General features: G+C 35.9%; 4 protein-coding genes across 17 annotated transcripts; 1 reads left to right on the plus strand and 3 right to left on the minus strand.

Annotated features, from left to right (window-relative positions):
* Nucleotides 1–56865: 56865 nt before the first annotated feature.
* On the minus strand, nt 56866–220652 carry grin2ab (glutamate receptor, ionotropic, N-methyl D-aspartate 2A, b). Of its 5 annotated transcripts, XM_087236685.1 has the most exons (16): nt 220601–220652; nt 212770–212820; nt 209436–209575; nt 208701–208886; nt 197610–198005; nt 102366–102961; nt 74795–74909; nt 70911–71113; nt 70487–70652; nt 69545–69698; nt 69312–69437; nt 66271–66500; nt 63964–64124; nt 63676–63863; nt 61322–61560; nt 56866–60909 (listed from the first exon to the last, which is right to left on the minus strand). In XM_087236685.1, exons 5-16 carry the CDS (start codon nt 197988–197990, stop codon nt 59131–59133), a joined length of 4338 nt encoding a protein of 1445 aa, XP_087092811.1. In that variant the 5' UTR covers nt 197991–198005; nt 208701–208886; nt 209436–209575; nt 212770–212820; nt 220601–220652; the 3' UTR covers nt 56866–59130. The 5 variants fall into 5 exon arrangements, with proteins under 5 accessions (XP_087092811.1, XP_087092810.1, XP_087092809.1 ...); XM_087236684.1 differs by lacking the exon at nt 209436–209575; XM_087236683.1 differs by lacking the exons at nt 209436–209575; nt 212770–212820.
* Nucleotides 220653–243578: 22926 nt separating this feature from the next.
* Nucleotides 243579–277039, plus strand: tlr2 (toll-like receptor 2). 8 transcript variants are annotated; one of them, XM_087235366.1, is made up of 6 exons: nt 243579–243681; nt 251066–251211; nt 255792–255947; nt 269502–271012; nt 272246–272297; nt 274278–277039. In XM_087235366.1, exons 5-6 carry the CDS (start codon nt 272287–272289, stop codon nt 276643–276645), a joined length of 2379 nt encoding a protein of 792 aa, XP_087091492.1. In that variant the 5' UTR covers nt 243579–243681; nt 251066–251211; nt 255792–255947; nt 269502–271012; nt 272246–272286; the 3' UTR covers nt 276646–277039.
* socs1b (suppressor of cytokine signaling 1b) lies at nt 255504–256135 on the minus strand. The gene has a single exon (NM_001252630.1). The coding sequence runs from the start codon at nt 256119–256121 to the stop codon at nt 255540–255542; it is 582 nt and encodes a 193-aa protein (NP_001239559.1). The 5' UTR covers nt 256122–256135; the 3' UTR covers nt 255504–255539.
* Nucleotides 261506–268511, minus strand: si:ch73-191k20.4. 3 transcript variants are annotated; one of them, XR_015475448.1, is made up of 5 exons: nt 268412–268511; nt 268250–268320; nt 265953–266045; nt 262145–265812; nt 261506–261739 (listed from the first exon to the last, which is right to left on the minus strand). XR_015475448.1 is itself a non-coding variant. In NM_001446989.1 (4 exons), exons 2-4 carry the CDS (start codon nt 268316–268318, stop codon nt 265711–265713), a joined length of 264 nt encoding a protein of 87 aa, NP_001433918.1. In that variant the 5' UTR covers nt 268319–268320; nt 268412–268511; the 3' UTR covers nt 262380–265710. The 3 variants fall into 3 exon arrangements, 1 of the variants encoding a protein (NP_001433918.1); XR_015475449.1 differs by having other exon boundaries at nt 261506–261761; NM_001446989.1 differs by lacking the exon at nt 261506–261739 and having other exon boundaries at nt 262380–265812.
* Nucleotides 277040–281012: the final 3973 nt, after the last annotated feature.

A 281012-nucleotide genomic window follows, 5' to 3' on the forward strand; every position in this document is an offset into this window, starting at 1 on the left:
AAAGCAATGGATTGTGTGGAAAGGAGGAACCAAAATGTCAAAACTCCATGCTAAATTGTCTTTATTTACCGTGCGGTAAGTTTGACACCCAGTGGTTGAGCTTGGTATTGCACTCCTGGATCAAAACAAACGCAAGCGCAGGTTACCAGATTGAGGACAGGGGTTTGTTCTTCATACGTGGATTACTCAGTTAGCTGGATTTGGATATTGAAGATTCGACACGATCCAGGATTGCTTCGTTCTTCAAAGCTGATCCGAGAGTTGTTGTCATAGCAACAGTTCTGGTAGCTTAAACCTGGTTGGGAGCAGCTTAATTCATATTAACAGGATTAGATCGGGTCAGTTCAAGCAAAGATAATACTGAAAGTATGTAGCAAATGCTGATATTTTCTTACAGTAGTTTTATACACTTGGGAAAATAGTAAATATTAATATATATATATATTTCCAGCACGGAAAACACATTTTCAGCACTGTGTTTTTGAATGTACACTTGACATGTTTCTTAAATATCTGCAAACATATTATGGTATTTTTATGCTTTAGAAGAGTCAAACACTTTCATACAGCACATTTCAATAATTTTTGTCAAGCACTGTATGGTGTTTTTGAGACCTCATTGAATTTAAATAAAACAACAACACAGTCTGAATAGTTTTTTTTGTCTGGTGGCTTTACAGTTTAAGAGTCAATCACAGTTAGATAAATGTCAAGAACTGTCTTAAATTAAATCAGATTTTTAAAAAACACTTTACTCTTAAAAATAAACGTTAAAGAATCACCGAGTGATTGTGTAAAGAACATTTTGATTTTCTAAATAACCCTTTTCCACAATAAAGAACATTTAGTGGAAAAAAATATGGAATCAATCTAGAACCATCAATGGCATTAAAGAACCTTTAATTTTAAGTTCAAGATTGTGTTAAATTTGGGCGACACGGTAGCTAAGTGGTTAGAACAGTCGCCTCACAGCAAGAAGGTCCCTAATTCGAGTTTGGGTCAGTTGGCATTTCTGTGTGGAGTTTGCATATTGGTGTGGGTTTCCGCTGGGTCCAAATCCATGCGGTATAGGTGAAGTGAATTAAACAAATTGTATGTGTGTGAATGAGAGTGTATGGATGTTTCCCAGTACTGGGTTGCAGCTGTAAGGGCATCCTTGTATATGTAAAACATATGCTGAATAAGTTGGCAGTTCATTCCACTGCGGCGAACACTGATGCACTGAAAAAAATATTCAAAGATGAATCCTTGGATTTACTACATTTTTTTTTTAAGTTAAGTGGTTGTCAACAATTTATTTGGGCTGAATTTAAACAAACAAATTAAACATTACTAAATTTAATTTGTTTAAATTCAACACAAAAATCACTAATACATCTTTTTTTCATTAATAAAGGGACTAAGCTGAAGGAAAATGAATTGAAGAATGAATTGTTTTAAATTCAGCACACATTTCTTTTCTGTAATATCTGTTTAACCTTCTCACTCGCTCGCCATAGTCTATGCACGTTGAATCCCCCCTGTTCCTCACGCGAAACCTGTTGTTCCATTGACAAAATTAGCGTTCACGCTTTACGTGCGCGCGCGCTTCAGGCGTGGAACGACCATCGCTTATTTCTATGGGAACAGTCCGCCACTCAGTACAATGTCACCTGAGCCGCATTGCTTTACGCCGCTGCTGCTGCTGGTGTCCTCCGATCATCTCGGTAAAGAAGACCGTGAGTCCATCTCCATAGCAACACGTTACATATCTAGAAGTAATATTTATCCTTCCCAGCGAGGAGAAACTGATGCTGTTTTTATCTTTGGTCGCGTAATGCCGCGCAGTCACCACTAGGGGTCAGCAGCTAACAACACAAAACAGCGTGACGACAGCTAGAGAGCGTGGAAAATCAAAACCGTCATAAACAACATTGCTCTTGCAGATCGCGTCTCGTCGACAAGATGGTGTGTGAATGGGGTAAAAGCGTCTTTTGAAAGTAGTTTTGGCGGAAAAGGGTCAAAACAAGGTGGCTTTCTGTCTCTTTGATGAGAAATGAGCGAGGGAGGGGGACTTGGAGCGATAAATTTCTGTAAAGATGAGCTCAGTGGTGCTGTGCTGAATGAGAAAAACCACAAACAAAGCTTCATGAGTGGGAAGAGGGAGAAAGAGAGAGAGGAGAGAGAGAGAGAAAGTAGAAAATAAATGTGTATTGTTGAAGGCTGTCTATAATACACATCAAACACTTTAACAATGGGCACAAAAAAGGAAAATTGTGTCATCTACTCACCCTCAAGTCTGTCTAAACCTGAATGATTGCCTTCTGTTGAACACAAAAGAAAGTTGTTAGGCGGAATATAAGATCTGCTGGTTTGTGCTGGAAAGTACGGCTATTATTATTATTATTTTACAATGAACGTGAATAGGGACTGAGGCTGTCAAGTTTGGTATTTAAATGAGTTTGAATGGGTCTGCTCATCACAAAACACAGCATATCATGCGAATTAATCATACAAGCTAGATCTACATTCAATTTGGAAGCTCCAATTTTTAATGTTTTACAATAGAAAACATCAAGTGTTTCAGTTTCCCCCAATTGTTTACACATTTTCTGAAAGCATATCTCATATTGTCAGAACTCTACACACTAATCAAAACACACACACATTGGGCAAAACCCTTCAATTCTCCTGCAAAATTAAACTTTACATTCAAAACAATGTAATTACTTTTTTTAAATGGTATTTTGTTTTTAGATGACACACAAACCATCACATCAATAGACATTTATAAGACCCGGTTGATCACCTATGTGCTTAATGTAAAACGCTATGACCACTTCTCTTCATCTTACTTTAAGCCTTTTTTTGGTTCAGTGTTACACTTACTACAGACAGTGCATATGCTTACATAAGTGCATTGTAAGATATTTCAGAAAATTGTTTTTATACAAAATACACTGTGCTGAATATGTTTTACTGTATTTTTAACTACAAAAACCATGTACACAGTGTTTCTCCCAACCAACACAAAGATGCACTAACGTGGTCTACATATGCCATCAACAGAAGGATTTACAGAATACAGTTATAGTAAAAAAAAAAAAAGTGGATTTTGGTCATAAACTTTTCATCCCCAGGCAGAAAAAAATTCCCCAACTGAGAAATGCAGAATATGTAGGGAACATGGGTGGGCAGTGAACCAGTCATAGCTCTGATTTCTAAGTTGCAATTCTGTGTGACAGGTGTTTACTCATGTGATGAGTTAGTATGCAAAGTAGGGCAACTGACCTTACAATTTTGAATGACAGTGTGTTCCTTGTGAAAACGAGATTTTCGGCATGAAAAAAGTGTGTTTTAAACCTGCAATTTGAGAGTAAAGTTCTGCTTGCAGCAGAATTGGTTCAGGGGGTTGGTGCATCAGTTGTTTTAGTCATTGTGTCTGAAGTACAAGTAATTGTGTGTAAACAACTAAGAAAAACTGTAAATATCGTCTCTTAATTTGTGTGTGTGTGTGTGTGTATACAGTATATGTATATATATATTTCATTTTGAGTTGGATTTTTTATTTTGTGTGAATAGGTAGGTGACAAACAGACATTTAAAAAAAGCTTTTTTGTAAAACAACATTTTTGACGATCAGTGTTGCCAGATATATAACGCAAGTTTTCCAGCCCAAAAGCTGTCTAAAACCCACCAAAAATGCACAAAAAACACCTAAAACTAATAATAAAATAAAATAAAATTTTAATTTATTTAAATCGAAATTAAGGGGCGAGGCAGTGGCGCAGTAGGGAGTGCTGTCGCCTCACAGCAAGAAGGTCGCTGGTTCGAACCTCGGCTCAGTTGCTGTTTCTGTGGAGAGTTTGCATGCTCCGGTTTCCCCCACAGTCCAAAGAAATGTGGTACAGGTGAATTGGGTAGGCTAAATTGTCCGTAGTGTATGAGTGTGTGTGTGTGTGAATGTGTGTGTGTATGTTCTCCAGGGATGGGTTGCGACTGAAAGGGCATCCGCAGCGTAAAAACTTGCTGGATACGTTGGCGGTTCATTCCGCTGTGGCGACCCAGGATTAATAAAGGGACTAAGCCGACAAGAAAATGAATGAATGAATAAATCGAAATTAACCTAGTTATGTTAACTGTTATAATTTTAACCATACAGCAACCAAGACCAGCAGTCACAGAACCACAACATCACCGGATCACGAAACACTGCCCCCTTTTTCCCACACTAAATATTGTGTAGATTACATTACCTATTATGGCCCGTTTCCACTGAGTGGTATGGTCAGGTTTGGCTTTTATGGCTGTTTCCATTGTCAAAGGGTACCTAAAAGCGAACCGTACTGTACCACTTTTTTTTTCGAAAGGGTACCTAGCACGCGAAAAGGGTACAAAAAAAAAAAAAGCTAGACGCGTAGCTGAACGCTATTGGATTACAGAGATACGTCGCTCACAGAAGCAGGAGAATGAAAACAAGGAATCTGGCATTTTAAAAACAAAGCCAAGACATGCGCAGATCATGGGCTTCACAGGGGGCTTCAGTCACATGATCTTAAATGGGGTCCTACTGGCAAACACCCATACACACTCATTTTCACACACACACTATAACCTATTTAGTTTATCCAATTCACCTATAGTGCATGTCTTTGGACTAAGGGGAAACCCACCTGAACACAAGAGAACATGCAAACTCCACACAGAAATGCCAACTGACCCAATGCAGGGCTCGAACCAGCCACCTTGCTGTCAGGCGACAGCATTACCTACTGCACCACTGTGTCACCTATATTGTTTTTTTTTTTTTTTTTTAACTATTTACAATTTCCCAAGTGTATAACTACTATACTGTGAGAAAACATCAGCATTTGGTACATACTTTCTGTATGAGGCGACAGCACTACATACTGTGCCACCGTGTCGCCCTTTAATTAAGTTTTTCTAGGAATTTCCAATTTAAAATTAGCATAGCACCAGAGTTCCTATATTTTTAGAAATTTATGGATGAAAAAATGATTCACTAAAAAAGCCACTTTTAAAATCAGGCCTGAGGTATTTACGATATCATTAAGAGCTATGATTTATTGAACGATGCTTGATACAGTCACACCATAGGACAGTTTTAAGATTCGGCTCAAAAATGTAAAAAATTTAATAACACAGCAGTTTTTACTCCGGCTGAAAAAATGTTAAACAATTTACTGCATTTGAAATGACGGCAATACCAGTTACACTCAAAAACGACTTTTTGTGCTTGTTTAAACTACTTATAAAATTATAGAAATAAAAATATTTCTACTATATATCTACTATATAAAATGAGCTGAAAAAACACAATGCTTAAGGTTTTTTTTTTTTTTTTGGACAACTTAATTTTTTTATGTTTAATTCACTTAAGGAGTTACTCGATTTGTGTTGGGACAACATGAAGGAATTGTGTGGAACCCTGTATTTTTTACACTGTTTATTCATTTTTGTCATGTGTGATAGTAAAAATGTAATGTCACGTCAACAACCCTGATATTTCTTTAACCTAAATTCACCCCATTTGACCCCATATCTCCTCTTAAACAAGTTTCTCCCCTTTTCGCTCATCTACCCAGATATTCCTCATCTACCTTGGCTGTGTTCCCATTGCCAACACACAAACACTTCGGTCCCTCTCTCATGTATTGAATGGTCAGCCCCGGAGCGCCTACGAAATATTATTACTTCTGTCTAAGGGCAACTCTGTCTGCGGCTCTATCTCTGCCACACACACAAAGTGAGAGACCCCGAGGCTGGTTCTCTGAAATTACTTGCATCTCAGAAACACCTCAGAGTGAACAAAGGCCTATTTTTATCACCAGAATCTGTGTGCGCCGATGTCCTTATATGTATGAAGGATGCACTCTTAGACAGATTCTTGTATAAGTCTAACCCATGTTTTTAGCATTGCTGATAATGCAAATACAGAACGCATATTACTTTTGCACCTTTGAAATGATGTTGCTTTCAGGTGAGGTCATTTAGGACCCGTGGAAGGGGCTAATCATTTTAACTCATAGCATGTCATGTATTTTTAAGAAAACTTCAAAAAGAGTCTCTATTTAATTGAAAATAAATTAAAAAGTTCATATTTCTCAGACTTTTAAAATTCAATTTAACAACTGGATTATTTTCTATAAAGGACCAGCATCTTGATCCTGCTTAGGAAGCCTAATTCTAATATTGATTTTAATTTTAGAGAGGGCAATAAGTTAATTAAATCTTCATCAGCATTTTTATTAATGTTCAGAATATATTTCTGTATTCTTAAAACAGTTTCCCAACCATGTTCCTGAAAGCACACCAACAGTACACATTTTCAACCTCTTCCAATTCAAACACACCTGAATCAACTCATCAGAACATTAGAAATGACTCCACAACCTGAAAGGAATGGGGCAGATAAGGGAGACGACCAAAATATGTACTGTTGGTGTGCCTCCTGGAACAGGGTTGGGGAATTTGGGCTTAAAATATGAAACTGGAGAATAACCAATTATAATTAATAATAATAATAATAATAATAATAATAATTAATAATTATAAAAAAATGGACATTGATACATCAACTTTCTATTGATCTATGTACATTGTCAGGACTGGACAATATTTGGTCGAGATACGACTATCTTGAATTTTGAATATGAGGATTGAAAATAAAAAAATAAATGAAAAATATTAAGAAAATTACCTTTAAAACTGTCTATATAAAGCATTTAGTAATGCACGTTACTAATTTAAAAATGATTTTTAAATTTATAAATGAAAATTTTACATTTCTTCATTGAACATGAAATTTTCTTAAAATGTTAATAATTTTAGGCATAAGATAAAAATAAATTATTTTGATCAATTAAATGTATTTTAACTATTTGCCAAAAAATACAGTGGGGTAAATAAGTATTAAATATTTCACCATTTTTCTCAGAAAACAAATTTCCGAAGGTGCTGCTGACTTGAAATTTTCACTAGATGTGGACAAAAACCAAAGAAATCCATAAAAGAAAACAAAACTAATTAGTTTACAAATGAAGTTATGTGCAATAAAATAAAATGACGCAGGGAAAAAGTATCAAACACATGAAGGAAGGGAAGTGTAGAAAGACAATGAAAGTCCAGACAGCAGCTGAAATCTCTCAGCAGTTCTTCAGCAACCCTCTGCCCTTCCTCAGATTATAAATTAACATTCGCTGCTTTAGTCCAACATCTACATTAGCAAAATGATGAAGATGAAACCAGGGTGGACATTAAAGCAAGACAATGATCCAAAACACAGCCAAGGAAACTCTCAGATGCTTTCAGAGAAACAAAATCAAGCTGTAGAATGGCCCAGCCAATCGCCTGACCTGAATCCAATAGAAAAAACAAAATAAAAGATCAGATTTGATAGACGAGGCCCACAAAACGATCAAGATTTTTACGCTCTGTTGAAGTTTGTGAAAAACTCACACCTGAGCAATGCATGTGACTTCATTCTCCATATGAGAGTCGTCTTTAAGACGAGCTGAATACTTATTTCCCCCACTACCTGTGCAAACTAAGACTGATTTTGTAATCCAGATCACATATTTTATTGGGGTAAAAATGCTGAATAATAAAAAACTCATCAATTGTATGTTAAATCATGAAAATGCTTAATAAATCATTTGGATTTTGAAATTTTTTGCAAACAATTATTCAAAACAGTGGAAATGACTGTTTTAGGTTATTCTATATATCCAGATATAGATATTCAGTTTCAGTCCTAAATCTTACTTCTTTTTCTCACAGAACATCATGTTTTTGTCTAAAACACATTTACAATAATTTAGGATTTGTGATACATTGCAAATAGATTTTTCCCCACTGTCTTATCACCATATTTTATAAAAACACCATCTGTTCTGCGCTCTATATGTAGGCATATTCCAGTCTGAACACAGCTTCCTATGCTTTCCTCACATCCTTGTCAGATTTGACTACTTTTACAGTCACAAAGACGGCTTTCCACACAAGAAGATGATGAGAAACTCAGATTTGTCTGTTGTGGAGAGCAAAGACTAGCTTAGCCCTTTCATGCACAGACTTCAATTACGCCGCATCCCATAAAGTGGTTCTGATGAGCGCTCCTTTATCGATCCAAACATCTTTTTTTTATTTTTTAAACTATGAAAATGTACATCTTTTGCAAAATCTGCTCAATAATTTCAGGCCACTCAGCAATGTTCCATCAGACACCAGTTTTTCCTCTCAATCTGGGTTAGACCAGCTGGCCAAGTCAAACACACACACACACACACACACACACACACACAACAGACACGCACAATAGAACGATGAGCACTTATCAGAACGGACAGAAAATATGCTAACTTTAGTTCAAGTTTTGCATTCCCCAGACACTCTCAGTCTTTTTACTCTCTCTCTCTCTCTCTCTCTCTCGCTCTCTCTCTCTCTCTCTCTCTCTCTCTCTCTCTCTCTCTCTCTCTCTCTCTCACTATCTCCCGCAGGGTGTGCTGTCTGGGATGAGAGCTTTCACAGCAAGAACATTTTCTCTCCCTCATACACACACACACACACATGCAGTCACAGTCACAGGACTCAGCATGGACCTATGCACTATTTTGAATAATATATGGTGACCGCAGGAGCAGCTCAAGAGAATCATCCTGTCTTTACTAGGGTAGTAAATTTAGTAAGTCTGATCTCATACGCTTTCGGGGCCACTGTACGATTCAAGCTGACGCTCGGATGGTGTCACCCGTTAACTGCAACTTTGAAGCCAGATTTAAATACAGATTAATCTGGAGAGCGTTTATGGTCTTTAGAAGCCAGCTGTCTGATTCAGGAAATGCCGTAGGTGTATGTGGAGTGGAAGAAGAGAAATATATTAAGGAGAAAGTTGTTTGAGTCATAAAACTGTGCGTGTGTAAATATGGCGCAGGCTGAAGGCTAGCGCTGATTTACAAAGGGTGATCCTGAGATCCTGTGACTCAGAATGATGTGTTTTGCTTCACGGAGATATTTCGCACACAAGAATTCAAAATCTGTCATTTTATGTGCTCTCCCTCATGTTGAGATGAACACGCATGCTGTCAAACAAAAAAGGAGGTTATCATTTAATAACTGATAATAATGTATCCTCTGACTGTCAGTATAGTGTACGCTGAGTATTGGTAGACTGTTAGGGTCTAGTTAGGGTTACTTGACAGTGAGTATGTTTACATGGACACAAATACTCTGATTTAAATATGATTAAGACAATACTCTGATTAAGAGTCTACCATGTAAACCATGGGTCTCAAACTCGATTCCTGGAGAGCCGCAGCTCTGCACAGTTTTGCTCCGACTGTAATCAAACGCAGCTGATGCAACTAATCAATGTGTTCAAGACTCTTTTGAATACCTCGATTATTTGCATCAGCTGTGCTTGATTAGGGTTAGAGCAAAACTGTGCCGAGCTGCGGCCCTCCAGGAATCGACTTTGAGACCTATGGTGCAAGCAGTGATTTTTGATTCCTTTAAACCAATTAAAGTCATAAACTAAACAGAAATCAAAATAAGACGTGGAGTATTCCTATTTTAGTCGCATTATTGATGCACAGTACAGACATGTAAACACCTTTATCAGACTGTTACCATTTTGTAGTACTTTTCGCTACATATTTGTCAGGCGTTTGATGACAAATAAATGAGAATGGCACTTTTTTTTGGTGCGATTGTGGGAAACGATGTCTATGCTCTCATGCAGTACCTCACAGGGTTTATCATGAGGGGCACGATTGAAAAGTTGGTAAATGAATTGCTAGACAAGGCTGTTAAGGATTGAGGATTTGTATCTTGTAACATATAGTGTGAGAGATTAACTGCAGTTGAATTTGTAGCAAAATTAAAAATGAAATTTCCAAAATCACATATGGTGCCATCAGGGCCGGCCCGTGGCATAGGCAGTATAGGCAAATGCTAAGAGCGCTGTACATCCAGGGGGGCGCCAGAAATGAGCGCGGTCAAGTTGGTTTTGTTTTTGATATTCCTGACACATTCAGAGATAGATGGCAATAACTCAAACCTCTTACCCTAAAAAGATCTAAAGTGTGTTTCCTACAAAAAGACAAAGCTGGTTATGTTTCACAGCTGTCTGTTGCTTTTTTTCGCTCGACATTACGAGCACTGCTCCGTTTAGCCGGAGATATGCGTTTAGCCGGCAGAGCTCGCCGGAGTGGAGCTCTCAGTAAGGGACCGTCGGAAAAGTGCTTCTTTTTTTCGTTTATTAAATTTTTTTTTTTTTTTGCTCTGTCCTGCGTGTTTTATTTTAAACACAACTAATTTTCTCTTAAATGAGCACAAACAGTTACTAAAGTAGTCGAATGCTTCAGTCATTCATTCATTCATATAGATCTGTGCATTCTTACATTAACATCTCTGTTATCAAACAAAACACTGAGAGATTCGTCTGCTGCTCTTCACTAAATAACTATAGTAACTTTAAGAAATATGCAAATACAATTAAAAGTTAAATCGATTTTATAGCTTTATTTAATTTCTGTATAAGCCATACATGTTTTTAACCTTTTATTCTATTGTCAATATTTTCTATTATGGAAGGGCATAGATGTTATGGAAAATAGTAATAGTAATGTAACTACCTCCATCATTCCTTCCTCAAGCAAATGTGTAAATCTTAGATCTATTCAGTAATAACATATTTATATGATGTTTTCCCAGCTTGTAGTAGTCGATCAAAAAGCTATTTAGTCTCTTATAACTATACACTAGCAGTGGAATAAACGTGATGTGACTGGGCGCCAAATTGGTTAGGGCCGGGCATGGGTGCCATGACAAACACAAAGTTTTGTTGCGTGAAAAGCAAGCCTGATCCCACAAGGAAACGTAACCATTTTATGTTTTGTCAGTTTAGAGTTCAGTCATACGAAAATGTATGATTTTTAAAAAGGAGCCATGGCACCCAATCCCACCCTAAACCTAACCGTCATTGGGGCATAAGGAAATCCTACTTAACTGTACGAATTAAAATGTATGAATTCATAGGAATTAGCCACTAAATCAAACAGTTACGAATTGCTGTGGGATATCATTGGAAACGCTGGAGTAAACTAGCATTAAATGGTGACAAAATGATGTTAATCAAACTGTAACATGTAAAACGTGAAAGGAACATTCAAAAGCAACTCATGTAAACACCTGAATCATATTATTGTTATTCAGTTTAATGCGCATCATTTGATTACTGATGTCCATTAAAATGTAGTCAGTGTTGATAAAGTTAAAAGTTAGTAGAATGTCTTTGTTTTCGCAGATATTAACTGTAATTGTACATTAATTAAAATGTTATATATAGACGACAAAAATGTAAGTGTTAAAAAAATCATATCATAAATCTTTTTACACATTCACTGTCACATATTTATTTACTGGCATTTGTCCTGATACTTATGACATTTTTTATATACGAGACCCTGGACCACAAATGAGTTGCATAGCCACAGGTATATTTTTTGCAAATAGCCAAAATACACTGAATGGGTCAAAATGATCTTTTTTAATGATCACACCAAATATTGTCCAGACCTAAGAATGTATACATCAGTGGAAAATGTATTTATTCAACTTTCAGGTGATAAATTAATCTCAATTTATAAAATGGACACTTATAACTATCCGCACGGAATCTGCACTTGCGGATTTCTACAGATTGTTTAGCCTATTAATTTACCTATGTAAGTGTAAATTTATATTTATTCTGTTTTAAAATTAATTTCAGTAATATTATTGAATCATATACACATTTTTATGCAAAGTTTATATGATTCACTTACAATAGTTTGTAAAGTTATATTTTCTGTCTTTTACTTGATATATTATATGAGAGATTGCTTTGTTTGCCACAACAAGTGGATCTAATTGGATTTGCATTGTAAAAAGATTTTATATTTTAGGTTTTTAGTTACTATCAACATAATTCTGTATAAAACTGCAGATTATTAACAGATTTCTGCAAAAAAATATCTACAAAATTCGTCCGGCCCTGCTGGTTTTGTGGTTCAGGGTAACATTTAATATTTGGAAAAATAGAGGTCATGGAGGATTTTCTATTGACCTTTTATTATTGACCCAATATTGACCTACACCATTACTGGTGTTTGAAGTGAGGTACCATACGCTTTGAAGGGGTAATGAAAGCACTTTTTTATTTCTGTATTACGTTCGTCAAGATTACTTTATGATTGCAGCCACAAAAAGACCAATATTATGCATCCCCATTTTCAGTCTCTGCAAGAAACAGTCAATGTCAAGGGCATTACACCTCCTGCAGAAACTGAAGTAAATGCACACTGTGGTTTAATCTCACTACATCCACACCCTCCTGTGCAGCAGGTCATATGTTTCTACACTCAAGATGCCTGAAACAGCACAACCACAACGATTTTTAAGATTTCTGATTAGAGATTATAAGATTTGCCTTTATCACCAGCACTCACACCTGCATCTGAATTTGCGTACATCCATACTGTAGATTTTAGAATAAAGAGTAGGGTGTACATTAGACGGATGCTTTACTATCCCTTGAATAAATACTATTTTTGAAGCGAGAATAAATTGTAATGTTCCTACCCCTAGTGTGGAATTTAAGATGCAATTCTGGTTTGATGTTTACTACAAATATACTCTGGGATTAAAAATAAATGCATGTACCTGCATTGCCTCAGAAGACGAAATGCTTGCCACTGCCGTATATTTCAATAAAAAAAAAAAGATTTTGAAAAACCAGCAGCATGTTAAGATTACTTCACAGAAGAGTTCAGCACGAGATGTGAAGAATAAACAAAAAGTTTCTTTCAGTCACTCGGGCGCATTATTAAAAATAAACTTCAGCCATGCACTTTTAATACTCAGATCTTTAGGAAGGCTATAAAGTTTTGGAAGCTTCCTTTTTTTACATCCACGGAAAGAACAAAGTCTGAGTTTGACGGCCTTACTCGACATTTGCTACAATGGATCTCACAGATGGACTGGAACAAACGCAAATCTAAGCATCCCAGATACAAGGTACAAAAGAATTAGTTATATTTTTAAACTGCAGAGTTAATTAGGATAGCTGAATAAGTTACCTTTTACAGTTGAAGTCCTGAATTATTAACCCGCCTGTAATCACCCCCCCCCCCATTGTTGTTTAACGAAGAGATTTTTTAACACATTTCTAAACATAATAGTTTTAATAACTCATTTAAACTCACTTATTTAATCTTTGCCATGATGACAGTAAATAATATTTTGCTAGATATTTTTCAACATACTAGTATTTAGCTTAATATTGCAATTTAAAGACTGAAATTAAAATTTTTAAATGGTTTGTTCAGATCTCAAATTTCACTCACGCCATTCACTCTTGCTGTTCTTGCGTAAATCCACCAGAGGCTGCTGTCGACTGCCTGACCTCCCCTTTCCTAAACCCAATCGATAGTGTTTTCAAAAACACTAATTGACCCGCCCGCCCACTTCCCAAAACCCAACCGGTAGTGTTTTTGAAAGCACTGATTGACCCGCCCACCCATCCCAGCCATCCAGAAAAAGGTATGTTTTTAAAATGAACCTATGTTGGCTAATAATATTGACCCTAAAATGGTTTTAAAAAAATCAAAACTGCTTTTATTTTAGCCAAAATAAAACAAGACTTTCATCAGAGGAAAAAATATTATAGGAAATAATGTTGAAAATTCCTTGCTCTGTTTTATCATTTGTGACATATTTAGGGCTAATCACTTCAACTGTATATGTCTAAATATCAAGACAGTTGTTTGAGATTCTGTCTTGTTTTTCCCTCCACAGATTTGGAATGACACAAGGGTGAAGAACCAAAGCCACAATTTTAATTTTAAGGTGAAGTATCCCTTTAACCGAATAAGCTTTACTGTTTATGAGTCTAATGACTAGTAAGAGGAAGAAATGACCCATGAAATAAGATGCCGATGTTTCAGTAAACACAAACGATCAGATAATCACCATTTTAAGGGTATACTGACAGCTAAATTCATCACTGATTAGATGAAAGACAAGGGTCCCAAACCCCCCTTAAATTGAGCCTGTAATTGCCTATGTGATGCATTATCAAACAAAGGGCCTTATGCAAACTCAGGTGCCCTTATTAGAGCAGAAATTCCCAGATCAGAAGTAATCACAAAGGCGCACACATAAGGCACTGTGCCATGTTTGATCTGTTCTAATCAAACTCAAATCCAAATGGTCGGAAATTAGGAATTCTGACTCCTGAATAATTAGGGCGCACTTTGAAAGAAGAGAAAAGGCCTGTGATTGCGCAGCACCAACATTGTCTATTCTGATTCTCCTATTACGAGTGAGTTGATGGACAGAATAAAAAAAAAAAGCAGATTCGAGAAGCGGAGGGGAGACACATCAAAGCGCGAATCTTTGAAAAGTAATGATTATCTACCCAAAAGCACTGACAAAGAACGTTCCCCATTTCTAAATGTGAGGGGACGCTTATAATGACTGCCAAAGCCTGCAATCTGGAGGAAACAGGAAAAACTCTGCTGCATTCGGAAGATTTCCCACCCTTAGAAGTAGACGGGGCGCTACGTGGCTAATTTGCATATCTTTTTTGGCATTTCTGCTTCTCATTTGGTATGAATGGGAGAGATTGGGATGTTTTTGAAATGAGCTTGTGAAATTGAGCCAAACAGCTGGTCGTGGTGAGATGCTGGTGATACTCAGCGTGAAGGACTGCAGCTTCTGGAAGCATACTCTCTGCTGGAGTCGTGACGCAGCAGGTTGAGCACGTGTTTGCTAAGAGCCAGGTTTGAGTTTGCCCTGCATCGCGCGTCCTGAATGAATTCCCACCGGCGCTGCCTTCATGTTGCCGTCTGGCTCCTGCATATTAAAGGAAATAAATGGATCAATAACCTATAGGGGGTGTGAAGATGACGGTTTAATGAAAGCACACAAAACATTTGGAATTTAAAAACGCATATGCTATGGAAATGCAACCTCAAAATCATTCTGATTTCAATTTTTTGACAAATATTTCTGGAAGTTGAGCTTTTTTTGCAGCTGATAACTTAGCAAAAATGAATAAGTAAAAATGTTTGTATAAATAACACAAACTAACTTCAACATAACCAACCTCATCACAATGCTCAAACAAGTTCCAAAGAGGTAGCTAACAGATGTTACTATGAGCTATATTAGTTGTTTACAAGCCCACACATTATCTGCCATCCTTTTTGTCTGGCTGTGACTGATTAAAACAGGGACTAGATGATATAACAAGTCATGACTTATGACATTTCTGTAAATATTGCAATGCAATGAGCAAAACTAGTTTTAACGTTTCCATAACTTGACAAAGGACCTTGGAATCGCACCGTAATCCATTGATTATTGACATTTTGTTTTCACAAAAGTTACTTGAAATATCAAGAAACTTCACTTGTTTCTATTTATATAATATCACTTTTGTTAATGTCATTTAATGCGGACATCAAAATAGTACATCTCCTCTTTGACCAATAGCCTACAAATGTACAGTCCAGCCCAAAATTATTCAAAAATTATTATGACCAATTCATAAATAGAATTACTTTGATTACATTTCATTTAAATTTTTTAAGATTAAAATTAAATAAGATGATGTATGAGGCATTATTGTGGAAAATATATATATACATGTGTATGTGTGTGTGTGTGTATATATATTAAAAAAATAAATAAAAAAATAAAATAAAATATATATATATATATATATATATATATATATATATATATATATATTTTATTTTTTTTTTTTACACTAATTGTCAAGTCAGACTTTGCCTGGGATAAAAATAATTTCAGCCTTGACTTTATGCTGTATATAGTGCAGTATTATGTGCATGCATGAATATAAACAGAATAGCCTTTTTCTTCATTTTGACCAATTAAATGACTAAATAAATCGTTGGTGTAACTGTAACTAATTACACGTTCCCACTTATTTTAAATGCATTATTTCTACGTATTTTAGGCAAATGGAACTCAAGAGCAAAATTAATTACAAATCACGTTCAATTGAATTAAATTTCCCTGGACCACAGTTTAATCTTGTGGAGCCAATTAATCTTAATCACTTCATTTAGACAACCAGAATTTTTTGTTATGTATTGCAGTTCAGATTTAGGAGCTAGATTAATAATGCTTCTTGTTGACTGATATTTGTGTCAGAGCAAGCACAGTTATGGCTCTCTGAGTGAGGCAGCAAACCTTAATGTTGTTAATAAAACTGCCAACACACAAATCATGAGGGTTACTTTTTTGCAAGGTGGTAACCTCAAAACCTTACTCAACCCTTCTAAATCTTCAAACTATGTGGAGATTAAACTCTAACAAGTATTTCTCTTAACACATCTCAGATTATTTTTGTTGCCTTTGTGTTGTCCCAACTCAAAATTATGACTTTTTTAAATATTAATTTAAGCAGATTAAACATAAAACAAATAAAATGTCTTTATTTTGAGCAAGAATAGTGTGGATTCAGCTCTTTTTTAACAAGTAGTTTGAACAAAAGTGCAAAACAAATATTTTTGAGGAATCACTTAAAAAATGATTTGCTGTTTGTTCAAACTACTTATTTAAAATGAGCTGAAACAACACAATTCTTGATATTTTGGGGACAGCTTAATTGTGGTAAGTTCAATCCACTTAAATTTGTTACATTTGCCATGTGCGGATGGAAGTGATATCACTATTCTACCGCCCTAGGCAAGTATAGATGCTAAAGCTAGAGGCCATGGTCTTTAGCCTCCTTACTACAGCAACCGACTCCCATGCAAAGAATTGACGGTTCGATCTCAGCTCGGGTGGGTTTGTCGGTATAGGACCGGCGTGGTTAGATTAGTGCCGTGACCTGGATGGGATTGAGGTTTAGAGGGGTAAGTGTAGCGGAGGCCATCTAGTGAAGTGCTGTGCAGGTACACCTCACTCCTTTGGCTTCTAAAGGTGCTCTAGCTAGAGGCCATGGTCTTTAGCCTTCTTGTTAGAGCAACTGACTTCCATACAAAGAATCACCGGTTCGATCCCAGCTCAGAGCGGGTTTGGTGGTGTAGGACCAGCATGGTTACATTGATCCTGTGACCCAGATGGGAGTTAGGTTTAAAGGGATGAGTGCAGCAGAGGCCAGCTTGAGAAGTGCAGGTAAACCTAACTTGTCTGACTTCTAAAGGTGCTTTAGCTACAGACGTTATGAAGCCATGGTGTTTAGCCTCCCTGTTAGAACAACCGACTCTGATGCAAAGAATCCTCAGTTGGATCCCTGCTTGTAGCGGGTTGGGTGGTGTAGGACTAGCGGGGTCAACTTGGTGCCGTGACCGAGATAGGAGTGAGGTTTAGGGTGGTGAGGGTAGCGAAGGCCAGCTAGTAAAGTGCTGTGCAGGTAAACCTCATTCCTTTGACCTCTAAAGGTGCTCCAGTGACAGACACTAGAGGCCATGTTCTTTAGCTTAAACGAATTGCTGGTACAATTCCAGCTCGGAGCGGGTTGGGTGGTGTTGGATTGGTGGGATTACATTGGGGCCGTGACCCAGATGGGAGTGGGGTTTGGGGAAGTGAGTGTAGTAGAGGCCAGCTATCAAAGTTCTGTGCAGGTAAACCTCACTCCTCTGACCTCTAAAGGTGCTTTAAAGACAGACCCATAGATGGCCATGGTTAGAGCAACCGACTCCTTTGCAAAGAATCATGATTCAATTTCAGCTCGCATCAGGTTGAGTGGTGTTGTAACGGCGGGGTTACATAAAGCAATGATGAGCACAACAACACAGACACACAACAACAAACCCACATGGAATAAAGAAAAGCATAACCATGTGACAACAACCCAGACACACAAAAACTGACATAAAAACAAACAGAAAGTGTGCACAAACCCATAACCGTGACAGCACTGTACAACACGCAGGGTTTCACACAATTCCTTCATGTTGTCTAAACACAAATCCATTTAGTTAACTTAATTGTTTTTACAAATTTAAGTGGATTGAACATAAAATAATTAAGCTGTCCCAAAAAACCCTCAAGAATTGGGTTTCAGCTCATTTTAAATAAGAAGTTTGAACAAACAAAACAAATGTAATTTTACAGGTTAATGTAATTTGAGGTTAATGTAATTTTTTATTTGTTCTGCAAGATCAGAATCAAAAGATCAAATGTATTCGTTTTTAAAAACCTTTAAATATAAAGCAAACAACAACAAATGCGGTAAAAGTAGTACTTATTAATTAATTGTAACATGAACTAGAGTTAGTGTAGAGGCTAATGGACAGGACGAAGAAATAAATGTTCATGACGCTGCACATGCTGGAATCAGCTGATGAGATCTTATGAGTGTACCTTTCATAAATGCATTCATGAAGCCTCGGATGAAAGCATGTAGGTGTGGGAATTTGTGTGTGTGTCTTTCATAAATAAATAAATACGTGTCAGAGTGTGTATGTTCATGTATGTGCATGGGGAGTAGGGGCTTGGTCATAAATATGTGAATATACGCCTAAAATGAGTGTGTATGGCATGATGAATTATGTACTTAGTGGGTGTCCGACTGAATAAATATCATTCTGTTAACAGTTCGTGAACTCAGCGTCTGTTTGTATGAGTGTGTGTTATGTGTGTGTCTGTGTTAATGGGATGTTAGATAAGACTTCTAGAAGTCCAAAGAGAATCTCACAAGATGTTTAATTGAAATTTAAGGCAAGACGCTGCAGGTTAATATGCTTTTAAAAATAAAACAAAAATAAATACTAATAATTATAACTAGACATATATAGACAGATTTCCACCGATTTTTAGACATTGAGTCTATTTATTTACTTGTGTAAATGTGTGTATATTTATATTTACTCAGTTTTTAAATGAATGGCAGTAATATTACTGACTAATTTGAAAATGTTCATATGATTTATTTATTCTTCAGCTTGTAAAGTAATATGTTCTGTCTTTTAGTAGATGTATTATAGAAGAGACTTGCTTTGTTTACCAAATAAGTGGATCAGATTGGATTAGTGTTGCAAACATTAAATAAAAGTTAAAAATGTACTATTTTTTATATTACGTCTTTAGTTATGATACTCGCAAAATCCCCCCTCAATTTTCTTTTTTTTTTTTTCACAAAATTCTGTGCAAATGCAAAAAAATTCTGTCTGGCAATACTTCCCCAGTTAATTGATTACATTAGAAATTGCAAAAATTGTATGTACACTCTCTGAAATAAAGGTACGCGAGCTGTCACTGGGGTGCTACCTTTTCAAAAAGTACACATTTGTACTTAAAGGGTTCATATTGGTACCTCGAAAGTATAGTACCTAAAAAATTTAAGAGGAACACTTTTGTACTTTTTAAGTATTCTAATATGTACCCTTGAGGTACTAATATGGTAAATATTTGTACCTTTTAAAAAGGTACCACCCCAGTGACAGCTTGCGTACCTTTATTTCTGAAAGAAAACAAGTTTTCTAAAATGTTGTTAAAGTATGCATATGCACTTATTTGCATATATCTCTAGCACACAAATCTGAACATCAGACAAAATCAGAATCAACATTTATTTATTTATTGACATTCAATTGAAGGATTTTAGAGTGAATATTTTGGACATCTCTATTTACTATCACTCTATAATTCAGAAAATAAATTAATAAATAAATACTGAATAAATTTTTTCTTAGTACTGGGTTTCGGCTGGAAGGGCACCCACTTGCTAAAACATATGCAGGAATAGTTGGCAGTTCATTCCACTGTGGCAACCACTGATTAGTAAGGGACTACGCCAAAGGAAAATTATTAAATAAATAAAAATAAAATAAATAATGACTATTAATTTGTTTACTCAAAAATGACCTTTTCTGCTTGTTCAAACTACTTATTTAAAATGAGCTGAAATATCACAATTCCTGAGGTTTTGTTTGGGACAACTTAGTTGTTTTATGTCCAATCCACTTAAATTTGTAAAAACTAATAAGTTAATTCCTTCATGTTTTCTCAACACAAATCGATTGTGTGAAACCCAGCTTTTTTTTACCGTGTTTTTAAAATGTTGTTTATAACCAGGAAATAACACAATCTCACGGCGATTCATAGCTTTTTGATTTAGTGGCTAATTTGTAAGAATTTGCACGATCTCATTCGTACTATTTAGTATGATTTGCTGATCCCCCAATGATGTTTGGGTTTAGGGTCGGGGTTTAGTGTCGGGCCTCCTTTTTAAAATCGTATGAATTCGTACAAATTAGCCACTTAACTGACGAAACGTAAAATATATACGTTTCCTTGTGAGATCAGGCTCGAAATTACAATATAATTTTGCAAAGTCTTTTACAATGCTGATATAAATAAAACTGAAGTTTGGTGTGTATATGAGCTTCAGAAAGGGAAATTTATGAAAAACTAGAGAAAAACTGAGAAACTAATTTTGAGAAAACACTCCTAGACTCAAAGAAAATTATGTTCACTGTTTGTTCACACTACTTAATTAACATGTGCTGTAACAACAATTCTTAAGGTTTTTTTGGGACAACTTGATTGTTTTATGTTCATTTCACTTAATTCCTTCATGTTGCCACAAATCAACTGTGTGGAACTGAGCATTTTTTACAGTGCTTTAAAAAATGTCGTATATAATGAGGCAAATTACAATATTCTTTGGTAAAATCCTATATATGAATGGAACTGAAGTTTGGTGTATGTATGAGCCCCAGAAAGGCGATTTATGAAAGAAAAAAACTAATTTTTGACAAAAAGCTTAATTGGTAGCTTAATTGTTTTATGATCAATCCACTTAAAATTGTAAAAATTTGTAAATTAAGTTGTCTCAACACAAATCGATCAATTTCTTACAGTGTTTGTAAAATGCTGTATATTATCAGGAAAATTATAATATCCTTTAGTAAAGTCCTTCGGAAAGTAGATATTAATAAAACAGTTGTTTGGTGTGTATATGAGTTTCAGAAATGGAGAATGATGCAAAAACTAATCTTGAGAAAACAGCCTACACTAAAAAAAGATGTTTGCTGTTTGTTCAAATTACTTATTTAAAATGAGCTGAAACAACACATTTCTTGAGATTGTTTGTGACAACTTAACTGGGTCCCACTTTATATGAAGTGGCCATGACTAATGTACTTACATAGAAATAAATAAATCATTACAATGTTCTTATTGTGTAAATACATCTTTTTACATTGTACTTATGATTGATTTAATACCTGCATGTAATTACATCTGTAATTAATTTCTATTATTACATTTTTAATTACACAGTTGATGATCACCTTAACCCATCCTTAAACCTATCCAAACTTACCAAAACTTACCCGTATCCCACCTTAATATCACCAGAAGTGTTCTGCAATACATTATGAACACATTAAGTGCATTGTATTTCTATTTTTCTATAGTACATAGTAGTCAAGGACACTTAATATAAAGTAGCACCCTTAATTGTTTAATGTTCAATCCACTCAAATTAGTAAAAACTAACCAGTTAAGTTAATTCCTTTATGTTGACCAAACACAAATCGCTTATGTGGAGCCCAGCATTTTTACAGTGTTTGTAAAATGCTGTCTATAATCAGGCAAATTACAATATACTTCTGTAAAAACCTTCAGAATATAGATATGAGCTTCTAAAATGGAGATTAATCAAATAAAAAACCTCAAGGAACCCCAATCGGAATACAGCAATACTATGGTATTGTAACTGATCTATATCTGATGTATATTTAACTAATCTATAGCCACAAATTGATAAAGTGAAACAAAAGTAACACTTAAGAATGCATGCTGGATATTTTCTTTACATTCGACTGACAAAAAACTGATAAAAAAAAAAACATGAAAAGCTCAAAATTAGTCAATTAATAAATTCTGCAAATATCATGAGACGGAAAACTATGAGCTGGAAGTCTGAGTTAGAACTTACTCCAGAAAAAGAGTGCGAAAACACACATAAAAAATAATATTGATTAAATTAAATCTGCCATTTTCCTATTAAAGCTTGTGGCCCTGCGGGTAGAAATGCCTGGTTATTCAGGTCATGTCTTGACCTCTCCTGCAACGTACAATCAAACTTACAGCAAAGAAAATGCCTAAGAAACTTGTATTGTTGAATTGTTCTGGCTTGTGTCATAATGGCATAGCTCGGAGTCTAGTAGCTGTCAAGACTGTGGCAAATGTTCATTTTATTTCTATACTAACTAGCAGCGCAGATGCTGTTTTCTCGGAGTGCTAGAGATCCCAGCATGCACTGGGGCATGAATAAATAATACACTTGCATTGTTTGACCGTTTGCCAGTTTTATTTACCCAGTCGCTGTGTTCAGTAAGTTGTTCTTTGGAGATGTCTGGAAGAGTTTGCTCCTCTATTAAAATGATCGGTTAGCTGATTGTGTGTGTGGTTTTGCATGAGGGTTGTTTTCTTTCATGAGTGCAGATGTGACTTTGTTAATAATTTAATACAATGAGCACTTCCTTCTGCATGTGCATTCATCACGGAAAGCATTATGGTAGATTTAATGTTAAGTGAACACATGCATTTCGAATAATGAAGTAAGTTCACTTAAAAACATAATGGAGTTACGGGTTGTGTTTTAAGTATTAAAGTATATTATATTATTTAAGTATATTGTTCCAGATTTTTGAAGAGAAGTGAAAAATAAACAACGGCAATACAATAGCTACGTTTCCATCCACCTATTTTTATGTGCATTTTGGATATACAGTAAAGACCAAAAGTTTGGACACATCTTCTCATCCAAAGAGTTCTCTACTATACTACTACTACTACTTTAATGACTATTAAAATTGTAGATTCACACTGAAGGCATCAAAACTATGAATTAACACGTGGAATTATATACATGACAACAAAATGTGAAACAGCTAATAATATGTCATATTCTAGCTTCTTCAAAGTAGCCACCTTCTGCTTTGATTACTGCTTTGCACACTCTTGGCATTCTCTTGATGAGCTTCATGAGGTAGTCACCTGAAATGGTCTTCACTTCACAGGTGTGCCCCGTCAGGTTTAATGAGTGGGATTTCTTGTCTTATAAATGGGATTGTGAAAAAAGACGTGTTTGGACATTAACGTCTGAATGCATATATCCAAAAACCTGAGGAGATTTCTTTGCATGAAAGATTTACTTTTACATATTTTTTTAACATACAAAAGTACATACTTTTAGGGTGTAATATAAGTAAGTGAATTAGGACGCAGCAACCGTGCTTTGTGACTCAAGCCTTCAAAAACCACTGTGTATTCATTGCGTGTCGGCATTGTCTTCTGAGGCGCAAGTAATTTATTAAATGAGGAAAAGATTCACACAGCTTCTCCTGCGTCAGTCAATTCTGTTTTTACTGTTGATATTTGGTGCCAGTTGATCAGGAAGTGATGATTTTGTTCTCCTGGACTTGTTGGATGGAAACTCTGCTTTATCTGCTTGTCTTTAATGCGATATTGCAGTTTAGCACATACATTTAATTCGTATTTTTTGGATGGAACATAGCTAGTGTCAAAATATTATATATGGGTTAAGGGCGAAATGATTAGCCCTCCTGTGAAATATTTACTCTTTTTCAAAAATTTCTCAAGTAATATTTAACAGAGCAAGGAAATTTTTCACAGTATTTACGATAATACCTCTTCTTCTGGAGAAAGTCTTTTTTGTTTTATTTCTACAAGAATAAAATCAGTTTTAATTGTTTTTAAAATGATTTTAAGATCAATGTTATTAGAAAAAAGATGTGTATATATATATTTCCATCATTATACAAAGATTTGCCTTATTACCTTAACTTGCCTAATTAACCTAGTTAAGCCTTTAAATGTCGCTTTAAGCTGAATACTAGTATCTTCAAAAATATCTAGTCAAATATTATTGTGTCATCACGGCAAATATAAAACATATCAGGTTTTAGAAATTAGTTATTAAAACTATTATGTTTCAAAACGTGTTGAAAAGTCTTCTCTCCATTAAACAGAACTTAAATATAAAAGAAATCAAATTTAACAGGAGGGCTAATAATTCTGACTTCAACTATATATATATAATTTCAGCTTAAAGTGTTTAATACTTTCTTCACTTATTGTATGATGTATTTTTTATGCATGTTTAAAATCTGCAAAGCTATAAAGCTCATAATCTCCAATATAAGAACTCCAGGAATTACATAAAAGTCTACGTCACGTTTAAGGATGATGCTTAGGATAATTTTTAGGAAATTGCATATGCAAATTAAGAAGGGAGGCTTCAGTGTGAAGAGACTGTGGGTTTCCAGAGAATTAAAAACTTCACACTGAATTCTTCTCCTCACATAGTTGGATCTGCTTGATCATCTGCATTGTCAGAATCTGACACGGTCTAAAAGGAATATGATAAACCTGACGCCATTATTAACAGTCGGCTTATGACTGCTTTTGAAGACTTAGGAGTTGAAACTGTGACTTTTTTTTTTTAAGGGGCATTATATTTCTGACCAAAGCGTTTGGCCAATCACAGCCCACTGGGTTTATTGCCAATCAGACCACTTATCAGTAGGAGGAGCTTTCATTGCATTTAAACTAGGGGCCTCATATTGCAATGACTTGTCAATAAACATGCATATGTGTATCAACTGTGCTTAATATAGAAAAAGGGCTGAATACATTCATTCATTTATTTTCTTGTTGGCTTAGTCCCTTTATTAATCTGGGGTCGCCACAGCGGAATGAACCGCCAACTTATCCAGCATGTTTTTTTTAACGCAGCGGATGCCATTCCAGCCGCAACCCATCTCTGGGAAACATCCACACACACAGACACACAAACACACACACACACACACACACACACACTCATATGCTACGGACAATTTAGCCTACCCAATTCACCTGTACCGCATGTCTTTGGACTCTGGGGGAAACCGGAGCACCCGGAGGAAACCCACGCAAACACAAGGGAGAACATGCAAACTCTACACAGAAATGCCAACTGAGCCGAGGTTCGAACCAGCGACCTTCTTGCTGTGAGGCGACAGCACTACCTACTGCGCCACTGCTTCACCCCGCTGAATATATTTTAAATATAAAATCAGTTCACATGCGGGCATCACGGTGGCACAGTGGGTAGCATAATCGCCTCAAAAACATGTGCTATAGGTGAATTGTGTAAGCTAAAATTGTCCATAGTGTATGTGTGTGAATGAGCGTGTATGGATGTTTCCCAGTGATGTGTTGCAGGTGGAAAAACGTGCTGGTTAAGTTGGCGGTTCATTCTGCTGTGGCGATCCCAGATTATTAAAGGGACTAAGCCAAAAAGAAAATGAATGAATGAGTTCACATGCAAATGCCATTAAGTGCCACCTGAAATGTTCTTCTAGTAAAATAATTTTTCTCAGGGTCAATGCCAAGGAGGCATTGAAGATGAATCTAAAGAATCTTGATGAACTCTGGGAGTCCTGCCGGAACGCTTTCTTTTCCATTCCAGATGACTTTATTAATGTTAGAGTCATTGCAGAGATGTATGGATGCAGTCCTCCAAGCTCATGGGAGTCATACACATTATTGATTCTTTCTCCACTGCAGCATGACTTTATATATTCTATACTGTACATTATTTCTGTTTAGTGACAAAACTTTTGTCTAAGCAAAGTCAGACCTTACTGTCCTAATTCAATAACAAAAAAAATCAAGGCATGATCATATTTTATTTTGGTAAAATAAGCATAATCTAGAGGCTTTTGCCTGTCATATAAGCCACTTCTGATACCAAATAATCAACTAAAAGTTATTGTTTATTGTTCCTAAAACTTGAATAGGCAACAAAACTTTTGTCAGGTAGTGTATTAGCATCTCTCAGTCAAAACAGACCTAGTGTTAGACTTATTTTAGCCTGTTCACAAGTAAAAATGAATAATTTTAACATATTAGCTGGGAAAAAGAACACTGAACTTAAGCCAAATCTTCTAAAATGCATGATTTCTGCTAGTCATAGATCAGTTTAGCTGAAGTGGTCTTCCACAATGGTGCGTTGTTTGAGATTGGCAGTACTCATCTTTTTTTTCAGCTAGCGACAGAAGAAGCCTGCTGGTCTTTACACCCTCTTCCAACTGCCGTCAACTTGCATATTACTCCCACGCTTTCTCCAGCTCTTTGTTTTTTTTTTTCCATTTCTTTTTTTTTTTTTCATCCGAATGTCTCCAAAACCCCAAAGTAATCCCAAACCCCTTAATATATGTTTAATGAGTTAGCAAGACCGAACAACCTCTAACTATAGTACAGTAATTGCCCACTGCCAATTAAAGCAGGACAGGCTCCCCTCGGGTCTGATTCCTCACTAGGCTTCTGCTCGTTGCTCTTCTCTATGGGATTCATTCCTCCCACAGGTCGCTTAAAGGTACCCTACGGCATTCTCTAAGGGTTTCAGACCCAGCATTCTGTGAAGTTGCTCTCTGACAAGATCCATTTGAAGATGCATCGCAGTAGGAAGAAATTTAATAATGCATGCAGTTGAATTGTTGGAAACCATCAGTGTAAGCCGTTGTATAGGAGCAGACATCCGGCTGAGAAGGTGAAAGATCTATGATGGAGATGGAGAGCTGCTCATCTAGTGCTGGAGATACTGACTAAAGCCGGCGACTCCAAACAATCGGATTTATGATAACTGATGTCAGACATCTCAAATGGTTTTGCTCAAATTCTGTCGAAATAAACAAACGAGTGTTTTTTTTCTAACATTTGCAAAGCTCGCCGAAAATCTGAGCGGGGACATAAACAACAGCACAATTCATGGGGTAACTTTATATTGTGAAAGTGTGTGATTATGTGTTTGTCCCTTCAGGGCTGTTAAATGTGCGCGCAAGGCCTCAGCGGGAAGATGATTTACATTTAATAAACAGACTGTTCTGCCTCCACTTCCTTATTTTATTAGTCATTTAAATGCAGGATAAAGGCTTACCGCTGATAAGGATTCTGTGTTTTGTGATTTATGGATTTGAGTCGAATATGAGGAAATTATTTATATTGGATTTCAGCATGAGTCAGCACAGCAACAACAGCTCGACTAATGAGGAGAATTGGGGCGGAGCCAGCATCGTCACCTTAGAATTATCAGGTTCTATCTGACATTTTAGTCAAAATTGAGTTATTGACATATTCTTATTAAATGACAACTTATTTACATCATGGGGTGTTTTTTTGTATAATTTCTTTACATTTTAAGACTTTTAATTTAAAAAGAAATGTTACACACATACTTTTTGCTATATGGAATGCAAAAACTTTGATGCTCAATATCTCAAAATCATTCAGAACGCAGATAGAACCTTATAATAACTGTTAACTGACCAATAGCAGATGAGAAAAGTGTTCTGGAAAACTTTTGGAAAAAACAGTCAATATTATCGCTATTCAGCGATCATAAACTGAGCGATCACTCAGCGATCACAAACAAAGTGATCACAAATTGAGGAGCGGGAAAAGGGGGCGGGGTGGAGTGACAACGCGGGGAAGCCTTCACAAACTGAGAAGCGATCACAAACTAAGGAGTGGGAAAGGGGGGCGGGGTAGAGCGACGATGCGGGGTAGCGTTCACAAACTGAGGAGCGATCACAAACAAGTGGCAAGAGCGTCAAAGTAACCGGTAGTCATTCATTTTCAATGAGAACCGGCGACGAGGAGCATCGCAGCGCATCTTCTCCGGTGTGGGTGTCGAGGAGAGTTGAAATCAAGTCAACTTTATGGTAATAAGCTATGACGTGGTTCGGCAGCAAGCAATCAGTGTGAAGTAGTCCACCGCTTTAGAGGAGTTCAGAAAACACAGTCCTGTGAACTTTGGTTCCGACCACAGTTGTTCCCAGGGATTTTGATTATTGCCGGATTTTTAAATCGCGATGACGCGGGGCCCCCTAATCACGCGGTGCTACGCCACTGATATATATATATATATATATATATATATATATATATATATATATATATATATATATATATATATATATATATATATATATATATATATATTGTATAATGATGGTTTGTTCTGTACACTATCGAAAAAAAAATCTTTTATTCTAGCCGAAATAAATCAAATAAGACTTTCTCCAGAAGAAAAAAACATTATCAGACATACTGTGAACAATTTCCTTGCTTTGTTATCATTTGGGAAATATTAAAAAAAAGAAAAAAAAAATCAAAGGGGGGCTAATAATTATGACTTCAACTGTGTATGTTTTTTTGATGTGAACATGGACAATGTTCTCTTAAGTCACTATCTCCTTTCAATACAAGTGTCATACACATGCATATATAGACATTTTATTACACCAATAGAATGAATGTATCATATTCAGTTGACGCTTTTTCTCCCAAATTTAAAACAAAATCTGTGCTATTTAAAGAATAAAACATTCCATGCTTTTAGAAATGTTTCTAATCATTTTTAGACAACACAATACCAAAAATTTTGATTTGAAAGAGCCAAGAAATCAGTGTAACTCTTGGAATAACCATTTTCCATCACAACAGATTTAATCACAAACACGAATGGTCAATTTCTGAAAAACATGCTTGAAATGCCAATTTTTGTGCATTTTTTTACACTTTCAATTGAGCTTCTCCGAGAGCACATTAAGCATGTTCAACAATAATGAGCTTCTTAGAAGACAAACTGTTCATGAAACTACCATGGAAAGCAAATTCTCAAAATTACAGACCCAAATACACAAAACACACACACTCCCATTAGGGTCAACACCTGCCAAACTCACAAAAAACACTTTAAAACTACCGCAGGTTAGCAGCTTGATTTGCAAGTGTGTGTGTGTGTGTGTGTGTGTGTTCTCATTTTAGGTCTGTCGTCAGGTTGTCCTACTTAAGTGTGTCTATGCGTGTGTGTTTATGGGCTAATATTACAGACCAACTGGAAACTTTGGTCCATCTGTTACTAAAATGTGTTCTCTCCACAATTAGGTCTAATGGAGACTACCTGGTAGAGAAGTTTGAAGTGCCGACCTCGTCCCCAGCCTATTAAAGCCTGCTACAACACACACACACACACACACACACAGGGGTAATTAACTGTGACCAGTGCTTCACACTCTTCAAATTACTGATGGACCTTTATTTCGTCCTGAGCCCGAGGAATAGATCCACACGCAGTAGGTAAGTCTACTAAGTGAACTAAAAGTAAGAATTATTCAAGGGTTGGATTTCCACCCCCCTAGAGAGCAATTAGTGAGACTTATAGGGTATTTTAAGAGGAAATCACAGGGTGGGTATTGGAGAAGGATATAATCTGGATCAAAAGTGAATTACTTGACTGAATATGTCCAATTTACGGTGGCATTTAAGGAAGTTGGAAAGTTACTTTCTTGCTTCCCACACAGAGGACAAGCAGTGGTTCGGCACGGATGCATGTTCACTTTCCCATGAAAAACGGCCCTTATTATTTCAATTTATTCATCGAAATAAAACAACTGTTTAATACATGTGAGATCATTTCACTTTGTACAGATTTGTCGAAACAATTAGTGGTGAAACATGTGGTGTGGTGTCTTTACTCGCTTTATTCTTGTATTTAACCACTCGTATACTCGCGTACAGTAAAGTGTGTCCAGAATTATTTCATACACAGTGGTCTCTCGATAATCGAGGGAGTTACGTTCTAAAAATATACCGCAATAGGCGAAATCCCTGAAGTAGTCCGCTTTATTTTTTACAATGATTTGAGATGTTTTAAGGCTGTAAAACCCCTCACTACACACTTTACACACTGTTCTCAGACCGGCATTAACATTTTCACACTGTTCTCTCTTGTTTCAAGAGTTCACATGATGATTGATTATAAGCAAGTTTGGCATGCAGTCCCGGCAGAGAGCCCTGAGCTCAAAAGGTCCTTGAGCCCTGGGCTCCCTCCTGTTTGCAGGGTGAGAGGGGAGCCTTGAGCTCAGGTAGATCTCGACAAATCCCTCCTTGATAAGAGCTGATGACTAAAATGAATACTATGAGGAGATATGCTGAAGGATGAGGGACTGACGGTAGTGCTAAATTTAGATTGATCAATTCGCTTGTTGTGCGTGTTTTTGGAATGTGGGAGGAAACCAGAGGACCCGGGGAAAACCCACGCGAGCACGGGAAGAGCATGCAAACTACGCACAGAAACGACCACCGGCCTGTTAAAGTTTAAACTAGTTTCAAGTAAATTATGTTTCAATCAAAATCCTGTGATCCTCTCGAAATTAGTTTATGAATAAACTTCACTTAAACACTCTCTAAGTCCAGTATTATAGAATGAAACCAAAGATCAAAATCAGTTGCAGGCACAAACATTCATCTCTGTCAGCAAAAAACCAGCGCAATGTTCTTTTTCCTGCAGTCACTGATCCACAAAGCTAAAGCAGACTCCATCCTTAAAGAGGGTCACACACTGGATGTGCAGTATACACGATGGTTGAAAGTAACACACACCGGATGCACACATTCGCATGTTATTTAAAATGAAATTGTATAGATGCTGCTATGTGGCACGGCAGAAATATAAACAGTGACTATAGAATACACAAGACGTGTCACTTATATAGTTTTGCATGAGGAAAAGTGTAACTTGTGTTAATATGGTAAATGAAGCCCCACCTATTTGAACAGGAGCCAATCAGCGATCGATATAGACTAAGGATTCTTTAGGGCAGGGATTTTCAAACTGTGGGGCGCGCGATTGAGACGTGTTTTGTATGTGCTCACTAGAGTAAATCTGATTAATGTTAGCTCCACATGTAACTATCAGGCACAAATAGAGTTAATGCATTCCAGTAAAATATATACAAATAAAATGGAGCTGGTGGTTTTTAAAATGAATGACGGTGAATGATAGTCTGCATCAAATCAGCAGGATGCCCTTCTGGATCTTCCACTAACTTTAAAGACATTACTGAATATGTTAACATGGACATCTGTAATCTAGTTATTTGCATTAATAGACAATAATATAATTAAGGTGTTTACGTGAAGTGCTTTCTTGTAAGAGTTTCAAGTAATTTTGGGTGACTTTAACTGCAGTTCGCAGTTTCACATTCACTCATGAACATGTAATTTATGCCCTCGTGACAAATTGAGGTATTAGACGAAAATAAGGAGTAAGGACTGGTGAGAGTGTTATTCAATTTAATAACGAACGCCAAATAGAAAGAGGAAAAACTTCCGCATTTCGCGATGTGTGTGTGTGTGCGGCCCTTTACAGACTGTCGCGTGTGTGGACAGTGTTGCCAGATTGGGCAGTTTTAAACACGATTGTGCAGGTGTAAAATGACATAGGTCGGTACAGAAAATTTGTGCGGTTTTGCCCCCCCACACACACAATGTGTCCTCACGACTTTCACAACACCTCCCCCCTCACCTTTTATGATTACAGATGACTGGGTGGGTATTTTTGGATAGTTTTTGGGAAGGAATCAGTCAGTTACATCTGGCAACAGTGTCCAGTGTCCTTGTGAAAAAATGCATTTTGTGGGGCCGTGGGGGGTGGGTGGGATTAGGGGGGTTAGTTGAACAGGGCGCGAGTAAAATTAGATAAGTTTTGGGGGGGGGTGTATGTCCTAAAAGTTTGAAAACCCCTGCTCTAGGGGAGAGGTTTGGACCAGACCTGAGTTTCTGCAGATTTTGTGTGATTCAAACATTTAAAAATGAAACTACAGACACAGTTGTTGTTAAATCTTATGAGTGCTTCCTGATATAAAATGTAATTGTGAGCTTGCCAAGCAATTTTGGAGAATTTGATGTTTCCTCATTCAAACAGAAAGCCCGAGCACACTGCCTGAGAGGCGTTTTAATGATAGCTAATGAGTGAAATGACTTGCTTTAAAGGGACTTTGGTACCTTGATATAAACCTATGTTTACAAGCATGGTGCTGCGCATCCGGTGTGCAACCCCCTTTACAGTGGTCTGACTGCGGACAGTTACAACCCCTTTGTTGAAACTCACACTGCAAGCGACCAAAGATTTAGGGTAATTTGGCAAGCTGAACGCATTCTGTACTGTGCAGGAGATTGATTGACAATGGTCTAAAGCCAATAAGGACACAATACAATGTGCTGTAAAAAAAACCCAAAAAGCATGTCAAATTGCTCAAAAAAATCCACGAAACTGCAAAAGGTGAACTACGTTAAAGCGAAAAACCACTGCACTTTTCTTTCATTCGTTATTTCATAAATCACTTTGCAATCTCTAGAAGCACCTAAGATAATGTCTTTTTATATTTAAGATTTGACTAAAAAATACTGCAATTTGATCAAACCTGTAAAACAAGTTTTTATATTAACACAACTGAATTTATATTTTTAAAATCAGTTTTTTATAAGATAAGTCACTCAAAAATGAACATTTACTCACTATTTATTCACCCTCAAGTGGTTCTAAACTTTTATAAGGGTTTTTTTTTCTGTTGAACAGAATAAACCGCCAACTATTCCAACATCTGTTTTACGCAGCTGATGCCCTTCCAGTCGCAACTCTGTACTGGGAAACACCCATACACTCGCATTCACACACACACTCATACACTACGGCCAATTTAGTTTATTCAATTCACCTATACCACATGTCTTTGGACTATGGGGGAAATTGGAGCAATCAGAGGAAACCCACATGAACATGGAGAGAACATGCAAACTCCACACAGAAATGCCAACTGAATAAAGAAAGTGGTGAGGAAAGAGTGAATAAATGAAAACAGAGTTTTCATTTTTAGGTAAACTGTCCCTTTAATAGCTGCTTATTATACAAAGTTTGCATAATTACGATTGCTTCATATTTAATCTTAAAATCAACCTTAATCATTAATTAGTGAATGTGCAAAATTAGCAGAGTGGATAATGGATAGTTCAAGCAACGTTCACACATTATTAATGTTTCAGGACTGGCAGACATTTAAGCAAATCCTCTAAATTGTTCAGTGTTTAGCCTACAGATCATGACCATCCTGGATGGCTGGTAATTAACTGTCAGACATCTTATGTGTTTAGTATTCGCTATCTTTGACCAATTTCATATAACACCACCAGCCGTGGTTTGTGCATGTCTAGTGTTGCCAGGTCCTCTTATTATAAGCATTTACAAGCTTGTTCTTTAGGAATCACCAGTATAAAGTATAATAGTATTGTTTTCTATATAAAATATTTAGATTTTTCTTGAATTGTAATGAACTTATTTGCTGTTTTTTTTAATAAGAATGATTGAAACTTTAAGTATGAAAACGTGTTTGAAATGTTTTTAGTTGAAATATTCACAGCTTAAATAATCAGCTGTGTGAAATTTCAGGACCTAAAATTACAAACCCTGGCAATCCAAGTTATTAAAATACAAGCCGTTGTTATTTCAATGTTTTTTTTTCAGTTTGCGCTATTCGATAAGCTTTTTAATTCAATACACTTGTGTGCTGTTTTTCCATCAAGCACAAACTAGTAATGTTTCATAATTATCACAATTATTAAAGTAGTCAGTTGAAGAAAGTGGTATTTTGGTATTTTCTATACAAAGTATTTAGATTTTTCTCGATTTATAATGGACTTGTGTGCTGTTTTTCCACCAAGATCTGTCAACACGAACAAGTCACATTTTGTAATTTATTTCTTCATTTTCTTTACAGCTTAGTCCTTTTAATAATCAGGGGTTGCCACAGTGCAATGAACTGCCAACTTATCTAGCACATGTTTTACACATCGGTTGCCCTTCCAGTCACAACTAATCACTGGCAAACACCCATATACACTCATTCACACACATACACTACGGACAATTTAGCTTACCCACTTCTCCTATAGCGCATGTCTTCCACTTGTTGGAAGCACCTGGAGGAAACCCACGTGAACACGGGGAGAACATGCCAACTGACCCAGCCGCGGCTCAAACCAGCAACGTTCTTGCTGTGAGGCAACAGCGCTACCCACTGTGCCACCGTGCCGCCCCACATTTCCTAATTATGAGACTTATTAAAGTCAGTTCAAGATGTGATAAGTGATATATTGGTATTATTTTCTATATACATTTTTTTGATTTTTCTTGGTTTATAATGGACTTGTGGGCTCTTTTTCCTCCAAGTTATGGCAACACAAACTAGTCATGTTTGGGTATGGGCTATATGCACAGCTAGTGTTTTTCAGCCAACAATAAACTTCCAGTAAATGATTAATGTGACCAATTTCAATTTTAAAAGGTTCCGTTTACAGCGTTGACATTGTAATGTAATTAAAATACATTCAGTTAATCAAATTAAAGCATTCATGTAGTTGTAGAAGCGTAAAACAACATCAAATACCTTTTAATTGCTAGCGCCCCAGTAGCTGCAGGCTAGAGCAGAAACTCCATTGGAAATACTGGGGTAAAATGAATTGTCATATTTTATAGACATGGCGAGGGAAAATGGAATTTAATCTAGTGCTTCTTCTCTGGTCTGCGACTCACTTTATATTGTACATCCATCAAGCAGTGAAAATCACTGATTCTTAAAGAAGCAGATCATTAAATGTGTTGATTTTGTAATGGAAAGACAGGAAGTTCACAGGAAGCACTTGAGCTGGCTGATTGAAAATTCATCCTGTGTGCATTCTGACATTTATTAAAGTAGACAGCTGACTGTACTTTAAAACGCGTCTCTAACCACTTGTTGTTCAGCCTAGTAAAGTACAAACTTACAAAATGCCGTTTTCACTGCACCATTATTTCACAAATCCAAATTTAGGGAGGCCAAGCTTGCTGACACAGGGGCATTGGCCACCCCTAGAACCGCCCCTGGCGATATGGAGGAGTTAAGAAACTAACAGATTCAGCATTATTATAAGATTGGTCCTCATTCATTATCAAATGCAGTTTTACTGAGCTTAGCAGACCTGGTAGAATTGCTATTGGCTATTTAAAAAAACAGGGAGGAGCTGCTCAATATGCCCCGCCCTGTCTTCATGTTTCAGTGGAAATTAGTTCAACCTGCTGAATAATCTGCACATTTCAGAGGACATAATCTGCTCTAAAGTGATGCCTCAACGTCAGATTTAGTCTTCAGGTTTAGACCACAAAAGATGATTTTTTTGGCAACTTCAGCACCAACCTTACCGATTGAAACTGAACTTCAGGCACAAATGGCACCGTTTCCTCAAGAACGACCCATTTGCGGTGCCTTGACTGATAGGTACTGAGAGTGAAGTTGTCAGGACGTCATGTATTGTTAGGTATGATCGTGAACCTGGAGGGCTGGAAGCCATCAAACAAAAGTTGTAAGGCATCAAGCAGCAGCTTTTGTCCCAATGACCCAATATTTTTTTAATTGAGATGTTCTTTGTGTGTTGTTTCTGAAGTTTGCGGCATGTCAAGATGACATCATCGCTGCAGCCCACACTCCGACAAGCCAACACTCGGGAGATGCATATTAAATCTTAAGATATCGCATTAAAAAATAAATATATAACACTCATGCTGAATTAAACATGCGGGGGGCCACCTGCGTAATGTTGCAGACTTTCCACTGTCTTGTCATCCCCATCCACATTCATCTCTCTCTTTCTCTCTTTTGCACACACGCTTACAAGAGAAACTAGGTCTTTGCATCTACTGACAGCTACATGAAATGCCCAGCAAAACAGAAAATGTTGCTTATCTTTTCCCCAAAAGGCACAAGATAGAAGCAAGAACAAGCAAGAGTAATGAAGTGTAACTCCTTTCAATTTTAACGTTTTAGCTCTACAAATAAAAGTTCAGGTCTTTCTTTTTCCCCATCCAGTATAGTAGAAAACATCTGCTATGATTTACTTGCCTTTTTGTTGCTTTGGTAAAATGAAAAACCAAATCAAGATGTAAAACATCCTCAAAAAATTCTATGAACCGGTTTACAATTATATATATATATATATATATATATATATATATATATATATATATATATATATATATATATATATATATATATATATATATATATATAAATAATAAAGTCAGCTAATTGCTTTTTACAATGTACAGTATAAAAGCATGAAGCTTAAAGGGATGGTCCACTATGATATTTTAAACTTTAGTTGATGTGTAATGTAGCTGTGTGAACATAAACAACATCTCTGAATGTAATGCGCTCAAAGTTAAATGCATATGGAGACATTGGCTTTTACAGAGTGAGCTTAGTAAAGCCTACAGCGAATTAAGTTTTAGGACTGCAAAAAATACATTTGGGTTATTGAGATTATAAACCCTTTAGATTATGTGCATACACCTCATGCAGCGAAGGGGCATGGCCAGAGGTGCTGTAATGTTATAACAGAGAAAGCTAAAATGCCATCCAAACGCTGCTATTTCCACAGAGCTTCTTCTGTGTCTGATATTGGCTTCCAAATGACCAGACACAAACAGAGAAGTGCTAACAGTTTAATTTTAATTATGTTCCAGAGAATTATAAAAAATATAAAGCTAGCATTTGACAGCTTCCAGAATCTTTCTCAGTTCAGTGCTGGTTTCAGCTAAAATCTCCACAAAGAATGTCTAGCATTAGTGGTATGTTGTAGCAGGGACATAAACAAGCATGTAAACAACGGGAAATGCTGTTTGGTACCATTAATTTAGCTACAAATTCATATTTATCAGTCAAACCACTGTAAGCACACACAATCTTCATCAGCGCTGCAGTGTCTCTCTATGCAGCCACTTTCCCTGCATTCTACATCTCAAATAACAAACTCGCAAAAGATATGAGAACATTTCATATTACTTACACATGCTTATAACCAGAATATACAGTTAAAGTCAGAATTATTAGCCCCCCTGAATTATTAGCCCCGTTTATTTTTTCCCCAAATTCTGTTTAACAGAGAGCAGATTTGTTCAACACATTTCTAAACATAATAGTTTTAATAACTCCTCTCTAATAACAGATTTATTTTATCTTTGTCATGATGACAGTAAATTATATTTGACTAGATATTTTTCAAGACACTTCTATACAGCTTAAAGTTACATTTAAAGGCTTGACTAGGTTAATTAGGTTAACTAGGCAGGTTAGGGTAATTAGGCAAGTTATTGTACAAAGATACTTTGTTCTGTGGACTATCGAAAAAATATAGCTTAAAAGAGCTAATAATGTTGACCTTAAAATGTTTATTTAAAAATTGTAAACTTTTATTCTAGCCAAAATAAAACAAATAAGACTTTCTCCAAAAGAATATATATATGTATATATATATATATATATATATATATATATATATATATATATATATATATATATATATAAACAAATAATAATTCAAAGGGGGGCTAATAATTCTGACTTCAACTGTATATGAAAGACACTTGTCAGATTTTATTTTAGAGAGCAGGCATGTGTCCTCTTCAATATATTTCTAATTCCGCTTATATTGCTAACAGTCATACTGACTGACAGTATTTACACAGCAGAGGCAAATCACGTGCTAGTAGAGGCGTGATGCTACCTGGTGACGTGGAGCCAATCCGCGAATCACAGCACATAATGTTAAAAGACCAATCAGAGCATTTTGAGGGCAGGTTTTTGGAGGAACTAGGAAATATGACAGTCGTTATATCACTAGCTAAGTAGCTGGATATAATAATCAATGTAAGATATATGAACAAATAATGCCATTTTCTACGAGTAAAGGATGAGCACACATTGCTTTGCATTTTATTAACACAACCAAGGTTTAAAATTACACTCTGGACCACCCCTTTAAGCTATTGGAAAACAAAATTGCTAAAAAAAAAAAAAAGGCTGTTCATTTCACAATTGCACCCACTTAAATGTAAAACTATGAAGTACAATGTTTTTTTTATTTACAATATATATATATATATATATATATATATATATATATATATATATATATATATATATATATATATATATATATATAGTATTTAATTTTCTGCAGTGTAACTAATAATCTTAACTTCTCCATACTCAAAGATTCTTAAAGATCGTACTTTGTTAGTCAAATTCAAATTTCTTTTGATAAAACAAACATTAAGACTTCTATTCAAGACAAAAATAACTCTTTGAGCCATTCATTTATATTTAATCTTTTAAATTATATTCAGATCATTATTTTTATTGAAGGAGTTTATTTGTTTCATTGTGTTTTCTTTAGAGCGCCTGCAATTCATGGCCAAAAAATATGTGCACAGCCGAACCTTTCATCCATATGTGCCGGCTGAACATTTAACAGCTTCAACTCTTCTGGGAAAACTTTCCACAAGATGTTGGAACATGGCTGCAGGGATTTGCTCCCATTCAGACATGAGCATCAGTGAGGTCAGACACTGATGCTGGGTGACGGAGTCTGGCGCGCAGCCCAATTCATCCCAAAAGTCTTCAGTGGGATTCAGATCTGGGCTTTGTTCGACTTCTTTCACACCAGACTCCGAAAAAAAAGGCTTTGTGCATTGACAAGCTGGAACCGAGCAGACGCCATTCTGCTGGAAACAAGATTGCTTGGCTGCACGCTTCATTTTATGCACCTGTTAATAATACGTGCAACCTAAAAGCGTCCGTTCTTATTCTTTTGGCCAATCGGTGTGTGTTTATTAGACACACTTCAGGCTTACGGTTTAAACACACACCCCGTTCCACCGAGTATCAGTCTGGTATTATATTAAAATGAAACCTCATCACATTCTGCTTGACGGTACGTCTAATGGCGCTATATTTAATCCAAACATTTTGACTTCTGCCTGCAACTGGGGAACTCACCTAAAATAACACTGATTTGCATGCATTTGCATAAACAGTTCCCATTTGGTGTGTTTTTGAACGCATAATTAGAGTCATAACTTTGCTTTATTTCGCGGTCTCTCTCCCCAGTGACTTTATGAATGAACATATTCTCGTAGACCGACACTCTCATAGGAGTATTTGTGAGGCTACACACACACACACACACACACACACACACGCACACACACACAATATTGGGTCTGCATGCAATACATCTAGCTTAATATTGTTCATTTGGCTAGCTTTAAAATGTTTCCAAACTGAATGCGCTGCACATGAAATCTGTATGTATAATGCATTATGAAATCCTTAATGCAATAATTACAATCATGTTATATAAATTGCGATCATTTTTTCGAATAATTATGACCGCCGTCGTATAGATTATGATAAATCTCTACTTGGTTATGCACCGTAAAGAGATCAATGCATTAAAACACGCTCAACAGCCAATTAGTCATATATAAATCACTATTAGCTGTATTACAAAGCATTATTAATGCATCAAGAATGCCTTTATAATTAATTAAGATACTTTATAGTGTGTTACATGAAGCAAATCTTTGATCGTTATGAAAATTAATTCAAAAAGATTGTAATTAGTATGCTTTTATTAATTATGGCTGAAGGGCATTGAGCACTGATGAACACAGCAGCTAGGCGAACAGCTGTTTTGCTTTATTGATATTATGTGGATTTTATAGCACAGCAGTAGGGTTATATGGTCAAATAAGCAGTCAGGACATTTCGCTTTTTAAATTGATGACTACTGTAGTTATGTTAATATTCTAGTTCACATCAAGTATTTACAGCTTTAACTGCTAGGTAAAGTTGATATCTTGCCTAAAATTCTATAATATTTTTATTATTATTTTTTTACTGTTTACATTTGTTCTTCACGTTATACAGAGCAAACAAAAAACTTAAAATATAGACCTTTTTCAGAACTGGTTGGGAAAAAACTGGGTGGAAGGAAAAAAAATGTGTGGGAGAAAAAAACTAAGTGAAAAAATATATATTATTTTTAATATATAATATATTTTTAACGTTTTTCCATTCCTCCGCAAAGATGTTTTGTGTTCCCTCGCAAAATAGTTTTTCCACAAACACCTACTGTTCACTTCATACACGTCAACCCTCCCAGTTTTGCCAGGATTCTCCCGTATTTTCAATGCAATCTCAAGACAATTCGTAACTTTTTGATTTAGTGGCTAATTTGTATGAATTCCCACGATCTAATTCGTAAAATTTTGTATAATTTTCTCATCACCCAATGACGGTTGGGGTTTGGGGTGGGGTTGGTTGCCACGCCTAGTTTTTAAAATAGTACATTCTCGTACGACTGAACTCGTAACGTAAAATACTTCCATTTCCTCGTGAGATCAGGCTGGTATTTCCATCTCGCTATCATCCTATCATTAAGTATTTTCCTATATTTCTCAAATATTTTTTAATCTTGAATGCCTGCTGAAATTAATATAAACATGTCTGCATTCACCTTTTTTCCATTAAAGTTGTGTAGTGATCATCGCCCTTCATATGTAACCTCTAAATAAGCGAATATTATTAGATTAGTCAGTACTGAAACCAAATCTGAAGCTAATCTAACAAAATAACTTCCAATAATGGTTCAAAAGTTAGTAGCCCAAATTTATATGTTAGGGAAAAATATTAAATACAACTTTAAAAAAAAAAAAATCTAGAAAATGAAAAAAGAATTTAAATGTATTATCTTTCTATTTCTAAAGATGTTCTGTGACTAAAATATTATTTTAAATAACATATCTGTTTAATAAATTTGTATTGTTTAAAAACACCAAAATATATTACCTATATTTACTGAGAAATGGACAAAAACATAATTTTTTAAAGTGGAAAGGGATAAAGCTGAAAAGAAAATAAATTAATGAAATTAATTTTCAAAATGGGGGGTACTCGTATATACTGAGCAGTGAAGTTACAATGAGAATCACGGTAAAATTCATTCAATTTCTTTTCGGCTTAGTCCCTTTATTAATCCGGGGTGCCACAGCGGAATGAACCGCCAACTAATTCAGCATGTGCTTTACGCAATTGATGCCCTTCCAGCTGCAACCCATCACTGGGAAGCACCCATACACTCTCATTTACACACATACACTACGAACAGTTTAGCTTACCCAGTTCATCTGTACCACATGTCTGGACTTGTGGGGGAAACCGGAGTACCTGGAGGAAACCCTTGCGCGTGTTTTTGGCTGTGAGACGTAGTTTGGACGAAGTTGTCGGCGATTCTCCCTATAGTAAAGTCATGCAATGTGAATGTCCATGTCGCCGAACCATCTTGCAGTGTAAACAAAGCAGCGACAAAACGCTAGCCCAGATAGTCATGCAGTGTGAAAACATTTGTGACACAACTACTTTGAAAATCATGCAGTCTGAACTCCGCATAAGCTAAACTGTCCGTAGTGTAAATGTGTGAATGAGTGTGTATGGGTGTTTCCCAGTGATGGGTTCCGTAAAACATATGCTGGATAAGTTGGCGGTTCATTCCGCTGTGATGACCCAAGATTAATAAAGGGATTACGCCAAAAAGAAAATGAATGAATGAATGATGTATTTACAAATTGTAATAATAATAATGTACAAATTCAGCAGCGATTTTAATTCAGAATTCCAATTGGCAAAAACATCATCAACAAAAACCATTCACCCTGAAACCCATAATGGCTCAATCTCCTGTTGACTTCAAACATGCATCGGCTCCAGCATCCTATACTCCGGCTCCCCACATAATATGTGACATGTGGCATTTTGGTCACACCGCATATGGAGGCCTGGAAGAAAAGTCTCACACATCTCTCTGCGACACGCACAATCAGAAAAGGTTGCGACTCTGAGAGAGCGATTGGAAAAGAGAAGCCCTTCGCTTTGCATGGTGTGCCACGTGTGCAGCGCTCCCCTGCTCGCCCAACGTCATCCTCTCCTCTCTCTTCCTCCCTCCCTCTCTCGCCTCCAACTATCTTCCTCTGTATTTTTAGTATTGGAGAGTAGGCGTCGCGCCCTTATGAATTTTCATGGCTTCTTCTATGTGTAGGCAGAGCGCGCTCTTCTGGCAAAAGCTCAGAAATACTCACATGCACACAAACATACACTCATTCTTTCCAAACTGCAACCCAGAAGAAAACTCATCATCATCTCTGATCCTCCTGTTTGGCGCACACACACACACACACACACACACACACACACACACACACACACACACACACACACACACACACACACACACACTTATACACCCACACGAGCGAGAGATACAGTACACACCTAACACTACATGAACATTCAATGTCTCACAGTAGATTAAGCCAATGAGAAATGACTTCTGTCTAAAAATGGATAGATCTGGGTCTCTCGCTTCCTTCCTCCTCACTGAAAAATCCCCCCACTTTCTGCTAGCGCCATGCTAGTGACATGATAATACAATGTTAATCGGGTTTTACGGCAGGCGTACTTCAGAGATTTATTCGGAGTCGTTGACCTCTCGGTTTAAGCTCTTACACGTATGTGCGCACACACGCTCGCAGTCGTGCGGGCGAAACGCACACGCGTGATTAAACACAGCCCGAACTTCAACAGTACTCACTGACAGCAATCCAGCGTATGAAAGTCATGTGCGAGAGCAAATGCTAATCTGTGAGCATATTATAGACGCTCTTTTCGCTCAAGGGGACGTCGCATATGTCCACATTAGAGTCTTAATTATGCAAATTCTTCAAATCTGATTCACTTAATGGCACTCTTGTACTTTTTTGGGGGCATGCTTGTATGTGTGTGAGTAATTATCTGTGGACGCTCTCTCTCTTTCTCTCTGATAGGCATCAATGTAAACATGCGCCGGGCGAGTGCGCAGATTCACTGTGGGCTATAATGTTGTGCATATGGATCACGTCGTGATTAATTAGATTAGGATGATCTGACTGCAGATTAGCGCGCGCGTGTGTGTGTGTTTCAGGCTGTTTGTTTAAAGGGGTATAAATGATGGAAAGTTTGACAGACTCGCTTCTGGCCTTTGCACTGACTCCTCTCTCAGGCTCAGCACAATACATCTGGACCTTTTAGTGCCCAGCGATGAGTAAAAGTATAATGCTTTCACCCGTGCGCATTACTAAACACACTATGACACATGCATGCACACTGCGAGAGATGCAGACTGCAGATTTACGGAGTGGGAATGTATGGAGGCGTTCAGTCCTTGATGTGCATTAAAACATTACAGATATTATAAATATCACAGTCAGAAGCCATAGATCAATAAACAAATAAATAGAGAAAGAATGAAAATGTGAAAAAAATGTAGTATTAAAACATAAAGTAAAACAATAAGATAAAAAGGATTTAGATATTTGTAAATATTTAAAAACGAGTGAAAAGAGTTTATGAAAATAAAATAGCATGTACATGTTAAAAAAATAAAAGTTGCGACGGAAATCAAAATAAAGGGTAGAAAAGGCTAGCAAAACTGCTATATAATAGATATTGTAATGGTACATAAGTAATATTAAAAACACACTAAATTGCTAATAATAAAAAAGAAAATCAACTGTTACTAGAACATACCTTAAAAATACAATAATAATAATAAAATAGTAATAATACTGGCAAAAGCAAAACTAAAGTGAAAAAGAATAAATAAGACTAAATAAAATGGAAAAAAAAATACATATACGTTAGATTAGTCAGTACTGAAGCCAAATCTGGAGCTCATCGGACAAAATAACTTACGATAAAGGTCCAAAAACTAGTACACCAAAATGTATAGTATATGTTAGAAAATCAAAAGAAGCAAACATATTGAAAAATGTAGTTGAAGTTTTGTAGTTTGTAACTTTTTTTTGCAATATTTTGCTTGAATTTAATTGTATTATCTTTTAATTTCTAAATATGTTTGGTGTCTAAATATTATTTTAATAATTATATCTGCTAAATAAATCTGTTTCGTGTAAATGCATCATAATACACTGCCTATATTCACTGATTTATATATATATATATATATATATATATATATATATATATATATATATATATATATGTATTAGGGGTGTGATGAGATCTCGCGGAGATTAAATCGCGACAAGATTTCTGTCGAGATGTTATAATGGATCCGATTTGAACTGCAAATCAAGTGCCTTTTACACTCCTGACAACCCAGGCTGGCCTCGAGTTGCGCGTAACATGGTTGCTTGGGCTGGTGTGATGTAAGCGCACGTTTTACCGGAGTTCATTGGCTGCCGTTTCCAACAGGGGCTACAACAACACACATTATGCTTCATAACCATGCAATGCAAAAGCACTTCAGACATGCTTAAAGTCACAATCGTCATAAACATAAAAGGAATTATGGCACAGAATTGATTAAATAGAAATAAAATAGCATTCATTACATTTAAACAAACACCTAAATTCTTTTGCAGTTTGTAATTTATTTTTTAGCTGAATAGAAATGTATTTTTCCATTAATATATTTGCTAATATTTTGCCAATAATTAAAATTATATAAAGAAGATTTTTTATATTTTATTAATAGACTAAACATTTTGCAGTGTTTTCTTGCAGTGTTTTACAGTTTTGCTGCATAAAATTCAATAAAATAGAAGTAAAATTACATTCATTACAAGTTGATTTAAAAAAGCGCCTAAATAGTTTTACATTTTGTGAATTTTTAAGTTGAATAAAATTAACTATTTTCCATTCATTTAATCACTGAAGATTTCTTAAATTTTTTTGTAAATTTTAAAGTAAAGTTTTTTGTCTCATTCTCATGAACCCAATCTCGTGTCTCGAGGAGTAAGCGTCTCGTCACACCCATAATATTCATTCATTTTCCTTTGGCTGAGTCCCTTTATTCATCTGGGGTCACCACAGCGGAATGAACCACCAAATTAGCCAGCATATGTTTTACGCAGCGGATGCCCTTCCAGCTTCAACCCAGCACTGGGACACACCTATACACATTCACTATGGCCAATTGAGTTTATTCAGTTCACCTGTACCACATGTCTTTGGACACCCACCCCAATAACCACTGAGCCACCGTGTTGCTCACACACATTATATATATATATATATATATATATATATATATATATATATATATATATATATATATATATATATATATATATATATGCATGTGTGTGTGTGTTATAACATAACATAACTTAATGCTCAGGCCATAATGATGGACAGATACTTCTTGTCCATTTCATTAACACAGTAGGAATGCTTTGTATCATTAGTCAAATGGGCTGGAACCACATAATGCACTAGAATAGCCTAAAGCGTGTCAAATGACAACCCAAGTCATTATAAAATCATCTAAATTACAGACATTGAAAATCAAACAGTTCTGTAGTGCACTTACATCCTTCCATTGAGGTTCTCTCATGAAGTGTGTTCCCTGCCATTAAAGAGCTCTCAAGAAATAGTAGGTCACATCTGCTTGAAACCTGTAAAGCATGCAAAGCGGTCTTTAAGTGTTCAAGAAAAAACAGTTATAGTGAAATAAACTACATGGCACTGTACTTTATTTCATTTCAAAGGGTCTCAATGAATGCAGAAAAATATAAGCATGAACAAATTAATAGCTGATGTATAAATTATGTATGTCTAATTATATGTAGTGCCATCCAGCAAGGGTGACATTTTTTCTGAATTAATTTAACCGACTTCAGTGCATTTTAAAAACAAATTTACAGATATAGTGTTAAATTTCCGTGCCACTTTGCAGGACTTCCCACATCAGGGGTCACCAATCTCGGTCCTGGAGGGCCGGTGTCCCTGCAGGATTTAGCTCCAACTTGCCTCAACACACCTGCCTGGATGTTTCAAGTATACCTAGTAAGACCTTAATTAGCTTGTTCAGGTGTGTTTGATTAGAGTTGGAGCTAAAATCTGCAGAACACCGGCCCTCCAGGAACAAGTTTGGTGACCCCTGTCCCACATGATGATTTTTATAGTGTACAAACTGTATTTCTCAAAGGAAATTCTCAGCATTTTTACAATTTCTAAATATTTGATTCTGTGTGATTCATGATTTTTTCCTTATGGTGACCAAATTTTTTTTACTGGTATTGCTACACATATGGGGACATTTAGTTCCCACAACATGAGGAATACAAAATACTCGCATACACACAAAGTTCATCCATTTTCCTTAGTCCCTTATTAATTAGAGGCCACCACAGCAGAATGAATCGCCAACTTATCCAGTACATGTTTTATGCAGCAACCCAGTACTGGGAAATACACATAAACACACACTTACACACTACAGCCAATTAGGTTAACCCAATTAACCTATAGTGCATGTCTTTAGACTGTGGGGGAAACCAGAACACCCAGAGGAAACCGACACCAACACGGGGAAAACATGCAAGTCCACACAGAGATGCCAACTGGCCCAGACAGGACTTGAATCAGCAACCTTGCTGTGAGTGCTAACCACTGAGCCACCGTTTCACCCCCACACAAAGTTGTTTTGGGTCATTTCGGGGACATTCAACAGGTTTCCATCATTTTCATACAATACAAACTATTTAATTGTATTACATTACCTCAACCCTATCCCTATATCCGAGCAGGGCATGTATTTAACTTTACCTTTGTTGCAGTTTTAAATTTGACACAAAATCTCTCTAATTGATACGCCTTTAAAAATAAAATGGGGACATGAACAATGTCCTCACAAGTCACCTTACAAGTTTATGTTCTTATATATCACAATACCCACCCAATTACTACAATTGAGTAGATTTTATCAGGAATTGTAATTTACTTTGTAGTTTTAAAAAATGTACTTTTACTTTCCCTTGAGTACATTTTTTGTGGAGTATTGGTACTTTTACTCCACTACTTTCCTTTAATCTGCAGTCACTTGATTTTTTTCTGTCTATGGGGATTAGAAAAATCAGTCCTGTGATTCCTGTCCAATGAAAACACACATAGAAGGTAAACTGTATCATAATGAACAACTTCAAGACATGTGCGCTTTATAATTGCAGCCATTTGTTTGGAAGCATTAAAAGTGCCCAGGAAGATGTCCAAAATAACATCCAAATAACGTTGTCCTTAGATGCTGGCTAGACACTGAATTTTTTTTCAATATTAATTTGAATTTTCCAAATATTAGCGTCTTCTTACGTTGTCTTCTTTGCAACAACTAAATGCACTACAGAACATTTAGACACATCCACAAATTACATGTAAATGCATCAGCTTTTACAGCATAGTACTCAGGTTTAGTTTTTATTTATACTTTGAGTAACATTTTAAACAGATACTTTTACTCTACTTGCACTACATTTTTTAGACAAGAAAAGGTACTTTTACTTAAGTATGATTTTCAGTACTCTTTCCACCACTGCCGATAGGTTTTAAGTAATCGCCAAGGAATGCCTGAAATCACAGAAATCAGACGCCATCTGAGAGAATCGCAGATGAGTCGCCAACACCTGTGAGATAATTGGCGTGAGAAATATCTGGATCTGTCGGAGATTTAAAATCATGCCGTGCGAAATGTGTTCTGATTGAAAACAAAATTGGTCATTTCCTACAGTCAAAGAGAGAGCAGCATCCACTAGAGTGGGTATATGCAGGCCAGTAGGAGGTTGTGTGAGATGTTAATACGGCTTCCTTTTAGTCTATTTGGACCCAAGAAATGGAGTGAAATCTAGTGGAAATTTGGCAGGAGCACCCGTGTCTGTTTGATGTGTCATCTGCGCAACACCACAACTGGGTCAAAATTCTCTTTAAAGCCAGGTAAGCAAAATAAACACATTTTCTACCCCACTAAAGGCTTCTTTCTCATGATGACAAAAGATATACTGCGTGACCACTCATTGTTTCAATGTTACTTCTTACGTGTTTGGTTGTGAGATGTAGTTTGCAAACCGAGACTAGGTTGTCGGCGAATCTCCTATTGTAAAGTCATGCAGTGTAAAACCCCCTGTCGCCGATCCATTTTGCAATGTAAACATAGCACAGGCAGAATGTCAACCCAGATAGTCATGCAGTGTGAAAACATCTGTGACGTGACTACTTTGAAAATCGTGCAGTCTGAACTCGGCATGTACTGTGTGTAGAAAGGAAAACGTATAAAAGAACAAATATGACAAATGACAAACTGATGACGTTTTTATCTCAAAACTCTTGTGTAAAATAACGCAACAACAGTGTTTATAGCTTGAGTATTGAGAGCAGCAACATATTTAGCTGTGATGGATTCAAAACATTTCTTGCTGCTCTGAGCCAACTGTTGTGCCACAAAATGCCAGATTTGTCAGGGTCTTGGCAACCACAAATTATAGGAAAAAAGGAATAAAATGTAATGCAAAGTTGTTTTGAAAGATCTGCCAAAAGCCCATCGCGGAGCTGTTATCAACATCATTTTGTTTCATTTGCTGGGAATGGGCTATTTCGTATGTTCCTCAGTATCAACATGATTAGGCATACTACAGTGCTGGCAGCAGGCTATATAAACAGAGCTCATACTGGAAACAAAAATTGCTGCAGGTCAGCGGTATACTGAATATGGGTGATTCGCCTTAATGAAGTAGGAATGGGTTATATTTATCATCTTCGCTATGTTAATTGTTATATTAACAAACTATGGGCTGAGTACATCCTGTTACTCACTTTACAAAAAATAAAAAGTCTTGACAGTACAAAAACATTTAATGTGTGATGATGAAGCCTAATAATGCTCTTCAGAGCTGCACGATATATCACTCAAGCATCGATATTGCAATGTGTGCGTTCGCAATAGTCCCATAAATAGATGTGCAGCGTTGAGTTGGGATTACAGTTGACCAGAAACCACAAGACACTGCAAAATTGAATCATAATAGAGTCATTAGTTTTGTTTCCATCCAAAAATGTGAATAAACTTTATGCGCAAAACTGGATTATCGTATTAAAGATGTGCGAATAAAGCAGTGTTTCCATCCAATGAGTCAAAGCGAACAAAATCGTCACTTCCTGATTAACTGGCACCAAATATCAACGATAAAAAAATAATTTGCTGCAGTAGGAGAAGCTGTGTGAATCTGTTCTTTACCTAATAAATGACTTGTGCCTCAGAAAGCAATCCTAACACGCAGTGAATGCGCAGTGGTGTTTGAAGGTGTCAGACGCGGAGCACAGATGCTCTTGATTCTGGATGTCATTTATAATAAAATAACACTAACACTGAAACGGTAAGGCATTTTAGAATGACCAAAACAACATTTCAGATGTTTTACAGTGTGCTCAGCCTGATGGTTTGTCCATTCACACTCATTTTCATCATCACATGATCTATTTTAAGAGGATCACATGACCTTTCTTAATGTGCATGCTGGAGTTTGTGCGGTAAAACTGTTTCCATCGTAGTTTATGCACATCTTTTCTTACCGAATAAAAAGTTTATACTACTCAGTTATGCGCATAGGTTTTTTATGGGCATTTTCATACTTTTTGCGCATCATGGCGTTTCCATCAACCGATTTTTTTATGCGCATATGTAAAATGTGCACAAAAATAGGTGGATGGAAACACAGCAAATGTTTATTATGTGTTTTTAAGGCCTGTGCCTATATGTGAGCATTTTAAAAAAGCATTTTAGTTGTGCATAAAGAAGTTTAATAAACATAAATTTTATTGAATTATTTATATGATGAATGCTATGCAGTGTTACTTTATATTTGAGTATTCAGTTTCTGCACCTGAATAGTTACACTCTCAAGAAAACCATAAAGCACGGTTTGTTTCACTTTAATATTTGGTCCATTGTGTTTATGTCTGTAGTTTGTTAATTAAATGTAAACTGAAAAAATATATTAAAAAATGATTCCCATTTAATGATTTTTCTTTTAAAGTGGTTGTAAACATTTTATTTGGGCTGAATTTAAACAAACAAAATAAGTTGAACATGACTGAATTAAATTTGTTTATTTAAATTAAACACATATAAATTGTTTGCAACAATTTTGCAGACACAATTTGTTCAGTGTATATAATAAATGCCATAAATTAAATGTATTTTTCACTCATATTAAATCATCTCAATCAATCTAATGCAAATAGAGCTATTTAAGTCATCTGGAGAAAATGTTTATATCACAATATATATTGCAGTGAAAAAAATATTGCAATCTCAAATTTTTCCAATATCATGTAGCCCTGGTTAGAATGACCTTATAATTCAACTTACGCTATAAATGCAAAACTAAGTGAAGTTTCACAAACTAATTTCAAGAGGAGCATGTGATATGATTAATCGTGGCTGGTCTCCCATCTATAATCATTAGTAATCCAATCAGATTAATCCAAACTCACTATAAATAGCCTGTCTAGAATTACTCCCTTATTTTCATTTTCCGAAAAATCCCCCCATCCACCCCATCTCCTCCTTTTTCTCCTTTACGAAGGAGAGCTCTCGAAAACTACCTGATCCCGTACCCCCACACATGCTTTGAAATTATAAAGATGGGAGCCCTGGGTTCAATTATCTTCAAGCTCATGGTTTTCTCCCAGGAAAGCATCAATAAGTGTCAAGCAATATCTAAGCGTGAACTCTTGAAAAAACATTATTTATTATAGGTATTATTTATTTGAAAATAATTTCTGTTACATGAGCAATATCACAAACGCATGAGTGCTGCTTTGCCAAATATCAGCTATGAGTGTTGTTTCACCAACAAAAATAGTCCTATTAAAGGGTGCATTTGTGTGTTTCCGAGCAAGACACATCAGCAAAAGTTTTCTGAACAAATCAGCTTTTAAATGAATCTTTTGTGAAAATATATTTATAGACAGTAACTTGCTGGCATTGATGAACACAGAATTTTTAAAGTTATTTAGATGTTAGTATCAGTATTATTCGTTTTTAGGATATCTCTAAGCTAATATGCACCAAATCAGTGACCAAATTCACCTTTAGAAGATAACAACCTGATATCTACATGTAAAGCTTGTAGTTTATGGACCAAAGGCTTTCTTTACATCCCCTCCCACTACAGTTTGTTATCATATCATAACCAATCAAATTCTCTCTAGTATCTCACATGCCCCACCTCCTTCAAGATGCTCCTCATTGGCTTTTCATTTGATGCGCTTGAGCTCAACCACTTTCACTGGCAGAGCGCTGACAAAACAAAATGCTATTGGCTGTTTTTTAAAAAGTGGAGGAGCTACTCTATGCCCCACCCTCTCATCGTGGTTTTGGTTGAGATTACTTCAAACATTGAGAAAAAAAAGCATATTTCAAAGCACTTCACGGGACCGTTAAGTGGGCAGTGATCCAACTGCATGTCCAATATTGTACAATGGATGACTGCCAACTTTTTAAAGTTGAATAAAGATAAAACTGAAATTCTTATTGTGGGCAAAAAACTCAGCAAGAAAGAATTGAAGCGGAATTATGTTCTTTAGGTTTACAATCCAAAAACGAAATAAAGAACCTGGGTGTTATTTTTGACTGTGATCCTAATTTTAAATCTCATATTAATCAAGTTACAAAAACATGTTTTTATCATTTGAGAAATATTGCCAGCATTCGTTCTTTCCTATCTTTTAATGATGCTAAGAAATTAATTCATGCTTTTATTTTCTCTCTGCCTGATTATTGCAATGCTATTTATATTGGTTTACCTAAGGGTTTTATAAGGAAGTTGAAACTTATACAAAATGCACCAGCCAGTTTTAATGAAATTGAAAAAATAAGAACAAATCACACCAGCATTAATAGAATTACACTGGTTACGAGTGCACCGAAAATAGATTTTAAGATTCTTTTATTAGTTTATAAAGCACTACACCACATGACACCTTCTTACGTTTCTGACTGCTTATTGAAATATAATCCAAACCGTTTGCTACTCTCCTCTAGCGCTGGAATTTTAGATTTTCTTTCTGTAAACATGATGCGATCTAGTGGCACCTCTATTAGTCACTATGCTGCAAAAATTTGGAATTGTCTCCCAAATGAAGTGAAAGAATCCCCCAGCATTTATGTTTTTAAAATTGCGTTTAAATATGACAGTTTGTGAAGTGTATGCATTTTATGTATATTATGTAGGTGTATGTATATGTACGGTGTGTGCATGCATATGTGAAAACTATTGTGTGTGTGTTTGTGTAAATCAATGCATATATGCGTGTGCATGTATGCTTTTATCTGAGTATATATTTAATCTTTATAATGCTTTATTTGTCTGTACATTTTTTTTGTGGTTTATTTTAATGGTTGTTTGTGAACTACTTTGAGTTGCATGTATGTAGAAAAAGTGCTATACAAATAAAATGTATTAATATTATTATTATAGTTATTTTATAGAGTAAAAAGACCACCCTAGATAATTAGACATGACAATATTTGAATCGAGATACAATGATTGAAATATAAAGGTTAAAAAAATCTAAATATTGAGAAAATCGCCTTTACAGTTCTCAGCAATGTGTATTTTAAAGAAATTAAGTTTTAATAGTTACAGTAGAAAATGTACTAAATATCTTCTTGGATTATCTTTACTTAATATCTGAATGATTTTTGGCATACTGTAGGGTGGTACCATTTTGACCCATACAACGTGTTTTTTGGCTACTGCATCATAAGACAACATAAGGTTTTGTTGTCCATGGTCAAATATTACATATTGCAAAAATCAAGAGAGTTGTTTTTAGTCTATTCTGAAGCAGTGATACACAAATAAGTTTAAGTCCTAAACAGTGTCAAATCCATTAATGGGCAATATTTGCAGTAGCAGTAAGACAAAACTATTTCAACATGCAGTTCATTCTGGCATAAAACAGCATGATGCTTGGAGAAGCGCTTACACATGTCCCAGCTGTGTTAGTCTGAAACAGTTTTCATTAATGGAATGGAGAAAAAAAACATACTTTATTAACAGTATTGTGTCTAAAATAAAATATAATAAACAACTTGTTTTTTGACCTGTTAAAATATATACCACATTTGTAATCATGCTGATAAGACTATCTGAGAAAATAACAGCTGTTATGATTATGAGATATATGTGAATTTTTGCTCCTAGAAACCTGACGTACAGGTTGTTCACCACTGAAAGATTCACTCAGTTTGATGAAAATGTGCTGTATACTTAATTTCTATTGCATTGTTCATTCATTCACTCATCAGGGGTCGCCACAGCGGAATGAACCGCCAACTTATCCAGCATATGTTTTACACAGCGGATGCCATTCCAGCCACAATTCAGCGCTGGTAAACACCCACAGACTCTTGCATTCACACCCACACTTACACTACGGCCAATATAGTTCATTCAATTCACTTATCCCACATGTCTTTGGACTGTGGGGGAAACCAGAGCACCTGGAGAAAACCTACGCCAACATGAGGAGAACATGCAAAGTCCACACAGAAATGCCAAGGGACCCACCTGGGAATCAGCGACCTTCTTTCTTTGAAGCAACAGTGCTAACCACTGAGCCGCCCTATTTTAGTCAAGAATTAACCATTAAAAACATTCTAGCAACCACTTTAAACCTCACCTACAGCTCACAATACCCTAGAATTGTTTTGCATGAATAAGCACTGCAGGATTTATTTATTTTCTGTTACTTTTCCCTGACTGTTTGGTTGATGTAGAAAAAAATGGTAATATAGTAATTAGCAATTTTCCAGTGATTATAAGTTGATTAGCTTAACAAATGGCAGCAGTTTTCTGCAATCACATCAAAGAAAAACAATTCGGCACTACACAGTAGGAGCAATTTCTTGTGCAGCTTCATTTCAAGCAAATGCCACTGTTAATCCCATTTGAAAAAAAATATGTGTAAATAATCTACCTGATTAAAGCTTTACTATCAGGAGGTTTCTTGTCTGCAAACCTGTCAGATTTATTTGCATATTAAAACTTCACCTAAGAGGACGAAACAGACTGTTACTGGTCTAAACAAAACAGCTATCAAATGATAAAATAAATCATCAATATTCATAATAATTAAAGGTGAAGTCAGTTTCATCTCACCGTTTCTTAAACATTTTCTTCTGTGGCACTTAAATGACTTGCTGTCTGTTAAACAACCTGCTGGAAAACAATTAAGAAATCAAACATGACAAAACAAGACATAATGAGACGGAATAAATAAAATCTGGCATTCATTAGGCTGTTGTGTATTGTCAGTGTACATACGGATTTAACAACAACAAACCACACACACAATTGATTGTATATACAGGCCTCTAGTTTTTCGCAATCGATGAATCCAGCGCAAAATCAACAAAAAGTCTTGCAAAAGTCTTAATTTAATTTTAAAATAATCGCAAAAATGTTAAATAATCTCATAAAACATCCAATTCTAAACCATCCAATCAAAATATATTTATTTCAATTTGCAAATAATCGTTTTACGTGACTTATAGAGGTTGCATTTGCAGCGCACGTGATGTATTTTTAGTGTCTCGTGAAAAATGAAGTCTCACCTGCGCCATCTCAGTCCTAACATTACATGAGAGTGAGTGGAAGTTGTTTTGCAGCCTATGCAGTAAACTGACATGAATGAAATGTCAATTGTGAGTGATTTAAGCCTCATTCACACTACGCGTGAGGGAAAATCAACAAGCGACCATTTATTTCAATGGAGAGTGAGCGACATCCGGCGACCTCCATCTACGTAAGCAACATCGATCGTTGGCGACCAGGTGGGCGTGTCGAGTGATGCCACAAAGTTGAGAATCCTTCAACTTTATGCAAATAAAGAGCGACTTTCTTGGGACAGCCAATAGGAGCACCAGTAGAGCTCATGTAATCCTCTCTCAGCTCGCTTAGAGGTCGGTTGTATTCTCTGTGCTGTAAACCTACACAGACCTGCGTTTGCAGCGGATCGCCACCGAGAGTAACAGGCAACTACAAAGTCGCTGCTAGTGAATGAGCTCTACTGGTGCTTCTATTGGCTGTTGCTCAAGAAAGTTGCCCTTTATTTGCATAAAATTGAAAGATTCTCAACTTTATCATGTTGTTCGACACGCCCACCTGGTCGCCAACAGTTGCTGTTGCTCGCATAGACAGAGGTCGCCGGAAATCGCTCACTCTCCGTTAAAACGAACGGTCGCTTGTTGCCTTGTCACTCCGAATTGCTCGTAGAGTGAATGAGGCTTGAGGCATTACACGTGAAGTCAATACAAAAATGCAATTAGACATCCTGTGGCGCAAATCGAGTGAATGACAGCGCAAATTAAGCATTTCTTGCGTTTGACGCGCTTCAGACAGCAAAAAAAGGGAGCAAACATCTAACAAACGGAGCAATGGAACACACAGAAAAGCAAGCAGCCTACAATGACGAAGATTAGTTCAAGAATTAAAGAACATTGCTTTTGTTTTACATGTATGGCTGGTTGACCAGTTTCACAGCAATTCATGTTTTAGGTTTATAACAGTAGGGAAGCCCTACTTTGATTTGGGTGTCCAAACTCGGTTCTGGAGGGCTGGTGTCCTGCAGATTTTAGCTCCAACTTGCCTCAACACCCCAGCGAGGATGTTTCTAGAAAGCCAAGTAAGAGCGTGATTAGCTATCCCAAGTGTGTCTGATTGGGGTTGGAACTAAACTTTGCACTTTGAGTTTGGACATGCCTGGCCCGAGGGAGGTACGTGATGTCAGATGCTGCAGGGAGTAAAATCTGAGAAAGAAAAAGTAAGATCATGGGTATGAGTTATATAGCCTTCAATTGGCTTAATCCCCACATTTTAGATCTGTTTTAGATATCCTCTTGACAAGAGACCAAAAAAAAGCTTTATTTTTATGATTTATGTCGTAAAGATTGCACATGTAACATAGTAGGCTACCTAATATGGTAAATAAGATATCATACACACACACACACACACACACACACACACATATATATATGTAGTGTGTGTGTACAAATATACACACACATATATGTCTGTATATATATATATATATATATATATATATATATATATATATATATATATATATATATATATATATATATATATATATATATATATGAGCAATATCACACGAGTAGCAGTACGATATGGCTGTATATCGGCACTGGTGGAAGGCGTGCGATGGCACGAGGACGCAGGCCGAGTGCCTTATTGCCCCCGCCAGTGCCGATATACAGCCATATCGCACTGCTACGAGTGTGATATTGCATTTATACAACAGTTTGACGGCATAATTGTGTATATAAAAACAAAATCAAACATGGAGAGTTTCAAAAACCCTTTTGTATGTGGAACAACTTTCTTCCACATTGAATTCAAATCATAAGCTGACAGTTAAAACAGTTGAGCAAGCATCTTTTAAACTTTAGATCTGTAGTGTCTGCTTTTTGCTGGCTGTATGTGGGCAGAGTAATACACAAAGGGTAAAGAGGCTGTAGGAGTTCTGATATTGCAGAATATCGCACGGCTATCAGCCAATCAGATTTGAGAACCAGACAGAACGGTTGTATAAATATATATATAAACATATACATATATATAATATACATATATATATAATATACACACATATATATATATATATATATATATATATATACATATATATATACATATATATATATATATATATATATATATATATATATATATATATATATGTATGTATGTATGTATGTATGTATGTATGTATGTATATATGTATGTATGTATGTATGTATGTATGTATGTATGTATACACACACATATTTATATGTATATATATATGTATATATATATATATATATATATATATATATATATATATATATATATATATATATATATATATATATATATACATTTTTTATATTTCTATATATTTCTAATTACAAAAATTCTTGGAATTACCTCAAAATCAGTCATTTATATCATAAAAATCACAAACAAAATTGTGAAAATCTAGGGGGTCTGATTATAGGAATAAAGTGCAACATTTGAGGAATGAAAGTCAACATTAGCATAATTGAACATTATTACACTATTTTAATATCACTTCTAGGCAGCGTATCAAGCAAGTGTAAATGAGTCTAAATCTGCGTTATGAGAGTTATGCAAATGACAGATCGATGTGCAAATAGATTTATTCAGACGAAAGTCAAATCTACCTGTAAATACAAATTCATACTGCTCTACAATCTAAACACAGCCCATCTACTCTTGACACTGAAGTATCCTACGGTGTGTCTTGGATCTGGATGTTGTTGTCTACATTCAAGTGAGACGTTGATGCACACAGACATGGCCTTCTCCACCGAGGCTAATATGAAATATGAATATGCTAGTTTTCCGTAGACATTAATGAGGTTAAAAACAAACAGCTAATTTGAATATTTCTTGGGAGTGTAAACAAGAGCGCCTGTCCGCATACATCTGAAATGTGTAGAGGCAGACGTGGAGCATATGACAAGACTGACCTTATAAAAACTGCTTCTCTTTTCTAAAGCCACAATATATTCTTTATTATGTTCAAACAAACCCGATACTGTAAATAACCTGAAGTATGTTATCCTCACGTCTCATCTGACACAGCGGTGTACTGAAAACACAGCAAAGAAATGTGATCCAGTTAACATTTGGTCATACGACAGTTTTATGTTTGTATTCAAATGAGAATCAAAATCACATCTGAGATGAATCCATATTTTCACATTCACTGTAAACATATACTCTCATTCACATCAAAAATCAAAAGGAACAACTCTAAAAGTTTGACCATAGAGAAGATTAACATGCTGTTATCTTTTTTTCTTTTAAATATATACGCAATTAAATCACATTAATAAATGAATTCCACACGTATTAACGATTCCAAAAATGAAAGAAACTTATAGTAAAACATATTAAAACTAGGAAATTTCATACATAAATATAATATTGCAACCTGATATTGTGCATATCGCTGGAACGACCATTATAATTCAAAACAACCAAAAATATTCGTGAAGTATGAGCGTGTCGTTGGATTCTACAGGAAGTGATGTGTTTGTGTGTTTCGAGGCATATAGAAACATTTTATATATCTCTGCATTGACATCATTAGTTGGTGTGGGCTTTAGCACTGTCTACACCTTCTTCGAGCCCTCCCAAAAAACCCAAAACAAACCATATACCTCTTTTTTTCTGTCACTTCCTTGCATTTCTTTTCCCAGCTCTCTGAAATATTTCTAATCTATCTAATATGCTTTGCACACCCTTCCCCCCCCAAAATATTTGGCAGTGTATAAAACGGTGTAAAAATTGACTATCACTTTTTTTTTTCAATATATTCTAGACAACTATAGAAATATGCTCAAGATGATCAAATTGAGATGAACGAACATCGACACTTACTACACTGTTGTGCGGTGGGCAGAGGAGTGCCTTCCTGCATTTGCGCTCCGCATGCAGGCGGACAGATTCAAGGGCGGGGAGGGTTGAAGACTATTTCCCTCTCCGTGTCTTCTGAGACACAAACAAGTCGCAGGCCTTGTGTGCACCATGTTTTCCTGCTCTGAAATTCTCTAACCTACTTGATTTCAGCGATTTCCCCCGAGACTAATCGTTCAGGTAGTGCATTTTGTCACAGTTCAGGCTGGAATGGAAATCTAATCTTTGAACTCTGAGCAGTCTTTGTGGAACGTGCCTCAGTGCAGCTTTTACATCCAAATGCATTTGTGCACGCTTTTATAAGCCGTTCAAACAGTGTAACAGATGTTCTGCCACCATTCCAAACACCCAATCAGGCCTGAATCTGCTAAGCAATTATTTATTTCAGAGCATGTCAATGTGTGCTAGAGCACACCTGTCATTTATGCTATTACATTATCTGTGGTAACATTTTTTTTTTGTCTTTTATTATCAAGAGAGATTCTATTATTATCCCTAACGCTGTCCTTGCTATCGTTAGTGCCTCTTGCATGTGCATGTGTATTCTGTGAGTGTAAAAGTGCAGAGTGTGGATATTCACGTATGCTTTTATTTATTCAATTTTTTGGTTGCTCGTGTTGCGTGAAAAAAAAAGGAAACTCTTTGGAGCTGCCCCTGTACTTCCAAGCAGCTTTTGCTGCTCTTCCTTCGCTCGAAGGCGCGAGAGCGTCCTGCCAACCATTTGTGATGTTTTCTGGAAGACACAGAGCTGCCGCTCGACTAGAGGGGAGGACCTGATGTAAAGTTGAACTCTGACTTCAGTTCAGACAGATAAGTCCAAGAAGGGAAACAAAATATATTCCAAACTTGCTTGCCTCACAGTCATAAAGCTTTACAGAGTTCCACGGGTTAAGCCGGGTTTTATCCTGGTGGTGGTATCCATGCATGTCTTTTTTCTCTCAGACCACCTGCCGCTCTCTGTATCAGACATCAGACTCGATGCTCGGCATCCTCTTGTAGACTCGCCGGGCTCCCCCGGCGCTCAATGCCCTCGGGGCGGTATATGTGCCGATAGGAGGAGGGGCTACATAAGGCATGACATGCTCGGAGTAATAGAGGTCAGGGGTCGGCATCCCCATGCTGAGCACACTGCCATCAGCCTGGCCTAATGTGAGCGGCACCAGCTGCTTATAAATGTCTGTGGAGCTGCGGCCGTGAGCTAGACGCTGATCGTCTCGGAGCGTCTGGAGAAAGGGGTTTTCCGTCGGGCGCGCAGGATACATCGACTTGCTGCGACGGCCGATGCCGAGCCCGCTGACGCCCACTCCACTGAGTGTGTGGTTAAGGTGCACCGGCTGAGTTTTCGGGGGCTTGTCCGGCATTAGAGTCGCCGAGGGAATGTTAGCATACGGCGTGTTGTCTTGCAGGCTTACCCGCCGAGAGGAGCTCTTCTGTGGCAGGTTCTCGTACGAGTGCTGGCGGATGATTACGCCCTCATTCTGGTAGTGACTAATGAGACCGTCGCCCTCTTGGTCACTCTGGGGAAGATAGGCTGTGAAGGAAGCATCAGGCTGGGGAAGAAAAGGAGAGAAGGCCCTGTCAACACTTCCACCTCCAGTGCCCCGACCATCTGGATGGAGAAACTGATCTTCACTGATGTCATACAGGTTGCCCGAGTGCAGGCAGGCATCGCAGCGGTACTGAGGGGACCGTACAGTGTAAAGCCCAGAATAGCTGGACACTTTCGACAAGCAGCTACGGCAGTGTGTCTGTCGTGGATCCTGAGTAGAAGCAGGCCCGCCGGCAATGCTTCCCGCCCCTCCGGGCTTTCCATACGTGTTGTATTTTTTATCCTTAGCGACAGCGGTTTGCATCACGTCTGGTTCATGGGCCTGCGAGAGCAGACTGCTGCTGAGCTGCAGGATTGGCTGCTGCTCTGAGGAAGAGGGTGGACGATGCTTGTTGTCACGGTGATCACTGAAGATATCAGGATAGTGCAGTCCGTGCTCCTGGTCAATAGAGTCAATGGAGTAAATCTGACTCCCCTGGCTGCTCTGAGAGTAGATGTGAGCACTGTGATTGCTTTGCTGGCTGGGCTGGCTCCGCAAAGTCGAAAGCTCCACGTCGCTCAGGTCCCGCGGTAAGCGGTTCCGTTTTCGAATCGTTTCTTTTAACTTGTGTTGCTTCTGCAAGTCCACTCGGGCAGAGCAGTCTGAAATATCAATAGAAGGTGCCTCTTCTGGCAGGTAGCGCTGACTCTTCATGGGTAGGGTCTCAGCTGCCTGTGGGGCAGATGGTGGGGAACTATCCTCAGGTCCTTGGTTCTGCCGTAGGGTCTCCACAGACTTCTTCCACAGAGCTCGTGGCTTGGAGGCAGGAGGCCGCATGGTCTCGCCTCCACCTGTCGAGCCACCATTGCCAGCAACACCCGGCTGAGCATCCGTCAAGCTCAGGGCACGCTGGCCTGGCAGCAGTGTGTTGTTAAGAGGCTCTTTGAGGCGGTTGCTGAGCATGGTGCTGGTGTTGCTGTAGGGCGGATTTTTCGGAGCGAGGTTGTTGCCTTTTCCTCCACCCATTAATTCCAGCAACCCTGATGTAGGAGGGAGAATGCTACTCATGGGGCGTTTAGGCGAAGTAACTCCAAGGGTGGTGATCTCTTTAGCCGATTTCAGGAGGTGTAACATGTTGGCCTGAGGGCTGAAGTCCAATTCAGGAGCTTTTTTCAACTCGATATGGACACCGTGAATACAGCTCCAAATCCCCTATAGGTGGAATGGAGATGGAAAGGTTAACAGAGTGGAAGCTAACACCAAAAAGTATATATTAGCACAATTTTTCTCAATCTAGTCTTGCTGTATTGTTTCTCGGCTCTGAAACTCTGTAAACCGATGGAATAAAGTAATATATCCTGCTGTGATAAACAACCGCACCCTGTAACTTTATTCTAGAGACGGTGGCTTGCGCTATTAAATTCTGTTATATAAGTGCTTTCTTATTTCACAGCAAAAAAAATGTGTTTGTCAGCAAATAAGTAGAAATCCCTGCACTGATGATGGTAAACATGGCGGTGAACAGCCACCATGACATGTTAATATGTCAAGATTGAGCAGATAATGTTCGCCTTCAGCAATGGAATCTCTTTAGTTAATTTAGCATAGTGTTTCTGCGACATACCCTGCTGATAGTGAAGAGGATTCCTGGCCGACCAGAACAGAGACCAGTGAAACAGTAACGTAGCCTCCAGTAGAAGAGGTGCTCCCAGACAAAAGTAATTAGCGAGAGAGCCATGGCCGCCGCGAGCATGTAGAACACACCAGCCATATTATCCACATCCAGCTGACTGCTCATCACTTCATTCTTCTCATTATGACAGATACCAGTCAGCCACTGGGCCTCCAGCTCCTCCATCTCACCTAGCACACAAAACAACAACACAGTTAATGCTTATGCATAGACTAAAAACAGGCTGACATGCTGGCGCTGTGTCAAACACTAGTGAGCTGTTTACCTGGGCACAGATTTTTATGCATTTTAGGCAATGCAAGGGCTAAATTATGTTGCCTTGTGACACATCTTCTTAAATAAATTAGAGTCCTTGTAATGTGTTTTTGAAAATGAGCTTTCATGTAGTGTGTAACAGCACTAAGCGAATAAGAACATCCAGCTGAAATTTAAATCTGAAAGCGCACCGTATTTACAACTATTGATTCTTTAACGAAATAGTTGACTCAGAGTCAAATAAATTAATTGTGCTGGGTTCGGACCTTTAGCTTGACCATGTCAACGTTGATATGGTACATCACCAAATATGTGATCCCACCTTTCCCTTCAGACCCTAGTAGAGCATGTCTGCTATTAAAGGAAGGAGTAGCAGAGACTATTATGTATGGGACTTTGTCAGTAACTATTACAGTTCATATGGACCAGTTTCTTCTTCCTCCAGATCATTACATGTAAGTGTAATTAAAATTGTTGCCTCGTCTTCTGTAGTTTGCAAAATATGTGTATAGTTGTGTGTTGCAACCTGTAATCGCTCTGGCGGCTTGTAATCACCTATCTATTATAAATCAGTGCTTGTACTGTATCTTTCAGGGTAAACATTTATGGGGCTATTAACACATTGTGTTGAAAACCACATTGAAAACACGATGCGTGCTTCTTCTTTCACCAATTTAAAAGTGTTTCAAAATAGTTTAACTTTTGCTACAGTGTGGATTATTACTGAATGTGTGTCGTTGTTATTACAAGGGGTTAGCATTAAGAGTAGAGTAATATGCTGGTGTTTAACTACATTGCTTTACTGCATTCTTGCATTGGGCTCTCACATATTCTGTGTGCTACTTCATAGCCATGCTGGGTGATTCTCTCTGTATCGCGCTGAACCACTGACCAATCACAACAGACTGGGCCATCGGGCCAATCAGCGCAGATTAGCTTAGCGCTAAGGAGGGGTTTAGGAACAAATGAATCACTGAACGATTTATATGGGGGTCACTGGGATAATTAGGTAAAAATAAATGCATATTTAAGACAATGAAAGTGTTTTTTGATCTTGCACGCATAACAGCCTGTTGTTGGAGACTCCCAAAACCAAAAAAAGACCGTTTTTTATTGCATAGGGGCTCTTTATAAAAATTATAATAATATTAATAATATATATATATATATATATATATATATATATATATATATATATATACACACACATAAACACGCATTTGTGAAGCAGTTACACATGAACACTTCATAAATAGTGCACAACAACAGTCATTGATTGTAGATTGTAGAACAGTTTAATCCAAATAAATTATTTTAGCCATTATTTCTCATCTCTCTGGAATAAAACAGCAATCTATGGTCAAATTATTTTTATAATGGCTGCTAAATTGCAAATCTGACTGCCGTTCCTGGCTATCAATCTCCAACACTATAATATATTAGACTGTTAAACACTAAAAAAATGCATTGTTAATGTCCTGCAAGAAAATGACTGGTACATTTTCTACATATTCTGTATTTGTTCAAAAAATATTCCTTCTAATAAATTTGTTCTGAATTTATAAATATATACAAAATACAGAATTATTAGATTTTTCCCCTGTGCAATTCACAACATATTAATAATACAAACCAAAAATAAACACTGTTAAATAATGAAGTCCTTTTTTATATATATATAAATGTTCATTTTTAACGAATAATGTACAGTTAATTTGCTAGAGACGCTACACACACTTTTTTTTTTGTATTCAAAGCAGCACTTGACATTCAAGGTCAAATCTAATCTAATCAGGTCTTACACACTTCACGCTATTCCTGCTGCACATCTGGCTGAGTGTTAGCAAATGCGCTCGCTATGCGGTGCGATAAATCAATTACTTATGAAGATCCGTTTCATTTTTGATGCTGCTAATTAAGTAGAGATCAAGGAATCTCGTAATCTTTCGGGAATAAAGATTAAGAGAGTGTGTAATACAAAAAAAAAAATCTGTGAATAAGTCAAATAAGTGCAAGGAAAAAACTTATACCATCTCCAATGATCCCGAGGATAGCAAGATCGACCAGCCGCTTCCAGTAGGATCCCTTCTGCATGGCAATGCCGTATCCTGTTGTGGCAAATATATAACCACTGCCGATAGTTACAAGCTTACAGCCATCATCACGACCTGCCATATAGTTGAGTACAGCCGCATCGTATATGAAAGCATCCAGTTTACTGCAAAACCCAATAAATCACAATTAGTGCTTGATGCATGTAGACAACACCTCTAAAATGACCTTGCAACAAGAAAAATAACTAAATATAAAACCCATACCCCGTCTTGAGGCTGACCAGAGCATCCACCACTCCAGTTTGATGGTATTTCACCATGTACTGGTGCATGGCTGGGTAGTTTTTCCTGATGTTTCGCTCTGTGCTCCCATTAGGCACGGTCCCGAATCGGAATGGTGGTGAATAGGAATAGGGACTCTGAAACTAAATACAGGGGAAAAAAATAATAAATGACATAAATATATCAATTACAGGGAGAACTTCGAGGGCAGCTTTAAGAGACACTTTGATAGAATCAATACAAATTCAAATACAGAAATATATCCTGGGAGGAAAAGCCTAGTAACCGGTGGAGTTCAGACGCTCCATCTTGTAAATTTATAATGACATACGGATACATTCTCCAAACCTAGTGAGCTGCCAGCTACAGAGCACACTGTAAAATAGGTTTTGTCAGGTAGCCCAAAAAAATGTGCTTCATGTGGTATCGTCTAAATTCACTGGCTTTATTCAGCCAGAGCAATAATTTATTATGACTGAATCAATGTACATGAGGTTACGCCGACATCTGAAATCAAACTGAAAAAGCTTACAACCGATTGCATATTTACAGTATACTGGATACATATATGTGTATGTCATTCATGGAAAGACTTACAATGGATTTGTTTTGAACTGATGATAGCAAATATGGTAGACACGGCCAACGATAGATGCTATAAATGTATGTATTTATGTAGAAATGTATATGAAGTGACATATTTTTGTTAACAGGAAATAACTGCTGCCAGGGTTGTCTTGTATAAACATGTATTTTCTAGGCAAATAAGACAAAACTAAACAAATTATCATGAAGAAAATGTTAATTTTTGTATGCAAAATAACAAAAAAAAAGATAACTACACTCACCGGCCACTTTATTAGGTACACCTGTCCAACTGGTTGTTAATGCTAATTTCTAATCAGCCAATCAGAAACTTAATGCATTTAGGCATGTAGACGTGGTCAAGACAATCTGCTGCAGTTCAAACCGAGCATTACTTAAAGGTAATTTAAGTGATTTTGAATGTGGCATGGTTGGTTGTTGGTGCCAGACGGGCTAGTCTGAGTATTTTAGAAACTACTGATCTACTGTGATTTTTACGCACAGCCATCTCTAGGGTTTACAGAGAAAAAGAAAAAATATCCAGTGAGCGGCAGTTCCCTGTGGGCGCAAATGCCTTGTTGATGCCAGAGGTCAGAGGAGAATGGCCAGACTGGTTCCAGCAGATAGAAAGGCAACACTTACTCAAATAACCACTCGTTATTCGTAACACGTCCAACCTAGAGGCGAATGGGCCACAGCAGCAGATGACCACACCGAGTGCCACTACTGTCAGCTAAGAACAGGAAACTAAGCATACAATTCACACAGGCTCAACAAAATTGGAAAAAAAACATTGGAAAAACGTTGCCTGGTCTGATGAGTCTCGATTTCTGCTGCAACATTTAGATGGTAGGGTCAGAATTTGGCATCAACAACATGAAAGCATGAATCGATCCTGCCTTGTTTCAACGGTTCAGGCTTCTGGTGGTGGTGTAATGGTGTAGGTGATATTTTCTTGGCACACTTTGGGCCCATTAGTACCAATTGAGCATTGTGTCAACACCACAGCCTACCAGAATATTATTGCTGACCATGTCCATCCCTTTATGACCACAGCGTACCCATCTTAACGGTCCATGTCATAAAGCAAGAATCAACTCAGACTGGTTTCTTGAACATGACAATGAGTTCACTGTACTCAAATGGCCTCCACAGTCACCAGACCTCAATCCAATAGAGCACCTTTGGGATGTGGTGTAACGGGAGATTCACTTTATGGTTGTGCAGCCAACAAATTTGCACCAACGGCATGATGCTATCATGTCAATATGGAGCAAAATCTCTGAGGAATATTTCCAGTACCTTGTTGAATCTATGCCACGAAGGATTAAGGCAGTTCTGAAGACAAAACAGAGTCCAACCTGGCACTAGTAAGGTGTACCTAATAAAGTGGCCGGTGAGTGTATATATATATATATATATATATATATATATATATATATATATATATATATATATATATATTTTTTTTTTTTTTTAAAGTTAATACTTTTATTCACAGATCTAACGATAATAAAATATTATTAAGATAACCAAAATAGTTTTTGAGCATCAAATTTAGTATATTCGAATGATTTCTAAAGGACAATGTTATCAAATACAATTGACATTAAAACTTAACTCATTATAGAAAACATAAGAGTCTCTCTTAATCATCAAATGACACGTAATGGAATAAAGTCACAGATATACATTCAATATTACCTTTCGGTCACTAAGGCCTGTGACTTGGTCCACAAACTCCTCTTGGATCATAAAAGCAGCCAGATTTGCAGTGTAGCTGGCCAGGAAGATCACAGCAAAAAAGGCCCATACAGACACAATAAATTTACTGGTGGTGCCTCTGGGGTTCTGTACCGGGACGGAGTTGTTGAACACCAGACCCCACAGCAGCCAGACAGCCTTACCGATGGTGAAGGAAGGTCCGTGAGGGTCTTTAGAAATTCATAATAAGAAATAGATAAAGTTAGTGCGGAGGAGTGAGCAGGAAGTTACATAAGCTTTGTGGATCCACAGGTAGTCAAGGTGCTTGCTGTTTAAATGTTTAATGACTTTAGGATTTTTAAATTTTAACTTCTTAGGAGCCCCTTCACACAGAATACGTCTTTGTTTCTAAAAACTCAATACAAAGCGCTCAGGAATGCTTTTTTTTTAAGTGCAGTGTGGAACCATGTTGGTGTCAAATAAAACATTTGTCAAGCGAACTTGCAACTGTTAATAGAAATTTGCATTGCTTGCCCCGCCTCAGAGCTTGTCTGATTGGTCCACTGCTTTGGAACTGAAAATTAATGAGCAGAGCTGTATGTAAAACTTTTTTTGTTTTTTTTTCAGAGCATAACAGTTCCGCACTTCAGTCAAACACTTTTTTATGTTTAGATTTACATGTTTAGTAGATATTTTTTATCCAAAGAGACTAAGGATAAAAGAAGCACTTCAAATAATGCTATGACAAGTCAGAATTATGAGCCCTTCTGTATATTTTCCCCCCAGATTTTGTTTAACGGAGAGATTTCTAAACATAACTCATTTCTAATATCTGATTTCTTTTGTCTTTGCCATGATGACAGAACAATATTTGACTAGATATTTTCAACATAAGGCTTAACTAGTTTAATTAGGCAAGTTATGGTAATTAGGCAAATCATTGTATAAAGATGCTTTGTTCTGTGGAAAATCGAAATATACTGCCATTTACTGCATTAGTTTAGTTTTAAGGTAAATTGTTCTCCGATGTCTATACAGTAGGTTTATGGCTTCAGTAAGTTCAGAACATCTCCAGAAACGGTTTAATAAGCTCATTATTTACTTATTATTATTACTTATCATTATTTATTATCCATGATCTACCATATATGGTTTGTGTAGTGAATATTAATGAACATGCTGCTCTTACAGACAGACACAGCATGATTTAACAATCAGAGTAACGTTAACCTATTTTGCTCACCAGATCTGTAGTGGATAAAGGCTAGACTTTAATTAAACTTGACAAAAGAGAGAGATAGATATGTATCGCATTGTAGTGTGAAGCTATATTTTTAAACACAGCAGCCAGAAATTAATATCAACCTCTGAATTGACAGTTGAGCTGAGTAATTTGACACAATTCAGCAGTCAACAAGTTTTTGTTGAAACATACGTATCAAATCAAATAAATGAATAAATACATAAATAAATAAACACGATCAATTAACAAAAGATGGAACTAAACATACATTATGCTTCTTATGAGTGAAGATGAATTAATATATCATCTGTAAATCTTGTAGTTTGCTTCCTGAGGCAAATTTAAACATGCCTCAAGCCCAGTAACGCACAGTAAACAATTTAAGGTTGGCATTTTCAAAATAAAAGTCCCACATACATAGTAACTGAAATATATAAAATAACTAAGGGAGGAAAATTATCACTGTTGCCTCACTAGAAAACCTTTGGCTTATCAAACGCAGCTTGAGACATGCATATTACAGCTTTTCTCTGTCGCTTTGGTGCATTTCTCACTACACTATTTACATTTGCACAACAGTTCATGCATTTCTCAAAACAATAAGTAAAACTGCAAAACCTAATTGATAACCTGCAAAAGCGTGTCACTTGCTCAAAATGGATAGCTCATTCCTCAAAAGCAAGTATTCATGTCAATGTAAGTGTCAGTGTCATCAAAATGAAAACCATTGTTTATGAACAAGATAGTCAAATGGCTTTGTCATGTTTTCATTATGACAGTTTACTCTGTACATTTTTTCCAATGCAAAAAAAGTCAGATTTTGGTGACGCGTCCTGAAAATGCTCAAGACGGCACTATATACTATTTGCACAGCCATTTAAAGATTACAGTTAAGTTAGAAATCACTGCATTAAGTGAGGTATCTAAGTTCAAGACACTCAATATGCTGCACATTTTTACTGTATTTGCTCTTTGCAATTCTAATTCATTCACAGCATCGTGCAAAAGAATAAATATACCCTTATTGACAACAAGCATAACATTTCTTTGGGTAGGGCTGTGCACAACTGTAAACAATACTGCAGAACATATTGGAACTGAACCTACAACATACAGAGGTCTGTAAATCATTCATAAAATGTTTTAATTTAGAAGACATTTTCAGGAAAAAAAAAAGATTAAAAAAGTTTTATAAAATTAGCTTGACAGATCTTGACAACTACACTTGTGAATTACATAAGATTGTGGAAACAGTGGTGTGTGACGCTCACAGTATGCCCATTTCCATATACTGATCTTTTGTTATTCTAATATGCCTTGGTATACCCACATTTTCATTATAGGGCACCTTTAAGGGGCTAATAAAATTTACCTTAAAATGGTTTTTAAAAAATTTTAAAAACTGCTTTGAATTTAGCCGAAATAAAACAAATAAGACTTTCTCCAGAGGAAAAAATGTCATAGGAAATACTGTAAAAAAAAATCCTTAATCTGTTAACCATAATTTGGGAAATATTTCAAAAAGTCACAGGAAGGCTGATAATTTTGACTTGACCATGTCAGGTGAGTTGGTCAAGCCCACTCACCTGCACAGATTGCACAACATTTTTAAGTAGTTAAGGGTGCTTATAAGAAGCTTTCTGGTGCAAATGGACAGAAAAAGAGTATGTTTATGTAGAACAACAACAAAAAAGTAGCACTTTGCAGTGGAAAACCGTGTTCTGTGTGAATGGCTCTTTATTGTGCATATTTGAAAGCAGAGGATGGTTAAATATGTGGTTGAGGTTGAGCGTCATACCTTTGCCCTGTGCCAAGTTTCTATTAAAACCAAGTGGACTGATGAATTCAAAGAGGAAAACGGCGATAGCTGTGACGATGAGTAACATGACAAACATCATAACCCACACTGAAGCACTGAAAGGTTCTGAGGGAGGAGAGAGAGAGGAGAAAACACACAAGAGAAGGCTGCGATTACAAAAAAGGGCACTAATAATTCCAGAGGGATTTCAAACATATTATTTGGTGTAGTACCTAGAAACGCAGAGGGTGACACCGTTCCATTGCTTCGTGACACCATCACGCTGATGCCAGTTTCGACAAATGGAACGGAGAAGTCTATAGCCTCTGACCGCTCTTCATTTATGGTCAATGAGCCCACGGCCATTACAGCCTTTTTATAGACTACCTACAGAGCAGAGAAGAGAAACACATCAAGAAAAAAATAGATAGAGGGATGTAACGACAGACAGACACTATTTAGGTAAAACGACAGAATAACAACAAAAGAAAAATATATAATCCAAATATAAACTGACAAATAGATGGATAAAATAGAAAAAAATAGATAGATGGATAGATAGAAAAAGGATGGATGGATAAATAGATAGATGGAGATAGGTAGGTTGGAATGGTTGGATGGAGGAGAGAACGTAGATAGATAGATGGATGGATGGATGGATGGACGGACGGACGGACGGACGGACAGACAGACAGACAGATAGACAGATAGAAAAAGGATGGATGGATAAATAGATAGATGGAGATAGGTAGGTTGGAATGGTTGGATGGAGGGAAGAACATAGATAGATAGATGGATGGATGGATGGATGGATGGATGGATGGATGGATGGATGGATGGATGGATGGATGGATGGATGGATGGATGGATGGATGGATGGATGGATGGATGGATGGATAGATAGATAGATAGATAGATAGATAGATAGATAGATAGATAGATAGAGAGATAGATAGATAGATAGATAGATAGATAGATAGATAGATAGATAGATAGATAGATAGATAGATAGATAGATAGATAGATAGATAGATAGATAGATAGATAGATAGGTTTGTGGATGAATGGATAGATAAATAGATAGACAGAAAAAAGTTAATTCTCTTCAAATATTTAAGGCAGCAAGATTTTTCTGACTGATAAATTAGAGACACAGATATACGAGATGAACTAACCTCCCCCACCATGCCATTCCACACATTATTGATCTTCTTTCCATGTTTGCCATTTGTGACCAAGTACAGATCATAAGTAAACTTCACATTCCTGGCGATCTTCTTCAGGATGTCTATACAAAAGCCCTTGCAGCACTTCTTGACATAAGAGCCCTCTGTGGTATTACTGCAGCATATACAGAAAAATCAGAACGACACAGAAAAAGAGCTGAGACTGAGAAAGATAACACAATTTAAAGAGTACTATATACACCACACCACACTAAAAAGTTCATAACCATGTTAGAGACAACACGATTATTCCTGTACCCACTAGGAAAAAATATCTCTCATGCAAAAGGTTAAAATAGGATGTATAATGCCTGCAGAGCCTATTCACATTGAGTATCATCCGCTTTTTATAGTTAAATAATGCAAAACTCACTCTTTAATGTGTTTCCTGCAAGGCACAGAGTTACGCATACACGTGCCAGTCAGGATGTCCACATCATCTACAATGACGAAGGGTCTTTCCTCTAGAGTAACGATGCTCAAGTGGTTCTCATCAGCGTCCATGTCGCCGAATGAGTTATAGCGAGGCCACACTGGAAACTTCAACCTCAGAGAGTGGTTTTCCCATCGTCCCATCTGTAGACATACACAAATAAACAAGGTTTGAAGCAGTTTCTGAAGTGGCCTCCATTTTTGTGTTTCGGGATGAAAATGTGTTTTTCCGCTCTTCAAAGCAAAGCTAAAAATGCTGTTAGAGAAACATTGTGTGTTTTATCTGGCAAGCAAGTAAAGCCACATTCAAAGACTGCCACTGAAGTCGATCTTTCTTATTGTGTCAGCGCATTTTCTTATGAGTATCTGACTTAGCACCTGTCCAAGACATGTTTTTGCAGCGCAATCAAAATCAGACGCTCTTAAAAAGAAAGTATCCCTTTAAAAAATACAAAAAAAAAAATACTAACCATACAATCTCGCAAATTCAGCATAAAAATAAATTTGCTATTTAAGAAAAAACATTGACTTTGAACCAAAACAGTTTGAGATTGTTCTGTTGAACACAAAAGAAGATATTTTAAGGAATGTTGAAAACCATAGTTTTATTTTTTGGGTGAACTATCCATTTAACTATCCTGGTGTTTTTTGAAAGATAACTTGCTTGCAGATCTGTTCTTTTACTGGGAGTAGAAAAAAAGATTTATTCTAAAAGCAAATCATAAATTACTAACCACACAATCTTGCTAATTCAGAAATATATATATATATATATATATATATATATATATATATATATATATATATATATATATATATATATATATATATATATATATATATATGTGTGTGTGAAGTATATATATCCTGCCATGAAAGGTTGTCCAATCAGCTTTAAATATATTTAATTCCTGACATAAAAGGCCATCCAATCAATCTTCACAATATTTTGGTGTAAATTCTGCCCAGAGATGTCGTTTGTCAATTTTTGCAGAACTATCCATTTAACTATCCAGGGGTGCGTTTCGGAAAACCATTGTTAGCCAACTAAGGTCGTAAGTTGATTTTGACAAACATTTGATTTGATGTTTCCCAAATCTGTCGTTCCAATGAACATTTGCAAACTCAGTCGCAAACTTCTATACCTGCAACTACACCTTTGGAGCTATAGTTAGAAACATAGTTCCTGGCTGTGTTCTATTCCCACTATACCCCTATGCCCTATCCGTTTAGAATGTTCCAACATTTAAACTTGGAATGATTTTTTAAAAATAAAGCATTAAAATCATCTCTCTTAGGAGTAATTTGCTTTTGTTTACATATTATATAAAAGCGGAATTTATGTTACGTCTCCAAAGCTTGTGAAAACAAAAAAAGCATAAGTTAATGCTTTTAATTTATAGTAGGTTATTTATTAAGTATCTGTAGTGTAAATGACATGGGCCTGTTGGTTACAAGATTTCTACAGTGGTTTACATGTGTCAAATTGTAAAAGTAAAAAAATCCAATAAACAATATCCCTAATAATAATAATAATAATAATAATAATAATAATAATAATCGTCATCGTCATTACTATTATTGTTAAAGTAGGATTTTTTTATTTTCCTAATAAATAATAATTATTACTTTTCATTTTTTCATAAATAGCCTCATTATTTATTTATTTATATGATTTATATATGATATTAGGATACGTGTTTGCTTTTGTAAGAGATTTTATGCTTTAGAATAGAATATGTAATGGTCTCAGTAATATTTCTAAAGGACCTATATGAGCCGTTTACATATATTTTAATCAATATGGAAAGTGAGTGCATGTTTTTATCAAAATTAATATTGGACATTTTTAAAATGCGTGTTTGTGTAAAACAATATAATTTGCACAAAGAAATTATGGGTTTCTTCTCTAAACAAGTTGTTACTCCACCCCGTTTAGAGCATCATTATGGGCGTTTTAACGTATAACTTACATGGTTCAAACGATAAATCTGCAGCAGAGAAACTATGAGTTTTGGGAAACACTCATCACTGCATCGTTCTTTTCCCAAACGATGCATCGTACTATGATAGTTCAGCCACGAGTTATGTTGCTGCTTGGGAAACGCACCCCTGGAGTTTTCTGAAATAGAAATTTCTGTTCTGATGGGCTTTTACTGGGAGTAGGAAAATAAGATCAATTCTAAAAACAAATCATAACATACTAACCACACAATCTGGCAAAATCAGTATAAAAATAAATAAATAAATGTGCTAATCAAGAAGAAAATGCTTTAAATATAATTAGTTCCTGATGATAAAGGCCATCTAATCAAACTTCACAATACTTTGTTGTAAATTCATCTGTCCAGAGATGTCATCTTTAAATTTTTTGGGTGAACTATCCAATTAACTGGTGTTTTTTGAAATAGGAATAGTTTCCAGATTAGTTAATTGGGGTTAACTGTGATTAGGAAAAAATCATTCTAAAAGTAAATCATACTAACCAAACAATCTCACAAATTCAGGAGGAAGAGGCTTTAAATATATTTAGTTCCTGAAGTAAAGGGCCATCCAATCAAACTTAAAGGGCCATCCAATCAAACTAGGTGGTATTTCGGTGTAAATTCATCTGTCACTTTTACAATATGACTAACCGCAATATTATATCTGGCTTGGTATTTGTTCCATGTGTTAGGCTGGGAAATCACACTGCTGTTTATGCGTTCGCAAAATTCTCAGTTTTCCCAATCAGCCTATGTCATGTTAATAATTTCACACGTTGTTTGGACTGTGCATTTCAGGCGAATATTAATCAGTGTTAATGTTGGATTTTCAGTACTTCAGTTCAATTTTGGCCTCAACTTGATGCCTACGATAATACCGGCGTCCTCATTTGAAACCAGCTGGAACAATGGATTTACACGTTCCTGCAGGGTAAGAATGATTTTGGGGGCTTTTAAAGCTGCAGGCGTGCTAATTGCAATAAAAAATGCTGTTTAAAGTACTTTCAGATAGCAGACTTAAAGCAACCGCTGGTGCTACTTGTAAACTGCCCATGTACCAACGGGATGTGCAGTAGTTCTGTCTAACTGATGTGCTTGTGCTCGTCTATAAGCTCCGATAACGCGATCGGCTCACACCCTGTTCTAGCCCCGCTGCAGTGAGAAATGATTAGTGTCACACTCTTCACACAATCACTGCAGGGTTTTAATACGAGTGTGTGCGTCTTCACACACACTGCAGGGCACTGTCAAAACACACAGCATCCAACACACCTCAGAGAAATAACAACTCATTAAAAGAACGCATGAGTGAGCAAACGATTACGAAAACCAGTGTGTGAAGCACCGAGATAGAATAGCAGAACATGTAAAGCTAATTAGAGAAAGGGAGCAAAGACAGAGAATAGATTACTGTACAAAAAGCGAGCAAATTATTTATGCAAATAGGCAAAATAGAGAGCGAACTGGAAGAAAGAAGCCAGCGCAATGGAATCGGACGGAGACACATGTGCACTCTTCTCCGATTTAATACTGGGAATAATTCTGCAATAAATCAGTTATGAAGCCATTGCCTTAATATGGGCTATTTTGACTCCTTATGACTAAGTAAACAATGCGCATGAAGAAAAACCCCAGGCTGTGCAATGGGAAGTTCAAATGAAATGTTCTTTTTCCTCTAATAGCGGAGTCCAGTGCGCTTTCAGTCACAGTCACAAAAAGGCTTTGAGCTAGTAAACAGAATATTGATTGCTTATGGTTCCTGAAACCCCTTACAGGCAAGGCTAATAGAAGAAAATGAAGATTCAGGAGGGATATAAAGATTAAAGGCTCTTTATCTTACCTTCTCCCATTCCCTCTCCGTGTTCAAGACAATGACAACCAGTTTGGGATTGACTTGGTAGCCGTCATCCATGAATGAATGATCTTTACCGCCAAGATTGACTCCCATCATATATCTGCAACACACACACACACATACAAACAAAAGATATCAAAAGGGATACAAAATGCTGTAAGGTTTACCTGTCATATTGCATTCAGACCAATGTTGTTTTTCTTTACTAAATGTGCTTTCAAACTGGGGGCATTTGATGAAACGCAAGTAGAAAAGCTTGAAGGTAAACAGTATAAATAACGTCTGATTGAATGTCATTAGGTATCTTATCTTTTTTCGCAAGACAGTAAATTGCTTTTGTGATTTAAATGACTCAAACAAACCAGTCGTTCCCATTTCCATGTTTTTGAAGTCGAACCCCAAAATGCAATGAACCAGCACATACACACAAACAGTCTTAGAAATTCATTAAGACCCTCAGCTAATTCATTTTAAATGGACAGATTATGCATTGTTTTGTTCCCCTTTAGTATCTTTTAAAGCATTAAAGCTAATTTGGAAAGTTTTCTGAAAAACAAGCATTCAGTCTCCATAATTTAATACTTTATAACTGTTTAAACTTGGTATTAATAAGCTCATGAACTGAGAACTCAAAAGAGGCCACTATAAAAACATCATGTAAGCTCAAACTCAAACCTTTTTCTTTAGTTTAAAACAGCGGTCCCTGATATTTTTTTATCACCATGGACTGGACAGTGCTTGACAATTTTACCGCAATGGGTTGCAAATCCAAGGGAATAAGCCGAAAAGAAAATGAATGAATGAATAAAAGAGTTGAAGATCCATTCCTTGGCAGTTTGTGGGTCCTTCAATGTTCCTTTTCCTCTTTGCAAAAAAACTTTCCAAAGACGTCTGTTTCTTACTCATTTTGCTAGCTTGTGGGTTCAATTTTGGTACTCAAATGATTGAGATTTAACCGAAGATGTATTTTCAAAATAAAAGATTTTTCAGATTCAGATAATAAATAAATTGGAAATAATGAATGACTTCTTGTGCGTTCCAGTACCAATGTGTCCGGGGAAAACTAGTTTAAAACAAATATATTGATGCCAATCTGAAAAAATAAGCTAAGGAATGTGCCACTTGAAAGTGTGGTTAAACTCCGCCTCCACAGAGGATGATCAACAGCCACTTCTGCGTCACTGCCTGTTCAGCCCCGCCCAATAAAGACCATTCTAAAGACAAGATCCTGAAATGTAAGACAGAATTTGATCCTTCATTCACATCATTTTACCACCAATCTCTTAAAAAATTGATAGAATTCAATGCTGAATTTTTTGTAGGATACATAATTTTAAACGTTTTCTACCTAAATCTCAGAAGTGTCCATTTATAAGGAATGTAAGATGCCAAACATACATAACAGAAGGACACACTGCTACTCCTTTCTAACTTTGGAACCTAACCTTTAAAGCAAAATGTTGAAAAGTTTTAAATATGCAAGTTTCAAAACTGCTAACCATTCACAGAAGTTGGTGTTTACATCCAAGTCTACAATCACCCATGACTAATCAAATTGTGTTTTTTAATTAGGGGTAAACTCGATAGCCTACTCTCAAAAAACACCATTTTCTGTTTGTTCAAACTACTTATATAAAAAACACTGAAACCACACAATTCTTTTAGTTTTTTGGGGACAACTCAATTTTTTAAGTTCAATTCACTTAAATGTGTCCAGAAACCTAATGTAACTAAATTCCTTCATGTTGCCCAACACAAATACATTTTTTACAGGTTACTGTTAGAAAGATTATTTTACTGCTTGCTCAAACTACTTATGTAAAATGAGCTTAAACAACATAATTCTTGAGAATTTTTGGGGGGACAACTTAATTGTTTTATGTTCAATCCACTTAAACTTGTTTATCTATTTGTGTTAGGGCAACCTAAATGAATTGTGTGAAACTCTACATTTTTCACAGTGTATTATTTCTAATTTATGATTGTTAATAACAGAGAACTACTAAAACTACCCCCCAAAATAGCAAAGTCTACTAAAGGAGGTCGAGCCTTCTCATAAATGACTCCTAAACTCTGGAATCTGAATTTGATTGTAATGCAATAATGTGCACCTTTTGTAAAGCTGTTTCAAAACAATAACTATTGTGAAAAGCTCTTTACAAATAAACTTGAATTGAACTATACTGCATTGAGAACTACTTGACTGAGTATTATTACAGAGAACAGTACAAAAATCATTAAAAAAAGGCAGTTTATGACCCCTTTAAGATGCCTATTGGTCGATCTACAGTAATCCCTAAATGCATGTATGAATGAGGTCTGAAACATATTGAGCTTGACCCCTTTTGACCACCTTCGACTGGATTACTGCACTGGTTGAATGCATTCGAGCAGCCACAAATAAAAGCACCTTGCTCTCCTCAACCCACTGACCTAACACACAAACTTTATGAGACGTGCTGTGAGAAAGTGGACTAAAGCCATTTATTCACACTGCACTGCATCAAAACACTCCGATTACGAGGAAAACTGTAGTTGTCATTCACCCTTTACTTCTCACTCTTGCATTATTTGTACTTGTGCATTGTGCTGAGCTGTAAGGGATAGTTCACCCAATATACACTTACTCACCATCAGGTTAAAGATGTACAGTATGTGACTTTTTAAATTTTTTTTATGAAGATTATTAGCTAAATCTGCAGGGTTTAAAGATATGTAAATCAATGTAAGTTAATAGTTACCCATGATAAGATTAAAAATAAACATTAAAAAGCCCAAATCAATCCCCCTCCTGAAAATAGACTAAGCAGTAGGGCTGAACGATATTGGAAAAATAGGATATTGGGATTTTTTTTTCTGCGATATAAGGTATAAGGTATATGAATAGGTTCAACAGATGATTTGAATAGCTTCACTTGATGTTTTTCTGGAGAGTCTAATAGTACTCAGCTATAGAAATTGAATAATCACAATGCAAGAAAAAAAAAAAGTTTACTTAAGAGTTTTTGTCTCACTTCTAGTCCAAATATTGAAAAAAAAAATCTTAAAATCAAGTAAAAATATTTAGTTTTTTCTTTTTTTTTAAAAGCAATAAGCCAAAATTAAGTTAATTCTCCCCTAAAACAAGCCAAAATAATCTAACAAATGACCTGTGTAAAATTTTAACTGAAGTTTTCAGTTTGAAAAGTTTTTTTTTTTTTGACTAGAAACAAAACAAAAACGGAGAATAGTTTACCATTGATGAGGATTATGATGACAATAGTATTGTAAATAAAGTTAAATTTCTGGCACAGGCCAATTGTTTTGCTTCATAAAACCTAATTTTTTACTTTTGGATTTTTTTGGTCTTGTTTATATGTGTACAATTACGTACAGTTTAGGTCAAAATAATTTGCCCTCCTATGATTTTTTTTTTCTTTTTCCCAAACATTTCCCAAATGATGTTTAACAGAGCAAGTTTTTCACAATATTTCATTTAATAAGTTCTCTTCTGAAGAAAGACTTGTTTGTTTTATTTTGACAAGAGTAAAAGCATGTTTTAATAAAAAAAAATAAAAAAATTTTTTAATAAAAAAAAACAAAAACAATAAAAAACATTTTAAGGTCAATATTATTAGCCTGATTGACGATTGTCTACAGAACAAACCATCGTTATACAATGACTTGCCTAATTAACCTAGTTACGTCTTTAAATGTCACTTTAAGTTGAATACTAGTATCTTAAAAATATCTAGTAAAATACAGTATTATGTACTGTCATCATGGCAAAGATAAAATAAAGTTAGTTATTAAAACAATTATGTTTAGAAACGTGTTAAAAAAATCTTAAGAAATTGGGGGAAAACTATACAGGGGGCTAATAATTCAGGAGGCTTCTTATTCTGACCTCAACTGTCTCTTAGATGAGCTGGTGGAGGGTGATTTAACCTAAATTTTTTTGGGTTGAACTATCCCTTTAACAACAAAAACTATTTAAAGCATGGAAGAGTCTCAATAAAATTCAGAGACAAGACACTTATTACATACATTAATAGAAGCATAATTAATCTTAACTGACCACTGGTTATAAGACTATAATCAACATAAATGAATGCACTGCATTTTGAAAATTAGTATTTTTATCAATTTCTCAGTGAATATAGCTTATATAATTTGGTGCCTTTAAACAAAACATTAATTAAATGGATATATTTATTAAAATAATATATTAGTCATCAAACATCTTTAGAAATAGAAAGATAATACATTTTAATTCATGCAAAATATTGGAAAAAACTAAGAAATTTCAATAAAATTTTATAAATTTTTTGTTTCTCTTATATTTTGCTCTTTTTTGTATATTTAATATTTTTTTCCCTAACTTGCCTAATTTTTACATTTTAATGTGCTCATTTTGGACTGCTATCATATATTATTTTGTTAGATTAGCTCTAGATTTGGTTTTAGTACTGACTAGTCTAATGTATATGTACAAATATAATATTGTATAGCATCCTATAAAAAATATTCATTTAAATGAGAGATGTGTGAGGGGTGATATGTTGAGCACTGCATATGCTTTCCAGGTGGAACCAGAGCCTTGACAAGCACTTTTTAGGGTGTCTGTAAGAGATTCACACACTCTTGCAGGTGTTATTTTGCCCTTTAATTTAATATCGGCAGATTTGCTCCGGGTTGTTCAGGTTAATAGGATGACTCTTATGCTGTTTGCAAATTTAGTTTCACAGGGTGACATTGTAGGACATTCACCTTGATGTTAGCAGAATTTTTTGGCTTTGTTTTTTTTTTTTTTTTTGATCAGCAAATGATCGGGGGAAAAAGTTCTCTGTCAATTTTAAATAGCTTTGTGCTGTATAAGAACCACCAATTTACATCAAGTTGTTATTCGCTTATACATTTTCTCCTCTCTTTCATGGTGCTTCCAGACAGGAGCTTGACAGACTCAGTCCCCTTTCAAAGCCTCAATATTCTTTAAAAATTCACCTTTTGTGTTCGACTGGGAAAAGAAGGTCACACGGGTTTGGAAAAACACGAAGGTGAGTAAACAATGTGAGAAGTTTCACATTCTGGTGACTTATGGTTTTAAATAACTTCCTCATGAAAGATTCAAAAAATTACCTATTAAAAAAACACCTTATTGTAACCTACGTCTGACAAATTGGTTTGTTTTGCTCCATCATCCTCCCATATGGCGCTATGCTAATGCTTGACTGCGCATCGCATCTTTTACTTTGTTCTCGATTGCTGAACTCTGCAACTCTTTCAAAGTGATCACTGGCCTCTGCTTGTTTGTGCAGAGTTTTGAGGGATGACCTTTTCTGGATGGCGTCTGGGGGGGTTTGTGGTAGTTTCCACTTCTTCATAATTGAACCACCACCGCAACCACCACATCCAAAGATTTGGACATTGTTTCGTAACCTTTTCCGAAAGCATTTGTCTAACATTATCTCTGACATATTTAGAATTCTCTTTAGTCTTCATTTTCCACAGCTGTCCTTTAGATTAACAACCTGCATAATTATCCCATATGCATGACATTTTTGTTTATCTAAGAAAAGGTTATAATGACTCACAGGTACAATCCAGTTGTGCCTGGCTACATCCTCGACAAGGAAATATTGTTTTACCTTATTTGGGGGTGTCAACCAATAACAAATGTTCATCTAAATCAATTTAATACTCAAATATAAACACAGAAACTAACATAAATAAATATGTAGTAAAATATAGTAAATAAATATATTATACGGAATAGGAAATTAGGTCAATCACTATAAGAGAATCTAAATAACCTTAAGAATGATCATGTTTATTTCTATTTGCCTTATTACAGTATGCTATTATATAACCATTATATAATCAGTGGCATAAAATGATCTCAAAATGACAATAATATTGCTTATTGCAACAATTTCTGTGCCAATATATTTGATGCAAAAAATCTTGACAGGCCTAGTTTCAGTTACTAAGATTTCCAATTTTATTATTTCATGTTATATTTTTATTTGCTATGTTTCAGCTAAATTTATGTTTGTTTATGTGCTAACATTTGAGCTTTAAATTGATTTAGATTATACTTTTAATCGGTTGACACCCCTAAATATGGTAAACATACTCACACCCACTTTATTAGGTACACCTTACTAGTACCAGGTTGAACCCCCTTTGCCTTGAGAACTGCCTTAATCCTTGGTGGCATAGATTTAACAATGTACTGGAAATTTTCCTCAGATTTTGCTCCATATTGACATGACAGCATCATGCAGTTGCTGCAGATTTGTCGGCTAAACATCCATGATGCGTATCTCCTGTTCCTCCACATCCCAAAGGTGCTCTATTGGATTGAGATCTGGTGACTGTGGAAGCCATTTGAGTACAGTGAACTCACTGTCATGTTCAAGAAACAGTCTGAGATGATTTGCATTTTATGACATGGTGCGTTGTCCTGCTGTAAGTAGCCATTAGAAGATGGGTATACTGTGGTCATAAAGGGATGGACATGGTCTGCAACAATACAGAGGTAGGCTGTGGCATTGACTGAATGCTCATTCGGTACTAATGGGCCCAAAGTGTGCCAAGAAAACATCCCCCACACCATTACACCACAACCAGCCTGAACCGTTGATACAAGGTAGGATGGATTCATGCTTTCATGCTGTTGACGCCAAATTCTGACCCTACCATCCAAATGTTGCAGCAGAAATCGAGACTCATCAAACCAGGCAACGTTTCTCCAATCTTCTATTGTCCAATTTTGGTGAGCCTGTGTGAATTGTAGCCTTCAGTTTTCTGGAGAGCCACCCGGTGTGGTTTTCTGCTGCTGTAGCCCATCCATCTCAAGGTTGGACATGTTTTTGCATCCAGAGATGCTTTTCAGCAGACCTTGATTGTAACGAGTGCTTATTTGAGTTACTGTTGCCTTTCTATCAGCTCGAACCAGTCTGGCCATTCTCCTTTGACCTCTGGCACCAACAAGGCATTTGGGCTCACAGAACTGCCGCTCACTGGAAATTTTTTCTATGAAATATCTGTAAATGCCACTGGACCATTTTCTGTAAACCCTAGAGATGGTTGTGCTTGAAAATCCCAGTAGATTAGCAGTTTCTGAAATACTCAAACCAGCCTATATGGCACCAACAACCATGCCAAATTCAAAGTCACTCAAATCACCTTTCTTCCCCATTCTAAATGCAGTGAGTTGCTATCAGCAGTTGGACTGGTGTACCTAATTAAGTGGGCGGTGAGTGTATGTATATATGCATATATATTCTTTCAAGAACCAATTTGTATATATATATATATATATATATATATATATATATATATATTTATTTATTCATTCATTTATTTATTTGATGTTTTAATGCTTAAAGGTAAAAATGTCAGTTAACTATTCATTCATTCATTTTCCTTTTGGCTTAGTCCCTTATTAATCCGGGGTCGCCACATCAGAATGAACCACCAACTTATCCAGCATGTTTTTATGCAGCGGATGCCCTTCCAGCTATAACCCATCTCTGGGAAACATCCACACACACATTCATTCACACTCATACACTACTAACAATTTAGTCTACCAAATTCACCTGTACCGCATGTCTTTGGACTGTGGGTTAAACCGAAGCTCCCGGAGGAAACCCATGCAAACGCGGGATACAGGCAAACTCCACACAGAAACGCCAACTGACCCAGCCGAGGCTCGAACCAGCGACCTTCTTGCTGTGAGGCGACAGCACTACCTACTGCGCCACTGCGTCATCGTCAGTTAATTAATAAATTATAATAAAGCAAAGGGTTTAGTTTGTTTAAAGAATTTCCTCTCTCTCTTTTTAAAGTATTTACTCACCCTAATGCGGCTCCAAAACCCAAATAAGGTTCTTTCTTCAAAGCAAAACAAGCAAGCAAACAAACAAAAAAAAACGAAATAAAATCTTGACATCTGCCCTAAATCTCCTGGAAAAACAATCAGCATCTTTTCAATTAATTGCTGATCCGGTGCAAGCAACCAGTCTGACTCAACAGTTCACAGGAGGCCAAGATTCCCATTCCACACAAATCTATCATATGGCTTCAGAGGGTTGCATGAACCAGCACTATCATACTTATACACCGCATGTGCGTCCTTTGAAGCCTGAAAGCTTGGGCTCCCATTGACTGTAATGGAATGGAAATGAGCGACCGGTCTTGTAATCCAAAATGTGTCCATCTGTGTTGCATAGAAGACTGTCACTCAGGTTTGGCTCGACATGAGGGTGAGCAAATAAAGACTGAATTTACATTTTGGGGGGAACGAATCCTAGAAAGAGCCGAATGCTTCCGAAAGGCCCCGTTCAATCGCACACACACACACACACACACTCCAGTGAATAACAGATGCTCAATACTGTATCTCTGCCTTCATGTAAAGCACAAAGAAGATTAGCTCAGCTGTGCGCTACTCAGATGGCACAAACACACACATATAGTCTCTTCTGAATTTAATTAAGACACAGGAACAGAACTAGGAAATGGGGTTTAGCTCCAGGCAGGAATGAAAAGAACAGGGTCAGAGCTACACCTGCTACTCTAATACAGCTTCTGTTGTGCGTTTGTTTGTTTGTGTGTGTGTGTGTGTGTGTGTGTGTGTGTCTGTGTACGCGTGCATGTTTTTGTCTGTGTGTGTGTGTGTGTGTGTGTGTCTGTTTGTGTGTGCACATGAATGTTTGTGTGTGTTTGTGTGTGCATATTTCGTGTTAGTGTATGTGTGTGTGCTTATATGTAGGTGCATGTGTGTATATGTTTGTGCGTGTGTGTTTGTGTGCGCGTGTATTGTGTTATTGTATGTTTTTGTGTATGTGTGTTTTCTTGTAAATGTCTGTGTGTGAGTGCATTTATGTGTGTTTGTGTATGTATACATGTACATGTTTGTGTATGTGTGTGTTTGCGCGTGAGTATATTTTTGTGTATTTGTATGGGTATATATATGTTTGTGTTAGTGCATGCATGTTTGTGTATGTCTGTGTGTGCGTGTATGTGTTTATTTATGTGTGTGTTTTTGAATGTATACATGTAAATGTTTGTATACGTATGCATGCTTGTTTGTGTGTATTTTTGTGTGTGAGTGTATATATCTTTGTGTATTTGTATGGATATGTATATGTTTGTGTGTGTGTGTTTGTTTTGGGTTAGTGTACACATGTTTGTGTATGTGTGTGCGTTTCAGTGTGTTTTTTTGTATATTGGTGCATATATATATATATATATAAATATATATATATATATATATATATATATATATATATATATATATATATATATATATATATATATATATGTGTGTGTGTGTGTGTGTGTGTGTGTATGTCTGTGTGATTGTGTGTGCTTGTGTATGCTTGTATATTTGTATGTGTATGCATATGAATGTGTTAGTGTGTGTTTGTGTGTATATATATATATATATATATGTGTGTGTGTGTGTGTGTCTGTGCATTTGTGTCTGTGTGATTGTGTGTATGTGTACATGTGTGTATATGTTTGTGTATGTTTGTATGTGCATGTTTGCTTTTGCTTGTGTGTATATGTTTGTGTATTTGTATGCGCATGTATACATGTATGTGTTAGTATATGCGTGTTTATGTATATGTTTGTGTATTTGTACGTGTAGTGTGTGTATGTATGTGTTTTTGCCTGTGTATGTGTGTGTGTGTACAGTACATGTTCGTGTATGTGCGTATATCTGCGTTTGTCTGTCAGTATGTGTATATGTTCGTGTAAGAGTCTGTTTGTTAGTATTTTGTGTGTGTTTATATATACAGTATGTGTGTCTTTGCATTTGTGTCTGTGTGATTGTGTGCTTCTATGTGTGTATGTATGTGTACGTGTATGTTTGTGTGTGCATGTATGTGTTTTTGCTTGTGTGTATATGTTTGTCTGTTTATGTGTATGTATACATGCATGTGTGTTAGTGTATGTGTGTATGTGCTTATGTGTGTGTATATATACAATCTGTGTCTATGCTTTTTTTGTCTGTGCTTGTGTATGTGTATATGTGTGTATGTGTAGTGTGTTTGTGTGTGCATGTGTGTTTTTGCGTATTGTGTATGTGTGTGTACATTTACATGTATGTGTTTATGTCTGCGTTTGTCTGTCAGTATGTGTATATGTATGTGTAAGTGTGTGTTTGTTTGTAAGTGTATCTTATTCACATATTAGAAATTTCCACAGCTCCAGAATGAAAATTGATTTGTGTCATGGCTGTCAGCGAGTATTCCCTTAAATAAACATCATCCTTTGCATCTAATCTCAGTGATTGAGCAACAGACCAGAGAGAGTGAGTGTAATATACTAGAGACTCTACGCGGGGTGACCTTTATCTTCCATAGTCTTCTGGAAATTATTGGAAGCTTGCGACTAATTATGTCACTGAGAGTTTGCGCTTCATAAAATGTCATTTCAAATGGCTTTCTTTACAAACAGCCTCTTTAATGCATGATCTCAATTAACAGTGAAATGTTAGTAACAGATTAGACGTAGTTAAAAGCATATTAGGTGATGATGGTACCGCGCGGAGCCACAAACGCAGTTAATCTTCCTCTGGTCAGGTCTTTGTTAATGCTCTGCGAGAGCGTATGATTACAAATAAGGCTGTCATGATTGTGAAATCCTGCCTCATCGTGACAAATGATTGCAATAGACAGTCTTGTTCAGATGCTTAATGCATATCAAGTAGTTAGTATCACTCAGTCGGTATTCACATTTTAACTGGAATGTTTTTATTTTGATTAATTATAGATATCATTCAAAAGAGAGCTATAAAATATATACATTTACCAACCCAGGCTCATTCTGAAAATGTACCTCTATATACATTTACAGGTACGTTTTTTTGCATTAATTGTTTTTGCGGATTTGCCAGAGGCCGCTGTGTACGCTTTTTGAGAAATTTCTCTCGCAAGTGTCATTTGCACCTGCTCTTCTTGTGGAAATCCACCACAGACCGCTGTCGACTGACTGACTGACCGACCAATCGACTGACCCACCCTCCTCCTTCCCTAAACCCAACCAATAGTGTTTTCAAAAGCACCAACTGACCCATCCATTCACTTCCCTAAACCCAACCGACAGTGTTTTCATTAACAATCCAGAAAAAGAAAAGCCCTCGTCTGATTTTTACCACTTTTTTAGATTTGACCGCATTCTCACGCTGTTATTTACGTTTTTTTCTTTTTTTTACTTCTGTTTTTGTTCTAAAACTTGCTTTCTGGAATCACTATTCGACAGACTCAAACCTCATTGTCGTGGTCAACTCCTTTCTGCATCTCTAGACCACCGATGTACATGGCGAGCTACTGGACAAACTGGTAACAGCGGAAAAGTCGTCCATACTGAGGTAAGCAGTCAGCTAGGAGGTGCAAAACGGAACAGTGTCATACCACACTATTTCGTGGCACAGTGGCTCAGTGGTTAGCACTGTTGCCTTACAGCAACAAGGTCACTGGTTCGAGTCCCAGCTGGGTCAGTTGGCATTTTTGTGTGACGTTTGCATGTTCTCCCCTGTGCTATATTGAATTGAATAACTAAATTGGTATGTTTGGTATGAGTATGTTTGTGAATTAGTGTTTCCCAATACTGGGTTGCTGCTGGAAGGGCATCCGCTGCATAAAACATATGCTGGAATAGTTGGCGATTCACTCTACTGTGGTGACCCCTGATAATCAGGGACTAAAGGCTGATTTATACTTCTGCTTCAAGCGCTAAGTAGGGTCCGGCGCAACCTACGTGTGGTTGCATAGCCCTCGTCATGGCTGTTGCTGATGCGCACCCCTCAAAAAATATAACTACACATCGCAATGACGCGTAGCACAAGCCGTGTGATTGGTCTTAATAGCGCTGATGAGTGTGGGCGGGACCAAGAGCACCGTGAGTCCGTTAGAGTGAGTATTAACAAGTGTCGAGTCCTGTAAAGGAACTGCAGATGAAACATTTTGTTTTGTGTTTTTTCCTCATGGTTAAAGATGTTGCGCGTCCGCCAATTCCCGCCTCAAAATGAGCAAGTTTGAGCCACTTGTTAATTAAGGTAGCATTCAGAAAAAACAAAACACCAGCAAAGTAACGCGACACAGAAGAAAATAAAAACCTCACTGCCAGATAGAGTTGCTGAATTGTTGTTGCAGAGCAACACAAACAGCATGCAGAAGTATAAATGCATGACTACATGCAAGGCAAGTATAAACCAGGCTTAAGCCGAAGGAAAATAAATGAATTATAAATCAAGGCTTTGTAATTCAAAAGAGAGCAATAAAATATACACATTTTGATTAAATAAGTTCATAAATAAATAAAATACTGCAAATGTTACAGCATAAAATTCACATGTTACATATGTTATTAATATTCCATTCTCCCTGTTGTTGCTGTTTTTTTCTGAACATTAAAATATTGTTTCTCATGTAAAAGTAATACATTTCTGTCCTAATTTATTTCACATATATTAAACCCACAAGCCTTTATTTCACTTGAAAGAAGGCTTTGAATTTTTGTGTGCGTTTCGTGATGGTATTTTCACCATTTTCTCTCATTTCAGCAGGCAAGCAAGCAAGCAGAGAGCACATGGTTTATCTCTTCTATTTCATGGTATGCCACTGAATTGTCCATGCTAATGTAAAAAGGAAATACATTTGCTATTATATGCATTAAGTAACACTGGAGTACTCAGTGTTCACAATGCACCTTAAGCCTGTTGAATTTACTGCACAAACCCATTGTGGTTTTAGCAGATAATAATGATCTGGCATTTATATAATAATTGTGACAGCTTAAAAATCAGAAACCTCCATGAAAACCAACTCACTGCTAAAACACTTAAAGACATTTTTGTCAAAATATAATAATAATAATAATAATAATAATAAAGGTACAATGTAAACAATATGTGGAAATTAACAGGTTACCATATTTTGTGATTTATTTATTATTATTATTATTATTATTATTATTATTATTCATTTATGCATTGTAATTGCATTGTGGAACTATTATCTTAATTCCAACAACTTTTGACATTTGAAAAAGTGACATTTTTAATAGTTTTATGTGATGTATTTTCTGGTTTGGTGTTCTATATATTTTCTATATATTATTTATTATGCACTTCTTGACAAAAGTCTTGTGGTCAATCCCAGTTCTAAGAGCAACAAATAATAACTTGACTTCCAGTTGATCATTAGGAAAAGTGGCAAAAGGTAGATTTTTCAGATGAATCATCTGTTGAACTGCATGCAATCATCACAAATACTGCAGAAGACCTATTGGAACCTGCATGGACCCAAGATTCTCACAGAAATCAGTCAAGTTTGGTGAAGAGAAAATCATGGTTTGGGGTTACATACAGTATGGGGGCGTGCTAGAGATCTGCAGAGTGGATGGCAACATCAACAGCCTGAGGTATCAAGACATTTGTGCTGCCCATTACATTACAAACCACAGGAGAGAGCAAAATGTTCAGTTGGACAGCGCTCCTTCTCATACTTCAGCCTCCACATCAAAGTTACTTAAAGCAAAGAAGCTCAAGGTGCTCCAGGATTGGCCAGCCCGTTTACCAGACATGAACATTATTAAGCATGTCTTTGGTAAGATGAAGGAGGAGACATTGAAGATGAATCCATAGAATCTTGATGAACTCTGGGAGTCCTGCAAGAACGCTTTCTTTGCCGTTCCAGATGACTTTATTCATAAGTAATTTGAGTCATTGCAGAGATGTATGGATGCAGTCCTCCAAGCTTACGGGAGTCATACACAATATTAATTCTTTTACCACTGCAGCAGGACTTTATATTCTATACTGTACATTATTTCTGTAAGAGACAAGACTTTTGTCTAAGCAAAGTCAGACCTTACTGTCATAATTCAATACCTAATAATCAAGGCATGATCGTATTTTATTTTGGTAAAATAAGCGTAATAAATAAGCTTTTGCCTTCCATATAAGCCATATAAGCCATGTCTGATACCAAATAATCAACTAGAAGTCAAATCACTATTTGTTGTTTCTAAAACTTGGATAGGCGACAAGACTTTTGTCAGGTAGTGTACAAAATATTGTTTCAAACCACTAAAACCTCAATAAGTCACTTTGTTGACGTATGATGATGACAATTGAACTGTTTGTTATCATCAAAGCAGAGATCATCATACCATAAAACAATTTACAACCATAAATAAACTGTAAATCATGAAATATGCAGCCTGTTATAACAAATATTTATAGTGTAGTTAAACATTAGAAGAGATGAGACGAAAGATTATTTTCACAACATGAGTTATAAAATGTTCTACTAAATGACCATAAAATAAATGTAAAAAATCAAAAACAACAACAACTAAATAAAAAAACGTCAATTATTAGCTGAATAACAGAGACCTTTCAATGGCATTTGGCAGGCTCAGACTATACTGTAAGTGAACGCAGGTTTGTCAGTAATAACACCCATGCTGACATATCCAATGTAACCAATAACAAGCGGCCCAGCAGTTATTATGTTGTTGTGTGCAAGGAAAGACAACGAAGAGGAGGTCAACAATGAGGGAAAGCTACAACATAATGCTTCGAAATCGATTTTCAGAGATCTAGCATTGCCTACAAGCAAAGCAAGTAAACAAGGCCAAAATCAAAGAACAGTAAGCGTGGAGGAAAACGTCTGATGGAAAACAGATCCATGTTCCTATAATACAGATATATCTCATACCGCTGAGGTGTTTAATGTTTTAAAAGTATATCAAGCGTGGAAAAAGAGCCCCAGATGAAGCCGACTTATAATCTGTACAATGAAAAACCCAGTGTGAGACTACATCAAACTCGAGTGAAGAAAAAAAGAGAAAGAAACAAAGCAAACAGCAGCGCGCTAGACGAGCTGATGATAATCGATGCCATTAACAGTTAATGTGTCAGACTGTGAATAATTTGGAGTAAAGGAGTTGCCACAACTCTGGCAAACAAAAGGCAGACAGTTTTGCCTTAGGCTGTGAAATAAGTCAAGCGCTTAAAACACGAGACTTGTCAGCCTCATGGCAGCGTCTTCTGTGTAAAGGTGATAATGTTGCAGGAGGTGCTTATGAAAAAAGCGCTTGTGTTTGCGCTTGAGCAGATACAGCAGGTCTGGGTTCAGCTCAAAGCACACTGTGAGATAAATACAAACACTGACAGAGCTTTTCCAAACTCTCAGACTCACTAAAGTCAACTCATCCTATCTAGGAATGTATGGTATAGGGCTGCACAATATATCGTTTCAGCATCGATTTCGCATTGTGATCATTCACAATGGTCAAATGATCGCAGGATATACAATGTAGAATCTGTATCATAATTTAGCATTTGCATGTGTTTTTGAGGCCTGTCTATAATGATATTCAGGCATAAGAAACTGTACGCTTTGTAACTTTAATAACAATTTTTTTTATAGAATTATTTTTACTATTCATTACTGTACCTGGATACTGTTAGACTTGGAAAACGATAAAACACTGTTGATTTCAAACTTATGATTTTATTTATCGTGTTTATAGATCATTTACTAGATTTTATGCAGATGCACTTCTCTACAGAACCATCACAATCAATCTAAAATGATCAATTCTTTCCAAATAGAAATATTCAAGTCATCTGGTGAAATTGTATTCATATCGCAATATATATTGCAGAGTAACATAATCGTGTTAGTTTTTACCAGAATACCCATCAGATAATTTATTATAGCCTTCAGATTATGCCCATTTTTGTTTAGGCATTTAAAAGTTTTACAACGGTTACGTACCACACTACGCCAGAGTTTTCGAGTGCCAAAATCTGAGCGTTTTGGAAACGCTGGAGAGGCCGTTTTCATTCTAAAATGCTGCTGCTCCGTCTCAGTGTGGATGGGGGAAAACGGAGACATCTGAAAACGGAGGCGGGGCTGCAGACATTCGCCTCTCTGATTGGGGCTTTTCCTCAATATTAACTTGCCGATAGATTTAAAAGATCAAAGTCGGGGAATATGTCGGGGACTGTTTTCATTCTAAAACGCTGTTTTAAATCTAAAACATACTAGTGTAAACGGGGCCTTAGATGAAGCTGAAATACAGCTCGTTGGACAGATACCAAGTAAGTTTATTTTTATGTATTTGCGGTGGAGGTAATTCAAGCTTTTCTGACACGATGAGTCTCAAACAAATGCTATTTACAGTACACTCACACACACACACACACACACACACACACACACACACACACACACACACACACACACAGATGTGCATTTACTGACACCATGCGACAGTGGTGATTATAGAAGTTAAGAATTACATAGGGATTTTACTGTCTTTATTACAAACATGCTCTGTTAAAAAAAAAAAAAAAAAACAACTTTTTAAACCTATAAATCCTAAAAAAAAAAAAAAAAATCCCAAAGTTGGGACAAATATTTGATTCCCAGTTTCTTTGCAAAAAATGTTCTGTGGACGTGTGTATTCATGTAATTATAGAAAAAACATGGTGACTGTCAATCAATTCGATGGGGAAAAAAAACGTACTCCTACGTTGGGCCTCAAAATCACTGGTATTTGGGTCCTATTTTAACATCAGGAAATTTAAAAAAGAGATTTGTTGGGTTTATATCACTTCTATATGACGGTGGACACACTATACCTCCACACATTTCTGTCCAAACAGCTTACAAAAGTTGATTTTCATCATAGATACCCTTTAATATACAGTTGAGGGCATTTTTCTTAGCTCCTGTACAATTTTCCATTTTTTTAAACATTTGCCGAGCGATGTTTAACATAGATCACTTCTAATACATCTGAAACAAAATAATTTGGATAACTGTTTTCTAATAACACATGTTTTTTGTCTTTGCTATGATGACAGTAAATAATATTTTAATTTGTCTAGTTATTTCGTAAGATACCAATATTTAACTTAATGTGCAATGTAAAGGTTTAACTAGCTTAAACAGGTTAACTAGACAAGAGGGTAGTAGTTTCAAAAGAATTCAAATTTTACAGGAAGGCTAAACATTTTGTCATCTGCTGTATTTTAGATGTAAAAATAAGTAGACTTATTGCTATAAGCTTTACTGCATGACACAAACTAAACTTTATTCACCACATTCAAAAAAATGTGGACTTTCAGATGACCTAATAATAAAGAATAGAGGATAACCAAAAGCGTATTTTGCCACCAAAACAGAAAAATACTGCTGACAATAATATAAACAAAATATCCTTGCAGGCTTCATCTTTGCTCCAGTCCAGCCTTCCCTGCTGGCTCCACCAAATTTCCGGGCTCTGTCTCAGGCCTCCTGGTCTTCATCTTAGTCTGATGTTTGGATCCCTCTAGTTCCACCTAGACCAGTCGACCCACTGGCTTTCCCCATCCTTCAGCTTAAAGTCCCTTTAAGGCATATCATTTCACTCAGTGGCCATCTTTAGAAATGCCTCTCAGGCATGCAAGTGCAGCTTCTATCACTTGGAATGGGAAAACATCAAATTCTCCAAAACGGTTTTCTAAGCTTGAGATTGAATTTTATGATTACAATTTTATGATTTTTTTATTGATTTTATTTGAAATCACTAAAGACATTTGAATAATAATCGACAGATTAATTGATTATTAAAATAATCGTTAGTTGCTGCCCTAGTGATTACCGATTGGCTCCTTTAATAGAAGGCGGGGCTTCTTTCCTAGAGCGCCCACATTGACTATAGCATTTATTTCTCAGTCAAAACTAAACTATATGTGACATTTCTTGTGTATTCCCTATGGTCTTTGGCTCCACATTGGTCTATCATCCTTCAGGCTCCACTGGACTCTCTCATCTCCTCCAGCTGCATATTGGACAATCGTTGCTCTGCCAAAAACGTCCAGAAACCTCTCTCCCATAGTCCCACTTCAGGTCCATGCCTACATCTAGTTCTGTCTACCCATCGGCTCCAACTTGGCTCAGATCCACCATTGGTCTATTATCCTTCAGGCTTCGCTGGGCTCACTCGTCCCTCCGGCTGCATCTTGGTTAATCATCACTCTGCCTCAGACCTGCATTTTTTAAGTCTTCAATTTAGTTCTTCAGGCCAGTAGTGTTTCTGTGGGTCTCTGTTTCCTTCGTTTGCTTGGCTTTCCACTTTTACTAGCTCCTCCTCTGTCAGTTTTCCTTATGGTTCTTCTTAACCTCACCATTAAGTCTCCACCCTGACTCCTCCCTCCATCGGCTCCACTTGGGGTCTAAACTGCCTCCAGCCAGCCTGTGGCTTCTTCCATCGCCGGCTCCTCTGTGGACAGAAAGCCTTTACTTCCTTCCTCTATTTGTCATTATCACCCTGTCCCACTACCTAGGAGTAGTTTATGTTTACTATGCCAGGAGGTTCCTTCCGGGAAGAGGATTTACTACTACTATTATGCTCTGTTTCTACAGCTTTTAGTTTTGATCACCTGTTTTCCCCCTCTGAATGATGTTACTGTATAAGTTATAGTTTCCCTAAATTCTGATTATGTTGTGCACTTGAATATCATTGATTTCCTCACGGTTTCTGGTGTATTTAAACCCAAAGTGTGCTTCTGTTCATTGTCAAAGTTATATTTTTTGGTTTGGTTTTATTTATGGTAAATTATATGTTTATTATGTTTTCTGTGTATTTAGTGTAAGTAGATTATTTCTAATTTTTTCAAACTGTGAGTCAACCTCTAATAATGAAAACACCCAAATTAAACCCAACTCAATATTGCTGTTGATTGAGATGTTTTGCTATGTGCAATTTCCTACTATTCTTTGCCATTTAAAGAGTTCGCCCTTAGCTGATGATTGATTATAAAGCATGTTTGGCATGCTGTCCCGGAAGAGAGATACTCGAGACCAGCTGCTATCAATCATAAGCGCATGCTCCTCTCGAAATTAGTTTATAATTAAACTACACTTACAAATTTATATAAGTTAAGCTTTTAATAAAACTAAGCATTGTAGTTATTAAATATTTCCTTCCTTATCGCTAAAGTTGACTAACATCTTTCAGATCATCATAAAGATCATCATGTCACAATTAAAAGTTTCCTTAAAAGTCTCATTTAGGGTTAGGATTAATCGAAATTGTGTCGAAATCGCGATTTGGACATGCGCGATTTCTATATCGCCTTAAAGCAAGATTTTCCCGCAGTATGGTATTTGAATCGATCGTGGCTAAACAGAGTGTGAGAACAGGAGACTGCATATCCTGCGTATTCAAGGATGATTAGTTCAGCACAGGGGGAAAAAGTCAACATCTGTGGTGTGGGATTAAGTTACTTTGGATACAGGAATGCTGATGTATTGCAGAATCTGGTATTTAGTAAATCAATCATATATTGCAGATATATTGCAGAATATATGGAAAGTGTGAGCACATCGCTTCCTTTAGCATTTTACCATGCTTTGCGGTTCTTGTTACATGACTCACCATTAAATCTAAAGTTTGTCTGAAAAGAGATGTTTTCAGCTAAGTTGCACCTGGCATACGTGCGTCGCTCTCAATATGTGCACACAATCCACACGTCTCAATTGGAAGTAATGGACTTGTGCACGCAAAAGATTCGATATGTGAACGGCCTATTTCACGCTAGCGTCACAAAGACATCTATGAGCTATGCATGACAAAACTATCTGTGAACACACATGCAATTACTTCTGATATTTGGTCAAGCAGAACATCAGAGCCTTACTAGAGTTTGACGGCGTGCATGCTCACACAAACACACACACATATTTGTTTTACCATAGGTCTGTTCTAGAGACAATTTTTTACAGTTGTACTAGGTGACTTTTATTTTATGTTGGTTTTAGAAACATGTTACAGGTCTTTGATGAAGATCTATTTTTATTTTGAAATATGTTTTTTTCAGTCTGTGACAAAATCAAGATTAAAATTAAAACAAAACACAAAATGATTTTTCTCACTATAATCTTAAATTCTAGGGTTATTGTCAATCAACACACAGAAGTGGTCCTTTAATTGAACCTATTAAGTCAGTTGAGTGAATGGATTAACTTTCTATATATTTTTTCAATTGAATCTAAAAGATTCACTAAAATAATTACTTACTCATTAAAATAAACATTGCTGCATTCCTGAATGAATCAGTGTTGTTAAACAAATCACTTTAATTAATGTTTTATTGACTCACTTCGCTTTTTTAATTCCACAATGAATCAATGTTTCACTTATGTTGCTGAAAAATCCCCTCCATTATTGCACTGACAGTCTGGAACATGCATCGACAAGGCCCAGCAAACAATTTTGTGTTTAATAGACATCTAAATGTAGACAGCTTGTCTAAAACAAGGCTAAACTTGGACTGTCAGTAAAAATCTAATAGACATGTAAGAATAGCCCAAAACTAGACTAGTGGTCAAATAGACCGATTAGACAGATAGTCTAGTTTTGGGCTATCGCTTAAAGGGGTAAAAAAAAAAAAGTTTTAGTTTTTTACCCAGACATTTACAAAGAATATTTTTAGAGCAGAAATCACAATACCGTGATACCGTTAAACCGTGACATTTTTATCCAAGGTTATCACACCGTCAGAATTATATATCGGCCCATGCTTACTTCCAACTCCGAGGCCAGTCTGTCAGGTGTGTGCAAAGCACTTGATGTCCGGTTCTAATCCAATACTGCCTCCAATCTTCAGTGCTAAATTCACCCTCACACTCCATCATAACATCACAACTCAAGAGACAACTTTTCACCTCAACGAGAAATCTCATCGCAATATAGTCTCACGAGATCTCGTAGCCAGAGATCTCATCCCTAATATTTTACACAGATGCTCTCCCTTATAAAATCACCCCAATGTACAGTTGAAGTCAGAATTATTAGCCCCCTTTTGAACTTTTTTCTTTTTTAAATGATGTTCAAATGATGTTTAACAGAGCAAGGAAATTTTCACAGTATGTCTGATTATATTTTTTCTATTTTTTATTTCGGCTAGAATAAAACCAGTATTAATTTTTTTGTTTTATTTTTTTGTTTAAACTTTATTGTCTTTGACAGGAAATTTGTCATGGGCATCACCATATTGCTGCAGACATTCCATAAAAACAAACAATAAAAACAATACAAAATAAAGCAGTTACAAAATTGATAATGTTAATTAAGATAGACTTTTAGACCCACTGAAACAGGTACAAATGATTTCTTATAACGGGTTAACCTACATTTTGGGACTCTATATCTTCTACCAGAGGGAAGCAGTTTATAATGTGGAAACAAAAAATGAGTTGGATCCATTCACAATCCTTTTCAACTGATTTAGGACACAATTCTCAAATAAAACTTAAGGATTAAATTATTCATCATGCCCAACAATTTTCCATCCTGTCTTTGAGAGATGCATCAACTTAGATTTACACTGAACAGATATCAAACTACAATGTGATACCATATCTAACAATGCTTTCAAGAACTGCTTTATAAAACACCATCATGAGCTTCTTGTTAACTCCAAAAAGACGCAACCTCCGTAAAAAATACAATCTCTGATGTAAACGAGAACAAACCCACTCAATGTGTGTTTTCCATGTGAAAAAAAAAAAAAAACAGTCGATGTAAATGCCCAAGTACTTACAGGTTTCTGACTGAGTGATGGGATGGGTCGTGTACAACCACTTGATGATGGTCACCTATACACTTTGGGTCTAATACCATCTCTTCTGTTTTCTTAGTATGTATTTTTAGCTCATTTATATCACACCACTCAACGAACCGGCTAATTTTTGACTGGTGTGGATAACACTAATATCATCATTCTAATAAAGTATCTTGAAAAATATCTAGTAAAATATTATTTACTGTCATCATGGCAAAATTAAAATAAATCAGTTATTAGAAATGAGTTATTAAAACTATTATGTTTAGACGTGTTGAAAAAAATCCTTGTTGATTAAACAGAAATTGTGGGGGAAATTTTTTTAATAATAAAAAATAAAAATAAAAAAAAATATATAAATTTTTTTAAATAAAAAAAGAAATTTTTATTAAATTAATAAACACTTTTTTAAATTAATTTAATAAAATTAATTTTATTAATTTCACCTGCTAAAATTACACTTAATATCGCAATATGTATTGTAGAAAAATAAAAACATTGCAATGTCAGTTTTTTCCAATATTGTGCAGCTCTAACTACAGCAAAACCATAAAAATAACTACCATCTGCCAGTATTTAAAGCTTCTATCAGTGCATTACTAACCATATACAACAGAGTTGGAGTGCAGCTGTATGTATACAAATGTATGTGTGCGTGAAGGGAGTAACAGACTTAATTAAGACAAACACATACAGTACATTTGTCAGAAACAGGGGTTTAGCCTCTGGGTAAACAGACGGACAAGGGCCAGAACTACACCTGCTTATCAGATGCAGCATTTGAGGTTTGCGCGTGTATGATTGCCTAGAGTTACACAGCCAACTGTTATATATTCTTCAACTTTAACTGACGTCTTACCGAACATTACGACAACAGTCTGATTCTCTTTTATGATCACCCTGTGTTATATAAACTGCCTTTGCTCACAATACTGTATCTGTGCACTTTGCTATAACAAGCATCACAACACATCTATCCGTCTTTCTTGGAGGCATTTGGAAGGTTAATTCGAGATCTGCGAATGGTGGCGTCATACGAAATGCTCCCACATTGAAGAGTCTGCAGTGTCCCAGATACAGACAGCCTTAGCAACGAGGGAGAGATCAAAAGGAACACCTACTCGGAGCAGACGGATACCAACGCTGCAAACAGCTACTGATGGTAACCCATGGCAACTCCTGATAACTGTGCATTCCGGAAAAAAAAGGCAGCCACAGCAAGTGCTTTCGCAATCTAAACTAACAGTAGATTCTGTTTCTGACAATCATGTGCGATGCGGACGTCTTCCTGGCCCGATGTAGACATCACAAGGTTGCCCTCGCAGCTCAGAACGGATCTGAAAACCAATCCAATCATTGAGATATAAAAGGGATTGGGCATGAAGATTTAAATGGGATCCAAAATAGCAATCTTTGTGCGTCTTTAAATATCCAGCACCTTCTCAATTGAGGCAGGAAATGTGTTGCCTGAAACAACCTTGTTTGTCACTGCTTAGAGACCCAGAAAGGAAACGTATTTAGAGAAGGATAATAAGGAAATTCAAGCAAGTAAACAAGGGGTCTCAGTCTTTAAACATGATATATTATTATAAAAATAAATATGATTACAGTACGTTAAAATTGGGCTGCTTGATTAATCATAAAAAGATTGCGATCACAATTTAAATTTTACACAATCTTAATCCAGCATCTCTGAGATTAAGCCAATTATATTTTCAAATTCAGGAGAAGCACAAAGGCGGTCGCATAAGTCTTCACACTTTTATATACGTAGCTCTGCAACATGGACACCACTAAATGGTGTTTAATGTGTCACATACTGAATTTAAAAGGTATAATTCAACCAAAAATGGAATTTCCGTCTTAATGCAATGATGTTTTAGCGGCCGTGAAATCACACGCGAGCTGATGCACTGTTTGTTTACTACTGAAAGGATGTTTGCACCCACCAATGATGTCTACTTTAGTGCAGTGGTCCCCAACCTTTTTATCACTGTGGATCGGTCAACGCTTGACAATTTTACCCCGGACCAGGAGGGAGGCAGGATGGTTCGCAGGTTGCAAGGCAGCCATTAACCATGTTCTCAGAGAATGACAAGCTGACAAAACATTGCTGTAACTCTGATACAAGTTTTGTTTATGGAGAAAATTTACAAAGCACTGCAGTGTTTGGGTGTTCTGTGTTTTTCTGAGAAAATTGTCAAGGGATTCGCGGTGTGCTATTCAACTGAGTGTGCCTGGAAGACATGAGCGCTTCACGCCACTTGAGGGCACAAGCCACTCACCTATAACGAACTTGCATAAACATTAAAAAAGCGATATGCAAACATCCCATAAAAGGCCACCATCATTTGCAATCTCTAGTAGTTGATCTTCTCGCACAGACATGGTGGATTGACCTGATCCATTCCTTGGCAGTTCACGAGTACTTTCCCTTTAGCAAAGAAGTTTCTCACTCATTTTGCTGCTTGTGGGTTAAATTTGGGCGCTCAAATGATCGAGATGTAAGCAGGAGAATTTTTCTAAATATTTTTTTTTTAAAATAAAAGATTGTTTGGTCTCAGATAATAAATAAAACAGAAATAATTAAGGATTTCTTGTGGGGCCCGATACCAATCGATCCACAGACTGTTATAGTGAACACAGAGGGCTGTATTTAAACGATCTAGGCGTAGAGTCTAAAGAGCATGGGGCATGTCCCAACCCACTTTTGCGATTTTAAAGATAGAAAAATGCAATTTGCACCCAAGCACAAAGGTCAAACAGAGTTGTGCTTATTCTCTTAATGAGTTATGGGTGTGTTATGAGCATAACATGCATTCAACGAATAAAAGTCACATCTCCCATTCCCTTTAAGAGTCAGTTGCGTCGTGCTAAAGTGCATTTGCTATTTCCATTGCGGATTCGTGAGTGGAAAAAATGAATGCTTCACTAGTGAGAATGCAGAGCTAAACAGACCATCTGCAGCGCTAGGATAAAGAACGAACCTCCTCCAGTCGGCCTCTTTACTTTCTCTTTATTTTACTTTTACTCTTACTCCTTTACTTTTGTGGATAGGGAAACGGTGTTGTCTACACTCCCCCGAAGACATCATTTGCCTACATATCTAATTTTGTTTGTTACGCGCAAAGATTTGTTTTAAAATTCAATTCTAATTTCCAGCAAATGAATAAATGAACAATAATAACAAAGTGTGGTCAGAAAACTGAGTCATATCCAAACACACATCCTATTCTTATGCCCCATATGGTGATGCATACATCTCCAAAACATGACAAAAGGACAAATCTAAACTTGTTTTTATTAAAACAAATATAAATCTGCATAAAATAAATAATATTACATCTAATAAAAAAGTTATACAATTTGTCAAATTATACAACGCAAATTGTCATGAATGAACTGAAACAAAGCATGGAGGATGGTCTTCATGAAGAAGGCATACATGTCTTGCGTCTTATTGTGTCTGGTGTGCGATAGGCCCCAGAGTGTTGTGCATGAAAATAACTGTTTACTGGGTCAGTATAACTACTCTAGCCTACATAATGTTAAATATAATGCAAGAGGGAATTTAATAATGACAAATGTCTCATTTTACCAGTGAAAAAATTGGTCTAATAATGTTGTCAATGACAAATGACAAGCATATATCTCAAACGTAACAATTAAATTTCAGAATTCTTAATAGTTGTTTTCTGATTTAATCACTTTACTGTGCATTAACGACTAGGACAAATTGAAAGTCTATTCAAGTCCACCGTTCTAAGTCTATACAAAATTTAGCATTTTAATCAACAGTAGACCAACACATAGGTCTAATATTATTATTGTTGTTTTACCATGTTTGACAATTAACAATAATACTAGCCTACTCATATTAACCTAATCTACATAATTGTGAGAAAATCGTGATCTTGATTTAAAGCAAAAACAAATTGTGATTCTCTTTATAGGCAGAATCGTGCAGCGCTACATCCAAACAGAACAAATCTATCCAATACAATATGATAAATATTTTCTTAATTACGAACCTAATACTGCTAATCAGCAAGACATAAATTTTTAATGACTGAAGTTACAACATACAAATTACAGGTCAATCAATCTTCTGCTTATCACAGTATAAAAACCCTATGAAGAAAACATTGGTTATGATGATGTACTTTCATATAAATCGTGTCAATCGCTTGTAATAAACGAGTGCTATTCATTTACAGCAAGCTGCTCTGAAACCGTTCACTTTGAAACATGCAGCGCTCACATTCATTTAAGTCATAGCCTTTTGAAGTTTAATAATCACATTAAAATGTATCACCATTCCTGAAATTGAAGACCTCTTAAAATTATAATTGACTCTTTTGTTATAGTGCTTAAGATATTCAAGACTTAAAAAGCTGAACTTCAGACACGTTAAGAGTCCCTGTAAATATTAAGAGCAGTTTGATTCTTTAATAAAAACAGCAGGTTTTTTGGATAAGAGATTGATTATTTTAATAAATAAGTAATACTTTGGCATTTAATGCTTTCTAGCTATGGGTGACCTCAAAACCTACAACAAAACGGAGTGTACTAAACTTTATTGACCATGCCTTTTTTACTGACCTTTACATTCGGCTGGATCTTAAATCTAGCACAAGCTGTACCACAAAACTGTCATCCTTTTAAGTTTTAAGCCTCAGATTGTCATGGATGCTCAAAGCATGTGACACCCTCAGAATAGTCGCAAACTTGTTTGAAATCCAGCCGAATGGTCAGATGTGTGTATCAGTGCGACTCATGACAGCCAATGAGATTTCCTGAAAAAAAGAGCGCAAGATGAGGGCAAGGCAGTGGGAAGTGGAAGCCAAAAAAGGAAGAAAAAAAATCTAAACATAAAAAAAAACATTAAAGTGGCAGCTAGCTACTGCCCACGTCTGCTCAACCACTGTCTCATCCGTAGTGTTTGGCTCTTTATTCCCTATTCTGCGCAAAACCGCAAGCCCTTCCTCCACGTTGTTCGCTGACATGTTGTCAAGAATGGACTTACTATGGGTTACCATGTGCATGAGTTTGTGCCTTGCGAAGGGTGCTGAGTTTGTGTCTTGAACTGCATAGAGGTCTGTAATGCCTGGAGAAAGCTGTCCGTTAGCATTCATTTCAATGCCAGTTGCTCGCTCTTCTCCGAAGTATGCAATTCCAATTCTGCCATCTTTGCTCACAGCCACTCAGTTTCTGGACACAATTGTTTACAAGTCAATCAGGGGCTAACTGGACCATGCTAACCAGCCAGACCTTGACCCCTTTGAGTGTGCCTGTCCTTATTTGCCTTCCAAAACAACCAATATGATAGCTTTAGCCGTGCTTTTGCCCCTAAAAGCATTCGTATCATGGGGCACAACGAAAATATTATCTGGGGAAAAAAGTGAAAAGTTTGTCTTTGATACTCATTCGAAGTTCTTGACATGACGACTAGCATGAAAGGCTCACTTTGAGCTTTTTTTAGGCCACTCATACACTGAAAATCATTTTGACACATTTGTCAAAAGTGCTACTCGTTTCTTTAAGTACTATTCTCATTTCTAAGTGCCCCTATTGCGGAGCGGAATAATGCACTCTGGAAACCCATGTTAGCCACTTTGCTGGATTGAGTTACAAGAAGGAGTGCTGTTACCCATTGAATTTAGGCTTGTAAAAGGAACTGCTTGCCCAAAGAAGTAGGTGGCCAAGCTGTAGTACAGACCGGCGAGCCAAAAAGACAGTCCAAAGTATGTCGAGATTACAGAAAAAGATTCTGCCTTATCACGTTAGCGTTGATGTAATCTCTCGGCCTCAAAGTGCAACCACTGCACAGTATATACAAATGTATTCACTTCGGGTTGCTTCTATATTTGTGCATTTCATTATGCAAGCAAATTTCCATGCACTCAACCACAACTGATTCTCGCTTACCTGCGCAGAGCACTTGGCGGCACCTCCGGCTTCTCTGATTGGCCGTAGCAGCTGGCTGTTCCATCAGGTATCCGGCCTTCTTCTCTGAACATGGCAGCGGCTGCCGAACTGATAATTCCCACAGCATCCTGCAGGCGAGTCTCCAGGGGATAATCCCATTCATCATAGGTCACAGATATCATCCCTGCCGGAAAGGCTTCCGGGATATGTTCGAGATTCCCTGTCGTCAGGCTAGGAACAATCCACACAAAGCCAGCCCCGGTGAGCCCTAGCGAACGGGCTTCCTCCATAACCAGCGCTGCTTCATCTTTGGAACAGTAGAGGAGGATGACGGGCGACTGGATGCGTTTGAGCTGCACATGAGCTCGGTCCTCGGGTTCACCGACGCCGTCTAGAGTCACTACGCTCTGAAGGTCCCAACGAACAAAGCTGTGGTCCACAGTCACGCGCACAGTGGCTATGAACTCCTGGAAACCCGGGAACTTGGTGGTGACCACCGAGAAGACATGCCAGTCATACTCCTCCATTATAGCAAGCATCAACAGCGCCTCCTGCTGGAGGGAGGCTCCAAACTGGAAAAACGAAGAACTGGAATCCTGGAGAGAAAGACAGGGAGAGGGAGAGGCAGAGAGAACAGGTGGTGGAGGAGAAAAGGAGAAAGGGAAACATGTAGGAGGGAAAGACAGAAACAGAAAGTTAGATAGAGAAATGCAAGGAAATACAAACCATGTGTTGTCACATCCGACACTGATAGTTGGGTAATTGTACTTCCACCTTGCCAACGGAAAGTCGTCAGTTCTGATAAATCAACTGAACTATCTTAGCTGAACCTGAACCATAAAACCCTCAACATCTTTAACGGTTTCTTTAGCTTTACATGTTACCTTTCTGCAAGCATTAACCTCCACTTTAAATCTACAAGAGTATCTGGTTTTGAGTGTTACGATCCATGAGCAAAATGATGAGTTGCACACTGTTCAGGAGGCTCTCAGAGGATTTCCTGTAGCCAATTTGGTCCAAAGAGTCAATGTTTTAAAACTAATGTTACTTCTAATGTGTCACTGAAGCTGTTGCAGCCCATTATTCTCACTTTTTATTTCAAACCTATTGTGCTTTGAAGACATCCCAATGTTTCCTACTTTGCTAGGATTTATATTTCATTCAAATTCAAACGCACATCTGCAATTTATCTTGTATACATTTGGTCATTATGCATTCAAGCTCATTTGGCTGAGACTACAGAGACACATTTGTTTGATGGGGTTTTAAAACATCCACTGAAAGTATATGGAATAAACAGAGCATGAAAACAATGTACAGACTGAACAATAACACTGCACAGACTGTTTTTTTACGCATAAATGTACAATAGTTGTGGTGTATATGCCTTCTGTTTTCTAATGTTGTATAATGTGCTATATATAGTCTTGTTTATATGATAACTAAATCTATATATTTTAGACTGTTGTTTACACATATACAGCATTACAATATCAGGCTCACAGCCAGAGAGGGTTCAGGTGGTTCGGAAGACCCACCCCTTCACTGACAAAGGTCCAGAATTTGTCTTATACATGAGCTTATTTGTCTTATTTTGACTGCTATGCCATCATAAATAGTAAAAAATAACCCATCAAAAAAAGTTTTTAAGGTCAAGCCAAATCCTGGTGTGACTTTAGCTTTGGCCAAAGCAAACAATTGTTTTTCAATCGTCCAACATCCAGCTGTGCAAGAAAACATCTGACATAAGTGAGGTCATGTTTCACTACTGTACTGTTTTTAAATAGAGAAAACATTTGACTTTTATTCTAAATCTTGAACCTTATTCTTGAAAGAAAACATGACCAATAAAAAGGTGTAAAGCACCAAAAAAATTTATCTGACTGAGGAAAGTTGGATGTGCTGGCCAGTTTGTTATTTGCCCAATAAAATTACAATAAGCTATAGATTTTAACTTAAACTTTTACTCTAATAATGTATGATTATTTGTAGTTTAAAAATAAATATGTAATTTCTTTGTTCTAAATATTTTGGAAATATTTTTCGTACATCAAACATGTGATTATGATGACCATCTAACAAGCTAATTATTTCAACAAATTCATCAAAAAAAATTGTGCTTAAAATGTCACCTAAATTTACTATTTAAATCTCAAAATTAAATAGAAAAAGAGGCAGATAATTGCAAAAAGGTCCATTCACCAGGCTGGCTACAGGTCTGATTAAGTATTGCTTGAGGTGACTACAATTTATATTATTAGCATTGTTAATTGTTTATTTGTGTAGGTACACATTGAATTACTAAGATATATTTCTAAAAATTATTTTATACAAAATAAAACACAATTCTTCTTAACTTTAGAAGCATCAAATTATTCAGAGAAAAAAAATACTATTTCAAAAAAACATATCAAGCAGCTATTTTTAATATTAATAAAAATAATTTCTCTTGACATGAAATTAGCATATCAGAAAGAGATCTGTAGGACGTAACACTACTGAATGCTACTAAATTAATGGCTGCTGAAAAGTTAGCCTTGCTATCACTGATATATCAAAAATATATTAAAATAAAAAACAGTTACTAAATGCAAACTCAAGACTTTATTTAAGAAAATAGACAACATTTCTAAAATGGGCAGCATGGTTGCTCAGTGGTTAACACTGTCGCCTCACAGCAAGAAGGCCACTGGTTTGAGTCCTGGCTGGGCCAGTTGTCATTTCTGTATGGAGTTTGTATGTTCACCCCATGTTTTGTCCAAAATCCAAAGACATGCAAAATATGAGACATTCTGCCAGAAATGTACATTATCTGTCCCTGAAATAAAAACATAAATACAGTGAATAAAAAGTATTTCATGCCAAAAATTTCTAAAATGGACTGATTATTAATTTCTGTGAGTTCTGTAAAGGAGTATGTCATTCATTTGGTTCTCAGATTTTTGATCAAAAAACACTTTATTTTAAAAACACTTTACAAATGTACAAACTCTGTCATTGTCCTTGTCCTCAGCCCAAGAACCTACTGCTTTAATAGTTTTGTTATGATAAAAAAAACTTTGAAAACTTTGTTATGAAAAAAAAAACTTTAGAAATAGCAAGTTTAAGTTGTTGTCATTCACATCAACCAAATAAAAACATCAAATTATGAATAAATTCTACAAATAAATACTACAAATATAAAATACAAATAAATTTACAATTGTCCCCCCTATGTTTCTGTCCATCCTGTCACATTTGCATTAAATTGAACATAAAATACGTGCAATAAACTCTTAAGGCTATGACTCGGAAGTGACATCATTTGACGGAGAAGAAGCTGACAGTGATCAAGGATTTGTTCTGTCATTGAATTGTATGATTTTCTGCTTGTTTTTGGATGTTGTTTTGGATGTTTTTGAATGAGGTGAAAACACACACATACACACATACATACATACATACACACATACATACATACATACATACATATATATATATATATATATATATATATATATATATATATATATATATATATATATATATATATATATATATATATATATATATGGGACTAAGCTGAAGTAAAATGGCACACAAATATTAAAAAACACAGTATTCATCAATTTTGAGTGCCATTTTGGGGCCACTTTATGTTCTTTTGCCTTAAATTACAAGGTAACCTCTTTCATTCAGTCTTACAACACGCAATCATTTTGCTTTGTTTCGTCACCCCTGAAAAAATATTTAAATCCGGAGAAGAGCTCTTTCTCAGTGCCGCTGATAAAGCAGAAGTTTCTTTACCCTACTATCGAAGCCCTTCAGCTTTGCCAACACACAAGTGTAAAAAAGGTCTACAGAGAGAACAGCAACGAGCAAGAGAGAAGGGCGCAGATCAGGAGCAGACAGTGAGCCGCTGAATACAGGAGAGGGGAGAAAGACAGAAATTGCTGCACACTGTCACACTGGAGTCACTGACTGAGTTAAGAATAATGACTGCATCCTTGTGCGGTGACAGCTTGATATCTCAGAATACACAAACACATAAACGAGCGACAATGGAGCTTATGAATATCATGGTTCAAGCGCTGTGCAAACACACAGACGCTGATCTGTCCACCACGGCGCCGAGACAGATTTAAAATACTGAGCTTAAGCAAACAGCGACACTCAAATAAACAGGTAAGGAGGAGGTATCCGTTGAGGATTAGTGCAGAAGAAATAAAAAAAGAGGCCAAAGGAGAGCGCATTTACATGAGGTAAATGTACGCTCATCCAAACCGTACCTCACTGTAACTGAACCTGCTGAGAAAATTGAATTTGCAGCACGTAACTGAGTCACAAAGCGGTACATCTATCCACTGATCCAAAAGCGAGAATTCACATAAACCAGTTATGTCACCTTCTAAAAATATATCACACAAACAATTCAGGAGACATTAAAACTGTCCCAGATACACCGAGGAGTTAATAAATCAATGCAAATGTAGTGGCTGCACTCAATGTTTTGGATGGTCCCTTTCGCGCTGTGAATGCAGCACTTGAGGGTTTAAGAGGCTCGGGGATGAAACTGGATTAGAGGTATGCCAAAAATCTACCACACAAATCTCAGGTGTAAACGGATAGAAGCAATGGGGTACATCTAGGTACACGTGTGCATCTAATCAAAAAGACCTGCTTTCAGACCAGGTTTGGAAAATTAATCTTACAGACTCGCACTTTTTGGTAGTTGGGGTGCTGAGAGGTTTTCCAGTTTGGCATGAGGTTGATAAGCATGTGAAGAGGGTTCGGATTTAGCTGCCGCGCTGCAGGTTTGCAGGTAGACGCACATACAAACAAACACACACAAAAGATGTGTGCACCTGGAAATTGCTTTAATCAGAGAGGCGCTGAGGGTCAGAACTCGGAAATATCTTTCCATTAAAGCACTTCTGCAATCTTGTCACCCATTTATCCACATATCCTGACCTTGGAGTTGCCGTTTTCTTGATACGAATGCAGCTCAATCAAAACACTCTTTGATTGCCGCAATGAAGAAGACCGTGGACGGCAAAACCAGTGACACTAGCTATGTTTTCATCCAAAGATGAGGATTAAACTTATGCACAATAATTGCATAAAACATTTGCGAATAAAGCAGTTTCCATCCAATCTGTTAAACAGAGCAAAATCGTCACCTCCTAATAAACTCGTGTCAAATATCAAAAAGAAAAATGCAATTTATTCTGGCAATTGGGCCTTTTTTCTTATATAATAAATGACTAGTATCTCAGAAGATGAAGCTGAAATTCCATAAATGGATGGTGGCTTTTGGGGGCATGAGTGCAGAAGCTAAAGACAGTTCTGGGAGCTAATAATAGGGAACCACTTTATGAAGGACTTTAGCAAAGGGATTTTAGATTGACCAAAAGAGATTTCAGATGTTGTGCAATGTGGTCGGTCTGCTGGTTTGTCCATTACTTCTTCCCATCATGTCCATTTCTGTTTAAACAAAATCATGTGTGTGTGTTTTTTTTACTTGAAATGTATTTGGTAAATGTGTTACTGCTATAGTTTGTGCACATTTTTTTTTTTTATCAGATCAATCTTTCTCAATTGTGCGCATATGTTTATGTGCATTTTCCAAAAAGTATGCACAATTGGCATTTCCATTAAGCCTTTTTATGAAATATTCTAAAGTCAAAAAAGGTGGATGGAAATATGGCTAGTGTCAATTTTTTGGCAGCTCAATCACATCCCAGCAGGAACAGGACGTCAACAGGACATCAACATGAGGTCAGATAGACGTACACCATGCACGTCATGGGGGCATTGCATTTTGTTTGGAAATGAAATCAGGTTGATGTCAGAACCCAATGTCCAAGGTCAAACATTGCATTTTGGTTACTTTCCAACGCAACTTAAATACAATAAAATATCAACGTCTAATTATGTTACAGCTTGACGTTGTGTAGATGTTACCACTATGACGTCTATCAGATGTTGGATTTTGGTTGCCATACCAGACAAATAAATGTCAGTAGTGGATGTCAATATGACGTTGGTTTAAGATGTTGCTCGACGTCAGATGGATTTTGGTCACTTTCCAACACAACCTAAAATCAACAAAGTATCAATGTCATTTAACGTCGTTATTGGACGTCAAATTAACATTGTTCCTTAGACATAGGCGACCTAAATCTAACTTAATATTAACGCCTTATGACGTTGTGTGCCTGCTGGGATGACGGTTGTATGTAAAAGCTTTTTGTTAGCATTAGGCAATATTTGACATCAGAACCCAATGTCAGGCCAACGTCAATGTCCAAGGTCAAACAGACGTTGCATTTTGGTTACTTTCCAATGCAACCTAAATACAACAAATTATCAACCTCTATTAATGTTACAACTTGACATTGTGTGGACGTTACCACTTTGATGTCTATCAGATGTTGGATTTTGGTTGCCATATCTGACAAATAAATGTCAGTAGTTGATGTCAATATGACGTTGGTTTAAGATGTTGCTCGATGTTGGATGGATTTTGGTCACTTTCCAACACAACCTAAAACAAAGTATCAATGTCATTTCACATCGTTATTGGACGTCAAATTAGCATTGTTCCTTAGACACTGGTGCCTTAAATTTAAACTAATATTAATGTCTTACGACATTGTGTGTCTGCTGGCATGACTGTTGAATGAAAAAGCTTTTTGTTAGCTTCAGGCAATATTTGTCAAAAACTGGAATCTGAGGCTTCAAAAAAATCAAAATGTTAAAAAGTTGGCTTTAAAATTGAGCAGATTAGGTGCTTATCAAAGCATGTTACTAACCAGAAATTATGTTTTGAGGTATTTACTGTATGTATTTACTAAATATATTTACAAAACTTGATCTTTACTTAACATTCTAATGACTTTTGACACAAAAGAAAATCTATATTTTGATCCAAGTATTTTTTTTTTAAATATAGCCAGAACACACCCTTGCAACATAACACTGCTTCTGTGGTCGATTTTTTTTGTTTGTTTTGTTTTACTTTTTGTTTTCCAGCTTTGGAATGCTATGAAATGTAAAATTAGAAGTTATGGGAAAAAATCATATCAATAATTCAGCATCCTCATGGATCTTTTGAAGTAATCTCTAGAGTTTATCCAGATCATCCACACATATACACTGATGCTTACTGATTAGACACATACCGAACAGCCCATATTTGTATTTCCAAAATACTGTTTATCAAAGATTATTTGATTTGTTTATGATGGTTGTTAGCATTATGAGTCAGAAGACAACACTTGGGAGTTGGCTGTCCTACGGTCATTTTTTCTTAAATACTGAAGCTTAAACACATTAGAGAGTAATGAGCTATTCTGCCACTAAAGACATTTGAAATAAATCTTTTTCAATGTATGCTGCATGTCCCAAAGCAATTCCATTTTTGGTGGAAATATGCCTGCCGTTCTCACTTCATCAAAGTTGCAGAAGAAAAAGAAAGAGCTCTCCGTTCCTCTATTACTCAGCAGAGACTGGCCAGGGTTTGAACGACTGTGTGACTGACACTCAAGGGAGAGGGAAAAAAACAAGCAAAAAAAAGGACCTCAGGATAGGAAAAAAACAACAACGTCCACCCCCATTACTTCTAGCCAAGGAGACTGATGGAGGTGGTAAGCAGACTTGCAATTTCAGGGTTGACTTGCTTCACGATATTTTACAAAAAAAAAAAAAAAACGAAAAGGTGCACAATATATCAGAAACAAATCGGTAAACAGATATTATTAACGTTATCAATATTGATATTTAACGGCAAGTGTACATTTTGAAAGAGTGCATTTAGGAAGAGTGTTTGATAATGACACACTATGACAAATGCTGGGTTCCACAAAATTACTTCATGTTGTCCCAACACAAATAGATTAAGTTAAAGATGATGAAAATCAACTATTGTAAGCAGTTTGGACAGAACTGTGTGTAGGTATAGTGTGTCCACTGTTATATTGGAGTGATACAAACACAATAAATCACTTTTTAAAAATTTCCTGATGTTAAAATCCCAGTGATTTTGAGGCCCATCACAACTTGATGTAGGACTTGTATTGACAGGTGCCATGTTTCTATAATAACATTTATACAAATGTCTACAGAACATTTTTTGCCAATAAACTGGGATTAAAATATTTGTTACATCTTTCTGTGATTTTCATAAGTTTTATAAGTTTAAAACATTTTTAAACACAGCACGTTTAAGTAAAATTGCTATTTTAATACTTAACCGCAGCCAGCGCATGATGTCAGTAAACATTAATATGTGTGTGTGTACTGAAAATGGCATTTGTGTGTGACTCATCGTTTCAGAAGGGCTTGAATAAACTCCAGCACAAATACATGAACTAAACTTACTTGGTATTTTTGACTAATGAGCTGTATTTCAGCGTCATCCGAGTCTGTCTCTGTCACTGACTGTTGTTTATCTGCTTTAAAGCAGGTAAAGCAGACACGTGTGGGAACGGTGGGCGGGGAGAAGCAGCATTTGTATTTAAAACCACAGGCTACAAAACAGGCTACAACATACTCAGACACCAAAATGGGCAGATTCTGGAGGCAGTAATAAATTTTCTGAAGGGTATTTTGAGCTGAAACTTTCCACACATTCTGGAAACACCAAAGGCTTATCTTACATCTTGTAAAAGGGGTATAATAGGTGCCCTTTAATACTGAATTGTTTTTTGTACAAATTTTAGTGAACATAAAAGTTTAAACAAGTACTTAAAACAAGTAGCACAAATTGAAAGGCAAATAAAATATTTGAAAACTATACAATACTAAATTATTAAAAAATCTTGAATTCTCAAATAAAATATAATGTTTCTCTCTGTGAATTAAAATGTTGTGATAGTTTTTTTTTTTTACATTTAAAATCAATTGATTTTAGTTTTTTTTGTTTTATTTCAAATGATTCAAATAAAATGCATTGATTTTGTGGCACTTCAAAATATTTGGTCAAAAAGTGAGACTTTTTTTTCTACCAATATTAATAATTGCAAACAGTGAATATACTTCTAATTCAAGTAAACATAAATCAGAAGGTTTAGAAATAAGATTTAGTATAGACATTTAGAAAATAAAGCAAAATAATATTCCAAATAAAAGTTGTACCTTCAATCTTTCAAGAAGTCTCAGTTTTCAAAATGTTTTTTAAACATCAAAACTGTCTTCAATATTTATAATAATAATAATAATAAGGCTTTTTTATTTACAAAATATAAAATAAAATAAAAATCATACTATCCACAAATGTTTAAGTGGTAGTGTATACCACAGGTGTTGAATGTTAACAAATCCTGCACAACAATTTTAACACAATATTCTTTAAAGTTGACCTATTATGCCCAATTTTACAAGATGTAAAATAAGTCTCCGATATCCCTAGAGTGTGTGTGTGTTCAGCTTCAGCTCAAAATACACCATAAGTAATGTTTTATAACTCTTTAAAAACTGACTCTTTTAGGCTTCAACCCTAATTGTGCCATTTTGGTGACTGTCGCTTTAAATTTTCAAAAGAGGGCGGAGGTACAAATGCCTGTGAGTCAGCATAGTGGGAGATTCAAAAACAACACTAATGTCATATGCTAATGAGGGGAAGATCGTCACTAATGGGAGGAGCTTTCTTCCTCTGATAACACGCAAAAGAGAGAATGTCAATCAAAGTGTTTCTGAACACAAAACAAAAACACATGTTTACCATTAGAAGCTAGTTATAATCAAACTGTTACCACACAGCTGTGTTTAAATCACTAATAAAAGTGATTTTAGTATAACATGTCCTCTTAAAACATGCACAAAATCAGGAATGAGTTATGTCAGTCACTAAGCATAATTCACAGAGGGTAAAAGATGTGATGGTTATTCATTTAGACAGCACTCGGCTAATTATCTCTTCCAGTTTAAGTTAAGCCCAAACTACAAAACTTGTCTTTTTTTCTTTTTTTTTTTGGTAGGGCATGTTCAACCCTTTGGCATCCCCCGCTCTGATGCTCACTGAAGAGCTCAGTCATGATGGATAGGAGCGACTGGGATCGTACTTCTTTCTTGGCATGAAAGCGGCACCTCGGGCGTTCAGTGGAGACTTTTCTCTGCCATCACCACTGGCTGTTGTTCCACCATTGACCTCTCAGATCAACCGGGGACACTTAGAAGAGATCACCTCTTGTACACCCGCACCCGTGAGCCAGTTCCTGTGAAACCTATACTTTAACCTGCCTTCATAATCGCATATTAGAGCCTGGGGATCCAACAGTCAGGAAACTGACCCTAGCAAGAGTCCAGGTACACAGAGATACATGAAGTCTCTGCAAGCACACTGTCCTGAAGCTGTGATCAAATCAGAGAGAGCAAAAGAAAAGTAGACTCCCTTGAAAAGGATTTCATGTCTAAAAAACAAGCAGCAACATCTTGCTCTCCCTCGTGAAGCTAATACGGAAGTACTGAAACGGCAATTTATCGAAATTCCGCTAGTCCTGGCTCAATAATAGAGCACATTTATATTGATCCCAATGTTAAAATGGACAAATTTACATCAGCAAAAATGGTGTTTACTGCCGGGAAAAAAGAACGATTTTAGTGCATTCAGCTAATATTACCCTTCATGACACCTGTGAGTGGGTAAACTTTTCATCCGTTTCATTTACATTAAGTCGGGATAATTAAGGGCTTGGCCACTTGAGTGCTAGGCACTTATCAGTGCTAGGTCTCGCTGGTTGCAGTCATGTCTTATCAGCTGATTCCGGCTGATTAGCCGCTGAACTCGGCATATACATCATGTTTTTGTTTTGTTTTATGTGGCTTTGCACAGTCAACTGCCTTTTGGAATTATTTCCTACAATTATCAGATAATATGGCATGCTGTGTGCACTTAACTGTGCTCACAAACCATCCACCTGGCCTCCATTTCCCAGGTGAGTAAAATTCTTATATTCTTACACATCATACCTATAAATGTATTTGTTTTATTTAGGATAATAATTTCCTGAAGATGGAAAATTCTGTCATCATTTACTCAACCTTCACTTGCTCCAAATCTCTTTGACGTTCTTTCTTCTGTTGAACACAAAGGAAGATATATCGAAGAATGCAGGAAACCTTTAACCACTGACATCTATAGTGTTTGTTTTTCCTACTATGGAAATCAAAGGGTTACAGGTTTTCAGCTTTCTTCGAAATATCTTCTTTTGCGGTCAAATGAAGAAAGAAACTTGATTTAAACCCACTTGAGCATGAGTAAATAGTGAGTAGACTTTCATTTTGGATGAACTTTCCATTTTAACTCCCCACCCGTGTTACAAAGAGCTTGAAACGTACAAGTTACAAGTCAATATTATTGTGAATGTTGAATTAAAATAACTTATGACCAATATTTTAGTTAGTCTTTTCATTCATTCATTCCTTCATTCATTTTCCTTCCGCCTAGTTCCTTCATCAGGGGTCGCCACAGCGGAATGAACCACCAATTTATCCAGTTCTTATAACTGTTTATCAGCAAAGACTAAAAATGACATTAAGTCCCATACAACCCATGCAATTTGGTGATTGCAGCCTTCAAGACATCAGCAAAAACTGCAACATAATCTAATACTCAGATTACACTGCACAAAAAAAGAAACTTCAGCGTTCACTGTATCACGGCTCAACTGCAGCCATAATATTGTGTCTTGGGATGCTTTCAGATTTCTGCCTCGCTGAAGGCAGCGATGGAAAATTTCAGTATCATAAAATTACTCGTGCACCGAGAGGGTACAACAAATGATGAAATCTCATGAGCAGGGGATAATGAGCCAGTTAAGATAGCAAAGCAGAGATAAATTAGATAAAGGCAGACCTGGACAGACTGACAGAGAGGAAAAATGTGCAGCAAGAAAGAACCTGACAGTATCCAAACCACACAATTTCATTGGTGAATAATGGCCTAAGGATCAATGGTATGCGGGTACCACCGGTTCTCTCCAATTCGTCATTGCTAGCGATTAAACTGTTGGCTTTTCTCCACTCGGATGCCTTAAAAATCATTGGATGGGACTTTATTTGGCAGATTGGCTATAGTTCTGCAAAGGCACCCTATGAGGGTTCAGGGGAAAGAAAATGTTTAAAACAATCGTCTAATCTGAATCCAACTGTGTGTGTTTGATATCAGAATGACAGCAAACAAGCAGGCACTGAATGTGGCATCGGTACAGGCCTGGCAAAGCATCACAAAGGAACATGTCCAATGTCTATATACAAGTTGCTCGCTTCAGGTAATGAATACAGTAGTTGTGCTGCTTTACACAGGATTGTGCAATATTCAGGCCTGAAGAATGCCTCCCTTTCCATTTGAGAACTGGAAATGGAATTCAACAGGATAAGACAACGCAAAAATGTAAATTTAACGTGTTTTAGTGCAGTATAAAAAGAATAAACAAAATCATAAAATATTAAGAAATGTATAAGGGAAAAGATAAGAAAATTGGGGTTTAAACAAAAATAAAAGTGTTTTAGTAAACAAAGAAAGGTTTTAAAATAGCAAAAATAAGTGTTTTTAGTACACAAAAAGTTTTTTTTAAATATGCAAAACTAGCAAAATATTTTTAAAAATAAGTGTTTTAGTAAAAATTTTTAAATAGCGAAACTAGCAAAAATAAAAAATAAATATCAAAAACAGCAAAAGAAATAAAGGTTTTAGAAAAAAAGTTTTTAAAATGCCAAAAAATAGCAAGAAATTGCAAAGAAATAAGTGTTTTAGTAAACAAAGTTAAAAAACAAAAAATAGCAAAAAAAGCAAAAAAAAATAAAAGTGCTTTTAATAAAAAACTAAAAGTTAAAAAAATAGTTAAAAATACGTGTTTTTAGTACACAAAGAAAAGTTTTTAAAAAATAAATAAGCAAAACAAAAGTGATTTGGTAAACATTTTTTAAATAGCAAAAAAAAAAAAAAAGCAAAAATAGCAAAAAAAGTGTTTTAGTAAACAAAAAAGTTAAAAATAACAAAAATAGTGAAAAAAGCAAAAAATAAACAAAGTTTTACTTTTAGTAAACAAAGAAAAAAAGAGCAAAGCATAAAAGTGTTATTAGTAAACCGAGGATTTTTAAAAATAGCAATATGCGATTTTTTTGTGATATCCAGAAAACACATTCAACTGTCGGTCACTTTAATGATACACACCAGAAAAAATATGTCAGGCAAAAACTATTAATCTATTTAAGAATCACAGTACAGCTCCAAAATGCTAATTAATTGTCATTTAAAATCTTAAACTTTGCCACTACCCATCAAACTCATGTCAGTGAAATTTTTTCAATCATCACCGATTTCTTGCTTTTATACATTTAATTTAATTTTAATAGTAAATTATTTTGTACATTTTAATAAGAATCTAATTATTAGAATAAGCTTTTTTACAGTTTAACATTAATACAAAATATCTAAAATATAATGCTGAATGATGTGAAAATTATTTTACCCACATTTTGATTGTACCTTCACAAAAGTAGAAATTTTAAATAGTAGTGTGGACATTTTGCATGCTTTTTTAAATTTAATGTACATCAATTCCACCTTCTATCTACACCAGGACATCCAAATGCCATAATAACAATAAACCAGTTATCATCCCTTTAACTACAGATGTCACAAAAGCTTCCTTTATTCCTTCTTTCCTTCCATTTGCCAAAGGTTTCTCTGAAAGCAGTCTTAATAAAGAGATATACTTTCTGCCATCCCTTTGAAAAGAACTCCATGTCTTCTGTCCTTAAATCACAATTCCTTCAAACACTGTTTCATTTAGAAATCAGAATTCTGTTTCATTTCTTTTCATCCAAAACATGCCTTTATGGTGCCGATCTTGCTCTCCTTCCACCAGTCCTTCACAGCATCCTTTCATCACAACACTGTACTTGTTTATTCCAACAATCCATCATCCACCTAACCATACTCTGAGCCATCAAAACGTAACGCTTCGCACTTCACACACACCTCCACCCTGACATCTCTCCGTTCCTAAAGGCCTTTATCACAACAACCACTCATCCATCAAACACCACTATGATACACACACACACACACACACAGATATAAGCGGGGTTTATATTTTGCCACATGTGTCACTTATCACTTATGGTGTTCTCTCTTTTGGAAAAAGTAGGATATATTATATAATTTAGCATTCAGTGTGCATACACAAATGCATATGTGAGTGTGAGTGTACATTAGTATTCGGTGCTGAGTCTCTCTTTTTGAGCGGAAACACATTATTGTTTCTGCTTGCAGAACAATGCCTTTTTAATGTCTCTATTATTCTCCCCTTAGGCCATTCAAACCCCCAAATACTCAAAATCCCAGAATTCATTAGAACTTCATTACTGTGGAAAACTCAAAGTCCAATAAACTTGTAAGAGCAGAAGCAACACACCACTCAGGAAGACTTGAGTTCATATGGAGAGATGCCATTCAACCAAAGTAAGCATTTCTTCCAATCCAGTCCCTTCCCTTATTAGATCAGGAGTAATGAGAGCTCGATGAAAAAAAAAAATCATATTCAAATCTCGTATTAACCACTACCTATGACTGGGCGCGTACAGATTTTTCATGCCTCTGCACATCTTCTGCTCTGATTGGGATGGAAAATCTGCGGAAAGGATTTTGAGTCATGTAGTGGCTTTCACAGCCCATTGTTCTTCAGTAATGTGAACTTTCAAACAGGATATTATAGATTTAGCCACTTCAGAATAACAACACACCTGAAAATGAGTGGCAGCGGTGAGGAGATTGTAAATAAAAAAGGATGTCGCCAGAGGGGCTTTTTGGTTTCTTTTCTTGTGCGTCCCAGCCACTAGCTCCCAATCTGAAAGATTTTTTTTTGCATAGGGAGTAATGTAGTCATCCAACTTCACAATTTGTAATGTTGCAATATGTATGTGAATGGACTGATTTCAGGCGGCCGCCATTTTAAACAGGCTGCGATGGGTAAAAACCATAGCCTGTAAAATATATGGACGTAGTATCTGTGACGTCACCCATAGGTTTCTAAAGAGCGCAAAAGAAGCCACAAGTAGGCGCGGCCAACCGTCGCCATTTTGTTTGCACGTCATCACACCCACGGCGGGATACCAAACAAGGGCAAAGAGGCGGAGAATGAGCGGAGCTTCAGACACCTGCTGGCATTTAGCTTGGACCTGGCTCAGACACACTTTACTTTGGGAGAACGCTTAATACTTTATCACCTGTGACTCATTTGTATTCTGACCACTTGTGCTTGGTTGTACACTATATCAATAAAGTGTTTAGACTTCTAAAAACACTGCTGTAATACATTGAGCCACTAAACATTGTTCTTATGCTGTTTTTTCAACAGGAGGAAAACGCGAATTACTTCCAAACACTTCAGATATAGTCTGTGTTAGTTACTGTAAGACCATTGATGAACTCCAGCATAACACTGTATGACAACACTTCAGATGACTGTTCTAGAGGCTACAGCTAATCAATTTGACAGATTCTGAAGTGCATTACAGCTCTAAATATAAATATAAACAATAAATGATCTTAAATAAAACAAATACATGTATAGAGATGGTATATAAGTATATAACTTTACTCACATGGGAAACGGAGGCCACGTGAATGGTTTGTGAGCACAATTAAGTGCACACAGCATGCCATGCCATCTAATAATTGTAGGAAACAAGTCCAAAAGGCAGTTGACTGTGTAAAGCCACATAAAACAATGCAGAAATACCATAAATATGCCGAGATCAGTGGCTAATCTCGGCAGTGGCTAATTAAGGATTCAGCTGAGGTGACGTGACGGCGACCAACGAGACCTAGCTGTCACTCAAGTGGCCACGCCCTTAATTATGCAAACTTAATATAACTTAATATGAAGGAAACGGATGAGTTATAAAAAAATTCACCCCCCTCACAGTTGTCATGAAGGGTAATATTACCTGTATTAACCAAAATCTTTTTTTGTACCAGGCTGTAAACACCTTTTTTTCTGCTGTAAAGTTGGCCATTCTAACAGTGGGCTCAATTAAAAAATTTGCTCTGTTTTGGAGCCAGGAGCGGCCAGGACTAGCGGAATTTCGGATGAATTGCAGTTTTAGCTACTTCCCTAAAGAGGTTGCCGCTTGGTAAAAACGAGGAAGTATCGCCTGAGTCACACAGGAATGTTGTGTGACTGGCTGTATATCTTATCAGCGAAGAGAAATCTACACTAATTTATACTTTCACCGCCTTCCAAGTGACTCAAAGGTCCATTCTGAATGAATAGTGAAAATAAAAAGGGGTATTGGACCTCATTTTCAGCTAAGTTAAGGGAAATGGCACTAGTTAGCTAACGTTTTCTTTACCAAACACACAATTTTGATGCTGTTCATCAAACTCAAGTTAATGAACTGATTCTTTCACTATATTCGACTTGTCACGTTACTGAATTTCAGTACTGAAATAAAAAAATGTCCATTCCCCGTTAACATTTAAGGCACTGTTGATGGCATTCTTAAACAGCGCTGATTTGCCATTGTGTTCACGTGCTCAACAGAAATGACTGTGATTGGCCGTGAAGGTCATCAGTTCATCACACTTCACCGATGTATACAAAGCACAAACACAGACGAGCGATCAGCTGATGAATCGACTGATCTTCACGGCTTTAAGCGCTCCAATGTCCGAGTATCTGTGTTTTCATTCGTTGAAGAGCGGTGAGCTGATGACCTTCACGGCCAATCCCAGTCATTTCTGTTGAGCACTGGTGAATACTATGTCTAATCAGCGGGTTTATGAGCGCGCTCAGTGTTGCGTAAAGTTAGCGGGAATTGGAGGTTTTTAAAACTTCAGTACCAGGACAACACTGTTACAGACAACACAGGGGTGTGCTACAGAGGACTGCAGTGTTTTATCGCTCACCGGTTACATAGACTGAAGCAGATAGGCATTGTCACAGTGTTTACCTGCTGCCATGAACTAAAGCCTAGGAGGACACTTGGACGTATTACTCTAAAAGAGATTGTAATGTTGTTTGATGCTTAATATGCTTTTAATTGTTTAATTTAAACTGAACTGAATGATATTAAAGTGATGTTTACATCAAATCTGCATTTTAAAATCTCAGCAGCAGTTGGGGGTTTGTAGTACACAGCATGTTGCTGCAATGTTTACAGTGCTGGTCCTATACTTTTGGGTTTCTTCCCACCGCATCCTCGCTTTCAAGTTTTAAAATGGCGGCCGCGTGAAATAATTGTATAGTGATGGTTGGTTCCTTTACTTGAAAGCTCAGATTGGATTATCATAATTTGTTTTGTTTAGAGTTTGAGGTTTACTGTATCATTATTATTCACACCCTAAAGTTTGCTTTGATTGTTCAGTATTTACACTTTATCATTGCACACACTTTGTAACATTTTATTTTCCACGTTTTTGTCTCTTTAACACTGATGTGTTTTTTATTATAAAGAGATGAGATTTTTATTTAACTATTTTTGTTTTTGACTATTAAATCTATTAGTAATATTGGCAAATTAAAGCGGTTAAAAATCACAATATTGCTAAAAGGATTGTTAAAAAAATATTTAAAAAATTGTTGATACCAAATGATATGAAACATGATAAAATAGTGATAATTATTATTATTATTATTATTTTGAACTAAGGTGAAGCCAAGATTATTAGCCCTCCTGTGAATTTAAAAAAAAAAAATTTTTCAAATGATGTTTCACAGAGCAAAGAATTTTTCAGAATATTTCCTATAATATTTTTTTCTTCTGAAGAAAGTCTTATTTGTTATTAATTTTTTAAAAAACATTTTAATGTCTATATTATTACCCCCCTTAAGCAATGATTTTTGATTGTGTACCGAACAAATGATTGTTATACAATGACTTTCCTAATTTCACTAACTTACCTAATTAACCTAGATTAGCCATTAAATAGCTTTTTAAGCTGAATACTAGCATCTTGAAAAATATCATCTATAATAGTCATCATGGCCAAGATTAAAGAAATAAATGATTAAAACTATCTAGTTTAGAAATGTGTTGAAAAATTCAGGAGGGCTAATAATTCTGACTCTAACTGTATATTTTGTGGACATTTTAACTGTAAAAACATGATCTTAGGATGCACAGTAAGACCAGGAACCCATTTTATAGATGCAATCTGTGAATTAGTTTTCATATTGACTTGGTAGTTGCTGGGTATTGCTGATTTTAATTGTAATCTTCTAATAAGCTTGTTTGTATTGCTCATATTTGCTCCTGTTGCTTAAAATGTAGTTTCTGCTCACTTAATTGCTGCAAATCGCTGCTGATGTGGTAAGAGCTTTAATGGTACCAAATTGGCCAAAATATTTCAGGCAAGGAGTATGCATAAGCAGAGCTTCTTATGTATAAATTGGGGAAATTGTGTGGAAATCTGTCCAAGTTTCTGCCGGCTGCCAATTCCATGCAGGCCCACCTATAACCACTGCTGTTCTGCGCTTAACCCTCGTCAGCGCCAGAAACACCATTTACGGCTCACTGCACCCGTGTTGTTGCTCTTTCTTCTGTTTCTGTCAGTAGAGCATTGGCATGCCAAGCAGCCTTCCCAGCATTCCCTGGCAGGTCAGCTACATTAAATTCATGCAGCACACACAAAATATCATACAAAAGATAGCTAAAGGGCAACTCTGGATAATAAAAACCAAACCTAAGCGGAACATTACTGTTTCTGGTTAACTTAAGACATAAAACAAAAGGATGCTCAATATAACAGATGCTATATCGTTATCAGAAGTTACATGTTTATTTTTAACGTTATCATATCCAGCAAATTGTTGGGCAGATACAATTGAAGTCAAAATTATTAGCTTTCCAGTGAATTTTGTTTTTCGTTTTCAAATATTTCCCAAATTATGTTTAACAGAGCAAGATATTTTTCACAGTATTTCCTATAAGAGCATTTTAAGGTCAATATTATTAGCCCCCTTAAGCAATATTTTTTTTCAACTGTCTACAGAACAAACCATCGTTATACAATGACTTGACATTTACCCTAACTTGCCTAATTAACCTAATTAACCCAGTTAAACCTTTAAATGTCACTTTACGATGAATACTTGTATCTTGAATAATACCTGGTAAAATATAATATGCTGTCATCAGGGCAAAGGTAAAAGAAACCAGTTATTAGAAATTAGTTATTAAAACCACTATATTTAGAAATGTGTTGAACAAATCTTCTTTTGGTTAAACAGAAATTGGGGGGGATGTGTGCTGCAATGCCATTAGCATTTGATTGGTGTTTTCTGCATTTCGAGAAACAGATGAACACTATAGAAAGCTAGAGAGAAGACAAGAGGTCTTCACAGAGAAAAAATGTAAATCGTTTCATATTGATGCAAAAAGCAGGCCTGTCTGCCTCACATGTAATCTACATTGCAAGGAAGTGGTGCGGCATGATGAACTTGAATTATAATGACAACGATTTTTATACTGCTAGTGCAGTTTTGCTGATTATAATTTTTGTATTTTTTTCTTTTTTGCTTCTTGGAATGTACATAAACGCCTGATTTCTGTTTTTGTAAGTGTACTTAAAAGTAACCTTAACTTCAAAAGTTTTGCTTAATTGGAAGGTAAATAACTGTGAATGTTCAGCTGATTCTCTCAGGAATAGATGCAGAAAAATCATCATTTACTCGTATGCGATCCCCAAAAATAATGCAGTACATTAGCTGCACTGAATTTTTCTGTTTTTCTGAATTGTAAAATATGTTGCTTTAGGTTTGTTTAAATGCACATTTCTTGTTACAAATCCACTAGAGGGCACTGTTTTGTTGTATGTTTTAGATGCACGTCCTTCTTGTAAAGTTTGTCAAACAGATCACCTAGCAAACTACTGACATAAGTGACACTAAACTCAACCAATAATGTTTTCAAAAGCAAACATAAAAGTGCACTGTGACCACTCCGTTTCTACCTTGATTTTGCATTGCTTTTGATTCCAAATTATAGACACCATTAAATTTATTTCAGTATTTTTTTTGGTGTCGTGCAAAGAACTACATGAAAATAATCTCTTTTTTTCGTTGATGATATGACCCTGTTAATATCATTAATGTGAAAAGGTACAAAAACAATGGTGTCAACTGCCCTATCACATTCCTTTTGGCTACAAACTGCAGTCAAACGTATGCTTTTGCACAAATCTGTAGCCTGAAGCACATTTTTCCAACGAGCAAAGTCTTGACCAAGTCTTGTCGTCTATCTCGCCTAAGTTTTAGGAACAACAAATAATAACTTCTCTATTTGATCATTTGGTATCAAAAGTGGCTTATATGAAAGGAAAATGCCTCTAGATTACATTTATTTTCCCTAAATAAAATATGATCATGCCTTGATTTTTAAGTACTTAATTAGGACAGTAAGGTCTGACTTTGCTTAGAGAAAAGTCTTGTCTTAACAGAAATAATGTACAGTATAGAATATAAAGTCATGATGCAGTGGAAATAGAATTATTATTGTGTATGACTCCCATAAGCTTGCATTCATTCATCTCTGCAATGACTCAGATAGCTTATTCTGGAATGGCAAAGTAAGCATTCTTACAGGACTCCCAGAGTTCATCAAGATTCTTTGTATTCATCTTCAATGCCTCCTTCATCTTACCCCAGACATGCTCAATAATGTTCATTTCTGGTGGCTGGGCTTGACAATTCATGAGCACCTTAACCTTATTTGCTTTCTGGAGCTTTGATGTGGAGGCTGAAGTATGAGGAGTGCTGTCCTGCTGAAGAATTTGCCTTCTCCTGTGGTTAGTAATGTAATGAGCAGCACAAAGTTTATGTTTGATATTTTAAGTTGTGAAGGATTTGCTTTAATAAATACACCTTCCATTGTGAGCTGAAGGGCATGTACTGTATGCTCGATGTGTAGTAAAATACACACAACAAAATAAAGGCAAAATATACAATCATATCACACAATACAAGAGAAGTAATTAAGTGAGATTAATACCTAACGCTGCTACATTGGACATTAAGAACATTTACTTGGATTGGACTCATTTTTATTCATAAATCAGATGCAGGCTAAAGTCCCCAATGTCACCCAGAAAGTTGTGGGAAAAAGTCCAAATTTTTAATGAAGGTGAACGAGGCAGTTTAACAAGTTTAGTTTTTAGCTTTAGTTATGCTATATGCTTACGATAAAGGTCAAAATAAATGAGGAGAAAGCGGTTTGAGAGAAAAAAAAAATTTATACCGCAACCGTATACATTGCTATTCTGACAGGATTCGATTTCTCGGAGGACCAGAGTTTGCTGAAAAACAGTAGCTAATTTGCCAAGGTTACGTGAGGAAAAACACAAATGCTTTCCGAGGGAATTAAAAACCACATCTGTGAAAAATAGTCCTGAATAGGGCTCGAGATGCATCCATGTACAAAATAAAAGCTACAAGTGAATTATAATTCAGTCAGTTTGAAATTAGCATCACAATAAGTGTAAAGCCATAACACATTCACAGTCTAATGGAGAAAGTGTGTTAAAATCAAATCCCATTAGTTAGATCAAAGTTTTCTGTTTATTTAACCTTACTCCGAGAGTCACGCTCTGTCAACATACTGTGTACGACAACAAACTCCTCTCTGGTTCAGACAAATGCAGACACGCTAACAAGACGACTGAAGAAAAGGCTTCACTCGAATCTAATCAAAATCATTCCCTCCCCCGCGCACATCTAGTTATGAGATACTTACCAAACCCTTCATCACATCGCAATCACACACAAACCAAACTCATGACAGGCCAATTAATTAATTAGACCATCAAACGATGATTAAAACACACAGGCTATGCTAAAAGAGGTGAAAGCAACATCTTCCCAAAACAGCATCTGCCGGATTAAGTGTGTCTGCGCGTGGTAATGACATGTTACTAGCGTCTGAAAAATCTAAAACACATTCACTGAATCTTTGTAAGTGCTGCTGTTGAGACTGCTGAGGGCTAAATAGTTGCTGCCAACAGCTTGCTTCAGCAATGTAAGCGAAATGTATATTAAGCTTGATTAAAAAAGCCCATTAGGAGCCACTTCCACAAAGCATCCGAGTCCAATATCGGAGGCACTTACGAGGGAGCATTTCTTTTCAAAAGAACACTTCCTGTAATTTAGATATCTGACGCCTATGCAAATGATTATTGAACCATTGCGAGTCATTTGCATATTCTAAGGCAAAGACATCAAGCCATGAGCCAGAAGACATTAAGTTACAGTATGTTAAATAAAACTACATGGTGCATTTGCATATTTTAAGTTCATTTTTAGGGTTTCAGAATGTAACTGAGCAATTGTGAATAAAGGAATAGGATTGTTCACGTTATGGTCGATAAATATATAATTGTCAATATTAAAATTTGATTAATTAAAAAAAACATAAAAAATAAAAACAATTTAGCTTCAAAGTAGTAAATCTAATTTTAAAATCTCATTTACAATAAGATAAATCCATTTGACAGTTTAAAAACAAAATAGATTTGTTTTATATCCATAATCTAAAACGTATTCTTAATGTAGTATCTTATAAAAAAAGGGGAAATTAGTGCACTCTATTAGTTATAATAATCAACACCAATCAATAAGACTACAAAAAATATAAAATAATGAATGTAAAATTTTAGCTATATACACTTTATGTACATTTTATTAGGTAAACCTTACTAGTACCAGGTTGGACCCCCTTTTCAATTCAGAACTGCCTTAATCCTTCGTGGCATAGATTCAAAAAGTTACTGGAAATATTCCTCAGAGATTTTGGTCCATATTGACATGATAGCATCATGCCGTTGCTGCAGATTTGTCGGCTGGACATTCACAATGTGAATCTCCCGTTCCACCATATCCCAAAGGTGCTCTATTGGATTGAGAACTGGTGACAGTGGAGGTCATTTGAGTACAGTGAACTCACTGTCATTTTCAAGAAACTAGTCTGAGATGATTCACGCTTTAAGACATGGTGCGTTTTCCTGCTGGAAGAAACCATCAGAAGATGGGTACACTGTGGTCATAAAGGGATGGACATGATCAGCAACAATACTCGGGTAGGCAGTGGCATTGACAAGATGCTCAATTGGTACTAATTGTGTGCCAGGAAAACATCCATCACACCACTACACCACCACCACCAGTCGGAACCAGTACATCCAAGTACTGCTACAAGGCAGGATGGATTCATGCTTTCATGTTGCTGATGCCAAATTCTAACCCTACCATCCGAATATTTTTGGTCTTATAAATCTATTATTTGTTCTCAGGTGTATTATTCTGGCAGTGGTATTTTGTAACCTTTTATAATTGTCTTTAATTATGTTGCCGTGTTGTACGCTGTTTGTCTTTGTTTACCAAATTGCTTGACGTAATCTTTATTTCTTATCGTGTATGTCTTTATTTCTTATTGTGTATAAAATTACCATTGTAGTTTAATAAATCTGATAATCAAAGACACATGTATAATAACTCACTTTAATTCATTTATATGAATATATGTGTACATTTTCTTAAATCAAAAACGTAGATTTATAATATTAATATAATATTAATTAAATTATTTTATTCTTAATGTACAGTGAAACTGATGAATCCATGGAGAGGTAAGTGACGTTATGAAGTACACTGCTGTTCCATTTGAAGAAATACCCGACTTGTCCAAACTTTGCGTACTTGGTATTGAGAAACAGCCCATGTCTACAGTATAGCCATTCAGTTGCTGCCATGAGGCTGATTAGGAATTTGCATTAACCAGCACAGGTGTACCTAATTAAGTGAGCGGTCAGTGTATTCCCATGAAACAGATTTTAAAGGATTACATACAATTTCAGAAGAAAACAGAATCAAGTATTTCAGCTACCGACTGCATAGCATAACACAAACCTTACAGAAAACTCCAATTTAAACATCTGAGCAACAGCTTCATTAATAGTACATGACTAAATATGAATTAATGAACGTGTGTGTACAGTGTAGATGAATAGAACAGTGCTAAAAAATTAATGAATGTGAACACAGACAATAATTAGCACAGCTGGCTAAAAAGGCATTTAAATGAAAGGTACAACAATCTCTTGCTTTGATTATCAGTGATCTGAAAAACAACCTTGTTGATATTAAATAAGCAATCAAGACTTTATATTTAATGGTTTTGAAATGCTCAATCGATATCCTATATGACATGATATTGATCACCATAGAAAATTATTTTAAATGCTGTATGGCTGCATTGAAAGCGTGCAGCTGTCAATATAATCGTTTGTGCTCCACTGAAAATATACAGGTTTGGAGAGAAACTAAAAAGCCTCATTGTGCTATTTTAAAGGCTTCTAGTTCTGGAAGTCTCATACCTGTACAATGGAGTAACAAAGTTAAAACTCTCAGTTCAAAGAGAATATAATATATGTTGCTGGCTTATGTACTTTCATTAGAACCAAAGTTTCAAAGAACATTCAAATCCAGAGAAGTAAGCAATTTAACTAGTGACTGTGGACTGTGTCTTGCTAATGACGTCGAACACCATCATTTTATGTTTTGGTTTTATATAAAACAGGGAAACACCAAAGAAGCTTTAATATGTTTTGTGTTTTATTAGGCAGCACAGAGCAATATTATAACAGAATCCTAAAATGTATGATAAAACAGCACTTCATACTACCATAATAATACATTTTGAATATAATAGCTAATCCATGAACATGATTTCTGCACAAATCTGTAGAACTCCCATAATTCCACACTCAGTCACAGTGAGATCAGACTACACCTTTGTTTGTTGTTAATACTCACCCTTAGTGGTGAAAAATGACATACTGTGCCTTTAATTATAAAATAAACACAAAACCAAAATGTAGCGGGAGCCCTTCTTAGGGTGCTTTCACACCTACGCTTTTGTCTCTGAACCTGTCTCGTTTGCCCAGTCAGCACGGTTCATTTGCCATATGTGAAACCAGCAATCGTGCTAGGATCCGCGCCAAATCAATCGCTCCGAGATCGCTTGAATGCGGTGGTCTCGGCTCGATTGAAACGAACTCTGTAGCGGCTTGATTCCAGTGAGATAGCAATATGATCCGAGCGTGGTTATATCACAGTGTTTTTATGGATATGAAATAGGCATATGGCTATATGAAGAGAGAAGTTTCTGGAGTCTCCCGGATGCCCGCAAACGAGTGATAATCTTCCGGTAATCTCGCGTCTCCTTCCCGGTCCTCAAATACGTCACGCACCCTTTTTACCCCTCCCCACCGCATCTCTCCTCGCTCTTCAGACATGTCGCGCACACCTTGTCAATCACCACCAAACCACCACCTCCCCTGACAGCTGAGCGGGACTCTGCAATATAAACCCTGACACTCTGACGGATGTGAGGAGAGTTTACTCACATGTGACTAGTTTTAGCTCTTTTGGTCCAATTAGAAACTTTGCAGTGTGAAAGCGAAGAGCAAAGAGCACCAAGAGCAAAGAGCATCAATGTAACAATTTCAATCCATGTTTCAGAACAGCTGAATCGATTCACAGGTGTGAAAGCACCCTTAGACAACTGCCACCTGAAAACATACAAGACTGTAATCGCTCTTCATTTTATCCTTCTGGAACTCCTCTGTGAGACTCCAGACCGGGAAGATGCACAGGTGACGCTCGCTATAAATAGGTTTGCATAAAAAACACTTCAGTTTTCTTATGCCCAACTCAACTTGTGATGAGTTAAAACCCATACAACGACTGCCGAAACTGAGTTTTGGGATTTCTAAATTTTCAATGTTTGTGTCTATAGCTTAAGTCAAATGATGAATCACTACAAAAACCTGAACCACCATCACAATCACAACCTCTGCAGAACAACGGGGTACATGCACATAGACTTTATTTTCAGCTAGCCAGCCCCCTGGCTTCGTCAACTTTCTTTCTATTACAATCACAAGAATTTCCCCCCACCATGTCTTGAAAATATGACAATTTATTTTACCCCAGTATTTTCAATGGAGTTTCTGTGCTAGCCTGCTGCTCCTGATGGTGCCATTACACAATCTTTCATCTTGTTTTACGCTTCAACAACTAGATGAATGCTTAGGTCTATTAAACCGAATGTATTGTAATGACATTACAACATCTATGCTGTAAAAAAATCCTTGTTAAATTGAAAATAATCACATTAAGCTTTTACCGGAAGTCTATCATTGGCTGAAAAACACTTTCAGCATTATCAGTGGAACGTTTTCACTTTGTTTGCTATGTCTCTCATCTATATCAGCATTAATAAGTGCATGGTTTAGGAAAGAAATTATAAAAATGTCCCTGACATTAAGTAAAAGAAGAATAAACGCCCAGAACAATTTAATCGAAATCTACTATGACTGTCACAATTAACGTGAAACTTGAAAATAGATAAAACAAGTCAATTCACAGCATAGCTTGCATTTTAAAGGCAATGGCAAAAAATATGTTCAAGCAATTTTCCGGAATGATAAGTTGTCTGGAATTCTGCAGTGTGTGAACAGCACGTTTTTGAATGACTTGAAAATTTGTTCAGGTAATGTTTTACAGCAATTTACCAGTCTTACTGTGCGAAAGAGGAACCAACAAAGCTGTTACAATTTTGTTACAGATCTGAAATCTGAAACTAGAATTGCTTATGACTCATTAGATGAAGTTCCTGATTAAAGAGACAATAACGTAGTTGTGCATATTGATTTTTAACCTTTTACATTTACAACAAGTTGCAGTACAAACTGCAGAAAATTGAACGTTCAAAAAAGCTTAAAAGGGCCAACAACTCCTAAAAGACTTTTTTTGCTGCATATGCACTGGACTCATTTCACACAATGTACTTTTTGGGCTCAAATAAATCACTCATATTAAACGTTTCTGTCAATTATTTTAAAATTAGAATAAGTGAAAAGATTGAAATAGTTGTTAGAAACCTTCAGTACAAGTGGTCATCAGACTGCTGCTCTACAAACAAGGAGAGAGAGAGAAAATCACAAGACATTGTCTTAGAAAAATAATTCCAGAAATGATATTGATATTGCATGATATTGCCATCAAATCCAAACATATACTCAGATACTTACGAGATGTAGGGCTTTTGACTTCCAGCTTTTTTATTATAAAATAATAAAAGGTTTATAAACTGTAGATGATGTATATTAAAGCCCTAAATGTCTTCTTTCCATGTTAATGTACAGTAGACCAAATTATTCAGCAACTGTTACCGTTTTAGTTTGGGAAGGTCATTTTTAAGAAAATGCAGAAATCTCATTAAGAAATCTTATTTCGCATGCTATCTTCACCAAATTTCAAATATAAACTAACTTGGCTTTTAATGCATATTGTGACTGATGTCATGTGGTTGTGTTTGAAAAAACAAATATTGAACACTGCTCACATTTTTTCTCATTACTTCATAATGTATAACATTTTATTTGTTTTAGCATGAAACTTTCTAGTTAAAACCATAGTAAAGCTCAAATTGTCTTCTTTCCAATGAAAGCTAATTTTTGTTTTTACGGTAGCTTACTGGGGTTAAGAACTGTTACTATTAAAAGTTAGGCAAGTATAAATCCCAAGAAGTGAGTGCTGGCTAAAAGGTTTAACCTCTTTTTTCCACATGTCAATGTTTATGAATAGATTACATCAAAAAGGACAAGAGTAGTCTTGATCTATTACTTTTCTGTCTTGCTCCAGAGCAAATTTCACATATTTGTTTATGAAATAATAAAATGTTTAATGTGGTGATTTTTTTTTTTTTACGTTACTTAAGCATCTATAATTCTTTTTCATTTTGAGCATTATAAAATCTAGATGATGGATAACAAAGCCCAGAGTGTCTTCTTTCTAAAGATACATAAACTTTGAATGTAGACCAAATCATTCAGCAACTGTAAATGTTTCAACTTGGGAAGATGATTTTTGAGAAAGTGCCTCTCCTCTGACGGTGAGGGAGAGAAGGACATCGACATAGCTTCAGAAAACTCTTTACAGTAATCTCATTTTGCATGCTATCTTCATCAAATTTGAAATATAAACATATGAAATCATCGGCTTTCAAGTAATATTTTTTCTAGGACATTACATGAATGTTTTCCTGTGTTTCTATATGGACTAAAATTAAACACAATACAATTTTTTTTTCCTCATGACTTCATAATGAATAACTTTTTATATTTTTTAACATGCAACTTCTCCTTTTACCACAGCAAAGCTCAAAGTGTCTTCTTTCCAATGATACATAATTTGTGTTTGTAGCTTACTGGATTCAGGAACTGTTTAACTATTTAACTATTTGTTTCAACTATTTAAATTTAGGAAGTTATAAATCCCCAAAATTGAGTGCTGGCTAACAGGTTAATCTGTTACACTTTCAATATTATTACATTAAAGGGGGCATTTTCCCAGAGATGGGTTGCGGCTGGATGGGCGTCCACTGCGTAAAAACTTGCTGGATAAGTTAGCGGTTCATTCTGCTGTGGCGACCCCGGATTAATAAATGCACTAAGCCGACAAGAAAGTGAATGAATGAATAAAGGGGGCATGTTTCGATAATGATAGGAATCAGCATTTTGAAGAGCTTTTCTGACAAATCTGAGGGAACAGATTCAGAACAGTAGTAGATATGACTGTATAGCAATCTGTAAAGCTGTATTCCCTGAAGTTTTAAACCAAAGCCATTATCACGAGCATCGATGTTTATTTAGTTACAAAACCTGTCAGCGTCATATTGAAGGAAGTGAAAGAAATGAAGACTGACTCTGCTGTAACAAGTTAATCTTCTTGCTGGAATATTGTCATCTCTTGAGTTGAAGCCAGCAAGCATCCTCCAAGTAATATGCACTCAACAACTGCACCGGGATAATTGATGATAAAGATTATTACCAGTAATGCTTCAGACTAAGTGGGATAAAAGGGAGGCAACAAAGATTGAGCAAGGGTGTAGACGATTACGGCGATGGAGAAGCAGCTGGCTCAGTTCAAGCTCGAATAAACACATTGGAGAAGCAGGTGCATGAAATAGATCACTGTTATATTTTGGAGAACTAAAAGGAGAAAGAATGCATGGGTCAGAGAGAACGAGAAAGGTGCCTAGAATGAAAAACGCTGTCATAGTCTAGTTCCCAAGCTTGAATTGGGAATGAGAATCAGATTTTGAATGCCGCTCCATACTGAAATACACAAACACTCTACACTACCTGATTAGTCTTGTCACCTATTCAAGTTTTAGGAACAACAACTAATAACTTGACTTCTACTTGATAATTTGGTATCAGAAGTGGCTGATATGAAAGGCAAAGGCCTATAGATTATGCTTATTTTACCAAAATAAAATATGATCATGCCTTGATTTTTATTATTTAATTAGGACAGTAAGGTCTGACTTTGTTAAGACAAAAGTCTTGTCACTTAACAGAAATAATGTACAGTATAGAATATAAAGTCATGCTGCAGTGGAAAATTATTTAATATTGTGTATGATTCCCATGAGCTTGGAGGACTGCATTCATACATCTCTGCAGTGACTCAAATAACTGATTAATAAAGTCATCTGGAATGGCAAAGAAAGCGTTCTTGCAGGACTCCCAGAGTTTATCAAGATTCTTTGAATTTCATTTTTAATACCTCCTCCTTCATCTTACCCCAGACATGCTCAATAATGTTCATGTCTGGTGACTGGGCTGGCCAATCCTGGAGCACCTTGACCATCTTTGCTTTCAGACACTTTGATGTGGAGGCTTAAGAAGGAGCGCTATCCTGCTGAAGGATGTGCCCTATCCTGTTTTTTGTAATCTATTGGGCAGAACAAATGCTTTGATACCTCAGGCTGTTGATGTTGCCCTCTCTCACATCCCCATACTAATTGTAACCTCAAACCATGATTTTTCCTTCACCAAACTTGACTAATTTCTAATTTCTGTGAGAATCTTGGGTCCATGCGGTTTCCAATTGGTCTTCTGCAGTATTTGTGATGATTGGGATACAGTACAGCAGATGATTCATTGGAAAAATCGACCTTCTGCCACTTTTCCAAATGATCAACTAGAAGTCAAGTTATTATTGTTGCTCTTACAACTGAAATCAACAACCTTTTGTCAGGCAGTGTATTAAACACTATAATTCAGCAGTGCTACTAATTAAATCTGAACTGGTTCTGTTCAGTGAATCAAATACACTTATGAATAATTTAGAAACTCATCTGAACTCTACATTATGTCTGTATTTGAATCAGATGAATTCACATTAACTAAATTAATGCAATTTAAACATCTACATTTATGCAGCCTGCCCTAATAAAAACGAACTTTTCATTAAACTCAAAGAATTTATTTAATATGGCTGAATCAATCGTATTATCCTGTGAAGGTCATCAATGTCAGCTTAGGCAGAAATATATTAAAGCAACTTCACATTTCCTTTTTATTCGATTTTTTTTTACAACTCAGAATAAACCTTTAAAAAGCCTCCCTTAAAAACAGAAACTCAAAAATGTCTGTGGCCTGTCCGTGTGTCCAGGAGGTTCCAGAGCATATGGTGAGAGCTAAAAAATTCAAGATTTTGCGAGTAATCAGTGGCAGACAGGGACCCTAGTGGACACAGTTTATAAATGAACCCAACTGTTCACTCTAAAACTTACATTTATACTGTATTTAAAGTGACAGAGACCTGATGCATAAATCTGGCATTACCTACTACCTGAGATTTTTCCACAGAACAGCCCAACACAGAACAATTTCTCCCCCCAGACAATCTATCTCATGAACGCTTGATGATAGTAATCGTGAAACAAACATTGCTACTTTTTATACACCTATACACTTAATTTTTTAACAACATCCTTTACATGCCAATTTGCACATAGCAGCTGCACATATAATGTTGTATATAGGAATATACCTGTACATACACTACAGGGCTCAACAATAAGGACTGCCCGGTGGCCCAGGGCCAGCGTGAGAGACACTTGAGACAGTAGTCAGGATCATTACTGGCCCGATTAGGACAGTGCTGCCTTGTCACTAAAGTTTAATTTGCCTGCCACTTTTTGTCAATTGCGTGCATTTTAGGTTTGTGCTTTTAAGTCTTTAAATGCTATCTTCTCTGTGATGTCGTAGATACTATATTGCATTTCGGTTCGTCCGTGATGTTTTGAGCATGCTGTTTTCCCCATAACCTAAGCTGCGTCTCAAATGGCACTATTATGCACTTACTCAACAGTATAGTATATGTATGTAGTGGCGTCCCAAATGGCACACTGTTTTTTTACTAAGCGGAAATTTAAACCGTTTCCCTGATGATGTTTGATGTTTTGTTTGCATAACACTAAGAATTTTGCTCATTAACCATTTATTAACTTTTGAAATGCTAGATTTACAGACGTTATTTTTGACATTATTTAAAATATTTGGCAAAAAAAAAGTGTTACCTTCTTTTTTTTTTTTTTTTTTTTTTGGTGGGGCCAGTAAAAATTTTTGCAGGGCAAGTAAAAACCTAAACCACTGGCCCGAATGGATCAGTAGAAAAAATCCTTAGTGTTGAACCCTGCACTGGTCAATTTGTATATTTGCATTCACTATTTACTTCTATTTTTTAATTTATTTATTACTGTATCTGTTTTTTGTCCTGTTTCTGTAATTCTGTTGCACTGTAGAAGCTCTGTCACGAAAACAAATTCCTGGCATGTGTGAAAATACCCGGCAATAAAGCTCTTTCTTTCTTTTTTGTGACTTTCTTCTCTCCCAAAGGCTTAGAGTAGGTTGTCTTAAGTGAGTGGTTAAATAAATAACCAGAATAGCATCATTAAATGATCAAAATCAATTACATGCTTGATATGTTTATTTTGATGTGATAATTATTTTCTGCATGAAATCTAGCAATCGAATCACATTTAATTTTTAATATTTAGAGTTTAGTTTCCTTTGAATAATAGCAACCAAATTTAATGCTGCATTGACCATTGTGTACAGTTTAAACTGACTACCCTTTCATTATGTTTGTCTCATTGACTTCCATTATAACCATATTTCGTGATTGCAAAGCCTTGACACCAAATAATCATGCCTTCTTGATTATTGGTGGTTTTCCCTGTTGGGAAGAGGTCAAATGTGTCATTTTTACTGTTGATTAACATTCGGCACCATTAACCTAAGTTAGGCCTGTGCAGAAACATTCATGGCATCTATATGGAGTTCAAGAGTAAAACAGCAAATTATAGTGTGTGTGTGCATAAACACACTTACTATGTTTACTATGTACTGAGAGCTGAGCTGCTCATGTTGATTTTCTCAGACATAACAAGGTAAGTGTACAAAGATACACTACTCTCCATACAACTCCAAAGCAACTCCAACAAATGGTGCCATGGCTTTGCAATCAAAAAATGTCATTTTAATGGGAGTTGTACAATTCCTACATGTTGTCTCGACACAAATCAATTAAATCAACTCAACAGTTTTTAACAATTTAAGTGTATTGAACATAAAACAATTAAGTTGTCCCCTAAAAACCGTAGTTTGAACAAGCAGCAAAAGTCTTTTTTGAGTGTTGATGCGGCAAAAATAGCCATGAACATAACCCAAATGGTGAATTTGCCCAGTGTAACCACGGGGAGTAACACCAACAACTGAGGTTAGGATCCACAATGCAGGTTTATTCACAGTTAGGCAAGCAGTGGTCAACACAGGTGCAAACAGGTGTGTGAGGACAATCCAGAATCACAGTCGAATACAGGCAAGAGATCAGAAAGGCAGGCATAGACAAAGAGGCTAACAAGGCTAACGGTCGGTACACAAGATAACAAGACTGGGAAACCCGTTGTAATGCTACTGTGACAGATAACAAGACACGGCAAACTGAAGGGGTGAATGTGTGGCTTAAATAGTGCGTGTTAATCAGTCTCTGACAATCCTCAGGTGGTGTGAATGTAATCAGTCTAGATGAGGAAGCATGTGTGAGTGTGACCGGAGTGCATTTATGAATATGTAGTCCAGAAATGGCAGATTTGTAGTCCATGGTTATTGTAGGTGCAAACCAGCGATCTTATGGGAAATGATCGCTGGTAATCGTGACACCCAGAGTGTATTGATTTTTTTAATTTTTAAAGCATTTTTCCAAAATCTGTGTAAAAATAAGGTTTGTTACCAAAAATCATTCCATTTGTTAAGACACAGAGAACGTTGTGGCCAAATTAAGACTACAAATCACCTCAGAGTGAATGAAAACATCCCCAACAGCACGAAAGGGTTAAATCTATTTTTTAGGATTACAACATACTGTATATTTTTTGAAGCTATAACTACATAATACTATTTCAGTTTTTGAAAAGTTCATGCTTAATTGAGAAGTTAACGAGCAAGTGAATAATTTTTAGTGCACGTGTGGGAAAACAAAACAATGAATATTCTGCTAAATTTTATAGGGGTGTCAAAATGAATTGTTTCTTCGGTGCACCGCAATGCAGACACAGACAATTCAGTATCAGTTGAGTAATCGATCATAACCTGTTATTATGTATGGACGTCATTTATCTCATATGCGCTATGTCACGGTAGCTTACTGAGGCGAGGGAGATGAGTGCGAGTAATTAAAACACTGCAAATACTTAAAACTGCAGAAACTCTGCACAATTCACTGTGTGAGTGTTTGCTGGGCAGTCTTTCACTGACAGGAAAGTTACAGCAGCAGTCCCTATTTCTCTCTCTCACTGTTGACCTCTGACCTGCTGGCATGACTTTTACAGCGGATACAGACACAAGCTTGTCTGCAGAGAGTTTTCTCCACCATGTCTATGATGGATCAGCTGTAATCACCGCTGCCTTTATCAGCGTCACTCATCGGTGAACAGTGTCAGAGCGTTAGAGCCAATCGCTGCCCTTTCTGTTGAGCGTAAGACCAATCATAGTTCGACAGGGCTCAAGGCGGATATTTACATTTGTTTATTTGCTTTAAATGCTCGTTATTTTGTGCATGTACTTCAGTTTATAAAGGTACAGTTCTGACTGTATTAAAGGACAAAATTATATTACAAATAATCTAAAAATATAAATAAATTTCATGCATTTTTCTTGTGGTGTGTAGTAAAATATCAAATTGTGTATGGAAGGCATCATCAATGCATTGTGATGCACCAAGAATTTAAATCGATGGCATGATAATCGTAAACCAGGCTCATTCTGATTACTTACCCCTATATATTTTTGGAGAGCGGTAAATGCGTCCCAGGAGCTACATTTTTTTGCAGTTTTAGTTTTTGCGAATCCACCAGAGGCCGCTGTTGCTTTCGTGACCGTCTGACTTATCCCCTAACCCACCCAATAGGGTTTTAAAAAGCAATCCAGAAAAACAGCCCTTGCGGTAGCCTGATTTTTACGACGCTTTCAGATTTTACCACATTCTCACACTGTTATTTATTTGCTTGTTTTATTTTTTGGCTTTTGTTTTTGTCTACTTTCTGGAAACTTTCTTCGTCGGACTAGAACCCCGCCATCACGGTCAACTCGGCTCTGCATCTGAAAAAAATCCGTCCACACAGAGGTAAGTAGTCAGCTGGAAAGCGTGAAAATGAACGGCGTCATACTGCCCTGTAGCGTTCGGTTTAAAGACAAAATGCAGCCATACGTTCATCTGACTTCATAACTCCCGACTTGCAGAAACGTATATAGGGCTCCATTTTCAGAATGATCCTCTGTTGCAACATGCACCTTTTAATTCAGCAGATTATACATCTCATTCATATAAGTTTCCTGGCAAAATAAGTAAAAACCTATACAGAGCCAAAGCCAAAAAAACAGATGGTACGCAATGTCTATGTTTGCCCCAACAATATTAAAAAATGTAACACTTATTCATATTTCATAGCTCAGCTCCCTTTCACAACACTAAAAATTTGTTATATGCTGTGCTGCTACACCTTTCCTTTCTTTCATGGGGAGAAAGAAACGTTAGCAGAGATAACTATGAGAATAAGGGAGGGTGCACTAAGCCCCTTTTTTCTCTCAATCTCTTTTTCTCCCTTTTATTTGACCTCACTGGCGGCACTGTCTATCTCTCTTCCTCTGTCTCCAGTCATTACTTTGTGCCTTGCTTTCACCGAGGGGTCGTCTAGAGTCCTGCTGGCCAAAATCTATGAAAGGCGCTCAGCTTATGCAGTCTATTTCATTTCTTCTACGGGGCAAAACAGCACAATTTGTTTTTCTTCAGCTGCCCTAGCACTCTTTGTACCGTCAAAAATAAAAACGCTGCATATTTAGCATGCATTTGTATGGTGCAAAAGTGAAATGCAAGCTTTGTTATTTAGCAAAAACTACTGTGAGGCTTTAAACAAATGTGCATGATAATCAGACACAAGATGTAGTGACAGCGCAGAGACAGTTGTGACAGTTGTGTCAACTGGCCTAAACCCCTCCACACTGCCCCGGGCCAGTGGACCATTATTATAGTTGAGCTCTGCCACACAAAAACATGGTCAGAGTCACTATTCAGATGTACTGGCATTCATTCACTGAAAAGCCACTGCTATCACTAATCTACCAGTCTGTGTTTGACATTTCATTTTTATAGTCTTTTATTTTAACCTTATTTCTCCTGGTTTGTTATTTGAATATCATACATTGAGTTTTTTTAAGATATCAAGAACAAAAAGCTCTAAAGAATGACATTTTTCTTTTGTAATTAATATGTTTAGTGTTACTGCTTTTGATTGAATTGATGCATCCATGCTGAATAAACTCAAGTCAATATAACATTAGCAAATATTTGAATAGATTTCAATTCAATTCAATTTAATCCCTGTTTATTTCTATAGCCCTTTTACAATGTAGATTGAGTCAAAGCAGCTTAACATAGAAGTTCTAGTAAACTGAAACTGTGTCCGTGCAGTTTTTAGAGTTGAAGTTTAGATTAGTTTGTTTCAGTGTGGTTTAATTTTCACTGCGCTGCAATGCAAGCCAGTGGAGAGGAACAAAACTTTACCAAATGACGAAAGTGAAAGAAAAAACCTTCAGAAAAAGCAGGCACAGTTGGGCACGATCATTTCTCCTCTGGCCAAACTTCTTGTGCAGAGCTGCAGTCTAGGTGCTGGAGACTGGAGAACGCTGGACGTCCATCATGGAGATGCTACAGGTGTGAGTAGGTCATCTAAATCAGCTATTTGCAAGTTTCAAGAATTGCTACTATCTTTGTGTCAAGGTAAAAAGAAATTTCTTTATTCGGAGCAAACCTAAATTTTGTCGCATAAATATGCTATTTATACTTTGTCACTGTCCTTCAAACAGCTAGATTTCAAAGGTTGATACACACCAAGCCAACAACAAACAACTAACGGGGTGAAAACTGTGTTGTTGCCTCGTTTTGGATTGCATCTGATGCCGTGTGGACTGAAAAGCTGCACGTGTACACACCAAACAGACAGTAGCTGAATAAAAGAAGAGCTCTCATTCTGCATCTACGCCAGACGGATGCGTCTTGCAGTAGTCTGTTTTCCGAAACCCAAAATTAGGAATCCGAACTTTCAATGTGCACATGAAATGTGCAAGAATTTGCAAATGATCGGAATTGCAACTGTGATGCTTTCGGAATTATTAAATTATCAGACATAGTAATTGTCACTCATTATAGTGGGATTTGCTAATGCAACTGTGATGCTTTGTTGCATGCATTTGCAAATTCAACAAAGCATCACAGTTGCATGAGCGAATCCCACTATGATGAGTGACAATTTCTATGTCTGATAATTTAATAATTACGATCATTTGCAAATTCTTGAGAAATGAAGTGAAACTACAGTCAGCCTTTTCTTGACTTGAATTGTTTGATTGTTTGACTTGCTACATTACTACATATAAGACCGCACCGAATTGAACTTATGTCATCTGTAACTCACATAGTTGCCCACTGAAGCTAAGGAAGGATCCGCCTGGTCAATACCTGGATGTGACACCAGATGGTAAGCTGGGTTGCTGTCGGAAGTGATGTTAGTGAGACCAGCAGCAGGCTCTCAATCTGCGGCCTGTGTGGGTTCTAACACCCCAGTATATTAATGGGGACTCTATACAGCTCAGTGAGCACCATCTTCCGGATGAGATGTTAAACCAAGGTCCTGACTCTGTGGTTTTTAAAAATCCCAGGATGTCCTTAGAAAAAAAAGTAGGGGTTTACCCTAGCATCCTGGCCATTTTTGCCCACTGGCTTCTGTCCATCATGGCCTCCTGACCATCCCCATATCATAATTGGTTTCTTCACTCTGTCTCCTCTCCACCAATCAGCTGGTGTGTGGTGTGCAGTCTGGTGCAATATGGCAGCAGACGCATTATCCAGGTGGATGATGCATACAGGTGGTGGATGAGGATACCCCCCCCCCCCACCCAAAAAAAAATGTGTAAAGTGCTTTACATATCCAGAAAAGCGCTATATAAATGTAAGGAATAATTACTATTATTATTTTTTATTATTATTTTTTTTTTTTACATAATTGTGATTGTAAAAATAAACTTTGAATGAATTTATCATATTTTTGAAGTCATTACCCATATATTTTTTTTAATATAAGCTATAATTACGAGTTACTAGACTGTGGTGTGTACCTTGGTTTGTTCAACAAGAAGGAAAGTAAAGATTTTTCACAGCAGTGAAATTGAAAGATATGCCAGAAGTAAAGGTAGAAATTATGTTTGTGTAAGCAGAACATGGCTAACCAACAAAGAGACACATATTCAAAGCCATGGCCAGAAGTAGCGGACACTGAATTGCATGCGATCAATTTGACCATTATGGCTATTCAAGCCAGAAATACTCAAAACTCTTTAGTGTACTGAAATGTAATAAAACAGCAATGTTTTATTGAAATATACATACATTTAGGAAAAGTCAGGGTGCTACAGTTACATGGCATTTATTTTAACAAAGTTATTAATTACAAAATATAAAAACAGCAAAAATGCTTCTGTGATCCTACTGTTAAGCTAATAAACAGTCAATTTTGGATTCACATTGACCAAACATCCTCATACAAATGATAGCACAATCATATTCACACTTTCTACAATCTAACTTCCTTCTCCAAATATACTATACCACACTTTTACAGTGGACGAACGGCATGTATATTAATCAGTATAGTAAAACTCGGTAATGATTAATCAGGACTGTACCCTCTGTGAAAAATACATAGATACAATCTGAGGGTTTCTCCAATCTTGTGATATAGAAAAAAAATCTATGGTTTGTGCGCGTGAACATGAGAGTGTTATTCTTAGAGCATCAAGACTCCACTGATGGAGAGAAATAGCTGCTGCAGGGAACTCATGAATAAAACACCAAAGTTACTCAAGAGCATATCTATTCACACACACATGCACACATACTGAATCTAATGGGAGCTACATGGCTTGATGCTTTACACACTTTTCGCACAAATACAGGCTCCAAAACTAACATGAAATTGACAAAGAACTACTATAAGCAGAAAAGTGCTTAGTCAGTATATAAACAAGCGCTGGAGTTTTGTATGTTCAACCATGAAACTCTTCAGTGCACCCATTCATGCTGAATTCAGTCCGACTCTAGAGTAGCGCAGCATCATGATGTCTGGAAGTCGGTCTTCTCTAAGTGACCACAAACTCACTCAATAATTCAATGGGTTCTGGGATGCGCTGGAATGTTTTTTGCAACTTGACAAATGTTGGCACTGCAGCTTCAAAAGACGAGCTGACACACTTCATAACGAAGCAACTGAAACATCAGAGGCCAAGATTGGCGGTCACTCGTTTCCTTTTACCGACACAATCATGGCAAACGAGAAGCGACAGACGTGACAGGGGCAGGATCCCCAGAAACGGGTCTCTGCGCAGCAAATCATTTGGTTTATTCAGATTATCCAGAGCCCTTCAAGGTGCTCCGGAAATCCCTCCCCCTGGGTAAACTCCAAACGGATTAGACATTAAATCCATTATTTTCCTGCCATAAAATCATGCGGCATTGGAAATTTGGAAAAATCGGTGTCAAGTATAAAATTGCACTCTTTCAAATAGCGTTCGTTTAATGCGCATATGAGACAAATAAAAGGAAAAGCCGTTTTAAATGGGTCACATGTTTATTTGGTGCGCTTACCCAGTTGCTGTTATTGCATTATGAATTATGACTTCCATTTTATGCATGCTGACCCTTGTATACGCCTACACTAGGACTATACATGAGGTTCAGAAGCAGGACTGATGAATAATGAACAATACGCTTCCGACAACTTGAGTTTCCCGTCTGGACCAAATGTACCAGCAAAGGGGGATAAACTTCCCTCATTAAAGTGCAAGTTCAGTCTTCTGTGCAGTATCTCAAATCCTGAAATCAAATTTCTGCACCATGCGTACTCAAAGTTTGTAAGCTTTCACACTCAGGCCCAAATTAGATTGGAAACATCATATAGGCAATGCAAATCAGCCTCAAAAGGAATAATTACTTCTGCTGGCACTTCTTATTCACTTAATATTGTAACTCTGCGCGCTCTGGTTGGATTAATCTACGCCGTTCGTTTGTTGGCAGAATTAAGCAGATAATAGTATCTTTAAATTGCTTGCTACAAATTGGTATTCTGAAAATAAAAAGGCACAATGCTGCAGGTCTTCTGATGGCAGATTTGTAAAGGAATCTAACAGGCTCCTGCTTTTGCTTTCATCCCGTGTTACTAATGGCTCGAAAGCTTTCATCTTCCACCTTGTGACATATTGAGATTGGTGCGCAATCCACGCAAAGGTTGTGCCAAAAGACCTTAGTTCAGAGCTGACCAGCCAATAGCGGCGTAAGATGAAAGCAAAGGTAGGAACCTGACTAATTTCTACAGGAATTATGATTCTCTTTGACTTCTTTCAGATCAACTTTAAAAGCGCCCCCATTGTGTTGAGGATTTTTAGATTTATCATTATCTTTAGTTCGGGGACATTATATATTCAAAAACTTTTTTTGAGTTCATCTCTTGATGTGGGCAAGAACTTTGAGTTCATCTCTTGATGTGGGCAATTTGAATAATGATTGAGAAAAATTATTAGTGTGCTCAAGAATATAAATGGGGAATCATAATAATTAAAAAAAAAAAAACTATTTTAAGGAACAGAAAATATTTAATGGAACTCAACTTTATTGCTTGCACTTGTGGCTGCTGTATAAATGCATTCAACCTATGCAAAATAGGTCTATTTGTTGTAATGTCTTTTAATGATGTAGTGAGTTTTATGATAGATGACCTATGATAAATCAGGAAAGTAAATTAAGTGAAATAAACCCTAAAAATATATTAGCATCCAGTATATCTACAGTGCTCAACATAAATGAGTACACCTTATTTTGAAAATTAATATTTTTATTCATTTCTCAGTGAATATAAGTAATATATTTTGGTGCATTTGAACAAAAGAGACTTATTAAACAGATATATTTATTAAAATAATATTTTAGTCACCAAACATCTTTAGAAATAGAAAGATAATACATTTAAATTAATGCAAAATATTGGAAACAATAAAAAAAAATACTACTACTTTTTTCACTTGATAATTGCTACTTTTCACATATATATATATATATATATATATATATATATATATATATATATATATATATATATATATATATATACATATATATATATATATATATATATATATATATATATATATATATATATATATATATATATATAAATTGACAGTCTTTAAAATATTTTTATTTACCTAGGCGCACGTCTTTGAACTGTGGGGGGAAACTGGAACACCCACAGGAAACCCACGCCAACAAGGAGAACATGCAAACTCCACACAGACATGCTGACCCAGCCGAGGCTCGAACCAGTGACCTTCTTGCTGTGAGGTGACAACTCTACCCACAGTGCCACCATTTTATTTCTTAACAAATAATTATTTATTATTATTGAGAAAACAAACTTTTAGCATGAACAAAAAAAGGCTATTCAACCTGAATATAATTCTGATTTCTTTGAAATGCTAAGAAATCATTTTTCAATATATGCTAGCACCTTGAAGGAACCAGCATCTAGAATAAAATATAAATAAACCAAAAAAAGATCTGTTTTTTAAAATTCAGGTGCACTTTTCTACTTAAATCCAATACGAAGCACAGATGCTTGACCTTTAAAACGTCCCTTGCTTCAAAATCAAACATTTATTTTGTAATGCTTAACCTTGAAGCACTTTTCAATAGTAAAGATCTTCAATTCCAGTGAAACAATATCGGCATATTAAAATGCAGCTAGCACACAGTAATAACCACAATTATCCCTCAAATATATATGTGGAAGAGTGGGACAGAGTCAGAATGACAGGGCTGTGGGTGTGTGACCCGAGCTCGCAGGTGATCAATATTTCATTGGGTTTATGTGGTGACAGTAAGCATATCACTCAGGCACATGCTGCTGCCTTTCAATGTATTTGTACGGCATTGATAAGCACAGTATGAGACCAGCCATTAGAACAAAGCCCCGCTGCTGCTAAAACACACACTCCATTCTCTTTCTCTCAATCTGTTTCCTCTTTTCTTCTTCTTTTACTGTCTGTCATACAAACACACACGCGCACACACACAATGTCATGCCATTATTGCACTGCTGGTTGCAGTATTATGCCTAAACACACCCAGCAGTGAGCCAAAGACTTACGCAAACAGTGTTAGCATGTTACAAGAATCACTCATGTTGATTTGGTACGGTATATTTATTTTCGTGCAAGAACAAATTAGCAAATAAGCGCTTTCTCTGTGTATGAAATATGCTTTTTAAATGCATGCTACTCCGCAGGAAAAAAAAAAAAAAGAGGTCAGCTAGTGTTACCATCGACTGCTTGATGCAGAGACATCCATGCTGACTGCACAACTGACAAACGTCAATCAGAAAAGCTTTTGTTCCCCTTCGGTGATTTGGGTGGTTTGGAATCGGAATCTGAATGAGTTTCGAGCAGCCGGATGGCAAAATGGTCTACAGCAGTGATTCCCAAGCAGGGGGCACTTAAATAGGTACCAGGGGGTCCTTGGAAAGATTTCAGATGGACTTTAAGTGAATAAACCGGAAAAGATTAAAATAACTAGTCATTAATTATTCAGTTCCTTACAAAATGAAGGAAAAAATGTGTAATGAATGCAAATAGCGGAATATATTATGCGCTACTTGGTAAGTCTGTTTCCCACTAATAGTGCTATGAGGGTACAAAAGACAAAAAAAAAACGTGGATAAAATTGTTCAGATCTTTAAAAAATATACTTTTACGAGTAAATACACATTAGTTTAATGCATTAGGGTAATAATAATGGTTTTCTTATCTTTCCTGGTTTCATTTTATGTTTATTGTTTTTGTCATTTTTATTAGTTTTTAATCGCTTTAATTGAATAGTTTAAAATTTAAATATGTTAATTTACTCAGCCTAAGGCCATCCAAGATGTAGCATTTGTTATTCAGCCGGGCATAACAAAAGGTTTTAGCTGTAATAATGGACAAAATTTGTGACTTTTAATGCAAGTCATTTGTGTGTTTCACTAAAAAAAGAAAGCAAGATGAATACTTGTGGCTCTTAATGATACATTGAGGTCTTCTGAAGTGAAATGATTGGTCTGTGCAAGAAAATTAACACAATTTAGAACATTTTACTACACTGAAAAAAATTATTATTTGGATTTGCTAAATATTTTGAAGATAACTGGCTGCAAACAAACGTTTAGGAGAAAATACACATTGGTTTAATGCATTAGGTTAATATTAATGGATTTTTTTTATATATTTCCAGATTTCATTTGGTTTATTGTTTTTGTCACTTTCATTAGTTTTTATTGCTTTAATTGAATAGTTGAACCCCCAAAAATAAATATGTTATATGTCATTGTAAGTTTGTTATTCAGTAGGACATTAAAGAAGATTTTAGCTGAAAAAATTGACAAAAATTGTGATTTTTAATGCCAAAGTCATTTGCATCCTTCACTAAAAAATATTTCAGAGAATGCAAAATGAATACACCTCTGGTTCATAACAATTGAGGTCTTCTGAAGTGAACTGACGTAAGAATGTAAGAATGATGTAAAAAATATATATTTTTCAGTGTAGATTTAATGTCCGGTACCCGGATGAAATATTCTTTCAAAGCAGTTTTTTTATTGAACTCAATAAACCCGTTTGTGGGTCGAGCCAGCACAGTCTATGAGTTGCTCCATCAAAACTCACTTTCAGACATGCCTGACAGTCACTCTTACTTTAACTGAGCCAACATACCAGCATTTATTATCCAATGATGCTGGGCTGGCCAACTCATTTAGTGCTCCAGTTATTTCCACAGTTTCTGAACTGAGGAAACAGTTCTGACTCCGGCCAAAGAAATGATATGCCAATAATAAACAAACAATGTTTTTATGGCTACTTGATACTGGGAAAATTTGCAATATTATTTTTGAGTATTGCGATAACAATATTTCTTCCCATAAATAATTTCCCCTAGTAAAATGCAATTCTTATTAGCGCTTTTAAAAATCTTTTATTCATGGAATGATATTAAAATAATCATGCAAAATATTTTTTTATTTCTAGTTAATTGTAATTCAGACTAGGGCTGGACGATTATTCGAAAAAGTAATCAAAATCGACATTTAGAACCTATAATTGATAAAATGTTTTTAGGACGATTTTTTCCAAATATTTTCTCTACATGTGGAGTCATGTGACCCCACTTTGTTAGGCTGAGGCTGGTTTATACTTCTCTTTGCACTGCACTGGCGATGATTGGAAGCTGCGCCTGAAATGCCTTGCGATGGCATATATTACATTACATTAAAATTATTATTTACATTAAAACATTTGTTTACAGAAGATGCAATAAATGGACTGTTTAAAATATTATTTACAGTATGCACAATAGTTATTTTATTTTACTTTTAATATGAGAAACATTGAAAATAATTTGTTTTATTTCCAAAATTGAAAGTTATTTATTTTCACTTTTTTATAGGAAAAGTCTTTTTTTAGGCAAAGTGTGTTTAAAACTTCAGTTGTTGTTCAGCGTTGATGTTTATTAAATAATCATAGATAGTAGAAAAGGTGTGTTTCCTTCAATTGTTTAAAAAAATGCACCCTTCATTTAAAAATCTGTAATATGTGAGCATATTTACTGTACAAAACCTGTCTGTGAACTATGAGGGCAAAAAAAATAAAATCTTATAAATAAATAAGCATTCATTAATCGTAATCAAACTAAAATGTTCAACTAATCGAGATGCTGATTTTAGGCCAAATCGCCCAGCCCTAATTCAGCTTATGTCAATTACATGAACAGCATGAACAAGTACAAACCTGAGCAGACATTTTGACTCTGGTTGGCTGTTGTCATTTCGCGCCATTAGTATAATTTTCGTATTATTTTCAGCTCTAAGTTCACCTTTGGGCCGCTTTGGCCAATAGCAGATATTGGGTGGGGCTAAAGATAGAAAGGTCCCGTCTGATTAGTCAATATTAGATAAACAACCAATACATTAAAATGTTTTTATTTTTTTATTTATCAAACGTCTGCAACATGTAGCATATGCTATTATAACAATAACAATAATTTTTCAATATATTGTGCAGCCCTAATTTTATGGATTTAAATGATATGTGTAAAAATATGATATGATGAAGACCTAGTTTATTTACGTTATATAAATTATAACAATTGGGAGTTTTAATAGTATAATAGCTTATATTTGTTTATATAAATATAGAAATATAAAAACCAACTGGTGAATCAGTGCTAAACATTATGGTTGTTCAAAAGGACCAGTTCACAAACCAAACAAAAACAAATGGAGTTCTCCTTTTGCCTGAGGATGTGGATTATGTTGTAAACACTGTTTGGTTTCTTGCACGGATCATTTTTTGGGTCCTAAAACCTTGATGAATCCTCAGAAGATTTAGGTGAGTAAATACCTTCAAGTAGTTCACTTTTATTCTTTACTTTAGTTTTACTTATTTTAGTTTTTAAGTTACACTGAATGAAAATTAGACAATGAATAATTCACTTTGCTGAAATATATTAGTTTTAATGGTTTTACTTTTAAAATGTTGCATTTTATGTGATAATACAGTTCATTTTTTAAGTTAAAACTATTAAATAATGTTTAATTCCTGCTTAAAGGACCCCAGAGACACATATTATATTTGACTAAATTTATTATAAACACTTTTAGTTTTTCTTTTAATTTTTCTTAATTAGCATTGTGCATCAGGGTGTTTTGCATAAGGCGTTCTGTTATTCAGTTGTTGTTTTGCATTATTAAACACCCTGATGGTCTTTTTTGTTTTTCAGTGAGTGACCTTGTCCTTCATCTGCACAATAATAACAAAATTTACGCACAGGCCAAAGCTCGGATTATTACAGTGGTTAATACTGTGTTAATACAGTGCAAACTGTGTCAAGCTCCAAATATTTAGTCTTTAAAACACCACGAATGAGTAAAAACTTGTCAGAATATCTGCTCTGTTGGTATTTTTCCACCATTAATAATTATTTTTAGGTAAAATACTGATTTTGGAAGTTCAGGATCAACTTATTAAAGCTAGAAGTTGTAAAACATACAGAAACTAGTGTTCCATCTTTTTTATGGTGAATCTATAGGTGCCATTACAACATAAATGTAATACAGGAAAGAACAAATCATGAAACCAAATCTTTACGACGTTGCATTGATTTCAGAAAGCATTTCTGAAAAAAACTGTTCTGACAATTTGCTATAAATATTTTCCCCAATGTCAGCTCTGTACGAGCGGATTTACTTTGTTCAGGTTTCACTGTCTTTGAGAATTGTCCAAAACATCCCTCATAGACCGATTATGTAATGTAAGGCATATATGGTGCACTGCGCCGTAGCTGGATGAATGATACAGCTGAAAAAGTTCCCATGATACCATGCGGGTTTGGTTCATCCCCCATGGGGGCTTCATTAAAAGATCAAACTTTCAAAACCAACAAATTTCTCTCTTACTCAACTCTTCTTTCGATATACATCTCATGCTTCTCTTATGTGTTTAACAGCTTTGAAACAGAGAAGGTCCCAGAGGTTTGCGATCCCTTTCTGATACACAGTGCCCAGCACTAATATTGGCACCCTTGAAAAAAATGCCTTTGTTGTATAAAACTTTAATCTTTTGTTCAAAATATTAACCAAAAAAATCAGAATGATGCTTGAGTTTGCTTTTGGATAACTGTAGATGTTTCCTGAACCTATTTATGGTCCTGTAGGTGACGTCGGATTGTAGTGTTGGAGATTTCTGAGCCCAAGACCCAAGTTCAGTAATTCTCCAGCTGTGATTCTTGGAGATTTTGTCATCCTCCTAGCAGTGTGTTTGGAGAAGATCGACAGCCGTCCTCTTTCAGGCTGACTCATAACACTTTTCATTTGACTGCATTTTCTGAATTATTGCAATTTTTTACCACCTGCAACCACAAATCATATATTTATGTTTTTGATCTTGCACATTGTGATGAATGAAGAGTGAGTGTGGCTTTTGCATTTCCTTATATTTATATCCTTGTAAAACAGGAGGTTACGGTTGAGTAATTCCCTGTTTTTCATCACCCAAGTCTACTAAAATATATAACATATAAGGGGAAATATACCTAAAAAGATTGAATTTATAGGAGTGGCAATAAATGTGGCACACATACAGTTGAAGCATTACTAATGGCCCATTTTCACTGAGTGGTACAGTACGAGTCACCTTTATCAGGCCTGCGCTTCCACTGACAAAAGGGTACCAATGGTGGGTGTGGTGTACGACAGAATGTTTCAATCAATATCATTCTTGCTCAAGGAAATGTCTGCAGTAAAGCTGTACAGGTCGTTCACATGTCATACGAAAAGCACTTCTCACAAAACAGATGCTTTATACACATAAATATTTGTGTTTAAATGTTCATTACTGACCTTTCTATGTACAGGATATGATTATAACTGCAGATCAATGATGAGTGCAAGATATCTTACTGCATATATATTTCATATATAAAATAAATAAATAAATTCAACATATATAAACAAATACAGACAATCACAGTCTTTGATATGTTACCAATAACAGAAAAACTGCATAGATTTAGTCCTTATTTGGGTTCATAAACTACACGCAACATATAACCTACAGTCAGTGCAAACCTCTCATCTGTATCTTTAATCTTTACCAGCACATGTAACCTCTGTTAGAGAGTAATTCTGCCAATCCGAGTTCATAATAGTCCAAAAGGTGACGGTAATAATTAAGCATGGCAGTTTGTTCATGTTTTAGGTTGCTGAAACAATCATTTGGTCCTTAGTTTTTTTGCGCTTCACTCTTGCGTTTGTCCGTTTCTGAAAGGATCAGGTGTTAAAAGCACTTTAATAATCATGCTCATTATTATCATCAGCTCAAGACGTTTGTTATTTCAAATGTCGATGCGCGGCAAGCAGTATTTGTTTATTATATGTATGTATTATTACGGTGTAATGTCTTGGCTGTGTATTTGAAAATGGCGCTTCCTTTGTTTTTATTCTCCTGCTTGTGCATCTTGCTCCACCTTTTGGTACCCTTTCATTGTGTTAAGTACCCTTTAGAAAGGGTACCCAAAAAGCTTTTAGACAGTGGAAAGAGCCATAAAAGCGCACCGAATCGATGCATACAGAGTGGAAACTGGCAATTAGTTCTCCTATGAAACAGTAATTCTTTTAAAAAATATTTCTCTTATATATTAAAAACATAGAAGTGCTGTTTAATGGAGAGGCTTTTAAACATAACAGTTTTAAGAAATAATTTCTAATAACTAATTCCTTTGTCTTTACCATGATGTCAGTGCATAATATTCAAATAGTTTTGCAAGATACAAGTATTTAGCTTAAAGTGCAATTTAAAGGCTCAACTAGGTTAATTATTAGGCAGATCAATTGGATAACTGTGGCTTTCTCAAAAGACAATCGGGAAAAACTTCTTAAGGGGGTTTATTAATAGTACTGAGCTTAAAAATTTATTTACAACATTTTAAAAGTGCTTTTGTTCAAAATAAAAAACAAATACTTTCTCCATAATTGTTTTAAATAAGAAATACTGTGATAATTTCTTTGCTCTGTTAAAAAATCACTTTGAAAATATTTTTAAAAATATCTTTATTTCACAGCTTGTTCAAACTACCTGTTTAAAATGAGCTTAAACAACACAATTCTTGTAATTTCTTTGTCCATTTTATATGGTTTATGTTCAGTCCAATTTTTTAAACCACTAAGTTAACATAAGCGTTTTGTGTTAGGACAACATGAAGGAATTGTGTTGATCCAACTACCTGGTAATTCCTAAAGGACCTGTAATTCCCAGCATGCTTTGCGTGAGATTGAATTAAGAAAGGGAAATGTTAACACTAAAAGTAATCTTAGGTGTTTAAAGTTAATTAAAAGACTTGTTAGTTTAATCTTCACTTTAGTTTGAAAATGTAAAAGATTTTCAAGTAATGCTTTGAGTTTTGAGATTACCACCTTGCAGAAGCACCCATGCTTTGGGTGTAGCAGCTTAATTAGCAAAACTGCAGTTTGTTGCTTTGCTCAGTGAGCAATAACTGTTCTAAAATAGTTCTGAGATCAGTCTCAGTAATCTGTACATGTAGCTCGTAACCGTAACTGTATATGCTTAAAAATGTCTCTTTTAGTTAATTTAGGATAACTTAAAATAAAACTGAGACTTTGACATATTCGACATACATGATATTATGAGACCTTTGAGTTTAAATAAAGTAAATATACAAATGTTTTAAACTTATTTGATAAAATTATGTTGGACCAACTCAATTGCATTTAATTGTGTAAATAGTTTTTTTTTAGTTAGTGGAAAACTAATTTATTGGATGGAAATCCTGCCCTCAATTAAATTGAGTTATTTTTTTGAGTGAGGTTAAACAATAAAGAATTTTTACGACCTCATGTGCTCATATTTACCAATATTAGTGGAGGACACTGTAATAATCCTAATCAAGAAGAAACCCTAGAGCAGGAGTACATTATGTTTGGCATGCACAGCATTGTAACTATGTTGATCCGTGCTCTTGTGAGAGCCCTTTGAGAGTCGCCGTGTGATTGCGAGTGCATGCGCATTAGGCTGTGGGTGCACATGTTGCATGTAATCCCTTTCCTGGGGAAAAAAAATCCTGCACAATCTTCACAGTTGCAGCTGGGGTTACCGTCACAACACCCCATTACTGTTGTGCTAACACTACGGTAGCCTTGGCAACACCATGGCAACAGAGCCGTTTGACAGAGATAAGAGAGGTGGTTAGCGCAGCAGACATGGAGCTTTCAAATTCATCTCCCCTCTCTTGTGTGCCACTCTCAGCGCATTACCTTTATATAAACTGGATTCAATTCATTTCAACGCTTTACTTTTGAAAAATTTGACCAGCTGGAAACAGGGTCTATGAGAATCAACCAGAGCACACAGTAAAGCTGGGAATTGCAGCCAATCAGCTGATTCAGTTCCATATTCAGTATTATTCGCATGGTATAATTCAATTGAACTAGGGCTGCACAATATACAGGGTTCATACACATTTTACTACTAAAATTACAGGACATTTCCATGACGTTACCTTCAGGTAAGAAAGTCAAAAAATGTCTACATACACAAGGTAAATAAGACAAAACGCACGGTTAAATTAATTACAGCATATCAAAAAATGTGAAACAATCTATGTAATTTGCTTGTTTTTATATCAGTAAAATAGTTTTTAGAAATTATCTTGATGTCTGTATGAAAAATATTGGAGAAATGTTGGTCTCTGTTTTCATAAGACTTTAATCTCCATGACTTTTCCAAAACATTTTGGGTTTATTTGTTTTTCCAAAACTTTTCCTGGCCTGGAAAATGACTTGACAAACTTCCATGACTTTTCCAGCTTTCCAGGGTCATGAACCCTGAATATATCATTTCAGCATCGATATCGCAATGTGATCATTAACAATAGTTACATCGAGAGCACACACAAGGTTGAGTCTGGATTATTTTTAAGGTCTGACTGTATGAGGATTTTAAAAAGCATTCATGCATAAAAAACTGTACTGTTTGTAACTTTAATAACGATTAATTATTTACATTTTTACTGCATTATTTATATTTACAACAAAGACTACGCATTATTATTTTACATTTGATTATCCAACTACTGTATACCCGAGTACTGCTAGACTCTTAGGAGCACATGAAAAAAACACAGCTGCATCTTTTTCTTTATTGCATGTATCTATGCTTGTGCTGTAGATTGTTTATATATATATATATATATATATATATATATATATATATATATATATATATATATATATATATATATATATCAATCAGAATGCACAGTAAGGCTGGGAATTGCAGCCAATCAGGTGATTCAAATCCAGTATTACTCAATATTCCTCAAATTGTTTTGATTTCAATTGAATTCGATATTGATTAGTAATTAATCGTTCATTTAGTTTTGCAGACATGGAATCAATAACAAGTACTAGTAACTAGGGCTGCACAATATATAGTTTCAGATCGATATCGCAATGTGATCATTCACAATAGTCACATCAAGAGCATACACAAGGTTGAGTCTGGATTATTTATTTATCATTTGCAGGTTTTTAAGGTCTCTGACTGTATGAGCATTTTAAAAAGCATTCATGCATGAGAAACTGAACCATTTGTAACTTTCATAAAGATGATTTATTTACATTTTTAAATACAACAAAACTATGCATTATTATTTTACATTTGATTATTCAACTACTGCATACCAGAATACTGCTAGACTATGGAAAACATGAAAAAAACATATATTTTTCTTTATTGCATTTCTTGTACTTTTGATTGTTTGTTCCATTTCATGCAGATACAATCACATATATCAAAAATTATAAGTTGCTTCCAAATAGAGATAAAATTGGGTTCTTATCGCAATATATATTGCACAATTACAAAATATCACAATGTTAGATTTTTCCAATATTGTGCTGCCTTACTAGTAACTGAAACCAAGCTATATTAAATGAAATACACATAAATATACATTCATATTTAGCAAACACAATTGTGTTTAGTAAAGTTTCCCTTTTACTACAACTAACACACAATGTAACAAGAAATCAGGGAACACTTTAGTTTAGGCCCCAATTCTATTAACTACTGGCTTATTAGCTGCCAATTATTAAGTTATTAACGGTTCACTAGTAGTTATGAAGTATGATTCTATTCTGCATCCCTAATCATTCCCAAACCCTAAACCCAACTACCTACCTTACCAACCATTAATAAACAGCTAATTAGTGTTTTTTTAAAGCTAGTCATGTTAGTTAATGGTTTGTTAATACCATGAATTGTGACCTAAAGTGTAACCGAAATCATAAATGTGTATACAACACACAATGAAGAGCTGAACAATATATGGTTTGAGCATTAATATCACAATGTGTGTATCTGCAGTAGTCACATCACAGGATTTAAAATTATATATTAAAGATTAAAAGATAATAATGTTTTATTATTATTATTAATTAAACAACAATGACTATGTTATTTTACATTTGATTCAATTTCTTTAATGCTGTAAGGCTTGATCATCCCCGTCGATCTAAATGAATCAAATCTTTCCATATAGAGCTGCTCAATCTTCTGGTAAAACGTTATACATATTGCAATAAAACAAAATATTGGACAGTTATATTTTTTCAATATCGTGCACAGCCTAACACAGGCTAAGCATAAACTGCAAATGACTGCAAAAAATAAAATAAAAGGGCAACAGAACTTGAAACATCTCAATAAACCAGATAGTTCTTTACTAGAGCCTCGACAGCTGGTTTTATAGGCGAGTCGTGTTAGAGAGGAATCCTAAAGCAGACGCAATCTTTCTTATGTCGCATCGCGTTAAAACAGCTGGAAGCAAATCTGTTTGTCCTCTGTGTCAGAAACAGAATGGGTATCAATCGTGACGCAGAGTTAGCAACTTCAACATGAAATATTCCCACACATCAAACATTAATTCGACCCCCTATGGCACCATTCAGCTACAGTACCTTGACCTTCCCTCATGATCTACTGTCTGTTATTTGTTTTGACTTACATTAAGTGGAGCAACTCGAAAGTTGGCGACATCTACAGGAAAAGAGGGGAAGTAGAGTTAATTGTCACATCCTCTGCTTTGGACTCTTTTCACACGACATATTATCAGCATCTCAAGGCCCAATCCTTATTTTATTTAATCTACCCCTAACTCTTCCCCTTGGGTCCTTGAAACAGAGTGTGAAAAGGAAGCGCTTCAAATTCAACTCTAAGAAATGGGACACCACTATAACACCTGCACATGTCATCGCGATCTCATATGAGATCGACAATTGCGACTGCTGTAGTTATTCCAGGTCCATTATTTTTTGGTTTTCATCTTCAGGAAATCACTGAAGGCAACGATATCATGTTATCATAATGATATAATGCTGCAATAAGATTGTAACTGTACTGTGTATTAACACTGTGGTGTTTTTCTTTTATTATTACAGCAAATCAGATTGTACAAAAAATAATTTGCTGTACTCTACAATTCACGGCGCTCTAAGTTTACAGACTATGACCACTTCTGCTATTGAGAAACCCGAAAATGTGAAAAGGGCCAATTAAAGGGATAGTTCACAGAAAATCGTTACTCTCCCTTGTGTGGTTTTAAACCGTAATGAGTTTATTTCTTTTGCTAAACACAAACAAAGATATTCTGAAGAAAGCTGCTTGCTGGAACCCATTGATTTCCATTGCAAGGAAAAAAAAATCTATGAAAACCAATGGTTTCCATCAAACAGCGCATTCTTCAAAATATCTCCTTTTGTGCTCAACAGAAGAAAGAAGCTCAAATAGGTTTAGAACAGTAACATAAATGATGGCAGAATTTTTATTTTAGAGTGAGCTATCCCTTTAGGCACACACACGGAATCAATTTCTGAATCAATACTGTTTTGTTAAACTAGAGATCGATCTAAATTAAATAATCGATATGTTTTGCTCGCGAGTTCATGTTGATGATGATGACTTTCGTTGCCTGTGTTTGGAGATGGTCTATAATATTTATCATCTGGGTCTGGATCTATACGTCTTCATCTGCGTGTCTCCCTCACCCGTGCGGAGGAGACTTGAACAGTCAAGCTTTCTTCTGTCAGGCTGTAATTAGTTTTCAGATTCGATGACACTTCTTTTGTTTATTCATCCTTTGCGGTGTCTTTTTCCTCATTGAAGCACGGCTAGGAGGAGTAGCATCCTTTATATCAGATGAGAAATAAAACCGCGTTTCATATTCTCAGAGCACTCCCTCACTTCTCTCACAATTCTCCCTTTTTCCCTCATGCTATTCTTCTTAAAGACTTTCACTTTTACAATGCAGTCTTGTTTCCTTTCTTTTTCCCCATCCCACTCTCCCCGTTGCCTTGTTCTTGAAATCCCTTCCTCCCTCCTTCCGTCCATATGTTTGTTGTGCTTTTCCTCTAAACTCTTGTTCAGATCCTTTATTCTCTCTTATGGCCTGATACTAATGTCTGTTTGCTGCTTTTGTGGCTTCCTGTACGCTGGTATCTACAAGATATAGGGCACTCAAGCAAATAAAGTCAACGATTTAAGTTGTCGCTCTGAACTCAGGGGAAACGGTCAAATCGCTAATGTTAAGTGCGCTGCGATCAGACAATCGTTAATGCATCTGACATTTGTTATGCCGCGCTCTGCATGCATAATACTAGTAATGACTGCAATCTGAATCTCTGCATGAAAAAAAGACTAAACAAATAATGACGGGGTGATCAAAGAGGAGAAACAATACTTGAATTGAGAATTAAAAAACCATTGATAATTATCATAATTGTTATTATTACAAATATTATGATAAGAGCTTTCAATTGTTTGATTCAAATGTATTTAATTAAAAGCAAATGAATCACTTGTAAATTTGGTAATTACCCCAGTAATTAGCCACCAAAACAATTGAAGTCATCAATGGCTTAAATGTATAAAGTATTGAATATGCTAAAAAGTAGCTTTAGTAGTAGTAGTAGTAGTAATAGTAGTAGTGTCAGCTATAATATTAATGTTGTTTTCGTGTGTTTACATAGATGAAAAAATACAGTTACGATCTTATTGCCACTTAGATCATTGAGAACATGATATCATTGCCTACCAAAAAAATAACTCAACGCAATCGACGATCTCATATGAAGCAAGAGTTTGCGAGGACATATGATGACGTGTGCAGGTGTTGAAATGGTGTCCCGTTTCATAGGGGTAAATTCTAACGCCCTTTCCTTTCAAACTCTGTTTCAAGGGCCAAGGGGAAGGGGTAAAAAAAAATAGAATTGGGATTGATTCTTAGTCTTTATTTCAGAGGTCGTTACAGCGGAATGAACCTCCAACTATTCCGGCATATGTTTAACGCAGCGTATGCCCTTCCAGCCGCAACCCAGTACAGGGAAATACCCATACACACTTATACACCAGGACCAATTTTGTTATACAATTCAAGCATGTTTTTGGACTGTGGAAAAACCGTGGGACTGTGCGAAACCTAAGCACCCGAAGGAAACCAATGGGAACACGAGGAGAACATGCAAACTCCACACAAAAATGCCAACTGGCCCAGCCAGGACTCGAACCAGGTGTTTTTTTCTGATGCTGTATTGTCTACTTTGAGACTGTTATTAATCTTTTTTGTGGCTCCATGCTGCTGAAGGAGCTCCACAAACTTAAGTAATTCATTTACTTGATAGGCAATAGGTCATTATTGAATTTAATTTAATATTGCTTGTAATATTATCTTAATTTTTTTTTTTTTTATAAATATAGGGTATTTCTTGACAGCTGCTAAACAGGCTTCACAAATTTGTGTAAAATCAAAATAGGTAGTTTTCATTAACATTGTGTTGTTTTTTCTGTACAATAAAGTCAATATTATTGTTTAAATTTTACTTATTTTTTAAGCACTGTATGCAGTTACTCATTTTAAAAAGACTAATTAAAGAATACTGATTTAAGTAATTGTTACACAATCCATGCTTGTTGAATTTAATTAATAATATTGCTTGTAATATGTTATCTCAGTTTTATTGAGTAGATTTAAGGTATTATTCATCTATTTTTTAAGTTTTTACTTGTTCCAAACCAGTTTGAGTTTCTTTCTTCTGTTGAACACAAATAAAAATATACTAAAGAGTGTTGGGGAAAAACATCCATTGACTTCCCTAGTATTTTTGTTCCTATAACTGATGCCAATGGTTATTTTTTCCCCAATATTTCTCAGAATATCTTGTTTTGTTTTGTGAAAAGCAAGGTGAATCTCACAGGCCTGAGTGAAGGGTGGTGCATTTACTGTATACAAATTTTGAAGGAGTTATCTTTTTCATAACTTATAAAACTGTTAAACTGACAGCCCTAATTGTGACACAATAACAGATACAGTTCAAGAAACAAAGAGTTCCTCCTAAAAAAAATAATAATAACAATAATCTCCATTTGCTCACATTTTAATCTCTTTGCCGTCTAGAAGAATCAGCTGAGATATTAAAGCAATCTCATTTGTGATTTTTCTCTCCTATTGGTTGTTTTTCTGCACCATTTAACACAATTTAGTCACGTCCCCATTGCATCCACATGAACTTTTAAGAACAGTTTCAAGATTTTTAAGCTGTCGCCTTTGAAATTGAGTTTAGAAATGTCCGTCAGCGCTAATGCTAAAATCAAAGTCGAGCTTGTTTTTCCAAACACTTTATTCAATACTTTCCACTGCTCTTTCAGTAAACAGTTTTCAGCTGAACAGACATGGCAGATGTGACGTCTGTAACACCTAACATCCATTTGCAAGAGCTGAACATCCTGTCTAAACCAGTCATGACATGACATGTTTCCAGCAATAAGTAATATGTTTTTCCTCACTTAAAGTGACAACTCTGTGTGGTATGGAAAAACAACCACCAATCAAACACACAAAAAAATCAGGTTTAACTCAGTGGATATGTGGAGAGTGAATCTGTAAAATTGAACTAATTGTTGTTGACTTGTCATTAATATATTTAATAATGATTAAATAGTTTTATATATATATATATATATATATATATATATATATATATATATATATATATATATATATATATATATATATATATATATATATATTCAGAACATTCTTTATGGGGTGGCATGAATGGTATGAGGCAACACTGAAGCAAGAAAGGTTTTTGTGGATTCAATGAATGCTACAATCTAAAAAAAACCATCCGTAAATTAACGTTTTTTGGAATTTTGTGATTCATGTTTTTAGTTTTGCATTTATTTATGCTTTTTAATTTCATCAAAAGACCTTAATCTTTCTTCCAACAACTTTAAACCTTGAAAAGTTCAACAAAGTGACTTTTATTAACATTTTTAATAGTTTAAAGTGATATATTGTCTGTGCTGATGTTGTATATTATGGTTCAAAAACCCTCTAATAAACTGCCAGTGCATTTTCTGTTATTTTGCAGACTTATAATGTATAAGAAATAATATATAGAGGTATAATATTACTTCAAACTATTAAAATGCCAACAAAATTCACTATGTTAAACTGTACAGTTGAATTTTTGACATCAAAAGTCGACAGGGCAGAGATCAGGCTCCCATAATGCAATTCACAACCATAAAATAAACACTCGTGAATCACAAAATACAGAAACTGTTCATTAACAGATATTTACAGTATTACTGTGTATATAAAAACTGATGACTCCTTTGTGCTGTTTAGTTGTAACTAGCAAGCACCTACCTCAAGAAACACCAAGAAAATGTTATGCAGGCCTAATCAATAGTCAGATTTGTATTGTTTTGTATATTGTACATATTGTATTTCATTCTAATAAGTGACTGTAACGACTGTAATTCAGCAGTGTTGTAGGTGATGCATTACAATAATGCAAGTTACATAATAATATTACTTTTCTAAATAACGAGTAAAACTAAGTAATAATTATAGTTAATAGTTAATAATTAATAGTTAAGTAAAACATTAAGTAATAATATTTAAGTTCCTATTTATTTTTTATTTAACTCTGGTTAATTAATTAATTATTGGCTTTAAAAAAATAATTTGCTGAATTAAAATTAAGTGTAATCAGGTTGAATCACACTTAATGAGAGAATGAGCTCCCCGCAGGAACAGACGGAAACCAAGATTTACGTTTCTGTGATGGTAGTATTCTCATTTTTTTGAACACATGGAAGAAAAGGGGATTATAGTCTCAGTGGACAGTGATTTTACTGAAACAACAAGACAAAAATACAGCAAAGAAGCAAACACATTGCTTTCCACTTTCATTAATCTGTATATACAGCATGTATAGCATCAGCAAGTTCTCCGATGGTAACATTATTCTATTATTTTTCTATTATACAACTGTGTCATTAAATGCAGAACTCCTATTTAAAAAAGAAAAATACCCTTTAAGTTCTGAAAGAGATCAAGCAGGTATGAAAAAGTAACTTAAAAGTAACTCAAAAGTTACATAGCGCATTACTTGCCATAAAAGTAACAAAGTAACGCAATTAGTCGCTTTTTTGGGGAGCAACTCAATATTGTAATGCATCTTTTCATAGGGGTGTCACGGTGGCGCAGTGGGTAGTACGATCGCCTTACAGCAAGAAGGTTGCTGGTTCAACCCTTGGCTGGGTAAATTGGCATTTCTGTATGGAGTTTGCATGTTCTCAAAGTGGGATTCCTCCGGGTACTACAGTTTCCCCCACAGTCCAAAGACGTGGTATAGGTGAATAGGGTAAGCTAAACTGTCTATAGTGTATGTGTGTTAATGAGTGTGTATAGATGTTTTCCAGTTATGGGTTGCAGCTGGAAGGGCATTCTCTTCATAAAACATATGCTGGATAAGTTGCCGTTTCATTCTGCTGTCGTGACCCCAGATTAATAAAGGGACTAAGCCGAAAATAAAATAAATGAATGCATTACTTTCAAAAGTAACTTTCCCCAACACTGGTAATTCAGTATATTGATTTGTTGATTTGATGATCAGGTTTAGGTGCCATAGATACAGTGCTGCCAAATATTACTACAAAAAAACTCAAACAAAAGCAATCCCCCGACAAATGTACAGAAATACACCGGGTTAACTGTGCTAGGGTGACAGATGGGGTGGCAATACATTTTCTCAGAATTTCAATTGACACCCCAGCAGATTCTCCCCTGCATCTACTCCCAGGGCAATTTTTAGGTATAGTCAAGCATGTTGCTCTTCCTCAGACATCTGCTGTATTCAGTGGTTATTTGTTGCCTTTCCATCAGCTTGCACCGATCTGTCCATCTTTCTTTGACCTCTGCCATCAACAAGGCATTTTCACATGCAGAACTGCCACTCACTGGATATTTTATCCTTTTTTTGCTCATTCCTTGTAATCCCTACATATGGTTGTGTTTGAAAATCCCTGTAGATAAACAGTTTCTGAAATTCACACATCAGCCCACCTGGCACCAAAAATCATGCATAGTCACTTCGATCACTTTCTGACACTTTATTATTGTCTTTTTTCATATTGACAAAATCTACAGAAAAAGTATTCTGTTCCTACTTGTTTTTTGTCTATTTCTAGTAGAAATTCTTATATCAAGAAGCATTTTCTAGACAAGTAAACAATATAGTTTCAAGAGTTCGCCCTTAGCTTATGATCGATTACAAAATGCTGTCCCGGGAGAGAGATCCTCGAGACCAGGGCTCCCTTCCATTGCAGGGCAAGAGGGGAGTTTGAGCTCAGGTAGGTCTCAAGAACTCCCCTGCTTGATAATGGTGAAGGTAGATTATCAATAGCTATGGAAAGTGTATGCTGAATTCAACGCTTGTCTATTGTGGAAATATAAATTTTTATCATCTAATTTCAAATTAACAATAATCTACGTATAACTAAAAAGTTATATTCTCTGTTTTTAATTATATAATTTCATTAACATTCCAGCTAGGAGGGACATTACCTTTTGTCTTTCTGATTACAGGCTAAGCCAAAGTAATGCAAATTGTCAGTTTCACAGCATGGGGTGTCTATTGTTTACTCTTTTCGATCAAATGGTCAGGCGGTTTCTGTCTCCAGAACATGATGAGATCAATGCCTGAAAGAGCAGTTTACCCTGCCGACCACAACGCTTAATTTGCATGCTTTGTTTAGCCAAATCCCCTCCTCCTAAGAACACAATATAGACATGAAATCTTTGTCTTAATTCAGACTAATGCAGACTATTTGCAGACTTGTGAGAGACTTGTGAAAGAACTTGCAGACTACGGACCTCTAGTAGGCTCTTGCAAACACATTGGACATCTTGAAGACGCTGTATGACTGCAGATTAACCAACACGTCTCAATAAAGGAATTCTGCTTGTTCCGAGTCTCCTGGACTGGGTCTTCTCTTCTTTTTCACTCATTTATTTTTTTTTTACAACACTATGATGTTGATTTATATGTTTCAGTCTGTGGGAGGAAACCAGATAGTCTGGGGAAAACCCACGCAAACACAGTGAGAACATGCAAACTCCGCACAGATATGCCAAGTTGGCCAGGTAAGATCTGAGCCAGTGACATTCTTGCTGTGAGGCAATGATGCTAACCATTAGGCCTCCGTGCTGCTCTGACAAGGAAAAGGGAGGAGTCGAGGTGGAAGGGGGGTTCTTCAAGATGAAGATGGCTAAGGTAAGATACTCTGGTTATTTATAGTGATTTAGGAATCGCCTGATTGGTGAATCATGCGTTAGTTAATGAGGACCAGCTGCTGAGTGGTGGGATGATGAGTAGGGTGGGATGTTATCATTCCTACTGGTAAATGTGCATTTCATGTCGAATACGAAAGTGAAATAATACTGTAAAGTTAATGAGAGCTGGCTATTCATTAGGAAAATTGACCAAAAATACCATCTGAGAATTTTTACATATTTTAATCTTATAGTATTTTGTATTAGGCCTATTGCTTTGTTTATTTCTACACTGACACCCCGAAAGAAAGCTCAACATTGATCTGCTTCATGATCTGACTGCAGTCTCAGTTTATCTGTTATTTCTCTCTATAATGTAAGCCTACAGCCTAATGCATAATTCTAGACAACATTTAAGCTCAAAATGAATAATAAAAACAAAGCTATTAAATGTCGTATTCATGTTTTAATATAACTAATTAAATGTTACAAAAAAGACGGGCAATAGATTGATTGACAAAATAGATTTTGTAGAACCCTTGACAACTGAAATGAGGCTGTCTAATTTATATTTGGTGACGATGACTGTGGGTGTCACCATTTAAAAATCACCATTTAAAAACTTTAAAAGTGCACCTTTTCTCTTATAATGTCTCACTTCTCATCATCATAAATTTAAAATGAATAAACCCTGTAATTCTGACAAGTTTACTTGCATGTGAATTGTTTTAACTTCTTTGGTGCGTTTAGAAATTTTGCCATGTGAAAGCGAACAGCACCAGGAACAAAAAAAGATTCTAACCATTTAAATCCCTTTTTCAGAACAAACCAATCGATCTACAGGTATGAAAGCACTCTTATTTCACTTTGAAATAATAATGGAAGATTATTTGCCTTACTTTAAGTTTGACTTATTCTTTCTGAAAACAAAACATATTTTTAATTGCACTCAAAATATGACCTTTGCTGCTATTGTAGTTCAAACGAATTATTTAAAGTGAATTGAAACGGTTTTATGTTTAATTCACTTAAGATTGTAAAAATGATTACGTTTTCTTAATCGATTTGTGTTGGGACAGCATGAATGAATTGTGTGGAACTAATTTTTTATAGTGTGTACAGGAAATGCTTCTTGATGTAAGAATTTTTTGATATTTTAGAGTGGAAACAAGACAAAACTAAGTAACAAAGACTTTTTTTGCATTGAGAGGTATTAACAAGCAGCTAAACATGTACCAATTTTAGATTAAGTTTTTGGGGAAAGAACTCAATTGTTTTATGTTCAGCTCACTTAAAATCGTAAAAACAAATTAGTTTTCTTAATCGATTTGTATTTTGGGACAACATGAATGAATTTCAGTCAGTTTTTCTTAAAACAAGCTAAATAATCTACCAGTAGAAAAATAATTTACATTTCACCTTGAAATAATTATGGCAGATTGGTTTACTGACTTATTCTTCTCTAAAACAAAACAATATTTTTACTTGCACTCAAAAAATGACCTTTGCTTTTAAGTATATAGTTTGAAAATGCAGCAAAAATATTTATTTTGAGTGCAGAGTGTATAGAAAATGCTTCTTGATTTAAGAATAACTTTTAGATATTTGGAGCAGAAAAAAAAATCTAAGTAAGAAAGACATGTTTTGCATTGAGTTGTATTAACAAGCAGCTAAACATGTACCAACAAAGTGTCTGCTGAGATATGCTTAAAAAAACACTACATATAATGCTAATAATGATCGTACTGTAAGTGTATATTTAGTGTATACCAGGAGCTATAATTCTACTAACAACAAAAACTAAAAGCACACAGGGTTCTTCTAACTGCCTGCACTAAAAACCATTTAACAGCAATATAATTTTTTGGTGGGTGTCAAGATCCCACGCATGAGGAGACAAGCGATTCAGCAAGCCAGTGGTCAGTCATTAAAGATCCTTAAATGTTGGCCTAAAAAAAATCAGCAACAAGTGTTGTAAAAGCACCAGAGATCAGTCACTAATGAACTGTGTAATGTTGTTGAATCACTCATCCATAAAGGGAACTACACTTTACTTACAGTTATTTGATCTGAACATGAGTCTTTTTTTTTTTCCTCGTATTGCCTGAAGGTGTTGTTTAATTAGTTTAGTGAAGATGTATTATTTCTGGAACACAGCTGGCTATTTAAGAACATCTGACAGATCCGCTTGACATTATTCAAAGTAAAAGGTTGTTCAGTGGTTCATCATGGCTATAAAGAATTCCAGAAATTCCAAGAATCTTTTCTGGTTTAAAAAATTTGATCCCCCACAGTCCAAAGACATGCGCTACAGGTGAATTGGGTGAACTAAATAGGCCATAGTGTTTGATTGTGTAAATGCGAGAGTGTGTGGGTGTTTCCCAGCACTGGGTTGCGGCAGGAAGGGCATTCGCTGCACAAAACATATGCCGGAATAATTGGCGGTTCATTACGCTGTGGCAACCACTGATAAATAAGGAACATCAAAAATTAATGAATTAATGATTTTTACAGAAGTCGGCTCTCATTTTCAAGTCAATGATTTAGATTGTCATGATGGTAGGACTGAATGATTTTTATCTTCTACACCAGGGGTCACCAATCCTGTTCCTGGAAGTCCGGTGCCCTGCATGGTTTAGCTCCAACTTGCCTCAACACACCTGCCTGGCTGTTTCAAGCTTGTAAGATCTTGATTAGCTTGTTCAGGTTTGTTGAATTAGGGTTGGAGCTGCAGGACATCGGACCTCCAGGAACAAGTTTGGTGATCCCTGGTCTACACCAATGTCATAATTGTTTTAACAATGTATAAGCTGACATAGCGGTGAAACAGTGGCTCAGTGGTTAGCACCATCGCCTCACAACAAGGTCGCTGGTTTAAGTCCTATGTGGAGTTTGCATGTTCTCCTCATGTTCGCGTGGGTTTTCTCTGAGTGCTCTGATTTCCCCCACAGTCCAAAGACATGCGCTATAGGTGAATTGCGTAAAACATATGCTGGAATAGCTGGTGGTTCATTCTACTGTGGCGACCTATAATAATTAAGGGACTAAGCCGAAGGAAAATGAATGAAAGAATAAGCTGACAAAATAGAATGTGTCACTCATTCTGGGAAAAAAGTGTACAAAAAAATGTCTTGACAGCATTCACTGCTTAATCAAGCCTATCACAGTGTAGTTAAAATGACCCTAGAATTCGGTTTAATTTAATTTTATATTTATAAGATGTAAAGCAGTTGTAACACATAAAAGTGCTGTAATCCCTAAAATACTATTGGTAAAACTTTACAGTAAGGTTGTAATGCCTTTACTAATGTGAACAAACAATGAGCAACACATTTATCACACTATTTGTTTATATTAACTCACAATGCAATAATGTTAATGAACATGAATTTGGATTTTAATAATGCATTAGAAATTGTTGAACAATGATAAATAAATGTTGTACAAGTATTGTTCATTATTAGTTCATGTTAGTAAACATATTAACTAACATTAACTAAATGAAACCTTGTAACCATATTATTTATTCATTCATTATCTTTTCGGCTTAGTCCCTTTATTAATCTGGGGTTTCCACAGCAGAATGAACCACCAACTTATCCAGCATATGTTTTACGCAGTGGATGCCCATTCAGGTGCAACCCATCACTGGGAAACACCAATACACTCTCATGCACACACATACACTACAGACAATTTAAGGTTACTTTATTCACCTGTTCCGCATGTCTTTGGACTGTGGGGGAAAACGGAGGACCCGGAGGAATCCCACGCGAAAGCGTGGAGAACATGCAAACTCCACACAGAAATGCCAACTGACTCAGCCGAGACCATGGTATTTAAATAATTTATTATTCTTTATTCTAACATAATATATACTTTAAAGAATATTTACAATTAATATTTATTTTTCCAGTTTTAAGTAAAAAAAACAAACATTTTAGGTTACTCTTAAATCTGTAAAATTTATTTGATCACTTTTTTTTTTTTTTCAAATATTTTCTGGACTCCATTTTAATAGTTAAAATACATTTTAGCATTAAAAAAAACTCATGTCCAGTTAATTGAAATCATAAAAACTTTTCAATATAATATTCATTTATGAAGAATTTAACAAAATATCAACTTTAGGAACTAAATGTACACGCTTTTCTCAAATGGAACTGAACACTAAAATAAAACCAGAACGTTTTTTTGATTAGTTGTTTTGATGCTGTGAGTTTCCATGTCTGTATGATATGATGAAAGCTTTTCTCTCTTATAAAACATTTACTGATGGTGAATTGACCCTCAGACCAGCTCTGGAAATAAAGTTTGTGTTTATGTCTTCAAATGTCTTTAAATAATGAAATGGCAGGGGCTGAAAACACCATATGCGTTTTAAACCAATTGCGTGTAGTAAACCAAACTGTGTCATTCATTCACAAAACACACTGCAAGAGGCTAGATATGCACATTCTGTTTTATGTTCACAGACAATAATCAATATCATGATTTGATTAAGTGTATAGCGCTACTTTTGATTTATTTATCCAAAAAAATTCTAATTATGTGAAATTTTTAGTTAAACTAATGAATTTTTTCTGAATTTTGTCCAAACCAAGCTGGAATAGAACATTTGTGCATCAGTATAATAATGCATTTTTCCTGATATAATATGTTTTGAGACAATGATTTAATGATTGATTTATCTAAATGAATCAGCCACTATAAACAATCTGTTTACATTAATGATGCATTGAATCCCTCATTAAGACATGGACTTGTCACCACCTGCTGGTAAATTTCTGTACATCTCTCAGAATAAATAAGTATCTCTCAGAGAAGCCTTTTTTAATTAATATTTTCTATAAGATGCTTTACAATAATATATTTGTGCACAAACATTATATTTGTCAGCAGGAAAGCCAAATTAAAACTAATCTAACTAAATAACTTAAAGGGAACCGATTAAGCAAAAAAAAAAAAAAAAAACTTTAATTAGTGATAATGCACAGTTGTGTGGAAACAGTGTGTGAGCATAGGAATATTATATATAAGATGCTTTACATTCATATATTTGTGCATAAACATTATATTTGTAAGCAGTAAAGCCAAAACTAAATGTAATCGAACAAAATAACTTAAAGGGGATCTATTAAGCAAAAAAAAACAACAACAAAAAAACACTTTAATAAGTGATTATGCACACAGTTGTGTGGCAACAGTGTGTGAATATAGCCAGCCTCTTATGGTAAAAATTAATAAATGATATTTTTTATTACACTTCATAAAAACAGTCTGCAGAAACACTATTTGTGTGTCATCGAAGGGGCGCCGCCCATTAGTGACAATCTCTCTCTCATTAGCATGGACAGCACTGAGTGAGAAGCAGCCATCCTCTATAAGAGTTTTAGCACCATATCTGCTGAAGATAACTGCAAAAATAGGTCTGGGAGTACAATCTCATTTGAATTTAAAGCAACAGTCACAAAAACTGCACAATTTGAATCAAAGCCTATAAGGGGAAGTTTCAAAGAGTTAAAAAACAGTATCTGTGGGGTAATTTGAGCTGAAACTTTACATTCACACTCCAGGGACATCAGAGACTTTTGTTTTATCTTGTAAAAAAGGGCACAATAGATCCTATATACGATTACAGTGCACAAGTTAGTACATTCAAACTGAAATGTTGGGATGTGAATTTTTTTTTTAGTTTGCAATATGTATATATATATATATATATATATATATATATATATATATATATATATATATATATATATATATATATACACTTTTTTTTTTTTTTCAACCCAGGCTCATTATGGATATGTACACCTATATACATTTCTGGAGAGAGCAAAATATATCCTAGATGTACATTTTTTGCAATTGACCTACCGAACCCTACACCCACCCCCTTCCCTAAACTCAACTGATAGTGTTTTCAAAAGCACTGATTGACCAGCAACCACCACCTTCCCTAAACCCAACCAACAGTGTTTTCAAATGTAGTCCAGAAAAAGATTCTCAGATTTTAACCACGTTTTCAGATCTTACCACGTTCTCACCCTGTTATTTACTTGTTTATTTTACTTTTTGACTTTTGTTTTTGTTTTATCTGCTTTTTGGAACTGTTCTTCGCTGGACTTGAACCCCGCCGTCGCGGTTAACTCCTTTCTGCATCTTAAGGTCACCAACGTATGCAGCAAGCCATTGGGCAAACTGATAACAGCAGAAAAGCCGTTCACGTGAAGGCAACCGGTCAGCTGGTAGCACCCTAAAAACAAGCTGTCAGCGGCAACATATCACCCCGTAGCGTTTGTTTTAAAGACAAAATGCTGCCATACAGAGTTCTGGCTACATAATTAGTGCTCTCCAGAAATGTATACAGGGGTACGTAATCACAATGAGCCTGTGTTGTTTTTGTTTGGATTTAAATATATTATCTTTGTATTCCTAAATAACAAAACTTATATAATGGATTTAATGTTTAATTAAACAGTTTTGTTTAAATGCATCAAAATACAGTGCCTATAAGCACTGAGAAATGACTAGAAATATTCATTTTCAAAAGGGGGTGTACTCATTTATGCCAAGCACTGTATTTAACCACGACAAATAAATCAGTACATGTACACTGTCAGTGAATTCTAAATACTGCTAGATTATCAAACAGAAACACCACAACAGAGATGCACATAAGGAGTTAAAATTTAATCCATTGTTATTTGCAAACCAGGATGACATGCATTCTGAAATGCTGCCAACATGTTCGGACCTCAAGATGAGCCACAAACTGGAGAATTTACATGTTATTTGTCTTTCCGAGCAGTCTTTGTGTGGGGGCTTCAAAATGTTTAAAATGCTTTCTTTCTTTTCTCTTTTTTTCGTATAACACTTGCTCTCTCTGTATCTGTTTGGTAGAGGTCAAACCAATCATGTCAAACCAACTGTGTGATTGTAGGAGTGAAGACTGCAGATCTGAGTCTTCTTATGAGTCACGCACTCCTAAATACAATAAATAAACCCAGTACTGATTCATAATATTAACATATTTACCTATTTATTATTGTGTTCATACTGCCTCAGAAAAAAAAATGTCATCAAAACTATTCAATCTGTTAAAAGAGACACAACCCCTTTAAGAAATTCATCAAACGCATATGCAAAATATTACTAGTATTGCTCATACTTTGGGTTTTGATTTATTCTTTTCAAAAGTATCCAAATCTAGTGCATAATGTGTTGAAGCTACAGACTTTAAATGATACCACAAATCATATTGCTTGCTGAGGAGAGTTGAGCTATTACATTTCTAAGTGATCAGATTTATGATTTTTGCCTGGAGCGCGTTTAAATGTGTGTAAAAGAACCACGGTGAAGGAAGGAAGAACCCGAATCACATCTAGTACTAGAACATCAGAGACTTTGGGGCAGCTCTGCAGATTAGCTAACACCACAACACCATAGCAACTGCACAGAAACACACTTAAAAAAAAACAACTACTCACAACACATTAGCAACCACACAGCAATGTCCTGGCAATCATCCCAAACACCCTAGCAGACATCAAGATTTTGAATATCTAAGCCAGAGAGTTTTCTTATTTGATTCTACAGAGAAATATTGCCCACAATTAATTATGACGGTCATCATTCACTCACCCTTGTGCCATTACAAACTTTTCCGAAACACAAGATAATTTTAACAATGTGATTTGAAGATATTTTGAAGAATGTTCCATAAAAACACAAAAATATTTCAAAATAGCTTTTTTAATGTCGCACAGAAGAACAAGTTGTACAAGTTTGCGTATTAGAACTAGCTTTTCATTTTCTCTCAGACGCTTGAACCTGCCCTTAATGCCACTAGTGATTTTTGCGAGACCCTGAGATAATGCAAATGACTCTCAATTAGTCTGCCTTTGTTCGGCCTAATGTTCATCAGTGCCATGTTAATCATAAGTGTAGCTGGGATTAAATCCTTGGGGAAAGTTTAAGCAAGATAAAATATACACATTACCTTGTATGCCTCGATGCTGATAAGAAAAAGAAACTCCAGAGACAAACTTTAAGCATTAACGAATGTGCAACTTTTAAACTTAATGTGAATGCTGGCAAAATGGCACCAAAAATGCTGTTATATACTGGACTATATCTGAATGTGATGTTACACCTCAAAATACCCCACAATTTTTTTTTTAAACTCTTTGAAACTGCCCCTTTTTAGGCTTTGGTCCAAATTGTGCGTTTTTGGCGACGGTTACTTTAAATTCAAATGAGATTGTGCTCTTTTCAAAAGAGGGCGGAGCTATAAACGCCTATGGCTTTGTCTGAAATCACCTACTACCCAGTAGTTACTGCATTTGAATTTACTACTCGACCGTTGGAAAAGTACGCTCTATACCAGGGGTGTCCAAACTCAGTCCTGGAGGACCGGTGTGCTGCTGAGTTTAGTTCCAACCTACTTTAACACACCTGCCAGGAAGGTAGTATATCTTGTAAGAACTTGATTACCTGGTTCAGGTGTGTTTGATTAGGGTTGGAGCTAAACTCTCCAGGACACCGGCCCTCCAGGACTGAGTTTTGACACCCCTGATCTATACAGTATGAATGTGAGTTGTATGAATAGAACTCGAATGTTCTACACCCGCCATTTTGTCATGATCACGTGACTTGCCTGCATGAGTTGCATTACTTAACTCCCATTCATGAATTCTCTTGTAGTGCATCATGGGATAGCGCAGCGTGCATCAGATGGACACTTCAGAACATCTCTGGAACTAGTCCGGGTACTTTTCACAAACTGTTTTTCAACACTCTCATGACAATTCGTAACTTTTTAATTTAGTGAATAATTCATATGAATTCGTACAATATCATTCATACAATTCAGTACAATTTAGGAGCAGGGTTGGGTGCCAAATTGTATATTTTCATACGACTGAACTCAATATGAATTTGTATGAATTATCCATTAAACTGACAAATTGTAAAATATTTATGTTTCCTTGTGAGATCAGGCTGTTTTTTCCCAATTCCTTGAATTCTGACATACTACTCAGCTCGCATACTGTTTATAGCATACTGTAAAGTATGGAAGTATGCAATTTTGGACAGAGCCTATGTCTTAGCATTGCCGCAGATTCAAAACAGGTCTAACGTTATCTCTGTGAAAAACTAAAAATGTCAAAAAAGGTGGCTCAAACGTAGGCAGTCTATGGAAACTACAGTATTCCTAAAACTCACCTAATAATGATTTATTTATAATGCCTTTTTATAGTTGATGACAATCTTTAGCGGGTATGGCATGAAAACTAATGGTGGATGGCTTCTCCTCACTCAGGGCTGTTTACGCTAATGAGGGAGAGATCGCCACTAATGAGTAGGGCTTTCCCCCTCTGATTATGTACAATGGGAGAATGTCAATCAAAGTGTTTCTGCAGACTGTTTTTATTAAGTGTGATTATAAAAAAATAAAATTAATAGTTATTTTACTATTAGAGGCTAGCGATATTCACACACTGTTGCCACACAATTGCGTTTAAACCCCTTATGAAGTGATTTTGCATAATAGGTCCCCTTTAAAGCCTATTGGAGCTTTAAATGTATATTAAATTATATTAAGAAATCAAGAGGCTACATTTTAAACCATTAAACTCCAAACTCGGTCCTGGAGGGCTGGTGTCCTGCAGATTTAAGCTCCAATTTGCCTCAACACACCTGCAAGGATGTTTCTAGAAAGCCTAGTGAAGCTGCGGTCACAGAGTTTGAGCATGTGATATTCTGTCGTGCGGCGCTACGAAAAGGGGCGGGATTAAACAAGCTCATTAGACATTTAAAGAAGCGAGCGATTGCTCCATGTTTTAAATTTCTGTCCAGAGAGGTCATGTTTTGACCCTCGATTGTTCTCACGCAGTCAAGTGATGCGATTTCGCAGGTCAGAGTTCACCAAGCTTGAACTTTGCACCACAGCAACCAGCAAAACCTGGCCCATGACCCTGCGTTTCGGTCTGACGCATTCACATGCGTATGAATGGAAGTCTATGAGAGGAAAAGCCCAGTGTGACTGCAGCTTAAGAGCTTGATTAGCTAGCCCAGGTGTGTCTGATTGGGGTTGGAGCTAAACTTTGCAGGACACCAGCCCTCCAGGACCAAGCTTGGACATGCCTGCTCTAGGTGATGCATGTCATAACGTCCCATTTAGTTTCGGACATCACTACAAATTGCTTCTCCCTCAGATAGTGCACTATTTAAGAATATAGGGGAAGATTTCAGCAATAGACTTGATGAGCTGACAACCCAGCAAGCATTTCTTGTTTTTAGAAGATGTCTAATAGATGTATAACAGACGTCTAAACATAGTTGTCTTGGCTAAAACAAGACTAAATTTGGGCTGTCAGTGACAATCTAATAGACGTCTAAGGTTAGGCCAAAACTAGACTAGTCATCAAATGAGCAGAAATGTATGACTACACTTATAAAGTCTGTCTAATCTGACTATTTGACCACTGGTCTAGTTTTGGGCTATTCTTAGAGTTCTATTAGATTTTAGCTGACAGCCCAAGTTTAGCCTTGTTTTCGCCAGTCTGTCCACGTTTATATGTCTATTAGATGTTTATTGAACACAGATTTGTTTGCTGGGAAGTACATGAAGGGAATAATGGATATGATGTACTATAAACTACTGCAAAGTCACTTTATTGATCAGAACTTCTGTGAAAACAGCAGGTACTACATGATAGATGGTGATATATTAAAGCATATTCTGTTATATTCCAATGTCTTGTTTATTATGTGCTTAAACAATCTAATGATGGGTCAGAGTATGCAGAAAAGTCACAAGAGGTGTCAAGAAGTCAAATAAAATCCTGTTTCTGCAAAAGAAATTGCTGAAATTTGAAGCTGGTTTGTAGCACAGCAAAAAACACCAACTGCTTTGCAGACTGATGTTAGAACAGTAATGCCTAGTTCAGACTGCGTGATTTTAGCCCCGATTTTGGCTCGCCGACAGGTTTTGAGAAATCGCCGACAAATGCCTGAAATCACAGGCAAATCGCTGCTCGTGCACGTGAGTGACAATCACACAGTATGAACGATCAAAGACGCGATCTGAGAGAATCGCCGATGAGTCGCCGATGTCTGTGAGATATTTGGCATGCTAAATATCTGGAGCTGTCTGCGATTCAAATCACACCGTGTGAATTGAGTTTTGACTGAAAATAACATCAGCGATCGCCTACAGCCAATGAGAGAGCAGCTTTCACTTGTGTGTGCGTGTGTGTATACCTGCTGCAGGCCAGCGGGAGGCTGGGGGAGAAGTTAAAAGCGCTCTTTTTCGGTTTATTTTGGACCCACGAAATGGAGGGAAAACTATTGGAGGTTTGACAGGACTCAGGAGCAACCGTGTCTGTTTGACGTTTCATACCGAAAGAAATTAGTTTATTATCAACGTTGAGCAGAAATGGCCAATTTCCTTTAAACCCAGGTGAGCAAACATGTACATGTTCTACCCCATTAAAGGCTTCTTTCTCATTATGTAGTTAATAACAAAAGATATACTACGTGTTTTTGGCTGTGAGACGTAGTTTGGACAAAGTTGTCAGCGATTCTCCCTATAGTAAAGTCATGCAATGTGAATGTTTATGTCGCCGAACCATCTTGCAGTGTAAACAAAGCAGCGACGAAACGCTAGCCCAGATAGTCATGCAGTGTAAAAACATTTGTGACACGACTAGTTTGAAAATCATGCAGTCTAAACTCGGCATAACTGTTATTCGACTGCTAAATTACTATAGTTGAGAGAGGTAGGTTTTATTGTGAATCAGTGTAATTTGGTTGCATTTCGAAATCTAATCATTATGTACACTTATTTACCCATCAATTTAAATAACTTCCTTTAATTAAAATGTTGTTTGATGACATCCAACATTATTTTGTAGGTCTTTAAGTATTATTTAAGACACTGGCACCATTTTAAAACTTTCAATTTGTCACTGGTATAGCAAAAAACCCGAAAAAGACACTTGAATGCTAATAAATGAATAATTTTGTTGTTCTAGCTACTGTATCTCCCCCTCTTCTCATTCCTTTTTTTTTTTTGTTAGTGTGCGAGTGTGTTTATACTGCACACTTCCCACGCGCAGTGAGCCTATGACTTGCATAAGAGAAGCTCACCTCTTTACCTCTCTCTCTCTCTCTATCACACTCACACTCACACACACACACTTGTGTACTTTTCACTTACTAAACAAACAGACATTTCATTAAAACCAATAAAACAGGAAACTTTCCAAAATGTTGGAAAGAGCTGCAGCAAAGCTGATTTATCGCTTCGCATAAATAATCACACAGCAATGTCAAAACCAAACCACCGGCAAAAGAAGATAAGCAAACCATGATAAGCACAATAAGCTTTAGGTCTATGGTTCGGTTCACTAATAGCATATGCTGTGAACACAAATTGCTTCAGCTTCACTTCTATTTCAGCTTTTACAACATTTATATACAGATGACAGAATGAAAAGCAGTACACAAAAAAAACAAAACAAATGGGTATCACTTTATTTTGATAGCCCATTTAATGTATTTTGTTGAATATAAGTTAAACTACATCTACATGCCAACTAATTCTCATTATGTTATAAGTAGACTGTTAGTTTGGGGTTAGTGTTACGGTGTAAGACTGTAAGTTGACATGTACTTGCAAAGTTTCAAGTAGTCTAACCGTCTCAAGTATTTCTTAATTAAAAATATTTCACTTTTTTTATTGATAATTACTTAAATGGCATTTCTTTCATCATTTACTGACTCTTTCAAACCTGTTTGTGTGTTTTTGTTTTATTAAAGACAAAAGGAGATATTTTAAAGAATGTTGAAAATCTGTAACCATAGACATCTATATTATAGGAAAAAATACTACGGAAGTCATTGGTTACAGGTTTTCAGCATTTTTTAAAATATAGTCTTCTGTGTTCAACAGAAGAAGGAAATAAGCACTGTTTAATTCACAATGATTTTTCTAGGATCATGACACTGAAATAACAGCAGCTGAACATCCTACTGTACATTTCCATCACAGAAATAATAAATATTTTAAAATAAAAGTAAATTATAATAAACTGAAATAATTCATTTATTTTCTTTTTGGTTTAGTCCCTTTGTTAATCTGGGGTCCCCACAGCGGAATGAACCGCCAACTCATCCAGCACAAGTTTTAAGCAGTGGATACCCTTCCAGCTGCAACCCATCACTGGGAAACACCCATACACACTCATTCACACTCATACACTACAGACAATTTATCTTACCCAATTCACCAATACCACGTCTTTGGAGCTGTGGGGGAAACCGGAACACCAGGAGGAAACCCATGCGGGAAGAACATGCAAACTCCACAGAAATGCCAACTGACCTAGCCGAGGCTCAAACCAACAACCTTCTTGCTGTGAGGTGATTATGCTACTCACTGCGCCACTGTGACGCCAAATTGAAATAATAATTTAAAAAATAGTTTTTACTACAAAAAAATCTGCAATCTATAAAAAATCTGCAAATTATATACACACACACACACACACACACACACACACACACACACACACACACACACACACACATCTTAACATCTTAAGTATGGCCTAATTTACACTTATTCTATAAAGGAATAACATTTCAAATTAAAAATATTGCTTTCTTTTTAGAGATTTATTTATTAATTTATTAATTTTTAAAATGACAATTTGTCTAATTGACATTTTCATTTCTCTGGCCTGACAATCCTGTTTTTTCCCCATCAAATATTGATTTCTTAACTCCTTCGAAGATAAAACACTTTTTTTTTTCACCAGGAGTATACAGATTAAGGCATTTTACACAAAGAAACAACTAATATATTCTAGTGGATCAGCATAACACAGTGCATAAATATAACAGCAAATAACAGTGGCCTGAATATTGTTTTCATGGATGCTGTCAATCTACCCTCTCCAACTGGCGATAACCTTCAGTAAACCTGTAACTACGGTGACAGTATGCAGAAGTAAACACTGAGACATTGGCATCTTTAAGAATAATTTGAATTCTAAACAGTTTGGCATTTCAGGCAAACCCCCACTGTTTTTCTGTGTGTAAATTTTGGTTTCTGTGCAACTCAGGGTTTTTTTTTCCTGCCACATATTCCCACCACGTAACAGTTTTATCTCATTCTCAAACACAAAAAAAAAGCCATTCTCTGGTAAGATGCTGACAGCCTTAACGTCAGTGACTGACAGCAAAGAATAACCCACAAAAGTGTATGCGAATGTCAAATGCATGTCAATGACTGGCTTACTGTGGTTCGTGCAGCATTTTATCAACTGAAATTTCTTGTAAAATGTTGTTGCGTCTGCTAAAATTTCAGGTAGTCACTTCATTTACACAGTAGCTTTCTCTTTCTGTTTTTCCTGAATTGTGTGCGAGTGTTCAACCAGGACTGACAACTGCATTGTGCTGGTTAGTGAATAGAGACACACGTCATCTGAATGTATTGCCATATATACACCTTCTGTAAATATAATGTTTTCTTACTCGTCCTGAAGAATTCAAGTGCATAACATTGATGAACTGACAATGTCATCTGACCTTCTTCCTAAACTCAAAAGAACATTTTATCCTTTGAAAATGGTTGGTAAAATGTCCACTTGTCAATAAAAACCAGATTCCTGCCTGAGGCATTGTGGGAGGAATCCATCTTTCTCTCTCTCTCCTGTTCCCTTGTACTGCTAAAGGCGTTTAGAGGACACTCCAATGAGCAAACACACACACACACACACACACACACACACACACACACACACACACACACACACACACACACACACACACACACACACACACACACACACACACACACACAAAAACCCTATAAGTAGAAAATCTGTTTATTCAAGTTACACAAGAGTGTCTTTTTAATTCTGTTTAGTTTGGGTAATTAAAAAGAAATACATTAAACCAATTAACCCCTTTATTGACATTTTAGTAGTTTTTTTTAGTAGTTTTTATATTGTTTGAAACAATATAAATGTATGAGAAATAAAATATAAAGAAATAATTCTGTAAAATAACAGAAAATGTACTGGCAGTCAATTACAAGGTTTTTGAACCATAATATACAACACCAACCCAGACAAGATTTATTTAAGGTCACTTTAGACCAGGGGTGCCCTTATGAAGGGCCAAAAACCAAACTTGACTGAAGGTAAAGAGCCAAAGATAAATAAACCTATATATTACATTAAAGTTGGAACAGTAAGGACCTAATTTATTAATATTTAAAAATAAATAGAAAATAATGTTTAATTGTATTAATAGTTATATATATATATATATATATATATATATATATATATATATATATATATATATATATATATATATATATATATAAATATATATATATATATATATATATATATATATATATATATATATATATATATATATATTTAATATTTTATACTGAACTTCAATACATGAGTCAAGATGCAACCTGCCAAAACCTGCCATCAATAATCATTCGAGTGACAGTATTTACATTTTTAAAAACATTTAATTGACAGATTTCATTTCAGTTTGCTTTTTTGTAGCTTAAAAATTAAACAAACCAACAAACAAAGGCTTAAGATAAAATTAGAAAAGACAACGTCTGTTGAAAGCATTCGCCCCAAACTTCCCATCATTCTTCCTATCTTCTCACATGACATGGCAGGCCAAATGAAAGGTTACCATGGGCCGACTTTGGCCCGCGGGCCCTACATTAGGCATCTCTGCTTTAGAAATTTATTACAAATGTTAATAAAAGCTCCCTTTTCAAGGTTGAAAGTTGTTGGAAGAAAGACCAAGGTCCCATAATACAATTCAAAAGCATAAATAAATGGGGATAAACAAATGTCACAGAAATCAAAAAATACAGAAAACTGCTAATTTACAAATATTTTTCAAAGTAGTTATGGCCAAGCTTTTTTGGTTTTGTAAAAAAAAAAAAAAAAAAAAAAAAAAAAAAAAGGTTGATTAGATCGTTATCCATGGGGTGAGACAGTAGCGCAGTGGGTAGCGATGTCCCCTCAGCAAGAAGGTTGCTAATTCGAGCCCCGGCAGGGTCATTTGGCCCATATTCTCCAGTTTCCCACACAGTCCAAAGAAGGTGAATTGGGTAAGCTGAATTGTCCATAGTGTATGTTCTGGTCCTCCAGGTTGGGGGTTGAGTGTTGGGCAATCCTATATGGTGCGGCTAATATTAATATGGTATAAATATTTATATAAATGACAAATATAAGAAAAATACAATATAAATGGCCCTGGGAGTAAGTAAGATCATTCCCATATATATATATATATATATATATATATATATATATATATATATATATATATATATATATATATATATATATATATATATATATATATATATATATATATATATATATATATATATGCTATAAGATAAGTGACATCTAAATAATTATTATATATTGTTATATATTGACCCCATGATTTGTGATTGAATTACTGGCTAATACTGATTGAAGCAATTACTGATCTGCTCCAAAACATCCTTATAGAGTACTGTTAGTTTGGGCTGAGCAATATGGCAAAAATGCAATCTCGATATTTATTCTCCATATTGAACGATAACAATATATATTTCGATAAAAGTTGTTAATGCTTCCAGATTTAAAAGAGTACCCCAACAATGACTAAAGGCAAAAAAATTTGAGGGTCCACTAAATCGTGTAACATATTATCGGCCGATAAACTTACAATGGCCGAAAATTTAGTGCATCTCTAATATCACAGCAGTTTAGAAACTCATTGCTGCACATTTCTTCTGTGTGATCGGCTCTTAGATCAATATACAGTAAAAAAGTCCAGAGCTTATCACTGTTATTGACATAAATATTATCGCAATTTGACATAATATCAGTTACAGGCCCAGCCCTACCCTTAGTTATAAAAACAAATCCAGTTTTTTAACTTCTAAAGCCTTTTTTGTCATGTATATTCAATGCTTTCACCTGCGCCATTAATATAATATCTTAATATTATCTCAATTTGGTGTCTTTTCTCAGCATTTCTCATTGTTACTACCTGCGAAGCAACAACTGTGCAATTAGCAAGTGGACAAACATGTTGCTGCCAAGGTGTTTGTGCAAGTATTTATATACAGTCCGTATCCTGTGATATGCTACAGATCAGCCACATGATGCACCAACAGCTACTGAGTAATCGTCAATTAAAACTTGTTGACAGTGGCACGCCGCAGTTAATTAAGACCAAGAACGGCTCCTGCTGGATGTCCACTGAGCAAATATTGGAGATGATGATGAAGCAGGGGACGATAATGATGCGTCATAAAAACGTAATGTGCCCGAAATGTTCTATTTCAGTAAATCTCTGGCAGACATGCGGACACACGCACACACAGACAGACACAGAGGAAAGGGGCAAGGCACAAGGTCAGCCAAAATGCCGCCTGCCCGGAGCAGACGGGGCTCAAGGGCACAATGGAGGAAGGTTGCAGGGTCTTTCTGATACACTCTTCTAAACGAAGGTTGTTCAGTGACACTTAGATTAAGTCTAGAACTCTGCTTTTTATTGTATAGGGGCTTTTTGAGGCTATGGCGGTCTTTATTATTGGTTTTAGAGCCACTTTTATTGCTCAGAGGTTTTAGAGCTTGAGAGATCTTTTATACCGTCTCAGACAATTCTTCAAAAACGTATCTTAGGGAGTATAAACATACTGAATGAAAGAATATCAATTGTTAAAATACAGTCAAATTATGTCATTTAGCAATTTTTTTAAAAAGAAGGAATCTAATTATTTTGATTAACGTTGGTATGAGACAGATCTAGGGCTGTACAGTTAATCAAAATGCATTGTCAGTAAAGTCAGTTCTGTAATCTGTAGTAAATGTTCTGCATGTGCTTTCAGATGGAGCAGCATTTACTACATAGTCATAGTTCACTGACAAGCTATGCAATAATTTACAAGCGGTAATGAATTTGAATATAATCATTCTGTAATAACAACAGCTGTTAGCATAGCTTTTTAGTAAACTCCTGCTTTGTAGTTGTCATGTTCACCAGCAAACAACCACCAGATGTCGCTGGTAAACACTCACACACAAACACACACTTAGAACTACACTTCCGCCTTTTCCTGGACTACATTTTCATACATGCACTTCTCCCTGACACCCATGCTCATTTATCTAACTTGATTGCATTCTCCACCTGAACCTTGTCATAGACTGAACTCTCACAGCTGAAGCCACTCACACAATGATTATTTGGACTATTTAAACCCCTCTTTTCCACACACATGTTGCCGAGTCTTGTTTACTGTTAGTGACATTTCAACGCGTTTTCTTTGTCTGCCCTTGCCGTGTTTTGATCCTTGCATTATTTATTTGATTCTGTTTGCTGCCTGCCTCTGGCCATCTGCCTGTTAATTTGACTTTGACTCTGGATTGCCTTCATACATCTGTTTGCCCCCGTTTTGACCACTGCTTGCCTGACTACGATTAAACCTGCATTTGGATCCTACCTTCTGTTGTGAGTGTCACTCCCCGTGGTTACAGTAGTAAATGCTGCAATATGTGAAAGCACAAAAATAATAATGTTTTTACTCCAAACTCACTTCTTCAGTCAAATGTTTGAAATACATTAAATCACTCTGTGAGATTATTTGGCTTCTTACATAAAATAAGACATGCAAAATATTTCATAGTTTATTAAGTAGCGATAAAGACAACAGGAGGAAAATTAAATAACACTTTATTTTGATGGTCCATTTGAGTATAAGTAGACTGTCTGCTTAATATCTGTTGGTGCTGCTCCTTCAACGGACATTTAACTGACTATAAGAAACTTTGCAAGTACATGTCAACTTACACTAACCCTAACCCCAACATAACAGTCTACTTAAAATCTAATGAGAATTAGTTGCAATGTAACTTAAATTCAACCAACAAACCATCAAAATAAAGTGTGACTGAAAATTAGATGAACTCAGATAATTCAATTAAATTAATGATTCAATGAAAGCAGTTAAATCTTTTGCTTATTCAGCAACTACTAAAGGGATTTCCTAGACTGCTTCGTTGGCGCATTTGAGGTTTCTAGATGAGAGCGCCCGCTGGCCTTGATGGACAGAGTTTTATAACTGTTCACACAACCATGCTAAATCTCAAGGTTCCTTTGTAGATCTTGTATTACGATGTGTTCTTGTCAATAGTGGATGACACTAAATACATGTGTAAATGGGATGCAAAACACTAACTAAACATTGCTGCTGCTACACCAAAAATAATACTAATTAATATTTTTTGTTACCACATTCACAGTTTAAATGTCTAGTTTTGCAAAAGCTACATTCAAAGTACTGCTGTGCTAATGTTACTTTTTAAACAATTACAATACTTGCAATCACTCTATAAATTTAAATAAATAGAAGAAAAAGTGAACATTAAGTTTACTTGCTTCATTTGCACGTCAAATTCACTTCACAATACACACTGATTTGAGTCATAGGCAGGGCTTCTGTCCGCCCGCTGATTCTATCTTCATTGCTAGAGTCTGACATGGGTTTAATTGAGAGAATAGCTGTGTTTATGTGCTTTAGGAAGGCTGATAAACAGAGTCCAGCTAGATCCATTCAGAGGTGCACCCAGCCCTGTGAGTTCATGTACTACTCCAGAAACTATACTTGGATGATGGAGGCGGATGATGGTTTAAACCTGAGCCAAGCCCAGTTAGATGAACTCATGTCCGGTGTCAGCAAGAGTATTTTCCCCGGGACACCAACAACAGGCACAAATTTTTCATAATCACGTCCCTAAGAGACAGCTCCTGATGTCCACTGAAGTTGAGATTTTCGAACTCGATTGATTTAATTGTCAATCGTGCAAAACAATCAAATCACGCAACTTCATTCACGCGAACCATGTCATTTGTGCTGCCTTATTTGCATGTATCACGCCGCATCAGGTCCATTTGCATCTTTGCATTGACTTAATATGTAAATCACTCACACTTGACGCTTCTGCGTCTTGTGTGAACGCAGTTTTAAGCTACATAACCTTTTTGTAATGTCTTACAAGCATACAAATATTAAGATTGAACACTTGTTAATCAACTTATTATGAGAAAATACAGAGAGAACTAAAAGAGAATCAGTAGGAGCGAGGCTTATTTGAGGTCATTATTGTCTAAGCCAGTAGTCCCCAACCTTTTTATCAAAGCTTGACAATTTTACCGCAGCCCAGGAGGGGGGCCTTCTCAGAGGATGACAAGCTGACAAAACATTGCTGCAACTCTGATACATGTTTTATTTATGGAGAAAATTTAAAAAGAGCGCTTTAGTGTTTAGGTATTCTGCGTTTGACAAATGAGACAAATAATCTACCAAAATGTGTATATTGCTTACAAACAGTCCCTAAGGTCGCCGCTATTTGCGATCTCAAGCAGTTTATCATCTTCTTGCACAGACATGCTGGATTCACCTGATTTGTTGACAAATAGGTAACAGATCCATTCTTTGGCAGTTCATGGGTCCTTCACTGGGCCTTTTCCCCTTCGCCAAGAAACTTTTCAGATACGTCTGTTTCTTCCTCATTTTGCAAGCTTGTGGGTTAAAATTTGGCACTCAAGTGAGCGAAATGTAGCCGAAAGAATACGGTCCATTTTCAAAATAAAAGTTCGTTCAGACTCAGATAATAAATAAAACAGAAATAATTATTGATTTCTTGTGCGCCCGGTACCAATTGATCCGAAGGTTGGGGACCACTGATCTAAGTAATAAAGTATATCCGTAAATAATGTATCAATAATAGTATGTATGTTTTTCTGTGATTTTGCCATCTGCCGTATGTACATGCATTTTCAAGAAGCACATTTACACATGTATGCACATAAGAACAAGACCTTGAGTTTTATTTGAAGAATTTAATATAATATTTACATTCATTATACTGAGTTCTTAATTGGTCCTACACTGCCTAATGATTCAGTGGAACTTAATAAATGGCCATACTGGCTAACGTGGATAAAGTGAATGGTTTAGTTTAATGTGCATTGATCCTGATGCAAACCACATGGCATCTACCTATTTTTCTGTAGAACATTTGACTAAAGACAATGCAAGATCTTTTTAAATGGATTGTTGATCGAGCGAAAATGAGGTGTATATTGTTGAGTTGAACCAAGACATTCAGATTATGATTGAAATGGTTGTTGCCATCTTCACCTTTTTCATGTAGAGTGATGCAGTGTGATAAAATGAAAGGGAAAGGTCTCAACGAAATCTGAATATAAGTGGTCATGAGTGACGCAGTTGAGTACAGCAATACCATTTCAGCCTGGTAATGCATCTCAGGAGAGGATCAACCTGATAAAATCCAAATAAAAAGATGTCTTAAGAGCGAACATGTACTGACATACAGTTTGATAAGAGAAAGTGAGAAATGTGATCCTGCCTGAACAGACAGAGTATGGAAGTGAATCATACAGGGTGATCAGTCCCACACACAGATACTGTGGCCCAGCGCTTTGAACAGCTACACATTTCTGCATCTAATCCTACGCCAGGCAGTCTTTGATCATGCGATGACTGCTAGACCATTATGACCAAACATGGACATTCTCTAAATTTACCACTGTTCTATGAAACAAATAAAGGCACAGTCTCTGGGTGGGTATTTATGTAATTTCAATAAGAAGAAACAAGAATAAAAGCTTATTAAGCTGTGCCCTGGTGCATACCGACACCAATCTACAATACAATTGGCTTTTTGCACAGTCTCTAATTTTGGGACATTCCTTCAAGACTCTTCCATATTTATTAAGGCACAATAATTATCTACTGTACCTGCTTCAAAAATAATTTTTGCCCAACATTGGCTGCCTTCACATAATTGTGAACATAGAAGTGGTTGGTACAACTTCAGGACATTTTGATGTTGGAATTATCCACAGCTCGAGTGAACTTGGTACAAATGAGTACATTAAAGATCTGGACTTCAGCTGCTGACAAAATTCATTCATTTATTTTTTTTCTTTTCTTAGTCCCTTTATTAATCAGGGACTTAATTAAAAATGATAGACGATGCCATCGTCTAACGCCAATGGTCAATAGATATCATGATGCTGAGCTGGCATCGCGATCCTCCACCCAACCCTCATCGCAGCAGCAATCCTCTAGCGAAAAATACACACTTAGGCCCTGTTTACACAAATACGACTTAGTTTTAAAATGCCATTTTAAAATGAAAACGATCCACATCCACATGAAAAGCCTTCCTTCCACACTATACTGCTAAAAACATGCATTACATGACCACACACACACAAACACACACTAGGCATGGGCCGAAGTAAGATTCTGATGGTATGATAACCTTGGATAAAAATATCATGGTTTCACGGTATTGTGCTCACTGCTCTAAAATATAATCTTTTTAAATGTCTGGGTAAAAAAATAAAACTTTTTCCCCCCTTTGAACACAAAATATTTCATTTTGAGAAACATTGATAATAATTTGGAGCAGTAAACATGTCAGTCTAAATAATTTAAATGAATCAATGTCTTCTGCTGTCTTCATTTGTTTCAAAAACACAGATTTCTTCACAATTTAAAAGGCATCTTTGGATATCTTTTCTGCTGGAGATACTGCTGTCCTAAAAATAAATAAATAAATAAAATAAAAAATAAAATATAAAATAAATAAAATTTCCAATACATACCTTAGGAACGTTATAGCAGAAAATGTTGCCGGTTTTAAAACCTTGACTTTTCCAAACCGTATTTACCTCGAAAATGGTTATTGTCCCATGCCTAACACACACACACACACACACACACACACACACACACACACACACACACACACACACACACACACACACACACACACACACACACACACACACACACACACACACACACACACACACACACACACACACACACACACAGTCATGTGCTGTAGCGTATGCTGGTGCTTTGAGCACAAAACCCCAGAGAGCAGTGCACATTGGAGAGTTTATCAAGGATGTACCGCTGGATCGAGTCTCACTATAGTTGTTAAACATAATATTTAAATAATCTTGTCTCTAGCTAACGACTTTAGTCTTTTGAATCTATCAGATAATGCATCACAGCATCAGTACACTGCTTCAATCTTTCGCTTTCACACTTGTACTTAGTCATTTTAGTGAAAACCTTAAATACTGTCGGTTGGGCACCTTATTTACTAAACAAGTTTGTCGACGCCATTATAATGACACAGATCACTCTGCCTATTCATACCAGAGTCCTGAGGAAAAAGTGACAGGTGGCAATTTGTGTATAACTTATCTTTATTTTTTATGATTTGATTATGGGTAAAACAAAGACCATGCGGGTCAGGTAATTGAAATGGTAGGCTACAAATAATTATATTGTTGTGAATGAATTAATCATTCATAAATAATTAATTCATCTCTGCCTACGACGACGATGCCATCGCTTATTGTGATGTTTCGATGCCAAATTGGTCAACATTGTCCAACCCTAATCTCCAAGTACTGCACGATAAGTCGATATATTAATTATTGTGACAGGCTTAAACCACACAAGATATGTTTGTGGTGAAAATTGCCAGAACTGATTTACCAGTCCTTTTAAAAAGGTCCTGTTCACACACAGACTATTAATAGTCATTTACAAGTAATGACTGTATATGTGAAAGAGGCTATTGTTTTCAAAGGCAACTCAAGCTGATGAACATAAAAGATCAGATTTAACATATTCACCATAATCTCCCTGACCCTCATTGTCTGTCCCTATAATTCAGTCTCTCTCACACAAAGAAAAGCCTCTGGCCCAAGACAAATCAGAAAAAACAGTGTGCTTTATGAGGTTAACGTTCCCCTCTAAATGAATTAGCCTGTGTGTCTACTTCACTATACAATATTCATAAAGTTAGTGTCGCACAAAACGCAGAAGGCAGCGCTACAGCGAATCTAAACTTAGCCCTTAAAAGCTGCTTTCAAAGGTTTTGAGTTGTTTCGCTAGTTCTTCTCCCAAATAGACTGTCATTTCCAGCGAAGGCAGCACTAAGAGGGAAAATGACCTCATTCGGTCTTGAATGCGGCCACCAATCTCCATGTTAGCCGATTGTCCCTTACAACCCGAAGGGGAAGAAGCGGCGAGAGGAAAAGGAAGAAAGAAAATAAGTGAGGATGAGAGAGAGACATGTTGGTGGTCTGCCAGGGAGAGGGATCCTTTGTGTAGACCCTCTCTTCTGATAAACCCTGAAGGAAGGAAATAAATGAGAACGAGAAAAGAAAGAGAGATGGGGTGGAAGAGAACGTTCACATATAGTGGGATTGTGGAGATTAAAAAAAAAAAGGGGGGGACCGACTGAAACTTGACAAAGGTCTGAAAGCTTTATCTTCTAAGAAAAGACCTGTAAAGCTCCTTCTGATCCCATAGTTCAAAGCGCCACGTACAGTAAGGGGGATTTCCTCCTCGGACTTGGCTAGGGACATGTTATCCAGTCTCCCGACGACACTAAACGAATGTAAATTCATTTCTAATTTCATATCTTTGGAAGCGCAGGCCATCTATAACAGCATCTGAGAAGTGCTGTGAGTCACTGTGGAACAGACCAAATGAGTAGGTGGTCGTCAAGGCGGTGCTGTTGGTGGAGAGCAGGATTTATCATACAGTATTGAGCGATGGCAGATCGTTTGTCCACTGTGTGCCATTCTGGAGTCTTTTAAAGCATCTTAAATTACATTCCAGCTTAGGTCCGCCATTGTAACTTTATTTCTGTGTCTGCTTGAAGCGCAGCGATACATCACACGAAATAACGAAGGACAAGTTTATTTTGGCTTTTACAAGACTTTCACTTAAGCTGTGGTGATCCCTCCTTGGGGGCATTAGGGAATGTTGGAGCACAGGTAAAGAGTAAACAAGAGCCGGATCAGTACCTTCACAAAATCACACATAATGCTGATCTAAGCTAAATAGAAACTGACATCTAAATGACACAAACAACTTTCTAACTCCATTTTAAAGCTATAAATATTTCAGTAAAAGATACACTGAGGTTTGGGGTCAGCAAGATTTTTTTTTTTTAACAGGAATGCATTAAATAGATCATAAGTGACAAAAAAATGTATTTCCAGTTAAATGCTGTTCCTTACTACTCAACTAATCCAGAAAAAATAGAGACTTCATTTCCAGCAAAGGCTCGTTCTGAAAACGTAACCCTATATGCATTTTTGGAGATCGCAAATTATGCAGCAAGTGGTACGTATGGCTGCATTTCGTATTTAAAACGAACGCAAGGGATGGTTTGACGCTGTTCCTTTTCACGCTTAGCTGACCGCTTCCATACTGACGGCTTTTCTGCTGTTACCAGTTTGTTGTGGCTCGCCACATATGTCAGCAGCCTTGAGACGTGGAGCAGAGTTGACCACAATGATTGGGTTCGAAAAAATAAATTCCAAAAAAATTAATTACGTAAATAACGGTGAGAATGTGGTAAAATCTGAAAATGTGGTTAAAAAATAAAATAAAATGAAGCAGCTGCGAGGGCTTTTCTTTTTCTGGATTGCTTTTTAAAACTGTCGGTTGGGTTAAGGAAAGTGGGTGGGCATTGGTCTATCAAAACTTTTGAAAACACTATTGGTTGGGTTAAGGCAAGGAGGAGAGTGGGGCAGTTGATTGGTCAGTCAGTCAGTCGACAGTGCCCGCTGGTGGATTTAAATGAGAACAACAGGCACAAATGGCACGAGAAAAAATGTGAGATCTCAAAAAGATCTAAATTAAATTGTGATTTGAAATGTTGCGATTAGCTAAATCGCAAGAGACTGCGATATGAAATATATATATTATATCATTTTCCCCACCCAGAGCAAATGCGTGACTGTTGTCTGTGTGTGACAGTCTTACTAGCTGATTGAGTGAGCACACTTTTGTTCTGCCCAATTTTGTTCAAAGTCACAGACACCGAACAAAAACAGGTAATTTGTAAGAGCTGTCACAGAAATGTTGCCACAGCTAGAGGAAATAGAACAACCAGCACCTAAAAAAGCACCACAGACGGCTATTCGAGGAGTGCCTTGCTAAAGTAAACAAAGATTTGCTAGTGACACTCAATCTAGTTAATAGCAACAGCAAAGTACAATTTCAGAGTTGTTTGCAGCTGTTAAACCATATGAAAACACATCACGATGGCACCAGGAGATAACAATCTAGATAACTCTAGAGGAAAATTAGTTTTTAATCTCTGAATATCTATAAACAAATTTGAATAAAAGTTGGAGGTAGTTATTAACTAACACTCACTGCCTTTTAGCAGTAAGAAGCAATGATACAGAATATTGAGCTAAAGCTTGACTACAAAATTAAATTGAAAATCGAATCGAAATTGCAATATCTGTTAAACAAAATTGCAATAAGATATTTTCACCAAATCGCACAGCCCTAATCCACAGCATCCTCTGGTGGATTTGCAGAAACGTATTTGGCGCTCTCCAGAAATGTATATAGGTGTACATAATCAGAACGAGCCTGGGTTGTTTATTTTTTTCACCTTTTTCAATAACTGATAATATTACAAAATGCTTTAATTAGAATGATTTCTGAAGCATCATGTGTCAATAATGATTTGAGTAAATGCTACTAAAAAAAATAATCATTGCCCTCAAAGAAATAAACTGCACTCAATTTTTACTGCATTTTTGGTTAAACGAATGCAACTTCATTGGTAAGCATGAAACACAAGAGCATTTTGACTCTCATAATGCATTCAGGTCAGTTTTAACCCAAAAGAGATGCTTTAACATTTATTTAATAATGTATAGAGCAACTTAAAATGTCGGAATTGCTTCTTGCTAATTTTTTTATTAAATTAATCAGTGTCAAAAATATAATTAGCTGTTTTTGCAGATGTAACAAACCTTTGGGGCTTAAAGGGATAGTTAGGAGGAGGAAAATGAAAAATTGCAGTTGATTTACTCACCCTCAGGCCATCCAAGATTTAGGTGACTTTTTTTCTACAGAAGGACATTAAAGAAGAATTTTAGCTGAAATGGGGGGCTTGGGGATTCATATGATGCAAGTCAAGTACAAGAAACTGAACATTATTTACAAAATATTTTACAGCGAATTAACAGGAACTTTAAAATTTTTAGTAATTCATCTCTTCATTTGAGCAATACCATGACAAAACTCAGGAGGTTTTCACATCCACTCATTAAATTAAATCACCTATTTTACCCCTTTTTCAGGATTTAAGATAAGCTTTTTTTTCCTCCAGAATGTGTCTGTAAAATTCAGCCCCAAAACACCCATCAGATAATTTGTTATACCTTTCTGATTATTATCATTTTTGCTCTGAACACTGTTTTTGTTGCCTGTGCCTTTTATGCTAGTTCTCCCCACTATCCGTTCTCATGTGCCAGTCCGTGTGTGGCTCAATCTCCCTCTCGGCTGCGTCAGATAAACAGCACAGTGACAGACATAAAGGAAGCAGATCTCACGTAACGTTTGTGAGAAATCCTACAGTAAGAACTTTCCCAATGAATGTGCTTGCTGTGGAGTTAATTTAAGCCTTTCTGCTATGATGAGTCAAACACAATGTTGTTACGAAGTTCACGCACACACAAACACAGCATGTGTGTTTACCTTTGCACTGTTTTTGCATGGCAAATGTGACAGGATACAGGTTAATATCCACTGCTCTATGGATATCCGTTATGTTAAAGTACAAAATAAACCTGATTTAAAGCCCACAAACTGGGATTGATGCTTTTTCTTTTATAATTGTACTGACATGTGGCTGTGATGATGAAGTTAAGGTGGTAAAATCACTGTAATTCATTAAACATGCACTGTTTTAGGCTGCTTTCACACCTGTGAATCGATTCAGTTGTTCCGAAACAGAGATTACAATTGTTACATTGTTGCTCTTTGGTCTTGGAGCGGTTCGCTTTCACACTGCAAAGTTTCTAATCGGACCAAAAGAGCTAAAACAAGTCACGTGCGAGTAAACTCTCCTTACATTGGTCAAAGTGTCAGGGTTTATTTTGCAGCGTCCCGCTCAGCTGTCAGGAGAGGTGGTGATTGACAGGGTACGCGCGCGTGACGTGTCTGAGGAGAGACACGGTGGGGAGGGGTGAGAAGGGTGCGCAACAATGCCTATTTGAGGACTGGGAGAGAGACACGAGATTATCATCACTCGTTTGCGGGCATCCGGAGATTCGCGAAACTTCCCGCCCTACTCATAATTCTCTCTTCATATAGCCGTAAGCCTATTACATATCCATAAAACACTGTGATATAACCGCGCTCGGATCGTTTGCTTTCTCACTGCAATTGAACCGCTCCAGGGTTCGTTTCAATCGAGCCGAGACCACCTTATTCAAGCGATCTCGGAGCGATTACTTTGGCGCGGAACAGAGCGCGATTGCCCTGTTCACATATGCCAATCGAACTGCGCTAACTGGGCAAACGAGACACGTTCCGAAACAAAAGTGTAGGTGTGAAAGCACCCTTAAAAATGTTTTAAACTTGTAAAACTCATTCTGGATTACATTTGATGATGATTAAGGATCACAGAGAGCCGAACAGATATTTTAATCCCAGTTGCTTTGCACACATCCTATCTTGGTATGATTATACCCATTACTACAAAGACCTGTTAATAAGCAGCTGTCAATCAAATTGGTGGGCTGGGAAAGCGCACTCCTATGTCACGTTGCGGTGGGCCTCAAAATGGGAGGGATTTGGATCCTATTGAACATCTGATAATTAAAACAAAACAAAAAAACAAAAGTGACTTGTGTTTTTATCACCTCAACATGACTGTGGACACACTATACCAAAACTCATTTCTGTCCAAACAGCTTACAGAAGATGATTTTCATCATAAGTGCCCTTTAAAAAAAGATATGGTTATAGCTGAAAATATTATGACTGAAGTTATAAACAAAAATAAATATGCTTTGGCTCCGAGCTGACCTGGGGTGCAAAAAATAGTATACAGACGCTGAAAGTTTCATGAGGGTAAAAAATGCTTTCGCAATACATATTTATTTTCCTATACTTTATTCATATATACATATTTTTAGATTGGCAGGACAGAAATGCAAATCTGACATGAACCGAGCCAGTGAAGAGAGTTTTCTAGTGAGTGACATAATTAAATTGATGTCACAGTGACGTCAACAAAGCATCTTACACTGTAAGCCGGTTGGAGCCGAGTCCAGTGGGCTTTCTGTGGGTTACTGTATTTTTTATAGGCACTTATTTGGCACGGCCGATGACTTCATATGATCTAATGTGCCAGTGCAACCTCAGTCTATTGTTAAATGAATAACAAGAAAATGTGAGGGTGTGTGGGAGACGGATAAGTGAAAAAGAAAAAAGCACTGTGCGCGCGTGTCCGCCTGTAAGTGTATGTTACATATTTAATTTATGTCAGCCCCTCTATTTTGTTCTCTTCCCCATAATGCACCTCTCTAATACAGATGGGATAAAAGCAGCTTCAATGGGGCAGAAAACAGCCTTAGTGTTTAACTCTCCAACCCTGGCTCTCTTTTCCTCTCGTTCTCTTATTCTCCCTCAGCCCCCTCATATAGACCCTAAACGCATATGCCCAGACCTCATTCCCGAACTTGAACATGCAAACCACATAAAGCAGCTCATAGAATATTCAGTCCAGCCCCCTCAGTGTGTGTTAGTGCCTGTTTGAGTGCTCCCTGCCCTTTCTTTCCATATGGGAGGCGAAAACATGGTTAAAAAGATGCGGCCCTGCGCCTTCATTTTTAATAACGTGAGAAGGAAAAATCTGGGTTTACAGCGAAGCCAGGCATCCTTCAGGACCCTCGCATACACACTCAAAACACACTCACACACCCCCCAGAGTGCACGGTAAAAAGACATGAAGTTGAACTTGATCAAAGCAGGCCAAGAGACACAGAGGTACAAGAGAGAAAGGATGTTAAATACTATAGAGAGATAAAGGCCATTGCAAAACATTTTAAAAGAGTAGTTCAGCCATAAATTAAAATGCTGTCATCACTTTCTTACCCTCGTGTATGCAACGTATAGTTGTACAAAATCTATAAGGGTCTTTTTTAACACAAAATGAGGTATTCTGCATAATGTTGGAACTCATTAGACATTGATGTTTATTCTAAATATTATATTATGAAAATCAATGGACCCTTTTCACAATACTATTTTGACTGTTCAATGCGTCGTCATAATCTTAAATCCTTGACAGTTTTTAATATTGAGATTTAAAAAAAAAAACGTATAAACTAGGGATGCTACAATTCTCAATATAATATCGAACCGTTCACTTTGACATCCACGGTTCAATATGCGCATGTAAATATATATATTTTTTGGTTTTACATTTAAATAATTTATGTGTGTTTTATTATTTTCGGAATTGAGATGAGGAATCTCCTCCCCTCACTATGCTCTAAAGTTAGGGGGTGCTAAACCATCATTCCACACTTTAACATGGCGAGCGGCGGCAAGTGAGGCAAAAGTATCAGGAAGCGCTGGCATCTTTCGAATCCGCGATGTGAGGACATTTCGGTTTTATCGTTGAGTATAATGCAGAAGACGAAAAAACAGTTAACAAATAAATTACTGTGCAAGCATTGTTTACACGTAAAGCCTACTCAAATGGAAACACTTCCAACATGACTGCACATCTGTGACGCCATCACCCAGCTATATCACTGTCTGAAGGCAGGATAACAGAGAAGGTAATAAAGTTCCCCAAAAAAACAACAATCCCTCGTGGAATTCTTCCAGCATACATACACAACTGATTTCGAGAAACACATAAAAATAATAAAGGCGGGGTGGGGGGTGTCATTGCTAAAGATTTCCGGCCGCTTTCGGTGATTGGAGATGCAGGCTTTTGTCATCTTATAAAAGCACTCGATCCGCGTAACAGACTATCGTCTCACACTTTTTTCAGCAACGAGACAATTCCCGACCTCTATGAAAAGAACAATATTTTTTACATATTGGCTAAAGCACAGAGCCTTGCTCTGACCACAGGTGTTGTACCTCATGGTCAACTGTGCGTTACCTCACTGTAAATGTAGGAATGTATGCGTTTCCCAGTTTGTACATAGGCTACCAGCAGCTGTGAGATTTCAGTAGTACTTTTTTATTATACAATACACTAGGAACTAGTGTACTTTTCTGGTATTGCAATTTGTTTTGCAACTGTATCCCACAAAAATGGCTAACTTGTTAGAGACTAATATGCAATACAAGTTAAATTATGTAATATTGCTTTACATTTAAAAATGTGTTTAAAATAGTCACCTGTGCAAAAACCAGATAGTACAGTTCTTTACTCTTTACTTTTCACAATTCAGTACAATTTGTAAACTAAATGACTCCTGGTAAGACAAACATCCTATGCTGATAGCATTATGTAAACAAAATTTAATGGTCAGAATGCCAAGCATTAAGGTGTAGTAATTTCGAGAGGAGCACGTGACATGATTGATCACAGCTGGTCTCCTATCCTGAATCATTAGTAAGCCAGTCGGATTAATCCAAATTCACTATATCTTCAACTCTAGTATCGTATACTTAGTTTTTTTGAATAATCCCCTCATCCACCCCATCTCCTCCTTTTCCTCCTTTACCAGGGGAACCTTACTTGCTCATTAACTAGGCTTACTTGGTTATCTTTGAGCTTAAGTTTCTCTCCCAGAACAGAATGCCAAACCTGCTAATATTATCAAACAATATCTAAGTGCGAACTCTTAAAAGTATTTTGAGATCAGCTAAATATGTGTAAAATAATTCAGCTGAACACATTGGATCAATTTTATTCAGTCTATTTAGACTAATCAGAAATTCTAAGACCAGCAACATCACACGCTGACCTTGATTTAATGGACAGAGGTTATTTACATCTAAAACTATCTAATAATTTTTTTATCTAATAAGATTTTTGAAAATACCATTTGGCTCAATATTCTGTTACTGAATGCAAAAAAAAAAAGTTTATACATGCTATTCAGTGCCAAGTCTATTAAAGTGTAGAAAGTAAGTTTTTCAAATTAATACGGACGCATTAGTTATTAAAAGTGACAGTAAAGACAATTTTAACATTGCAAAAGATTTTATGTAAATGCTCTTCTTTTGAACCTGCTGTTCATAAAAGAATCCTAAAAAATCTCTCCAAAAATATTCAGCAGCATAGCCATTTTCAGCTGAGATAATAATAGCACCGGATCAAAATATTAGAATAATTTCTAAAGGATCATGTGACACTGAAGACACTGAAGGCTCAATATTCTACTCCGTCATCATAGAAATAATTATATTTTCAACTATATAATAAAAAAGGTTCATTTTAAACTGTAATATTTAAAAAGATTACAGCTTTTACAGTATATTTTCAAACAAATGCTCCTTTAGCCAGTACAAGATACTTCTTTCAATAAATACTGAATTCAAAACCTTAGACTTCGAGCATCACTGTTTAACATCACTACATGGATTATTACATCTTATAACATTTGAAACTGATCTGATGGAAATGCTGATATGTCTTGTCTTTCAATTTCTGGTTATTTTAGACTTGCAACCGCAGTGTGCTTGACATGTTATTGCACAGCCAATACAGCGATGACTGTATCAGCCGGGGTATCAAAAGGAACTCTGGGAGATGATTTAAAGAAGGGATGAGAAGCGTTATGGGAAACAGCGAGCAGGGGGCCTCTTAATGTTTGAGTTTCATTCACATCAGCCCCAGCATTTGACTCCCTAAGCAGTGCTTCCCTCCTGAAGAGTCTCTTCAATTATTACCCTCCAAGCTCTACAGCAGCACCGGGCCTAATGTGTCAAAACGAAGATGGAGGATGTCGCTCGGAGAAAATTAGATAATGAAAAATCGGAACCTTATGAATTCTGAGCACCTTTCAATATATACTTGCCATCATAAACAACTTGTCATGCACACAAGAGACAGTTTAAAGGAGAGAAAATAAAACATCTCTCTAAATCAAATGAATCTAGACACACACCGCATAAAAATTAAAACATCAAAAACATTTAAGTGTTTAAGAAGGAATGTGTCCTAACATCGAGCTCTGACAGAACATCACAATCCACTTACTTTGTGGTTATTTCATCACTGTTAAAAGAGATTGTGCGCTCATCTAAAATTATCAAATCGCTATTTGGAAGGGTAGTTTGAAGTGAACTCAGCCAGATGATGCAACGGGATGACATGGTCGCCTACAAGAAGTTTCTACAGTTTATGTAGATGAGCACAGCGCATTAATGGCCTCATAGTCAAACGTATCCATTTGCTAATATAAGTTTGAAGTTTAAATGTGCTGTGTGAAAGTTTTGGACTCTTCTAAAGCATAACAATACCATAATATGTTTGCAGATATTTAAGAAACATGCCAATTGAACAATTTTTATCTAAAAAAACTGCAAGAAAAAATATTTTGCTTTGAAAATATGTTTTACATGGCAGAACGTCCGTCTGTGTTTTGGTTCTTTTAACCCGCTCAATGCCAGTTTAGCCAATTATATTTCAGCACTCCAGGTCACCTTGGTGGAAAACCACTTATTTCATTCATTCACTTAGAAAGGCTCTTAAAGCATGGGAAATGCGACCTCAGATGAACAGTTGCAGATACAAAAATGAGACACCGATTCAGAGTTCCACATGAGATTATTAATTAGCAAGTAATATAAATATTACAAACGTAAATATTAGGTGAGCAGGTTACATTGCTACCATGTGTCCTAACAACACGCTACATAATGAGATAGGCAATTTGGCTGTTTACATCAGACAAAACACGACAAAATGTAAATAAAGCCATTCAGAAGCACAGAATATGCCCTTACTAACAAAATTGTAACGTCTATAATCCATTTAATACATATTAAACCTGTTTAACATTATTAAATGTACATGCTGTGATTCTCTTTGTGTTGGTTTTGAGCCACAGTCCTAAAGTTCAACGGTTTATTTTATTTTTTAGGATCTAAGGTGAACTATCTGCTGCTGCTTTCTGTATATGCCAATAAATGTCATGTAAAATGGCATTCAAACTCACATTGTTAGCAATTAACACTGAATAAAGCACATGAGGAGTACCTAAGGTAATCATTGTCAGTTTTTTATTGTTCAGCTGTAAGAAACAGAAGCCGTCTTTAATATAGCTAATATATCAAAATCTCAGTTTAATATGGAACATATTCCTTCTATCGCGTGTCGTTGCTTTAAGTTAAAATGCGGTTTAAATCCCTCACTCCTGTCCTCAATCTGGCAACCTGCGCCTGCAAGGCAAGTTAATTTATATAGCACATTTCATACACAGTGGCAATTCAAAGTGCTTTACACAAACAAGACTAAAAAAAGTAAAAGAAAATATAAATAAACAATAAAATGGACTAAAAACAGATAAAACAAATTAAGATGTGTTAAAACAGGTTATAAAAGAATGAAAAATAAAAAAACAGATGTGTTTTTAGTCTTGATTTGAACGTGCCTAATGTTGGGGCACATCTGATCATTTCTGGAAGCTGATTCAAGCTGCTTGGGGCATATTAGCTGAAAGCCGATTTACCCTGCTTTGACTGAACTCTTGGAATTTGGAGTTTATATGATCCTAAAGATCTTATCTTGTATTTAGTGAGCATATCTGTAATGCATTGAGGTCCTAGGCCATTTAGTGATTTATAAAAGTAATAATACTTTAAAATCTATTCTGAATGTAACTGGCAGCCAGTGTAAAAACTTGAGCCGTAACAGTAATCCACCCTGCTGCTGATAAAAACATGAACAAGTTTCTCCAAGTCTTCACTGGAAACACAACATCTAATTCTTGCAATGTATTTGAGATGATAGTATGCTGATTTAATAACTGCTTTGACATGACTATGACAAGGCTTGCGTTTGTTTTGACACAGGAGTGCAATACCAAGTTCAACCACTGGGTGTCAAACTTACATACTGCACCTTTAATGTAATAACAAAGGCAGCATCGATGAATCAATGCGCGCTTGGCAGATCTGTCACTAACCCGGCCGCAGGTTTCTGTCACACCCACACAATTGCAAGCGATCCTGCTACAAACGCAGCTCTCATTGGCAACTTTGCAGAAACAAACAGACAGACAGAGGGACAGTGACAGGAAGACTGGCAATCCGTCAGGCTATATCAGACACAGATGGCATGACTGATAAAGAAAATCTGTCAGGTATCTGAATTGTGTCTCGTTTAATGCCACACAGCTAGACAATCCAAAACATGGCATTGAATATTTGAAATCAAGCTTTCTGTTTAGGCCCTGGTGGAAAACATCCCACTGATGCCAGATATGATGAAATATTCTGTGGTGGGTTGCAGTTTAGTTTCTAGGTAAAAGGGATGACAAAGTAGACACATCCAGCCAGGGACAGGGAGGAATACATGCTTACCTTTTCGGCCATAGTCATGGCAGAGCCGCCGTGGATTCCCAGTATGGGCATGGAAGTCTGAGAGGAAACAAAGTCCAGCATCTGTGCCACGGCTTCCTGGTCTGTGCCATCTCCATAGACCAGTCCATGCAGTCTCTGTCGGGACATGAGCTCACACAGGTGTGTGAGCATGCTCCCTGGGTCCGTCTGATTCACCTGGATGCTGAGTACAGTCACATCTAGAGGTGCACCAATCCCACGAGCCGGACGCAGGGCTGATTCGGACACTGTAGGAGTTTGGCCCAATATCACAGCTATGCTCAGGGATGGAGGCTTCTCTGCGGCCTGTGACCCGCCCAGCAAAGCCCATAAGACCATCAAGCGGACTACAGCTCCCATCATTCCTGGCTTCAGCCCCTGTCAAGTCGAGAAAAAGGATGACAAAATCAGATAATAGAGACATGAAATACAGTACATCTGCTCCATTGCTTGGCATGCACCGATTCAGCTGACGGGGACTGTAAATGAATGGGAAACGAATCCGGAAGACAAGTATTTAAAGGTTGAGATGGGATTGCGCTCTGTTCAACTACTCAATCATTTCAAGTCAATACTTTTCAATTAGTCTAAACAGTTAAATGGAACAGTGGTTCACTTATTAGCAATTAACTCTGATGTACTGTCTTACAATATGTCAGCATGGTTGCATTTAAATGGCCCGTCTAATTGATAGGACTCTTCAATAGTTTATTACGATTCGAGGCAGAATTTGATGCCTGAATGATTCCAGATGGCTAGCGTAGCTGTCTCTTAAATTATAGTAATAATTGATGAAACCATGCACTAACTGGAATGCATTATAACTTCATGAGTGAAGAACAGCTTACACATGGTTAAATTTAAGTGCGCTGATGCTAGCGGTTCAAAGGTGGTTCAATCTCAGGAGACGGAATGTAAAAGTCAGCTTTAGTACGGAAGAAACTGTGTTTATGGCTTAAAGGAATAGTTCAAACATTTCTGCACTTCCACTTTCTTTTTTACAGTGGAAGATAAAAGAAGATGTACTCCTGTACAGGAACTCCAACAGCACATTTTCACTCCCAACTTAACACTTTCTCACTCCCAACTACTCACATACTGACACCTACTCAAGATCCCACTTTTATCGCTGAGGGTACCCTTTAGTGACAGTTCTGCATTGCATTCAATAAGAAAACTTTGGCATCATTATGCAAAGACACTATTGGCATGGAAATTGTATTACTTCAGCTTTGATTGTGAAATCTCATTGGCTCTTGCAGAGTATATACAGGAATCAGAGTGAAATTCAATACCATTTAAGACCTTTTTAAATACTTTTCCATATATTTTAAGACCTTATAACCACTATTTAACTAGAAACACTGGCGAGATTTAAACTTGCAGCATATTTACTATATTTTAATGTAGGAAACTAATCCAAAACTAATACATTTTTTCCATATACAGTATATAAATCGATTAAATCTAGCTAATTGATCAGTTTGGCACCTATAGAATTTCAGAAATAATGGTGTTTGCTTGGTTACTGCAGTAAACAAAGCAGCATGATGTCAAATATAGTAGGATATCATTGATTTCATAAACTACACAGCATCCTGATATTCGCATTTTCAATTCAGGCAAACTTTAGCATACAGTCATACACTGCACAATCAAAACTAATATAAAACTGAATACATTGCAAAATAGCATTTAAGACTTTTAAATTCTTTTTAAGGGCCTTAAACTTCTCCATATTGATTTATTAGTACTTTGTAAGATCCCCCGGGCACCCTGTCTTGTGTGTCTCATGTCCAATTGTGTCATGGTAAATGAAAAGACTGATCACAGAGAGCGATCACTTTATTTAGCAATTTGAACATTAAAGGTGGCCAACAGTATTATGCACAACTCTCTTTTACATGATGTTTGAACATAACTGTGTGAGTACGAATGGTAAAAATCCACCCACTCATTTTTTTATATTTCCCATAAATCATAAACATGATTACAGAAAAACTGCATGTTTTATGTAAACCGATGTCACTTTGAAAATAGCACCGCACACGGCTGGCAATGAAATCTAAACAGCTTAGCTCCTCCCCGAGAGAGCTGTACACAGCTTTCCATGTTTATCTACTCGCAAGTGCATTTAAAAGCTGCATCCAATACATTTTATATTAATTTTATTTATTCAAGAGCTGTTTTTGTTCACATTAACAACATGGATAGCATCAGGTGATGTTATTTTAATACAAAAGGTCTAATGTAACAGTTTCTTTCCCAGCTCTTTACACTGACAAATAACTGCACTTATATGAATTTTGTGTGTTTGGGTATAATATTTTTTTATTGATTACATACAGTAAGATAACTTGAAGGGATAATTCACCCCAAATACTCAGCCTTCACTTGTTCCATCTGAGTTGCTTCAGTAGAACATAAAAGAAGATATTTTGAAAAATGCTGGTTGCTGGCATCCAGGGTAGGAAAAAAAAAGTACTATGAAAGTCAATGGGTGCCGGCTACCAGCATTTTCACTTCAAAATATTCGCTTGTGTTTAAGAAAAACTTATAAATGTTTAAAACCACATAAGGGAGAATAAATGATGATTAGTCAAGTTATTTCTCTGTGCAGGAGCTTCAAATGCATGTGCTCACATATCAGGAGTTCAAATTGGCAAGGCTATAAAACACAAGATTTATGCAGGTGATAAACTTTTATTATGATGAAAACCAGCAATATTACATGAGCACAATAGATATCGTATCTCACCAATATTTGGGATATGAGTCACAATATAAATCCAAGAGGGTCGTGACCAAGTGTCAATATGTGACAAGCTGGGAGAGAGGACGCAACTCATTCTACATTCATTTCTACACTACCTGACAAAAGTCTTGTCACCTATACAAGTCTTAGGAACAGCAAATACTAACTTGACTTCAAGTTGACCATTTGGTATCAGAAGTGGCTTATATAAATGTCAAAGGCCAGTTTTTATGCTAATTTTACCCAAACAAAATATGATCTTTGCCATTCCAAATCAAGGTATGAAAGCGTTCTTGCAGGACTCTCAGAGTTCATCAAGATCCTTTGGATGCCTTGTCCTGCATCTTACCCCAGACATGCTAAATAATGTTCACCTCTGTTGACTGGGCTGGCCAATACTGGAGCAGCTTGACCTCCTTTGCTTTCAGGAACTTTGATGTGGAGGCTGTAGTATGAGAAGAGGCGCTATTCCGCTGAAGAATTTGCCCTCTCTTGGGTTTGTAACGTAATGGCCAGCAAAAATGTTTTGATACCTCAGGCTATTGATGTTGCCATCCAGCATTTCTGCAGTATTTTTGATAACTAGGATGCAGTTCAACAAATGATTTGTCAGAAAAATCTACATTTTGCCACTTTTCCAAATTATCAACTAGAAGTTATTAATTATTGCTTATACAACCGAGATCGACGATAAGACTTTTGTCAGGTAGTGTATTTTTTTTTTGACTATAAGGGAAAACAGCAGCATGAGCATATTTCAAAACATCTCGTTTTTTGTTAAAAAACGACAAAAATCCTACTAGTTTTGTACTTACAAAAGTAGGATGAAGAAAAGCAGGATGAATGACTAATGTTATCCCTTCAAAAAAAAAAAAAAAAAAAAAAAAAAATATATATATATATATATATATATATATATATATATATATATATATATATATATAATTTTTTTTTTTTTTTTTTTTTTTTTTTTTTTACAGTTTATTTGACCTCTTTTATCTTGGCAGAAATACTTCGCTATCAAACCTGCTTTGATAGCAAGACTGATCAAATTCACTCTGAACTTTCCACTCTCAGAAATGTCACTGGATACACCTGCTTCATCCCTCAAGTTCAGTCATCAGTCATATATGCACCTCTGATTCATTCACTAGCTTGGAGTTATTATAGCCTCTATCCACAGATGAAAAGGACAATGCTGAAAATTATATATGCACTTGAGTCAATTTACTGTTTCGCTCTGGCTGAGAATGTCATCGGTAACACGGACACATATAGCATCATGAAATTGTGTCACTTTGTCTCTTAATATACTGTATGTGCTAGGGCATGTAATTCAAAATCAATACTCATCATGACACAGAAATCAATAAAATGAAATAAACCCCACAGTCTGCACAGCTTGAATTTTGGGAGTTTGTTTGGGCTGGTCAGCAATAAGCGATGTGATAAGAATGTGCTGCCATCAGCTACTGCGAATACTACCATTTTATATCACCAGTCCTCAACAAAAGACCAAGCTTAATGCAGAAGCTCTTAAATGCGGAGCTTAACTGAAAAAGTCTTACTCTGGAAATTTTAAATGAAGATATCACAAATACTTAGTGGAGACTTGAATTTGTATTTTCAACACTTTTAGATAAAATGAATAAATTGTGTTTATGTAACAGAATACATTTAATTATATATATATATATATATATATATATATATATATATATATATATATATATATATATATATATATCTTATTTTTAGTCTTGCAACGTGACAAATTCAGTAAATTACATACACTCACCGGCCACTTTATTAGGTACACCTGACTAGCACCAGGTTGGACCCCATTTTGCTTTCAGAACTGCCTTAATCCTTTGTGGCATAGATTCAACAAAGTACTTGAAATATTCCTTAAAAATGTTGACCCCTATTGACATTATAGCATCATGCAGTTGCTGCAGATTTGGCGGCTGTACATCCATGATGCGAATCTCCCACGACATCCCAAATGTGCTCTCTTAGATTAAGATATGGTGACTGTGGAGGCCATTTGAGTACAGTGAACTCATTGTCATGTTCAAGAAACCAGTCTGAGATGATTTATGACATGGCGTGTTATCCTGCTGGAAGTAGCCATCAGAAGATGACTACACTGTACTCATAAAGGGATGGATATGGTCAGCAACAATACTCAGGTAGGCTGCGAGTAACTACAAAGTGTGCCAAGAAAATATCCACCACACTATTACACCGCCACTAGGTTGAGCTGTTGATACAAGGTAGGATGGATCTATGCTTTCATGGTGTTGATGCCAAATTCTGACCCTAGCATCTGAATCTCACAGCAGAAATCGAGACTTATCAGAACAGGCAAAGTTTTTCCAATCTTTTATTGTCTAATTTTGGTGAGCCTGTGTGAATTGTAGCCTCAGTTTCCTGTTCTTAGCTGACAGGAGGGGTCTTCTGCTGCTGTAGCCCATCCGCCTCGAGGTTCAAGGTTTTGTGCGTTCAAAGATGCTCTTCTGCATACCTCGGTTGTCACGAGCTTTCTATCAGCTCGAACCAGTCTGGCCATTCTCCTCTGACCTCTGGCATCAACAAGGTATTTGCGCCCAAAGATCTGCCGCTCACTTGATATTTTCAGGCCATTCTCTGTAAATCCTAGAGACAGTTGTGCATGAAAAATGCAGTTTCTAAAATACTCAGATCAGCCCATCTGGCACCAACAACCAAACCACATTCAAAGTCACTTAAATCACCTTTCTTCCCCATTCTGATGCTCAGTTTGAACTGCAGTAGATCATCTGGACCATGTCTACATGCCCACATGCATTGAGTTGCTGCCATGTGATTGGCTAATTGGAAATTTGCATTAATGGGGAGTTGGACAGGTTTATCTAATAAAGTGGCCGTTGAGTGTATATTTAAAATATTTTATCTTGAGTGATATAAATGTATTAAGCCATAATGAATAATAATAAACAATATCAAAATGCTAAATTCATGTCATTATAGCACGTCAAAATGCAGGACCCTTTATATATGCCTGTAATTGAATATACTAATATTTTTATTCATATTTTATGACAGCAACTCAAAAACAAAAGAAGATGTTACCGCCTCATGTAGTCGCAATGTGATTTTTGAATAAATTAAGCAAGGACTTGCTTAACACTTGAAAAACTAATCATTTATTGATGCGTTTTCAATTGTTGGCAAACACTTACTGCAGATAGTAAGAGGGTTTAGCTTCTGAGAGCTAAAACATTCAGCTGTATTGTGAAGCATACTAATTAGTGCCAATCACATAATTGCCTAATTGCTTTCTTGATGGTTGCACTGGTAGTTTGTGAGGGTCCAAAAGTGGTACATGCCTCAATGACCATATTAGAGATTCCAGAGACAAGCAGATGTGCTCTGGTGCCCCTGTAACTTTCTTATTTAGTAAACTCGCTAACATCCATAATTGGCATAGTGGCAAAGCTGCCCCAGCAAAGCATTCATGCCCTTAAGTCTAACCCGAAGTAGCACTTAACGTTAGCAAATGCAAGACATCACTCAACACCTCGTTCTGCATGTGCATCTGTCAGAATTGTTGGATATTTTACAAGTAAACGGTGTGTAATGTTTTCAGCAGCATTAGGCATCACCTTCAACCCAAGCTAGCAGGATACAACTGAGAAGCAGCCAAGGTTTGTTTCGCTCATAAAAAACAAGACTCACTACTCACGCATCAAAATTTAAGCAACATTGCCAGACACATCTTGCCAATAGGAGTGTTTGTGCGAGTGAGGTTTCGAGTATATGCCTGAAAGTACCAACCACACTTTTGAAGGTCTGTCACAGCCCATATTTCATAATTCAAAACCATGGTGAAAAGTGGCAAGTGCAGATCGGCTCCTCTGTTAGCAGAATATCACCACTGAGATCACTTCTGTTCGCAGGCGAATGGGGAGGATGTGGGTGGATTTCTGAGTTTGACTGTGTGGAAAGGTGGAAGGGTCAATAGTTATGAGTACTCTCAAAATAAGCACCTGCACCAGGTCCTCCTCCCCCATCTGCCTCTTTTTCTGACCAGTTTATACACTTGTGTGTATGTCTGTTTAGGGCGCAAAACATATTATTCCTATTTATATGACTGAAGCCTCTATATTAGTTTAGCAAATTCAAGAACAAATATGATATCACCTAACATTGTGTTTTATGATCTGTTTAGTCTTTCTGGTCAAATACTGTCATGCTGATGCAACAGTTTGAATGATAATCTTGCACAGCATTGCAAAAGTCAAAGTTTATTATAGCAACTTTAATTTTTAATTGCACAAAAAATAAGGTAATTCTGAGCCGTGAGGTTTCCAGCAGAAGAGCACATTAAATATGTTTAACCAAAGGGCAGTGCATTGGTCAAATGCTCGTTTCTGCAGTGCTTCCCACTCAAAGACTTTACTTGGGTGGGCCGCCCAGGTATATTAACGGAAACCCAAGAATTTTGCTGACATTTATTTTTTTTTATTACCATCATTTTATACTTTTCTTGTATCCGCAAAATAGCCAAACATCCACAATCTATTGATTAGTGGAAAACCTACTCTCACCCTACACGTTTCCTACTTCTCGTTGAGTTTGCGCAAGAACTGTCCCACAGACTTCCACAGACAATCTCATGTGCTCTGCAGAGACGTGCCTTTTTGGAACTTAAAACTGCATCCGTCTAGGGTTTCTAAATCTTTTAAATTGTCCGGGATTCTGCTTTTGGTTTCAATTTGTAAGCCGTCATCATTTTTATTTTAAGCTTGATTTACTTATGCTTTGCTTTAAAGCTGACAGTGCATACACAGCCGCAGGAATGAGAGAAACATTATATAGCATGAATAAACATATTGTTAACATGCTTCTAGTATGGATTGATATATTGTTGGTATGTTTCTAGTATGATTCGTATGTTAATATGTTTCTATTATGTATTAGTATGTTTCTAGTGTGGATTGGTATATTGTTAGTATCTTTCAAGTATGATTGGTGTGTTTGTTAGTAGGTTTCTAGTATGGATTAGAATGCTTCTAGTATGGATTGGTATGTCGTTAGTATGCTTCTAGCATGGCTTAGTATATTGTTAGCATGAATTGATATGTTGTTAGTACAGTATGTCTAATGTAAAGTCAATAGCGTTTTATTTTATTATTATTTTTTTTTACAATGGAAGCCTATGAGTCATTTGCTAAGGTGCTGTAAGTGGTTGCTGAGGTGTGGCTAGTTAGTTGAAAAATCATCAATGATTGGCAGATTGGTAGTCCGAGTTAAATGAGCTCAAGCTTAAGTCTGCATAACAATCTGGCACAAAGTTATGAGGTCATAAATTTTGGTCCGATGTTAAGTCAATGAGACTTTTCAAAATTTTCCGGGCCAGTTTTCAGAAAACCATAAGTCGAATCAGTTGGAAAAGATATAGCAACTTAATTCAGTATATTTTGGACTTTTGGAGTTAGTTTGGTGGTTGTAGTGTGAATGGTCTAGGAGAAGATGCAATCTTAAAAGAAGAAGAAGAAAAGGTTTATGTAGTATAACACATTGGCTTTCTCAAGCCACCATAATTAATTATTTGATCTAAACGACTCAGATAAAACTTTTCTACTTACTCAGAGAGGACAAAATTACATGTAAAATGGCAGCAAAATATATGTACATGGTTAGAAATGGTTAATTAACTCATTTGCCTTATTTATATCTACATTAAATTTTTTATTCTTGCAATTTTTACACTTTTTAGATTTCTTTTATGTCATTTGTTTCTCATTCGCTATATATTTATATGATAAACTGCATAATTTAAACATATCTAACATGCTTTAGTAATACTATACAAAATGTTAGCAGCAGATTTAACCCGTCAGTGGGTGCACATGGATGCTAAATAGAACTAGATTATTAAAGTTCGTCGAGACAAACTTTAGGCTGGCTTGAGAAAGTCTGTTGGAAATAGTTTGTTTAATTTAAACAGTTTTAAAAAGTATGAAACGAAGATAGATAGATAGATAGATAGATAGATAGATAGATAGATAGATAGATAGATAGATAGATAGATAGATAGATAGATAGATAGATAGATAGATAGATAGATAGATAGATAGATAGATAGATAGATAGATAGATAGATAAAAACAGTTTATAGATAGATAGATAGATAGATAGATAGATAGATAGATAGATAGATAGATAGATAGATAGATAGATAGATAGATAGATAGATAGATAGATAGATAGATAGATAGATAGATAGATAGATAGATAGATAGATAGATAGATAGATAGATAGATAAAAACAGTTTATAGATAGATAGATAGATAGATAGATAGATAGATAGATAGATAGATAGATAGATAGATAGATAGATAGATAGATAGATAGATAGATAGATAGATAGATAGATAGATAGATAGATAGATAGATAGATAGATAGATAGATAGATAGATAGATAGATAGATAGATAAAAACAGTTTATAGATAGATAGATAGATAGATAGATAGATAGATAGATAGATAGATAGATAGATAGATAGATAGATAGATAGATAGATAGATAGATAGATAGATAGATAGATAAAAACAGTTTATAGATAGATAGATAGATAGATAGATAGATAGATAGATAGATAGATAGATAGATAGATAGATAGATAGATAGATAGATAGATAGATAGATAGATAGATAGATAGATAGATAGATAGATAGATAGATAGAAGATAAAAGCAGTTTGAAAAAGGATAGATAGATAGATAGTTTTGAGGTCACAAAGTTAGATCTATTGTTAAGTCAATGACAGTCTTTTGCAATAAAAGTCTATGGGACAGTTGTTGCTAGGGTGCAGTATCTGGTAGTTAGGGTGTGGCTAGAAAGTTAAAAGCTCATCAGTGATTGGCAGTTTGGTAGTCTGAGTTAAATCAGCTCAGCCATTAGTCTGTATGACAGTCTGATGCAGAGTTATGAGCTCACAAATTTTGATCCCATGTTAAGTCAATGAGAGTCCTTTGAATGGAAGTCTATGGGACAGTTTCTAGGGTCCAAAAGTGGTTGCTAGGGCGTGGCCAGAAAGTTAAAACCTCATCAGTTATTGGCAGTTAGGTAGTCTGAGTTAAATGAGCCTATTAGAAGTCTGTGTGACAGTCTGACGCAGAGTTATAAGGTCACAAAGTTTGGTCCAATGTTAAGTCTATGGGATTTTTCCGACGGTCCCGGGACGTTTTTCGGAAAATCGAAAGTCGGATCAGTCGGAAAAGATATGGCATACCGAGTCAGAATAGTTTGGAGGTCTGGTGTGAGTTTGGGGGTCATAGCTCGAAAGCTCTAGGAGGAGATAGATTTTGAATTTTAGTCTCAGAAGAAGAAGAATAATATATAAAAAAAATAATAAGTTTAAATAGGATTTCAGTAGTCTGGCTTGTTTCTCAAGCCAGCCTAATAAAAGTAAAACAAATAGTGTATTTTTTATTTTATTGTTAAAAATCCCTTTTTTGTGGCATGTAGGTAATCATGTGCTATGGGTAAAAAGTGTTTTTCAATCCGGCTACCACCACAAGTATATTTTAAACCTGTGTGAAGCACTGTTTCTTTGCTCACAAACATGTGTAAATGATGTCTCTGTCTTAAAGGGAGAGCTCACCCAACAATTCATATTTACTCACACTCATTTTCACACATTTATGAGTTTCCTTTTTCTGTTTAGCTCAAAAGAGGACATTTTAGAACAGGCTAGATAGATGTAATCACTGACATCCATAGCAGTAAAACAAATACATTGGAAGTCAATGGTTACAGGTTTCCAACATCTTTTAAAAGAACTTCTTTTATGTTCAACAGAAGAAAGAAACTCACGCAGGTTTGTGACAAGTGAAGGCTGAGTAAATGATGACAACATTTTCAGTTTGGGCTGAACTAACCATTTAAGCCATGAAAAGATTTTTCCAATGTAACAACTGTAAGAATCCATTGCTACATATCTGGGTGTTCGGTAAGGTCATCTCATTCAGACGTGCATAAGTGTCTCTATACATGCATGTGTGGGTAGGGAGGGGGCGGTTTCAAAATCTTTTAGCTTCTAAAATTGAATCTTCCATAGCAGGAAGGACTATTTCAGGCCTGGTCCTGTAAGCAAGAGGAAAACATCAAAAATGTGCTTGGACAACGTGACTGCACCCAAATCTGCAAGTCCCTCATTCCCAGTTAAGTCTGAAACCGCGAAACAACGGCGCCCCCTGTCGGATCTCCACCGCCAGCCCCTTCACACCTATTAGCAGACGTTCAATATTTAAAACATCTCTTACCTTGCGTGTCACGAGGTGTCAGTGAAGAAGACTCGTCGGGGTTGAAATGTGCCATCTGTGAAACTGACCGATGTCTTCTGAATGTTATCCACCAAGATTTCCTCACAGAGAAGGCGCGTTTCTCGGCGCATTTTTTCCTCAGACCTTCGGCGAACCACCTTGACAGGAGCTTAAGTGTTCAGTGTTCTGCAAGAAAGTCAACGAAAATCCTTAAATCAGGTTAGGAAAAAAAAATCACAGAACTCAATATTTAGTGAATTTCTATAACTTCTCGCTGGTGTTCAGTGAGAAAAGGCTTCGCGAGTGGGCTCGCAGTGCAAACTGATCTGCGTGGAAGCGCAACGGTTCCCCCGCACACAACCAAGTAACCTCTGAGACTGACACATAATCGTGTTTTAAAGAAGACACACGAGTGAGCTTAGAGAGTGCTGTCAGTGATGTAAAGGTGTGTGAGAGAGCCGGTGTGTTTAAATAGCAGCCGGTATGGTGTATTCCCCTCACGCGCGCGCGGGTTTGTCTCTATGTAGGGCGCTCGCTCGCGCAGCAGGTGTTGCGCATCAGGGCGACTGAAATTATTTCTCCCGTCACAAAAATAAGCCGACGATTTCGTCAACGAGAGGCTCCAACGACTCCCATCTGACTATGAGTAAACAAATCCCTACAATTGGCATGGAAATAATGTGAATAATACGTTCTTTGATGTTTTATTTAAAGTAAAAAAAGAAAACAACTCACCTAAAATCCTCGCAATACATTTCCAAAATGCCAGTCAAGAATGACACCTTGTCCTCACTCTTCGTCGTATAACCTTGCTGTTTCTTTATAAACAAATCCGTCAAGTTCAGCGCTCTCAACGGCGTAATTCCACCAGTGCCCTTGTGTTTACCGTGTCCATTCCACACAGAGATTCACCAAAAAAGCGAAGAAAAAATACGTTCAGTCAATCAGTCGACACACATAGCTTCTTCACCCTAATATTTCTGTTATTTATTTCTGAGTCTCGAGCGCTTTCCGCAGTGGAGCTTGTGGAACAGGTCCGCGTGCCTCCTCTGAGGGGGGATTCCGTCAATATCGCATCCTTTTGGAGAAAACAACAGCAACACGCCGTATTCAGTCGTTTAAACGTCGATAACGGGGATGAGATCTATTTTGGATGGAGATTCCTCTGCGACAGCATCGACTGAACTCGAGACATCATGGTAAACTGTCGAGCGCGTGTACGCTCCTTAACATCTCAGCGCGGAATTGAGACTGTACTTGCCAATGCCTCCCACGCGCTCCGCGCCAAATTCAACTCAATTCTCCTACCTTACCGCCCATAATAAAACATAAACATACATTTCGGAGTAGTAGATGTGCTGATTGTCTGCCTGTCAAAGCAAACAGAGTAGTCTCGTCGCTTATCTATTTGAGGGGGGAAATTGGTTGTGAGGCGCGTTCATATTTCCACCCAACTTTACAGACCATTGCTCTCAGACGCACACTCCATGAGTCGAGTAGATATTAGATTCTCTCTCTCTCTCTCTCTCTCTCTCTCTCTCTCTTTCTCTCTCTCTCTCACATGAATACAGTCAAATGATAATGAGCGCCATTAACAGTCCCTGCGCACGACGGGCGCGTCAAAACTGTGGAAAAATCTCAATCACACGACGCCTCAGTAAACAAGTCATTTTCCCCTTCGATGTTGCAAAACCATGTCCCATCCACTGTCGCCTCCACGTGTTAAAGAGAGCAAAACAGTTCAACGAAGCGACTCCTGTCTGTCTCAATGAAAACGGTGATTTTGGGCTTGCTCCGTTTGCGCCAAAATTGGAGGCTCGTTATGAGTCAGACTCTCCCAGCTGTGTAATTTCCCTGCAGGAGATCCACGGGAGCCGTTTTGATCCACAACTCATGCAATTAAATCAAATGATTTTATGCTTTAAGATCATTCACTCGGTCAAAGGAAAACTGCCTGACAAGTGCACTCAGTCTTTAAACTTCAGATTATGAAGTAGATACACAGAAGGCACGTGTACCCTCACACATAAGCGGATTTTAAATGCAAACACTTGTATCCCTTTTTTGAAAAAGTATGTTTTCTGGTCATGTCCAAATCTGCGGCATCTTCACAGAAAGTTTCACCTGAATTGATCAAATTCTACACGTTCATCAGCTCTTTTGCATTTTTTTTTTGACTAATTCCTTATTCTGCATTTACTATAGGCCATTTTGAGGGATATAAACAAAAAACAATGGTCCCAGCATATTTCCTGTTTTAAATTGTTAATTTCTACAGCTTCCGAGAATGCAAAAAGAGTCACATATTGATAAATAATGTCATGATAGCTGTTTTGACATCAAGTTATGATTGAATTGCCTCTTGTTACAGTTATGAAATAATTTGATAACATGCGGGAAATGTTTATGGGCCAATGACATGATCACATTGAAATGTTCTATTAGAGTGCACCCAATTCGAATGTTATCACTCATTATATATGGGCGTTATCAGGGGATATCAGCTGATAGGCATGGGCCAGTAGTGGCCTTCTGCACATACTAGTAGGCTCAGAAGGCTGTAATCATCAGCTATACTAATAGAGAAGACTCCAGACCCAGATCTGTTTTCACATATTGTGATGGTTGGGTTTATGGTTGGGGTAGGGGAAGACTAAAATAAAATACAATTGATGGGAAATTTAATCAACAATGTAAATAATTCTTATGGTTAATCAACTAATAGAGAAGACTCCAGATCTTTTTTCACATTACTCCGACGGTTGTATTTAGGGTAGACAATAATAAAATACAATCAATGGGAAGTTTAATTTATAATATAAACTATTCTCATGGTTAATCAGCTATACCAGGGGTGTCCAAACTCGGTCCTGAAGGGCCGGTGTCCTGAAGAGTTTAGCTTCAATTCTAAATCAAACACATCTGAACCAGCTAACCAAGCTCTCACTAGATACTAGAAACTTCCTGGAAGGTGTGTTGAAGCAAATTGGAGCTAAACTCACCAGGACACCATCCCTCCAGGACCAAGTTTGCACACCCCTGAGTTATACTAATAGAGAAGACTCCAGATCCAGATCTGTTTAATTACTGTGACGTTTGGGTTAAGGGTAGGGTTAGACGTTAATAAAATGGAAAATTTAATAAATAATATAAATAATTCTCATGGTTAATCAGCTTTACTAATAGAGAAGAGTCCAGATCTGTTTCCACATTACTGCGACGGTTGGGTTTAGGGTTAATAAAATACAATAATGAGAAATTTAAATTAACAATATAAATAATTTCCATGGTTAATCAGCTTTACTAATAGAGAAGAGTCCAGATCTGATTTTACATTACTGAGATGGTTGGGTTTAAGGTTGAGGTAGACGTAATAAAATGCAATAAATGGGAAATCTCGTTAACCTCTGGCTGCAGCTGTGTGATCTATCCGCTTGTTAAGTGGTGACGTATTTGTGACGTATGTATACCGTTTCCGGGTCCAAGCCGCCATTCATTTGAGTGGAGAGATCATTGTTTATGATCACGTTTTATTCCTATCACACATTAAAGTTGATTTTATATAAAATCATAGTGTAAACAACAATCTCTGGGCTTGCTGCATAACAAATACCAAAATTTTAACAATTTAAAAAAAATAATCACTTTCTGGCCATTGTATATTAGGCATGGACATATATACTGCGATCGTGACTTTCGAAAGCCTTAAATCGCTTTGTAAACGTTTATTATTACCATTTCATGAGTCTCCCCATTCAGTTGATTAGACCGCTTGGACCCAGAAGCCACTTCGCGTGACGTCACACTTAACAAGCGGATAGCTGATTAACCATGTGGATGGATGATTACAGCCTTCTGAGCCTACTAGTATGTGCAGAAGGCCCCTACTGGCCCATATCGATCAGCTGATAACTATTGATAACGCCCATTCCATCGAGTGATAACATTCGAATCAGAGAACTCAGCTATGTTTTAGCACATTTCAGCCACATTGATGTTTGTTTTAAAGATCAATTTCCAAAAATAGAACATGAAAGTACAACCAAAAAAAAAAAAATTCAGTTTCCACCTAGGCATGAATCGCCTCGGGAAGGTGAGTCAGGACTGCCACTGGTGCCCTCTGAAAAAACAAGAATAACATCCTCATATTAGAATTATGATGCATTCATACTCTAAAAGAGATGGCCGAATGCTACAATCTTTGAAAGAATTTCTTTCACAGCTATTCACAACACCCAATAACCAGCTTCCTATTTTATGGTTACCAAGAAACTATGTTTGATGTAACACTACAAAACCATTTAATGTATATATCATTTAACCACTGAATAAACACACATGCATTCATACACAAGCTGCCTTAGGAACATTCTCCGTCTAACCGTTTCTCCTCACGGGCATTGTGATATTCATAGGTCAACTTTTATATACTAATATTAGTATTCCGTAATGATCCATTTCGACAAGCTATATCCCACACATGCATGCAAACCTTTTTAAAGCAATTCGGATATAACTTATAAAAAGCATTCATATATCACAATGCATTGCTGTATTTTTGTACCCCCAGCATTTTTGGCGCTCTCAACTGTCCAATCATGTTGCAGAATAGGCTGGATAGGGATGCTTTACAGTCCACTGAACAAATTCCAAGATGATAAACTTTACCATTTGTAACAGCAGGTCCATTGTGATTATCCATGTCTGTGGATCTAAGTTTGGAAACCTATGCCCATTATCTGCTTGCTTGAGCAAATAATGCAAATTCATGGCTCAAAGGGAACTCTGATTTGCTTTGGCAAGTATGATTTTTCTTTTTTTCCCCACATCAAATAAGATCTCCTATACAAAACACATCAGAACAATTCAAATTAGTAATAACCTTTATAGTAGCAGAGCCTAAAATCTGAACACACATCCCTGTGGCTCCAACAGTAGAAAACTGCACTACCAATATTAAGGTCATTGGTTGTGATAAAATCTAGTATATCCTCAAGGCAATGCCAATTAGTTTGAATGAAAGTGTTTAAGAAACGCCTAATGTTATTTGTTTTATAAAATCTATTTATTCTAGCTAAACCGGCTATTCATTATTTCATTGTCTAATTAGACAACACAGGTTATGTTTATGTGTGGGCAAGGAAGCGCTATTGAAGCTCCGGAGTATCTGATGCAATTACTTAAAAAATCCTTTATATTGTGTGGGAATCATTTAAAGACAGCAGGTATTCGTGTGTATCAAATCAGCCCTAATGCGGAGTTAAACTGGGTCAAATTAGTAGTTGTTTACTTATTAAATTAAAGCCCAGAACTGACTTGAAAGGAGTCACAGGTAATTATCCAGAAAGCTTATAATGAAACAATTTTACCACCGAGAAGATCATAAATTTAGAGACATTTTCTTTTAAGCAGACGGCTGTACACAAACAACATGCTTTGGCAACAGCATCTCCCATTTTATTGATATAAAGGCTTTTAATGTAGGGCGGCACTATATGATGTTTCAGCATCAATATCCCAATGTGCGCATCTGCAATAGTCACATCGCAAGATCTGCAATGTTGAGTCTGAATTATAGACCATTTCAATGTGATCATGTCATAAGCCCTTGAACATTTCCTGCTTGTTATCAAACTATTTTATAACTGTAAAGAGGCAATTCGATTATAGCTTAATGTTAAAACAGCCATCATAACATTATTTATCAATATGTGACTGTAGAAATTAAAAGTGTAAAACAGGAAATTTGCTGGCACCATTGTTTTAGTTTACATCCCTCAAAATAGTCTAGAGTTGACCAGGAGCTACAGAACATATGCGATTTGTAGAGTCACGGCTAAGTGTAACCATAACAGAGTAAAAGTTTACCATTTTCATGTTTTTAAGACCTCTGACTGAGCATTTCAAGAAAGTTTAGAACATTTGGGCACAAAAGATTATGATATTTGGAAGTATAACAATGACTAATTGCATTTAATTATTTATCCGGGAACATTTTATTCTTATTTAGAATTTTTGTCTTGTATCTAGTCCAAATATCTACCTTTCAAAGCAAAAACATGATTATTTTCCTTACCCCATTGGAAAGGAAAAGAAAAAAAGGAAGAACTATTTATTTTGACTTATTTCTTCTGAAGATGAAAACAAGATATTTTGACTATAAATGAGACAAAGCAAAAGAAAGAAAAAACTTTTTTTGTGTTGTGATTATTCAATTTCTGTACCTCAATACTGTCAGACACACCAAAAGCCGTCAAACTGTCACAATCACCAGCGATCCAGGCTTGTAGATCACTGGGAATCAGTCACTTTCACTCAGAACTACAATTCTGCCACCAAAAGAACTACAACTCAGTCATGCACCACACACTCACACCTGTTCCACCTTGATTACACACAAACACAGCCGGAGGATCGTTATGTAATGATTACTTGGACTTTAAAAGACAGAGAGACACACACACACACAAATTACTGAGTCTTGTTTATCTGTGACCATTATGATGCAGTTTTCCATGTTTAATTTAGCCGTGTTTTGACCTTGTGTTATCATTTTGATTCATCACTACCTGTACCAACCATTTGTCTGTTCTTTGACCACAACTTTGGATTACTCTGTATGTACCCGTTTGCTCCTGTGATTGACCTTTGCCTGCCTGACCATTCTTGTAATGAACTGCACGTGGATCGTCAACTTCATTGTCAGCGTCACTCACATAACACAAATAGAGCTCTTCAAATTATCTTGTGAAACTGTATTCATAAAGTATTACTTATCGCAGAAAAAATAAAATATTGCAAATATTAGGTTTTTCCAAAAACATGCATCCCTATGGCTTAGTTACTTTTCATCCTCCCTTTAAAATACACATTTCACATCCACAAACATACATCTGTTTACTGAACATAGTTGAATTTTAATTCCAGCCAAGACCAAGTTGGTGCACAACACAACGGCGACAGCATGAAAAATCTGCTCAACTTCATGAATAAATGAAGGAGGAATTAAGAAATAAAGGAGTTAAAAAGAAATGGAAGAGAGGTTTGCATGAGTCTGTCATGAGCACAAAAAAGTGGGAAAATTCTGTCTCCATGGTAACCCAATTTTCAGTGTCACCACTTTTGTTACCAAACAGACCATGCTACATTACATAAAACACACACTCACACCCCCCCTCACACACACAATGTGCGCACACACTCACAAACATACATTCTCTTAGTAGAACAGCAGTGTTTTACTCTAATAATGTTTGCATGGCAGATTTGATGCACAGCTTTGATGATCTATGATATTTTTAGAACACTGTCATCGTCTAATTGGATTTTATTTTTATTAAAAGAGTCACAACATGAATTTTTAAAATATATTATAATGTTAATTTGGGATCAATTTGAATGGTTATTTCTTTGCAAACCAAAATAAATAAATAAATAAATAAATGCAAATCTGCAAAAACACGTTTCAGTGCAGTTTCCAGGTAAAAAGAAGATTTGGAAATAGTCAAATCAACAATTATTTAAACTTTGATTAAATCAATACCTTATTTAAACTGGCGGGACATTTTAAGCTATGAAATTTGCAAATATGTGTTTGTTAACACATTAAGCCAATTTGATTTCTCATGTCATGACCACTTTAAAAGTACTCCTAGAACTTTTTGCCTTTTTTAACACCCCTATCCTACAAATATCTAGAGTCTAAGCGAGTAATTTAAAACTGAGACAGTGTTTACCCTATAATAATTATGCAATTATGCAAATGAACATTTGCAATCAGCAGAAATTAATCTCAGTCTTAGCCCTAATACTTCATTCTACATCTATCTTTGTACACAACATACAAAAACAAATGCGTGTGCATGAGCTGGGATGCACATGCATGGCCTCACGTGTAACATGCATGGTTTCACATTTATTATACAGTGAAAAATCACATACTGCACAGAACATAAGCTAAAGATAGAGCGATGCTTTGTTTATAATTTATTTAAAATGATCTCTAGCCTGTAAATTAAAATGTGGGCCCATCTTCATCTAAATCATAGCAATAAGTGCAAGAAAGAGAACAGTTTTTCATATCTTCCTCAAACAAAATAATCTATTCACTCGGGAAGGCAAAAAAAAAATTTATTTTAGGATGACCAATTTTGTAGTTAACAATTCAGTTTCTTGCACTGTATCCTACTTTACACATTCAGTGCAGTCCTGATACTAAATGTAATGTGTAAGTGGTGCTAAATAATGAATGAAGTATTATTACATTGCATCAAACAAATAAATTACTAAAATACTAATTAAGTAAACCCATGAGATACTGTACATTATAGATAACAAAATAACCAGATTTTCAGAGCTTCTATGTTTAAAGAACCCCTATTATGGGTTCTTGAAAATAAGCTTCCATGTAGTGTGTGTAACAGCACTAAGTGAATGAAAACATCCAGCTGAGGTTTGAATCAGAAAGTGCACCGTTTACAACTATTGACTATCTAACAAAATAGTCGACTCAGAACCAAATAAATGAATAGTGTTGGGTTTGGATCTTTATCTTGAACCCATTGACGTCGATATGATACATTACCAAATATGAAGTGCCGGTTCTGGTCAAACGTAAATGTGCCTTTCATTTTAGATACTAGTGGAGCGCGGAGGATCATGGTGCTGATCATGACATGAAAATGACGATCACTGACAGATGGAGATTCGGTCTGCTGGGAATAAAGAGTTAAAGTTCATTTTCACAGTAACAACACCACAGTATAGCTAACCGAGTGCTTCTTTTGTTCCAGTCATTTTTCTGATTTTAGATACCATAAACTATGAAGCAATGGGGATTCGCTGGCCGATTGCTATTAAAGGAAGGAGCACAGACTATCATGTATGGGACTTTGTCAGACTTTGACTAGGCATGGGCCGGAATAACATCCTGACGACATGATAATCTTGGATAAAAATATGAAGTTTTACGGTATTGTAAATACTGTTCTAAAATATGTTCTTTTTAATTGTCAACTTTTCCCCTTTAAACATAACATACATTTTATTTTTTAGAAACTTTACAATATTTTGAAATTTGAGCAGTAAACATGTCAGGCTAAATATTTTTTTAGTTATTTCTTCATTAGTTTCAAAAACACATTTTTTTTACAATTTAAAACAGCATCTTTGGATATCTTTTCTGCTGGAGATACTGTTGTCCTAAAAAACCTAAAACAAAACGTAAATAAAAGAATCTTACACATACCTAAGGAACGGTATTACAAAAAATTTGGGTAGTTTTAATACTTTGACTTTTCTAAATCTCGATATACCTTATTATCCCACGCCTAACTTTGACACAGACTTTGTCTGTAACTGCTACAGTTCATACCAGGCCGTATCCTGAGCTGCTGCTGTGCTGTTGGTCAGGGGGGAGTGGAGAGCATGAGACTGATTCCAGTGGCGCTCCAGGGACAGACGAGTCTTCGCTGAGGCCAGCTTCCAGCCTCCACTGCTGAGACTGCAGCTCTGCACAAGACTTTTAGCCAGCGGAGAAATTAAAATGGTCGTGCCGAACGGAGTCTGGTTCTCTCAAGGTTTTTTTTCTTCACTCTCCTATTGGTGAAGTTTTTTTTCCCTCTCCGCTGTCGCCACTGGCTTGCATGGTTCAGGATCTGAAAAGCTACTCATTGATGAATTTGCTCTTCAGTGTTTGGACTCTCAATAATGACTTCAAACCACACTGAACTGAGCTAAACTGAACTGAACTTAAACATTAAAAACTGAACTACCCTGATCCAGTTACTATGACCATTTATGTGAGGCTGCTTTGACACAATCTACATTTTAAAAGCGCTATACAAATAAAGCTGAATTGAATTGAATATGGACCAGTTTCTTCTTCCTCCGGATCATAACATCCAAGTGTAATTAAAATATCTGCCTTGTCATTACATTAATTTAAATTCTGAATTTGCATTTAAAAATCACAAGCTTTGAGCTGATTAGCTAATTAGAGAGGTCGAAAATGTCCTAATACAAACCTAATGCATACAGTGTACAGCAAAGCCAGATGTCCTGTCATTTGAGGGTCAGTGAACTATTTAAGCCCCTTGTCACGTTTCCAGATTTGTCTGAAATTTGTCCTATACATAAAACACCTACTTTATGTTAGGCCGACTGTTCTGGCAAAAAGTGCAACATCTGGTCAACATACTTACAGGATAATTTCCTTTTTGATGGTGGTAATTTCAGTCAGATGATCCAATTAATGAGATGAATGGGGAGAGAATTTGAGGGCTCTTCTGAATACTAATGAGCAAGGTGTACAATATTGCAAGAGCTCATAAAGAGCCAGCTGGACAATGTTATGCTCATATTTTTCACCCACCACATAAACAAGAAAGCGAGGGACAAAATCACCCCTAACCAAAATGACCTTAAAAACCACAGCTTCTATTGCTAGCCATGTAATGAATGATGCTTTTCCCACTCAACATGAACACCCGTTTACAGAGAGTAAACTGTAAAACTGTGTTTACAGAACAATATACCAAGCAATGAATTTTTTAGAGTTCTCTGAATAATTGAACATCATGTCAACATCATTATTGGCATTAACAAGAAAAAAAAAAGTTTTTGCTAATAAAATGCAGTAATAATGAATACACGTATATGAAAACAAATAAAGACTTTAAAATACCACAAAAAAAAAAACTTTTTATGGCTAAAGAAAATTAGAAAATGTCAAGAAAAGCACTAATCATGACTTTTTAAACTAATCTTGTCTATTATTATTCAGCATCCAAACATCTATATGTTTTCAATAAATGGTGCTAGTTATAGTCACATCCATTCCCGTGACAAAGCGAAAAAAAATTGGAAAATTGAGGATTGAATAAGCAGAAGTCAAACATTAATTCTGTAACAAACTATGTATGTTTACCAGTGTTGGGAAAAGTTAGTCTTAAAAGTAAAGCATTACAATATTGAGTTACCTTCCTGAAAGGTAACTAGTTGCGCTACTTATTTTTTTTAAGGAAAGTAATGCATTACATTCCTTTTGAGTTACTTTTTCATATCACATTCAAAACCTGCAGGGTCATTATTATTATTTTTTTTAATAAAGGAGCTCTGCAATTAACAACTATCACCTACACCTTTCAAAAAAAACGCATCGCAAAATAATAATGTAGGATAATACTTTCTTCTGAGAATTTCTGAGTTCTAAAGTTTAAAGCATTGCGTTTGCTACTTTTGTGATGTTTGTCTAATTAGTGAATTATTAAAGTACAAACCATTTTCAAGCACAATTCGTTTTCTTCCATGTCTTCAAAATAATGAACATTTTCTCATCTAAATTTAAGTAAGCTGCTTTAAATTTTTAAAAAGTAACTCAAATATTACTACTTTTTTTTTTTTTTTTAAGTAATGCATTACTTAGAAGAGTAATATTCTTATGTAACTCGCTCTGCTTGTAATGCATTACCTCAACACACGTTTACATCAATTAGGACAACACACTTAATACACAAATAGACTTGATTAAACGTGCACATATAGACATCACTCATAGGCTATACTATATAACTACAGGTTAACTAGGTTTATATAACGTTAACTGTTAAAAGATATTAGATAACCTACTAGTTTATCAGTTAAAGTTATTAGGGACTAATTAACTTATGGTATAACCTTAACTTTTCTGAATTTGATTGTAGGCCTAATAATGTGCACTTTTTGTAAAGCTGCTTTGAAACAAGTTATTGTGAAATGCGTTATACAAACAACACTTGAATAAATTTGAATAAGGGAGGCAAGGAAAAGCCAAAACTAATCACTTAAACAAGGCAAATTCAAACAAAGCAAAAACATGAGTAGCATGCAAAAGAGAATCGTGTAACAATATCAAGACTTACCGACAATGTAATCCCGGCCATTAAACAAACAAGCGGTAAACAACGCAGGTGCGTTCAATTACAACGTTGCCTCAATAATTAGAGAACGGGGAGACTTCTGTTGGCTGGAGGAGGAACTACAGCATCTGAAAACACAAATGCGAACGCGCGCTGGCCCACCGTTAAAACTCTGGCTCTACAGAAACGCGGGAACTCCAGGTAGCTTACAACACGTACAGTAAGATATTTTTCTGCTCGTACTGTTGGTAGCTAATAATCTTACTCTGGCTCTTGAAATTCTGCTTTTTAATTAACTTGAGGTATCCAGTTTGAGATATTCTGTGTTTAGTACAGAAACCATAATAACCAGTTTTGCACATTGTTACAAAAATTTTGTACAGAGTGAAGTTAAATCACCACTTACAGTAGCTCCAAGTCATCACATTAAAATGATTGCTGAAGGATCATGTGACACTAAAGGCTGGAAGCTGAAAATATAACTTTGCCATCACTGGAATAAATTACAGTTAAAAATATGTAGGCCTATATGTATTATATTAATTATTATTGTTGTTATTATTATTATAGAAAATAGTTACCGGTATTCATATTTTATAATATGAGTTACTGTAATATTATTTCACTATATTCCTTAATGGGCTAAATGCAGAGCTAGTGTTTTTTGGCCAATGATGAACATCCAGTGAAAGGTTTATGTGACTATTATCAATTTCATAAGGTTCTTTTTACAGCATCGATGTTGTACTGTATTTCAAATCAGTTTAATAGACTTAGCCAAACATCCATTTGGTTGTTAAAGTGAAAACAAGACAAAAGACTGTGTGCACGCTAATGCCATCATTAGCAGCAGGCTAGCGCAGACACACCGTTGAAAATTCTGGGGTAAAATTAATTTCCATATTTTAAAGACATGGCACAGAAAAATAGAATTTAATGCAGTGCTTGTTTGGTCTGATACCCACTTTATATTGTACCTTAACCAGGCAGTGGCACATATACCTACAGGAGGCACATTATACTATTAATACGACTATCATAATTAATGTCCCATGTTTTCGATGTAAAAATATAAATTACTCTGAAAGTAAATACTGTGGTACTGTAAATACTGTGGATTTTTAACCATCTCAATTTACGTTACATTATTTCTTCTAGTCTTTTCATTAGCTAATCATTTAATAATTAAAAAAAAAAACATTTTACAGCATTTATATAGGCAAAATAAGATTAATTAAGATTTACAGCATACAGCTTACTGTTATGCGTTATATGTTTTTTAATAACATTTACAAGGTCATTGAAAGCCGGTATAACATATTTTAGCTCATGTCATGCAAAAGAAAGGACAGTTATAGTTGAAGCCTAAACGCACTGGGTGTAAATCATTGAAGTGTTTGACAGACTCAGTTCAGAGGTTACAGAGGAGCGTAGACACAGAAAATGAGCTTCTTCTTGCTCTTTCAAACAAGGACATGTTTTAAAAAGCCACTATTATGCATCAAAAAGGGTTATATTTTGGTTTTGGGGTCTCCAGCAACAACAGACTGATATACATGCAAGGTCAAAAAAACACTTTCATTGTATTATAATATGCATTTATTCTTTTCTCGTTTTTCCCAGAAGTCTCCCATATTCCAGACCCAACTGCCCTCACCCTCCCGTTTTGTTATTTTTTCCGGAAAACTCCCGTGATTTCACCGCCGGTTTAAGCACGTCATACGATAATAAAGAGTTAACCAGACACAGTACAAGCGGTTACAGGTAATAAAACACAATTAAATACATAATTTGCAAGCTAGAGAAAACAAGGAGGCAACCATTTCAATCGCATTTACTTACACTTACAGAAGGAACTGGTCTATGAACTGTGTACTGTAAAGTTCCTGTCAAGCTCTGCAAAGTCCCAAATAGTATTTTCTGATCCTTCCTTTAACAAACGTCCAATGAATCCTCCATTGTAAGTGTGTAGATTGCTAAAGCACTCGTCAGAAAAATGACAGGAACACGGCACAAGGCTGAGGCTATAATGCTGAGGTATTTTCGCAATAATAAACTTCAACCACTGACTCTTCACAGCCTCATCTTTGGGTAGGGAAAGTAGCAGTAACTTTCCCTCACACTTTAGAGCACAGCGCCTTCACGACATGTTTCAACCAGGGTCTGCTACAGTGTTTTTGGGTGGGGTCGGGGGCTTTAAATTCTCCCAAGTTTGCACGTGCAACAAATGAGCGTGGCTTGAGTTTCATATCAACGTCACACTGGCACGGTTAAGAACTCGTTATCAAGACAATTCATTTGAAGCACTATAAGTCGACTCTTTAATTGATGAATCAATAGTTTTAAACACGGCACACTTTCAGATTTAAGCCGTAGCTAGATATTTCACTTCACTTAGAGCTGTGTTACACACTACATGAAAGGTCATTTCCAAAAATCCCTAATAGGGGCTCTTTAACAAACTCAATATCCATTTATTTACTACAGTTAAAGCTTCAGGAAGAGTTAAAGCCAAACTAACAAGCAAAAAAATAAATCTACTACGACTACACAAGAAGTCTTACCTGGCCCCTCTATAATTTAAAAAAGAGAAGCACAATTAGTTCCCAAATAAAATCCACCTCTCTCCCCGATGCTTCCAGTAATTTACATACAAACAACATAAAAGTTTTCAAACTGGGTTATGAATATAAATGAAAGTGTGTGTCTGATGTTTAACCAAAGTAATGGTGCAACAGCAGCAAATGTATCCAAGAACTGTAACTGTAGAGGAGATGAGGATTTTTGCATGTGCTTTTCTGGAATGATTAGAAAGCAGCACAGGCACAGCTGACGACAATTAAACAATTTTGACAATTTTCACACGCTGAGAGAAAGCAAAACTCAAATAATACACAAAACTCTTCACGCTGATATGCAATAAAGAAACATCCCCCAACAAAAATCCTACATAACAGCTCATGTTTCCACAGAATACACCATAATACCATACAAAGAGAGTTAGGCAAGGGACAATAATGCTGCTAACTAAATACCACTTTATTGATTCAGTATTTTATTGTTTTGGTGACTTTAGTGACTGTTTGAGATCCTATCCCTGAAGACCTTGCATTACCCTTCACCTTATTGTAAAATATTGAGGTTTTGATATAAATGCACTTACCTGTAAATTATGGCAGCTGATCAATCCAGATTATATTAGTCGTTTTCACACAGCACTTAATTTCAGGGTTTTTGGTCACATATAGGAGTATATAGGATTTATTTATTTCTGCTCGGGGTTATGAAAAGTGAAGCCAAACATGTGCACTGTGAAACACTGTAGTGTTACAAGGCTTTTACACAGCACCATTTGATATGCATTTTTATTAGATCTGTGTGAATGAGGTTGCTCTAATTACATTGGCTTTTGTATATGAATCCTTTTAAAAATATTTGAGTAGATGTGTTAATATATTAAATATTATGTTACTTCAAGGTTGAGGGAAACATGCTAAATAGTAAAGAAAAATATGTCAATTGAGGTAAACAGCCATTCTGAAAAGTCCATTGTGTAAAAATCTTGAAAACAGTTGGCAATACACCATAGAGGATTCATGTAAACAGGTTGCATGCTGCTTCCAGTCAATGGCACTGCAGAAATATGGATGTATACTCAGGGTTTAAGATTATAGAGTCAGCTCTTTTCATTCCCACTTTGCACCCTTCAGTTTTGTTGATGATGTATTATTTTACTCAGTGATAAAATAATTTATATTCATACATTTTTTTAAGTGTTGGATTAATGAATAATTACATTCTAAAAATAATGAATGTTATTTCTTTAAATGTTACTGATTAGTTTTTTTAGAAAATTAATTAAGCAAATATACATTTAGATTGCTTTAAAAATAGAAGAAAAAATATATATATATATTACACTCTCAGAAATAAAGGTTCAAAACCGATCACTAGGGTGGTATCTTTTTAAAAGATACACTTTTATACCTTAAATGTGCACATTGGTACCTTAAAAATACTTTTAGGCTACACTTTTGTATCTTCAAGAAACCATGAGGTACACATCTGTACTAGTTGAAACACAGGCTCATTGTGAAAACATACTCCTATATACATTTCTGGAGAGCTAGAATTATATAGCCAGAGCTACTGTACATATGGCTACATTTCATCTTTAAAACAAATGCTATGGGGTGGTATGACGCCGAGGACAACTTCTGTTTCTTTTAGTGCTACCAGCTTACCACTTACCTCCGTGTGGAGCTTTTCTGCTGTTACCAGTTTACCCAGTTACTTCCCCCATACAGCCTCGGATTTAAGATGCAGAGAGGAGTTGATGGGGTCGATGATGTGTTCAAGTCCTGCAAAGAACAGTTCCAGAAAGTAGGTAAAACATAAACAAAAGGCAAAAAATGAAATAAAGTAAATAACAGGGTGGGAATGTGGTAAGATCGGAAAACATGGCAAAAAATCAAGCGGCCACAAGGGCTTTTCTTTTTCTGGATTGTGTTTGAAAACACTATCGGTTGGGTTTAGGGAAGGGGGTGGATGAGGTGTTTTCAGTTGGTCGGTCAGTCAGTTAACAGCGGCCTCTGGTGGATTTAAGTGAGAAGAACAGGCATGAAAGGCACTCATGAGCAATATTTGAGATCTGAAAAAGTGTACAAAGTTTTCTCAAAAACAAAACTGCTAAAAACGTACCTCCTGGGACTTATTTCACAATCTCCAGAAATGTATATTAAATTATGTATCAATAATGAGCCTGGGTTGCCTTTTTAGATATTAATATGTACCTTTGAAGGTACATACGTAGCCCTGTAATGTACAAAAGTGTATCATTTGAAAAGGTCCCACCCTAGTGACAGGTTTTGTACCTTTATTTCTGAGAGTGTATGACAATACCTCCCCAATAAAAGTGACAACTTTTTAAAAGCGTATATTCAATTCAATTCAGCTTTATTTGTATAGCGCTTTTACAATGTAGATTTGTACAAAAATTATGGTTTTTTTTTTCTTTAAAGAAGTTGTTATTCCACCCCGTTTAGAGTATAGTGGTCAACATTTTTAAAAATGTATGTTTTCTCTCTCAGAAAGTCATTTTTGGATAGTTTGTGGTTTGGTCTTAGTGACTTAGCAGTTCTCTTCCCTCCTAACGCTTCACTGATTTAAGGAGCTAGCTTTACCACTAAAACACTTGGTGAATTAAACTGCACACATCCATTATGTTCTTCTAAATTAGCAAGTTAAAAGCTACTTTTAGCCTTAAGATGTTTTTGGTAATACTGATACATTTTTAAAATATGATTATTTAGCAGTTTTGTTCACAGTTTGTCTCTCTAACTTACTGCTAAATAACATCAACACTGCAAGTTACAGCTTCTTTATTAACTGTTACAAGGTCAGCCGATGCAACATATTTTAGCTCTTGACATGCGACACAAAGGACGGTTTGTTAAAGCTTAAACGCACTCCACGTATGGGTGTAAATCACTGAAGTGTTCGACACTAACTTGAATGATTTACAATCCCTCAAGTCCAGTGTCACTGCACTTTAGCCATTAGGAGAGCGGATGTGCAGGAGGACATTTGTTAAAGTCAGCCGGTCATTAAGATGAGGAGGAGACACACTGTCCTGTCTGATAATGATTTATTAACAAGTGTTCAGATCTAATGGGGGTTTGTGGCATGGTTAAACTGTGTCTGTGTGTGTGTGCGTGTGTGTGTGTGTGTACTTGTTTATGAGGTTGACGAGGACACAAAATTGTATAATGACATACAGTTGAAGTCTGAATTATTACTGATTTATTTTATCTTTGCCATCATGACCGTATATAATATTTTACTAGATATTTTTCAAGATACTTGTATTCAGCTTAAAGTGAAATTTAAAGGCTTGATTAGGTTAATTAGGCAAGTTAAGGTAATTAGGCAAGTCATTGTGTAACAATGGTTTGTTCTGTAGACTATCAAAAAACATACTGCTTAAGGAGGCTAATAATATTGACCTCAAAATGGCTTTTTTTTAAAATGAAAACTGCTTTCATTCTAGCCAAAATAATACAATTAAGACTTTCTCCAGAAGAAAAAATATTGTTGGAAATACTGTGAAAAAGTCCTTGCTCTGTTAAATAAAAACTAGTAATTTTGACTTTAACCGTATATATGTTTTAAAGTGGTTTAAGGGGACATGTTTTGTGTCCTTGTAACTCAAAACACTTAAAATTTATGGTATCACTTTATTTTGATGGACCCTTTAACACATTTTGTTGAATTTAAGTCATGTTGCAACTATAAATGCCAACTAATTCTAATTAAAATATAAGTAAACTGTTAGGTTGGGGTTAGGGTTTGTATAAATAAACATAAGATGTGTAATATGTATATTGTACTTGCAAAATATCCTATTTTGATTTGAATGTCTCTTGGTGAAGCAGTGTCAGCAGATATTAAGCAGACAGCCTAATTAGAATCAGTTGAAATGTACTTGCAATGACAACAAAATATCAACATCAAAATTAAGTGATACCGAAATCATACTTAATAGGGTCCAGTGCTTCCCACACATAGACTTTACTTGGGCAGGCCAACCAGGGGCGCGTTTCCCAAACAACTACGTAACTTGCGGCTGAACTATCATAGTGCGATGCATCGTTGTTGAAAATAGCAATGTAGTGATGAGTGTTTCCCAAAACTGTAGTTGCTTTTGTCGTTAGTTATAACGCCCATAATGATGCTCTAAACGGGGTGGAATAACAACTTCTTTAAAGAAAAAAAAACCCATAATTTTTGTACAAATCATTTTGTTTTAAATGCACATGCAAAAAAATACTAGTTTTGGTAAAAAAAAAAAAAAATGCACTCATTTTCCATATTAATTTAAATACATGTAAGCGACACATAAAGAACCTATACATGTTTACTTTACAAATATTATTGATATTTGTATCAATATTCCATATAAAATCCCTTAGCTAACAAGTACTCTAACCTCATATATAAGTCATATAAATCATTAATGGTTGTAGGCCTAATTTACAGTAGGCTATTTATTAAAAAAAAAAAATCTTATTATTAATAATAATAATAATAATAATAATAATAATAATAATAATAATAATAATAATTATTATTATTATTATTATTATTATTATTATTATTATTATTGTTGTTGTTATTATTATTATTATTATTATAATTATTATTATTATTTTGGATATTGTTTATTAAGCTTATTTTTTATTTTATTTTAAGTCTACTTTTATAAGTTGACACATTAAAACCACTGCAGAAATCTTCTAACCAACAGGCCCATGTCATATACAGTAGGCCTACAGATAAATTTTTTAATACAGACAAATAACCTACTATAAATTAATGTTATTAATTATAACATTAATATATATATATATATATATATATATATATATATATATATATATATATATATATATATATATATATATATATATATGCTAAGTATATATACAAAAAGATTCTACCTAAGAGAAATGATTCTAATGTTGTTGTTTTTTTATCATTCCAAGTTTAAATATTGGAATGTTCTAAATGAATAGGGCATATGGGGATAACAGGGAATAGGACACAATCAGGAACTGTGCTTCGAACTACAGCTCCAAAGGTGTAGTTGCAAGCATACAAGTTTGCATCGCAGTTTGAGAATGTTCTCTGGAAAAAGGGATTTGGGAAACGTCAAATCAGCAAACTATGTTTGTAATGATGGAACATGCAACCTTAGTTAGCGAACAATGGTTTGCGGAAACGCACCTGAGGTATACAGAGACACACCTTTTTCCATCTAGCCAGGGTTTCTAAATCTACTAAAATGTATTTGGCTTTTGTTTTTTTGGCTTTTCTTTCTATAGCTGTCACTAATCGTATATGCGCACAGCCACAAGAGCAAGAGAGACATTACATAATTAATTCTTTAATCTAAACAACTTTTACACAAAATTACATTTAAACTGGCTGCAAAATATTTGTACACCACCAGAACTGGTTAATCAACTGCTTTATTTAAATAATCCACACGCTTTATTCTTGTAATTATTATAATTTTTTGAAACATTGTCTGTTTTTGTTCCTTTTTTCTGTCATTTTTGTTTTCATTTGCTCTATAATTTATTGATTTGATGATGTCAATATACTACTTTTTTAGGGCAGGGGGGAGTTCACCTTTAATTGATAGGACAGTAGAGAGTATAGACAGGAAAGCGTGGGGAGAGGAGAGCGGGCAAGGATTGGCATAGGACCTCGAGGTGGGAATCAAACTCAAGTCACACTGGAGTGCCATGTGTCGACGCACTAACCACTACACCATTGGCGCCGACAATGTACTACATATTTTATACATCTAAAATGCTTTGGCAATACTGTACGAAATGTCATACCAATAAAGAAACCTGTACTTGAATAGCTTGTTTTTTACTTAAATCCACTGAAAAGAAACAGGTTATAAGTTTCTAAACAAATAAAAATATTGTTTTAAAATCTAATTATCTTTTGTTTGTCGCATATAGTTAACTATTTATGTGATGTGGGTAAAAGGGGAAGCACTGGACTGAGACTATTGACCTTCAAAATTTGCCACAGGTTTCCTCTGAAGGTTGGGTTTAGGTATGGTGTAAGTCCATATAATAAGCAGGTATAAGGCCTATGGAGAGTCCCCGTTAGCCATATATACAAGTATGCGTATGTGCTTGTGTGTATTCATCCACTAATTTAGAGTTGCATGATTAGCTTGATCAAGCTGAATGGCTCACTGTAGCGAGCATGTGCTTCGCTCCACAGTTTCTGTACTGACAGTTTTACTCGGAGCCAATATCTGGAGCAAGCGTGGGCCTAACACATACTCTGACGCAACACACACATGGTGTCCTGGATCCGCCACAGACCCGACAACAGCCAGGAACCACACACATTCACACACACAGGCTATTAATCCACTATTTGACTTCATCTATCTTTTATGCTTTGACAGGAACGTTTCTTGTAGCCTTTTATCTGCATGGGTGCTGTAACTTTTACTGCTTTTTTCCTTGTTTTGATGTTATGTTTTGATTTTTAGTACCTAGAGATCCACCAATGTGTTGGTCGAGGTATATTGGTGTGTTTAATGTTAAATGGTCTGTAGGCGGTGGTTGCTCAGTGGTTAGCACTGTCACTGGTTTGAATCCCACCTGCCAGTTGGCATATCTGTGTGGAGTTTGCATGTTCTCCCCATGTTGGCGTGAGTTTCCAGGTGCTCCGGATTCCCCCACAGTTCAAAGGCATGTGCTACAGGTGAATTGGATAAGCTATATTGGCCGTAGTGTATAAGTGTGTGAATTAGTGTGTATTGGTGTTTCCCAGTTCGTGGTTGCAGCTGGAAGGGCATCAGCTGTGTAAAACATGTGCTGGAATAGTTAGCGATTCAGTCCGCTCTGGCAACCCCTAATAAATAAGGAACTAAGCCGAAGAAAAAATGAATGGTCTGTGGTAACAGCGTTTAGTTTTTTTACTTTGCTAACTTGTACAATTGGCAAATATCTAACACAATCTGACGGCAATTCATAACTTTATGATTTAGTGCAGGGGTCTCAAACTCGCGGCCCGCGGGCCCTTTGCGGCCCTCAGTGCAATATTTTGTGGCCCGCGCCGACCGCTGTACACTGACAGAATCAGCGGAGCGGGGAGAGAGAGCGCTCCCCGCTCCGCTGATTCTATCCGTACACAGCGGTCACTGGCATTCCCCGCCCGCCGTGTAAACAAAGGGGCGGGGATGCCGGTGACGTCACCATGCTCCCCGCCCCTTTGTTAGACGCTGTGACGGGCGGGAAGTGTTAGGAGGGAACTCGCGCCGGCCAGAACAAAGGTAAGCTGTTCCCGCCCCAGCCTGCCACTTAGCTACCTATCTGCAGCCTGCCACCTACCTAGCTACAGCCTGCATCTTATATATATTATAGGTAGATACAGACTGGTACAGACTGATGTGACTGGAGTGGGGTTCAAGCGGACCATGTGCCTTTTTGGGAGCACATATTTGTGTGAGAAGTTATTCTTCACCTTGAACGTCAATAAGTCAAAGAACAGGTCTAGACTTAATAATGATCATCTTCAAGCCATACTGAGGGTCTCAACTGCTTCTGCTCTAAAGCCAAATGTGGTTCAGATTTGTGAGAAGAAGCGCTGTCAAGTCTCTGGCAGCAAGAAGTAGGCAAAAGATGCCATGTTCAGAAGAACTGTTCATAATCTTCACTCAATGTTCTATTAATGTTCAGGACACTTCATGTTCAGAAGAAATAATTAAAACTGTTAATAATGACATTTGAGGACTTTTTTTGTGAAATCCCTTATGCGGCCCAGCCTCACCCAGACTTTGCCTCCTGCGGCCCCCAGGTAAATTGAGTTTGAGACCCCTGATTTAGTGGCTAATCTCAGTCGTACAATTTAGTGCAATTTGCGTATATTCCTCAATGATGGTTGAGTTTAGAGGTGGGGTTGGGTGCCAAACCTCATTTTTACTGAACTAGAATTCAGAAATTCATACGAATTAGCCACTAAACTGACAAAGCGTAAACAACTTTCATTTCCTTGTGAGATAAGGCCAGTGTTGACAACCATTTTTAATGAAAAGTAGGTTAAGCCTGGCTGAAAAGTAGCTAAATGATGCTAGATGACGTCACACACTAGTTTACATATCAGGGATGTCATCATGTAGTATCTGAAAAGCATAACCTCATCATGTTTCTACTCTCTGAGACGCCGTGTATTATATTATATTAAAACATTACATCCAGATGCACAATAAATAAGTTATAATTAACATATCACTTCGCGTGATGACGTGATTGTGTAATCGCAACTTAAAAACTACATCTTTATGTAGTAAACAAAATAATTAAGGTTTTCTCAAAGTGACTGGCCATCTCAGCAAAAACATTATTTGAAATATGTTTATTTAGATTTGTATGAAAAATATATTTATAGCACTATTGGAATTAATTGCTACCTAAATTACCAACAATTATACATGTTAACAAATATCAGTAAATGAACAGTTATGAACAACAATCTGAGCTAGCGATTTATTTTACTGAGTGAAGTCTTTTTTAAAAACTGCTAAAAGTAGCCAAATAAATGTTACAAATTGCTAAATTTGTTGCTAGGTGCTGTTTGAAAAGAAAAGTTGCTAGGGTACTATGAAAAGTTGTTAAATCTAGCAACAAATGCTAAGTTGGCAACACTGGATCAGGCTGCAAATATCAGTATCAAAATTAGCTAATGGTTGTTTTATATAAAGTTGAAGGCAAAATTATTAATCCTCCTGTAAAATGTTGAGTTATATATATATATATATATATATATATATATATATATATATATATATATATATATATATATATATATTTCTCAAGTGTTTTTTAACAGAAAGAAAAAACTTAACAAATTGTATTTTACACACATAATATTTAATATAATAGTTTCAATTATAGGACACTAGCATTCAGCTTAAAGTGCCGTTTAAAGCCGTAATTAAGTTAATTTGGTTAAATTAAGTTTGGTTAATTAGCCAAGACATTGGACAACAGTGGTTTGTTCTGTACTCAATCAAAAATTGTCTTAAAAGGGCTAATAATATTGACCTTAAATTTTAAAAACAATTTAAAAACTGTTTTTATTTCAGTAAACTAAAAGGGACTTTAACCCAAAGAAAATAAGCTCTGTTCCTTGCTCTGTTAAATATCCCTCAGGAAATATTGTAAAAATATTTAATTTCAAAGGAGGGTTAATAGTTTTGCTTTTTGAATGTATTCATAAAAAATGTTTCATATCATGTTCTTAATCATAAAACTATACGCATCCTGTGATATTGGGTGAATGATTTAAAATCTTAAAAAATCTGTTTATTTTTCATCAAACTTTGATTTCTACAAACTTGAACTGATTACATAGAATTTCCTTTATTCCTTTTTATTCCTTTTTATTCTTGCTTAAACACAATTATTTAAAGATATTGGATTAGTTTATTCTGTTGTATTTACTTATCACTGAAACATTTGTGTATGAATTTGTAAATGAATCCAATCTGTGTTTAAAGAAAATTTGTTTTAAAAGTGATATTGCTAGGTGGCATGGTGGCTCAGTGGTTAGAACTGTCACCTCACAGCCAAAAGGTCACTGGTTTGAACTAGTTGGCATGCCTGTGTGGAGTTTGGATGTTCTCCTGTGTTCGAGTGAGTTTCCTCCGAGTGCTCACACACAGTCTAAAGATATGCGGTTTAGGCCAATTGAGTAAGCTAAATTGGTCGTAGTGTATGAGTGTGTGTGTGAATGAATGTGTATGGATCATGTTTTCCAGTACTAGATTGCGGCTATAAGGGCATCTGCTGCGTTAAACATATGCTGGAATAATTGGCGGTTCATTCCAGTGTGGCAACCTCTGAAATAGAGACAATCCGAAGGAAAATGAATGAATGAATGAATGAATGAATGAATGAATGAATGTGACTTTGCCAGTTTTTGTTGACAAAAGTTCAGCTATAGTTTACAAGTGACAAATATCATTATCAAAATCAGCCACTACTTGTTTAGTAAACTTGCTATATGCCAAAAAAAAAAAAAAAACACTTGTCAATGAATTCTTATTAATACCTTTTTTTTTTACTTTACCAATTATTGAACAGCAGCACTCGAGCTGACATAAGCTACGCTAAAAATGTATCATTGTGGTATTCGTTATGATCCAATATGCATTTTGTGCTTTGGATCCAAGACATGATGGTTGATTCCACATCTTAAAAAGTCTGTTTACATCCGAGTTAAAGGGGTCATATATTCACAGATGCTTTTTTTACTTTGGAAGCTTTAATATGTAACCCTCAGATGTCCCAAGAACGTGTCTGTGATGTTTCAGCTCAAAATACCTCATGGATCATTTATTATACTATGCTGTAAATGTTCTTTCTAGTGCTTTCTGATATAGAGAATAACTCCCCCTGGAGTGAATGTGTGCTGTGTAACATTCAGATGTTTCTCATGCTCAAACTGCAACATTACTAAAGGAAACTGGAAGTGTAAAGAGAAACTTAAAGGCAGAGTTCACCCAAAAAGGAAAATTCTGACATCATTTATTTATTCTTCATATTTTCAAAACCTATTTGAGTTTCTTTCTTCTATTAAAAACATTAGACAGTATTTGGAAAAATGCTTCTGGCACTCATTGATTTCCACAGTAATTTTTTCCCCTACTATTAACCTCAATGACCAGCATTCTTCAAAATAGCTTATTTTATTTGTTTAACAGATCAACAGAAACTTAAAGGTTTAATCCCACATGATCAGGAGAGTAAATAACTTTTTGTATGTGAACTACCCCTTTAAAATCACCCTCAATGTAATAGAGCAGGGGTGGCCAACCCTGTTCCCAACCGATATCAAACACACTGCCTGTAATTATCACATGGTGTTCAGTTCCAGTTAATTGTTTCAGGTGTGTTTGATATGGGTAGCAACTAAAATCTGTAGGAAGGTGGCTCTCCAGGAACAGGGTTGGCCACCCCTGTATTAGAGATTTGGATTTCACTGTATATGTGACATATTTGTGTACACTTATTAAGTAAATTAAATGATTAAAATACAAGGTGAATGACATATTAACATGAAATTAATAAGCATGTAAATATTCCCACTTAGAATATATATAGATATATATATATAATTTTTTTTTTTTTTTTTGGAGTGATATACCCCCTTTAAACAACCCTCAAATATGTATTAGAAATTTGGATTTCATTCTATGTGAGATAATTTTGTTTACACTTAATAACCGAATTAAAATATTAAAAGACAAGGTGAATGACAAATTAACATAAAATAAATAAACTTAGTAAATATTCCCAAATAAAAATCTGCTATTTGGAAATAATCTATTAAACACAATTGGTGATACTTTGAAAAATGCTTCTGGCACGCATTGACTTTCATAGTACACTTCTTTCCTACTATGGAAGTCAATTACCAGCATTCTTCAAAATAGCCTATTTTGTGTTCAACAGAAGAAAGAAGCTGAAAAGGAAAGGTTTAAAACCACAAGATTGAGAGTAAATAATTTTCTGGGGTGAATAACCACTTTAAAATAGCACACCTTTAAAATGACCCTTAAAAAATGGATCTCTGTAAACAGTATGTGACATTTTTGTTTAGACTTAAGAGGTAAATTACCTATAAAAATACAAGCTAAATAACAAATTACCATGAAATAAATAAACATGAAGTAAATATTCCCAGATATAAATGTAAAATATGGCAATATATGCATATTACATGACATAGAAGTTCATATTTGGATTTTACATGATACCAGTATATCAACATATGCCATATGCAGCATATTTCAAAAATGACTGTTTCATATATTTCAACCATTGGAATTACAAATATGCATATATATGCTCAAAAGTGTTATAATAATGTACATTTATAAAGGTAATATATTTGAATATATGTACATATTTGTAATTCCCATGGTCAAAAAATAAAATAAAAGTAATTTTTTTTGCAATATTTTAAAAAATATGCTGCACATGACATATATTTTTATATGAAATGCAAATATGAACTTAAGTCATATATGTATTGTGTATATAATTTCAATGCATCAGATTTCTATATGGGTATGCCCTAAAGAATTGTATTGTATAATGTACTCCAGTGATGTTGTGAAAGTCTTGTTATACAGTGTATTGGATCTCCCCATACAGTAGCTCTGCTTTGGGCTTCTTGTTTGTACTTTATAACCTACTTTGGATTTGTCAGCAGGACAGCTGTTTTCCCCAAAGTCCTGGGCTTTCTCTAGCTCTGATATCTGCAACAAAGTCTTATTGTTGTGTTACACACGACAGAGTGCATTGAATATACTAAAAAATACACCAGAGGCTTCGCATTAAATTGACTTCTTAGCATAACCACTCCACACTGCTAAAAAGTCACGTCTCCGAAATTGCTGGTGAACAGAGGATATGTGTGTTTTTCCCAGGGAGTTGACTCTTGATCTTGACATTAGGCCTCTGTAGACGTCATAAACATAACATTAGTCTGGGTTTTATTGCTTGGTGTCTTGATCTGGATCTGGGTCGCTGCTTACAGTCTCAGACAACGGTCTATTTCCAGAGCTTTAGGAGCAGCATTTTTTCTACACTGGGGAAAGATGCTTCCAGTGCTTGTGTCCTCTTTGTGGACCTTAGATATGACAAAGCTGTTGTTTTTATTTTGCGTTTAGCAGGGAAATCTATTTTTGTGGTTTATAGATGATGGTTTAAGTCATCCTTAACTGAGCATTACCAGTTTGTAAATATAACCGGACAGCTTTCACAAGTCAGGCCAGTGAAGTGTGGGATTCCTCAAGGATCAGTTTTAGGCCCTTTCCTGTTTACACTATACATGCTACCCATGGGAGACAATATCAGAAGACACTGGATCAGCTTTCACTGCTATGCAGACAATACTTCAATTCATGTTTATTTCTATAGCACTTTTACAATGTAGATTGTGTTGAGAAGAGTTGAAATTTAGTTCAGTTCAGTGTGGTTTAATTTTCACTGCTGAAAGTCCAAACACTGAAGAAAAAAATCCATTAATGCGTAGCTCCCGAACTAAGCCAGTGGCGACAGTGGCGAGAAATAAACTTCACCAATTGACGAAAATGAACCTCAAGAGAAACCAGGCTGAATTGGGCACGACCATTTCTCATTTTTCCTAACTTCTTGTGCAGAGCTGCAGTCTAGAGGCTGGAGAACGCTGGAAGTCCATCATGGAGAAGCTGCAGGTCTGAGTAGGTCATCGGCGGGTGTTCATACTGGCCCACAAGATCAATGTGGAGACTCGTCTGTCTAAGCTAGCTGAGTATGTTAAAGATGTAAAAGACTGGGTGACCAACAATTTCCTTCTCTTAAATTCAGACAAAACAGAAGTATTCTGATCCTGTACACAGCAGATCTCACAACTCGCCCTTTTATGATCTGCTCTGATTCATTTAATTTCATTGAACTAGAAGTGTAATGCGATCTCTCAACAAATTGTAACTTTATTTTATTTACTGAATAATTCTTAGCTAATATAAGAATCTCATTTATACATTTTAGTATATTTGCTCATCCCCAACCTTCAAAGAGGTGGGGTTTGGGGCGACATCTCCTTCGAAAAATGTAATATTTTCATATAAATTAAATAGTTTGAATTTGTAAAAAATAGCCACTTTTCTGACCTCAATGAGAAAGAGTTTTGTGTCCTCTTGAGATCAGGCTGAGTAGTCGGTGTGTAATTTGGAATTTGTGAGTTTAACATTTTACATTCATTCAATCATTTTCTTTTCGTCTTAGTCCCTTTATTAATCTGGGGTCGCCACAGCAGAATGAACTGCCAACTTATTCAGTATATATTTTACACAGCGGATGCGCATCCAGCTGCAACCCATCACTGGGGAACACCTATAGACTCTCATTCACACACATACACTACGGATAATTTAGCTTATACTCAATTCACCTATAGCGCAGGTCTTTGGACTGTAGGGGAAACCAGAGCACCCAGAGGAAACCAACGCCAACATGGGGAGAACATGTAAACTCATCACAGAAATGTCAACTGACCTAGCCAATTCTCGACCCAGTGGCCTTCTTGCTGCGAGGCAACAACGATAACCACTCCGCCACCGCGCCGCCCTGACATTTTACACTCTCTCACAATTCTGATTTTATAAGACACAATTGCAGTCAGAAAGTCAGAATTGCAAGATGTAAACTCACACAATTACGTTTGATTTTCAGTTGTGAAAACAAGCTTCCATGGTTTCTTAGATATATAAAAAATGACTCCAATAAATTTTGCATTTTCTAATTAATTAATGATTTTTGGTTTTAAAGTTTCCAGTCTTGGGGTGGCACCATGGCCAGGGGTTAGAACAATTGCCTCACAGCTAGAAGGTTGCTGGTTCCAGTCCTGTCTGGACCAATTGGCATTTCTGTGTAGAGTTTGCATGTTCTCCGGTTTCCCCACAATCTAAAGACATGTGCTATAGGTGAATTGGATGAAATAAATTTTTCATATGTGTGTTTGTTTGCAAGTGTGTATGGGTGTTTCCCAGTGGGTTTTGGCTGGAAGGGCATCCACTATGTAAAGCATATGCCAGAATAGTTGGCTGATAAACAAGGGACTAAGCCAAAGGAAAATGAAGGAATGAATGAGGGTCCGGTCTTGGTCTTAACTTAGTCCAAACACTGTAAAAATGGTTATACTTACAGTATTTACGGGTATTATATAATGATATATTTATAAATTGTTTCAGAATATTTCAAAAACAATCTAAAGAAACCAAAAAAATTTATCAAATTTAGCTGAATTTTTGTAGTCACTGGGAAACACCCATACACTCCTATTCACACACATTCATTCATTTTCTTTTCGGCTTAGTCCCTCTATTAATCTGGGGTCGCCACAGCCGAATGAACTGCCAACTTATCCAGCATATGTTCTACACAGCGGATGCCCTTCCAGCTGCAGCCCATCACTGGGAAACACCCATACACTTTCATTCACACTCATCCATTACAGACAACATAGCCTACCCAATTCACCTGTACCACATGTCTTTGGACTGTGGAGGGAACCGAAACACCTTGCGAAAGGTGCAAGGGAAAGGAAACCCTTGCGAACGCGGGGAGAACATGCAAACTCCACACAGAAATCCCAACTGACCCAGCCGAGGCTCAAATCAGCGACCTTCTTACTGTGAGACGACAGCACTACAAACTGTGCCACCGCATCACCTATCTATATTCACACACATACACTACCAATTCAGCTTACCCAATTCACCTATAGTGCATGTCTTTGTACAGTGGGGGAAACCAGAGCACCAAGAGGAAGCCCACACCAACACGGGGAGAACATGCAAACTAAACACACAAATGCCAACTGACCCAGCCAGGGCTAAAACCAGCGATCACTTGCTGTGAGGCAACAGTGCTAGCCGCTGAGCTATGTTATATCTGATTAAAATATCTGTTTTGTTTAAATACACCAAAATATATTACCCTAACTAAACACCTATATGTACACATTTATGCTGAGCAGTGTGCATATGACACATTTTATATGTGCAAAAATCAAATATGAACTTGTATGTCATAAATATGTATCTTTAGAATTGATTAATTCATTAATATAATATCATTTTGTCAATATAATTTTAATAAAATGAGGAAATGTCTGCAAACATCCCTGTTTTTAACCATAAATGATACCCTAATTGCAATTTTTTTACAAACCATCAATTCGACAGTACTTTATCATACAGTAAAATTACCACAACATAATCCGATTGACTTGTTCTTGCCGTAACATTTTATTTTTAGCAACAATGACAATAATCTTCATTAGTTTTAAACTTAAGAGCCACGAAGCAGCTGATTATTTCTTGCTGTAGATTTTGTGGGCTGTAAAAACTCAATGTTTAGTCTGTAAAGCTATGACTCACCTCAAGTCTCAGTCACAGTCACAGATATTCTAATATTTGCCAAGGTATTGCAAATACTTGCAGGTCTTCCGAATCTGTTATTGGAGCCTCGGTCACGTGTCTCAATAATCCCGTAATGCAGACGTGGATATTAAGTCAAGTCTAAGGTTACATTCACTCAGTCTGCGGGATTGACAAGCACATTTTCTCTCGCCAATTCCCCTGTTTAGCTTATGTGTTTGTTTAAATGTCAATAAAAAGGCCTCTAGAGCTGCCAGCTTCCATCAACAATGCTGTATGCAGAGCACCTTACTGTCAGTTGTTTTTTTTTTAATAAAAGTGAGGAGTGAGGAGAATGTTTTTCTGACATTGTCAAACCCGCATTACTAACGCTGACGTCTTTTTACACTATTAGAGCATACAGCCATTTCACCTGGTCAATGTCTCTGTCTCTCTGAGAAAGATTGACCAAGATCATTATCCACATAAACTCTATGGTGGCAAGCACTCACATGCTGCAGAGACAGAGAGAGGAAATGGTGAAGATACAGACTTATAAGTAGACATTACAGCAGAATTTTTTGGGCTTTTTTTAACAGACGGACTAATCAGAGTGATGCAAAGATACCAAGGCATGGATATCTTGGCCATAGAGAACATTTGGAAGTAGGCCATAAGAAGTCAGGTAGGAATACTCGTGCATTCATTTTATTTCGGCTTAGTCTCTTATTTATTAAGGGTCACAGCAGCTGAATGAACCGCCAACTATTCCAACATATGTTTTAGGCAGCCCTTCCAGCCACAACCTAGTACTGGGAAACACCCATACTCACTCACATTTACACACGCACTTGTTTACCAAATTCACCTATAATGCATGTCTTTGGACTGTGAGGGCAACCGGCGGAAACAGAAAATGCCAAATGGCCCAACTGAGACTTGAACCAGTGATTGCTTTGAGGCGACAATGCTAACTATTGAGCCACGGTAGGAATACTCAAAAAAATAAAGTTATTTATTTGAAATATTTCCATATAGAATACATATTTTTAAACAACGTAGGATGCATATTTTTTGCAGCCATAAATGAAACAGATTAATGTAATACTGAAAAAAAAACGTTATTATCCTGCAATATTGGTATTTTACATTTATTTGTAAACCTAGTGCGTTTTTAAATGCGTTTCACTCCTTGACCTTGCTTTATCCATCAAAATAATTAATATTTTTTTATATATTATAATAAAAAAAATTTTGCGTTTTAATCAATTATTATTATTTTTTATTAAATGCAGACTGAGAAAGTCTATGAGGGGGTGCATTTCTCGGCACAACACCAGAGCAGATTGTAATATCAAACTTAAAAATAATTTGAAATCAATACTGGGGAAATCCTTTTTATATTTCACTGAAATTGTGTGAAATGCTCATTAAATGCGTTATGGATTTGTGAATCTTCTAAGAAGGTAAGAACAAGAATCCCTAAAATGGTCCAGCAGAGGGCATCAGATAACCTTATCAGAAGAGGGCATCTTTTTGGGTTGAAAGTCTGCTGATTTGTTCTCAACATGACTCATCTGGGTCAAATCCAACAAAGAAACGTTCTCAGTGTACAAAACAATCCTTTTGTGTTGGGTGAAACATTATTTGGCCACAAGTTTTCCAGTTCTCCAGAACATTAGCAATCACAACAAAGCTAAAATGAATTTTTTTTCTGGCAGAAATGCCAGCCGGTGTTACACCAAATTCTGCGACCGTCGTATTCTGTGACTCTAGTAGGCGCTGTTCTCGCTGTTCAACTTAAACTCGCTCCCACAGGCGGACTGGACACGCAAAAAGCGTACATACTCTCACGTGAACGCGCTCGGCGCCCGTACACATTATATGAGCGCGTCAATATATTTCATCGTTCTCTGTTTACTATTATTTTTCTTGCCTTTGATATATAGATGTTAAGTTTACATATATTTAACAGCCCATCAAAGAAAGCATTTTACTATAATATGACCAGTACAGCGATAGATTATAGATTATATCTATCTATCTATCTATCTATCTATCTATCTATCTATCTATCTATCTATCTATCTATCTATCTATCTATCTATCTATCTATCTATCTATCTATCTATCTATCTATCTATCTATCTATCTATCTATCTATCTATCTATCTATCTGTCTCTCTGTCTGTCTGTCTGTGTAATTAGTCTAGTTTGTTTTAGCCTTTTTTCCCCTGTAAGCAGTTATGTAGATTACTGTTAATCCCTTTTAAATGTTTCCCTAAATATGTTTATAGAATTTCTTAATTGGCTTTTAAATTAAAAAGAAAATTATTTAAGTAAATGTGGAATGTGTGTGTAAAATATTGGTTAATAGAATGTACGCACACAAATTAAAATAAGTAAAGTGCATACTTTAATTTAAAATGAAATGTTTTTTATGTTTATTTTCAAAAAGGTTTAATCTAAGATAACATTTAACTTAACAATTACTTGAAAACTATTAACATAAAGACAGGGTATGGGATTAACATTCTGCCCAGTTGTAGGGGCTTCATGGGGTCAGGCTCAAACACATGTGAAACCTCCGGTCACACGTGTCACTGAATCTGTAACTAAGGAATAAGTGTTTTGAGATTGCCATCTTATTTTAAAAGAAGGTTACCCAGGAACAAGGTAATGGTTTTCTGTACGTTTCCCCTTTCTTTTTCCACTTCTATATTATTTTCCCCACAATAGTGGCACAGCTCACTAAGGTCATCTATTGAACCAAAATATACATTTATATACAACTATATGAAGGGTTAATTGGGTCTTAGTCATGTGGGAAAAAAGTTACCATGGAAATAATAGCTTGACAATTTGGCAATTACTTATCTCTAAAATGTAATATTGAATTAAAATTTTCTAAATTTGCACAATTCTATAATAAAAAATATCAAAAGGCAAAATATCTCCAAATTATACCTTTTTTTTCACACAACTTGATTATTTTTATGCAGTGAAAAACAAAGTACCAGATTCATTCAGCAGTCTCATGGCAATTTTTTCCTGTCATTGTCCACTGCAGAGATATTATTTGCAAACTGCAGAGACTCTACAGGAAATCAAAGTCTTGTCACAACTGTGTAAGACCTCTTTAAAACAAATTGTGATGAAACAAAACACTTTTTTTTATATGTGTCATACATTTTCTGTTGTGTGATTTAAAAAAAATATCCTAACTTGAAAAAGATATTAAGACAGGGAAGAGTCTTGCATTTTTTGTTTATTTTTATTTTGGCTATGTCAGGTAACACTTATATATGTATTTTTAAGGTAGTTATAATGGTTTTCCTAACTGTCTTGGCATGCACGGAGGACTGTGATTTGGCATTTTGGAAAAAAATAATCTGCATAAACTTTAAATAAAATTAGGTGTAGAATTATCTTTAATGCTAGAAATAAAAGCAAAAAAAAATAGTTTTTTGCTGACCAAATAAAAACTTTAAAACAAAACCATGGTGTAGATCTGTATACTTATGCATGAATTAACACATAGTCCTTTAATATGGATACGATAATAATACTAAAAAGAGCCTTAAATAGTCTTGTATATCATTTTGAAAGATGCAAGTACGCAGTGAAAAGAGAAAGAGAGAGCAAAACTGTCCAGAAACATTATTACATACCATTTGATTGAACCATGCGTGTTGTATTTTATCATATTTTATTAATAATAATAATAATAATAATAATTATATATATATATATATATATATATATATATATATATATATATATATATATATATATATATATAATTTATTTATTTTTTCATTATCGGTTTAATGTTCAAATTAGTGTTTTTTTCAGTAGATTATTTGTGTATGTATTATCAAAATTGTAGTTTTTTATTATCATGTAAGCTGTTTGCATTTGGAGAACATTATTTTTTCTGTGTGAAATACGAGGGATTAGATACTAGCATTGAACAATTCATTCAGCACACGCAACCTGGGTGCATTAACGAGGCAAACTAGACAAACTACACAGACAGACAGACAGACAGAGAGACAGAGAGATAGATAGATAGATAGATAGATAGATAGATAGATAGATAGATAGATAGATAGATAGATAGATAGATAGATAGATAGATAGATAGATAGATAGATAGATAGATAGATAGATAGATAGATAGATAGATAGATAGATAGATAGATAGATAGATAGATATAATCTATCGCTGTACTGGTCATATTATAGTAAAATGCTTTCTTTGATGGGCTGTTAAATATATGTAAACTTAACATCTATATATCAAAGGCAAGAAAAATAATAGTAAACAGAGAACGATGAAATATATTGACGCGCTCATATAATGTGTACGGGCGCCGAGCGCGTTCACGTGAGAGTATGTACGCTTTTTGCGTGTCCAGTCCGCCTGTGGGAGCGAGTTTAAGTTGAACAGCGAGAACAGCGCCTACTAGAGTCACAGAATACGACGGTCGCAGAATTTGGTGTAACACCGGAACTCGAAGCTCGACCTCTTGCTGTGAGGTAACATAACCACTGATCCACCGTGTCGCCTGTAAGTTTATTTATATAGAGAAATATTTTGATGTTTATGCAAATGGAATAATGTGGGAAAGCCCTGGGGTGTCTTTCACCAAGATACAATCGCAGCCTCAAGCAACCGCACTTGCCAAGTGAAAATGCTAATAATTTAGTGTTTGTTTAGTTTACTTCGGTGACCGCAAAACGAAAGCAGTCAGCTGTAGTTCATTTAATTGCTATTGACTTGATATTTTTGAAAATACGTCTGGTTAAATTACCGTCATTGATGTGCAGGAACCCAAAACTGGTCGTTCATTTGTGAAATAAAACCAAATCTTGTTGCAAATCGATATCGCTCTGTGGTTTCTTGGAAATCTTTGTAGTGGAACCAGTTCAGCCCAGTTCTTCGAAAGAGTGCTGACTTTTTTGTTTGCATGGGTTATTTTTTTAAGTAGCCATCATAGATCATTATCACTGTAAAATGTGCAGACATACATATCTACACAGAAGTCATACCTGTAAATATGATCATTTTGTTTTTATGCTGGTGGATTTTTAAGATTTTTTTCCCTTTTTGTCCTCTGAATCAAGCATTGGTGTGTGCACATGCTCCAAACTAAATAAATATGCCTATATGCCCTAGCATTTGAACTTGTACACAAGTGTGCCATTAAAAGCACACGAATACCAATGTTGGGGAAAGTTGCTTTGGAAAGTAATGCACAATATTGAGTTACCCCCAAAAAAAGTAACAAGTTGTGTTTCTTTTTTTGGTAAGTAATGATTTACGTTACTTTTGAGTGACTTTTGCGTTACTTTTTATTAACTGACCGAGGCTTGATCTCTTTCAGAACTTGTTTTTTCCTTCCTTTTTAATCCTTTAACCCTGCCCCACTAAAAAAAAAAAAAAACTCCTAATGTCACTATATAACACACTCAATGCATTTTTTCTTCAACACATCCCATAGTTCCAAAATTATCAACCTCTACCAAATGGATGATATGTCAGTTTATATTATATTTATTATATATTATATTATATGATATGTCAGTTAGAATATTTCAGATTCTCATTTAACATGTTTTCTTATTTTCTTATATACAATAAAACCAAAATCAAGTGTAGTAGGTACCCGGGCTAGCTTAACAAGCTTTTACTAGACTTAGAAATATCCGTGCAGGAGTGTTGAGGCAAGCTAGGGCCAAATTTTGCAGGGCACCAGCCCTCCAGGACCGAGTTTTGTGCACCCCTGCCTTGGTCTTTAAATATCCCTTAAATCTAAATTCTATTATTTTGCCAAAAAATAAATATTAAAAATATAATTAATAATTATAACAAAATTTAGACTGGCATCATGGCCAAGACAAAAGAAATTAATGATTAGAATTTAGTAATTAAAACTATTAATTTAAAATGTTTTTCAAAATCATTCTTGTCTCTGTTAAACATCACTCAGAAAATATTTTTAAATGAACTAAATTTCTACAGAAGGGCTAATAATTATGACTTTTTGACTATATACAGTTGCAATCAGAATTATTAATCCCTCTTTGATTTTTTTCTTTTTTAAATATTTCCCAAATTATGTTTAACAGAGCAAAGAAATTTTCACAGTATGTCTGATGTTTTTTTCTTCTAGAGAAAGTCTTATTTGCATTTATTTCAGCTGAAATAAGAACAGTTTTTTAGTTTTGTTTATTTTTCCAAACATTTTAAGGCCAAAATTATCAGTCCCTTTAAGATATATTTTCTATAGTGTACAGAACAAACCATCGTTATACAATAACTTGCCTAATAACCTCTGCCTAGTTAACCTATTTAAGCCCTTAAATGTCACTTTAAGCTGTATAGAAGTGCCTTGAAAAATATATAGTCAAATATTATTTACTGTCATCATGGCAAAGATAAATTTAATCAGTTATTAGAAATGAGTTATTAAAACTATTATGTTTAGAAATGTGTTTAAAAAAAACCTCTCTCCATTAAACTATACATTAAAAGAAATTGGGGAAAAAATAAATAAGGGGGTCTAATAATTCATATTCCAGTTGCAACTGTATTATAATTGTATTGTGATTATGATGTATTATCTCACTACACCTGATTTTTATAATGCACAATATTAAATGTGTACCTGATACACTCGCCTCTCTAATACTATAGTTTATGTTTTTGCTCCTATACTAGAGCTGTTGTGTTTATTCCTCTCCTGCAGGCTTGCACTTAGTACTTTGAGTTCTTGAGTTGATCCCATTGTAATAAAACAATGATTTCTGCAAAAAAAAAAAAAAAAAGCTCAATGTAAACATAATAGCTAAACTTGAGCGTTTACAATCTGCATTTCGGCGCTACCTGTTTAGATTAATGTTATATTTTAGTCACTTACCATCAAAGTAGAAAAGTAAATACCAAGCTAGTAAATTTTAACTTGAGAGATCAGAGTTGTAGAGAGAAGCAATGCCCCCTTGTGGCAAATGTACAAATCAAAGGCGGGAGAGACATTCCATACACAATATTAACAAAGGTAAATATATTGTGTAGGAGCATTATATTTAGTGTTGGGCAAAAACTAGACGCGATAATCCAAAATAAATGTTTGTGTTGACATTAAACCATGTGTGTGCGCTGTGTAAATGTATTATGTAAATATAAATAAATGCATGTCTTTGAGAAAATATTTATTTATATTTAGATATTTATTTATATTTTATATATATATATATATATATATATATATATATATATATATATATATATATATATATATATATATATATATATATATATATATATATATATATATATATATATATATATATATATATATATATATATACATACCAATTTATGTACAAATTTATGTATACATTTATGTATTTAGGTTTAATTTATAATTAGTTTTGTATACTTTTTGTTTTTAATATGTAATATGTGTGTTTGAGCATCACATAATAAATAGCACACACACATTGTCAAAACAAATTTTGGATGCAATCAATCTTTTCCCAGCACTATATTAGAGATTACGGCCTATTAGAAGTTATGCTGACAGAAGTAAAAAAAAATAGTTTTCCCACATATTAGTAATTTGTAGTAAATAATTTAGTGTTTTTGAACCAAACAGTACTTGAATTAATCTGTAATTGTGAGATTATAGTTGTAATATGTACAAACTGCAGAATACTGTCGTTTTCTACAGCTATACTACAATACACCACAGTTTACTGTAGTTAAATCTACTACGGTCTAATACAGTATTTATTACAGTTTATCAGTTCAGTAGAGTTCGTATGCTGTAGCATTCATTAACAGAGTGCATTTTATAATATAATAGTACTACAGTAAAATATACTTTAGTACAGTATGGTTAAAAAACACCATAGTATTAATTTTAGATTACTATCGTATTTAATAATTTTTTGGTTTAAAGGAAAATTTAAATTCAGCACTCGTCAAGCATCTTCACCCTTCACCCTTGTGTATTACTCCGCCCACATGCAACAACCAGAGGTCACGCTACAGTTTGACATATTGCTGCTGTTGGACATCATAATGTACTTTTGAGGCTTTTTAGTTGAGACTGTAGTTGTTTAGATAGCAACTATGCAGTTTAATTATAAAGATAGGGCCTATTTTGTTAATTTTAGATAGCACGTCGGCGGCCATTAGCCTCTATCATTGAGCTGAGCAAAGACGGTTGACGTTGTCTATCCACAAGATGGCGACAGAGACGCATAATAAGCCCTTAGAGGAGGAAAAACCCAGCGTAATTTTAAACTACAGCTGATTAAATCATTATTAAACAGGTAAGTGGAGATCTCTCTCTTTTGTATGTTGCGGTGTTGTATTTATACCATAGTAATGCAGAGCTAGTGTTTCTTCCCAAACTGATAAACTCCCAGTGAATGGTTATGTTCCTTATACAGCATCAATGTTATGATGTAATTAAAATAAAATCAGTTAAATAGACTTTGGCATTCATTTAGTCGCTAAACGAGATGAAAAGCCATTTACATGCACGCGCCAGTCAGAATTAGCAGGCTAGTGCAAAAGCTCCATTGAATATACTGGGGTAAAATAAATGTTCATATTTTAAAGACATGGCAGAATAAAATGTTATTTAATGCAGTGCTTCTTGTACATTCCGAGACCCACTTTAAATCAGATATCAGTCAGGCAGTGGAGATCGCTGATAAAGAAAACAGACCTTAAATCCGCTGATTTACAGTTCACCTGAAGCGCTTGACCCAGGCATGTGACAAATTAAAAATATTTCTGCATACTTCTGCACATACCCTATCGTAGTGCATCAAGTGTGAGATGGGACTCACATATTAGCAATGTCGTTTTTTTTTTTTTTTTGGCCACTTTTTGTATAACACTGAATTACTTTTTGTTTGGCCATCTGTTTCTAATGAGCCCTGTTACTGCAGACTAGTTCAGTAAAAAAAAAAGAAAGAAGGAATGCCAACATGTGTTTAATGCTTACTGTGTATACTGTTTACTGCTTTGGCTGTTTTTGCGGTTAATTATTGTGATCTCCTGATTAAAACAGAGAAATAGTAAGAAATCTCTGTAGACTGATGGCATTCAAGCCGTTCAGCCTTATAATCTTAAAATGTCAGCAAAATCACCTGTTTTGTCATCACTTTAGACATAACGCTAGAGAATCATTCAAATACTAGCTAAAAGTGATGTTGGTGAAGCAGCGACGGTTTCTGCTGTTCTGACCATCAGCTGCAGATGTGAATGAATGTCAGAAGAAGTTGGTTTCTCTTACAAAAGGATTATGAGACTCAAAGCAGTGCAATGTGGCTGTATATCGTCACTTTTGGCGGGACTGGGGGCTCGGCCAGTGGCCTCGTGCCATTGCACGCTTCCCACCAGTGCCAATATCTAGCCATATCGCACTGCTATGAGTGTGATATTGCTCATGTACAGTATAAATAACTCTTTGAACTTTCCTGAACCCCCAAAAAACCAGCTGCTTACTATCAGAACATGCGGCTGATACGTCTTGTTTTCTTTTCCCATAGGGATTAAAGGCGGGGGAAAGGGAAGATAATACAAAGAGATATAACAGGTTTTATCAGTTTAGTGTGTCTTTAGCAGTGATTGTGGGAGGTATAAATCAAAGATGTTTCATCATTCATTGCCAAAGAGCTGAGAAAATGTAAGCAACTCCCTTTTACACGCTTCTGATTAAAAATATAATGTGCAACCCACGTGGGCATTTGTTTAAACACACTCCCACTTACAACAAACACATTTACATTTATGCATTTTGCAGACACTTTTATCTGAAGCAACTTGTAAAAAAGAAATGGTGCAATTACTCCAACACTACATTCAATTGCAGTTTTATTAGATAAGCGGATAAAGAAACAAAATTCTGAATAGATATTTTCATTTTGTAATGGCTTATATATTATATTTTATTATATTATATTATATTATATTATATTATATTATATTATATTATATTATATTATATTATATTATATTATATTATATTATATTATGTTATATTATATGGAGGGGACACGGTGGCACAGTGGGTAGGAGTTTTGCCTCATAGCAAGAAGGTTGCTGGTTGGAGCCTCAGCTTACCCAGTTGGCATTTGTGTGGAAAATGTTCTCTCCGTGTTGGCGTGGGTTTCCTCCGGGTTCTCTGGTTTCCTCCACAAGTCCAAAGACATGAGTTATAGGTCAATTGAGTAAGCTAAATTGTCAGTGTATTTGTGAAGGAGTGTGTTAGGATGTTTCCCAGTGATGGGTTGCAACTGGAAGGGCATCCACTGTGTAAAAACATATGTTGAATAAGTTGGTGGTTCATTCTGCTGTGGCGACCACTGATGAATAAAAAGATTAAGCCAAAAAGAAAATAAATATTATGTTATATTATATTATAATTTATTATTATATGTTAATTTATTATCATATTATATTATATCACATTTTTTATATTTTACCAATTATTTATTTATTAATATTGCATTAAAATTATTATTTAGTAATAATTAAAATTTAAAATAATATTATTTAATATAATACTACAGCTAAATGCTTTCATTTTGCCGTCACCGAAGTAAACGAAACAAACACTCAGATTTTGTGGTAAATTATTAGCATTTTCACTTGGCATTATTAATTAAATACTAAAATAATATTATTTATTGTTTTCATAAATAAAAATATTAATGCATATTGCATTTCTGGATATTCAGTTAGTAAAGATTACAAGTTTTAAGAAAAAAAGACACCTTTCAAAAGTGAAAAGCATGCTCCTAACTTTGCATGCTCCTTAAAGTCCTAACTGTGTTTGCAGTTTTTTTTTTCTTTTTTCTCATTTAATGTTTGTTTAATTATGACAGTAAAGTCTGACTTAGACAAAAGTCTTGTCACTTAACAGAAATAATGTACAGTATAGAATATAAAGTCCTGCTGCAGTGGAAAAAGAATTAATATTGTGTATGACTCCCATGAGCTTGGAGTACTGCATCCATACGTCTCTGCAATGACTCAAATCACTTATTAATAAAGTCACCTGGGATGCCAAAGAAAGAGTACTTGCAGGACTCCCAGATTCATCTTCAATGCCTTCTTTTTCATCTTACCCCAGACATGCTCAATAATGTTCATATCTGGAGACTGGGCTGTCCAATCCTGAAGCACCTTGACTTCTTTGTATAAGAAGGATTGCTATCCTGCTGAATAATTTGCCCTCTCTTGTGGTTTGTAATGTAATGGGCAGCACAAATGTCTTGATACCTCAGACTGCTGATGTTGCCATCCACTCTGCAGATCATCTCCCTATACTAAATGTAACCCCAAACCATGATTTTTCCTTTACCAAACTTGACTGATAACTGTGAGAATCTTGGGTCTATGTGGGTTCCAATAAGTTTCCATTTTTCCAAATGATCAACTAGAAGTCAAGTAATTATTTGTTGCTCTTACAATTTGGTTCGACGATCAAGACTTGTGTCAGGTAGTGTAAATCATATGAATTCAAATAAAAATGTGTCTTCAAATTCTGTTTTTTTTTCTTCTACATTACTTCTCTTTTCACAGATCACTTTTACTTTTTATTCTCTTCCCTTCTGTCATCTGACTTCACATACCTGTATGCGATGTTCAGTCATGGTTCAGTCGGTGGATAAAATCAACCCTCTGCATTCTTTTTCTCGGTGAATATCTTTGTTTCACCTGTAAACTCAACAACAGATCACACCGTTTCAGTGCTACATAATGATCTGATAGTAAAAAGAAGAGACGGACCATGTCAAGAATTAAAATTAAAATATGAATGCTGACAGTCATTTTTTTTCAATATGACAAAAGTGTGTTTTTATGCATGACGGAAATGCTATTTTAAGCATTCAAGAGTTAATCTTGCTCTCTCTCTGTCTTTCAGGTTTAATAAGTGCAGAAAAAACACACTACACAAAGGCAGTTTTGTTAAAGGACTCTCTGATTAATGGATCTGAATGGAGAAGTGATGCCAAGGCATGCAGAAATAAAATACATTGGCCAGTGACAGCGGTTGCAGTCAACACAAAGGTAAAGCTCATTGAAATGCCTGGCCGGGCCTGTTGTAAAATTGCTGCTCAGTAAATTGGTTTTTGACGAGCGACGGGTTTCCGATGGTCAGATGCTGGAAGAATCACGAGAGACTTTTTTTCTTCAGAAGGAGGGAATATTTAGGTTGAGATATTCCTGATCCTTTCACTGGCAATAGCAAAATTTTCAAAACCTTTGATATTTCATAATATTAAATCAAATGTGTGAATATAAAATCAAAATATCTTCTGTGTAGGGCCAGACAGAATCTGCGGACATTTTTTGCTATTTCTGCGCAGAATTCTGTAAAAATCAGATGTATGCAGAATGATTATGGGAGTATCTAAAAACTTTATATATGAAATAAAAATGATACATTTTTTACTTTTCTGTAATGTTTACAATGCAAATCCAATAGATTCACTTATTTGGTAAACAAAGCAAGTCTCTCACATAATACATCTACTAAAAGACATAAAATATTACTTTATGAACTGTTTTGTAAATAAATCACGTGAACATTTTTATATTAGACTGAAATTTTATAACCTGCATAAATATGCATTTACACAAGTAAATAAATAGACTCAGATGGGCTAAAAGTCTATGGAATTCCATGTGGCACACAGATTCCATGTAGCCCTACTAATATGTTTGTGCACTCCTGAAACAACTTACTTAAACTGTAGTTTTACTATAATTTTAGTATAAAGTATATTATTAAACACTTTTTGGAGTGTGAAGGATAATCAGTACTTTGTGACCAAATGTTTTCATGTTGTCATAAAATGGCATATTTTTGTGTGTGTGTGTGTGTGCGCGCACACACACACACACACACACACACACACACACACACACACACACACACACACACACACACACACACACACACACACACACACACACACAGTTGGAATCAGAATTATTAGCTCCCCTTTGAATTGTTTTTTCTTTTTTAAATATTTCATGTTTAACAGAGCAGGGAAATATTTATACATATATATATATGGCCGAAGCAGTGGCAAGAAGGTCGCTGGGTCGCTGCTTTAAACCTCGGCTCAGCTGGCATTTCTGTGAGGAGTTTGCATGTTCTCCCTGCTTTTGCGTGGGTTTCCTCCGGGTGCTCCGGTTTCCCCCTCAGTCCAAAGACATGCTGCAGGTGAATTGGGTAGGCTAAATTGTCCGTAGTGTATGAGTGTATGAGGGTGACAGGCCCAGACGACAGGCCGGCCGGATTGTGTAAAAAAAGTCCTTATCATATGGACAAGTCTAAATGGAGGACTTGTTTCAAAGAGCCGACCCCGCAACCATACGGGACTAAGGCCAAAGAAGAAGATATTCGTATATATATGTGTGTGTGTGTGTGTGTGTGTATAAATTAACTGAATGACATGGTAAATCATGGTCAAAATGTACGAGTCATTATTTTTTGCTGACATAATAAGCAACAACAACAAAAAAACTAATTTAAAGCTAAATTAGAAATAGACACTATTTGTTTTGATGTTTGACATGTATTACAAAAAGGTGGTGAAATATGATGACATTGCTGATGTCCTCATTTCTCAAAAAGCTTATAAATCGCACCAAAATAGTTTTTTCAGAAAGTAAAAGTGTACAGTTTAGGTATAGAATGGGGTTAGGGCAATAGAAAATACAGTTTGTACAGCAAAAACAATGGAAAACGATGGAATGTCCCCAGATTTCACAAAAACAAATGTGTGTGTGCATCATGTGCAATGTTATTACTATAGTTAATTACACTCTTTTAAAAAATGATTGCTGTCTTAATTGTTTTAGTTGAGCCAAATTAGCTTTTCTAGTCATCTCAACTTATGTAAACTGACTAAAAATATAAAGTTAAACTTTACATAGCTTAAAAAAATGTAGTTGTAACCTGATTAACTTAAGTTACAGTAACATAAAAACATTCCTAGTCATGACTTCTTGTCATACCATCTTTTACAGTGCATGTAACATGCAACAAAATGCTGAGGTATGCAAGGTATCCTGTACAGTACAGTTACAATGGATGTCTTTGTTTCAGGTTTTTCTGCACTGCAGAGATCATCTTTCATTTTCTTTTCCTTTTTTAAACATTAACATCTTGAAAAGCAAGAACAAAACACACCTTCCTGTTTTATCCGACCATATAATTGTCAGAGGAATACTTTAATGTGGAGGAAGAGAAACATGTTCCTGTCTTTGTGCCAGCGGATGTGATTTCTATAGGAACAGTGGTGTGTATACAGTACAGATGTGAGGTTTGTGACCAACATAGAGTTAAAAAACGGGAGTTCCCAGAGAAATGGTCAGATTTAAAATGTAACATCCGCTCGCTTCATTATTATTATCAAGTAAAACGATAAAAAGTTCAAATATGTATGAGTAAGAGAATGTTGCATGTAGCTCATATCTTCCCCTAGATGGGGCCGTTTGTGTGAAGTCAGTGTATAAAGGTTTGTTTATTTTTTTGTGTTGGATTACATTACAAGATAATGAAGTGAAAGAGAAATCAAGAGCGGAGACAGCTAATCGACTCTATCAGACATCAAATAATTTACCTTTATTAAAAAAAACAATTGTGAACAAAAACATTTTAAGTCTCACTTTCTGAAATGCATATTTCTACTAAGAACATCTTAATATGTAATACATCCAATACATACAACGTACCACTATAAAATAACTGAAAAGATGATACTGATATCAACAGCAGTGCCATGTGGACAGTGGTTTACATTCAGAAAGACAGACAATACCATTCAAATGTAACCAAGTTGTTAGATCCATCATAGAATCTAAAAAGTACCAGCATGACTCTATTAAAAGGATAGTTCACTCAAAAATCACAATTTGGAAATTGTTAATGCTGTTTCTCACTGCAAGTGCAAGCAGTGCAGGCGCAGTGTGTATTTAGAGCAGAAGCAGCGCGCAGCCGTTTACCTTTCACACTAGCTGCGTCTGCAGCGCGCATTTGACTTAAAATTGAGTTTCAAACTAGATTGACTTTAAGTTACAATTGAGTTTTTAAACCAGCTTAACTTTGAGTTACAATTGAGTTTCAAATAAGCTTAACTTTGACTTACAAACAAGTTTTAAACCAGCTTGACTTTGAGTTACAATCGGGTTTCAAACCAGCTTAACTTTGAGTTACTATCGAGTTTCAAACCAGCATGACATTGACTTCTGCGATGTTCAGGCTTCGCGCTGATGCGCTGCTTCTGTGTGCAATATGAAAGCTCTACTCTGTTAACAAGGACACCGAAAAAACATGCTCTGCTCACGCACTGTTTGCGCTTGCAGTGTGCAACAGGCTTTACTCAAACTCAAGTAGTCTCATTTACACATACTGCATAAACAACACACACATTCATATGCTAAAAGGGTTAGTCATTTAGTTTGAGTTACAACTAAGTTTCAAACCTGCTTTACTTTGACTTACAATCGGGTTTTAAACCAGCTTGACTTTGAGTTAAAATTGAGTGTCAAACCAGCTTGACTTTTAGTTACAATCGGGCTTTAAACCAGCTTGACTTTAAGTTACAATCGGGTTTTAAACCAGCTTGACTTTGAGTTAAAATTGAGTGTCAAACCAGCTTGACTTTGAGTTACAATCGGGCTTTAAACCAGCTTGACTTTGAGTTACAACCGAGTGTCAAACCAGCTTGACTTTGAGTTACAATTGAGTGTTAAACCAGCTTGACTTTGAGTTACAATTGAGTGTCAAACCAGCTTGACTTTGAATTACAACCGAGGTTCAAACCAGCCTGACTTTGAGTTACAATCGGGTTTTAAACCAGCTTGACTTTGAGTTACAATCGAGTGTCACACCAGCTTGACTTTGAATTACAATTGAGTGTCAAACCAGCTTGACATTGACTTACAATTGAGTTTCAAGAATGCAGATAACCATGCTGTAACCATGGACCCTAAAAAATACTATAAACATTGACTTTGGTGGAATTTTCTTTTCTATTAAGCATGTCAGGGTTACAGGTTTCCAGCATTTTTAAATATATCTTAATTTTGTTCATCAGAATAAAAAAACACAGGGTTGAATCAACTTGAGAGTGAGTAAATGACAAAATTTCCACTTTTAAATGAACTATCCCTTTAAAGCAATCAAAGTCCAATTGTGCTAACCTTTCTGTGTATGTCGGATCAAACCGTTTTGTAGTGCTTTCTTGTGTTAAATCATAGAATAGTTCAAACGATCATGACGGACATAAATACATGTTTTTAGTTCATTGCAGAATCCTATGAAATGATCAAGAGCTGCAAGTAACTTCAGGATCTTCATACTGCATAAACAACACACACATTCATATGCTAAAAGGGTACAACCATATAAATTCCTTAAGTTTTTTGCTCACAGGCAAATGTGGAATACTATCTTTCCCAAAACTCTGCACTACAGCCCGTCTTGCAAGTTCCTGTAGGGTTTGCGGGACATCCCCTCGATACGGCCTGCTCAAACTTTTTTTCGGAGATGCGATGTAGTATCCAAGCAGTCCAAAAATGCATGAAAAAGTGTGTTTGCTACCTGCTAAACTGAAGCTTTCGTTCTTCAGCAGCACTCGAACACTGGTCGGGCCTTCAGGAGCCCGATAGCTGAGCGTGAAGAAAACGTTGGCCTGCATGCTGTCCCGAATCAGGAACGTCCCAAGGGGAAGATTCGCCAGTCTCGCATGAGCTTCGTCCACATCCAAAGGGCCCCAGTAAAATCCACTGTGAGTCAAGTAAACCACAGCCTGTTTGATAAGATTGCATTCCTGCTGGTCCCGGAAAGGGTGAAAGTGTGTTGGTGGGACGGAGCAGGGTTTCGGAGGCTCTGCGGATTTGGGTGGTGCATTTGTATGGCCGTTGTCATTGTGATGGACCATTCTGAACTGAAGCCCACTCATGACATTCCTCCATGATCTTAAAGCATAGACGATTGATTCTGTGCAGACTGTGTGTAAAAAGGACAAAGAGTTTGAAACATCAGATAAAAGCTCTGATCGAAGACAGTACAGATGATTTTAAGTGTGCACAAATTGTCATTTTTTTTATAGCGAAAAGGTCTATTTATATTGGGATGATGATCAAAAAAGGTTAGTATTAGTAGTATTATTAATGACTAGTACTATTAATTTATTAAAATAATTAATTAATATTATTACTATTAATTCATAAATGAATACTAATCATTTATTTTGTATTATATTACAGTAAACATTTTTTAAAAAGGCAAAGAGTCTCCTCTTCTACACTGTAAATAATGTCTGTTAATTAACAGTTTCCGTATGTTGTGATTCAAGGGTTTTCTGTTTATTTATGATTGTAAATCGCTTTATGGGATGTTGATCTCTTCTTCTCAACTTTTGATGTTGAAAATTCAACTTTACAGTTTAATAAAGTGACTTTTATTTTAGTTGTTTGAAATAATATAAATTTATAAAAAATACTATAAAAATATACTGAAATAAGTCTGTAAAGTAACAGAAAATGTACTGAACTGAAATATACAACACAAACCCAGACAATATTTCACTTTTAAAACTTTTAAAAATGTTAATAAAACTTTTGTTTTTTTAACTTTTCAAGGTTAAAAGTTTCTGGAAGAAAGATTAAGATCCTGTAATGCAATTTAAAAGCATAAATAAACAGGGAAAAATTAAAACATGAATGACAAAATACGGAAACTAACGCTGTAACTGCTAATTTACAGATATTTTTCCAGTGTATGAAGATGACACTCAAAAAATGAAAAAGAAAAAAGATTTTAGTATTATAATGATTATTAATACAAATAACAACAGCAAAAATACTAGAAATATTGCTAATAATATTATTAAATACAATAACAAAAATTACCTAAAATTATTTGTTCATTCATTTGCCGATAACTTTCATATTTACACTCCGGGTCAAAAGTTTGGAGTCAGTCTGAATATTAAATGTTTTAAAATAAGCTTCTCCTGCTCACCAAAGCTGCATTTATTTAATCAAAAATACAGTACAAATTGTAAAATTGTGAAATGTTATTGCAGTATAAAATAACTGCTCAAATAATTAAATTTTTTTAATTTATCCCAGTGATTTTAATGATGAATTTTCAGCTTCATTACTCCAGTCTTCAGAGTCACTTGATCCTTCAGATCAATCACTCTAATATTATTATTATGATTATTATTATAATTATTATGATTATGGTTATTATGATTATTATGATTATTATTATTATTATTAATGGTAACAGTAATAAAATCAATAATGACTGGAGTAATAATATAATTTGAAACTACATACAATAAGAAATCAGTTATTTAAAATTTTTATAAATTTTTAACTTTTTTTTTTTTACATTTATTAAATGCTGCCTTGATGAACAAAATCATTTTCTAAAAAAAATGAAAGAACTGACCCAAAACCTTTGACCGGTAGTGTATATTATTATTGTTAATAATATTAATAATAATATATTAATGTTTATTTCTGCCCATGTAGTAAAAGTCAGAGTTATGGAAATCCGATCTGTCCCTGTAAAGGAAGTCAACATTTATCAAGAAAAGTATGTTAAAAATTAAGTTTAAATGTTAAAATAATATCATAAAACATGTTTGAAAACACATATTATACACAGGTAATTGTTATAAAAATGAAAATTAAATTTTACAGATACAATTTTTTAAAATAATTCAACGGTGACAACTAATTACGTAGACTACTCAAAGTGAAAGCATTTTCACACTTTTTACTAGATGCTCTTTTGCTGAACTATATATTTTTATAGGAATAAATTGGAACAAACTATTTATAATATAATTTTAGTGAAGAAACATTAGGAAACCATGAGGTTATAAAACCTCATATAGCCTATAGCCACAAGCTACAAGTTGCTGTGGACTGATTTGTAAGTCGATTTGTATAAAAGTGTCTGCTAAGTGGTTGGATGTACAATGCAAATGTAAAACTCAATGTTATTTAGAATAACTTAGCACGAGTTTTACAAGCCATTTTTAGCTTTAAAAAATAACAGATCATGTATTTTAAGCACATCCAACGCCCAAAACTATCCTAAGTTGGTTGGCTCTAAAAATTAATTGAATGGCACTTTCTAGACAAACGCCTTGGATTAAACTGTTAGCAGAAAAAAGTGAAGCACCGTTGCCTTCCCTCAGATTTATCAGCACGTATGTTTACACGAAAACATCATGACACACATCAAATAAAATGAAATCGTTTCTCCTGTGAATCAAGCAAAACAATTTCAATATTCAATGTCTGTCACACTCTCATTTCGAAATAAACCTTGGGGCTCCAGTGAGAAGGCTATCATAAAGCGGTGTCATACTGGAATAACGTCACGGTGAAATTAAAGGTGACAGAAACACCTCCAGTCTGGTCTCAGATCAAAAAAAGCACTCGCCAACTTACCGCAAATGTAGTTTGATGTTGACTAAGCCAAACTTCTCTACGACTGTCACAAGAGTTCCTGCGATGCTTCATTTTTGGTAGCGAATAGGCTGACCATTATAACAGAAAGCGAAAGTTCTGAATAAAAGGCGGTCTCTCATGTGGAATAGCCTTTGTTTTCCAAGAACTGTCAAGAGTCTGGATGGAGGAAGCTTGTCTCCCTATCCATGAACGCGACTAGCATCTTATTTACCGTACATCCACCGTTCATCCAAAGCGCAACGCGTCAAGTGAAATCCTAGATGTGGGAATGAATGTGGATGTTGGCTCTCAGCGCTCTCATCATGTGCAACTGTAAATTTCAAAATGGCGTGGATCTAAATAAAATATCTAAACCCCTGTTATAAGCAAGTGGTTGCGGTGTACCCGCTATAATGCACTTCAGATGTGGATTATTATTATTATTTAGCCTGACGGTTTGTGAACAGAATAGTTTCGCTTTCGCTTTTGGAGCGCTTTTACTTTAAATCACGTGATCTTTCTCAACTCATCTCGCATTACAACAGGTTAACTATTAACAGAGTTTTATATTTAATCATAAAAAATGGATTAAAATAAGCTACAAATCTAAAAAACACAAAGGCGTGCTAATGCACATGAGAAACATGATTCTTGAATGAACAAAATATCTTGAGTATTGAAAACTGCAAGATCCAAACCATAAATATAACAACCGATCATCATATATGCTCCAGTAAGATTTAAATAAGAATAATTATAATGTCTTCTTTTTGTTGTAACTTGCACGTTGAATTCTTAAATATTTTCAAATAAAGCCCTTTGAAAATATTTGAATAAGGAAAACAAGCTTTAAATGTTGGTTGCAGTCATGATGAAAGCATCCATATATACAATCCTGAAGTTAAATTATTAGTAATAATAAATAAATAAACATTATGGTCAATTATGCATACAGTTATGACTGTAAACAGATGCTGCGAGGTAACATTTCATTCCTTAGATGCTTTTAAGATCATTAATCATACCATCTCTAAAAACATCTGACATTTTTAGGGATTTTATAAAGTTTAGGTAATTTGTTTTGCATAAGAAAATTCAAATATATTTACCAAATACATGTTTGCTTTAAATATTTCTAATAATTAATCAATTAAATATTACTAATTATAATTTAAACAACAAAAACAAAACAAAAAATGCTATGATTTTCATGGAAAAAATACCTTGCACTTTACTGCAGAATTCAACGAGTTTCCACTTGGAGGAGATTCCAGTTTGAGATGAGCCTCAAAATCCACAATAAACTGAAACCAACAGGCTGTTGTTGCAAAGCCCCTACACATCCACCTAAAGAGAATCCACTATAGCTGGTGTACTTGAGATCTGTCTTTTCATAAAAAAAAGCACACCACAAACCACCACAGACCTGTATACAGGTGCTTTTTCATTTCAGTTTCGCTTATAGTTGACCCCTGTACAAGGATGCATCACATTCGTGTGCAAATACTTTCAAATGTAACCTGAAGATGAGAATAAAATTTGTGTATCACTCTAAAATGCTAAATTTCCAGCTAATTTGGCTCAAATGTGGACAAATCCAATCATTTGGTTACATTTAAACAATTTTAAATAAAACTTTAACCCAGTATTTGGGTTTCCACCAAATTTGGGTGGAATCAACCAAGGATCTCTTACAGAGTTTATCATTTAGTGTAAAAGAGTTTTGAAGAAATTGGATTGTTAAAGGAAATGGGTAGTCGACAGTCATGTGTTGATTGACATAATAATGGAGACTGGTGGACACTTCTAAATAATTGCTCTAATTCAACATTCACTTTCAGAATGATGCGATCGTGATAAACTAATCAGCCCGAAACAAAAAGCAGAATAACATATTACAACAGCACCATTATTTCTGAAATCATTTCTGAGCATTTCCATTTACAGGAAAGCTTCCCATCTGCACTGCTATAGTTTCACTAACCTAAAACCCACAGCTGTTAAAAGAACCACCTAATTTGCCTTATAAAACAAAGCTCTTCCAAGAAATGGACTTCACACTAAGCTCACACTGCACTCTACTGGCTAATCTCTACAAGGAGTTAAAACAACAACCATTCAAAACAATAAATCCTCTAAAAAAATATGCATTTTATAAATCTTTATCCATTTGCATTTCATATTTTAAAAGTGACATCATGATTTTTAATCACAATGTCAAAACTGGACCTTCTAGTTGATTCATCCACAATCTTATCTCAACATACAATCAACAATGACGTGCAGTTAACGCCAACATGTTGCTGTTTCATCACAGCTTTTGGTTACACTTTATTTTGATGGTGATTTCATGATATTTAAGCAGAATGTCAAAACTGGACCTTCTAGTTTGTCATTCTGTTCATCCACAATCACACTGTAAAACCCATAAAGTTAAGGTAACTCAAACCGTTTGAGGAAACTGATTGCAACAAACCATTATAGCTAAAAAAAAACTGTTAACTTAATCCACTTGAGTAAGCAAAGCAATTTAAGCACAATAAAACCCAATACATGAAGAGAACTCAAACCAACTGAGTACTGTAAAACGAGTTAAGGCAACTCAAACCATTTAAAGAAAACCAATTGCAACAAACCATTTGAGTAAAAAAAACAATCTATATGGGTACTGTGAACTTACTCCATTTAAGTTAAATTAATGAGGTATTTAATTAACTCTTCAATACTGAGTTCAAATAAGTAGAATTAACTTTTAGTCAATTTTGAGTTAACAACACTCATTTCATTTGATAAAGCTGACTGTTGGGTTTTACAGTGGATATCTCAACATACAATCAACAATAATGTGCAGTTAACGCCAACATGTTGATACTGTTTTACACGGCTTTTGGTAACACTTTATTTTGATGGTGATTTCATGATATTTAAGCAGAATGCCATTCTGTTCATCTACAATCATATCACAACACAATCAACAATGATGTCCAGTTAACACCAACATTTTGCTACAGTTTCATCACAGGATTTGGTTCCACTTTATTTTGATAGTGATTTAATGACATTTAAGCAGAATGTCAAAACTGGACCTTCTAGTTGGTGCACTCTCAGAAATAAAGGTACACGAGCTGTCACTGGGGTAGTACCGTTTCCAAAGGTACAAGTTTGTACCTTAAAGGTCCATATTAATACTTCAAGGGTACCTAAAAACTACAAAAGTGTTCCTCTTAAATGTTTTAGGTACTAATTTATACTTTTGAGGTACCAATATCGACCCTTTAGGTAAAAATGTGTACCTTATAAAAAGGTACCACCCCATTGACAGCTCGCATACCTTTATTTCTGAGAGTGTAATTCTGTTCATCCACAACCATATTTCATCAATCAACAATATTGTGCAGTTTACTACAATCTTTAGCTACTGTTTCATCATGACTTTTGGTTACACTTTATTTTGATGGTGATTTCATAATATTAAACAGAATGACAAAACTGGACCTTCTACACACACACCAAAAAAAAATATTCAAAGACGATTCCTTGGATTTACAAATTTTTTTCACTTTAAGTGGTTGTAAACAATTTGTTTGGGCTGAATTTAAACAAACAAATTAAGTTGAACATTATTAAATTTAATTCTTTTGTTTAAATTCAACACAAATAAATAGTTTGCAACAGTTCTGCATGCAACACTTTTTTTTGTCATTCTATTCATCCACAACCATATCTTCATTTTTCTATGTGAAGCTGCTTTGACACAATCTACATTGTAATAGCACTATACAAATAAAGGTGAATTTAATATCTTAACCGCATAATCAACAATAATGTGAAGTTTACTGCAATATTTTTCTACTACTGTTTCATCCTGACTTTTGGTTCCACTTTATTTTGATGGTCCCCTTTAGAAAGGTAATTTCATGAAAGTTAAACAGAAAGTCAAAACTGGATCTAGCATTGAAAGACTACAAATTTTAAAACTACTTATTTAAAATGAAATGAATCAACACAATTCTTGAGTCTTTTGGTGGGACAACTTAATTGTTTTATGTTCAATCCACTTAAATTTGTTTAAAAAAATTAAGTTAACTTAATTTGTGTTGGGACTACATGAAGAAATTGTGAGGAACCCATCAGTCTTTACAGTGTATGTTCACAGTCTGTGTTGGTTCACACCCATATCACAACATCCAATCAAAACCAGTGCGTATTTCTTGCTCAGCTGTTGCTACTACTCTTTCATCACAGCTTGTTTCATTTGGTAACAGTGCATTCTGAAGGTCACCTTTAGAGTTTCTATTATGTAAAATCTGCAATCACAAGTAAAGTAGCAGTCATGAGAGAATTAATGGATTTTCTACTTAATATTTAAAAAAGTTTTATCAATATAGTCCCACAGCAGACACTCTCTGCTGACTATAAGTGGTTTGCAAGTACATTAGTGAATTTTAGTGACATTTCACAAGCAAAAAGGCCCATTTTTCAAATAAGTCAAATTTACAAAGAGCAGCTCTTATAAATCAACTTATTTGTACAACCAACTTCAATTCAGGCAAAATATAAGGTGAATTTGTGAATTAACTATTTAAATTGTAAAATTGCACAGAGCAGTAATTACAACTATCCCTTGAAGCAGTATTTCTCAACCACGTTCCTGAGGAACACTAACACTATGTTTTATGCGTCTGTCACACCCATTACAGGTCTTTCAGTCTCTGCTAATGAGCTGATGATCCGAATCAGGTGTTTTTGGTTAAGGCGACATGGAAAATGTGCAGAGCTGGTGGTCCTCCAGGAACGTGGTCGAGAAACACTCCCTTAAAGGAATGGTTCACCAAAAATTTTTTAAACTGTTATATTTTACTTACCCTTCACTTGTTCCAAATCTATTTGAGTTTCTTTCTTCTGTCAAACACAAAATGTTATAATGACTTCCAAATGAATGGCTAATATTTACCAACAATCTTTAACTCTTTTGTGTTCAATAGAAAAAAAGAATTTTATAAAGGTTTGAAACCACTTGATGGTGAGTAAAAAGTGAGTAATGGTGAGCAATATCCATTTAATCCTAACTTTTAATGTCAACTAATCCTCCACTAATACTCTAATGAGAGTTAGTTGACAGATTGAGCACATGTGAAATTTCTGTATTGAACTTTTGACCCTCATGTGAAACTCCAGATCACACAAGTGTGTGTTGAAATGTCAGGATTTCACTCTCATAATTGCACAGACCAACCGTAAACGTGACCACACTTTAACCCCAACCTTAAAACTCTAAAGAGTTATGACATGCTCGCAAATTTGCATGTCGGAAGTAAACAATAAGGAAACATGTCTGGTGAACTTCTGATTACACAAATTTATATTTGAAAATGTTTGCACATTCTGCAGAATATAATGTCATACATAAAGTGCCCTGTTTTAAAACAAAACCAAAACAAGTTATAACCAATGCAATCTCACAGCCGCTTGTAACTCTTTCTAATTCATATTAACAATAGGCATGGGACGATAACCGTTTTCAAAGTTTACCATGGTTTGGAAAAGCCAAGGTTTTAAAACCGCAAAAAAAAAATCTGTTATACTGTTTCTAAGGTGTAGGTAATCATTTTTTGTTTTGTTTTTACATGTTTTTAACAAATGCTTTATTTAGTTTTTTAAGGCAACGGTATCTCCCGTAGAAAAGGACCCTTCACATATAAAAGATACTGGTCAGCACATGATTCAGCAAACATTTGAGAAACAAATCGCTTATAAACCAACATCCTATGCTGCTATGTGCATCCTGTGTGCAATGCACGTGAACGGTGCAGCGGCTTACTTACTTTATATCCAAAGAAAAGAAAGATATCCAAAGATGCCTTTTCAAGGTCAATGATTTAATTATTTAGCCTGACATGTTTACTACTCCAAATTATTTTAAATGTTTTTTACAATATAATATCTTGTGTTCAACACCCAGAACCCTGAAGAACATATTTGAGAGAAGTAATCACAATACCGTCATACCGTGATATTTTTATCCAAGGTTTTCATACCAACAGAATCTTTTATTGGCCAACTTTGTCGCAATTTTACAGATATTTACTGCAAAAACAGCCAGTTCAGTTCAGTACAGTTCAGCACTGTAATATGCATTGCATTGTGGGTCATTTTAAACTTTTACAGTAACTTACTGCATATTAGGAATTTGGGGTATTCTACTGTAATCAAAATAATCAAGTACTGCTACTGTAGTTTAAGACAAAACTGGCCACTTGGTTTGTACTGCTAGAGTAAAAAAATAAAAAATAACAGTAAAATACTCTAAAAAAAAAATTTAAATTTCTAATTTTATTGCAAAAAAATGCATTAAAATGGCATTTTACCATAAAAATAAGTTGCAGTTAGGCTATTTTACTGTAAAATGTAATTGCGGTAGAGCAACGCCACTGTAAAACACATTTACAGGTAAGTTACAATACAGTGAATTTGTACAATCTCATTGGTACATTTTAGTATGATTTGCTTATCCTTCAATGAGGTGTAGGATAAGGGGTGGAGTTTGAGGACACATCCCTTTAAAAAATTCATTAGTTTTCATACTAATTAAATTGTATGAATGTCCCTATCGCACATTTTTTGACTAAAATTTGCATTGCAACTACACGCCAATTACTTATCATTTGAGTATTTGTAGACTGCCTGCTTAATATCTGCTGATACTGACTATAAGAAACTTTGCAAGTACATGTCAACTTACACTAACCCCAACCTAACAGCTTACTTATAAGCAAATAAGAATTAGTTGGAATGTAGATGCAATGTAACTTAAATTCAACAAAATGTGTTAAAGTGACCATCAAAATAAAGTGATACCAAATTTATATATATAAATAGTCAACAGGATGTCAAAATGGGGCCACAAAACTAAAGCGCAACCAATCCATTTTTAAATTAAAAAAGTGTGCATGATAAAGAAATGCACATCTGGTGCATATGTAGAAACATAAGCTTCATTAAACATGGTCCACACATGTAGCGATCATAAATAATTTACTGTATTCTTAACCCTCAAAACTTTCCATTTGCAGTTTATGAGGAGGCAGATGCTGTTTCATGCTCCTTCTTCCTGCTGCGTCTCAGCATGAAGGCAGCAGCTGTGAGTGCAAGAACGCCATATGTGGCAAGAACAAACTGGAAAAGGGAATAAGTGGGAGAAAAAAAAATGACATATTATTATACATAGTGATGTGAAAAGAAGACATGGTCTACTGTTGTCTTTGATCATACGGCAGTCTGACATGCTCTTAAGAATGTCAAAAATATGATCATACATTTCTGCGTCCTTGTAAGGTGTAGCTGTTAAAATGTTTCCTCCATCCTGTCAGTTCCTTCAGGGTTGGCGAATCAATCCCAAAGAGCTGTCTCTGTCATGAAAAGACATTTTTCTAAATATAAGAATGTCACTGTTACACCACGTCCAAAAAGCTGAGAACAGTATTTAAGTCGAAGATGACTTCATTTCTATTTTTTTTAAACATCAGAATGTGTCCAGTCAGAAATAAAGACAACCCCAAACAAAAATGTCTATTGGACTAACAATAGTTTATATAACCAAAAATATTTAGATCACAAAAACATTTAGGATCACAGTCTAGCCCAAAAATACTAATAAATTGACAATATTATTAAAAGATTTACCCATATGTACATAAACATAATAAGCAGCGGACATTAACTTAGTAAATTAACATTAACTGTTTTTGTTCGTTCTTTCCAAGTATCCACATTTTACTGGAGAACTTCCATTTCAGGAAACTTTCAATTTTACGTAACGGAAATACAAAGAAAAGTACTGTACTGTAAACTGCATTTCTGTTCCTTATTACTGTGAAATGGAGAAACCGTCATCGTCCACTCAGACACTGATGCTCGTAATTGACGCCACAACAAGTAGGCTTCACTACACCAAATTTTAGGACTTCTTATTATAAAATAAAAAAAAAATTTAATTAAATGATATCAAAAACATTCATTTTTTGATGTTTTATCGTCTAAGTGGGGGTTAAGATTATTAGGCTTATTTGAAATTGAACTATGTCAAAATAACACAAAGTAATGACTAATGGCTATCCATTTGGCTCACTTCTGTAGCACATGATGGATATAAAACTAGTGCATGTTCCTTTTTTAAGTGTTAACTCATTTTGCCCTACAGTATATGGGAAGTTTGTTTTACATTGTGTGTTCATATTTGTTAGCGCACATTGACATTCACTTTACATTTCATATTTTATTTTTGCAAGTTTTCTTTTATTTTTCACTTGTTTAAACCTTAAATTGTTATTAATACTTATAGGTGTATACTTTGACTAACAATGAACATAAGAGAAGCATTTTTATTATGTATGTGTTTGTTTGTAATAAAAAATCTATAATTATAATTATATAAATCTATACAAATCTAAAATATTTGTAATGTTAAAAAATATATTAGCGCATCCAAATAATAATAATAAATGATGATAAAAAATTAATAATAATTAAATTAATTAACTGTTAAAATTATATAAGATTTAGGCATCACCAGTTTTCTGATACAGGCTTAGATTTTAAATCTCTGTTTTTGAGAGCAGGAGGATACATTTTACATTTATTTTAAAAATGTAGCCTATTTTTTAAATGTATTTTAATTAACAATTTAATTATTACGCTTATATCTAATTTTTGTATTGTAACAGGATGTTATATTCAGGGGCACCCCCAAGGGGTGGCCAGGGCCACCCTTTTGTAAACTCTGACCACCCCAATAGGATTTAGTTGTTGATGTTATTAATTTAAATGTACTAACTTAAATTCACAATATTTCAATCAATAAACAAATAAATTAGTAAATAAAATGCAGCCACTAAATTATTGTGGATTGATCAGTGCCACCGACGTAGCTGATTCACTGAGATTGCACAAATTTTTTATTAAGAAATTATTATTTTTGAAATGAAAAAGTTGTTTTATCTGATTGTAAACCACAAATCCAAATATATATATATATATATATATATTATATTGTTATTGTTATTTTGCTGGTTGATTTAAAAGGGCCAGAAATCTCAATTTTGTGGGTGTATCTTGCAAAAAGGCACATCATTAGACGAATATGTATTTTATATATAATATATACATTGTATATTATAATGTGGACAAAAAGGAACATGGATAAATGATAGTATTAGGGTCTGTATAGTAAGTGTGTGTATGTATGTAGTAATGCCTTTTGTTCATTTGTTTGTTTTCTTAATTCATTCATTATTTTAGACATGGCGTATATTGCATGTTGTACAATAAAAGTATGTGAAAAATAACTTACCTATTGATTTTTATTTGGTATGCACGTGTACTTGCCGAATTATATCAAGGAATAAATTACAATGTTTCAAGAGTAATTCATGGAATTAACTTAAACTTCATTATTTCATTTACCAGAAACAAAAATATAACATTACTCATTATTCACAATATATACACATTTCATCACTTTTTGTGTGCTACCCCAAGATTTAGTGTGGCCTTACTTGGCCACCCCTAAGAACATTATCTGAAGGAGCCACTGGTTATATTATGATTTGTCTACCTTTACTTCGGTTACAAGATGGCCAAAACTTGACAGCGGTATCCGTGTCTTCACCGGGGAGGTCGGCATGTCTGCACAAGCACACAAATATACACTATAATGTTAGGCCTAATTTAAAACGTTTTCTGCTGCATAACAAACAAAGGACTACGAAAATCTTACTATGCGTGTCTCGAAATGTAAGTATTCCCTCAACACTCGCTGTGACACTACACCACACCGTGTTTACAAATGCTCCGGTTCTACAGCTGTATTTGGTTTCAGTAATTGTCAGCTCAACATCCAATTAAAACCCGCTTACGAAGACGCTGAGCCAATGGCTGCTGGTCTGGAGGCGGGACTTAAATATGGTTACGCAAACTACTTAAAGCGCCCGCGTTTGAAGGGTAACGTGTGGTAAGTTCAATATTTATCACACGCAATGACCAAAATATTCGCTGCTTTCACCTGTTTTAACTTTCCATGCCGGTTTTGACAAGCTGTATACTGTTGTTTTGCCCTCTCTGTATGCATCCACTTTGTTTACACAAAACATGACTTGCAATAATTGTCGTCTTATTAAAATTGCAACAACACTGAAAGGCTCCTGTGCTGTAAACAGTTCAAATCAAGTGAAGCAGAATAGAAAGTAGCCGGCGTGTGTCCTGAGTGAATTGAGGAAGTTGTTCATATCTAACCTCATCATGTCTATTTTCACCTGTCACTTACTGGTGACACAGGGGAGGAGATGTACTCTCGCAGTTTAAATTGTCTTTCACTGCTGAGGTCAAAATGAGGATCTTGACATTTAATATTCTGCTATAAAAACACTCTTATCAGGATATTGTATTTTTGCATTCAAGTAAGCAGCCTGTTTTGATATAACTTTCAACCAGACTTTATAAAATCAACTATAACCGAAACCAAGACTTTATGAAACCCACAATAAAGTTTCAAATTGATTAATGATAGTTTAGGTACTATATCATTTACTAACATGAATTAATAATGAACAATATGTGTACAGCATTTATTAATCATAAATCAACATGTACCAATGCCTTATTAAAAACCCAAATTCATTCTAGTGTACTTTAGTTAATGCATTGTGACTACAAACATGACTATGAAACACTAGCCTATATACAGTATATTTACTAATGGTAACAAAGATTAATTTGCATTGTTCAATGCAATGTGTTGTTCATTGTTTTTTTATGTTAATACATATATTAACTAATGTTAACTGTTCATTCATTCCTTTTCTTTTCAGCTTAGTCCCTTTATTAATCTGGGGTCGCCACAGCGGAATGAACCACGAACTCATCCAGCATGTTTTTACGCAGCGGATGCCCTTCAAGCTGCAACCCACCTCTGGGAAACATCCACACACACACTCATTCACATTCATACATTACGGACAATTTAGCCTACCCAATTCACCTATTCCACATATCTTTAGGCTGTGGGGAAAACGGAGCACCCGGAGGAAACCCACGCGAACGCAGGCAGAACATGCAAACTACACACAGAAACTGCAACTGACCCAGCCAAGGCTCAAACCAGCGACTTTCTTGCTGTGAGGTGACAGCACTGCCTACTGTGCCACTGCGTCACCCCTAATGTTAACTAATACAACCTTAATGTAAAGTGTAACCTTTGAAATTTGTAAAATTATCAGGATGTTGCACAGGAGTCTTAATTGTTATAATTTTTAAGCCGTTTTATTGAACCGCAGAAAAGGTTTACATATAATAACAAAAAGAACTTTGTGTTTCGCTTCATTGCATTTACATATTCGAACATCATTTTTTTGGGGGGTGGGGGGTGCATGTTGGAAATAAACAGTGCCTATAGAAAAACATCATAGACCTTTAAAATAATTACGTTATTTGTCACAAAGCCTGAAATCAAATCACACACAAATAACTTGAAATTAGGGCTGCATGATATTGAAAAAAAATGGCATTACGATATTGTATTTTTCTGTGATGCATATTGCGATATTAAATATAGTTTCAAATGACTTGAATGGTTCTATTTAAAAAGAATTTGAAGATTGAGTGGAATGATTTTGTAGACCAGTACATCTGCATGAAATACAATAAATCAATCACAAGCATTGATATATACAGTAGCAAAGATACAAATAAAATAAACAGCTTTACTGTTTTCTGGGAGTCTAAAAGTATTCAGACACATAAACTGAAATTATCAGATATAAAAAAAAAGCACCGTAGGTCGTTAACCTTTCTTTAGATTACAAGCATTATAAATTCTTGTGCCAAGAAGAATTGGCTTGGAATTGGCTTGGCTTGGAACGCTTACACAGTCACAGACCTCAAAAACACATGCAAATTATTAAATTTTTGATAAATTTGTGGAGCTTTTGAAAAGTGTAACAATAAATCGCATGCATTTGTGGCTGTAACTGTGGATCCTGGTCAACTATAATTCTGACTATACATTGCAGATCCTGAGTATCCTGATCTGAGTATTTCAGAAACTGCTGATCTACTGGGATTTTCACATACAACCATCTTTAGGGTTTACAGAGAACGGTCTGAAAAAAAGAAAATATCCAGTGAGCGGCAGTTCTGTGGGTGCAAACGCCTTGTTGATGCCAGATCAGAGGAGAATGGCCAGAGTGTTCCAGCTGATAGAAAGGCAACAGAAACTCAAATAACCACTCGCTACAACCGAGGACTGCAGAAGAGCATCTCTGAACACACAACACGGCCAACCTTGAGGCGGATGGTCTACAGCAGCAGAAGATCACACCGGGTACCTCTCCTGTCAGCCACAAACAGGAAACTGAGGATACAATTTATAAAGGCTCACCAAAACTGCACAATAGAAGATTGGAATATTGTTGCCTGGTCTGATGAGTCTCGATTTCTGCTGCAACAATTAGATGGTAGGGTTAGAATTTGGCATCAACAAAATGAAAGCATTAATCCATCCTGCCTTGCATCAACGGTTCAGGCTGGTGATGGTGGTGTAATAGTGTGGGGGATATTCTCTAGGCAAACTTTGGGCCTATTTGTACCAATCGTGTCAACTCCACAGCCTACCTGAGTATTGTTGCTGATCATGTCCATCTCTGTATGACCACAGTGTAGTCATCTTCTGATGGCTACTTCCAGCAGGATAACACACCATGTCATAAAGCACGAATTATCTCAGACTGGTTTCTTGAACATGACAATGAGTTCACTGTACTCAAATGACCTCCACAGTCACCATATCTCAATCCAATAGAGCACCTTTGGGATGTGGTGGAACGGAAGATTCGTATCCTGGACAATCTATTTCCAATACCTTGTTGAATCTCCGCCACAAAGTATTAAAGCAGTTCTGAAGGCAAAAGAGGGTCCAACCGGGTACTAGTAAGGTGTACCTAATAAAGTGGCCAATAAGTGTATATTGCTGCTCTCTGGTGACCTGAAGTGCTTCTAATTATCCTCATTTGTACATCACTTCGAATAAAAGCATCATTATCCTGACAAGAGTCGCTTTTAGTTCTAAAAGAGACTCTTGTCTTTGTCATCTGACTCTTACATGGAATAAATTTGCAAACGGTCAGTCTAGAATTAGTGTGAAACACTGGGTGTGTTCTCTAATAACCACAGGACGTGAAGTGATGATTTATTGTGGTGAAGCCAAATATAAGACTTACTTTAAGGCCAACTTCCTCTTTTTAAAGCTCTAATTGTAATGCAGTGTTTGGTGAAGCAGAAACATGCACATATCTAAAATAGTTCTACCCAAAAAATATTTGCATAAATGCTGTGTAAAACAAAAAGGATTACCCAACTGCAGTGCAGCATGTAAATATAAAACATACTTATAATCATACACTGAGTATTAAGGATAGTTCCCTAAAATGCATTGTGCTGGAAAAAAGGAACATCCAGTAAGACATTTTAAATCAGGCTATCAGTCAAGCTATTTAGTTTCACTACCTCCTGTGACTCACGATGTTTGCCTGTTTGTTTTCCTTTATTATGTCTACAGCTAAACTGCAGTTTACACACAGAAGAGGAGTAGACACAATAATGGCAGTCAGGTAATCACATTTCATTTTTTGCATCTTGAAAACATAGAAATAGAAGTACTGAAAAGGGATAATTCACCCAGAACTAAAAGATCTGTCATCATTAATTCGTCCTTCACTTGTTTCAAACATGGTTGAGTTTCTTTCTCTAATGAACACAATAGAAGATATTTTGAAGGAAGCAGGAAAACAGTAACAGCTGACTTCCATAGTATTCAGTTTTTCATGGAAGTAAATAGTTGGTTTTAAGTTTTCTTCAACAGAATAAAGAAACTCAAAATGCTTTGGAGGCACTTAAGAGGTTTTGGGTAAACTTATGTTGAACTAATATGTAAATGAAAGCTTATGATTGGACAGAAGGTGATTTAGAGGTTAGATATACAGTAGATATAAAGGGAGTACACTGATTTGACTGACTAACCATTTTGAGTCAGACATATAAAAGCTGTTTCATGTGTTGCGTCTTGTGTGTCTATTATATTTCTTCATGTGATGGCAAGGCTGAATTTTCAGCATTTTCACAGCAGTCTTTAGTGTCACATGGTTCTCCAATAATCCTTTTAATATGCTGATTTGATGCTTAAGCAACATTTCTTATTAACTTTGACAGCTGATTAAGATTTTTGTGGAAATTAATAACATTCTGGGGCGACACGGTGGCTCAGTGGTTAGCACTGTCACCTCACATTAAGAAGGTCACTGGTTCGAGTCCCGGCTGTATGAGTTAGCATTTCTGTGTTTGCATGTTCTCCCCATGTGGGTTTCCTCCGGGTGCTCCGGTTTTCCCCCACACTCCAAAGACATGCGCTATAGCTGAATTGAGTAAACCAAATTGACCGTAGTGTATGTGTGTGAATGAGTGCGTATGGATGTTTCCCAGTACTGGGTTGCAGCTGGAAGAGCATCCACTGTGTAAAATGGGCTGGATAAGTTAGCAGTTTATTCTGCTGTGGTGACCCCTAATAAATAAAGCTGAAGAAAAATTAATGAATGATTAATCACATTTTTAATCAGGATTCTTTTGTGTAAGGATTTAAATGCCTCCAATATTTATTTTATTCAGTTGGATGTATCCTTGATCTTAATACACTTACAAATGCAAACCAATGCAGACAATTGCTTTTGCACCCTGATAAACATCACTTCAGCATTTTTGGCAAAAAGAGTCTGTGACAGATGCCAACAGTCACCAACAAACCCCTGAACAATCATAGAGATCTGTGACAACAACCAATGCTGTCACACACCCCCCATGCCAGGCAATGCCACTTCATAAAGAAAAACATTGTTCTGTTGTCTGCCGTTGGTTTAGTTAAGCACTAGCCTTTTGACACTGGACCACAAAACCAGTCTTTTACGTTACATTGTATGGGTCACAATTGTTCATTTATATTTTATAATATTATAATATAGGATTCCCCCCATATTGGCATGGGTTTCCTCCGGGTGCTCCAGTTCACAGTCTGAAGACATGCGCTATAGGTGAATTGGGTAAGCTAAACTGGCCGTAGTGTATGTGTGTGAATGAAAATGTAAGAGAGTTTTCAGTGATGGGTTGCAGCTTGGCATCCGCTGGGTAAAACATGTGCTGGATAAGTTGCCGGAACATTACATTCTATTCGGTTCATTGGTGTTGACCCCAGATTAATAAAGGGACAAAGCCTAAAAGAAAATGAAGGAATAATATTGGATTATAGATGTTCGAATAATTTTATCACGGAAAAATATTGTGCATCTTAACAAACCATACACCAATAGAAAACTGAAATTCAGCTTTCAGATGATTTCAGAAGATTGACCCATAGCACTGTTTTCATTGTCATGGACATTTTAATGCCTACAGACTGAACATGGGATATGTGCTGTAGTTACAGTTTTGTTGTTTACATGGCAAAGATAATAGTATTGTATAAAACTATAGTATCTTTATTAAAAAATGTACCATTTTTAGTTAAAAAAAATGTAATAAATAAAGTCTATCTTTTTTTGCAGGATGAGACTCGTAGGAACAATGACTGCCATAATCCTTATTATGTTCATTCTGGCTCAAGGTCTCGAGTGCTCCCAGACATGTAAATGTGATCAGATGTATTTCTGCAACTGTTCCTCAAACAACCTCCATCAGGTTCCAACAGTTCCATCAGATGTGCTTGGCCTTGACCTGTCTTTCAATCAAATTGAGTCAATCAACATGACTGATCTCAGCTCTTACAATGAGCTGATAATCCTCAACTTGCATAAGAACAAACTCAGGCATATACACAGGGATGCATTCAAGTCCCAACATAACCTGGAAGTTCTCGATCTCTCCTTAAACAACCTGAACAATCTCTCTCCGTCTTGGTTTCACAAGTTAAAATCTCTCCAGCAACTTAACCTTGTAGGAAACCCATACTCAACTGTGGGACCTGCTCCAATCTTCAGCTCTCTTGTAAACTTGAGGACACTTCACTTAGGTAGTCCTTCACTGAGAGAGCTACACAAGAATGGCCTAGATGTGCTCACTCATCTGGACGAGATGACATTTTTTGGCAGTAACCTGAGGTCATATGAGAACGGGAGCTTGAAAGCAGCTCGTCCCATCGGTTCAGTCTCTTTGAGTCTACAGAATTTGTTTGAGAGTGATCCAGAACTAGTTTCCAAGGTCCTTCAAGATGTCTCCCACCCTGAAACTCTGCTGATAATCAAAGATGTCACTATGAAAACAAACACATCTACAGAACCCTTCAAAGTGGTGAAGGAAGGTGGCACTAAGAGCCTGACTTTCCAAAACTCCTCCACCACCGATCAAGCCTTGACCTCTTTTTTAGAGTTCATGGATGGCTCTCCATTGTCTTTTATTGGACTTGAAGATATACAATTTGTTGGGATAGGAGAGTGGCAGAAAGCTAAATACACACATCATGACAGCCTACGCACAGCCTACTTGCGTAATATTGAAATAGAAGGTTTCTTTGGGTTTAGCAGCATGATAGAGTTGGGATTTCTTCTGAAGCACTTCCACAACGTGTCTGTGATCAATGCCACAGTTTTTGTGATTCCTAAGGAAACCACATTCCTGTTGAAAAATCTAGAATACATGGATCTCAGCCAGAATCTCCTGACAGACTTGACTATTCAACCAACACTGTATACAGGATCTGGCGCATATCAAAACCTCAACATGCTCAATGTGAGTCAGAATGTTTTAAAATCTCTCGGGCTGATGTCTAGGTTGGTCACCAATCTTAAAAAGCTCAAATATTTAGACTTAAGTCATAACAGTTTTGTTTCAATGCCAGAAAAGTGTAGTTGGCCTGTTACTCTGAGGTTTCTGAACCTTTCAAGCACAAAGTTAAGCACATTGACTCCTTGCTTGCCTTCGAGTTTGACAGTTCTGGATCTCAGCGAAAATGATCTTAAGGCGTTCAAGCAAAGATTTCCTCATCTCACTACACTTATACTGACAGGCAATCGCTTAATGAAACTGCCAGATGGGAAATTATTCCCAAGCCTAAGTACATTGCTGATACAAAGGAACGCCTTACGGATGTTCAACCAAAGCTCTTTGAGGAGTTTTAAAACTCTGCTTTACTTGGAGGCAGGTGCCAACAATTTTGTGTGCTCCTGCAAGTTTGTTTCTTTCTTTAAAAAGGACGTCGAGGATTTGATCACCCTACAGGATGGCCGTCAAAATTACGTATGTAATACTCCCTTCACTCTCAGAGGTAATGCGATTGACAGTGTCAGACTGTCTGTGTTTGAGTGTTATATGATCCCTGCCGTCTCAGTGCTTTGTTCTGGGATTATCACAGCACTCGGTCTTGTTGTGTTAACCTGCCACAAGCTTCATGTCATATGGTACCTGCAGATGACTAAAGCATGGATACAAGCCAAACGGAAACCTGCTGTTGGTCGATTACCTGAAGAGCTCCGCTATGATGCTTTTGTGTCTTACAGCCAACATGACGCTGAATGGGTCGAGGAGATTCTTGTTGCTGAGCTTGAAGACACTCAGCCTTCGTTTTCCCTGTGTTTGCACAAACGGGACTTCAGGCCGGGCCGCTGGATCGTGGACAACATCATTGACTCAATTGAAAAGAGCTATCGAACTCTGTTTGTTCTGTCGGAGCACTTTGTGAGCAGTGAATGGTGCCGTTACGAGCTGGACTTCTCACATTTCCGCATCATGGATGAACACAATGACTCCGCTGTCCTGGTGCTTCTGGAACCAATAAAGAAGGAGACGATTCCCAAACGCTTCTGCAAGCTGAGAAAGATTATGAACTCCAGGACGTATCTGGAGTGGCCTGAGGATGAGGACAAGAGAGATGAGTTTTGGAGCAATCTGAGAGCCGCTTTACAGAGAGACGAGTGTTAAGCTGTTGTGGAAAGATGGCCGGTGTCCTGACATTTTATTCTACCCATCAAATTATGCTGTATTTGAATAGTTCTGAGGTTGGGGTTAGGGATTAGGTAGGTTAGGGCGATATTACAGCTTCATATCTCTACATTAAAATTTACACTGGTAGCAAAATCTGATGGGTAGCATATTACGTCATCAAAATGTGCTACCTACTTGTTCAATGGGAGGTAGGACAATCTGACAAGGTAGGACAAATCGACAGAACGGGTTATACTGACAAATACATCCCCAAAAATATGGACATTATCCAATAATTTCACTGACATTTCCATTAACAATGCACCATGCAAAGTTTAAAATACTGGTAAAACACCTGTATGAACATCTGTATTAAAATCATTCATAGTAATAGATTTTGCATCATTTTTCAGACAAAGCTTTCCCAAAGACCAGTAAAACGAGAAAAAAAAAAGGAAAAAAAAGAATTATTGGGTTTACACATTTTTTTTTAAGGTAAGTGGTAGCAAACAATAGATTTGGACTGAATTTAAACAAACAGATTAAATTTAGTAACGTTCAACTTAATTTGAGTGTTTAAACATAGGCCACATAAAAAGTTTTCTACCAGTTACCTTAAAAAAAAAATTGTAAACCCAATGAATAATTTTTTTTCAATGGGGTACAATACCAACCATTTATTTACAGATTTGCAAGTTATTAAAATCCAAAATGAAAAAAGGCTGGAAGCTGAAATAAAACTGAAATTGTCACAAATAGAGGGCAATTGCACAAAAGTGGAATCAAGAATACTAGGATAACAAAAAGGGCAGCTTTGGGTCCTCCTGGCTTAGTCCGTAGCATGTTTGCTGATCCAGGATGAGAATGAGCCGCTATGTCAAGCCTGATGTTGATAGCCAGGATAAGCAGGGGTGAATTTAACCAACTAACGAAGAGGCTGCTTAGGGCCTCAGGAAGTTTGGGGGACCCCAATGAATAGAGGTATAAATTATACACATAATCTCATTATATCATAACATCATATTTTGTATGGTAAGGGTCTAACAAATTAAATTTGAACGTAATTATAAAATCTACGCAAATTTGTCTCTCACCCCCATTCATGAGGCAGTCCAGCAGTCAAGTAAACATTCAGTTTTAAAAACATTATTTTCAATTTATTCCTTTTTTTTAGTTGTGAATCAATTTTAGGACATCACTGTAGCGCAGTGGGTAGCACGATTGCCTCACAGCAAGAATTGCATTTCTGTGTAGAGTTTGCATGTTCTCCCCGTTTTGGTGTGGGTTTCCTCCAGGTGCTTCAGTTTTCCCCCACAGTCCAAAGACATGTGCTTTAGGTGAATTGGGTAATCTAAATTGTCCGTAGAGTATGTGTGTGAATGTAAGAGTGTATGGGTGTTTCCCTGTGATGGGTTGCAGCTGGATGGGCGTCCACTGCCTAAAACATATGCAGGATAAGTTGGCGATTTATTCCGCTGTGGCGACCCCTGATTAATAAAGGGACTAAGCCGAAAAGAAAATGAATGAAGGAAAAAGGAGATTCAGTGATATAGAAAAAAAACAAAACGGCAAAATAAATAAATAATATATTTAACTACAAAGGGTGCATTTTAGGACTGTTAGGGCCCATGGCTGGAACTGCTTAGTAACTTATTTTAGCTTAATTTAGCCTGTTTTCAAGTCAAGTAAAGGCGAAACTCCACCATAGCCTCAATATCCAGCTTAATCTCTTATTTAACTTTTGTGCAGTACCCCTCTGGTGTCTTTGTTGTGGTGTGTGCCATGCGTTTGTTGTCATGCTGTGTTCCATGTGCTTTCTGTTATTGTCATGTGATTCCTTTGTCTTTTCCCGCCATTCATTAGTTCCACCTGTGTCTCTCCCCTGTTTGTTTTCAGTTCGATCATGTCTTGGGTATTTATATCCCTGAGTGTGTTTAGTTCATGGTCCAGTATTGTATTGTCACGCTCCATGTCCTGACTGTGTTTGATGTTCTAGTTCCTGTTGTAAGTGCTTCTTGTAAATAAATGTGTGTTATTTGATAATTCACGTGCGTCTGTGAGTGAGCTACCCATAACAGTAATATAAAAATATTCATTAGGCTTTAACAGGCTCATAGCCAGCCTTGTGTAAGGGGTGGTTCTTTTTTTTTTTTTTATAAGTGGACCTTTTTGCAGTTATTTAATGTAAACAGAGCACTACGTAAGTCCTTAGAGGTCATGCATTATTATATTTTGTAATGATAATAATTAACGCATAAATAAAAGCAAAAAAAAATTAAGTGGTGATCACAAGAAAACAAAAGAGAAAGAATATATTTTAATGCATGGCCTGTTAGGACATCTGTACAACATGATAAATAAGAGCAAAAACCCAACTGACACTTACCTAGTTTGGTGGATCATTTCACTGTGGTGACCCCTGATCAATAAAGTGACTAAGCCGAAGGAAAATTAATGAATGAATGAATATTAATAATAATAATAATAATGGCGACCCCAGATTCATAAAGGAACTAAGCCGAAAAGAAAATAAAGAAATAAATGATTGAATAATCAGCTTCAAAAATTAAGCCTATACTGTTGTTATTATTATAACTCCAAAAACCTATACTTACAAATATTTAACAGTTGAAAATAAGAAAGCAACAAACAATTAATAAACATTTAAACATATTATTGAGATAGCACTGTAGCATAAGGCACAATATAAAGGGTGTATCAACAAATAATATCAAAAGAGTGTTTGTGTAATAAGAGCAACAACAGTGGGAGCTTATCTAAATCTTATTTAATGCACTTTAATAAAACCTGATCTATAGTATTATGATTTCAATCAATTCAGCCATTTTCTGTTGATTAGAATGAATACACTAATGTATATCATCTGGAGCTTTTACCATGAAACATGTCGCTATAATGCACTGTTATAAAATCTATTTTTTTTCTACTGACTTCCTTTCAATGACATCCTGTTATTTTCAGACCTATTTAGAAACTCTTTCGTTTTCACCATGTTTTCATTGGAACTGCAACAAATAAAGCTTTAAGGGCTCAAAGAGTAATAATGATCATTAAAAATAAATATATATTTATATTTAAATATGTTAATCAGCATTCCTTTAAATAGTTGTGTATGGATAAAAGGTTTCTCATTAATTTCTTCAAGATGATTTTGCAGTGTATGTATTTTGTATTAACAATAAAAAACAAGTAAAATGCGATAAATCTATAAATACAGTCTTTGTTAGAGATATATGTTGGCGTTTTACTGTTTTAGATCTCCTTTTCAGAAATCACATGATTATTAGTTTATAGTAATAGGCACATGTTATGGTTTTTGTCGCCACCTGTTGTCTGCTTTTATATTTTCAGTTCAAGATTTAAAGGGGTAGTCCTCCAAAATCATTTACTCAGCCTTCACTTGTTCCAACCCTGTTTGACTTTCTTTCTATTTTCTGTTGAACACAAAAGAAGATATTTTGAAGAATGCTTTAAAAAAAAAAAACAGCAGCCACTGACCTCCAATAAAAGGACAAATGTGTACCTCATAGTATCTCAAATGCACAAACGTGAACTTTAAAAGTACAAAAATATTCCCTAAAGTTACAAAACATTTTCTGGTTTTGTACCTTTATTTTTGAGAGTGGAGTATTTGTTTTCCCACTGTGGATGTCAATAGCTGGTGACCCCTAAGGAAAGAGTCTACATTAAATAATTCTATATTTATAGTAAATGTTTTAGTTTTTTAGACAGTGTACTGTTTTATACAGGGTACAGAGTGAGTGAGTGAGTCAGGGAGTGAATGAGCCAGTGAATGAATGAGAGTTAGGCCGTACTCACACTAGGTACAGTTGCCTCGAAACGGGCCAAAGCACGCTTGTCCCCCCTCCCGTCTCCCCCGACGGCCCACACTCACACCACAATTGGGCCTCTGCACGCTTACGTCATCACTGCTGTGCTGTTAAGTGAGAAGTGCTCTCGCTCAGCACAGAGGAGTTTTCTCTAGTTATATCGTGTCAGTCGTTTGATTTGCAGTGACATGCAGTCAAATATTTCACCAAACAGTCCTTAGGGATGCGGTGACACGCAGCCAGATATTTCGCCGAACAGATCCGCTCTTTTGGCGCTCATAATCATAAAGCTCTCGTGCTGCAGGAATGAGGTCTGATGAAGCCGCGCAGCTGTCATAAAGTGAGGAGTTTGCGTCTTTAATAAACTACGGCAGTTTGCGTTCACTGAACAGTAAGAATGATTAATCAATCCATATGAAACAGTCCCTTAAAAGTCACGTCTCGCTTTCAGTTTCGGGCTTTGGCCCGTTTTGCACTCACACTACAAACGTACTGCGCCCAAGCCCAAGTGAA

Source organism: Danio rerio, chromosome 1 (assembly GCF_052040795.2).
Source record: "Danio rerio strain M-AB ecotype USA chromosome 1, GRCz13ab, whole genome shotgun sequence".
In the NCBI taxonomy this organism is placed as follows: Eukaryota; Metazoa; Chordata; class Actinopteri; order Cypriniformes; family Danionidae; genus Danio; species Danio rerio.

Bases quoted from the DNA above. Each gene is read 5' to 3' on its own strand.
- si:ch73-191k20.4 (NM_001446989.1), bottom strand. From the start codon at position 268,318: ATGCCGACCTCCCCGGTGAAGACACGGATACCGCTGTCAAGTTTTGGC. The intron at 266,046-268,249 runs GTAGACAAATCA...TTTTCATGACAG, and splicing joins ATCTTGTAACCGAAGTAAAG to AGACAGCTCTTTGGGATTGA. The intron at 265,813-265,952 runs GTATGATCATAT...TCCCTTTTCCAG, and splicing joins CCTTACAAGGACGCAGAAAT to TTTGTTCTTGCCACATATGG.
- tlr2 (XM_087235364.1), top strand. From the start codon at position 272,209: ATGTTTGCCTGTTTGTTTTCCTTTATTATGTCTACAGCTAAACTGCAG. The intron at 272,298-274,277 runs GTAATCACATTT...CTTTTTTTGCAG, and splicing joins GACACAATAATGGCAGTCAG to GATGAGACTCGTAGGAACAA.
- grin2ab (XM_087236683.1), bottom strand. From the start codon at position 197,990: ATGATGGGAGCTGTAGTCCGCTTGATGGTCTTATGGGCTTTGCTGGGC. The intron at 74,910-102,365 runs GTAAGCGAGAAT...TGTGTGTTGCAG, and splicing joins CCGCCAAGTGCTCTGCGCAG to ATATATGATGGGAGTCAATC. The intron at 61,561-63,675 runs GTATAAGTTTTT...TTTGTGTGCTAG, and splicing joins CCTCGGGATCATTGGAGATG to GTGAGATGGAGGAGCTGGAG.
- socs1b (NM_001252630.1), bottom strand. From the start codon at position 256,121: ATGAGTGGGCTTCAGTTCAGAATGGTCCATCACAATGACAACGGCCAT.